A 288,358-nucleotide genomic window follows, 5' to 3' on the forward strand; every position below is an offset into this window, starting at 1 on the left:
CCATAACTTTTTTAGACTTTTGCCAGCATTTATTTTTTTTTTGCTGTCTGTGTCCGATTGGAGAGATATCCTTTCACATCCTGTCCTGAAGACACAATAGGAAAAGGAAATCCCCTTTTAGTTGCCCCCATTGCAAGATTTTACCTTTTTCCGTTGACAATTGTAAAATGTTGCATTTCCCATCGCTTTCTTTCCTCGCAACAATGGTTACCAGAACAAACAGAAAGGGTGAATTAACCAAGTGTGGGCAAGACAGCAAAAAAAAAAAAAAACCTGACAGTGTTTCAACACTTCACTTTAGCCCCAGGACACATATGTGTATTTCAAACCAGAATTTTAGTGTCTGTAATGGCTTCTAAAACAAGTAAAGACTGTGATCTTGACAGATTGACATCTTCAGTCTTCACCCTTCTAGTTGAGGTATTTAGGTGGCACATAGAATTTAAGCATACTTCAGGAAGTTGGGCATAGTTCATTCAGCTAAGAACTTACAGGTTTCAAAATGTGGTTATACTGTTTGGGCTTGTTCAACATGATATTAAAAAAAACTGAGAGAAAGAGGAAAAAAGAAAATATTTTACAAGACTGAAAATTCCACCAGTGGATAGTTCAGCTCTCTGCTTATGTTACTCTTGCAAGTGAATTAAAAGACACTTCAGCAGTGTGAGAGATTCGTTCTGGTTGCCAATTAAGGATAGATACATTGGACGGCAATGCAGGGTTTTATGAGTAATATTGCTATAATCACCTTGGGAATTCAGGGAAGACTGCAGAGTCAGTTACAGAAAAAGGCTCTGATTGGATTTAGAAGGGAAAATAAACATGCCTCTGTTTTATTTGGCAGCTGGCAAAAAATAAAGCCATTTATTTAAAAATACTTATTTAACCAGACACCATAGAGTCTTCTGAACAACAAATATAATTATACTGGATGATAAACCCTTATTAAATATAGCCAAAGTTAAATCCATAAATTCTAAATATTCCTACAAATATTTTTTAAGATCACCAAAGCCTTTTCCTTTTTTTTTTCCGGAGTCTGATGCAATAATATATTTGGTATTCCACTTATAATAAAATGAAGTTAATAAGTACAACATGCTAAAATTATGTTTTTAGTACCTATACAGTAGATATTATAGTAACATACTAAGTTGGTTCAAGAAGACCATAGCGAAAAAAATAAAGGCAAACAAAAAAAAAAAAGTTGTAACCACAGCAACCAATTATATTTATACTGAAAAAAAAAATTAAAAAGGTACATTTTAACATTAAGCATTCAAATACATACAGTGGATGCAGCACACCTGCTTGTTTTCCCATTTCCCATTGCTTCAGCACGCCACAACTTCCTGCTGAATAAAATTATCTCACTGCTGGTAACCCAATGTTCTGTGAACGCCTAACCAGTATTCTAAAATTCTGCAGATCTGGATTTCCAGCTGTACCCCCTGAATTCCCCTATTTCTGAAGCATAACACTGCATAGCAAGAGTATGACATCCCACCAGCTTGAACTGCTCTTTTTGCTTAGTTGAAGGGATATGGTAATTTCAATAAAACTAAAAATACAGGAAAGGTATAGCAAGTTTGTGTATTTTATGTTCAGGTCTAAAAATGTAAACATCTAAGTTTTAAAAATTAATGTAATCAGGTAAATATGAAATATTGCAAATACAATATTTGTATTAGTTTCACCCATTAGATAACAGTAACTGTAGGCTCATTTTCACATTTTTAAGTCTGTTCTTAGCTTCTGTATAAAAAAAAAAAATCCTGGGGCGTGGCTTCAGCATGGTGGAGTGAGGACATGTTCCTGCAGAGCTCCCAGTCAGCGGCTCTCTTGCAGCATTACCCTGTCACCTTACCTCACATTACCGGTTCCAGCTGGGTCCCCGGATGCCCAGGAAGCTGATGCAACGCTCCGCCACTCCCTTTCATGCAATGGATCGCTACCTGAAGCCACAACACCAGGCAGCCTCCACCCCAGCACCTTCCAAAATGGCGCCGGCCCACCACGCTGTTCTACACATAGAGGAGACCGTGGACACTTGCAGACTATCCCAACAGCCCTCAGATGATTACACCATGCAGCCATTCTCTCCTCTCAGTGACCTCTCTCCTTGCCTACTATGATCCCTGGCAGCCACTGAGGAGGACTCACTGGAGGCCATGGAGGTGATTTCAACAGCTCAGCTCTGGCTGTGGATACAGGGAGGATGGAACCCCTCTAGCAGGACTCAGTGAGTACCCCAGCTCCTCAATCCCCAGAGCCTTCCCTGAGGGGGGATTTGGAACACAAACTCTGGGCATTCTTACCACAGTTGCCCACAAGATCAGATTTTGATTCCCTTGCCACTAGAATGGACGCTGCCATGAGGGGTGAGATGCAGGACCTTAAATAGAAGATGGCCTCCTTGGATACTAGGGTTGTAGGGCTGGAGCAGGGACAGGGTTCCATGTCCCACACTGTACAATCCTGCAATCCTCCAACACTGAGCTCACAGATCAAGTTATACAGCTGCAGCTTTTATTAGATGACCTGGAAAACCACAGCCACAGACAGAACATTAGACCGTGGGAGATCCCTGAATTCATCCCACAGTCAGAGCTACGCACAATGGTTACTGCCATTTTCAACCATTACCTGGACCACCAGCGGACACTGACATTGTCATTGCATGAGTCCACTGCACCTTGGGCCTACAGTCTTCTTCTTATGTTGTCTCCATTCATTTACCCTTAAGGAAGATATTTTACAGCGGGCGTGGCGAGTGGGCGTTCTGCAGTTTGATTATGCAGCTATACACCTTTTGCCAAACATTTCCAGGAAAACTCTGATGATGCGCTGGACAATTAAACCACTCCTAGATGGTCATGGGGAGCATGGACTTACCTACAAATGGGGCCATCCATATATAAACACAAATATATGCAGCGCTAGAAACATCTGAGAAATGGAACCGAAATAAAATTGATGATTATATATGGTAAATAATATATAGTGAGCCAGAACACAGAGCATATAATGCCGCTAAGACCATCAGTGCCAACAGTCTCATGTATAAATACGTCCAAGGTGCATGTGATGATATTGGTGACAAAAGTCCATCTATCAAATAGCAATAAAACATGGTGAGGAAAACGGTGACTCCTGTGGCTGTGAAAAAATATGTGTTGATTACACTAACCAGAAAACGCAATCTCTTGCACATTGGAGTACATTTAGGACCTACTCCTGGTCATCTGGATCTGGAACACTGTAACATCAGGTCATCAGGCCAGCAACATCCAGGTAACACCCATCAGGAGGGGATAGCCCATCTCCGGGTATTCAGTCATCAGCCACCAGAGGGATCATGCACGTTCTCATATGCCCAATCAGCAGAAATCACCTTAGGAAAAGGGGTTCTCGCAAAACAAATCAGGCCCCAAGAGGGAAGTATCCAATAGTGTAGTATTTATTGATACTCAGTGGTATAAAGCAGATGAATAGCAGATGAAATGACTTACATCAAAAAGGATTCCAAGATGGCCGCCGGCCGTCCATACGAGCCGTGCGGAATGTGGTCACTATTAGGGGGCACCTCCCTAACGCATTTCGTGTAAATAAATACACCGGTTTGTGCCTTTCCACCTCCCACCCTAGGGTCACTCTGTCCTTTAAGGAACCTCTCACTGTAGACAGTTCTCTTTCCTTTCCTTTTTTCCTTCCTACTTCTTTTTTCTCTCTCTCTCTCTCTCTTCTCCTCCCCCCCTACACTCACCTGCCCCCACCCATTTTTTTTAATCTTCACTCCCTAAAACGGGGATCGGGCCACCCCAGCTACTCTCCCTTTGCCACAATGGCCCTTAAATTCCTTTCCTGGAATGTTAAGGGGTTAAATTCCTCTGAGAAGCATACCAGCTGTCTTACTGAACTCTGGAGACGTAGAGTGCATGTAGCCTTCTTCCAAGAGACCCACTTTTGAGTTGACAAGGTCCCAAAACTCACCAATAAACATTTCCCATCAACTTACCATTTCCTGTCCTCAACCACTAAATCTAAAGGACCGAGTATAACAAAAACCCTTTCCTGGCAGTTCCTTGATGAACAATGAGATCCAGGAGGGCAGGTTCTTGCTCCTGAAAGGAAAGATTGATTCTCAGACATTCACCCTTGCGAACATTTACATTCCTAATACGAACCAGTTGTTGGTTCTGAAATCTTTTCTACACACTTTGGAATCCTTTCTCGAGGGCACCATTGTTTAAGGGCAGATTTCAATTGCACCTTAGACCCTTACAAGGATTCCTCGGTGGGCTCATCTTCGATGCCCCGGAAAGAGCAACTTCGTCTCCGGGACCTTCTGCATGCCTACCAATTGGTCGATATTTGGAGGACTCTAAAACCTCAGGAGCGTGATTACACGTTTTATTCTTCTGTACACTGATCTTATTCCAGGATTTACTTTTTCCTGATGCAACACTGGACGATTCCTATGATCACACACCATTTTCTTTAGAATTAGCTCCGTCCACCATGGCCCCTCAGTCGCCCACATGGCGACTCAATGACCATTTTCTTAAGTACCCCAAAATTGCTAAGGAGGTCCACAGGGAACTTACCTCTTACTTTGCTTCTAACGCGAACTCGGTGGCCAACCCTCTTTCTGTATGGGCTACCCAGAGATGTTACATCAGGGGCATTTTCATAAAACTTGGCCATGCCCTCAAACAACAGCGTGCCAAGACTCCATCTGACCTCCTGGCAAAGCTTCATGCCCTGGAACAGCGGCACAAAGACAAACCAGGCCATGCCTCTGTGGTTGAATTGGTTCGGCTGAAGGAAGTGATCAAGGAACATTCTTTCCATAATGCGAAACGGGTCTTGCTCAACACCTGTCGCACATTCTACGAATACGGAAAGAAGTGTGGCCGCTTATTGGTTAATGCGTTACAGGACAAACACACTCAGTCTTATGTCCCAGCTCTGCTAGATTAAGCTGGTGCCAAACTCCACACCTCTTCAGATCTGACGACAGCTTTTCGCGACTTTTATCTCCAGCTCTACAACATAAACCTGGTCTCGCCTACTACCTCGACCTGTCCTTCCCTTGATTCCATTCGGGAATACCTATGGGATGCTAATCTCCCTGCCCTTATCCCGTAAGAACAGGAGATAATTTCTCAACCTGTTACAGCAGAAGAATTTGCAGCAGCCATTGCTTCTACCCAAACAGGGAAGGCCCCTGGGCCCGATGGATGTTCTCTGTTTTATTATAAAACATACCAGGACTACTTGGATCCTCATTTTCTGTCCCTCCTTCAATACTATAATAGAGGAACATGTCATCCCCCAGGACATGTTACGAGCTTCCATCGCAGTAATCCCAAAACCTGATAAAGACCCACTGTTATGCTCCAGTTATAGATCTATTTCCCTTTTGAACTGTGACATTAAACTCTTTACAAAAATCTTGGCTATGAGCTTGAACGCTGACTGCACCTGACCAAGTGGGTTTTATACAGACGAGAGAATCCAGAAACAACACTACCTGCACTCTGAATGTTATTGAAAAGGCTAAGAGATCCTGCATCACTATACTGCTCTTGTCAATGGACGTTGAAAAAGCATTTGACCAAGTGGACTGGATGTTTCTGCAGGAGACACTCCGTTATGTCAGGATGGCAACACCCAATCTACACTGGGTCTCAGCCTTACACACTAAATCTACAGCCACCATCCAAGTGAATGGCCTAGACTCCGATGCCTTCCCAATCTCGAATGACACCAGACAAGGTTGCCCCGTCACCCCCACTCTTTGTCCTCACTCTGGAGCCTTTTCTTCATCGCATCAACTCCAACCCAAACATTAGTGGAGTACAGGCGGGTACATTTCAAACACAAAGTGGTGGCCTATGCTGACAACCTTTTGTTCTTTATTGCTAATCCCCTGACCTCCTTGCCCTCTTTGTTACACAAGCTGAAGCAATATGGGGCTCTCTCCAAGTTTAAAGTTAATCTCCACAAATCGGAAGCCTTGAATGTCTCCATTCCGGAATCCACACTGGCGAGTCTTCGTCCATCCTTCCAATTTAAATGGGCTAGTCGTTCCTAGAGATGAGCGAATCGAACTCGGCGAAGTGGAATTCGTTTCGAATATTAGAAAAATTTCGATTCGCGCCGAATCCAAAAATTAGCAGACTTCGGATGCGCGAATCGAAATTTTTCCAAAAATGGCGGCGACATGTGCGACGACGGAGCAGGGATCTCAGGGAAGGCGCGCAGACAAGGCGCGCTGACCCATAATGCATTCATTCATGACATGTGATCGCATTAGCCAATCAGCAGCCAGCCAGCACTGTGTAATGGTGGAGCTATAAATTGCGGCCATCTTACAATTCTCCATTTGCCTCTGGTCATTCAAGAGAGATAGATCTCTCTGTATTAGGGACACAGAATCGTTACTTAGGGACACAGAACCGTTACTTAGGGACACAGAACCGTTACTTAGGGACACAGAACCGTTACTTAGGGACACAGAATTGTTACTCAGGGACAGACACAGAATTGATACTCAGGGACAGACACAGAATTGTTACTCAGGGACAGACACAGAATTGTTACTCAGGGACAGACACAGAATTGATACTCAGGGACAGACACAGAATTGTTACTCAGGGACAGACACAGAATTGTTAGTAAGGGACACAGAATTGTTACTGAGGGACACAGAATTGTTACTGAGGGACACAGAATAGTTACTGAGGGACACAGAATTGTTACTCAGGGACAGACACAGAATTGTTACTCAGGGACAGACACAGAATTGTTACTGAGGGACACAGAATTGTTACTGAGGGACACAGAATTGTTACTCAGGGACAGACACAGAATTGTTACTCAGGGACAGACACAGAATTGTTACTCAGGGACAGACACAGAATTGTTACTGAGGGACAGACACAGAATTGTTACTCAGGGACAGACACAGAATTGTTACTCAGGGACAGACACAGAATTGTTACTCAGGGACAGACACAGAATTGTTACTCAGGGACAGACACAGAATTGTTACTCAGGGACAGACACAGAATTGTTACTCAGGGACACAGAATTGTTACTGAGGGACACAGAATTGTTACTGAGGGACACAGAATTGTTACTCAGGGACACAGAATTGTTACTCAGGGACAGACACAGAATTGTTACTGAGGGACACAGAATTGTTACTGAGGGACACAGAATTGTTACTCAGGGACACAGAATTGTTACTCAGGGACACAGAATTGTTACTCAGGGACAGACACAGAATTGTTACTGAGGGACACAGAATTGTTACTCAGGGACAGACACAGAATTGTTACTGAGGGACACAGAATTGTTACTGAGGGACACACAATTGTTACTCAGGGACACAGAATTGTTACTGAGGGACACAGAATTGTTACTGAGGGACACAGAATTGTTACTCAGGGACAGACACAGAATTGTTACTGCGGGAAACAGAATTGTTACTCAGGGACACAGAATTGTTACTCAAGGACAGACACAGAATTGTTACTGAGGGACACAGAATTGTTACTCAGGGACACAGAATCGTTGAATTAAAGAGTATGTCAGACAACATGCAGAGGAGTGGCAGAGGAGGCAATGTTTTAGGAGCGAGCAGACGTGGCAGCAGAGGAAGGGGTCGAGGCAGCACTAGTCGCAGCCAGAGGCCAGTGCTCCCGGTGTCATCCAGCGGTCGTGTCTCCACTGACAACCCTGCCGTCATCGATTGGTTGGCTCGGTCGTCTTCCTCTTCCCAGGTCACCTCTGACACCTACAGCCAACGGTCGGTGGGTACGTCAGACACAACCGTTAGTTGGCATGGCCCGGGAGCAAGCCCACTGAAATCACGTGTCCTCTACCTGCCCCTGTCCTTTGGTGTTCCCTCACCAAGCGAAGTATCGCATGCTGTGGGCTCAGCCCCACTGTACAGTGAGGAAGAGCTAACAGAGGGCGGTCAGGAACGGGGGGAGACATCCGCCTCTTCAGCAGCCAGGCGAAGAAGTACTGGCGAGGAGAGTGGCTCGGTAGCCGGTCTAGAGACAGGTCTGTCTCCTGACCCACACGCAGCCGAGGGGGCTAGTAGTGAGGCGGAGACCCTAATTGATGATGATGAGGCTGATCGCACTTGGCAGCCTCGTCGTCATCAGGCTATTGCTTCCGCATCATCAGGAGAAGAGGGTGCCAGCTTGGCAGCGAGCAAAACAGTCGGTGGGTTGCCCAGGAGGCAACAGGGTCGCAGCAGTGTCAGTGGAGGCAAACGGCCACGGAGTAGAGCACCAGCTCCACTGCAGCCTACCACCACGGCCAGTAGTGGTGCCGGTGTGCACGGAGGAAGTAGCAGTCAGCCAGTGAGGAGTAGCGGGGGCAAAGTTTCCTACTCGGCGGTGTGGCAATTTTTTGTCAAGCCGCCCGAGGAAGTAAACGTAGCCGTATGTCGACTATGTGGCCAGAAAGTCAAGCGTGGCCAGGGGGCCCATGTTGGGACTACAGCGTTGCGTCAGCATATGCAGCGTCGCCATTTGGTGGCCTGGGAAAACCGTGATAAAGATACGGCGGTTCTGCCTGCCTCCTCATGCTGCTGCCAGGTCCAGAGTGTCTCATGGGTCCCTGTACTGCCTCCCATTGCTGCTGTCTCCATCGCCACACTCTGCCATGTGCCACTTTCAGGTCTCCTCACACTGCTGGTGTGTTCCATTTTGTCATAGGGTGCTGGCAGATTACGGGCCTCCCATTGCTGCTGCCAGGCCTGTAATCTGCCATGGGCCACTGTACCGCCTCCTCATGCTGCTGCCAGGTCCAGAGTCTCTCATGGGTCCCTGTACGGCCTCCCATTGCTGCTGTCTCCATCGCCACACTCTGCCATGTGCCACTTTCAGGTCTCCTCACACTGTTGGTGTGTTCCATTTTGTCATAGGGTGCTGGCAGATTACGGGCCTCCCATTGCTGCTGCCAGGCCTGTAATCTGCCATGGGCCCCTGTACCGCCTCCTCATGCTGCTGCCAGGTCCAGAGTGTCTAATGGGTCCCTGTACGGCCTCCCATTGCTGCTGTCTCCATCGCCACACTCTGCTATGTGCCACTTTCAGTTCTCCTCACACTGCTGGTGTGTTCCATTTTGTCATAGGGTGCTGGCAGATTACGGGCCTCCCATTGCTGCTGCCAGGCCTGTAATCTGCCATGGGCCCCTGTACCGCCTCCTCATGCTGCTGCCAGGTACAGAGTGTCTAATGGGTCCCTGTACGGCCTCCCATTGCTGCTGTCTCCATCGCCACACTCTGCCATGTGCCACTTTCAGGTCTCCTCACACTGCTGGTGTGTTCCATTTTGTCATAGGGTGCTGGCAGATTACGGGCCTCCCATTGCTGCTGCCAGGCCCGTAATCTGCCATGGGTCCCCGTACCGCCTCCTCATGCTGCTGCCAGGTCCAGAGTCTCTCATGGGTCCCTGTACGGCCTCCCATTGCTGCTGTCTCCATCGCCACACTCTGCCATGTGCCACTTTCAGGTCTCCTCACACTGCTGGTGTGTTCCATTTTGTCATAGGGTGCTGGCAGATTACGGGCCTCCCATTGCTGCTGCCAGGCCCGTAATCTGCCATGGGCCCCCGTACCGCCTCCTCATGCTGCTGCCAGGTCCAGAGTCTCTCATGGGTCCCTGTACGGCCTCCCATTGCTGCTGTCTCCATCGCCACACTCTGCCATGTGCCACTTTCAGGTCTCCTCACACTGCTGGTGGGTTCCATTTTGTCATAGGGTGCTGGCAGATTACGGGCCTCCCATTGCTGCTGCCAGGCCCGTAATCTGCCATGGGCCCCCGTACCGCCTCCTCATGCTGCTGCCAGGTCCAGAGTCTCTCATGGGTCCCTGTACGGCCTCCCATTGCTGCTGTCTCCATCGCCACACTCTGCCATGTGCCACTTTCAGTTCTCCTCACACTGCTGGTGTGTTCCATTTTGTCATAGGGTGCTGGCAGATTACGGGCCTCCCATTGCTGCTGCCAGGCCTGTAATCTGCCATGGGCCCCTGTACCGCCTCCTCATGCTGCTGCCAGGTACAGAGTGTCTAATGGGTCCCTGTACGGCCTCCCATTGCTGCTGTCTCCATCGCCACACTCTGCCATGTGCCACTTTCAGGTCTCCTCACACTGCTGGTGGGTTCCATTTTGTCATAGGGTGCTGGCAGATTACGGGCCTCCCATTGCTGCTGCCAGGCCCGTAATCTGCCATGGGTCCTCGTACCGCCTCCTCATGCTGCTGCCAGGTCCAGAGTCTCTCATGGGTCCCTGTACGGCCTCCCATTGCTGCTGTCTCCATCGCCACACTCTGCCATGTGCCACTTTCAGGTCTCCTCACACTGCTGGTGGGTTCCATTTTGTCATAGGGTGCTGGCAGATTACGGGCCTCCCATTGCTGCTGCCAGGCCCGTAATCTGCCATGGGCCCCTATATACTGCCTCCTCATGCTGCTGCCAGGTCCAGAGTGTGTCATGGGTCCCTGTACGGCCTCCCATTGCTGCTGTCTCCATCGCCACACTCTGCCATGTGCCACTTTCAGGTCTCCTCACACTGCTGGTGTGTTCCATTTTGTCATAGGGTGCTGGCAGATTACGGGCCTCCCATTGCTGCTGCCAGGCCTGTAATCTGCCATGAGCCCCGTACCGCCTCCTCATGCTGCTGCCAGGTCCAGAGTCTCTCATGGGTCCCTGTACGGCCTCCCATTGCTGCTGTCTCCATCGCCACACTCTGCCATGTGCCACTTTCAGGTCTCCTCACACTGCTGGTGTGTTCCATTTTGTCATAGGGTGCTGGCAGATTACGGGCCTCCCATTGCTGCTGCCAGGCCTGTAATCTGCCATGGGCCCCCGTACCGCCTCCTCATGCTGCTGCCAGGTCCAGAGTCTCTCATGGGTCCCTGTACGGCCTCCCATTGCTGCTGTCTCCATCGCCACACTCTGCCATGTGCCACTTTCAGGTCTCCTCACACTGCTGGTGGGTTCCATTTTGTCATAGGGTGCTGGCAGATTACGGGCCTCCCATTGCTGCTGCCAGGCCCGTAATCTGCCATGGGCCCCCGTACCGCCTCCTCATGCTGCTGCCAGGTCCAGAGTGTGTCATGGGTCCCTGTACGGCCTCCCATTGCTGCTGTCTCCATCGCCACACTCTGCCATGTGCCACTTTCAGGTCTCCTCACACTGCTGGTGTGTTCCATTTTGTCATAGGGTGCTGGCAGATTACGGGCCTCCCATTGCTGCTGCCAGGCCCGTAATCTGCCATGGGCCCCCGTACCGACTCCTCATGCTGTGACGTTGCAACAAGGTGGAATTCAACCCTACATATGTTAACCGCCTTTACAAACAGCGAAAGGCCATCACCGATTTCCTGATGTTACAAGCGGATAAAGGTACTCCCCTGTGTAACTTAGATGTCAGCCATTGGCAGCTCATGCGTGACACCTGCCGCTTGCTCAGGCCCTTTGAGGAGGCCACGCTATTCGTGAGTCGGCAGGACTATGGGATGAACGACGTCATTCCTCTGTTGCACGTCCTGGAACAAATGCTGTTAACAATGGCTGGTCAGGGTGCGGTAGACGTGGCGCACAGATCTCAACGCCACATGACCCCAGTGGGGGCAGGACAGGAAGAAGAGGAGGAGGTAGAGGAGGACATTGGTGCTCAGGAATTATTGAGTGAAATGGGTGGTTTTTCCACTCAGCGGACAGGAGTGGAGGAGCAGGAGCATCTGGTAGAGGAGGAGGAGGAGACAGAGGACCCAGACGCACCGTGGCAGTATGCTGTGGAGATGGAGGCAGGGAGTCCCTCGCATTCCTTGGCACAAATGGCCCATAGCATGCTCGGTTGCTTGCGTAGCGACAGCCGAATAATAACCATCAGACAGAGGGATGACTTTTGGCTGTCCACCTTGTTGGACCCTCGCTACCGTTCAAAAATGGTGGCCTTTTTCACACCTGCTGAGAGGGAGGCCAAAATAACGTACTATAAAAACCACCTATGTAGTCAGTTGGTCTCTGCCTTTCTGCGCCAACGTCCATCCTCAGACACTGTGGGCCCTGTGCACTCGCGTTCCGCTGCCATGGCAGCAGGGGAGGGGTGGGGTGGTAGGAGCAGTGGCAGCTCCACCAGCAGCAGCTGCCTCAGTCTGCAGTCGATGATGAGTAGCTTTCTTCACCAGCGCAGTGAGGAAACTACTAACCAGCCGCAGCAGCAGCAGCATCAGGTGGACCTGGAGCAGGACCTCAAACAACAGGCTCGGGTCTACTTGGACAGCACCCTGCCAACCGAGGTAGACAATCCCCTTGACTACTGGGCAACGAAACTTGACCTTTGGCCCCAACTAGCTGAATTTGCCCTTGAAAGGCTGTCATGCCCGGCCAGTAGCGTGGCATCAGAGCGCGTGTTTAGTGCGGAAGGAGGTATTGTAACTCCGCGGAGGACACGACTGTCCACCCAAAGTGTGAAGAGACTCACGTTTGTGAAAATGAATCAGGCGTGGATTAGTCTGGATTTCAAACCACCAGTTCCTGACACAACTGACTAAATCCGCCATGAATCATGCCCCAAACATGTTATTATTTTTAACATAGGCCTCTGTATGGCCTTCAATTTAAGCTGCTTACGCTTCGCCACTCTGCCATGGGCCCCTGTACCGCCTCCTCTTGCTGCTGCCAGGTCCAGAGTGTGTCATGGGTCCCTGTACGGCCTCCCATTGCTGCTGACTTCATCGCCAGACTCTGCCATGTGCCACTTTCAGGTCTCCTTACACTGTTGGTGGGTTCCATTTTGTCATAGGGTGCTGGCAGATTACGGGCCTCCCATTGCTGCTGCCAGGCCCGTAATCTGCCATGTGCCCCCGTACCGCCTCCTCATGCTGCTGCCAGGTCCAGAGTGTGTCATGGGTCCCTGTACGGCCTCCCATTGCTGCTGTCTCCATTGCCACACTCTGCCATGTGCCACTTTCAGGTCTCCTCACACTGCTGGTGGGTTCCATTTTGTCATAGGGTGCTGGCAGATTACGGGCCTCCCATTGCTGCTGCCAGGCCCGTAATCTGCCATGGGCCCCCGTACCGCCTCCTCATGCTGCTGCCAGGTCAAGAGTGTCTCATGGGTCCCTGTACGGCCTCCCATTGCTGCTGTCTCCATCGCCACACTCTGCCATGTGCCACTTTCAGGTCTCCTCACACTGCTGGTGGGTTCCATTTTTGTCATAGGGTGCTGCATGGCCTCCCATTGCTGCTGCCTCCACCGCCACACTGTGGCTCCACACTCTGGTTTTGGCCCCGTGACTGCCCAAATGAGTGAAGTGTGCGGTGATTCTAAGATCGACGGCACTCATCTGCATGTCATACTGACTGACAGTATTATTTCTCTTCCCCAGCAGACTCCAAGGGCATTTAAATTAAAGTTACAGTGTTCTGCACTAATATAAAGGCTCTCTGAAGCCTAGAAACCCTTTTTATAAGTTAAATTCGCAGCGAATATATTCGCATCGAATCGAATTTATTCCTCGAATTCGCCGAATCAGCCGAATCGAATTTTTGAATACTTCGCTCATCTCTAGTCGTTCCCTTCAATATCTCAGGACAAAAATTCCCTCCAATCTAAATGATGTTTTCCTCCTGAATTTTCAACCTTTCTTGAATACGTTGGCGGCAGACCTCCAGAAATGGGACAGCCTTGCTGTTTCCTGGTTTGGCCGTTGTAATATACTTAAAATGAACGCCATGATTCCTATACTTGTTACAGACTTTACCGATTAAGATACCCCAGAGCTTCTTTCGCGCTGTGCATTCTGCGTTCATACGGTACATATGGAAAGGGAAACATCCACGTATAGGTCAGTCTATACCAGCAATGGGCAAACTACGGCCCGGCGGACCTTTTAATCCGGCCCGCGGAGCTAGGCTCCTCTCACAGTCCGCCCTGAAGACCGGTGTAGCATGAAAATCTGTCTCCTATGAGGATCTGTCCCCCTCGACGTATCTGCGCATGTGCCGGAGATCGCCGATCGGCTGCTAATGCCTGAAACTGGCACATGCGCAGATACGTCGAGGGGGACAGATCCTCATAGGAGACAGATTTTCATGCTACACCGGAACGGCGCGGGACACGGCAATAGGAACGCGCGGAGCAAAGGTAAGTGAATTGACACAGGGGGGACTTGGGGACTTAATATGGGGAATGAATTACTATGGGGGATGAATTACTATATGGGGGATGAATTACTATGGGGGATGAATTACTATAGGGGGGATGAATTACTATAGGGGGGATGAATTACTATGGGGGATGAATTACTATATGGGGGATGAATTACTATGGGGGATGAATTACTATAGGGGGGATGAATTACTATATGGGGGATGAATTACTATGGGGGATGAATTACTATATGGGGGATGAATTACTATGGGGGATGAATTACTATATGGGGGATGAATTACTATGGGGGATGAATTACTATGGGGGGTGAATTACTATGGGGGGATGAATTACTATATGGGGGATGAATTACTATGGGGGATGAATTACTATATGGGGGATTAATTACTATGCTTACTATGGGGGAATATTACTATACTTACTATGGATGACACATACACATCATTCATCTACTCTTGGTCCGGCCCCCGGGTCCAATATATGAACCCATTGCGGCCCTCAAGTCAAAAAGTTTGCCCACCCCTGGTCTATACTGTTGAGACCAAAGCTCAGAGGTGGCATTGGCTTCCCGGACCCTGCCCTGTATTGCACAGCTGTACATATGACATGAGTGGTAGATTGGTGCAGACACGGTGAGCTGAAACCCTGGGTTGGACTTTACCGGGAGATGGCTCAGGCCCCACAAGCGGGATTGCCTTGGGGCGGGCAAGATGTACACTGCTTAATATAAAGAAAAAAATGCCACTGAAGTTAGGTGTAATCACCATATCATAAATAATCACAGACTCACCCAATGTATAAGGTGTGGATTCTTAAACCAAATAGCATATAAATAGAAATTACCAGCTGACAAGAGCAGATCTGCTATAAAGTGGTATATTACAAATCCTACGCGGAGTAATGATCACCAAATTAGAGAATGCAAATTGTATTTATTATAATCACATGGATCATTAAAAGGTAGACATTGTAACATGGTGAACATGGTGAAAAAAGTAAACTGCGCCTACTTGGCCTCGCACCCGGTCATTGGCCCTACATTGGCAGAGATGGACATTATTTTGTTTATCTTCCATATCTGGCTTTCCTTCGCCGATGATGCCAGTTATTGGACACCCAGGCTTTTCCCCGGGACTTACGGACCCAAAGTTTGTAATGCAGTCCTCGACAAGGCTACTCCGTGCCTCTCATTTTCTTTGACCTCCTAACTGGATCCCTACTCAGACACTCTTAGACAGACAAATGCCTATAGCTCTGGACCATTAGAGAGCCCTTCAGCTCTCACACTTTTTAGGCTCCATGCCTAGGCCGGCACTCTTCTTTCAGCATGACTTATGACTCAGGCTTCAGTATAAAAATGTTAACATCAATCTGAGCTAAACTATTATAGTTTTTTTTTAATTCTACCAACTTGCAAATGTATAATAAATAATAAATGTCATTGTACAACAAAGTGTTATCAATCAAGCAAAAAGCAAGCCAACACACTGTGAACCACACACATACATATTACATTAAATAAATATAATAAACAATACTAATAAAATAAAAATAAATACTACTGATATAAATAATAGAAATATATAATGTGTATTAACATGTGCGTACACACACCTACAAATAGTGTGCCTTATAACCAAAACATTAAAATCCAAGTTTCTCCAAAAAATGTGCAATACACCGTGTTCCAAATTATTATGCAAATTATATTTTTCTCATTTACCTAAATAATTGATGTAAATAACAGTCAGCATAATTTTCCTGTTATCAACTATTAAGAGTCCATTTTAAATTTTATTGAACAAACCTCCTAATGATAACAGGATTTTTTTAAACATAAAAAACTTACAATGCACTGTTCCAAATTATTTTGCACAGTAAGTTTCAAAACACTTTATAGGTTGTAAAAAACTGAAAATTGGCATTTGTTGTGTTTGCAGCATATTTACTGAAATCAAAAGCTATTTCAATCAAACTTTTAAAAACATTTTAACTTTTTAAACATTTTACCAGGTCACGTTACATTTTAACATAGGACCCCTTATTTGATAGCAGCTTCACAAGTCTTGTATCCATTGAACTTGTGAGTTTTTGGACAGTTTCTGCTTGAATTTGTTTGCAAGATGTCAGAATAGCCTCCCAGAGCTGCTGTTTGGATGTAAACTTCCTCCCACCTTCAAAGATCTTTTGCTTGAGGATGCTCCAAAGGTTCTCAATAGGATTGAGGTCAGGAGAGGATGGAGGCCACACCATGACTTTCTCTCCTTTTATCCCCATAACAGCCATTGATGCAGAGGTATTCTTTGCAGCATGAGATGGTGCATTGTCATGCATGAAGATGAATTTATTGCGGAAAGCATAGTTCTTCCTTCTGCACCAGGGAAGAAAGTGGTCAGCCATAAACTCCACATACTTTGCAGAGGTCATCTTTACACCTTCAGGGGCTCTAAAGGGGCCGACCAGCTCTGTTCCCATGATTCCGGCCCAAAACATGACTCCACCACCGCCTTACTGACGTCGCAGCCTTGTTGCAACAGGGTGGCCGTTCCACCAACCATCCACTACTCTATCCATCTGGACCATCCAGGGTTGCACAGCACTCATCAGTGAACAGGACTGTTTGAAAATTAGTCTTCATGTATTTTTCTGCCCAATGCAGCCGTTTCTGCTTGTGAGCATTGGTTATTGGTGGCCAAATAGAAGGTTTATGCACAGTTGCAAGACTCTGGTGGACTCTACACCTTGATGTCCGTGGGACTCCAGAGGCACCAGCAGCTTCAAATATCTGTTTGCTGCTATGTAATGGTATTTTAGCAGCTGCTCTCTTGATCCGATGCATGGATCTGGCAGAAATCTTCCTCAATGTGCCTTTATCTGCATGAACCCGTCTGTGCTCTTAATCAGCCACAAATCTCTTAATAGTGCGATGATCACGCTTAAGTTTTCGGGAAATATTTAATGTTTTCATACCTCGTCCAAGGCATTGAACTATTTCACTCTTTTCGGCAGCAGAGAGATCCTTTTTCTTCCCCATATTGCTTGAAAATGGTGCTCTGCTTAATATTGTGGAACACCCCCCTTTAGTAGTTTTTTCTTAAATTGGGCTCACCGGCCAATCTAATTATCACAGGTGTCCGAGATTGTTTTCAGTGATCAAAAGAGCCCTGACGCACAATGCCATCCATGAGTTAAACTGAAAAACAAAATATTTCATCTTTGTGACACTTAAATAGAATTTGCAGAATAAGTTGGAACGCGGTGTAAATGTGGAAATAAAAAAAAATTCTGTGATCCTCCATAATCGTGTGCACTCTATGTACCGCAATCTTCCTTTAGTGAACAAGTGAGCACCTCCTGCCATTACACCATCTCAAATGTGCGTATTTGGGAATCTGCTCACCTTGGAACCAACCTCCAGAGCATAAGAGGTCAAGACAGGTAAATTGTAAATGTATTAAGGTGATGATCTGTATATCCAATCCTCAGAGTTACCAGCGCACAATCAACTACCATCCAAGAGGCTTGCTCCAATGTACGCCATATGTCCCCTCTGGGAGGCTAGTAACACCTATAACCCTTTTGCTGCTATGGTCTGACCCCCATTGTGAAGCTCAGATGGCAAAACCATTTTTCTATTTCTTTTTTTTATATGCGCACAAGTTTGAAAGTTTGCAATATGAAAAAACTCCCAAACCATACAGTGTATTATCTATGAGACCATCTGCAAAGAGCCCGCTATGTGTAGTTATTCAGGAAACTTACAGCTTCCCTGTCTGTTTCTCTGCTTTCTCACACAGACTTTTGAATATCAACCAAATTGGTGATATCCACATGCTATCAATTATATTTGTTTTATGCATAAATATAATTTATGGAGATGTTCACTTGTTCACCAGAGGAAGACTGTGATACATAAAGAGTGCACATGATTTTGGAGGATCACAGAACTTTTTTTTTCACAATTATTCCACATTTTCTGGAGAACCAGAGATTTTAATGTTTTGGTTATAACTAGAGATGAGCGAATCGAACTTGGCGAAGTGGAATTCGTTTCGAATATTAGGAAAAATTCGATTCGCACCGAATCCGAATTTTAGCAAACTTCGGGTGCACGAATCGAATTTTCCCCGATCAGCCGGCAAAAAGTGTCACTGCAGAGAGCTCCGCTATTTCTGACAGTTCTCTGACAGTTCTGACAGTTCATTTACAGCGGTTGAAACATTGTATCTATTTGTTTCCATTTAGGATACAGATGTTTTTATTCGGAAATAAATAGATACAATGTTTCAACCGCTGTAAATGTGAAGGAACTGTCAGAGAACTGTCAGAAATAGCGGAGCTCTCTGCAGATACACTTTTTGCTGTACTGGAATTCTTCTTCTTTTCATTCTTCTTCTTCTTTTCATTCTTCTTCTTCTTCTTCTTTTCATTCTTCTTCTTCTTCTTCTTCTCATTCTTCTTTTCATTCTTCTTTTCATTCTTCTTCTCACTCTTTTCATTCTTCTTCTCACTCTTTTCATTCTTCTTTTCATTCTTCTTATTCTTCTTTTCATTCTTCTTTTCATTCTTCTTTTCATTCTTCTTCTCATTCTTCTTCTTTTCATTCTTCTTTTCATTCTTCTTCTTTTCATTCTTCTTCTTCTTCTTTTCATTCTTCTTCTTCTTCTTTTCATTCTTCTTCTTTTCATTCTTCTTCTTCTTCTCATTCTTCTTCTTTTCATTCTTCTTCTTTTCATTCTTCTTCTTCTTCTTTTCATTCTTCTTCTTTTCATTCTTCTTCTTTTCATTCTTCTTCTTCTTCTCATTCTTCTTCTTCTTCTCATTCTTCTTCTTCTTTTCATTCTTCTTCTTCTTTTCATTCTTCTTCTTCTTCTTTTCATTCTTCTTCTTCTTCTCATTCTTCTTCTTCTTCTTTTCATTCTTCTTCTTCTTCTCATTCTTCTTCTTCTTCTTTTCATTCTTCTTCTTTTCATTCTTCTTCTTCTTTTCATTCTTCTTTTCATTCTTCTTCTTCTTTTCATTCTTCTTCTTTTCATTCTTCTTCTTCTTCTTTTCATTCTTCTTCTTTTCATTCTTCTTCTTCTTTTCATTCTTCTTTTCATTCTTCTTCTTCTTCTTTTCATTCTTCTTCTTTTCATTCTTCTTCTTCTTTTCATTCTTCCTCTTTTCATTCTTCCTCTTTTCATTCTTCTTTTCATTCTTCTTCTTCTTCTTTTCATTCTTCTTCTTCTTCTTCTTCTTCTTTTCATTCTTCTTTTCATTCTTCTTCTTCTTTTCATTCTTCTTCTTCTCATTCTTCTTCTTCTTTTCATTCTTCTTCTTCTTCTCATTCTTCTTCTTCTTTTCATTCTTCTTCTTTTCATTCTTCTTCTTCTTCTTTTCATTCTTCTTCTTTTCATTCTTCTTCTTCTTCTTTTCATTCTTCTTCTTCTTCTTCTTTTCATTCTTCCTCTTTTCATTCTTCTTCTTTTCATTCTTCTTCTTCTTCTTTTCATTCTTCTTCTTCTTTTCATTCTTATTTTCATTCTTCTTCTTTTCATTCTTCTTCTTCTTCTTTTCATTCTTCTTCTTTTCATTCTTCTTCTTTTTATTCTTCTTCTTTTCATTCTTCTTCTTCTTTTCATTCTTCTTTTCGTTCTTCTTCTTCTTCGTCGTGCCCCGTGACTGCCCAAATGAGTGAAGTGTGCGGTGATTCTAAGATCGACGGCACTCATCTGCATGTCATACTGACTGACAGTATTATTTCTCTTCCCCAGCAGACTCCAAGGGCATTTAAATTAAAGGTACAGTGTTCTGCACTAATATAAAGGCTCTCTGAAGCCTAGAAACCCTTTTAATAAGTTAAATTTGCAGCGAATAAATTCGCATCGAATCGAATTTCTCCCGCAAATTCGGCGAATCAGCCGAATCGAATTTTTGAATAATTCGCTCATCTCTCATTATAACACACAGTATTTATAGGTGTGTGTGTGCACATTAATACGCTTGGTATATTTATATTGTTTATATTAGTGGTATTTAGCGCTGCACAATTGTTTTTTTTTTAATTGCTTTGCAAATGCATTTTGTTTACCAGGCCAGTTTTGCCATGTATAGATATTAAATGTTTTCACATGAATTATTTGCACCGTAAAATTGAGAAAGTACATTTTTAACATATAATACTCGTCCATTTCTGGAGCCATCATACTAAGGATACACATTCTCTGACTTGCACCATGTGAAGCGACTGTTTGAACCTGGCACTCTGCATCTGTTGAAGATAATGGAACGCTGTAACATTTTCTACAGAAAGTGAGATAACACATCTAAGGACTTGGTTCAACAAGCCAGCAAGGGCAAAAGCAAGCAATGCCATAAAGCAAAAAATTGCATGGAGTCTTTGACTGTCTTGAGTCTCATTAGGTTTGCCAAATTAGCTACATTTAAATATCTACTGTGGTTGGAAGGCTGATTAATCCATTTCCCGTCATTTCCTGGAACTTTGTCTGGAATTCTGGGTCTGACTTCTGGAACATGTGACGGGAACTTGCAAAAATGCATCTGTGATTACATCACCAGTGCTTCACTCAATCAGGAACTGGAAAAACAGTATTTGAGTGCTTTTATGTTTGCTTTTGCATGAGTTTTAACTGCTGGACATCAAGTGTGCTGCTTGGGAAATCTTGACTGAAGATAATCCTATCATGTGTGTAAAGAAAAGCCATTGAGGTCAGAAGTATGCAGCTGATGCCTTATTTGACTGCTCTGAATAAGGGGGTCAATGCAATTTGGTAAGCCAACATCCTATCACTATCCTCGGTATTGATGGACACAGTAGGCACTTTCTGAAGAATATATTTACACATTAAAGGGGATTGTTTTTTTTGGCTTTTGGAGTTTATGGAATGTATATTAATAATGAAGTATATGCACTCGATGGACACTTTTTAATTAGCACACATTGATTATGCACGTGGAAGTTTATTTTCATGTTTCAAAACTCATGAAAGTTTCTATTATTTGTATGTAATTCTGTGCTATAATTTGGTATTTGGATGGATATCACCTTTTTGTGTATGCAGCTTAGTTTAATTTCTACATAGTAAATGTATATATATATATATATATATATACACATACATACACACACACACACAGTTGTGTTCAAAATAATAGCAGTGTGTTGAAAAAAGTGAATAAAGTCCAAAATCCTTCTAATAGCTTTTATTTCCATACACACAAATGAATTGGGAACACTACACATTCTATTCCAAATCAAAACATGAAGAAAAATATATCAAATTTGTGTTGTTCCTCTAAAAATTTAAAGAAAAGTGAATATTAGACTGTTCAAAAAAATAGCAGTGTTTGTATTCTTCTTTACAAACTCAAACATTCACTATATAAACTGAAAAATGTTTGAAGATTTTGCTTTCCTTTGAATCACTTAATGAATATTTAGTTGTATAACCACTGTTTCTGAGAACTGCTGTACATCTGTGTTGCATGGAGTCAACCAACTTCTGGCACCTGTGAACAGGTATTCCAGCCCAGGATGATTGGACTACATTCCACAGTTCTTCTCTATTTCTTGGTTTTGCCTCAGAAACTGCATTTTTGATGTCACCCCACAAGTTTTCTGTTGGATTAAGATCCGGGGATTGGGCTGGCCACTCCATAACGTCAATCTTGTTGGTCTGGAACGAAGATGTTGCACGTTTACTGGTGTGTTTGGGGTCATTGCCTTGTTGGAACACCCATTTCAAGGGCATTTCCTCTTCAGCATAAGGCAGCATGACCTCTTCAAGTATTCTGATGTATTCAAACTGATCCATGATCCCTGGTATGCGATAAATAGGCCAACACCGCAGTATGAGAAACATCCACATATCATGATTCTTGCACAACCATGCTTCACTGTCTTTACAGTGTAGTGTGGCTTGAATTCAGTGTTTGGGGGTCGTCTGACAAACTGTCTCCGGCCACTAGACCCAAAAAGAACAATCTTACTTTCATCAGTCCACAAAATGTTGCGCCATTTCTCTTTAGGCCAGTCAATGTGCTCTTTGGCAAATTGTAACCTCTTCAACACATCTTTTTTTCAACAGTGGGACGTTGCGGGGCTTCTTGCAGATAGCTTGGCTTCACATAGGCGTCTTCTAATTGTAACAGTACTCACAGGTAACTTTACACCTTCTTTCATCTTCCTGAAGCTGATTGTTGGCTGAGTCCTTGCCAATTTGGCTATTCTATGCATTCGAATGGTAGTTTTTTGCTTTCTTCCATGTCTTTCAGGTTTTTTTGCTATTTTAAAGCATTTGCGATCATTTTAGCTGAGCAGCCTATCATTTTCTGCACTTCTTTATGTGTTACCCTCTCCAAACAACTTTTTAATCAAGGTACGCTGTTCTTCTGAACAATGTCTGGAACGATCCATTTTCCACAGAATTTCAGAGAGAAATGCACTGTAACCAGCATGTACAACATTTGCTGCCTTCCTTCCTTAAATAAGGGCAATAATTGCCACCTGTTTTTCAAAGAATGAATGACCTCACTAATAGAACTCCACACTGCTATTATTTTGAACATGCCCATTTCAATTAGTCATTCAATTACACAGAATCAGCAGCATGCATGTCATGACTGTTGGGTCTGTTGGATTTCTCTTACTCTACACCCGCTAGTAAATTATTTGCCATGTAGAAATATCATTTCTACCAAAAACAGTCATTAATCAGGTTAGTGATGTATGACTGCTATTATTTTGAACACAACTGTATATATTTACTAAGTATGCCTGATATTGTACCATTACCTTAACCAGCATCTGCAGCTGATTACCCCTCATGCTTCCTCCTATTTTATCAGTCCAGTACACACTTTTTCAACAGTATTTAGCCCTGATGAAAGAGAACCCTCTGAAAGACTACACTATATTGCCAAAAGTATTGGGCTGCCTGCCTTTACATGCACATGATCTTTAATGGCATCCCAGTCTTAGTCCGTAGGGTTCTATATTAAGTTGGCCCACCCTTTGCAGCTATAACAGCTTCAACTCCTCTTGGAAGGCTACCCACAAGGTTTAGGAGCGTGTCTATGGGAATGTTTGACCATTCTTCCAGAAGCACATTTGTCAGGTCAGGCACTGATGTCATACGAGAAGACCTGGCTTACAGTCTCTGCTCTAATTCATCCCAAAGGTATTCTATTGGGCTGAGGTCAGGACTCTGTGCAGGCCAGTCAAGTTCCTCCACCCCAAACTCGGTCATCCATGTCTTTATGGACCTTGCTCTGTGCCCTGGTGCACAGTCATGTTGGAACAGGAAGGGGCCACCCACAGCTTGTTCCCACAAAGTTGGGAGCATGAAATTGTTTAAAATGTCTTGTAATGCTGACGCCTTAAGAGTTCCCTTCACGGGAACTAAGGAGACAAGCCCAACCCCTGAAAAACAACCCCACATCATAATCCCCCCTCCAACAAACTTTACATTTGGCACAATACAGTCAGGCAAGTACCTTTCTCCTGGCAACAGCCAAACCCAGACAAATCCATCAGATTTCCAGACAAAGAAGAGAGATTCACCACTCCAGAGAACACGTCTCCACTGCTCTAGAATCCAGTGGCAGCGTACTTTACGCCACTGCATTTGATGCTTTGCATTGCACTTAGGGATGTAAGGCTTGGATGAAGCGGCTCGGCCATGGAAAACCATTCCATGAAGCTCTCTACGTACTACTATTGTCACGATATAGGGTCAGGTTCAGAGACCAGTTGCTACAGCAGTTGTAAGGCTTACCTGAAACCAGCAGGATTGGTACACCAGCGGCCCACCCTGGGAATGACGCAGGCTCACCTGAGGTGCGGGGTCTAAGCATCCACCGGTCTTCCCCAGAGCTCCTAATGGTGGAGATGGATTTGGCTGCGTGTGAATTCCAGGTCGCAGATCTCAGGATCACCCCACCAGGGAATGAGTAGGCTGGAAACCAAAAGCGGATCAAACAGTTCAGGGATCAAACAGAAGCGGAGTCAGTCACAAGCCAAGGGTCGGTCACCATTGGTAGTAGATAGGATGAGGCAGAATCATAGTCAGTAGCAAGCAAAAGGTTGGTAACGTAGATGAAGACAGCAGCAGGAACAGTAAGCGGGATATTGGCTGATAAGGCACAATAATCTGGCAACCAGGAAGTGCAGAGACATGGCTTTTATAGGAAGTTCATGGGAGGAGCAAGGAGTTCAAGGTTCAAGACAAAACAGGGTAAAGGCAGGATCATCTAAAGAATTGTCAAGGGAGCTGTCCAGCATTCCAGGTGGCTCAGTGAGAAGAAACACTGTCTCTCACTGCAGAAGGCCCAGGTTCGATTCCAGGCTCTGACAGTACTCCCCTCCTCACAGGATGTCCCCTGGATGTCTTAGGACCAGGCTTGTGGGGAAACCTCTGGTGGAATTCTCTTGTTAGTCTAGGACAGGGGTCTGCAACCTTTAAGACATAAAGAGCCACTTGGACCCATTTCCGAGAGCGAAAAAAAGACTGGGAGCCGCAAAACCATTGCAACATTTAAAACAAATCCGACACTGCATATATTGCAAAAAACGCTCTGGTCATGAAGGGGGTTTAAGGGCCCAGTAAGCAAAGGGTTGATCAGGGCCACAGTGTATCGTCATAATCACAATCATAGCCTTAGGTCAGTGGTGGGCAACCTTTTTTTTCGACTGAGCCAAATCTCGCCAAAACCACGATTGAAATTTATTTTGAGAGAAACATTTTTAAAACTGAAAATACATCCCCCATATAGTAATTCATCCCCCATAGTAATTCATCCCCCATAGTAATTCATCCCCCATATAGTAATTCATCCCTCATATAGTAATTCATCCCCCATAGTAATTCATCCCCCCTATAGTAATTCATCCCCCATAGTAATTCATCCCCCCTATAGTAATTCATCCCCGTAGTAATTCATCCCCGTAGTAATTCATCCCCCATATAGTAATTCATCCCCCCTATAGTAATTCACCCCCCCATATAGTAATTCATCCCCCATATAGTAATTCATCCCCCATATAGTAATTCATCCCCCATAGTAATTCATCCCCCATATAGTAATTCATCCCCCATATAGTAATTCATCCCCCATATAGTAATTCATCCCTCATATAGTAATTCATCCCTCATATAGTAATTCATCCCCCCTATAGTAATTCATCCCCCCTATAGTAATTCATCCCCCCTATAGTAATTCATCCCCCGTAGTAATTCATCCCCCCTATAGTAATTCATCCCCCCTATAGTAATTCATTCCCCATAGTAATTCATTCCCCATATTGTGTGAATTCACTTACCTTTGCTCCACGCGTTCCTCTTGCTGGGTTCCCGCGCCGTTCTGGTCTTCAGGGCGGACTGTGAGAGGAGAGGAGTTCGTCACGCTGCCCCGCCTACATCCGGGCTGCCCCGCCTACATCCTGACAGCCAATGTTTGCCAGCGGGCGCCCGGCACACAGAAGATCTACATTAAAAGAGCCGCGGCTTGCCGACCCTATTGCCTGTCACCTGGTGGGCAGTGTGCTCCGGAGCCGCAGGAAAGGTGAAAAAGAGCCGCATGCGGCTCCGGAGCCGCGGGTTGCCGACACCCGGTCTAGGAGCATGAACATTTTCCTCAGGCTCCCAAGAATTTTCCTCTAGCCCATATCCTTCCTATTGGACCAGATATTGCAACTTTCCTCTAAACATCCTAGAATCAAGAATCTTCTCCACCACATATTCTTCTTCGCCCTGTACCTCAACAGGTGGAGGAGGTGGAAGAATTCTTCCAGAGAAAGGATTTTCATGAAATGATTTGAAAAGCGATACATGAAAAACCGGGTGAATCTTCATACTGTCAGGAAGTTTTAAGCGAAAGGTAACTGGGTTGATCTGAGCAGAAATCTGAAAAGGACCAACAAACTTTTGACCCAACTTAGCAGATGGCACATGCACCTTCAGATTCTTCGTTGATAACCAAACTTTGTCACCCACATGAAACGTAGGAAGTGCTCTCCGGTGTCTGTCAGCAGCCTTTTTGTAATATTCCTGAGCTTCCCTCAAAGTCTCAATCAATTTCTCCTGAATTTCCTGCAATGTAGTTAGTCTGTTGTTAACAGCAGGAATTGGAGTTGTGATAGGGAGATCAGGAATAAAAACTGGATGATAACCGTTGTTTAAGTAAAAGGTACTTTGAGAGGTGGAACTATGTTTAGAATTGTTGTATGCAAACTCTGCAGTGGGAAGACAGTCCACCCAGTCATCCTGAAGATAAGTGACAAAGCATCGAAGATACTGCTCCATTGTTTGATTAGTTCTCTCAGTCTGACCATTAGACTGGGGATGAAAAGCAGAGGACAAATTGAATGTAACACCCAAGGCTGAGCAAAAGCTTTTCCAAAATTTCGAAGTAAACTGCACACCTCTGTCAGACACCACATCATCAGGGATTCCATGCAGTTTAAATACTTCTTGAACCATTAGTTCTGCAGTCTGTTCAGCAGTGGGCACCCCCTTCACTGGAACAAAATGGGCCATCTTTGTGAGACGGTCAACCACCACCAAAATGGTGGTCATTCCTTTTGAGGGAGGTAAATCTACCACAAAATCCATAGAAATAGACCCCCATGGTCTCGATGGAACAGGGAGTGGCTGAAGAAACCCCAAAGGAGAGGCTCGGGGAGTTTTATTGCGTGCACAGGTCAAGCATGAGGCCACATAGCGTTTGACATCCTTCTTGTACTCCGGCCACCAAAAGGAACGTGACAACAGTTCTTCGGTCTTAGTAACTCCAAAATGTCCAGCAAGTTTGGAATCATGAACCAACTTGAGAGCTTCCACCCGAACAGATTCAGGTACATAAAGATGATGTCCTTGAACCCAAAAGCCATTTTTGTACACCAGGTTCATGTCCCTAGGAGGATCATTGAGAAGGGGGTCATTCTCATACCCCTCTTTGAGAAGACTCAAGAATGTCTTTGCACTTGTGGCCCCTAGGAAGTTCTTTTGTGTTAGGATGGAATATTCGGAGCTGCCCTCCAGGAGAGGCTCGGACAGCATCCTTGATAAGGCATCGGCCTTACCATTCCTCCATCCCGGTCGATATGATATAACAAAATTAAATCTGGAAAAGAATAGAGACCAGCGAGCTTGTCTAGAAGACAATCTCTTGGCCGAACGAATAAATTCCAGATTTTTATGGTCTGTGAGAACAGTTACAGGATGATTAGCTCCTTCTAGCAGATGCCTCCATTCAGAAAAGGCTTCCTTAATTGCCAGTAGCTCTTTATTCCCAATGTCGTAATTTCTTTCGGCTGAGGACATCAAACGGGAGAAGAAGGCACAAGGATGAAGCTGCATCTTTTCACCACTTCGCTGAGACAGGATCGCTCCCACGGCAGAATTGGAGGCATCCACTTCCACTGTAAAGGGTAGTTCAGGATCCGGATGTACCAAAATTGGTGCAGAAGTGAAAAGAGTTTTCAGTTTTTCAAACGCAGCTTGTGCCTCAGAGGTCCACACAAAGGGTACCCCTTTCTTTGTAAGCTGTGTGATTGGAGCTATCACTTTAGAAAAGTTTCTTATAAATTTTCTGTAAAAGTTGGCAAACCCAACGAAACGTTGAATTTCCTTAACATTTCCAGGTGCTGACCAATCTACCACTGCTTTGATTTTCTCAGGATCCATGCTCACGCCCTCTGGAGAAATGATATAGCCTAAAAACTGGATCTGGGTTTGTTCAAACTCACATTTTTCCAATTTAATGTAGAGTCTATTCTTCCTTAATCTTTCAAAGACTGTGCAAACATGTTGGCGGTGCTCCTCCCAATTATTGGAAAAGATAAGGATATCATCTAGATAGGCAATCACAAATTGGTCCAGCAGATCACGAAAAACATCGTTGACAAAATGTTGAAATGTTGCAGGGGCATTGCAAAGTCCAAACGGCATCACAAAGGACTCGAAATGCCCATACCTAGTTCTGAAGGCAGTCTTCCATTCGTCTCCTTGACGAATGCGGACAAGGTTATATGCCCCTCGTAGATCAAGCTTAGCAAAGATCTTGGCGGAGCGAAGTCTTTCCAACATTTCAGAGATCAAAGGTAATGGATAGCGGTTTTTAATAGTAATTTTATTCATGTCTCTGTAGTCAATGCATGGACGCAAGGTGGAGTCTTTCTTTTCAACGAAGAACAGGGCTGCCCCCGCTGGAGAAGTTGAGTGTCTAATAAAGCCCTTCTCCAAATTCTCATCGATCCACACCCTGAGTACTTTTAATTCAGGTTCCGACAGATTGAAGAGGCGGCCAAAAGGTATTTCTGCCCCTGGGAGCAGCTCAATGGGGCAATCATATGGGCGATGAGGGGGTAATAGATCTGCATTCTTCTTGTCACAGACAAGCTTCTCCTTTCTCCTTTCTGTAAGTCTTTGATCGATTCGGATACACAATTGGATGAATTCCTCAAGATCATTAGGAGTATCACCTCTGGCAAGCTCATCCTTTACCTGTTCAGAAAGCCCTTGGCGGAACTGGCTCTTTTGTGCTGCAGGGTTCCAAGTGGTATCTGCAACCCAACTTCTGAACTCGGCTGTGTATTCAGCGACCGAGCGTCTACCCTGCCTTAGACTATGTAATTTTGCTTCGGCAGAAGCACAACGGTTGGGATCATCAAAAACCTGATTCATCGCGGTCAAAAAGGTATCAAAATTATTTAGAATGCCATGGTTTTGCTCTATATAAGGGGAGGCCCAAGCTAAAGCTTCCCCAGTAAGAAGCCCAATAATAAACATTACCTTCTTTTTCTCTGAAGGAAACGCAGCAGGGTACATTTGAAAATATATGCGACATTGATTAAGGAAACCCTTGTATTGGCGGCGGTCTCCATTAAACTTAGATGGTTTGGGCTGGGGCATATGTGAGCTAGGATCATCACGGTTCAGCAGTTGCCTCTGCAGAGCCTAAATCTCTCCCTGTTGCCTATCCACAATGCTTTCCAGTTTGGCAACTTTTTCCTGATGGGTAACCCCAAATTCCTGCAGCTCAGCAATTTGCTGCCTAAGAGGATTCACAACACTTGCTATAGCGGCCTCCATGTTTGGGCCAGATTATTCTGTCACGATATAGGGTCAGGTTCAGAGACCAGTTGCTACAGCAGTTGTAAGGCTTACCTGAAACCAGCAGGATTGGTACACCAGCGGCCCACCCTGGGAATGATGCAGGCTCACCTGAGGTGCGGGGTCTAAGCATCCACCGGTCTTCCCCAGAGCTCCTAATGGTGGAGATGGATTTGGCTGCGTGTGAATGCCAGGTCGCAGATCTCAGGATCATCCCACCAGGGAATGAGTAGGCTGGAAACCAAAAGTGGATCAAACAGTTCAGGGATCAAACAGAAGCGGAGTCAGTCACAAGCCAAGGGTCGGTCACCAATGGTAGAAGATAGGATGAGGCAGAATCGTAGTCAGTAGCAAGCCAAAGGTCGGTAACGTAGATGAAGACAGCAGCAGGAACAGTAAGCGGGATATTGGCTAATAAGGCACAATAATCTGGCAACCAGGAAGTGCAGAGACATGGCTTTTATAGGAAGTTCATGGGAGGAGCAAGGAGTTCAAGGTTCAAGACAAAACAGGGCAAAGGCAGGATCATCCAAAGAATTGTCAAGGGAGCTGTCCAGCATTCCAGGTGGCTCAGTGAGAAGAAACACTGTCTCTCACCGCAGAAGGCCCAGGTTCGATTCCAGGCTCTGACAACTATTGTGCTAATCTGAAGGTCATACAAAGTTTGGAGGTCTTTAGCTATGGACTCTGGTGACTTCTGTGCGCTTCAGCATGTGCTGACCCCACTCTGTCATTATACGTGGCCTACCACTTCATGGCTGAGTTGCTATTGGTTCCCGGTTGCTTCCACTTTGTTATAATCCCACTAACATTTGACACTGGAATATTCAGTAGGCAGGGAATTTCATGGATGGACTTACTGCACAGGTGGCAATCTATCACGGTACCACGCTTGAAATCACTGAGCTCCTGAGAGCGACCCAATCTTTCAAAAATGTTTGTAGAAGCAGTCTGCATGCCTAGGTGCTTTATTTTATACACATGTGGCCCTGGAGGTGACTGGAACACCTGAATCCAATGATTTGAATTAAAAACACCTACTTTTTTTTATAAAAAAAGGGCCTTACACCTTATTTCTACTTCCTGTTGTTGTACCATAAATGTCCATGAACAGCTCACCTTCTTGTAGACAAAACAGCCATAGAATTTGAGATGCCAAATAATTTTCGGCATTAGCACTGTACATTGTATGATACTTTACAATACATTTATTACCCAAACACTAATTTTCCACATCTAAAAAAGTAATAGTTAGTTACTAACCACCAGCATAGCCTTTAATGTATATCTCAACCCAGGACCTAGCCTCAACTTAAACCCTAGTTTAGACCCCTAACTATAATCCAATCCCTAAATCTTAAAAATATTTTTTTTAAATTTGCTTCCACTGCTGCTATCTAGGGGTATCTATAGAGATATGACATGAGAAAGGTAGCAATGAAGAGCATAAAACAGCATTAACTAACAGGTATTGCTAGTTGGGATAGTAATCGCAACAACATGGGTCAGGTTAAGGCTCACGCCTTCTTTAATAATTCTCAATACAGCTTGATCCCTCCATATGTAAGAGTAGGTAGGCACTAATTTGTGAAAATTGAGAGGAACCACCACACAGATTTATCTGAACAGTTAGTATGTTGTAGAAAATGAATAGGCACAAACAAGGCAGTTGTAGAAATGGTACTACACATGCTGTAGGATATACAGATCTTCAGGTAAATAAAGGAATGTTTACAAGAAAGACAGTTTTCCAGCAGTGTTATGATATACACTTAAGGATTACAGGATGCCAGAGAAGCACTTTCTATCAAAAGGTGGGGGCATCACTCATGTAGCACTACCCCCTTAGGGGTTGCTGTTGAATTGGGTCCCCCTATAGTCCTGCACAGCCAGTCATTTAGCATTTTTCCCTACATGCTCTCATCCGTAGATAGAAAACAGTCCTTGAGTGTTTGTTTTATTTTATTGAGGGGATTAGAACTTGGATAGGGTAAGGGGAGTATAGATTACCCATGGGAACTGAAATCTGAGGACAACTTCCTGAACTATTCACAGCTTCTTTTCTCTGACACAGTTTCTGGTGGAGTGCTAGCCAGCAGCTCCTAGTTGTACCACCCTAGACACTAGATCAGGGGTGTCCAAACTTTTTTCAAAGAGGGCCAGATTGGATGAAGTGAACATGGTGGAGGGCCGAACATTTTTCCGAACATTCTTTGAACCATTACAATTAAATGCAAATAAATTATTTTAGGCCAAGTTAATTGCAAACGACATACTTTTCATTTCATAACATTAAGATCAACTGACAGCTGAGTTTTCACAATGTATTGAAAATAAATTTTAAAAAAACTTACCTGCACTAATGTGAAGGGTGAAAAAGGTAGCTGGAGCTGAAGTTTCTGCTCGGCAGCCGGGAGGGGAAGAGAAACACACTTCACGCTGGAAGCCCGGCCCTGACGTCACCGCCCTCTGTCGCTCCCAGCGCGACGCAGTCACGCATGCGCACTGCTCTCAAGCAGAAGACTGTCTGCCACAGAAGGGAGGGCTGTGCGACAGCCGCATTTACACAGACCAGGGAGAATGCGCCGCAGTCAGGCATGCGCACTGCCCTCTGCTCTCAAGCAGAAGACTGTCTGCCATAGAAGGGAGGGCCACATTACACAGAGCAGGGAGGGCTGTTGGAGGGCCGTATTAAACCGACCCCGGGCCATAAATGGCCCGCGGGCCGGACTTTGGACATGCCTGCACTAGATGAACTCCTGTTCACTCGGCAATCTGGAGACTTTCTTCTTGAACAGGGTATCTGGCTTCTATTCCTTTAAATAAGGTGCACAGTCACTAGCAAAGGGCTAATCTGGTTTCCCACCCTATTCGCCCAGGGGGTGCAGGTGTATTCACTCAGATCCTCTCCTGTACCGCTTGTGGGATGGCTGCTGCTATCAGGCCTATCAGCTGGGCTGCTCCTTCCCTGCCATACAGGTGGTCCTCGCTCAGGGAGACAGTGAGTCCCGAGTTTTTCTCCTTTCAAGCTCCAGGCTCACAGGTAGGGCCCATCCCACTAAGCCTCCTGACAGCCTTCCTCCTCCAGTCTCACATCTTCCTGCTCCACACTGCTCTCCCCCTATCACACTGCTGCTACTGAGCAGGCTCTTCCACTTTTAGGGGAGTCCCTTGCCAAGCCTCCTGTTGGGGATTGACTGAGGTCCTTCAAGAGTGTAGCCAGCCACTCCTCAGATCCACCCACTGCCTCCAAGGCCCTCCTACGAAAGCCTCTGAGCAGGGGGAAATTCCAGAGGGGCTGGCATGCAGAGTCTATCTCAGTCCTGACCAGAATTTGACCCCCTTTGGCTATCTCACCTGAGCTGCTAATCAGTTCCTAACTAACCATTGGGGTCTAGCTACCCCTAGCTAAAATAGGAGGGTGCTACACTGAGTAACACTGTGACCTTCAGAAGCCTCTACAGATATCTGAGTGCCAGTGGGAGACTGTACCAAGAAGATGGCAGAAAAGAAAACCTGTAGGGAAAATCTAATCTATCCCTCCTCATCAGGTACCTCTCCCTAATGCCAATACTATTTTGTCCCTACCAAGCAGGGGGCTCTGACCCTACCTTATTACCACATTGAGAGCACATTGAATGAGCAGAATTCCACTAATTTATGGAATGGCTGTCCAAATCTCAGTTACCGATAGGATTGCTGTCCTCCATAGATGGAGGCCTTGGAGCCTGTAGCAGGAGACAATCGTTCCTCAATGAGTCCTTGCCAGACTGAAGAAATGGCACAGTGCCACTTTCAGGTTGGAAAAAATACTGCAGCCTACCCTGCTTATGCAAGTCTCTTTTTTTTTTACTCTTTTAAAATTTGCAATTGTGCTTTTACTTTCTAGTCCAATCTTTTTTTCAGTAGTGTTGTCCTGTTCCTACTCTGTCTCAGACTCTCAGTGTTGTCTTACTTCACTTTCTATAGCTCTGAACTTCTCAGTGAAGTACTCTTTTTATTTGGTGTATGTTTTGACTCTTTTTACGCCTATACCACAATGATCCCACTAACACCACCACACACTTGACACACATAATCAAAAGAAAAGCTCTCCAGTGTGTCTAGCCTAACATGTCCATCATCTATTTTTCCATTTTCACAGAAGAAAGTCCTTCACCCTTTTGAACATTTTCCGTTGCAGTGACTTAAATACATTAGAACACATAAAACATCCACTAAAACTAAAACTTGCTCTGCTGGTTATTATGTGAAAATACAAACACAAGCACTGATAGAAAAACATGACCTATGCATAAATGTGTCAAGAAAAAGACTTCCTAGATTTTAAACATTTCAGGTGAATTTGTTGCCTGTGAAAACTATGAACTTAAAATCTACAAGAAGGACAGCATACAATAATTCATAAGCCATAATAAAATACAAGGCTAAATAAAAAATAATGAGAAAACAGCATTTTAGAGAACATCTTCAGAAAAAAATATAGCGTCATTATAATATATTTTATGTTTTAAAATAATTTTAATCTGAAGAAACTTTCTTTCAATGATTGCATTGTTATAAAGGTAAAAAAGTGTTCATTAAAATTACTATGGAGCCATCCTAAAACTGAAGATATTTTCAGGTCACTTTTCCATCACAATTTTGAGAAATAATGGGGTTTATACCTCATTTTAGAATACTGAGTGGAACCATGCAAATCATTCTTATATGTAGATCAACAGCACATCCAGAATCGCTGGTTTATAATAGATATTGAGCCTAACATTATGGAACCAAAGGTGAAAGGACTTGTTGGGGAAGGGGGGGCTTTTTATTTATTTTCTAACCCACCTTACCATTGTTCTGTTAAATCTACTGACCTCCAGCATAAGGCAATCATATTTGACCTGACTTATTAGTCAAATGCTATGGACACCATGGGGTTTATTTACTAAAGCTGGAGAGTCCAAAATCAGACTCCCTTCTGCATAGAAACCAATCAGCTTCTAACCTCAGCTTGTTCAATGAAGCTTTGGCAATGAAACCTGGAAGCTGATTGGTTTCTATGCAGAAGGCAGTCTGATTTTGGACTCTCCAGCTTAAGTAAATAAACCCCCATGAGTTTATTTACTAAAGCTGGTTCACTCAGAATCTGGTGCAGCTGTGCATGGTAGCCAATCAGCTTGTAACTTCAGCTTTTTCAATTAGGCTTTAGCAATAAAACATGGAAGCTGATTGGGTTATGTGCAGAAGTGCACAAGATTCTGTGAACCAGCTTTAGTAAATAATCCCCTTGTGGAGCTGTGCTTTTCAAATGTAGGCAAAAATGCACGTCCCTCATGGTTTAGCATAACTGAGTATGTTCTGCATTCAAAAATGTATTAAACATGCCAGCGATCTACAATGCCAACTTCCAATCAGGACATTGTAGTCTCTGCTATGTTCTCTTTGCCATATGATGAAGTAGACACTTCTTTTTGCTGATGACACAGATGACAACGATGTGCAACAGAGTTGATATTCTTGGGGTCTGTAATACCAAACATGACTTGGAATGGCTGAAACTGCAGTTCACCATTTCTAAATGCAAAATAAACCATTTAGGGGAAACATTTTCCTTTGATAGAGTACAATGTTAGGGTTACAGTGGCAGTACTACAAAGAAAAAAGATTTGAGGTGCTCATTTCAGGGAAAGAAAACAGTGTGACCAGGCAGTACAGAAAGCAAATAGAATTCTAGCGTGTATAAATGTGCAGCACTGCAAAGTATATCAAAATGTATATATGTACATACAGGCCTACCTCGGTTTACGAATTTAATTTGTTCTGCGGGACTTTTCGTATTGTGAAAAATCCATAAACTGAAACACGATTTCCCATAGGGATGCATTGAAAACCAATCAATCTGTTCCAGAGGTCAGAAAAAAGTAAAAAAAAAATCTGTTCAAAACTCTTTATAAAGTGCACTTTAAAGGCACAAAATACTGTACAGGGACATGATTAAAAATTAATTTGTAAATACATTGACAATACAAACCAATTAATCCTTTCTGAAGGTCAGAAAAAAGTTTTATCTGTTCAAAACTCTTTATAAAGTGCACTTTAAAAGCATAGTACTGCACAGGGACATGATTAAAAAAATTTGTAAATGCATTGAAAACCAATTAATTCATTCGTCTTGCAAAAACAAATTGGTAAACCGAGCCATTATTTTCAATGGATTTTTATTTGTAAACCAAAAATTACGTTAAGCGAGGTATGCCTGTATATTTTATTTCAGTGCAGCACATTTATACATATTCCTACACCTTTAGGTGATTCAGGGTGCACGCAGCTATTGTTAGGAATGCATAGGGGCTGTTGCATATTTGTTTTCTTTATCACAAAACAACAACAGTCTAGATTGAACCACCAGAGAGACCACCAGAAAGAGGTAGGAGGATCAGAATAGCAAAAATAATGCTTTTAAAGCGATCACATGAAATCTGATCGTTAGTACACAGCAATCGTCCGAAAAAAATAGAAGGGACGAGCACAAAATTTTTTATTATACGATACTGGATCGTACAATTTCATTTAACCAGTATAGTAGTCATCCGGAAATACAATACAAATACATTACATTCTTCAGAACTTTTAATCCGTCATTAAAGAATTTTGCTAACTTTAATAACCTCTTCACTTTTGATATAAGACTAGAATGTAGAGAAAAAAACAATTCCGTCCGTCCAATACTCTAAATGTGTATACTAAATCTTTAGTTAGACCTCATTTAAAATACTGAGTCCTGTCCTTGAAACCCCCAATATAAAAAGATTTTGATAAGGTAGAATGGGTCCAGGGATGGTAAAAGGAAAATAGGCCGTTCACTTTGCAAGAGGATTTCCCACAGATTAGTAAATGCGGGGAAAATTCACTTCGCCTAATCTTGTGCAAGGAACATTGAAAAAAAAAAAAACAGTATTTTTGCTTGCACGATTGAATCATGGAAGTGAGCAGAGCTTCACCACATTCACTGAGGGGAAAATTTCCTATACGCCTTTAGTAAATCAACCCCTTTATGTACAATTTTGAGAAGAGGAGGAAATGGGGGACACTATTAAACCTTTAAAGCGGTAGTAAACTTGTTCATTGAAAAAAAAAAAATTTCCCCTGCAAGGCAACGTCATAATGTGCTAGTATGCATTAAATACTAGCACATTATGTGAAAGTTACCTTACAATGAAGCCCTCCAGTGGCGCGATGTCACCGCTGACAGGGCTTCCATCTTCACCCAGTCCTTCTTCCGGGTTCAGGGGCTTCGGCGGCTTGAATGGCTGAGCCACGATGACGTCTCTCCCGCACATGCACGTGGGAGTTATTGTTTGCGGCACACAAATCTGAAGGAATGGCACGGGTATGTTGTTCCTGCTACTACACAAGTAAATATCTCCTAAGCATGAGATATTTACAGTACCTACAGGTAAGCTTTATTATAGGCTTACCTGTAGCTACAAGTACACAAACAGGCTTTACTACCAATTTAAATACAGTAAGGATTTAAATAAGTTTCAGGAGGGAAGAATTTTCTATGTGAAGCTAAGAATATGGGGCCATGACCTGAAACTAGCAGGAGGAAGGTTCAAAACTAGCCTTAGAAAGTATTGTTTTACAGAAACAGTAATTCATGCTTGAAACAGACTTTCAGCAGAAGTCAGTCAACAGTGAGTGAATTTTACCATGTTTGGGACAAACAATTTTATTCCCAGGCAAAGAAGTTTAAAGAAAAACAACCCCGCTTACCCCAAAGAAGAAAAAACGTGGAAAACACAACTTTCTCTGCCATCAATATATTTCTTTGCTGCTTTAGTAAGTAGTCGTATATAAATATTGTTGGTTTCAAGATTAATGTAAATCTAAAGCCTAACATTTTTTTCAGAAGGCAATGGTTAAAAAAAGAGGGGGATTGAGGGGCTAGCAGTTTTTGTGGCCCCCTAGAACTGCATGTGTACTAGGAGCAGGTGCAGCATTTGAAAAAGAAAGAGCACTATTATGTTCTATTCAGTATGTATGGAATTGCAAAGGGGGCTTTGAAAAATGTTGCTGAAGATAAACTTGCACTTTAAATTTACTAAATTCCTATTTACAGATGAAATCTTACAGAACTGCAGGACAAAACAAAGATATTTTGCAATGAAACTGGTGCAGAGTATTATTTGCATTAACAAGCTGATAAGAAACAATTAAAAATGAGGAAATAAAGTCCACATCACTGCAATGTTTTATTAAGATTTAAAGGGAGCCTATCCAATATATAGTCTGGCACTAAAGTATCCCAACATCTTAGGTTTCCCCAGGTTTTACTGGAGAGCTTATTTCCTTGTCTAAACAGAGTAAAAGAAAACATCTGTCAGGAGAGGCATGGAAGGAATAGCTACTGTCAGCTGACCAGTACGGGTTGACATTGATGGAATGGTTCACAGGCCTGTACTTAGATTGTCAAAGGAAGTGCAACCAGCTAAAAACAAATAAGCATCATAGCAACAGAAGTAGAGAACAAAAATCGCAAGCATGTCCTCTCATACTACACAATGGACCACATGCCTCATTTATACAGAATACCAATACCCGAAACACTGACTGCTCTCTGAAACTAATGCATGTTTAAGCCCAAATTGTTTTATTTTTCTTTGTATGTTTAATGCTTAACTATAGTCTTGCTCAGTTGTACAGGCTCCACTCCTGTACTTAAATTGCTTACTCTGATTTTCCTGAACACAGAGTTTCTTACAATGTGCATTAGAAGCACAGTGGCTAAACAGTTAGCACTTCTGCCTGGCAGTACTTGGGTCATTGGTTTGAATCCCAGCTATGGCACCTCCTGCCTAGAGTTTGCATGTTCTCCCTGTGCCTGTGTGGGCTTCCTCTGGGTACTCTGCATTCCTCCCACACTCCAAAAACATGCTGGTAGGTTAATTGGATCCTGTCTAAATTGGCCCTAGTATATGAATGTAAGTTAGGGACCTTAGATTGTACACCCCTTGAGGGTTAGGGACTGATGTAAATGTACAATATATATGTAAAGCACTGCATAAATTGACAGTGCTATACAAGTACCTGAAATAAATAAGCTGTGAACATTTTGAGATAGAGCCTACTCCATGTCCTGTCTGAAGCATGTCTACCATCTAGCCAAGGGAGCTGAATTAAAATTCATGGAGGTTTGATCTGTATTATGTTCTTTTAGCAGAGGTCCATATCATCGGTTTGTGTGATGGCTCAAGTCCTTCACATCACAGCCCCCCTCCTTTATTTCACAATCCCGTTCTTACATCAGTGTTCTCAGTCCCCTTGCATATCACAATCCCCCTTGCACATCAGTTTCCTCTTCACAGAACCCACCTTCACAGCACCTCCGTCCACAATGGTGTCCTCTGCCCCAATGACACGATCATGCTAATGGTTGCTCGGTGAACTGTGCAACTGGTGCCATCCATTTGGTTCACATATACTGGACTGGTTTAAAATGTGCTTTTACTACTCTGCTTGTGAGTGTTTTTTATACTTATTATTGCTGAATAAAGCATTCAGGGAGCACTAGGAGTTGTTTTTCTTTTATATAGATGTGTAAGTGGTGATGAGTATTATGCAGTGGAATTTTTGTTCTGGAAGATCTAAAAATGGAAGACTGAAAAGGTATTTCATCCCTGTGGGGATACAAGCATGATAACCTCATTTCCTTGTAGAGATCATATTATGAAGACGAGCTGGCTGGAGTGACACTGGTGATCGGTCTGCATTTGATGGTAATTATTTAAAGGAGTACACACACCTTGTGAACACACCTGGATTAGGACTTTATTATTTTGTTGTGCGATTGTGATATTTGTGCAGATTGACAATTGTTACTTCATATCTTAGATTCAAACCTCCAGGGCCTAACTACATGACTGCAATTGTGGGTTGCAGAGCAGAACCTGCCAGAAAAAAAATAGCCATTTGGAACAGGTTTCCAGTCTTTTATTAACTGGGTCTTTAAATGCCAGGTTATGCTCAACAGGAATGTTTTTTGACCAGGCCCACAACAGGGATGGCCCACTTCCTAACAAACACCTCCTCAACTGGGTATTGCTCAGCAAAATGCTTGGGAGGGTAAAGGAGGCCCAGTCACCATGCAAAACCGGTTATGGCAGTAAATATACTGCAAATGTTTTGCAGGACTGGGGATTTTTAAGGTGTGCAGAAACAGCTGCAGGCATATCAGAGACAGACTGGAGGAAAAAGTGTACACACTTGTGACTCCTGGTGTTCTGAGTTATAAAATCTGATATGGTCACAGACTTACCAGGGGGCCTCCGTTGTCAGCCATCACTCCTCTACACTGAAACCAGCACTGGGAGCAGATCACGTGGCTGGACTGGAATGCCCTTTAGAATAGACAAGTATACAAAGTTTTCCTTTACAGGCAGGTTAGTATAGGGCTTAGAATGGGGATGGGAGCGGGTTTCAGTATAATTAGTATTTGGACTTCCACTTTAGGTCTCTGTGTTGCCAAGTAGTATCATTCATTACCTGAAACAGTTGCGTCTAGGAAAAGTTGCTTCCCGTTTGCATAGAGTATGAACTACAGTTTGTAAAACTAGGAAAACCCATTACAGTAATGAAGTCTATAAAACACTGTAAACATCTCTTATTGAACACGATTTATAGTGGTAATGATACATTAACTCATATTTATTTTAGCCTTTTTATAAAGGAATTCTTCTGAAATTCCCATTTATGTGTTAAGCTTTTCTTGCCTTTTCTTGGAATGTTTTGTCAAGAAGGATACAGTTCTCCACTCCATCCAGGGCAAAGAAAAAGAAAAACGCCCGCCAAAATTTGTGCAATAGGCTGGACCAGCTCCAGATATCTCACTTCATATTTTCCTAGTCAGTCATCAAAATATTTTTTCCACATGCCAACATGATGAAGCAGCTTTTGTTTATCTTTTATGTCGGCACTAAGATTTGGAAACATAAACAAAAGATGGATGTGTTCTCTATCTGATCTATGGCCATCCCGTCCTACAGATCTCCTCCGTCAAAAGCTCTATATTTTTTTTAATGACATCCTTGTAATTGTGTGGCTGGCAAATAGTGGTCTCTCCTGAAAGGGTTTCCACCCTTATTCTGATCAAAAGACTTTTTTTTTTTTTATAAAGCACTGCTTAGTCTCACTGCCGTGTTCTTTTTATTACAGTGGTTGAAGTTAGTACCCTTAGTTTCCTTGAAAGAAAAATGCACAATAGACTTCTAACCATCCAGCATGAGATCACCAAGAATTTCTGTTATTGATTATCTGATTTTCTAGTATAACCTAGAAAATAATGTGTAGCCAACAACAGGCAAAGAATGAAAGTGAAAGTACATGTGGAATTTGATAGAGGAAACAGAGAGAGATGAGTTTAAGTAGATGCAAACCCTACTTGGATTGCATTACATTTTATATATTATCTTGTGCCACGTTGTCATGTTTCATTTTTTCATAAAGTAATTTTCTCACATTTTTTATGTTGCAGTGCTGCTGGTAACCTCCGGCCACATCCTTTCTACAAGTACATACACAGACTGGTGCAACGGCTGTGTCATTGCTGTGGACTGGCTTCTCAATAGGGACAACAGTTTACAGTGCCTGTGCTATGGGTGTCAGCCCAGCTGCTCATAGTCTTCAGCAAGAGTGCATGTGACAAGGTGACAACACAAATGCACAATCATGTAAAAACAGGACGTGTGTTAACAAGGACATTAATCAATAATGGCAGGATTACTAATATTTTGAAGAAAGCAGCTTTTGAAATGACATTAAAGTGGTTCTTAAGCAGAAGGTTTTTTTACCTTAATGCATTCTATGTATTAGGGTAAAAAAAACGTTCTGTGTGCAGCTACCCCCGCAGCCCCCCTTTATACTTACATGAAACTCATCTTGATCCAGCACTTTGCCAGAGATTAGCAGCTTTCTCCACTCTCTCACCTCACTGGACATGGAGGCTGCAGTGGGGGCCATTGGCTCCTGCAGCTGTCAATCACAGCCTGTGAGGAGGCAGCAGGGACAGGGCTAAACAGCGATCTGTATGTCAATGTACACATAGTGCGCATCTAGGGATTGAGCCCGTACAAGTGCCCAAATAGCTTACTACATGCTATGGAGGCACTCCAAAGGGAGGAGGCTACAGGAGCACCAGCAAGGGCCCCCAGCTGAGGATCGGGGCTGCTCTGTGCAAAACCACTGGACAGAACTGGCAAGTATGAAAAAGATTTTCTTTACAATTACTTTAAAGTGGTTCTAAAGCCTTAAGGTTTTTTACCTTAATGCATAATCTGCATTAAGGTAAAAACATTCAGTGTGCTGCTCCCCCCTATATATATACCTAAGTTTGATCTCGATCCAGCAATGTGCACAAGAGCAGCATCTCTCTTGGCTCTTTCTCTCCTCACTGGACAGAGAGGCAGCAGCAGGAGCCATTGGCTCCCACTGCTGCCAATCATAGCCAGTGAGTAGGGTGCAGGGCTGAGCCATGCTGTGTGTTTATGCACACACAAAGCCTGCTTGGGAGCAAGTGCGCATGAGTGCCAACATAGCAAGCAGCTTGGGTGGGGGGGGGGGGAGGAGACAGGAGCACTCATGGGGGACCTGAGAAGAGGAAGATTTAGGCTGCTCTGTGCAAAAACATGTTTGTTATTTTAATAAAATAAAATGTGAAGCTTTAAGATCACTTTAACTACTGAGCTTGATCCTATTTCTGGCAGCGGCCAGAAATAAGATTGGATAGTATTCTGCAAAAGAATATCTGCAGACCAGGAGCATAGGAGTGTTACCAGTAACACTGCAATCTATCCAAATATAAAGGATCTACAGAACTCTTCCTTAAAATGAATCTACTGTATATCCTCACCTTAACTCTGGGTTCCTGCTCACTGGGCCTAAATTGTCTTCAGAGTGCCTGGGGATTTTGAAATCCTGGTGCTCCATCATATCATTATCAACCACATGGTTTCTTCTTCAATAACTAGCCAGCTTCCTCCTGCCCTTGCACTTTCATTATAGTCAGTAAGGTCATCAATCAATTTTGGCAGCCAATAGAAAGGTACAGGGGTTGTTGAAGGTGGGTCAATTATCAACCAAGAAGTTGTGTGGTGGATAGTGCCATCAAAACATGTGACTGCTTTGGAGATAACCGAGTTTCTGATGATAAACTAAGCTGTCAAGTAAACTTCACAAAAAGGTTCCACCTTACACGAAACAACCCTTTGATAATCAAGATGTTTTCTACCTGGTGTAGGGTCGGCTTCTCAGTTATGCATCAATGTCATTAATTGCTATTTTACACAACTGGTATTGTACTTTCTGATTAATAGATCTGTAAAACTGGAGAAGTACACAGATTGTCAGTCATAGGTAACCATTTTCTTTATTACTTCTGTACACTATATATTTAATTAAGAATAAAAATAATAGTTCTTTTTAATCTAAGGTGTAGACAGTTCTGAAGCTTTACTTACCCAAACGTGTTTCTTCAGCAGGATACGAACATATAAATTTAAAAAATCCAGGCTGGAAATTTTTTTCGGACAACACAAATATAATACTGCTAAATAAATATGACTCACTACATCACCATCAATAGAATATAAATCTTACGTTTTAAGTCAAAAAGTTTCAGGCATCTATTTTGGCATTTATTTCAAGTATGCATTTTAACTTTCTGATGTGTAAACTACTAGGTTTGATTTAGGCTTGCAGCAGCCCGAAGTAAGCTTGGGTAGCATTTTGCAAAAGAATATTTGCAGACCAGGAGCATAGAGGTGTTAACACTGCAATCTTCCAAGGATTAAGGAAAGGATCTGCAGAACTCTCAAAGTGTTACTAAGCCCAGGACTCTGCATTTACTATATCTGGTCTCCCACAGTACACATAACATGGAAATGCAATTATTTTAATAAATATAAACTGCTAAATACCTTTTCTCATTAACAGTATATAGCAGTCTTGTGACGTCTATCAGTGTCTAGCCGAGCACTGGTTAAAGCTTGTAGGAGTTATCATTCTCCTCTGACTGTCCTATGAGGCTGCATGACCTCTGACCCTCTGTCTGGAGAATGCTGATTGGCCCTGTGCCAATCACATACATCCTCCCAAAAAAAAAACCCTCTAGCAATACACACAAAACTGAGTATGTGCAGAGTGCCTCCTAGGGCTCTGTACTTTCAGCAGATGAATTGGGGACCGTGGAAGAAGGGGAGTAAGACAGGATCAAACAGCCTTTTTACACAATGTGAGGATTAGCCCCTTCGGTTTCACAGTGAGTATAACAAGCATGCTTTACTGCATATACTGTACAGACTAATTTTACTGTTGTGGGTTTAGTAACACTTTAAAATGAACCTACTGTATATACTCACCTAAACTCTGGGATCATGCTTACTGGCTTAGTTTGTCTTCACCATGCCTGGGGATTTCTGAAAGTATGGTGTTTCCATCATGCAAATATATATATATATATATATATATATATATATATATAAATAAATAAATCTCCTAGATTGCAAGCTCGAAAGAGCAGGGCCCTCAAAAACCCCTCGTGTATTGTTTCGTTACTGTACTGTCTCATGTTCTTTCCCCCACTATAATGTACAGCACTGAGCAAACCTTCTGGCGCTATATAAATACTGTATAATAATAATAATAATCTAGGCTGGAAAAATTTTTCAGAAGATGAAGACACATGTAATACAGGAAAATAAAAATGCGCCTCACTACATCATCATCAATGGAGTATAAATCTTCAAATTTAAGTCAAAAGGTTTTAGGCATCTATTTTGGTGTTTATTTCAAGTATGTATTTTAACTTTCTGATATGTGTAGTGTAAATTATACATTCTGCATTGCACATCTTAGAGACACAATGAAATAAAAAAATGATGAGGTCTAACAAAGTGTTCTATAAAACACATACAACCACATTTATTATACATTTGTAGCAATTGTTTTAAAAAATGCTCTTAAATTTCAGTGTGTAAACTATTTTCCTTAGCAGGATGATAATTTTTGCTGGAAATGCAAATATGAATAATAAGACATCTACATCATGAAAATGAACAAGCAAAACGTTAGAGTAGCTACAAAGTTTTAAAAAATTAACTATGTCATTTAATGGTAAAAGAAGAGTTCATGTTATGGAGTTATGGAGAGATGGCAGAGGGTTGACTTATTAACAGGTTTTTTTTTTATCCCTTCAAGTTCAAAGTTGACATCTTTACACCAGAGTTCATAGCTTCACCCATCTGCCATAGTCATTACAAGGAAGCCTCAATTCCCTATGTGATTTCCTATTTATTTCATTTTATGTGGAATGTAGTAGAAGGAATGGTGTGCACAGATCTGGGAAATCCAGTAATTTGCAAGAGATTCAGGAAGCCAATTACTGATTTAATCACAAGTATCCATGCAGAACACAAGCACCAGCCCTGGCTGGACTTAAAGGTACTGGATGAAGGTCCTGCACTAGGCTTTCACTGAAACGTCTCTCATATAGCATTTACCTGACGACTGAAGAGGTGAAGCCTTGATACCATAGATCCTTAAAATGAATTCATAGACTGTAGCGATCTTGGCAAGTGGAAACTGCAACCTGATCTCAACACCTAAACCTCAGAGAAAGGGTGACATTTGCAGACTTGCACTGCATTTTCCCAACATTAAGACTCTAGTTATGAATGGAAGCGGCATTAAAACAATAAGTAACAAAAAGAAGCTTAAAATTTTAAAAATGCTTTAAGAATTGTAGTGTATTTCTATGCAACCCTCAGGGGCTTATTGGGCCAACAATAGTCAGCTGACAAAACAAACAAACAATCTAACTGACAGACTTCATAATCATTACCTGGCACAGCTGAAACTGGTAGGATGGGGTGATAATCATCTAATGTCTATGGGTAAAATTACTATATTACCACACACCTTCTGCATTTTTTATGTTTACAAAATGTTTCTCTTCATAGATCTTTTAAATAGGCTATGGTACCTTGTATTTACAAAGGTCCTTAAAACTACTTTTTAAGATATTATTGGAGAAATGAAAAAAGGACCAGCATAACATTCCATTATTGTGAATGCATAAAACTAAATATTGTACATTCAGGACAGCACATATTTTGCCAGAAGTAAAGAAAGAAAAAAAATCCAGATTTTTATTTTTTAATTCCCATTTGCCCAACACTTAAAAGTAAAGAAGAAAAAAAACAAGTATGCCTTCCTATGGTCTGTCTACATTCAGTTTGAGGTTCTTAAAATGCTACATGATGAATGCCAGCATTGCTGAACCAAATACATCCTTTCGTTTCACCAAGTCACCTCAGTCATACGTATATTTCGTAAAAAAATACAGAAAACCTTGGATACCAGTATCAATGTAACACATTTAAAAAACGTAATTCTCTGCATCTATTGCTCTAAGATACAGCAGTCGTGTACAGGGATGGGTATGCTGCAGAGGCTTCTGAACACTCTTTTTTTAATTTAGATTTTCTAGTGTGTGGTCTGAGCCTTGGCCTCATGCCAACCTGGCTGTCTGCTGCTTCATAAAACAAAATATTGTATGACATTTTTGAAACATCAAAATGTGCTATCAAGATTGTCACTGTTAGAATGAAGGACATGGTGAACTGCTGGTCTGTGCAATCGTAGAAATCACTTGTACGCTCCATGATTCAGACCAACTGCACTTTCACTGGATATCACACATGGAACTCCGAGGAGGGTTGACCATTCTGGTGACTGGCTCTTGACTGTAGTTTACAATGTCGGCCTTCACAACTCTCTGCAATCACAGACAAGAAGGACATTAGGGTGTTTTTAAGTCAAAATGTGATTAAGACTAACATGATAATGTAGCATAAAGGTTTAAAAACAGCCAACACATTTTTTTTTTACTCTCCTGAGAGCTCCACACCTGGGCATACTCACTATGCAAATAAACCACAGCTCTATCTTTTGTGTAGGGAGACTAAACCTTATTTTTTGAATAATATCCAGTGTAGTGTGAGGTACTGAGAAAAGCTGTCTCCTCTAAGAATGCCTGTGAACTCAGCAGCAGTAATTCACCACTGCCTAATAAACAGGCACCTCTGTGTTTCACTGATTTACTGTTACATAGATAGTCTGGCTGAAAAAAGACCATCCAGTTCAACCATAAAATAAAAAAAAATATATAAAAAGTTATAATCCTACATCCACAGTTGATCCAAAGGAAGCAGCAAAGCATGATCCAATTTGCTCCTGCAGGGGAAAAAATTCCTTCTGGATTCTCCGAGAGGCAATTGGATATTCCCTGGATCAACTTTACCTATAAATGTTAGTATCCAGTTATATTCTGTGTATCTAAGAAAGAATCCAGGCCTTTTTTAAAGCGATCCACTGAGCTGGCCAGAACCAACTCTTGAGGGAGTCTATTCCACATTTTCACAGTTCTTACTGTGAAGAAACCTTTCTTTGGAGATTAAATTTCTTTTCCTCCAGATGTAAAGAGTGCCCCCTTGTCCTCCAGATGAGGTCTTACCAATGATTTGTACAGGGGTAAAATGAGATCTCTCTCTCTTTGGAGTCTATACCTCTTTTAATACAACAGAGGATTTTGTTTGCTTTAGAAACCGCAGCTTGGCATTGCATGCCATCATTAAGCTTGTGATCTACTTGAACTCCCAGATTCCCCCAGTTGTACCCCCCCCCCAATATGTATGATGCATGCATATTCTTAGACCCCAAGTGCATAACCTTACATTTATCAAGATTAAACCTCATTTGAACCATAGTTGCCCAATTAAACAGTGCATTGAGGTTAGCTTATCAGTTGGAGACATCCTGTAAGGACGTTATTCCACTGCACAGCTTGGTGTCATCTGCAAAGACTGAAATGGTATTTATAATCCCAGACCCTATATCATTTATAAATACATTAAAAAGTAAGGGTCCCAACACTGAACCTTGGGGTACACCACTGACAACCCTAGACCATTCAGAGTATGAATCATTAACCACTACTCTCTGAATACGATCTTTTATCCAGTTTTCATACCATTTACATGCGGGTATTTACAAGCCTGTAGACTGTGCCTTACACATTAGTCGTGTGTGGGGAACTGTGTCAAACACTTTTGCAAAATTTAATGAATCCATGCTGTCTGTTGCTTCAAATATTTTTTTCCAGCCAGAACTCATCTATGTGGTCTTTTATTAAACCCTCCAGTATCCTCCCAACTATAGAAGTTAAACTAACAGGTCTATAATTACTTGGTAAAGATTTTGACCCTTTTTTAAATATTGGCACCACATTGGCCTTACTCCAATCCAGTGGTACTATGCCAGTCATTAAAGAGTCCCTAAAAATTAGAAACAATGGTTGAAATGACAGAGCTCAATTCTATAAGGACCCATCTGGTCCAGATGCTTTATTCATCTTTATTCTGTCTAAATATTTTTGGATCATATCAAATTGTGAGCCAATGTGAATAATGTGGAGCTATGTCAATACCATGCCCATTATGGACAAGAGCTCCCCCATGCTCCTTTGTATACACAGAGCTGAAGAAGGTATTTAATAAATTTGCCTTCTCTTTGTCCCCAGTCACCCATTCTGGATTATTTTTTAAAGGGCCTACATGCTCGGACCTGGCCTTTTTACTATTAATATATTTGAAGAATTTCTTTGGGGTTGGTCCTGCTATCTTTTGCAATCTGTTGTTTGTTTTCAAATTTTTGTGGCCGTTATTTCCTTTTCACATATTCTGTTATATTCTTTGTAATGTTTAAACGATGAGAACGTTCCTTCATTTTTATAATTAATAAAAGCTCTTTTCTTATTATCTATAGCTTTTTTAACTTTGGCCGTAAGCCACATAGGTTTGATTTTTAGCCTTTTAAACGTGTTGCCCATGGGAATATATTTTGCAGTGTGTTCACATACAGTCTTTTTGAAGAACTCCCATGTCTGTGTTGCGTTTATTGATGCTATTATTCCCTCCCAGTCTAAGTCTTGGAGAGCAGCTCTCAGCCTTGGAAAATTAGCTCTCTTAAAATTAAGCATTATTATTTTTCCCGTATGTGCTCGCTGTTTACAGCTAACAATAAATGAAATCATGTACTGTTACGGTAATTTCGCCATGTCACAGTATTAGGACACCTTCTCTACAGTTTCAAGAGTCTGTGGATGGCTTCACTCCTCAAAAGGAGAAGTGACCTACACCACTTCATAAACAGGCACTCAGAGGAGAGTAATCTCCTCTGAGAATGCCTAAGAACTCAGCAGCAATTTACCACTGCTTCATAAACGGACACCTTACTGTCTGGTGAGACTGTTCTCACTATGACAGTGATAGCAAATCTCTGCAAAGGAGCCCTTGATATCAATGAAAACCCAACAAGGGTTCCAACCCTTCCCAAATTTTCCAAAGCTAAAAAGAGAGATTTAATTGGATATATGCTTTGATATGCTAGTGGAGAAATTATAAGGAAAATAAAGTATTTTAACCATGGGACATGTCTAAAGGGTCAGTTTAAAGACTTACAAAGAAAAGGGATAGTAAATGGGGTAAAGTTAAAGTGTATGTCAAGGCAAAATAAAATAAAATCATCTGCAGTACATTTCAGCAACACATGCATGTTCCCCCCTGTTAAATCCCTTTAAAGACCCTACAAATACAGAACACACCTGTTGATCTATTCTTCAATCCATACAACATAAAGGCTAATCGTTCTGTTGACCCAAGATAAGAACCAGGTGGGCTAATGCCTCTCCTTGAGCTAATAGTGGCCACAGGGCAGCTCTGAATTTCTGATATAATTAACAGGTATTATTTTTCACTTATTGAACAGTTATAAGAAATGCTTTCAATAGTATCTTTAGCAGACCAAAAGGGAATAAATAAGAGAAGTTCATTGTTAGGGTTTACATAAATGTTAAAGCCCAACTCTGGAAAAATGTAATATCCCTTGCAGTTGGCCTGCACCGACACTGCAAGGGTTAATTGTTCATTTTGTCTAGGAGAGCACTGTTACTTTCCTGAATCTCTGCTCCCACGGCAGATGGCGGTCCAGCAGTGGACTGTTCCCTGCCATCATCACATCCAATGCAGGGCTAAGGACCCTGCTTTGGTCTTGATTAAGTCATAATCCTTGAAAGAGCATGGGGGAAAAGACACTGCAGGGATCAGTCTAACAGCAGGTAGGAATGGAGGATGGAGTAAGTAATTCTTCTTCTTTTGTTCCCCTAGACCTAAAGGAGAAATTAACCCTGGCAGTGAGGGATATTTGTTAGTTGTCTACAGTTGAGCTTTAAGAATATCGAAGATGTTAGTAAGTCTAAGACAAAGAACAGGGAACCTATAGGAAAATTTGAGGATCAGTCCAGCCTGATCACAAAACCTGCTGTAATGAGGCCCACAGCAGAATTGCTCTATATGAAAGGTGCTAGATTACTTTTAGATCAAGTGCCCAGAATTTCTAGAAAAAAAAACGTGTTTTAGCTTCTATCTCTAATGTTAGCAGGGAAGCACTAGGTGTATCTACCATATTTAATACCTCCATTTACTGCAATGAGCAGATTTTACTCTGAGAGTTTGCAGAGTTCAATAGTGCATTGTCTTCTGGATAGTTCACTATTTCTGCCTTTACAATACGCTGCCAAGTCGATGTCAGCATTACAATCGAAAGTGAAAGGAATGATCATGCAGAGGAAGGAATGAAAAAAGAAAGATGAAAACAAAAGTCAGTAGAAAAAACAGATGGGTAAGAAATATATGACAAGAGAATATGAAAGATGGATGAGACAATAACAGAACATGAAAAACATGCAATAAAAAAACATGCAGAAATATAAGCACTTATCACGGCCAATTTTCTATGTAGTTAGTCCTTACTTATATTATATTGCCCTATGCTATGCCATAAAGGATGTTCCCTTTTCTAAGGCTACAGTTATTACTCTAGGTTAGGCCCCTTTCTTATTAAGGGTCCAATTAGGTCCACCTGTCAGTTTTTCAGGCAGATTCGATCGGATAGTCCAGTTCACCCTTATGGACTGGCAGATATAAACAGACTTGTGTCCGTTTACACCCGCCTACCTCCAATTCGATCCGTTAAAAAAAGGTAAAAAGATGAAAGGGATCTGTTCTGCTCTGTCTAGGCGGATAGAAGGGAAGTCGGGTGTAAATGGACAGTGGAGTCTGTTTATATCCAGTCGCCCACTGAGCAGATCGATCGCTGTATGTTTCCACTCTGCATAAACGAGCCTATCATCCACCCGGGTCTACACTGATCAGCACGGGATCAGGGGATCAGTGGACTGATCAAAACAAAGCCTGCCCCATGTGAAGAGGACCTTACTAGATAAACTGTTCTGTTTTTAAGCAGAAAGGAAACATGGACTTGTCAATGGCAGAATAAAACTGGGTGCCAGCTGCGCTTTTATTTGTAACTTCTAGGACCGGTCAAGCCCTGCTCTATAAAGTTTCTACTCTGATGCTACTTGCACACTCAGTCCTTCCACAAAGGCAAATATGTTATTGAATAATCAGCCCTGTCTAATATCTGCAGCCATGACTGTGACTCCTACTGTGAGTTTGATTTGAAATTGTGTGGGCTATTATGGGAAATTAAAGAGTCTCTTCAGCCAAAACTGATATTTTACTTTAGATCGTAAGCTCCTTAAGGGCAGGTACTAATATGAATGTACAGTATGTAAATGTGTATTAAAATACTTGTGATTCTCTGTTCACAATGAATAAGACTCTTGTCTATAATAGCTATTTTGGATATATTTCTCAGTCACGCAACCGGTCCAGGCTCAGGAAAGATCCCAACTTTAAAGTTAGGATCCACCCAGATGCCTGGACTGGCAGCTGACTCAGCCTCTTACTGAACTGCTGAAAGCCTGAGCCAGCCACTCCCTCCACAGCCTGGCGCTCCAGTGTGCACTGGAAGGTCACAGCAGAGAGCTGGCGACTAACAGTCACAGGCTCACTGAAGACTAAGACCTGAGCGATCAGTGGTCTTTGATCACTCAGTTCTCTATCTTAGATCCAGCGCTGGACAGATGTTGCATGGATTGATGCTGCATCCATCACTAGGTGAATATGAATTTTTTTTTTTTTTTTTAATCCTGAACTTCTCTTTTAATAGAAAGAGGTAAAAGTATTAAACATAGCACAGTAAAAAATAACCTGATCAACTGTTCAGTAAACAGACACTATACATATGGACTAAAGAGAACATTTGTCTGGAATGACTAAATCTTTCATACAAACAAGGGAATGATGTAGAGAGGTTTAGGTTATCTACAAACAATTGCAGTTCATTTGTAGAGGGCCAGGGTGAAGTACTGTTATCTATCATGACAAGATATCAAGTCTTCAGCTAGTTTAAGAAAATCATCAAGTAATTAACTGCACTCAACATGTTCACTTAAACACTACAACATATAAACATTTCAGATGTCAATTAACTTTTTAGGATTTAAATGTATGCTTGAAAAACACAAGCTGTAATTACTTGCATAATGTATGAAATCAAATTAAGTCAGTTAACAGTTTATAAGATACGTAACTGTTTTCAAACATTTCTGCAACTAACTGAGAATAACGTCAGACTGCAGAAAACATGTTGTCATTTAAATGAAAAAAGTCATTTTATGTGCATTTAAATATTGAAATCATGAAGTTTACTGATAAGACGTATTCTTTATTCAAATTTCCCTCTGAGTGATCTGTGCACATTGCAAGGATTTTACTAAACATGGTTTCAGATTCCCACCTTTTGTTATTCTGAAAAAATAGCTGTTTGTTTGTCTGTGTCCATGTGCAAAACATGGGAGTGATTTTATAATTATCAATCAGCTGTTGCACCTCCAGGGTTCTAATGAGGAAAGTGGCAGGGTCTGCATCCCTTTAGACGTGATTTCCCTTTGGAAGTAAGTATCTCACCAGAAATGAGAAGATGCCCAAAATCTGACTTACATCTTACTTCAGACTTCTGGGAAAATCAGTTAGCCAATCACATAAGCAGGAAATAATATTGTTGGGGGCATTCCGTACACCATCTGTGTACAGAATGCCTATATGTTGCCATATTGTATTGCATTTTACAGAATAAAACAGTGCTGCAGATTGAAAAAGGAAAGGTAAACATTAATGACATTCAATTACATATGACTTGTGCAGTAATTTTATATGCTCTTTTTTTTTGCTATTTTTTCCCACAAAAGTGGAGTTATCCTTTAAAGTAGAACTAGCAAGATAAAAATAAAAAGTGAAAGTATAAATAACAAAACCAGCTTTTGCTAAAATATGAATCTTCTATCCAGAAATTTCCCTAAAATTCCTTTTTGTGCCACTAAGTGTCCTCATTCTGATGACCAGCATCAATCAACCCATTTCCTCTGAACCCAGGTCATTTTGGACCTGCCCCAGCCTTTGACTAAACAGTGAAAGGAGAAAAAGCACAATGATGAGCTCATCTCTAAATCACTCTGCGTTCTATTCCAATCAGCATTCTTCTTGACAGCACATAATTGGCTTCTTGCACTGCTTCTTCCTATCACACTGCAGTTCTGTAGCAAAATAAATTTAATTAACTAATAACAATCACAGAGCTACATTTTGTGTTACATCTGCCCAGAGTTCAGCATTAATGAACTATATTTTAGTATATTCTGTAAATGTGTTCTATATAATTTGTATACTACCCATAGTGGATAGACTGCATGGATGTGTACAAAGTAAACTGATTGAACTGAGAAGGTGAGTGGTTGGAGTGTGTAACATAAAGCTAACCTAATTACCTACTTTTGTAGTAACTAGGTAAGTGACTACCAGTGGTATTTTTCTAAATGCTTGTTTAAACACTAAAAATGTTTTTCCTAATGTATCCTTACCTGGGATTGTTCAATCTCTGCCTTGTTTAATTTGATTCCAAGGATCTCTGCAGCGACTCTCTGAAAACACAGGAAAACCTACAAAGGAAAAAAATGAGAGTTTAAATGATTAAAAGCAGACATCCTCCAGTTACTTTCAAATAAATCAAGTCTTTCCTGAATTGTAAACACTGACGATATGTAAACGTAGAATTTATACTCAACAGTCCTTAAAATAACTTTAGCTTTGAAATTGGTGTCTTTTTAATACAGAAAAGTGTTGTGTTTAGCCATTGAATTCCAATACATATACCAGATTTGTTTCATGGAACGTACATTTGTCTTTTTGTTTTACAGTGAATATGGCAAACCTCACTAGCTTAAAACATTAGGAATTAAACAATGGAGAGTAATGAAAGGATCTGCATCCATGCACTAAGTACTACTAGAGACCTGGAAAAGCCTCATTTAAATACCGCAGACTAACCTGTCATGCTGACCATTTCACCTGCAGCACTCTCACACACAATGAAGGCAAAGAAATGGCCTCTTGACTTTTTACTATGCATAACTGCAAGTAAGCAAGCTGGGCAGGACTTCTGGGTCTCCAGGTAGCCCCCCTGTATACTATGTATAGGACTAAACATAAGAGTTCAACTATACCCTCCCCCACTAAACAATCCAATGCAACTCAGTAGAAAGATTCCCATGGATTGGATAGTCAGAGGCCTCTGTATTGCATTTTAGTTATCTGGTGGTCATCGTGGTCCTCTGGCTTCAATATTTTCTTAGTCACTGACCTGAGATAGCAATCAGTTTCCCCAAATACACTTATTAGCCACTTCATATCCATGAACTTAGATCTTTGGCATTGCATTTCAGTTGAAAATGGTGGACTGCCTGGAGGTGGTGGTCTGGTCAGGACTCATTACCGAGGTAAGTGATAACAGAGTTGCAACAGGTAATCGCTGCCAAGATTTCAACCAGGGTGGGTTCAGGATCAGCATTGCCTGATTGTTCATAAGGTGCCATATCAGAGGAATTGACACAAGTACTCACGGTACGCCATTCTGCTGAACCACTTGCCTCATCCTCCAGGAAGGCACTGTCTGCTCCCTCTGTGTCACACACCCACAGTTCATCTGTGCCTACGAGTAGGCTTGGAAGGAGTCTTGGAGAAGAATTTCTGGGCCGCCTCCTTGTACTTCTCCTTTGCTGGCCAGTTGTGGAATCCGCTATCTTGGGTCCCCATGTCAGCACCGCTTAGAAATAGCCAGGAACGAGAAGTAGGATTGGGTGATTGCCACTAGTGTTAGTGACTTGATGGGGTGTAGATTACCCAAAGAGAAGGCTGACTGCAAATCTGACTACATGTATTGCTTGGCCACACCCCCACTTTTTAGCCAAAACTGCCATTTTCTCATCATGTTAGCTGGGCAAACAGTGTCCTGGTAAGAGGAGAGATGATCTCTAGCTTCAGCTGCCACTATCTACACAAGAATGGTATGAAGGTCCTGCCATTGTAATGCATAATTATGCAGACATTTGCGCTCCAAAACGTCAATCACAGACCTGACCAAAACCAACTTTCCAACTTCCAGTTGGACATTCGAGTATGTTCTAAATAGCATTATTTTATAATACTTTGCTGTAAGAAGAAACCAAATGGTGGTAAGTTCTCATCAGCCAGAGATCTTATCTATTCACTAAAGAGAAGAGTGAAAATTTTGATTTTTCTTCTAGGCAACTGAAAAGGGAGATTTGCAAGCTCCCGTCAAAATTGACAGCTATTCTGACCCTTCAAACAGCTGTTTCATTCCACGGGGACTTCAGGTAAGGTATTTAATCTATCGCCATGTGTAAGTGAAAACCTGTCAGCATCTCAACCATTGAGATACAATCATGTTGTATGAGCTTTGATACATAGATGGCCATAGATGGATTAAAATTTCTGAATTTCAATCCATTTATGGCTGTTCTAATGATCGACATCTCCTACACTGGCTTGTTGGAAAATGTTCCTTGTATCAGCCTGCAACATTGATCAGGGTATTCTGACAGTGGAGGAGTCCCTGCTGTCAGAATACAATTGCACAGTGGGGAGGATTACTCTACCAACCTCCCTTGAGTGGATGAGGGACCCTATTCAGTTTTTGTCGATGAGCCCTTCGGCTGATCAAGAAAAAACGGATTCCTCTATTGCCAGCCTTACTTACTAGGGTGGGGGTTGCATACCATTATGTGATTAAGGAGTTCTAAAAATTAAGTTCACTAATTAGGCAGATTAGGAAGCCATTAAGTAAATAGAGTAGTGCTAGTAAAATATGGTCAGCTCCAAAAGATGGATCCTGCCCAATTCCAGTTATGTGACCTTCAGATGTAGCATCAATGCACTGCAGTGCTGACATCAGCACTGAAAATAAAGATTCCAAAGACATCAGCACCCACAATGGAGAGATGTTCTCTCATCTAACAAACCTACTTCCTATGAATCAGAAAGACATCAGACCTGCTTTATAGCTTGTATAGCCAAGTTTCTCCTGACTATCATTTACTCTACATCCATAATGCCTTTTTTATTAAAGTACACCTCATTCTAGAGTGTCGGCCTGCCTTCATTTTCACCAGGTTTGATAACTTCTACATTCCAGCCCAAACCTTAGCAGAACACTCCAGCCCTCCTTCAGTTGCAAACAAGACTTAACTCTAGGATGCACCAGCAGTCAGTTGGACTGCTCAGCTGAACTACCTCCCAAGTCAGGTTCCACTTCCAGTCTCAGAATGGCAAAGCCATAGAGGAGATATAATATGCTCTAGTAGAGCTGGCAAGCGGCACAAATGTGAAAATACACCATGTTCTTTTAAGCAAAAATTCACTCTTAACACAAAAAAGCAAAGCAAACATACAACATTGTTTTACGACTTACAGAATCTCCAGTCTTTGCCGAGACAAAAAAGCTTCCGAGACCATTTTCTTGGCAAAACCTCTGGTGTTTATCCGCTTTCACCGTTCGCATGTGTTCCAAGTCAACTACAAAATAAATACTCAGAATAAACACAAGAAGGTTTACACACACATAGTCTACATATATACATATATAATGGGAGATTTAAAGCAACAAATGTTGTCAATCCATAATGCATTATGCTACATCTCAATATTTTGATGAGTGGCCAATGCAGGAAATTAAGAAGCAGCCTGCACAGTATTTTACATTAACATTATACTTTTCCTCCCTGGCTGTCCACCCGCAGGTTTATACATCTGTAAGATACATCTGAGGCACAACTTCAGGGTCTTTGATCTCAAAATAGTTAAACATGAATGTATAGTTGGACAGAAATACATTTCTATATGAAATGTCATACACTTTTGCTTAGTTTTTTATTTTTAAATCACAATACTTAAAGTAATTTATTAATACATTATGCTAGTTACGAGTGCAACAGCGGGTTATCAGAGTAGCGCTGATACATTAAGAATGGGGCCCCATTTGTCTGTGCAGCTTTTTAAAAATTTTTTGTAAAAGGCTTAGTGGCCGGACGTCTTCCAGCCCACTTACATATGATCAGTTGCTAAGCCCAACTTAACAATGTGTATGTACTGCCAGATCATTACAGTACTAAGGGCTAAGTGCCAAATATGTAAAGGCTTAAAGTAAACCTGTCACAAACCCAGGGAATTCAAAAAGAGCATATAAAATGCTTAAGCAGAGGTCACCTTCAGTGAAAATGGCAGATAAAATCACTCAATAGAACCAGAGACAGGCAGTAGAATGTATATTGAAATCTCAGCTTTTACTGTAAAGGCTATTCTTGTTCCTATCCCCTCCCACATTCAAAATCTACGGCTTCATTAGCTCTTCCAAATTATTAAATACCAATCAGTATGCTTGGTATGTCAGCAGGGGGGAAGTGGGGAGGGCTAAGCACAATGTTTTCTGCAAAAGTTAAAAGTTGCATATAAAACTGTTGTTGTCTGCATCTTTGATAGTTTAGAAACATGCTCTTTTTTAATTGAAGGAAACCCCTGCTTATGCAGTAATTCCATCTTTTGCGCAGTTTGAGCTACCTACGTTTAAGACAGGTTCAATGTAAACTCAACTCCAGGCAGGTTAAAAAATACAACTTAATCTAATAATGTGTAGAAGAAAAATCAGCAGTCTAGGTGCAGGTCAATGTTATCTAAAGTGCTTCTACCTTCCTGCATAAGCCCTGGTTCGCACCAGTTCTCTTTTGAAGTCGCACTACTTCAGCGTGATTTCAAAGTCCACAATCAGTGTGATTTTAATGTGCAATTTCATTGCAGCTTGTGACTTCATTAAACAGATGTCAATACAAAATCACAATGAAATCGAACAAAAATAGTGCAGGACTCAAGTCACAGCAATTTGAACAGTTCCATTGCCTCAAATTGGATGTGACTTTGAACTGTCATGTCACATGACACATTGCACTGGTGTGAACCAGGGCTTAATGTAAAAAACATTTACTAGCTGTTCACCCCTTTCCCCACCTCCTCTTCCTAAATACTTACTTGAGTCCTGTATTGATCTAGTGCTGTGCCCCTCTGCAGCAGTGATGCTCTCTTTCTGCTCTCACAGGCACAAAGGCAGTAGCGGGAGCCATTGGCTCCTACTGCTGTCAAACAATTCCTGTGAGCAGAGAGTGGGGGCGGAGCTGAGGTGCACTGTGTGTGTCTATAGAAGCATACAGCCCATCTTGGAAGTTGGCTCTAAATTCTAAATGCTTGTTGTGCCGTATTTCTTTTGCTATATTAAAAATACACAGCTGTAGATTTCTCTCTAGTGATTGTCTGTATATCACATACAGAAAATGATCACCTTTGCTGAAAGACTGCTATGATAACATTATAGTCACCCTAAGGGACATTTTAATTACTCAGAAATGAATGGCAGACTCACGATGAAAGAAACTGCAAAACAGAACTGTTATTACAATAGCGACATTCACATTCATCCTGTGGCCCGCTTGATTATTTAAAATTTCAACAACCATCCATTATTGACATTTCGCTATGGAGACCTAGGACATACAACGTATCAAAAATAAATACATGATTAAAAAAAAATATATATATATATATAATTTTTTTTTTCTTCTCAGCAGTGTTCCAGGTTTCAAAAACTACAGTGTGAAGGCCTACTTAACCAAACATACAGTCTATAGATTAGTTAGGTAGGTCCCCACAATACACAATTGTTTTACAATCTTTATGCAATTGCTTTTTAGATTTACCATCACATTATAAAATGTTGCCAGCTTAAGACACATAGAAGATTCAACTATCCGGAACGTACAACAAAAAATAAAATATGTGTTTTAGCTGAATTGGCTCTTTATTAAAGGTATAGCATAATGTCTTTGAAAACATTTCTATATCATGTTTAGGACTAAAAACAGTTTTTAATTAAAATTTTAAAAAAGTCATAAAAAGTAAAAAATAAATATTGCATATAAAAACTTTATATTATTAAATTGCAGTCACAAGATGACATACTAAAGGCCATCATACAACTCTTTGCCAATATGACTTGGAAGGGAATGATGTTATTATCCTATTTTGTGAATATACCTAAAAGCAGGAAATCAAATTATCAACACACTGCTAAACAAATTCAAGAAGAAGCATATACCATTCCCCCTCTCCTATCAGCTACAGATGCATACAGGTTTTGAGATAGACAGAAGAATATGACAACCAAGCAGGCTGTGCCAGGCTATCTATCAGAAAGCCCTCCATTCTCCACAATTGAAGTGTCAAGAAAGCATCCTGTATGAAACCTAGCATCAGATATATATTTTCATGTTAAGTGCATGCATGCTAAGTATTGTGAAAATTTAACACTTGCAAATATACATTACCTCTCACAGCATTAGTATAGCAGGACTCTTCATGACAATGGACTAAGCTTTGTTTAGGCATCAACCAGGGTTAGCATCTACTTCCTTAATGGAGAAACCGTTTCAGAGGTGATACAACCGCATAAATCCTCTTGGCTGTGTTCACAAATGGCTGACACAAATTAGCCCCTGCTGCAGCCTCTCACCTTGTGACTTGCTACAATGTTACTATCGTGCAGTCTAATCACTGGGGGAATGGAGACTGTGGAAATACTTCTACCTGTCTGCAGTAGACTGGTTAACTGACACTGCATGGGAACTGACTGACATCAGTGTTAGAACTATACACGGTCACTGTACTAATGACACTGGCTGGAAAGGGGTCAACAAATAGGGATAAAGACACTATAACCCTTGTGAGCTGTTATGTGTCACTAATATATTACTGGCAAAAAGTGTATGTGTGTGTATATATATATATATATATATATATATATATATATATACACACACACACACATACATATATACACACATACATATATACACACATATATATACATACATATATATACATATACATACATATACATACATATACATACAAGTGAAACTCGAAAAATTAGAATATCGTGCAAAAGTTCATTTTTTTCAGTAATGCAACGTAAAAGTTGAAACTAATATATGAGACAGACTCATTACATGCAAAGCAAGGTAGTTCAAGCCGTGATTTGTCATAATTGTGATGCACCCTAAGTAACCCTCACACCAATCACATACCAAGATTGAAAACAAACAATAGTGCTGCGCTGGTTAAAACAACTACCATATCTCTAATCTCCCATATGCAAAAATATCTAACTAGTGAATATATCGAAAATAAGGTAAATAAAAACAAAAAAACATATGTAAACGAGGGTGAAATTTGATGCCTTATATAACTGTATAGTTAGAAAAATAGATTACTTACCTGCAACTCTATATCATCTTATGGACATTCCTTCATGCAGTTTATCTTTGTATATAATATTGTTTATAATATATGTTTTTTTGTTTTGATTTATCTTATTTTGGATAAATTCACTAAATTAGATATTTTTGCAAATGGGAGATTAGAGATATGAGTTTTTTTAACCAGCACAGCACTATTTGTTGTCTAACACATAGGGGTAATCAAATGTGTACCTAACAAGTGTTAATGTGTGCTGCTTTTTACCAACTTTTTACTACTGCTTTGTAGGGAGAAGAAACAAGATTGTTTCCGCTGTACAGAGCCCTGTGTTTATGTCAACACAAAGCTCTGGGCTGTGATTGGACACAGCTGATCAGCAGGTCTCATCCATGAATCTCTAGGCTCCCTGAACCCAGAAACAGGTAGCGACGTACAGGTACATTGCTGTGCCTGTAGGAGTCACCTGAAAGAGCAAAAGATCTGCTCCAGGTGAGTGCCGAATCTGTATAATCCCTCCACAGTCACGCAGGTGCTGGCCCGATCTGTTATCACAGATGCAATAGAAACATTTTTCCATTGCATCTGTAGGATCCACCTGTCTGCAGTCCTAAAGAGGATAATTTTGAAAAATAAAGTAAATCTCAATGGTCTACAGGTTAAACGGGCATTGTCCAATAGATGTGCGATGTAGGCACATCTGTTCTGCCCGATATGTCTATGTGTATTCTGGGGAAGGGGGGGGGGGGGGGGATTCATTATCATTTTTTATGCTTAGCAAATCCATTACAGGCAAAATAAAAGAAGTGGCAGTATTAGTCCATAAATTAGTATTAGTCCCCCCCCCCCCGACTTCATCAACATCAACAACACTATCTTCAGTCCCACTCCTCACGCCAGGGTACTAGGTGTAACCCTAGACTCCAATCTGTCCTTTCAGCCCCAGGTCCAATCGCTGACAAACTCATGTAGACTTCACCTCTGCAACATCTCCAAGATACGATCGTTCCTAACCTCGGAAACCACTAAGCAACTCATTCACTCCCTTATTATATCACGCCTCGACTACTGTAACTCCCTCCTCACTGGCCTACCTCATCGCAGGCTATCCCCACTCCAGTCCATCATGAATGCTGCTGCCAGACTCATTCACCTTACTAACCGCTCTGTATCTGCCACCCCTCTCTGCCAATCCCTCCACTGGCTCCCAATTGCCCAACGGATAAAATTCAAAACACTAACACTGATGTATAAAGCCGTTCATAACACTGCCCCTAATTACATCACCGACCTTGTCTCTAAATACCACCCAAACCGTACTCTCCGCTCCTCGCAAGACCTCCTACTCTCTAGCTCCCTTGTCTCCTTCTCCCATGCCCGTCTCTAGGATTTCGCAAGGGCTTCACCCATCCACTGGAACTCCCTACCCCGATCTATCAGGCTATCGCCTACTCTGCTCACTTTTAGGCGATCTCTGAAAACCCATCTCTTCGGGGAAGCCTACCCCAACCCCAGCTAATACTGGAATCCTCTACTCTTCCTACCACTCCATCCCCCGCAGCTAATCACCTCTTGTACCACTATCCCCTCCCTCTTAGATTGTAAGCTCCAAGGAGCAGTGCCCTCTAATCCCTCTTGCATTGAACTGTATTGTTACTGTACGGTCTCCCTCCATAATGTAAAGCGCTGAGCAAACTGTCGGTGCTATATAAGTCCTGTATAATAATAATTGAATTATTTGAAGCATAGACTCCTCAGTATCTATGTCCAAGTCGTTTTTTCCAGTTCCTGTGTGGGTTACACACTTTCTACAAAAGCCACTCCTGCGCCTTAGCAGCAAAGAATATGTTAGTGTAGCAGATATTTTCATGTGGACTTAAGCGGGCCATGAATACATAGAAAGTAGGAAATGCTGTGTAAGCTCTTTGCAAAACACTTGTAGCAGTCAACATACTTTATTTCCAAGGGCAAATGTTAATCCCATAAGCTCACACTGCAAAAAAGAAGTTGTATTAAAACAGAAAATGCATAATTTAAGTGTGAGGTATATTATTTAGTTTTTACCATTATATACCCACTGGAAGCTGAGCCAAGCCTAACAAACAATGCCATGTTTCATAGGAAAGGGCATGGCACTCGAGCCGTGTGCAAGTTTTATTGTCCGCATTCCAATTCCACCAAATCTGATCCTGAGGTGACTGGAAGCTACACTGAACAGTTTGCCCATTTACGGCACTGCAGTCCCTATAATGGTGTTGACTCAAAGCTGTCAAATTATAGGGCAAATATATTCACAAGCATTTAAGGACAAGCAGGCTCTTTGAGTAAATACAGGGAAAAAAACTTAGACTGATTTCCTGAGGAAGGGACCCAACTGGCTTGTAAAAACCTGTAAATTTGCAAATCTAGTAAGTCTGCATAATGGTGTCATTTGATTATCAACTAAAATGTTCACTTTACTCCATAAAAAGCTTTATTTAAAAAAAAAATGATATTGGAGGTCTTTAATTTGTATACTCTGGAGATGTATGTTGTTCTAGCCAAGCATTCCAAAGCCATACTTTGCTGTGTGAATGAGCTAATAGGGCTTTACTGCAACATGCTGGGAAGCCATAAAGTGCTGCTGCATTAGGCTGCTTACAGCTGCACCGCAGAACTGCTGCAAATTAGCATCTTAAATAGATCGTTGTGAACGAGAGGTTTGTCTGGCTGTAATAGTCTGTGATAAGATGCCTACTTGTGCTCACATTCCATGTAAAATGTCAGGAGGTCTACATAATATATGAGGAGTATTCAAGTCAAACCAGGACTTTTGAGTTTATATAATAAAAGAACAAAATTTCAAGTAGTGGAAACTGCATTTATTTTTATACATACTCCCCTGCTACATTTATGCACTTATCCCAGTGTTTAACGAATGCCTGGAAAGTTTCAGCATAAAAAGATTTGTCAGTACGCCTGAACCATCCTAGAACAGCCTGCGTCATCACAATTGAGTTCACCATTCCCACAGAACGTTTCGTCTCTTGTGCTATTTCACGACAGGTTATGCATCGACCATCCATGATCAGGTGTTCCACGTGCTGAATGTTCACAGGGATGACTGGTGTGGGCTGGGAACCACCACGGCCGGAATTGTCATTGACGGGCGTAAAGCAATCTTTGAAATGTTTACACCATTCAAATGTCTTACTGCGGTGAGCTTCTCATCATCGTACTGTGCTTGAAGTCTTCTGTCATTCACAAGAAACTTCTTCACCACACACTGTTCCATGCACGCACTTACACTGTTGTCTGCCATCTTGATTGACCTGTCTCTGGACTGGTTCATGACATATGCGCTGCCTATCAGTAATAGGACACGCCAAATTACTACTGCGGGTAGTACTGCCACACTAGCATCTCTTTTTATACCTGTAAAATTAAAAGTCCTGGTATGACTTGAATGCCCCTTGTACTTATGTTTCTGAAGGCCAAACTTCTTTAGAATGTAAGCTCTCATAAGCAGGGACCTCCTAATCCTCTTGAATTGAATTGTTCTGTGCACACTGTTTGCACTTAGCCCTGGTTCACACCAGTATGACTTTGAAACAGACTATTCAGTGCAACTTCACTGTGGCTTGCTGACACTCTGTGCGACTTTTTACCTTAATGCATTTTCTGCATTAAGGTAAAAAAGCCTTTCAAATTCCTCCCTCCAAATACTTACCTAAGCCTGATTTTGATTCAGAGCTGTGCCCAAGAGCAACTCCGCTTTGTGCTCTCTACTCATCGCATATGGAGGCAGGAGCATGAGCCATTGACTCCTGCTACCGTCAATCAAATCCAGTGAGGAGGTAAGGGGGGGGTCAGAGCTAGGCTATATGTGGTTATATGTCTGTTTCAAAGACACACACACTCTGGATCGGGAATGAGCCCACAGGATTGGTCTTCTTGCTATGGGAGCAGACAGCGCAGGCAGGGGATCCCTGAAGAATAGGTCTGGGGCTGCTCTGTGCAATACTATTGCACAGGGCAGACAAGCATAACATGTTTGTTATTTTCATTTTAAAAAATAGCTTTAGTAACACTTTAAAACACAGGTTATACATTCTGTAATAGATCCGAATAAATAAACAAATGTATACATACAGTATATACACATACATTCATTCATCTATATATAATACTCTGCCTTTCAGACTAACAATTTTCCCAAACATCTCCTTCCCTTAATAAGTACACCAATGCAATGTTTTAAAAGACAAATTATAGTACAAAAATAAAGTTAGATATACAAAAAAAGAGAAAATGTGACCCCATATGGCTAGCTTTAGTTAATCGATTTCCACTAACTATCTATGCTATTATTTCCACCTCTGCTTGTGTTTATGCAGTCATAGAATTCTGACTAGTGCAAAACAAGGGGTGAAGGGATAGAAATGGAACACATTATCTGTACACTGCAAGGGGAGCAATAGGCAACAGTTTTAGATAAGATAAAGCAAATGCAATAAATCACCATGTGCAATGGTAAATGCTTACATTAGGCCAAAACAACTGGCATTCCTATTCGACAGATGTAAATTATTACATTATATGCTTCTTTTTTCAACATTGAAAACAAACTGGTTTAATTTGTGACATATATGAAAAATGTACACATCTAATAACACACATAGTTCTTTAGATCTCTCCAAAAAGGCTTTAAGGTTTTACATGCAACATATTTATTAGCAATGGTTCCATTAAAGGCAGAAATGATTATATACACTATTACTTTTGTATACTTCTTAAGAGATGCAGAGCTTAGAACTTAAGAGGTCTTAAGCAGTTTATGGGGATAGCTTTCCAGTAACATATACATTTTTTACCTGTTTGGTTCATTTATACTGTATTAACTGAATTAAAAAAAAAACAAATATAGTATCTCACAGAAGTGAGTACACCCCTCACATTTTTGTAAATATTTCATTATATCTTTTCATGTGACAACACTGAAGAAATGACACTTTGCTACAATGTAATGTAGTGAGTGTACATCTTGTATAACAGTGTAAATTTGCTGTCCCCTCAAAATAACTCAACACACAGCCATTAATGTCTAAACCACTGGCAACAAAAGTATATACAATCTGAAGAATACTTAAATGTACATCAAATCATGTCTTCTTTAGAGTACACTGAGCTACACATGTGCAGCCCAGTGTACATACTTGGCACACCTTGGTGCCAAAATAAATGAACTCCCATGCACATGCATGGGAGCTACGTCATTTCTCATCAGCGAATCAGGACTGCCAAAGACCCAGCACCCGGAAAAACTTGGGGAGATGTTGGCACTGGGAAGGAATCTTCTGGACAGCGCATCACTGGAGCAGAGGTAATTTATCTCCCCTCCAGTGAAAAAAAGGGTTCTTGCTCTTCCTTGTGGCCTGATCTTCCACATTTGCCAGGTTTTTCTTTTTTTCAAGTTTGGCATCTTGATTGGATGGCCCAAGATGGCGTAACTTTCATTCATGCATGTGCACAGGAGTTAATTCTGGCACCAAGGAAAGCCAAAGTGGAACAATAAACCATGCATGTATGGCTCAGTGTACAATCTTTTGAAACTTGCTAGCAAGCAGACAAAACAGATCTATTGCAGAAGAGACAAATAGTCTCCTCGGCAATAAAAGCCTTCCTTCTACTAAATTATTTAAAAACATCCACTTTAGTTAATTTGTGATTGGCTGCTACAGGTTAATGTACTTTGCATGTTAGGCTTTACTCACTTCTGTTCCACTTCTGAAGTGAATCTCCAGGCAAACAGCTAAATACACAATTAAAATGCATACATGTTTACGGTTTTACATGTTATAATATTTGTAATTATTTTTCAATGATTCATCTACCTCTGTGATGCCAGAGTGATCACCAACACTCCCTGGCTTAGCGGTCTTGCTTCCTTGATCACTTTCTGCCTATTGGAGTAGATAAGGCTTCAATGTCCAATGCATATGCTGGATTTGAAGCGATGACAGTGGAAGTTGCTTTTCTGAACCATTAAATAAGTGTGTCACTTGCCAAGTGTGCAGATGTAGTGTGTAAATCTTGAGACTGGCTGAACAGGACTACAAATGCAAGTGCTTTGGTATTTACAAAATTAAAAATGAATATGTATTTATTGGGTGTGTGCCACTTTAGGCAGAAAAAGGTGAGCAAGCAACGTCACAGAAAAAACACTCTAAGGCTCAGGAGCATTTTTAACACTCATCAAACACTTATGAGAATGATACATATGGCAGCACACAGTGCTGTTCCCACTGAAGCGTTAGTATTGCGTCAAAATTGATGTCTTATGTCAAGCCAGGAGGAGTTGAAGCCTTTCAACGCCTCCCATTCAAGTCTATGGTTAAGCTCCTCAAACCCCTGGCAGGCATTTGCAGGGCGTTAATACCATTAAGTTCAGTATAGGCGTTTGTGGTGCGGTTTTAACGCTTGTAAAACGCCTCAAAACCACATCTAGAGTGTTTGGGGAGCATTTTAAACACTTGTAAAAGGCCTGTTTAACGCTATAGGGGCATTTGGGAAGAAGTCTAGTGTGAACAAGCCCTTAGGCAGGGTGCCTAATGGCCTTTTTGTGCCATGCAAATTATTTCTTCAGTTTAGATATACTTGAACATTTAAAGGCTGTGTACCTTTGCAGGATCCTTCAACTTTCCCAAACAAAGCAAAAAGCAACAAAATCATAATGGTTCTTAAAAAATGGAATTACAGCCACTGGTAAATTAAAAATTATGAATGTATTGCATTCTTACGTAGAACACACAAAAGTAAGAATAAATAGTAAGTAAAAGCACAATACTGTGTGCAATCTTATCAACATGAAATGTTTCATATAAAGTGAGTGTGTTTAGGCATATCCTTAAAGTGATACTTTACCCATAAAAGTTTGATAACAATTAATGATCTTTAACAAAAGAACATACATTCCACATAAATAACTATGCTTAGTGTGTGCTGTAAATTGCCTCCAGCACTTCCAGTCTTGACTGTATGTCTTGGCTCAGATAAAGAGTAAGGCTGACAGAATCTTTACAGTGCTGAAGTTCACAGCCTGTCAATGAGGGAGAAAGGAGAGAATATCAGGGAGATAAAATAAGACACTATATTTGAAAATGTAATTCTTTTGTGTCTACCTGTCAGCAGAGTTTGTCCTGTCACCTCTCCTGTTTTTTTTTTCTCCCTCCTAATCTGAGTTCCAGCAGGACAGTTTGTGTCATTCCTGTTGCTTTCATCCCCCTCAGCAACAGTAAATCCTAAAAGATAAGTTCACCCTTCATAAAATATTTATTGTGTAACATATAATGAAAGGACTTGCCCCCGCTGATCCCCCGCTTTGACAGCTAGCGGGGGATCTTCTCTCCCCCCCCCCATTCCTTAAAAGTGGACAAATTAAAAAAAGATGTAGCCGTGCAGGGCTCTGCCCAGCCATGTCACTTCTCTGTGAATGAGAAACTACAAGTCACAACAGCCTTAGCAGCTGTCAGCTTGTAGATCTCAATGAACTGCCACAACGCTGGGAAGCACTGTGGTAGTTCACTAAATCTTCCTATCAGTGTATCTGCTAGCCTGAACATCCCGTACGGGCAAGCAGATATACGGACAGGTCTGAAAGAGACCTGCATGGCCACAGCGATTTGCTGATCACTGGTGTAATGCTTTACAGGCTCCTGCAATGAAAATTAACAAATGCACATCTTTTAACCTGCAAAAAAATGTGCATTTATTATTTTTTATCAAAAGGGGAACTTATCCTTTAAAGCGGTCAGCTGAACAGCTTCTAGTGGCTCTCATTTTAGACACAGTGCTGAGACTAGAGAGCAACTAAGCAAGTGAACAGTAAGGTGAGACAGCGAATTACTGGTTTTTCAACCATAAAAAACTTGTTTTTAATGTTTTACATAGCTATACCTGCAAAAGGAACCAGCATTAAGTGATCTATTAGGACTTAATTTTCTAAATAAAGTGCCACTTTAACCACTTCCCAACCGCGCTATAGACAAAAGACAGCTACAGCGCGGCCAGCTAGTTCTGGGAGGGCATCCATGGACGTCTCCCAGATTCACACCCCCCGTGCGCGACCTGTGATCGCTGTTTCCTTTGGACACAGCTGACAATGTGTCCAAGTAATGAGCCAATCAGAGCCGCATTTTACCATGTGACCAGCTGCGTCCAACCACAGCTGATCACAGTGTAAATAAGAAATGCTGGTTATCGGCAGTCCTCTTCCTCCTGCGGACAGTGCGAGGAGAGGAGAGCTGGTATGCATTTCTCAGGGGAACATCTACACTGATCATTAGTGTAGCCCTATCAGTGCAGTTAATAGTGCCCATCAGTGCTGGTTTTCAGTGCCCATACGTGCTGGCTATTAGTGCCTCCTCAGTATTGCCTGTCAGTGCTCATCAGTGGTGATGCTTATCCGTGCCCATCAGTGCCGCCTGTCAGTGCCCATCAGTGTAGCCTGTCAGTGCCCATCAGTGATAGAGAAAAATCACTTACAAAACAGAAACTAAGAAAAAAATTTTGGTAACCAAATACTGCCAAAGGAAAGCTCTATTTGTCTAAAAAAAAAAACAAAACAAAAAAAAACATAAAATGTAGTTTGGGTATAGTGTTGCATGACCATACATTTGTCATTCTAAGTGTGACAATGCTGAAAGCTGAAAATTGGCTTGGGCAGGGAGGGGGTAAAATTGCCCGGTAGGCAAGTGGTTAAAATATCTATAAGTGATTTACTGCCTATAAATTTCATATTAGAAAACTGCTAACTGTAAGTAGGCATGAAAGTTTTTGTTTTTGGTCAAACAGATTGATTTGGTTTTACAGACGTGTAAATGAAACAGAGAATATAGATTACATGTACAACCAAAAATACAATGTCGCTAGATAAAACCGAGCAGGTCTATACTTAATCTTTCATGTATTCAAGTTGAACAACATAAGTGCAAACCCTGGGTAAAAACATGAAAAAGGGAGAAGGAGAGGAAGGGAAGGGAAAGAAGGGAAAGTTGTGACAGAGGGATCTGAACTACCAAGCAAATCCAAGAAGGGGGTATAAAAACTGTTGGGTTATTTAAATGCAGTGTGATAGAGGATGATAACCAAACTAACACTCCAAGAATCACAGAAAACATGATCAGAGCAGGTGTTGACCAACCAGGTTTTAAGGAGAACATTGAATAAAGAGATATCGAGGAACAGAACAGATTTTATCCTGTCCATACTGTCTGAAAAGAATCCCTATGATCACGGTCTTCTACCAGCTGGTTCTCCATATTCATAATGTCTTTATAAATAGGAGCCCACGTGGCCAGTGAGTTTCTATGGTTTTCCACATTCCAGAAATAGGTGTTCAGGCTGTGACAAGGCAAATTCTAAGAATTTCAGCTTTACTGCTCTTTATTTGTTTTTAAGTTAAAACATTTCTTGACTCTTCTACATTTTTTTTCTCTTCCCCTCTGTTTCACTCACTATATAAAAAATATTATAGTTGTACACAACCATTTTTGAAACAAACATTTTATACATAACAAAGGATTCCCAAAGAGCTATCGGTAACCCAAAAAAAAAAGAAAAAAAAGAAAAAAAAAAACCTGCCTTTAGACATAACTTGTCTTTTAAAAATTTTGGATTGCACAGGTATGTTCTTTGTGTCAACATTTTAACTTTAGGTTTTGAGCTCTGTAAATAACAGTAATTTTTACAACAGGTCTTAAGGGAAAATAAAAAGGAAAATGTGCAAAGCAGTTCTACATTGGCTCGCTTAAAAAAAAAAAAAAAAAAATTAAAATGTAAAAAGTACACACTTAATTCTGACCATAATAAAAAAAAATATGTAAAAAATAGAACACAACACAATGTAGAAGTCAACTAGCAAAACTAAATCAAATAAAAAGCACATTACAAAAACACAAAGGCAAACTTTAAAATGGGTAACTTATCCTAAATGCTTTTCTTTTTAGAAATCCCCCTACAAAGTAGCTGCATAATTAAATGCGCCATTTGCCTTTTGATGCAGCAATCACAAGCAATTTACAGAGCTATTGTGATTGACGTGTAATTACGGCTGCACCAACTTTACTTAATTCATTTTAACTCCTTAACCTTTGCATAGCAAAACATAAGCAAGATTTTTTTTTCCAAGTTAGTTTGAATGACTGGCAGCTAAATGTATCCAAATTATCTCAATACTGCCACTGCTCATTAGGATACCACTGTTTGATTAATTACACATCTTAGTGGGAAGAAAAATGTTTCAACACTGGACACTGAAATTGAAATACTGCTGTTTCTATTTTACAGACTGCAATAGAACTGGTAGGTTTATAGGCCGGTAAACACACACACACACACACACATATATATATATACACACACACACACACACACACACAGTTGTGTTCAAAATAATAGCAGTGTGTTGAAAAAAGTGAATAAAGCTGAAAATCCTTCTAATAGCTTTTATTTCCATACACACAAATGCATTGGGAACACTACACATTCTATTCCAAATCAAAACATGAAGAAAATATACCAAATTTGTGTTGTTCCTCTAAAAAAACTGAAGAAAAGTGAATATTAGACTGTTCAAAAAAATAGCAGTGTTTGTATTCTTCTTTACAAACATTCACTATATAAACTGAAAAATGTTTGAAGATTTTGCTTTCCTTTGAATCACTTAATGAATATTTAGTTGTATAAGCACTGTTTCTGAGAACTGCTGTACATCTGTGTTGCATGGGGTCAACCAACTTCTGGCACCTGTGAACAGGTATTCCAGCCCAGGATGATTGGACTACATTCCACAGTTCTCTATTTCTTGGTTTTGCCTCAGAAACTGCATTTTTGATGTCACCCCACAAGTTTTCTATTGAATTAAGATCCGGGGATTGGGCTGGCCACTCCATAACGTCAATCTTGTTGGTCTGGAACCAAGATGTTGCACGTTTACTGGTGTGTTTGGGGTCGTTGTCTTGTTGGAACACCCATTTCAAGATAATTTCCTCTTCAGCATAAGGCAGCATGGCCTCTTCAAGTATTCTGATGTATTCAAACTGATCCATGATCCCTGGTATGCGATAAATAGGCCCAACACCGTAGTATGAGAAACATCCCCATATCATGATGCTTGCACAACCATGCTTCACTGTCTTCACAGTGTACTGTGGCTTGAATTCAGTGTTTGGGGGTCGTCTGACAAACTGTCTCCGGCCACTAGACCCAAAAAGAACAATCTTACTTTCATCAGTCCACAAAATGTTGCGCCATTTCTCTTTAGGCCAGTCAATGTGCTCTTTGGCAAATTGTAACCTCTTCAGCGTGTCTTTTTTTCAACAGTGGGACTTTGCGGGGGCTTCTTGCAGATAGCTTGGCTTCACATAGGTGTCTTCTAATTGTAACAGTACTCACAGGTAACTTTAGACCTTCTTTCATCTTCCTGGAGCTGATTGTTGGCTGAGTCCTTGCCATTTTGGCTATTCTTCTATCCATTCGAACGGTAGTTTTTCGCTTTCTTCCATGTCTTTCAGGGTTTTTTTTGCCATTTTAAAGCATTTGCGATCATTTTATCTGAGCAGCCTATCATTTTCTGCACTTCCTTATATATTTTCCCCTCTCCAATCAACTTTTTAATCAAGATATGCTTTTCTTCTGAACAATGTCTGGAACGACCCATTTTCCTCAGAATTTCAGAGAGAAATGCACTGTAACCAGCATGTACATCATTTGCTGCCTTCCTTCCTCAAATAAGGGCAATAATTGCCACCTGTTTTTCAAAGAATGAATGACCTCACTAATAGAACTCCACACTGCTATTATTTTGAACATGTCCCTTTCAATTAGTGATTCAATTACACAGAATCAGCAGCATGCATGTCATGACTGTTGGGTCTGTTGGATTTCTATTACTCCACTACACCTGCTAGTAAATTATTTGCCATGTAGAAATATCATTTCTACCAAAAACAGTGATTGATCAGGTTAGTGATGTCTGACTGCTATTATTTTGAACACAACTGTGTGTGTGTGTGTGTGTGTGTATATATATATATATATATATATATATATACACATACATACACACACACACACACACACACACACACACACACACACTCCTGTGCAAAACCTTTAGGTAGATGTGAAAAATGCTGTAAATTAAGAATGCTTTTAGAAATACAAGTGTTAACAGTTTATTTTTATTAACAAAATAGAAAGTAAATGAACAGAAGATAAATCCAAAACAAATCAATATTTGCTGTGACAGCCTCAAACAGCATCAATTCTTCACTTCATGTACAGTTGAGTCACTTAGCCTTGTTTCCATATTGAATGTCTGAAATCAAAAGGAACTGGGGTGCAGAAAAATGGCAGCAGGTGCTCTGGACTGAGTCAAAATTTGAAATATTTGGCTGTAGCAAGAGGCAGTTTTATTTGCCGAAAGGCTGGAGAGAAGCACAAGAATGAGCATCTGCAGGCAACAGTAAAGCATGGTGGAGGTTCCTTGCAAGTTTGTGGCTAGAGTTGGTCAGGATCACCACTGATCCTGACCAAAGGATCCACACCATTGTCCTCAATGCTGAGAAATACAGGCAGATACTTATACAGTCAGGTCCATAAATATTGGGACATCGACACAATTCTAACATTTTTGGCTCTATACACCACCACAATGGATTTGAAATGAAACAAACAAGATGTGCTTTACCTGCAGACTGTCAGCTTTAATTTGAGGGTATTTACATCCAAATCAGGTGAACGGTGTAGGAATTACAACAGTTTGCATATGTGCCTCCCACTTGTTAAGGGACCAAAAGTAATGGGACAGAATAATAATCATAAATCAAACTTTCATTTTTTAATACTTGTTTGCAAATCTTTTGCAGTCAATTACAGCCTGAAGTCTGGAACGCATAGACATCACCAAGCGCTGGGTTTCATCCCTGGTGATGCTCTGCCAGGCCTCTACTGCAACTGTCTTCAGTTCCTGCTTGTTCTTAGGGCATTTTCCCTTCAGTTTTGTCTTCAGCAAGTGAAATGCATGCTCAATCGGATTCAGGTCAGGTGATTGACTTGGCCATTGCATAACATTCCACTTCTTTCCCTTAAAAAACTCTTTGATTGCTTTTGCAGTATGCTTTGGGTCATTGTCCATCTGCACTGTGAAGCGGCGTCCAATGAGTTGTGAAGCATTTGGCTGAATATGAGCAGATAATATTGCCCGAAACACTTCAGAATTCATCCTGCTGCTTTTGTCAGCAATCACATCATCAATAAATACAAGTGAACCAGTTCCATTGGCAGCCATACATGCCCACGCCATGACACTACCACCACCATGCTTCACTGATGAGGTGGTATGCTTAGGATCATGAGCAGTTCCTTTCCTTCTCCATACTCTTCTCTTCCCATCACTCTGGTACAAGTTGATCTTGGTCTCATCTGTCCATAGGATGTTGTTCCAGAACTGTGAAGGCTTTTTTAGATGTTGTTTGGCAAACTCTAATCTGGCCTTCCTGTTTTTGAGGCTCAACAATGGTTTACATCTTGTGGTGAACCCTCTGTATTCACTCTGGTGAAGTCTTCTCTTGATTGTTGACTTTGACACACATACACCTACCTCCTGGAGAGTGTTCTTGATCTGGCCAACTGTTGTGAAGGGTGTTTTCTTCACCAGGGAAAGAATTCTTTGGTCATCCACCACAGTTGTTTTCCGTGGTCTTCCAGGTCTTTTGGTGTTGCTGAGCTCACTGGTGCGTTCCTTCTTTTTAAGAATGTTCCAAACAGTTGTTTTGGCCACGCCTAATGTTTTTGCTATCTCTCTGATGGGTTTGTTTTGTTTTTTCAGCCTAATGATGGCTTCACTGATAGTGACAGCTCTTTGGATCTCATCTTGAGAGTTGACAGCAACAGATTCCAAATGCAAATAGCACACTTGAAATGAACTCTGGACCTTTTATCTGCTCATTGTAATTGGGATAATGAGGGAATAACACACACCTGGCCATGGAACAGCTGAGAAGCCAATTGTCCCATTACGTTTGGTCCCTTAACAAGTGGGAGGCACATATGCAAACTGTTGTAATTCCTACACCATTCACCTGATTTGGATTTGTAAATACCCTCAAATTAAAGCTGACAGTCTGCAGTTAAAGCACATCTTGTTCGTTTCATTTCAAATCCATTGTGGTGGTGTATAAGCCAAAAATGTTAGAATTGTGTCGATGTCCCAATATTTATGGACCTTACTGTACATCATGCCATATCATCAAGGAGGCGTGTGATTGGCCACAAATTTATTCTGCAGCAGCACCACGACCTTAAACATGCAGTCAATGTCATTAAGAACTATTTTCAGTGTAAAGAACAACAAGGAGTTCTGGAAGTGATGCTTTGGCCTCCACAGAGCTCTGATGTCATCATCATCAAGTCTGTCTGGGACTACATGAAGAACAGAAGGATATGGGGCAGCCTACATCCACAGAAGATCTGTGGTTACTTCTCCAAAATGTTTGGAACAATCTACCTGACAAGTTCCTTAAAAAACACATGTGCAAGTGTACCTAGCAGGGCTGAACAATTGATTCCGTTTTGAAGTCAAAGGGTGGTCACAACAAATATACATTTAATTTGGATTTTCTTCTGTTTATTTTTATTAATTAACAACATGGAAAATTAGGTACACCTGATCAATTGCTTGGTAACACAAATTCCTAATCGGCCAATAACATGGCAGCAACTCAATGCATTTAGGCATCTAGACACGGTGAAGATGACTTGCTGAAGTTCACACCGAGCATCAGAATGCGGAAGAAACGGGATTTAAGTGACTTTGCATGTGGCACGGTTGTTGGTGCCAGACGGGTGGTCTGAGTATTTCAAAAACTGCAGATCTATTGCGATTTTCACACACAACCATCTCTAGGGTTTCCAGAGAATGGTCCAAAAAAGAGAAAATATCCAGTGAGTGGCAGTTGTGTGGACAAAAATGCCTTGTTGATGTCAGAGGTCAGAGGAAAATAGGCCAAAGTATGAAGAATACCATCTCTGAACGCACATGTGCAACCTTAAAGCAGATGGGCTACAGCAGCAGAAGACCACACCGGGTGCCACTCCTGTCAACTAAGAACAGGAAACTGAGGCTACAATTCGCACAGGCTCACCAAAGTTGGGCAATAAAAGATTGGAAAAACGTTTTCTAGTCTGATGAGTCTCGATTTCAGCTGTGACATTCAGATGGTAGGGACAGGATTTGGCATAAACAACATGAAAGAATGGATCCATCCTGCCTTGTATTAATGGTTCAGGCTGATGGTGTAATGGTGTGGGGGATATTTTCTGGACACACTTCGGGCCCCTTAGTACCAGTTGAGTATTGTTTAAACAACACAGCCTACCTGAGTATTGTTGCTGACCAAGCCCATCCCTTTATGACTACAGTGTACCCATCTTCTGATGGCTACTTCCAGCAAGATAATGCACCATGTCACAAAGCTCAAATCATCTTAAACTGGTTTCTTGAACATCACAATGAGTTCACTGTACTCCAATGGCTTTGACAGTCACCAGATCTCAATCCAGTAGAGACCCTTTGGGATGTGGGATGCGGGAGATTCGCATCATGGATGTGCAGCCGACAAATCTGCAGAAACTGCATGATGCTATCATGTCAATATGGACCAAAATCTCTGAGTAATGTTTCCAACACCTTGTTGAATCTATGCCACGAAGAATTAAGGCAGTTCTGAAGGCAAAAGGGGGTCAAAACCGGTGCTAGCAAGGTGTACGTAATAAAGTGGCTGCTGAGTATATACACACACGCAGACACACACACTATATTGCAAAAAGTATTGGGGCACCCCTCCAAATCATTGGATTCAGGTATTCCAATCACCTCCATGGCCACAGGTGTATAAAATCAAGCACCTAGGCATGCAGACTGCTTCTACAAACATTTGTGAAAGAATGAGTCGCTCTTAGAAACTCAGTGAATTCAAGAGTGGTACCATGATAGGTTGCCACCTGTGCATCCGTGAAATGTCCTTGCTACTAAATATTCCACGCTCAGCTGCTAGTGGTATTATAACAAAATGGAAGCAACTGGGAACAACAGCAACTCGGGCACTAACTGGTAGGCTACGTAAAATGACAAAGTCATTTGACTTGTCAGAGCATGCTGAATCGCACAGTGCGCAGAAGTCACCAACTGTCTGTGCAGTCAATAGCTAAAGACCAAGCTCCAAACTTTGTGTGGCCTTCAGATTAGCACAACAACAATATGCAGAGAGCTTCACGGAATGGGTTTCCATGGCCGAGCAGCTGCATCCAAGCCTTACATCACCAAGTACAATGCAAAGTGTCAGATGCAGTGGTGTAAAACACACCGCCACTGGACACTAGAGCAGTAGAGATGTGCTCCCTGGAGTGATGAATCACACTTCTCTGTCTGGCAATCTGATGGACATGTCTGGGTTTGGCGGTTGCCAGAAGAATGGTACTTGTCTGACTGCAGTGTGCTAAGAGTAAAGTCTGGTGGAGGGGGAATTATGGTGTGTGGCTGTTTTTGAAGGGTTGGGCTTTTATTTTATTGAGATTTTATGTGATAGACCAACAGAAAGTGGCACATAATTGTGAAGTGGAAGGAAAATGATAAATGGTTTTCAACATTTCAATATAAAATGTTAGAACATTAACTGAGGTGAACTTTCAAAATTACATTTGGTAATACTTTTCTAAAGGAGAGCTTTTACCCTTTACCCTCTAACAGTCAAAACATTGACAGAGGATCCTGACTCTATCATGAAAATAGGGGTTGCTTGCCTCACTACCTATTCTCTTGGTATGGTCCAACTTCTATGTAAATGATGGAGCAGCAAATGTATGCAATAAAAGATGAAAGAAGTGAAAATGAAGCGCACACACACCCCTTTCGACTGTCTAATATCAGGTCATGCACTATATCATTTGGACCTTTTAGTAAGTGTTACAACAAAGTAATAACTTTCTTTAAGGTAGAGTGAGTGTCTTTGTTCTTTAAAGCACATCTCCAGTCAGAAGCTAAAGTAAATGGCACACCTCCCTTTCCTCCTGCTTAGCACCCCCCTTTGGTTATTTTTTTTACTTACCTTGCCCCAGTTGAGTTGTTGTCTGCTTAGCCCTGTGACATCATCATATCATCACAGGGGAACATTGATTCACAAAATGGAGCCTGGATGAGGGGTCCACAGAGATGTGGTCAAGCAGCTATTAAGTGAATAAGAGGCAGAGTTATGCAGAGTATGGTTCTGGGTAGAGAGAGTCTATGAACAATGCCCAAGCTCTGTCTTAGTGTCAGACAGGTATGCTGTATTCTATTCTAAAAGTTAATTTTATTGTGCCTGAAGTTCAGTTTGAGGAGCTTGAGATCACGAAAACTCTCTCCCCAAAAAAGCTCTTCAATTTTTATATATTGACCTCGACAAGCTTCTAAAACATTTACATAATTATGCATAAAATGCCTTTACATAAATAAATTAGTAACTGATGGATCAGCTGCCCTTTACAGATGTTTGTAACTAATCAATAACACAAAGCCATTATATGATGGCACAAAAGTTTGAGACCAAAATTAAAATTATACACCCAATACAACACTACGACGCCACCGTGCTGAAGCACTGGCTAACAAAAACAACTAGGTGGATGTTATGTGAGTAAGTTATATAGCTTGGGTGCTCAACACATGTGTGTGTGTTTAAAGCCTATGTGTATACTAAACTAAAATTATATATATTTTATACTTGCAATAAAATAATGTTGTAAAAACACTGCTGTGGAATAGAGTGTGTTCTACTATGATTTGTAGGAACAAATCTCTCGCCACAAAGTACTTGCAGCTGTTCATACAAGTTGTGAAATTACATAATGCTTAAATAATGACCTATCATGATTAGCCCACACAGAAATGACAAGCAAAATGCACTAATAATTTATTAATTTGATTTACATGTGCTTAAAATTATGTACATATTTTCTCTTCTAAAAATACATCGGGGTCAGAGTTTGAAGGACCAAGGATATAGCAATTGCTTTAGCGCAATCTTTGTTTAGCATTTTCCATGGGGTCTTAATCATTAGCTATACCTGTGGATTAAGACACATTAGTGGGCAAAAGGAGTTTCAGCTTTATTTTTTTATTTCTTTTTTAATTCTTTGAAGAGAAGACTGAGAAGATGCAAAGGATTAAATCTGGTCACATTATCATTTTTTTTAATTCTTTGAAGAGAAGACTGAAATGATGCAGTGGATTAAACCAGATTACATTCAAACCATATCTTTTTAAAATTATGTTTAGCAGAGTTCTATGTTGTTTAAGCAGCTGATTTTCTGGAAAGAAGATAGATCTAAATTCAACCACCAAAACAGTATTTAAGCTTCAAAGCCCGATTGAAAATTCAGGTTTTATACTTGTTTTGCAGCAAGGCTGTATATTATTTTTTGTAGTTAAAAAAATCTTTTTCTGAAGTCCATTGGGGGACACAAAAAAGGAGGTAGAAACTGCATGCCAGAATTACCTGATTGTCCAGCACCTGAGTCCGAACCAGATGAGGTGCAAGACAAGAAATACTGCCAATGACCAAGGGTGGCTCACACAGGATCAACCTGATGTGCAAGACCAGAACAATGAGATCACTACTAGAGAAGGACTCCACCTGAAGGAACATTCAGCCTGTGGCAGCATGAGATGGAGAACCAACAACCTCTCCAAAATGGGTGTAACAACATAACTACCGGATTATTCGAAAACAGACATTACATCTGGCGTTTACCCCTGCAGGCAGACAGAGTAGGAGTCCAAGGGTACCTACAGTTGATGTAGAAGTAGGAGAGGGTTGGACTTCCTTTGACCCCTTTGTGGACCTCCTGCATTAAGGCAGAAGCACACTCTGGCCACCCATGGCACTGTTAATCACAGGGTCAAAGTCAAGACTGAATAGACAATGTGCATCAAAAGAGAGTCAGAAACTTCTTGGATGTCATGCCAGTGTCCCATCTATGCAGTCAGAGTGCTCTGTGCATCTGTACAAACATAAGTCCTATGCAAAACACAAGTTTAGTTTAAATGCTTGTAATAAGCCATCACAACTGAACAACAATGCTCCAGACATTTGTTCCATGTGCTCTATGAAATGGGGACGTACTGTAGTGTGGAAGGAGTCTTTTTTTGAAGGAATCCACCTATTCAGACACTTACTAACATTTTAACGTCACCTACTAATACAGAGTGGAGGGTAAGACCAGTCATTTCAAACTGGGATTTAAGGAGGGATTCTAGCTGCCCGTCTCTCAAATGGGTAAAGCCTAGTTACCCTCTCAGATGGGGCCCAGAGACCAGCAGGGTGTTTAATTTCATACAGAGGAAGGAATCAAAGAGGAGGTGTAAGGTCTTTGTAGCAGCAGGAGCCCTAAAAGACTCAAGGCGTGGAACAACAGACTGATTCTCCATGAGCAGGGTAGAACACACTGCCTCTTTAAGGTCTTACACAATCCCCTATAACCTGAGGCAATGGCATGAGACTTCAGTGCCTCAAAAACAGTCTTCAGATATAGACTATTTAGGGATGAACTGGGGCTACAGGCTCAGCCTGTTCTAAGGTCTTTGGAGGGTCAGAGACTGATTCTGCAGGGGAAGGTGCAGGAGCTAACTTAGAGCCTTTGAGAATGGTGTGGCAAAATATTTAAATTCATGCAAGCAAAAAGCCCCAAGAAACTGAGAGACTTTAAACCACTTAAAACCTCCGGAAGGTTTTACCCCCTTCGTGACCAGGCCATTTATTGCTACTATGCATTGTGATACTTTAACTGGTAATTGTGCGGTCATGCAACACTGCACTCAAATGAAATGTATCATGTTTTTCACACTAATAGTGCTTTCTTTTTGTGGTATTTTATTTTTTACTATATAAATGAAAAAAGACTGAAATTTTGAAAAAATAAAATATGTCATACTTTCTGTTAAAAACATATCCAATTAAAAACATTTAAAAATCAAATTTCGTCATAAATGTATATAATTTTACAAAATGTATTCTGCTTCATGTCTTTGAAGCAAATAACCAAGGCAGTCTCCAGCAGTCCTACACAGTACTCCATTCAACAACACTTATGTTCTGTGAGCAGTGAAGAGGCTTAAATTGGGTTTTACAAAAAAAGAGCCGTGAAAAGATTCACAAAAAAGTGGTTACATTATGGACAGAATGCGATACTCAAAGTAGTTCCAAAAATTATGCTTTATTACACAATATAAATGTGGACAATTAAGGTAAATACCCTGATGCACCATCACCTCAGTATGAGATAATACAAGGACAGACCTAAAATCACATAAAAGCAACATCAAGACCGGTCTTAATAGTAATGTGCTGCATATATAGTGACAAATACCTGTCTAATACATTTGCAGCACCAACACATTGGTTACACCACCAGGTAGGGGGTGTATCAAAAAATTGTACCATACAGGTATAACATACTTGGCAATTATGGCTGATAACAAGCACCAAATTGCAATAACATTACCCATAACCTTGCAGGCAATGTGGGTGAAAAATTGTAAACACATATTGGGATGCGGATGCCTCTATAATAACCAGATAAGGTATTGCAAATATGATTGTTTAAGGCAGGAGTAGGTGGTGAAAAAATGTAGAATCACAGTGGACATATCCATATTGTATGGATACAAAGTCAGTAATGGAAGAATCACTGTTGATTTCCTTAATGTAATTGAGATGGCAGGGCCCTGCTCCAAGGGGTTTCTTCACCGCGACATACGGGCTATTAACGACCTTAATTTTGATGAAATAATAAAAACTGCAGGGTCCTCCGTGTCTTGTTATATATGTAGGGTGCCTTGCACCTAAATAGAGAAACATACTGTCCAAATCCTGTAACAAATAGGTGACAAATGGACAGTCAATCAATATGTATTCCTGGTGGTAAATATATGCAATGGCGGACAAGCGCCTTATTCCATTTTGCTGTGTAACGGTTCACTCACCACCCAAGTCATTAGTGATACTCTTTCAGAGTTTCCTTCGTCTGGATTACCAGGCGTAGTCCCGGAGGCAGCCGCCATCATTGGGACTATTATCCGGCGGGCTCTGCTCCCCCCTTGGTGCCTGTGCAGCCTTGCACCACTCGTGGCCAGCATGTATGGCCACTTCCCTGCTGGTCAGCATGTATAGCGCCAATGAGTACGACCGGAAGTGACGTGTCTGACGTATGTCAACGCGTTTCGCCGATGGGCGTATCTCACTCGGCTTCGTCAGGACCCTACTAAGACCGGCCTTGATGTTGCTTTTATGTGATTTTTAGGTCTGTTCTTGTATTATCTCATACCGAGGTGATGGTGAATCAGGGTATTTACCTTAATTGCCCACATTTATATTGTGTAATAAAGCATAATTTTTGGAACTACTTTGAGTATCGCATTCTGTCCATAATGTAACCACTTTTTTGTGAATCTCTTTTCACGGTTCTTTTTTTGTATGCATGTTTTTTGGTTACTGGGCAGAAATTATACGTTTGGCGATATAGTATATTTATGAGCCCCTACCCTTTTCTAATTTATCAAGGTTAAATTGGGTTTTAATCTGTTAATGCCTTTTAAGATTTGTTTCACTATTTAAATCTACAGCATTTTTTGCAATAATACCTGATGATCTGGTCATGAACTTTTTTGTTCAGACTCCTCCTCTTATTTATTTATTTTTAATTCTTTTTATTAGGTTTAACAGGTACACGAGGGTAATTAAGTTACATGTAAATACAGTAAGTACAAACAGCTGGCCAATCTCCTCCTTTTATGAGTAACAGGTCTCTTTGAAATATGCTCCTGCACTGTCACTCTGTCACCTGCATCACTAGTGAAGACTTAATGTCATCCAATAGTGTTTAGATCTACTTTAATGAAAATGCCTGGTTTCAACGAAAAGTAGGATATAGTTTTAAAATAAGATACTGCTCAAATCACCCAATGTAACATACAACATTTTCTCTTACAATGGAAGATCATTTAAAGTGACACTAAATTATACACTTATTCTTCAAAAGTAGTCCATACACTCCCCTACTTATTGGCCCTGTAATCTAATTTCATTAAATAATTTCTTCCTTTTTTTTTATGTCTCCTTGTAACGACCTCTGATCTCCTGAACATCTTTTTTCCCCCATCACTTTGGTTTGTTTGTAAAACGTAGTGCACAGTTGTGGTGTTGTCATGTGCCCTGCTCTATACACACTACAAATTTAACAGTCCATAGTCCCTAGTCCATCTCAAGAGCGAGCAAGTAGGGGTGCCTACATGTTAACAGAGTATGTAGCGACCAGGTGCATCAGTCGGATGCTACCCTAATTGGTGCAGGTAAAAACAGGCCGCTAGTTAGAAGGTAACAGAGGGTGAGGGCATGGACCTCCAATAGAAGCAGCCCATCCACGCATGTGCTCTTTGCCTGCCTGAAGTCACAACCCATTAGTCAGATCAGGCAGGCTGCCGATCACTACACAAACAGTTAACAGATTTATTTTAACAGTTAGTGGCTCTTAACATTCAGGCAGTAGGATTTCTGAAAAACTAGATATTACTATATTACTGTTATATGAATCATATTATATGTACAGTATATTACCAAAAGTATTGGGACACCACTCCAAGTCATTGGATTCAGGTATTCCAATCACCTCCATGGCCAAAGGTGTATAAAATCAAGCACGTAGGCATGCAGACTGCTTCTACAAACATTTGTGAAAGAATGGGTCGCTCTCAGGAGCTCAGTGAACTCAAGCGTGGTCCCGTGATAGGTTGCCACCTGTGCAATAAGTCCATTCATGAAATTTCCTTGCTACTAAATATTCCACAGTCAACTGTTAGTGGAAATATAACAAAGTGGAAGCAACTGGGAACAATAGCAACTCAGCCACGAAGTGGTAGGCCACGTGAAATGACAGAGCGGGGTCAGTGCATGCTGAAGCACACAGTGCACAGAAATCGACAACTGTCTGCAGAGTCAATAGCTAAAGACCTCCAAACTTATGGCCTTCAGATTAGCACAACTACAGTGAGTAGAGAGCTTCATGGAATGGGTTTCCATGGCAAGCAGCTGCATCCAAGCCTTACATCACCAAGTGCAATGCAAAGCGTTGGATGCAGCGGTGTAAAGCATGCCAACACTGGACTCTACAGCAGCGGAGACATGTTCTCCACAGTGACCAATCAGGCTTCTCTGTCTGGCAATCCGAAGGATGTGTCTGGGTTTGGTGGTTACCAGGAGAACGGTACTTGCCTGACTGCACTGTAAAGTTTGGTGGAGGTGGGATTATGGTGTGGGGTTGTTTTTCAGGGGTTGGGCTTGGCCCCTTAGTTCCAATGAAGGGAACTCTTAAGATGTCAGCATACCAAGACATACCAAGATATTTTGGCCAATTTCATGCTCCCAACTTTGTGGGAACAGTTTGGGTATGGCCCCTTCCTGTTCAAACATGACTGCGCACCAGTGCACAAAGCAAGGTCCAAAAAGACATGGATAAGTGAGTTTGGGGTGGAAGAACTTGACTGGCCTGCACAGAGTCCTGACCTCGACTCGAAAGAACACCTTTGGGATGAATTAGAGTGGAGAGACTGAAAGCCAGGCCTTCTCGTCCAACATCAGTGCCTGACCTCACAAATGCGCTTCTGGAAGAATGGTCAAACATTCCTAACGATTCACTCCTAAACCTTGTGGACAGCCTTTCCACAAGAACTGAAGCTGTTATAGCTGCAAGGGGTGGGCCAACTCAATATTGAACCCTACAGACTGACTGGGATACCATTAAAGTTCATGTGCGTGTAAAGGCAGGTGTCCCAATACTTTTGGCAATATAGTGTAGCTGTGCTAGGTAAAAACATATATATTATAATATAGCTGCAGCTTGGAACAACTACTTTATTTTAATTTAATTTATTTAACTTAGGCTAAATATAATTTCTTTTGAGTGGTACAGGTTATTTTAGATTCAAAATATATGTTACCCTAAATAATATTTTTGTTGTTTATGTGTGTGTTCACATGTGTATTTTTTAAAAGAATAGTCTCTATCATTTTCGTGTACTTCTATCTGAAGTGACTAGTCGATCCTTCCAGTTCTTCCCTGTTCTAAACTGACCACACAAAGCAAAGAAACTGATCTGATTAAGCTTGGCCAGTTTTCATCCTCTGATTGGCCACTCAGAGGTACAGGATACTGTGCAGACACACAGCATGCCTGTACTGGGTAGTTTGTTCAGCCACCAGGGCCCCCCCATCTGACCAATCACAGCCTGCCTCTGACTCAGACACCCCTGCACAGTGTCCTGTAACCCCACCCCACACTATCAAAAAGAAGAGAGGCATGGTTCACACGACAGAACTTTTAAACCTGTGGAAAAAGGTAAAACAAAAGACCAAAGGTAAAAGCAAAAGCAGTTATGGTTCCTACATAGTTATATCTGAATTAGAAAGTGTCTATAAAATTGTATGGTTACAACTTCTTTAAGGTTTCTTTTGGTACAATTGTAAAATTGATCAAATGTTTGTCATTTTATGTAGGCATATGATGTCATTATGACATCAGGGGATAGGAAGTAGTCAATTCTTGTGATTGGTGGATGGCTCTTTAAATATCAATCTTTTTTGGTACTGCACTTGTCACCTGATGAAGAAGTCCCGTATGGCCCCAAAACATTGTTTTGGGTTTTTTTGGCTGTGGTGTGGTCGTCAACACATTGAAAGCTTCTTTGAGCTCCCTGGTGTCCTGGTGACATATACTTTGAGTGTTTCCGATTTCCGAACACCCACTTACAGCCTTTTCCAGGAATGTGTGCTTTGGGAATATCTTCCTGGATACCCTTAATAGAGTCAGAGGCAGCAATAAAAAAACAACATTGTACCTCTCCAGAACCATATCTAAAACTAAAATACCGTAACAGTTTTTGCTATGCTTTAACACTCATTGATAAAAACAGTTCAGCAGATTAAAAAAAAAAAAAAGTGCTATAAAATGAACTTTAGTTACTCTTCAAGTATCCACACAACTTAAAGTATTCTGATTGGTTTGTTACTACTAGGTTCAGTCTAAAGCTACCTATAGTCATATACAATTGTCTACTAAGTAATCGTATAAAACACAACAATTGCTAACAAATATACTTCAAAAGCCTGTACAACCAAAAACAAAAAAATATATTCAATGTTTAATATATAGTATCTTGATTTTTTTTATTGTTGCCCTCCTCATTATACTATCACATTTGCTGAAAGGTGGAGTTATACTTTAAATATCTATTTTATTCTTGGACAAGCTGGAAATAATCTAAAATCGGTCATTTAGTACAGATTGTAGACACAATTTTTTTTAGTTATCAGGAAAACATCTTGAGCGTTGATCTGGTTTTACTCATTTTAGACAAACTGCGTGTCACATTAACTACCTCCAGGAAGTTAGTCCAAACACAAAATAAACTGTTTATGCCCCTGCTCAGATAGATAGCATGACAGATTGTTATTAGCTGTAGACAGATGAAATGCATTAATTTGATCATGAGCGTGTGTTTAGATTTGAGCTGCCATGTACGCTCGAATCTGACGCCTCATTGCGATTACATAGTTAACACCAAGTTACAACCCAATGTAGCCAGTTCTACAAATGAATTCACCGAAATGCTGACAAAGCCAAAAGTTGGAGATAATAGAATGTCAACGTACTAGAAAGATAAACAAGAGGTCTTCACCATGTATAAAATGTATTTTAATATAACAAAATGATATATCCGAAACTGAACTCCTGTGTTTATCTCTCTAGTTAACATTACTGTATAATATATAACTGTATAATATCTCCACTTATGTGACCTCGGCACGATAAAACAGTTCTTCTATAGCAAATGATTAGCAATGGTTTAAGAGTTTTAGTGGACTCTACTAGCTGGAGACTTTGTAAAACTGAGCAATAATAGCAGGTCAACCTTCATGCTCAGCACAGCTGTGATTTTGTCCTCATCTTTCTGCTCAGTTATGGTATCTCTACGCTGCTGCTGGATTCTTAATTATTTTGTATGGGAAATTTGAGCATTTAGAGTGTGATACTGTTGCTTAGTCTACAAGGACACTGTCGTGGGGGATTAAAGGAGAAGTAGGGCCAAAGCTCTTTTGGCCGTGCTTCCACTTTGGATCACAAGAGTGCACTTCATTTTGCACTCCTGTGACCCGTTTGAAGACAACTGACGTTAGTGAGCTGGTCAAGCCATCCATCCAAATGCCTGACCAGCAGCTGGCTCAGCCTCTCGGCGAGCCACTGAAAGCCTGAGCCAGCTGCTCCCACCCTCTGCACAGTCCAGCGCTCCAGTGAGTGCTGGAGGAGCAGAGCAGAGAGCCGGTGACCGACAGTCACTGGACAGTCACCGACAGTGACCGACAGTCACTGGATCTCTGCTCACTGAAGACCGAAAATGGATCGTTCAGTTCTCGTCTTAGAGGCAGTGAGGGACCAATGCTACATCCACCTAGGTTAGTATGACTGTTTGTTTGTTTTTTTAAATTCCCATGCTTCTCTTTTAATGTGGTGTTGGTACTACTAAACCGTGATTTGAGAATGTTAGTCCCCTGGCTATCATTCTGAGTATTTGATTTCAATGCAAAGTTGATAATTCAGAGAGAGTTTAGAGGTTAGTAGTTTTGACTCTTTATAGATACCCAATTACAGCATGCTTGTTTTGAGAAGGTGACAGAAACATTCCGAATCAGACACAGTTAGACATCAAGCATGTTAAGAAAACCGCTTTGTTACTTCTCTCATGACAGAGTCACTTAAATGTACAATGTAGTGTAAAATAAGTTACGGAAAACAGTAATGGTATGACAAAGTGTTCCCTGTGACCAAAATGTTTCAATGCAGTTAGTGAAATCACTAAAACAGATTACTAGTGGTATGCTGACTTTGCATTGATTACCTGATTGCTTTGGATTTAATGAGCATCTTGAATGCTCACTCCCCACCCATGAATACTAACCTTGGCCGTGCTCCAGCATGCCTCTGTTTATCCATCAGAGCCCAAAAATGCCCTTCTTACAGGTATGTGGAGCAAATAACCCCCTCCCCTTCTGCTCAGGATCCCCTTATTCTCAAAAATGCAGTGCTCAGTCCTGAATGGCCATTGTCTATTTTTCAGCACTGACAAAGTGTTATAGCATTGATAAAACATACAGTATACCAGTTTATTTAAGTCAGCATAATAATATGAGGAAATAACAGCATCCTGTTCTAACATGTTCTCAATACATTAAAAAAATACAACATCATATATGCGTATCACTTTCAGCTAACCAGGTCATGGAGAAGTGGTTTGTCACTGTGAAGCGTGTTGACCCGCAAGAGAGTACTAAGGATCTATCATACGCATAAATGATGTAATGTAATTTATTGGGAAACTGGTAGTGCAGGATGCTCTCCATCTGCTCATTTTATAATGCTGATTGAAAGGATAAGTTTAACTGTGGGAACATGTATTTATGGTGGAACATGTAACATGTTCCCAATGCTGCAGGCCCCCCCCCCCTTCCCCTCTGACAGAAGTACTGGGAGAAGTTCCCTGTACAATTTGAAAACAGCGCAGCCATGCGGGGCTCCGCCCACAGGGCCACGTCATTCATTCACAGACTTTCATGAATGAATGAACTGCAAGTCCCAATAGCCTTAGCTTGGCTTGTAATTCTCAACAAACTATCATGGCACTGTGGAGAGCCATGGTAGTTCATTTATTCTACCTGTCAGCACATCTTCTTGCCCGTACATTATGACAGGTCTGCAGGAGACCTGCATTGCATCAGTGAACTGCTGATCGCTGGTGCAATGCTTTACAGGCTCCTGCAGACAAAAATAATAAATGCACATTTTTTTACCTGCAAAAAAAAATGTGCATTTATTATTTCTGTGCAAAAGCTGAACTTATCCTCTTGATCGATACTAAATGTACTATATACTATATGCTTGTAAACATTTCTGTTATGCTGGAAGTAAAGTCCTGCTGTGATGTGCTACATGTGATTACTTTTTGTGATGCCACCATTTCGGTACAAATGTAGAGTGAGGGGTAGGGCCTTTTCTGTATTTTTGTTATTTAAGTCATGGAATGTAAACAGGGCACATAGAGAACAATTGTTTTTTTTGTACCCTTGCAGAATGCGTGCAGAAAAACTGAAGTTTTTGCACCATGAAAAGATTCACCAGAGATGAACAGGAGGGATGACACCTATGTACAGTTGCCATAAGCTGTGTGATACTGTATCTACATAGTAGACAGTAAATGAAAAAGAATATTTAAAGAGGTAATGCATAGTGGTTAATGCAAAAGAATTCATACAGAGTTCATGCTAGCAGCGGACTAACTGAAAATCTGCCATAAATTCCACATTATGCCACAGGATTTGGATCATTTGCCACAAAATTATGTTTAACATTTAAACACACCTAATGTTGACCCAGTAAACAATAATAAAATAAATTTTAGTAAAAGAAATTACAACACAAGTCCACCAACCCAGCATGAATATAACTTGCCTAAACCACAACAGCTTCCATCATAAACTGTTATATATAAAATCCAAACCAATTGCTGTAGGTCTGCATGCTTGAATATTTGTGGACACATAAACTGGAGTTCTCTAAATCCGACAATGTTGTTATAAATAGTGATGTATATTTTATACTTTAAATATAGCGTGCAGTGCACTGTAGCATCTTTTCATTGATTTTCAGTACATACAGAGCTATACATAATAATGCTAAACAATGAATAAATATAGATCTTAAAGTTAAAGGATTTTTCTGTTTATTGAAAAATTGGAACTCCTCTTGAGAATATTTCTTCAGTCTTTAGCACCATATTTTTAAATGTAAAGATAAACTACATTTGTTTTGTTTTTTTTAACATATGTTTAGAAGTTATAAACTGCATTTGATTTTTTAAATATATGTTTGTTTAGAAGTTTTAAATTGATGTTTTATATTTTTCTGTTATGTATATTTTGTTTTACCAATAACCATTTCATACAAATAGAGAAAGTGCAGCAGAAGCTGTCTGCCTTTAACATTTCTCTCTCTGATGTAGACTACCTCAGAACGGAACAAGCACAAAGGGACAGAGTCATGTACTCATTTACTTGGTGTATTAACCACTTGCCCTCCAGAGGATTTACCCCCCTTAATGACCAGGCCTTTTTTTGCTACTTGGCGCTGCACTAATTCAACTGATAATTGCGCAGTCATGCAATGCTGTACCCAAATGAAATGTATGTCCTTTTTTTCACACAAATACAGCTTTCTTTTGGTGGTAATTGATCACCTGTGCGCTTTTTATTTTTCGCGCTATAAACAAAAAAAAAAAGACCAAATATTTTGAAGAAAAACAATATTTTTAACTTTCGGCTATAAAAAAATATATAGTAAACTCAAAGTTAGTTATAAATTTAGGCCAAAATGTATTCTGCTACATGTGTTTGGTAAAAAAAATCCCAATAAGTGTATATTGATTGCTTTGTGTGAACTTTATATCGTCTACAAACTATGGTACTGCAATTTACTCCATTTTTTTGCTATACAGCACTGCACTAGTTTAACTGACAATTGCGCAGTCATGCAATACGGTACATAAATGAAATATATGTCCTTTTTTTTTACACAAATAGAGCTTTCTTTTGGTGGTATTTGATCACTTGTGCGCTTTTTATTTTTGGCGCTATAAACAAAAACATTTTTGAGAAAAAAAAATGTTTTTTGAAAAAACGATATTTTCTCATTTCTGTCATAAAAAATATCCAAAAAAACAAGTTTGTCATAAATTTAGGGCAAAATGTATTCTGCTACATGTTTTTGGTTAAAAAAAATCCCAATAAGTGTATATTTATTGCTTTGTGTGAAGTTTATAGCATCTACAAACTATGGTATAGATAATGAAATTTACACAGCTTTTACTTTCTGACTGCCCATCACATTTTTTGAGGTGCTAAAATACCAGGATAGTACAAAAACCCTAAAATGACCCCTTTTCAGAAAGTAGACACCCTAAGCTATCTGCTGAGAGGCATAATGAGTCCATGGAAGATTTCTTTTTTTTCCACAAATTTCTGGAATATGACAAAAATTTTTTTTTTTTTTACACAAAGTTGTCATTTAAATGATATATTTCTCACACAAGCCATTGGTATATGTGGAATTACACCCCAAAATACATTCTGCTACTTTTACCAATTATGGGGGTACCACATGTGTGAGAATTTTTGGGAGCCTAGCCACATACAGGAGCCTGAAATCCAATGGCCACTTTGAAAGCCTGAAGGTGCGTAACTTCCTCATTTCACTTCCTCACTACCTATCACAGTTTCGAAGGCCCTGAAATGCCGGGATAGCACCAACCCTCCCCCCCCCCCAAATTACCCCGTTTTGGAAAGTAGACACCCCAAGAAATTTAAAAAGAGGAATGGTGAGTATTTTGCAGATCTTATTTTTTCTCACAAGGTTTTGAAATATAAAAAAAAGAAAAGAAAAAATATGTTTTTGTTCTTTATCTTCAATTTTCAAAAACTTGTGGCAACAAGCAATATCTGCAAAATACTCACCATGCTTCTGATCAAATTCCTTGGGGTGTCTACTTTACAAAAAGTGGTCATTTGGGGGGGTTTGGTGGTATCCTGGCATTTCAGGGCCTCCGAAACTGTGATAGGTAGTCAGGAAGTGTAATGAGGAAATAAAGCGCTTTAAAAGCCTGATGATGCTTATTGGATTTTGGGGTCCTGTACTTGGCTAGACTGCCAAAACTTCTCTCACATGTGGTACCCCCATACTTGAGAGAAGTAGCAGAATGTATTTTGGGGAGTAATTCCACATATAACCATGGCATGTGTGAGCAATACATAATTTAAGTGACAATTTTGTGTAAAAAAAAAAAAAAATTTTTCTTTGTCATTTTCCAAAAACTTGTGGTAAAAAAAATAAATTCTTCTTTTGATTCAGCATGCCTCTCAGCAAATAGTTTGGGGTGTCTACTTTCCAAAAATGGGTCATTTTGGGGGGTGGGGGCATTTTATGCCCAACATTAGACGTTTATGCCACACATCACTCACTCTTCTAACCACCTAAAGAACAAGCCTTTTCGGACACTTTTTGTTCACATGAAAACAATCAGTATTTTTTGCAAGGAAATTAATTTAAACCCAAAACATTATATATTTTTAAAGCAGACACCCTAGTGAATAAAATGGTGGGTGCTGCAATTTTTATGTCACATAGTACTCGCTCAGCGATTTTTCAAACACAATTTTTTAAAACAAAATACACTTCTTTTACTTTTAATGCACAGAAACACAAAACATTGGCCAATTATTTGGTAAAATATAAAAGATGATGGTATGCCGAGTAAACAGATACCAAACATGACATGCTTTAAAACTGCACATGCCCCGTGCAATGGCGACAAACTGCATACGTTTTTAATATCCATAGGCAACATTTTAAAAGCCTTTACAGCCTTTTATTTGTGTCGATACCTCACATGCATGGTGCAATCGCTGTTTCCATACTGGCAAAGGGTCAACTCTCACAAATGCAGATGCGCGCATGCGCGGGTGGCGAGGGTACTTTTTTTTTTTTTCTTAAGTTATTTAGATTTTTTTTTATTATTTTTACACTGTCCCCTTCATTTTTTTTTATCACTTTTAATGCTATCACAGGGAATGCAAATATCCCCTATAACTTCAATGTTATATATTCATTGTCATATATTCTTTTTTGAGAAATCTGGGTTCTATCAGACTCTAGATATCTCCTCTGCCCTTACATTATCTAATCAAACCAAGATCGGTGTGATCAGATGCTTTTCCAATTTACAAATGGCACTGTTTATATCCTGTGAAACGGAAGCGATGAAATGCTCGTAGCTTCCGATTTCTATAGAGATGATTGGCACCACTCTGGTCTCCAATCAGCTCTATGGTCAGCTGGCAGAAACACCGGCTGCATTCTCAGGTTGCCCCAATGGCACGGGACTGCCTGAGAAGGCCGTGGAAGGCATTGGGGGAGGGGGAAATGTAAAAGCAATCCTGCAGCTAATTACCTGCTATGATTGCTTTTACATAAAAGCCGATCGCCAGCTGAAAAAAACTATACCAGGATGATGCCTGCAGCTGTAGGTATCATCCTAGTATAACCATTCAAAGTCCACTGATGTACCAGTACCTCGGTTTAAGAATATAAATTTGTTCTGCAGGACATTTTGTATAGCGAAAAATTTGTAAACCGAAACACTGTTTCCCATAGGAATGCATTGAAAACCAATGAATCCATTCCGAAGGTCAGAAAAACAGCAAACTAATGTGGTATTTTAGTAGTGACAACCATGTAGTAATGTTTCAGCTGTCAGTGGGGTTTCCCACTGACAGATGAATGTAAAAGAATTGCTGGCAATTAAAAAAAAAATTTTAATTGCAGGCAATTTACTCAGCTGTCAGGTGCCAGTTTTTAAATATAATTACTTACTGAAACTTATAAGTATAGCCTGTTGTCCGCTCATAGGTCTTCTACATCTTGACCCCATATCTGGCACGCTTGCTGGGGAGAAATTGGTTGAATGCAAGGCGGCCAGAAAAATTAATGAGGGACTCATCAACGCAGATTTTTTTGCTGGGGAGTATAGACATCTGCAAATTTTTGGTTAAGGTGATTTGTGAGGGGCAGAATTTTGTGGAGCCGGTCAAATTCAGGGTCACCCCGAGGATGACCGAGTGTATTGTCGTTGAAATGCATAAAACACATTATACTCTCATATCTATGACTGGCCATGGCAGCAGAGAACACGGGCATACGATGAATCGGGTCTGTGGACCAATACAACCGCAATTCATTTTTTTTTAGTAATGCCCATGTTGAGGGTTAGGCCCAAAAAAAATTTTTTAATTGGAAACCGTAATGGCTTTCCATGAAATGGTTTGGCAAGGTTTGAATTTGGGTTGGCGACAATAAATTGTTGCGCATATAAATTGCTTTGATTCACAATCAATGCATACAGTTATTCCGTGAAAAACAGATCCAAAAAAATCAAGGGGAGTAGTTAAATTTGCTGTTTCCAACTGAATTCCAGGTTGTGCAGTGAATGGGGGAAGTATGGGTGCTGCAGAATTTCTGGGCTGTAAGCACATCCGGAAAGATACTAGGGGCTCTACGGGCCTGTGTGCGAATTCTTTGTGGCTGCGGGACAATACTTGTGCTCGCCGCCGCACCAGCTTGTACTACACCTATGGGACTCGACACGTCACCAAGTCATACTGCAGTGCTGGTATTATTATTATTATTATTATACAGGATTTATATAGCGGTAAGACAGTTTGCCCAGCGCTTTACCATATAACGGGAGACAATACAGCAACAATACAGTTCAATTCAAGAAGGTTAGGAGGGCCTGATCCTGGGAGCTTAAAATCTAAGAGGTATGTAAAAGACCAGGATGTACTAGACCGCTAGTGCTTGCCAGTTCACCAAAAGGTGGCGCGGCACTAGTACTGGCACTCTGTTGCATATGAGAGTCATCAAAATTTACTGGCAAGTGCTAACAGAGATCAGGCCTGATTCTGCGGTTTTGTGTGCAATGCATCAAGTGACAGTGACCTACTGACACTGCACTTGCTGGGGGAGAAGGGGGGGGGTAAGCATAGGGGCTAAACGTAGGTGCTGGCAGGTGCCAGGGCTGATCCCGCTAATGCTGCGTTTTTGGGGACACTATACGAATGTGAACGCTGATATAGTGCTGATCTGATCAAAGATATTGATCCATTCCAACACTATACTAGCAATGGAGGTTTATTGTGTATGAGCGTCTTCCTGGCAATCAAGGGGTTAAATGTGATGACTGGTGTACTGATGGGCAATCTGGCGCTATCTGGGAGGGGCATGAAATCCACGGGAGCATAAATCACGTTCTTATATGTGATTTTGCACACCCGTGCTGCCCTGTAGCAGTATTTCTGCTATAGGGCGGTCAGGAAGCGGTTACAAGCGGTTTGTGTTATGGCGCTGAGTTACTTTAACTGACAATTGTGCGGTCATGCAATGCTGCACCAAAATGAAATTTACATCTTTTTTTCCCCACAAATTGAGCTTTCTTTTGGTGGCATTTGATCACCTGTGCGCTTTTTATTTTTTGCGCTATAAAAGAAAATGCCAATTTTGAGAAAAAAGTATTTTGGACTTTTTGCTATAAAACATGTCCAGTAAAAAAATTTAAAAATTAAAATTGGTCATTAATTTCAGCCAAAATGTATTCTGCGACATGTCTTTGCTAAAAAAAAAATCCCAATACTTGTAAATTAATTGGTTTACGTGAAAGTTATAGGGTTTACAAATGGCGGTATATATACTGGATTTAAAAAAATTTTTTATACTAATAATGGCGACGATCAGCGACTTATGGTGGCGATCAGCGACTTATGGTGGGACTGCGGCGGACATTCTGACACTGGGGGGGAACTGACTTGGGGTCACTGACATCCCCAATGACACCAATACAGTGATCAGTGCACAAAAACTCCACTGACACTGTACTAATGGCACTGCGTAGCATGGGGTTAACATTTTAGGCAAAGAGTTAACTGTGTGAGGGGAATATTTCAATAGTGGTCGGGGGGTGTGTTCTTTACTGTTGCAGGCTGTCCCGGAAAGCTGAAAGCTCTGCTCTCCGGAACAGTGTGCTGGAAACTGACAGGGAGCAGAGCTGCACTGTAAACAATGCAGCTGTGCTCTGTGCCAGTGTTTGCCGGCAATCGCCGGGATCCGGTGGGTAATCACCGGCCTGAACCCGGTAATTGACACCCGAGGCCGCAATCGGCTGCGTGGGTGGGGCGGTCGCGCGCCTCCCGTGCGCCCCCTCTCCACGTGATTTTGCACAACGGTGCCGCCCTGCCACAGTATATGTACTGTGGCTGGTCGGCAACCGCTTAAATTCAACCTGAGTTACTGACATCCATACATAACAAGCAGCTTGTTTGATACAAAAATACTATGAAAAAAATGTACTGACCATAAGGCTACGTTCACACTAGCTTTGTCAGCAGGCATCAGACAGGCGTTTGGGAAGCATTTTAAATGCTTCTCAAATGCCTATGAAAATTCTGCACATGGCAGCACACAGTGCTGTTCACACTGAAGTGTTAGCGTTGTGTTGCGGCAAAACTGGTGCCCCATGTCCAGTCAGGAGGAGTTGAAGCCTCCCAAGTCTATGGTGCCACTCCACAAATGCCTGGCAGGCATTTGCGGAGCATAATACCATTTAACTTCATTATAGGCGTTTGTGGTGCGGTTTTAACGCTTGGCAAACGCCTGTCAAACACCTCAAAACTGCGCATAGGGCGTTTGAGGAGCGTTAAAAATGCTTCCCAAACGCCTGTCAAACGCTATAGGGGCGTTTAGCAAGAGTTAGAAATAAAGTGAAGTGTGAACGAGCCCTAACACAGAAAGAAATGGTATACACAATCACCAAACTTGAAAGAAATAAAAATTAGCTAACCAAAGGGTACCCAGTGGCGTACCTCGGTTTACGAATTTATGCGTTCTGCGGGACTTTTCGTATTGCGAAACATTCATAAACCAAAACAGTTTACCATAGGAATGCATTGAAAAGCAATTAATCCTTTCCGGAGGTCAGAAAAAAAGTTTAAAAAAAAGTCATTTATCTGTTCAAAACTCAAAAATAAAAGTGCACTTTAAAGGCATAAATACTGTACAGCGATATAATTAAAAATTAATTCGTACATGCATTGAAAACCAATTAATCCATTCCAGAAGTCAGAAAAAAGTAAAAAAAAGTCTTCTGTTCAAAACTCATGATACAATGCACGTTAAAAGCATAGTACTATACAGGGACATGATTAAAAAAAATTTGTAAATGCAATGATAACCAATTAATCCGTTCGTATTGCAAAAAAAATTTGTAGACCAAGGCATTATTTTCAATGGATATTCATTTGTAAACAGAAAATTAAGTTAACCGAGGTACACCTGTATCTTCCTGAGTGCCATGAAAGTCACCAAATCCAAGAAGCTCAACATGGTCATCTTCACTCTGATCTATGAAGCTAGTGCTGCCACATCCCTATATAATGTGAGCCTATTGGTAGGAAAGGCTTAGAACACTGCAATAAAGAACATTATGGGGGGGGGGTAACTTCTTAGGTGCTCAACAAGACTAAAGATGAACCTCAGCCAAACAACTAAACACATAGATGAATGGGAGATATGTGTTTTCTCTGCTGCAAATAAGTAACACTTACAAATCTCCTGCCTACTCACACCCTGTGACTGGACATTGAAAGTAGAAGCAGAAGACTAATGCCGGCCATACATGGGTCGAAATTCGACCAATTTGTTGTCTGAAAAACAGACCTAAGAATAATTGGCCGATTTTCGCTCTGTTAGTGGATCAATGGCACCGGATGTTTTTCATGGTTCCTCCCCTTTTCGGTGATCAGGTATGTTGGGAAATTCGTGAACAAACGAACAAATTTTGTAATATCTTTATTGTTACACAAATATGATTAGCATCATATCTGATACTAAGCACATATTTATTTTGATGTGTGCAGGGCTTGTGTGCAGGGATTTTTTGTCAGCGGGAACACGGGGGGAACACAGTTCTGGCACCTCCAGCATTGAAAGTATGTAATGGCAAGGGGTGCTGGGATGTGCTGGAAGGTCTATTGATTCTGGCTGCTGGGGGAATCTATTGTCATTGGAAGGGATCTGTTTATGTATGGAGGTCTATTGTTGCTGGGGAGGCCTATTGTTGCTGGTGGGGGACTGTTTGTTGCTGGACAGGATATACTGTTGAGTGAGGGGTCTATTGTTGCTGGGGTGATATTTTGTTGCTTGGGGGGATCTATTGCTGCTGGCTGCATGGGATCTATATTACTGCTTTTCTTGTCATAATTAACAAATTTCATATAAATGACATAGCACCACAAAATGATACTTGGCTGTGTATTCACTATAAGGTGAGTAGGGGGTGAAACCAAGGGACTGTGCTCGGAGGTGGGTAGGGAGGTGGAGACAAGAAGTGATTCAGAAGGGGGGAGTTCCTGCACCTATTCTCTGAGAAAAAATGCCCTGCTTGTGTGGCATATATTACTTTTGCTCTACACTCTGAGCGTAATGGAATCTGGAATGATTGTACATGCCTGGTATTTTGTGATCTATATTTAATATATGATCTTAAATCCATTTAAAACATGCTTGGTTAACTAATCCAAATAATATAAAATCGACTTGGCTCCTAGCAACTAACCATTTATAATGTTTTCAACTTGGTGTGTACTTTGTTAAGATTTTGTTAAGTATCACTCTCAGAAAACACCAAGCAAGTATCAAAAAGTTCCTCAACACACCATTTCTCATAAATGTGTTTCTTGTCTAGCATAAAAAAAACTAAAGGCTATTCATGAAGACCTGGCAAAATGGTGGTATTATTCTTTGTGTGATTTTAGATTAGTCATTCTGATAAGGGTTCCAATATTTGCCCAAGTATTTTCATATACTGCCAGCTGGGACCAGACTGTTACTCTCCACTTATAAAGCAATCACTTAAGCAAAACACAGTTATGGTATTAAAAGGAGCAGATCAAATTATTCTTGGCTTTAAATATACGCAATGTTATATGTACTCAACCTTTAAACTCTCAGGTTATGTACAGATTTTGTAAATGTCATTTTTATGCTATCTTATTTTGCTTGCCTCGGGATGTCTTGTGACTGCTATCTGTGTGTGGCAGAGTTTTGCAATTCAAATCCGAAAAAAAAAAAAGATGATAACCAGCAATTCAGTGAATATATTAAAAAATGCAATTAATGGAAAAGGGAAAAAAATTAAACACAGCCCCTAAAGTACAAAATAAAAATAAAAACTAAAGTGCATTTAGTACATATGACTACATTCTATGGAGAAAAACTGCATTAACAACAAAAACGAAAAAAAAATTGACCATATGTTACACGGAGTACATTGGCTAAGTATTTAGCAGTGGTATTAACTACAGTGCAGGGTTGTTCCCTATATTTACATACTGTTCACTCACAACAAATGGTAGAAAATCCACTAAAGTTTCACTGGGACAAGGGGTATGAGTAACTTTTGCTCTCTTCTGACTCCATGGAATCTGATTAATACAGTTAAAAAAAAAAAAACTTTTATTATTTTTAATTCTTGTTCACTACTTATAGTAAACTATTAGTTCAACAAGGAAAAACGTTCTATATAATTTGTTCTCCTCCATCCAACAAAATGACTGAGGTACCTTCACAAACTATTACCTTTAATTGCACAGGAGATTAGAAAAATGCACTTTTGTGTGACAAGTTCAAACAATATTTTAAAGGTGAATGTCAATCAAGACAAAAGTTGTTCTAAAAATTATATCAAGAATTGTACGTTCAGGATTGTATCCGAAAATAAGCTATCCAAGTATCACTATTAAAGGTTAAAACCCCATAGACTCAGACATAATAAATTAATGGAACCATTTTAAAAAGTATCCACTGTGGGATCGAATTTCATTGTCTAGACAATGAACAAGGGGTGGGGTACTGACCCTACATCTCACTTTATTTTATTATTATTATTATTTTTTTTTTTTACTTTTGGCAAGTTACTGCTAGCCAGAAGACCTTGGAACCTTTACAAGTTAGGAACTGATGTTGTACAGAACGTTTTCAGCCAAATGGTACACTCAAAAACAAAGTAAATTAACTGGCAGAATTCAGGGTGGGCTTTCACAACCACATTGTCTATGCATTCAGGGAGAAATATGATTTCAATTAAACATTCATAGAGAAATCAAATTCAATCTGTATTTAGAATATAAGGATTTGTTTTAAACAACTTTCCGGCAAGATCCTGGGGAATGATGAGTAGACCAAATCTTGTTAGTATGTTCTACAATCATTCCCTAGGATCTCGCCAGGAGGCTAGTGATATCAACAACTGTAGTCCAAAAGTCAGGGATAAGGTAACTACATTCACCAACATTTTTTCTCATAGGGTTACATTTTTCTTACTGCAGCATTTGGGCATGGGGGTGCTTCAGCAAATAAGCCAACCTTGCTTTGATGTCCACAGTCTGCTTTAAACACTTGCCGTCCGGCCGCTGTATATAAACGGCCAGACGGTGGCAGTCCAGGGGCGGGTTGCCTTTCATAAATGGCCAAAAATTCTTCCTGCGCCTAGTAAAACACTCTAATACAGGTTCTATCCTGCTGCTGTGCACTGTGATCAACACAAACAATGAAAAAAAGGAAAAAACAGCGCAAACATAGACCTTTACATGAAATCAATATTACAAAGTGCAAACATAAATGAAAAATTGATCAGTGGTAAAGTCCATCAAAATAAACCAAAGTTCAAAAAATATTAGTGCAAAAAAGAAAAAGAAAAAAGAAAAAAAGAAAAAAATATTTTCAAATTCTTCTTCTAATATAGAGGAACTTCCACCTTCCACCCGTGAAAACCAATATCAAATGCACTCACCAGATAAAGGTGAAAAAAACGCCTCTTAGGAATTTTATGGGATCCTACACCCTCTTTCGTATCCACTCTATAGGAATCCTCCTCTCCACCATAGGCTCCACCATCCGACCAGGGAGAAAAAAATCTCAGATAGTGTAATATTGTAAGACACCATTCATAAGTGAAATCAAGGATTAAGGTCACTCACATTCAATTCAATTTAAAAAGGCATATTTATTAGGATCAGCTTCTTCCAGATAAACAGTAGATGCAAGGCAACCTCCCACGGAATCTCACATCACAGCTCCAGGTTTCAGCAGAAGCTCTACAGAGACACCGCATATACAGATCCCAAAAGATGGCCGCTGGAACGCACCGCTCAGCGTGCGCTCCACTCACCGGAAGTGACGTCAGACGTACGGAGTACAAACCGGAAATGCGTCAACGCGTTTCGCCCCTCCCATCGGGCGTTCTCAAGACGTTCATTTCCTGTCTGAAGCTCCCTTATATACCCAGCAGAGACCCACCCCTCCGTTTCAATTGGTCAAAACTCTTCCCCGGGATGATCAAACAAACCACTCCTCCTGTAACGTGACGTGAGAGTCCCTTACAGATGAGGTAAATGCCTATACAATTAGAAATCTTTTTACATGTTATTCCTGACACTATTAAATTATCTCCCAGAAGCGACATGTATATTACCACATGTCCCCAGTGGGAAAAACACGAACAAAGTATTAAACAATGCCTCACTATTACAAACAACTTTCTTTAATATATGAGCAATGAATACTAAATAGTATAAAATGAAAATAAATATGAATGTAAAGAAAATAAAAAATATATAAGATGAAAATAAAAATAAAAATAAAAATAAAAATGAAAAATAAAAATAAAAATAAAAATAAATAAAAAATAAATAATAAATAATACATAATAAAAATAAAATAAAAACAAATATAGATAAAACTAAAAATAAAAATAAAGAATAAAAATAAAAATAAATATAAAAATAAATATAAAAATAAAAATAAATATAAAAATAAAAATAAAAATAAATAAAAATAAAAAATTAAATTAATTAAAAATAAAAAGAAAAAGAAAAAGAAAAAGAAAATAAAATAAAAATAAAAAATGAATGAAATAAAAATAAAAATAAAACTCAAAATAATATGTGAAATAAAATAAAAAAATATATATAAAAAAATAAATAAATAAAAATATAAATAAAATTAAAAATAAAAATAAAAAAAATAAAAAATAAAAATAAAAAAATAAAAATAAAAAAATAAAAATAAAAAAAAATAAAAATAAAAATAAACCAATAACAAAAATAATAAACAAATTTAAAAAATGCAATAGCATTACAATGTGTAAAAAAAACTATTAATAAGACACCTGAGGAATTTTTAATGGAAATAGTCTATGCTCTTCTTATTTTTATTTTTAATTTTATTTATATTTTTATTTATTTATTTTTTTATATATTTTTTTTTATTTTATTTCACATATTATTTTGAGTTTTATTTTTATTTTTATTTCATTCATTTTTTATTTTTATTTTATTTTCTTTTTCTTTTTCTTTTTCTTTTTATTTTTAATTAATTTAATTTTTTATTTTTATTTATTTTTATTTTTATTTTTATATTTATTTTTATATTTATTTTTATTTTTATTCTTTATTTTTATTTTTAGTTTTATCTATATTTGTTTTTATTTTATTTTTATTATGTATTATTTATTATTTATTTTTTATTTATTTTTATTTTTATTTTTATTTTTATTTTTCATTTTTATTTTTATTTTTATTTTCATCTTATATATTTTTTATTTTCTTTACATTCATATTTATTTTCATTTTATACTATTTAGTATTCATTGCTCATATATTAAAGAAAGTTGTTTGTAATAGTGAGGCATTGTTTAATACTTTGTTCGTGTTTTTCCCACTGGGGACATGTGGTAATATACATGTCGCTTCTGGGAGATAATTTAATAGTGTCAGGAATAACATGTAAAAAGATTTCTAATTGTATAGGCATTTACCTCATCTGTAAGGGACTCTCACGTCACGTTACCGGAGGAGTGGTTTGTTTGATCATCCCGGGGAAGAGTTTTGACCAATTGAAACGGAGGGGTGGGTCTCTGCTGGGTATATAAGGGAGCTTCAGACAGGAAATAAACGTCTTGAGAACGCCCGATGGGAGGGGCGAAACGCGTTGACGCATTTCCGGTTTGTACTCCGTACGTCTGACGTCACTTCCGGTGAGTGGAGCGCACGCTGAGCGGTGCGTTCCAGCGGCCATCTTTTGGGATCTGTATATGCGGTGTCTCTGTAGAGCTTCTGCTGAAACCTGGAGCTGTGATGTGAGATTCCGTGGGAGGTTGCCTTGCATCTACTGTTTATCTGGAAGAAGCTGATCCTAATAAATATGCCTTTTTAAATTGAATTGAATGTGAGTGACCTTAATCCTTGATTTCACTTATGAATGGTGTCTTACAATATTACACTATCTGAGATTTTTTTCTCCCTGGTCGGATGGTGGAGCCTATGGTGGAGAGGAGGATTCCTATAGAGTGGATACGAAAGAGGGTGTAGGATCCCATAAAATTCCTAAGAGGCGTTTTTTTCACCTTTATCTGGTGAGTGCATTTGATATTGGTTTTCACGGGTGGAAGGTGGAAGTTCCTCTATATTAGAAGAAGAATTTGAAAATATTTTTTTCTTTTTTTCTTTTTTCTTTTTCTTTTTTGCACTAATATTTTTTGAACTTTGGTTTATTTTGATGGACTTTACCACTGATCAATTTTTCATTTATGTTTGCACTTTGTAATATTGATTTCATGTAAAGGTCTATGTTTGCGCTGTTTTTTCCTTTTTTTCTTTCATAAATGGCGCCCGCATTTTCAAGCTGTGCGTGCTCGCTGGGAGCGCGCAGCACCGCGATCCGGTGCCCGCTGTGTCCTCCGGACACAGTGGAACACCGATCGTCGTACGGGACCTTTGTGCGAGGTCCCGATCATGTGATCACTGATATACTTGTATATATTGAGATAAAATTGCTTTCATGGTCTCCATCATGCTTTCAAATCTGTTTAGGGCAGCAAACCTCCACTTTCACCAATGGGTTTTTTTATTAGCTCTCAATTGATTAATTGTCCAATACTCCCCCACCCCATCTGAATATAAATTTAGTACAACTTTTGGGTTGGCAGGCAAGGGTTAGGCATGGCCATTTTTGCATCACGTGCCATAGTCTACGTTAAGCGTTTGGCATTTTTAACATCGCACTTTAAATAAAGCACATCAATAAAGGCAAGTATAAACTTTAGTGCTTCACTCCAAAGACAAGTGTACTTTCATGTGTTATTTCTTTCCCTCAGCCTGCTTTTCCCCTCTTCGCCCTCAAACATGCTCCCACTAATCTTCCTTTTTGCAATAACGCCCTCTCTCTTTAAACTCTCTTTACCCCTCCTCTCAACCCCACAGCTTATACATATCACCCTCACTTCTCAATATTACTGCACTTATCTTCTGTGACTTCTGAGCCCACATAATGTTACCACTTCCAAATCACTGGGGCATTTGCCCTTGTATGTATCCCACTCCCACCTTACCTCCCTCAACCTACCTACTGTTACTGAAACCTGGCTCCAGGAATCTGACTCTGCCTTTCCAGCTGCCCTCTCCTATGGTGGCCTCCAATGGAGCTGGACTACTTCTTTCCCCGCAAAGCACATCCCAGGTTCTTTCTACACTTCCTTCCCTGTCGCTCTGCTCTTTTGAAGCACACTGTATTCATCTTTTTTTTCCCCTGTTTGTCTGAGGACGGTAGTAATTTATCAGCATGGCTAACCTACTTTCTCTCCTTTGCAGTGCCCACCATCATCCCCACTGATTATATTATTCCAGGCAATGTTAACATGGCAGTCACCTCTCAACTACTCGACCTAACCTTTTTTTAAGCTAACGCAATGGACTCACACCAATGGCAACGCCCTCAAACTTTGTATTCTCCCACCTCTGCACTCCCTGTAAACCTCTCTAACACCTTTTTTTTCCTCTCTCTGATCACAACATTATCAGTTTCATACTCTCCCTGTCTTTAACCCCTTATGCCTCTAACCAGCAAACAGTTACAAATAGAAACCTTCGCTACCTCAAACCTTCCCTTCTTCAATCTGCTACTGACTGTCTTTATGAGAAAAGTGATCCTACTATGTCAAACTGAATTGCTGGCCTATACAGCAATATTGCCAACATGTACCTGGCCAACACTATATCCACTTTAGCAAGCACAAAAAATATGAAAATGACACTAATAACTTTAAAACTTTACCCAGAAATAATATATGATTTAAATCATTTATTTCAACTGTAAAAAATTGATGCCCTCTTGTTTAAACAAGCTCTTTACAGTAACTCGTTTTCCTTAAATACTTTAATTACATGCATCAATTACAGGGAAATAACTTGTTCTAGAAAGGGAGCAATTGGGGAATAGCAATGATTACATGATATCATTTAATATTAGCTTCCAAAAACAATATTTCATGAAATAAAATGATTTTAAACAGGCTAATTTTACTCTCTTGAGCTCCAATTGAAGACGATTTCATAAAAACACAAGAAATAGGACAAAAAATGAAAGTGAGTAAATTATGTGAATACTTATCCTTTACATACAAATTGCAAAAAAAGTAATATATTAAAATGTATTTTTATGTGAACTGAAAAGATACATACTGAAAGATTTTAACCATTTTTTTTTTAAATTATACTTAAATTCCTTGCTTTGAAGGTAAGCATGCATCCTAATGAAGCGTTATGATACAGTTGGTGACCTGCTTTGATTATCCAGGCATGACCTTACCATACAGTATTTTTTGGCATCTTGATTTTTGCCATATCTTTGGCATGTATTAATGTACCAATAAAGCAGATTTATTATATTTTAAAAATATACAGCCTTATCTCATTTTAAAAATTCAGTGAAAGTGAAACTGTTGCTTCTCTACTTTAAGTGTCTAATGACAGGTACTAGAAGGGTGTCTAATTTCTACTTTGTTATACTCTTAGCATTTTGCACCTTTTTTAATTTGTTAAAGACAAAATGTTAAATTTTGGAAGAAACATTGTTCAGTAAACTACTTAAGCAAGTCCAACATGAAATATTTGTTCTAAGTGTTAGGCTTTAGGGGTAAAAGCATTCTAATATATCCAAAACCTTATATTTTTAGAAATGTAGAATTTTTTACTTTGCTGAATGGTGAAAAAGTGGGTTGTTTCTGATCCATAAATATATTTAAGTTATAATTATACACGTATGGCTTTCTGGAATTTCACGATTGTGCTGGTTGCTTCCATGATTATGAGACTGTTGTGACTTCACTCTTTAGCTTATATTACATTTTAAACAGGATCTAGGTTTGAACAAACAGTGCCGCGCTTTCTTTGAATCCAACTCCCTAAAACCATATATGAATACAGAGAAAAGTATATATATAGATCTCCTGTGAACAATTTCTATATTACAAAGTCTCTTAATTAAATGCTTCTTCTTATTTCTGCCGCCAAACAATGCGTATTCCCAATTGCTTTGTGTCTTCTTAATATTAATCCACCACCAAAAACACCAGATGTGCCCTCACCTGGAGTTTTTGACCTCACACAAAGTTAGGTCAAAAAACAATTGTGTCTCTTGATGTGGATACATCTTGTATAAAGAGTCTTCCTTCAGTAGTGATAGGTCCAATTAATACCTCCTCCTCCACTCAGCATGTATATGTCAGAAAGAGTAAGTGAAACACAATAGTGCTTTATCCTTTTATAACACGGATTTATAAAAAAAAACATTAAAATTGGCCACTCACATTGTATAGGTGCTCCATCACATGCGAAAATCCAAAAAAGAAATCACATCGTGTATACATACAGACAGCCTCCACTTCCCTGATCTGTTATACCAGTGTATCGGCTGACTGTGAGCGTTGTGACATCACCAAACCCCTCCCCTATGCGTTACGCATAGGGAAGGCCCTTGTCCCCATCAACATGGGGACAAGGTGGTTTGGGGGGAGCCACCCTGCCCCAAAGCACCCCCGCATCTTGAGGGCATGTGGCCTGGTATGGTTCAGCAGGTGGGGGGAGCACTCACTCATCCCCCTCCCCCTTTCCTGACCTGCCGGGCTGCATGCTCGGATAAGGGCCTGGGGGGACCCCCACACCATTTTTTTTTTATTTTGGTGTAGGAGTTCCCTTCAAAATCCATACCAGACCCAAAGGGCTTGGTATGAATGGCAGGGGGGACCCCATGCCGGTTTTTAAGTTTTTTAATTGCCGACAATTCTTTTACATTCAGCTGTCAGTGGGAAACCCCGCTGATAGCTGAAACATTAGCACATGGTTGTCACTACAAAAATACCACATGACTAGACCAAATAACTCATGTGGCATTTTAGCAGAGTTTACTTTTTTCTGACCTCAGGAACGGATTAATTGGTTTTCAGTGCATTCCTATGGGAAACACAGTTTTGGTTTATGAATTAATCGCTATACGAAAAGTCCCGCAGAATGAATAAAATTCATAAACTGAGGTATGCCTGTGTATCTGGCATCTTATGTCCACGTCAAGGGACACAAGCGGTTTCTGACCTAACTTTATGTGAGGTCAAAAACTCCAGGTGAAGACACATCTGGTGTTTTTGGTGGTGGATTAATATTAAGAAGACACAAAGCAAATGGGAATACACATTGTTTGGGGGCAGAAATAAATAAGAAGCATTTAATCTAGAGACTTTGCAGATTTAGAAATTGTTCACAGGATATATATATATATATATATATATATATATATATATATAATTTTTTTTTTCTCTGTATTCATATATGGTTTTAGGGAGTTGGATTCAAAGAAAGCGCGACACTGTTTGTTTATTTTTTTTTACAGTTTTCTATATTTATGAGTATAGGTGTAGGTGTGAGCAGCTTTCTCTTTTTTAGGTATATTTCCTGTTAAGTTGATATATTGTGGTGTTGTTTATTAGCTGCTCGTGAGAATCACTTGGTATCATTTGAGGATCTGATTTTTTTGCTAAAAGACCATGGGACTGATTTACTAAAGGCAAATAGGCTTTTCACTTTGCAAAGGACATGGCATTTGCAAGGAAAGTTGCACGTTGCATGGGAATTTTTCCCAGAGCTTAGTGAACGTGGTGAAATTTCACTTTGCAAATACCTAATCAGATACAAGAAAAACCTGCATTTTGACTAGGACATGATTGGGAAGCTCTGGAGAAATTTCCTATGAAAAGTGCAACTTCCCTTGTAAAGTAAACAGCCATGTATCTGAAGCTAGTCACTGAAAATCTATATAGAGTCAAGAAAGTAAAGGCTGTATGTGCAGTTTGAGCTTCAACTAAATAATTCTGTAAGAGTAGGCTTTTGAGGTTAGCCTGGTAAATGTATCAAAATGAGTACATAGTTCCAACTGCAGGCTGAACATTTTTATATTTTCTATGTATCAGTGTTTGCAAAGTAACCCTGGTTTGGGTTACCCAATTTACAATATTTCCTAATATTGGTACACAGTACCCCCTAATTGTACACAAATGTTTTCCAAAAAGATATACCATCTGGGTCTCCTGGTATACTACGTAGTACAGTCTGAACAATGCTCTCAACCACTGATTAGAGCTAAAAAGGTAATGTACAGCAGTTTTTATATTAGGATCAAAACAAAATTTTTGTATTTTTAATGAAGGAAACAGAGAAAGCGCCTGGTTCCTTTTCAAAGTATTTTAGTCCCTTTGATGAAAAAAAAAATTGTTTGCAGAGTTCGTTGCTTCAAACGGAAATGTACTCACAAAGTAAATTTAGTTATTCACAAAGTAAATAAGTAAATAGGTGAGCGGTGTCTCATCTACTACTGAGTGGCTAAGGTTTCAATCAGAAGTGTGCCTGAAAGAGAACTACAAGTGTTGTGCTGTTAGTTTAGCTAGTAAGCAGTGCTCTATAAATCCTATGTCAAATAGTAATTATCAATTTGTTATGTATATCAGATATAAATCACCAGGTTAAAAATATATACATTCTCAAATGAATTAAAGAAATGTTATTGAACAAAGTTAAAAGTTGATTAAATCAAATTAATGAAGAGTAAATAATAGGGATGCATCAATACATTTTTTTTTTTCTTTTTACAGAGTATGAGTACAGATACTTTTTTTTTTTTGTACTCAACGATACCAATTACCGATACCCGCAACGGTTTTGTGTACACTTTGGCTGTCAGCGGGGTAACCCTCGACAACTGAATCAGTGATCAGTTTGTAAGGACGTGGCGGCCCAAATCCTTAACCACTTTGGTTCTCACACCTGTTCATCTCTTATGGACCAGAGCAATTTTTACATTTCTGCTATGGACTTCTTTATCTGGCGATAACACTGCATAAAAGATAACAACGTAATACATATTTTGGTTTTTTTTACGGACAAACCAGGCTTTCTTTTCTTAAATATTGGCTTGCAACAATCTTAATTTTTCACAATCCTTACACTTTGGTCGCACTGGGTGTAACTTGGCATGTTATCTGCATGCCATGCGACTTCGAAAATCGTATGCCAAGTCGCACCCTATTGTCCACAATTAAAGCGGTCATATCGGTGCAGTTCTGACTTATTTGGAGCCGCACAGCTTTCTAGAGTAGAACATGCACTACTTTTGGTGCGATTTGCATAGGCATCTGTGTCAGATGTCTTGCAAATCGCACCTGAAATCAGCATGTACCCCGACTTTGAAATCGTGCAACTTCACTCCAAGTCGTACGATTTCAAAGTCAGGCTTGATGTGACCGGGATGTTAGACAATTAAATGCAACAAACCTAAAAAAAAAATTAAATTTTTTTTTTGCAGTGCTAGTTTAAAAATAAATAGTGTTACTGCATATAAAATGTGTGCATTTTTTTCAGTAATTTGTCCTGTTTAAAATGACACTAAAATACCAAATACGCATCCTATGGCTTGGAAATTCTATACCTCAACAAAGCCAACAGAAAGAGGGATATCCTTTTTCTACAATATCTTACAGAACATGTCCATTTAAAAAAACAAAACAAAAACAAAACAATGCTAAAATGAGAGGATAACCTCAATAACATCTGTACTCCCAGTCAGTGGACACTAGCCTTTACAGAAATACACAAAGCAACACACTGCGTCAATCACTGGAGAGGACTCTGAAGATCATAGATAGATGGTATTATACACTCTACAGAATAGCAGAATAGCCCCGGCCATTTGCCCTTTGTGCTGGTGCAACTGTGGACATGTAGGACACTTACTACATACCCTGTGAGAAAGCCCCTGCCTACCTAACCAGCTTTTGGATCTTCCACCTATTATCCTCAATCACAGAGATTTTGTTCCCCCAACCCAGGCTTAGCAATACTCCACACTGGGATAGGAATCTACCCACACCCCTTTCGACCGGTAGTCACTCATATGCTCTTAGCAGCCCACTGCACCGTGCTCAGTAACTAGAAAACAGTTAAATCCCCTAATATATCAGATGTAACAAAAAAAAAAAAAAAAAGTCCAGCAAAACCACACCTATGAGCCTCTTTTGCCAATTAATTTTCTTACATACTCAAACTTTGATAAAAAGTTTTAAACTGGACTGAGAGAGGCAACAGATCTTAACATATTTATAACTGAACGGGAATAACGGGAGCTTTTTTAAATGTGAAATATGTATTATAATATTAACGAACAAAACAAACAAAAAAAAGTTTTCATTACTAATAGTTTAGTAAAATAGAAATGTATACTAGTGTCTAGCTGTGAATGGTCACAGCGATCACATGCACATGTCATGTGATTAGCTGTGGCCAAATCACAGCTAAGCACAAAAAAAAAAAACCCCTGAATGAATCGATGTCATTCAGGTAAATGCTTGCTTAAAGAAAAGTAATTCTTTGCCAGAAGCAAATTGTGTAAAAAAAAAATACTGATCACTTCCCCAAAGTAGTACAATGTTACTATGGTAACATTGTACTACTTTGGTCATAGTGACATATGAAAAAAAAATCTTACAAAAAAAATGTAATAAAAAAAAAAAAAAAAAATATATATATATATATATATATATATATATATATATATATATTTTTTTTTTTTTTTCATACTGTTACCAGTCAGTGTCCCTGATCACCGCCATGCCAGTTATATGATGACACTGTACTGCACTGGTGACAGTATGTAAAAAAAAAATAGTGAAAATTATTTTTTTAATTTTTTCATTTTCTGAAAAATTATGACAAAAAAATACAACTTTAAAAACTCGCCATTCCTCTTATGAAGTACGTCGGACTGTCTACTTTACAAAAAGGGGTCATTTGGGGGATATCTGTACTGTTCTGACATTCTTGGACCTCAAGAAATTAGATTGGCCGTCAGTACTTCAGGATTGATCAATATTCAGATCTATACCATAGTTTGTGAACTCTATAACTTTCCTACAAACTAAATAATACATCCTAATTTGGGTTATTTTCACCAAAGACATGTAGCAGAATACATCTTGGCCTAAATTTATGAAGAACAATTATTTATTTGCAAACTTTTATAACAGAAACAAAGAAAAACATGTTTTTTTTTCAAAATTTTCGGTCTTTTTTTGTTAATTTAGCAAAAAATAAAAACCCCGGCGGTGATTAAATACCACCAAAAGAAAGCTCTAGTTGTGTGAAGAAAATGATAAAATTTTAGTTTGGGTACAACGTTGTATGACCGCGCAATTGTCATTCAAAGTGTGCCCAGTATGGAAGTGGTTAATGCACGCTTCAATAAGTTTTATACATGTTGCAGATTCCGGCACAGAAAAAAATCTGCATGTGATACTAGTGTTGTGGTGTGAACAGGGCACATAGAGAACAATTGATTTTGTTGTATCCATGCAGAACACATGCAGAAAAACGGCCGTCTCTGCACCATGGTGTGAACGAGCCCTAAAAGTGTCTCTAAACCCAAGAACAAAAATGGATATTCCTTCCTTTCCATTTGTCCTTCACTTTACCTAGTGAGTTTAGCAGTAACACAATTCCTGTCCTAGGGTTACATAGCTTATGCACAGTACTGTATTTATTTCGGAGCAGCATTGCCATCCTAGGACCAGAAATGAACACCCTACTCATCTTATCTCCAAAATATAAGGAAAGTGTTCTGTGGTCCACAGATAAAACTGGGAACAATCCTAACGAATAACACTGCAGCACAGTCACAAAGCAGAATTATTGAAAACAGATATCACAAAACACTTTCAAAATGGTATAGTTAAAAGAACAAAAGCAAATAATATGTTTATTGTTCTCCTAGATTGTAAGCTCCAAAGAGCAGGGTCCTCGATCCCCTCATGTTTTGCATTGTATTGTTATTGTTCTGTCACATGTTCTGTCCCCCTTTGTAATGTACAGCGCTGAGCGAACTATTGGCGCTTTATAAATACTGTATAATAATAATAATTGTTCGGGTTTACATACCCTTAAACATGCATATAGATATAAGAATATAAATGTCATTTAAATATGCACCCCTCAACTTTGCCTGGCATCTTTTGCCTAAGCTACTTGGAAAAGATTTAAAAAGCTGGATAAAACTAAACTAATCTGGCCGACTGACTCTCCTGCTGAGAAATATCTAATAGGACAAAATGATTGCCTGGGTTGGATTATCACTATTGTTTTCCCCTGAGAATGGTCAGTGGAAGGGAGGATTGTGAAGTGTTCCCCCAATTTTCTTTATAGTCAAACCAGGATAAAGAAATCTGTGCCCATCCTCCTGCGTATCCCAGCCCAACATAATATGGCATGGCATATCCATGCTATAACATCTGACATATTCCTTCAAAAAAATTATACTGTCCTGATCGAACAGATTAAATAACTATAATGCCAAGAAAAAAAAAATGACACCAATACAGTCTTAGCCCTGGTTCACACAAATTCATTTTTTAAAGCGTTTTCAACAGTAGTGATTGGCATGACATGGAAAATAAAATGAGTTCCAATGGAGAGCATTCCCGTCTATGCTGTCCAGATGCAGTGCATGTTCAAAAAGGGTCTTAAGCGTCTTTGTAGTGGTGCGATGCGATTTTGAGCTCCATAGAGTTGAACAGAAATTGCAAGGAAAATGCTTATCTGTCCAGATGTAATGTGATCCCAATGAATTTTCAGCAGTGCTCCCTGAGTTACTGAACAGCTTTCAAGAAACAGAGAGAAAGAGATCTAAGCTGTATCAAAACCGCATTGGCATCCCAGGTGAATCGCACCGCAGATTCTTACTGAATCGCACTTGAAAACTGATGTAACTCGTACAGCTTCAGTCTGAACCTAGCCTTAAAATGCTGCCTGAATTCAATATTTTTGCTCACGGTAAACCAAAGAAAGGCTGATTCAGGCCTCTAAAACAAAATTGCAAAAAAAAACAAAAGAGAGATTGAAACATATTTATAATTTGTGTTTTAATGATCAGTAAAAACATCACAGAAAGTGTTTAAAAACCACGGCAAAGCCTTAAGATGCAGACTGGAACATTACCGGTAAGTAAAAGCCTTAATTGACTAAGCGAACTTTCTTTTGTTAAACATTATTTACTGGAATTCTGTGTAATTCAAAGTATTCGGTGAATTACTGCGTAACTTATTGCAATCATGGATTACATCGATTTCACACCCTTAAATTCTCATGTGCTGATATAATACACATTTCTAAAACACAGCTCTGACAGCGAGTCACCAACAGCATCTAAAACTCAGCCTGTATTATACACACAGGGAACAGCAGGGGGAAACTGAAAAGTACACATACTTCTACAAGCTTGGCCAAAACAAGTACTCCAATTCTGTTTAAGATCCAATTAATGATATTACTAGTTATGACCAGAAACTTTACTAGCTTCCTCTGAAAGGATTTGAAATTCCAAAAGGCAAGCCTGCTTCAGTCCTTTTTGGTGGATAGATAGATAGATAGATAGATAGATAGATAGATAGATAGATCGATCTAAAAATACATATAAACTTTTACATAATTAACTCGGTAGAGTCAATAAAAGATTAAGAGTTATTATTGTAATATAGAATGTTTAGTACTATATTTTTATATGTTGGATAATGAATACAGATATTTGATTTACAGATGCTTAGGAGGTATGTTGTACTTTTTGCACAAAAAAAAAAAAAAAGATAGAAAGATTAAAAAAAATAATAATTTTAGAACATATATCTATATCTATCTATCTACACACACACACACAGTTAGGTCCATATATATTTGGACACAGGCACAACTTTAGTTTTATTCAGGTATTTTCCAAAACATATTCAAGCTATAGTTATATAATGGATATGGGCTGAAAGCGCACACGTTTAATTTGAGGGTACATCCAAATTGGAGGAAGGGTTTAGGAATTACAGCTCTCTATGCAAGTGAAACAGGCCATTGTAAGGCTTCAAAAACAAATCCATCAGAGAGATAGCAGCAACATTAGGAGTGGCCAAATTAACAGTTTGGTACATTCTGAGGAAAGATGAACGCACTGGTGAGCTCAGCAACAGAAAAAGGCATGGACGTCCACATAAGACAACAGTGGTGGATGATCGCAAGATCCTCTCTATGGTACAGAAAAACCCATTCACAACATCCAGACAAGTGAAGGACATTCTCCAGGAGGTGGGTGTATCCTTGTCAAAGTCTACAATCAAGAGAAGACTTCATGAGAGCAATACAGAGGGTTCACCACAAGGTGTAAACCATTCATAAGCCTGAAGAATAGAAAAGCCAGATTAGACTTTGCCAAAAATCTAAATCTAAAAAAGCCAAACCAATTCTTTAAAAGCATTGTTTGGTCAGATGAAACGAAGATGAATCTGTGCCAGAATGACGGGAAGAAGAAATTTGTGGAGAAGGCTTGGAACAGCTCATGATCCAAAGCACACAACATCATCTGTAAAACATGGTGGAGGCAGCGCGATGGCATGGGTATGCATGGCTTCCAGTGGCACTGGGTCATTGGTGTTCATTGATGATGTGACAGAAGACAGAAGCAGCCGGATAATTTCTGCAATGTTTAGAGATATACTGTCAGCCCAGATTCAGCCAAATGCAGCAAAGTTGATTGGACGGCGCTTCACAGTACAGATGGACAATGATCCAAAACACACTGCAAAAGCAACCCAGGAGCTTTTGAAGGAAAAGAAGTGGAATATTCTGCAATGGCCCAGTCAATCACCTGATCTCAACCCAATTGAGCATGCATTTCACTTGCTAAAGGCAAAACTAAAGGCAGAAAGACCCACAAAGAACTGATGTCAGCTGCAGTTACAGCCTGGCGAAGCATCAGAAAGGAGGAAACCCGGTCTTTGGTAATGTCCATGGGTTCCAGACTTCAGGCAGTCATTGCCAGAAAAGGATTCTCAACAAAATATTAAAAATGAACATTTGATTTATGATTATATTCATTTGTCCAGTTACATTGGAGCCTGAAAATGGAGGGACTGTGTATTTAAATGGCTGCAGTTCCTAAAATTTGTACTTGATATTTATGTTCAACCCCTTGAATTAAAGCTGAATTTCTGCACTTCAAATTAATTTGGATTGTTTCGTTTTTATTTATTCAGGTGGCATACAGAGCCAAAAGTATGAAATTTGTGACTGTGTCCAAATATATATGGACCTAAAATGTAGAATGACAAAACATGTAATATTCATCAGATATTTGGCCGCATTGTTTTGCAGACAGGCAACTGAATTTCACTGTCTGTTTCTAGGTTCAGGGTGTGTGCCCCTCTCCCCCACCTCCCCTTCCCCCGGGTTTTGTCAGCAGATTCCAGTCAATAAATCATGTCCAGGACCTGCTGATCAGGAGAAAAAACAAACAAATTTTTTGTAAAAACCAGCACACATTACACATAGTTAGCCATACAGTTAACACTTTGATCGCCCCTAGATGTTAACCTGGCTTTCCAGTCAGTGTCATTAGTACAGTGACAGTGTATAGTATTATCACTGATCACTGTATTAGTGTCACTGGTGATCTCAGTTATGCAGTTAGCATACCTGCCAGCCAGCGTCAGTTAGCATCACATTGGCCTGCCACACTATCACAGTCCCAATATAAGTCGCCAAAAATAAATAAAAATCCCAGTATATAAATCATAATTTGTAGATGCTATAACTTTAACACAAACCAATCAATATACACTTATTGGGATTTTTTTTTTTTTTTTTTTAACAAAGACTTGTAGCAGAATACATTTTAGCCTAAATTTATGAAGAAATTGGATTTTATAATTATTTAATGGATATGATTTATACTAGAAAGTAAAAAAGATTTTTTTTCGTCCGGTGTTTTATCATTTATATAGTAAACATTTTTTTAAAAGCCCAGTAGTGATCAAATACCACCAAAAAATAGATCTATGTGTGAACAAAATTAAATATTAATAATTGCTGCATGACAGCACAATTATTATTATTATTATAGAGGATTTATATAGCGCCAACAGTTTGCTCAGCGCTTTAAAATATAAAGGGAGACAATACAGCAATGATACAGTTCAATACAAGAGGGATAGGAGGGCCCTGCTCCTCGGAGCTTACAATTATCAGTTAAAGTGCAAAATAGCAAAAAAATGGACTGGTCATGAAGGAGGTAAAACCCTTCGGAGCTCAAGTGGATATACTAGTCAACTTAATGAGCATACAACTTGGGCAGAAATTGGTATTGATTTACTAAATGCAAACAGGCTGTTCACTTTGCAAGGAAAGTTGCATTTTTGCAAAGAATACCCAAACACATGCAAAGAAAATGTAAAAAATGTTTTTACTTGCGCATGAATGGATGATGGAAGTAGCAGTGCTTCCCTTGCAAAAATACAACTTCTCTCTTGTAAAGTGAACTGCCTTTTCGCCTTTGGTAAATTAACCTACTTATATTGGATTTATTATTTTGTATTTATTTTCATTTAACAGTATTTAGATATTTTCCTGTATCATTTGCAAATGTAATTAACAATATAACCAATGTTTGCTTTACCTTTTTGTACCTATATGCTTTATGTACAATAAAGTTACCTTAAAGAAAAACAACAAACAAAAACAATATAGCCAATAAGAATGCAGGCACATTTTGAAATAAGTATGTCACCTAAAATGTGTAACATTATTTAGATCCTATTTACTGAGAAAAACATTTGCATGTGAATGTTAAGTCTCTTTCAAAGCTTTGATCTATTAGCTATAGAAGATGTACATAAACAGTCAGATAATGTGCATACACAAATATTTACTAGTTAGAAAAAGAAAAACCACTAGCTATGCTAGTTCCCAATTTATATTCTCAACCCTCATCAGGTGCTTTGTGAAATGATACAAAGTGTTTGGCATTCCCTGTATCCATTCTCTCTAATCAATGTGTTGCAGTGATAGGCAAATAAAAGCCTATTTCACTGTAATGATGTGTCCAGACTTCCCTCAAGTCAGGTGGTTACTCGCAGTTAATGATCTGTGACATGCCACACAAGTAGCCCTAAAAAGACGTATTATCCGCTGCATGTGCAACAATATTTGCTTTATGGATGGCTAAATGAATGAAGACATTCAATGTGACTGTAAAAAAAACGGTCAAAAAAAATCAAAAGAAAACTTACAAGTAACATGTTTCTCTGAGTGAACATTTTCCATTAATACTTAACCTTTTGCTGGAGTAGTGCAACCACATGTAATGGCTATATCCAGGAAGCCGGAAAGTTACCCATAGTTAATTTTTTATTCGCTGCTATAAACAGAATGTTTCATACTCTTAAATGTAAAAGATTGCCAGCCTCTCAAGGATTAGCCATCAAACTCTGATGTCACGCTAGGGAGAGCCGAAATCTCAGCCTGCGTTTACTAAATTATGCTGATCGTTATGACTACTGCATGAAGAACTACACACCAACAGGAAACAGATACTGATCACTTTAATTAAATGTACGTTGAACTTAAATCCCGAACGTGTTAAGACACGGACGTGGCCAATAAAAACTGGATTGTCAATCGAGCCACAAGAGAGTTAAATGTACGGGGGCTTGATATCTCCCATCACCTTCAGACGCTCCAGACGTTCACACATTTTGTGTTTATAATTTTATTTCATTTACTAGACTCAACTTTTGTCCACCATATGTCCACTGTAGATTAACCATTCTCTGGGGTACAATTAGGGTTCTCCATTTGTTGCAAGAAGACCTGAATATGAAGGACAGGGCCAGAAACAACATTTCTAGCTAAACCAAAAACAGAAGTACAGTCAGACGAAAAAATCTAAAGTTTATGTAGCATTTTTTTCTTTATGTCAACGTATGTTGACATTTAGGTGCAAACCAAGAATGGAATTTATGAAATTAAGCCATACTACTGCAAAAGTGAAGATGATGCAAGCAGTAGGGATGAGTGAATGATTCTGAGGCTAAATTACAGATTACACATTAGTAATTTCACAATGAAAAATCTCGGTTTCACTTCTTGTTCTGCTAAAGTGACATTTTTATTGAGAAAAAAAGTTCTGCTTTTCCCTTTAGTTATAGGGTGTATTTCATTTATTTATTTATTTATTTTGTGGAGATGTATTTTGCATGATTAGTGTGGTTTTCGCTGAAAGAAGATTTTTGCTGAAATATCAGGAAATTGGAAACTCCCAATTTCATTCATTCCATACCAGGAACATTATCTTTTTGTTAGTTTGGTGAGTAACAGACATTACATTTTAGAATATCTGTAATATTAAATTTGTTGAATTATTTTTAATTGTTGTTTCTGTGCTCTGCAGTGATGTAGCAGCTGGGAGGAGGAACCAGAATGATCAGAGGGAGGACACCGGGCAGTGTTCGATAGAAGTAACGCCTGTAGCTCATCACGAGAGAGAAGATTTTGGACACCACTTACCATAAAGGTAAGTATTAACCACTTCACATCTGGTCACTTTCACCCCCTTACAGTCCCAGGCTATTTTTCACACTTTGAATGAGTTACTCAGTTATGCAACACTGCACCCATATGAATTTTTTATCATTTTGTGAGACAGCTAGAGCTTTCTGTTGGTGGTATTTAATCAACTTTTTTTTTTTTTTTAATCTTTTTGTTATATAAACAAAAAAAATAAAAAATAAACAAACACCCACCTTTCTTGGGTAAAAATGACCCAAATCAGTGTATAATATTTAATCTGTGTAAAAGTTAGAGTCTACAATTTATGGTATATATCTATGGTATATATTTGAAATTTGATCAGTCCTGATTGTACTGACGGCCCTTCTCATTTCTTGAAAATGCCAGAACAGTACACGTACCCCGCTAATGACCCCTTTTTGGAAAGTAGACAGACTAAGGTTATTAGTAAGAGACACGGCGAGATGTTTGAAGCTGTAATGTTTTGCCAAAATTCTTTGCAAAATTACGAAAGTAAATAAAAAGTGTTTTTTCCCCTCAAAAAGTTGTCACTTTAACAAGTTAAAGAGGCAATAAACCCAAAACCAAAAATGTGACACATTACAAGTTATAAATCATTAGATGTGGTGGCTGCATGAGTTTATTTTCTCAGGCTTTTTCCCTGGTGATCTGGCCAATAACACACCTCCTTTATTACAGTACCCCCACTATGGATGAATGAGCACAGGGGGCACCTTTGGACAGTAGGGGGGAAAGGAAGTTTTGGATATACTAGCAGTTTAACAAACTAAAGCCATACTCCAGATACAACTTTAAAAGCAGTTACAACAAACAGGTTTTTTCCTTTTGGGATTAAGGTTTCAAATATATAGATAAAAGTTAAACACTGTAAGCACCCCTACTAGTGTTAAATGGTCTGCCTCATCTTTGTAACTGATACACTTTGCTAGATCACCAGATGGAAGCAGAAGAAAGTCTAAAAAAAGAACATGAATGCAGCCATCACATCTAAGAAATGGTACTCTGCAATATAATAAATATTTGCTTTCATGTTTAATACCACTTTAAATCTCACGCACGGTATAAGCATACTTATAATTGCATCCAAATACACATTTTGCTAGTCCTCTACACATCTAATTTACTGACTACCTATCATATTTTTGGAGACCCTAGAGCACCAGAATAGGGGAAACAGACAAAAAATAACCACATTTAGGAAAGAAAACACCCCAAGGCATTTTCCAAGAAGCATATTGTGTCTTATGGAAATGTCTTATTCTTTTTCGCCACAGGTGTTTGGAAAATGTGGAAAGAAATTGAAAATGTATTTTTTGACACAAAGTTGTCAATTAATAAGATATTTCTAACACACAATATGGACATACTTAGAATTACAGCTCAAAACACATTCAATTACTTCTCCTGAGCATGGCAATACGACATGCATAATACCTTTTCAATGCTTTGACTATGTACCTGACGTTGCAACTTCTGTATCACAAAAAGCAACCAACACTATAGAGAAAACAATGTACTGTAATGGTCGCCATGTATGAGTGGGCAGTGATTAAAGCATAGTGTAGCTTCACCTACAGCAGTTCCTGTTATTAAAAACAAAGCAGGCCCAACCTACTGTTACTTGGCTGTTCCCATGGCACAATGCTATGTTCATTACCCAAAATGTACAAGAGGCTATAAACAAAATGAATACCTATGGTTTCAGTTGGGCAGCTGTCCACAGAGGATGGGTAGCACTGGTGTCTCACAGGAACATAGCCAGTGGGACTTGCAGATGGATCAGTACTGGTGCCAGGCAGAAACATTGTCAGCAAACAAAGCAGTGGTCCAGGCAGAAGGCAGGAATGTGGTCTATAAATAGGTCAGAGTCAGTACAGGCAGCAGGCAGAGACATGGTCAGCAAATAGCCAAACAACTGGTCCAGGCAGCAGCATGTTCTATAAACAGACCAAGGTCAGGACAGGCAGCAGACAGAGACGTGGTCGGCAAATAGGCAAAGGTTTGGTCCAGGCAGAAACATCAGGCTTAGGGTCAGGTAAGACTGGACACAGGGTAGAGATATCTTCCCACCCAAAGCTCTTTGAAGCCTCCGGACTCCAGACCCTGATCTTGGAATTACAAAACCTGGAGGAAACTAAAAGCTTCCTTTTCTCCACTCAGAAAACACTATTCTGGATCGCTGCACTCTGTGAGACCTCTGTGTTGTCTTCAATCTCATTACTACAGTGGCAAGGCAAATCATCAGTCTAGGGTAGGCAACCTTAAAGAGGTGGAGATCTACTTGAACAACATGGGAGAAGTCAAAGATCACCAGGCACAGTGTCTCCTCACACCTGATTTCAACCTCTAATCACCGTACTACCATGTCACAATCACGTGCATTGCATGGAAATCATGGTTTTAAATCAGGTGGTGAGGAGGCAACATATCCCCTCCTCATCATCTGTCAAACACAGTCGGATCGCTTTTCAGAGGAGCAGCAGTGCCTGCTGCACTTGTGAATGGCTCTGAGGAAGAGGTTGTGTCCTCGAAAAACGCGTTAGCCAGTTGGTCATCCAGGGTTCCATTGTATGGACTCAGATGTTGTTTGGATCATACACCTTGTTCAGTTTGACATGCCTGTGTTATTATGGCCATTGTGAGTATGATACCTATTTTTGTTTCTTTAATAAATTATTTTAAACGATAATGCACTAGGTCGGTGCGCCCTTTTTCTGTTTCTACATTTGTATCCAGTGTATTCGGACCACCCCGGTCTGTTGAGGGCAGCAAGCAGTGCATATTCCAGAAAATTCCAGAACATTCCTATTGGGTCTACTGAGTCCTTTCCTAGCGCAGGAGTAAAGTGTTTGTTGTGTTGGATTTGCACTTGTGAATGATACCTTAGTTGCATTTGGTAGCTTCACCCTTAGGGCTCTTTCACACGTAAAGTTGGGAGGTTTTTTTTTTTAATTATTATTGCCTACACAGCCATGATCACAATAATTTCTAACTGTGTTTGTCATGAATGATAGCCATTTGTTTACTACGTCTGACTGTGATCACTATGATTGGTCACAGTGTTTACATTGTACAGGGCCAATCATAGCAGCGCTGTACCCTGATCTGTGATCCACTGTGCCGATGCCAAACTGGGAGGACGTTTGGGTATTCAGGATTCAGAGACCATGGGACAGGCCCAATCAGTAAACTGAGGGATAGGTAACAACATTGCCAACAGGTCCAGAAGAAAAACAAAGGATAAAGAACCTGAACAAAACACTCAGCGCTTGAAGCACTTTGCAGTTAAAGCTGGTATCAGCCGAGGCCTGAACATCCACCTAGTATAACCTGGAGAATGTGTTAACAGAGGGCCAAGTGGAGGCCTTGCAAATCAAAGAAGCAGATGCTTGATTCTGAAAAGTCCAACAGACACCAACTGTCTGAGTGGAACAGGCTCTGATAGGGAAAGGAGGAACTCTGGAGGAAATTACAAGGGCAGAACAAAGACTCAATCTTGCAAACAGAACCTGTGACTGCCAGGTAGACCCTGAAAGCCCTGACTACATCCAGGCAATGTAGGGAAATTCACTGGTCATGTTTTGAGGCAGGTCAATGAGTGCAATGAGAATCAATGGACCTGCAAGGGCTGATGCTACATACAATTTATACACTACTGACAGAGGCTTCATGTATAAGTACAGGAAATAGTTTGTCTGGACCAGCAGCGAGACCCCCAGCAAAGCTGAAATTAGGCTAGGCTTCGTTCACACAATACATGCAGAAAAACTGAGTTTACATCAGTTTTCATGTGAGCTTCAATGAGTTTTATACGCATTGCAGATTCCTGTGCAGAAAAAAATTTGCATGTGATACTAGTGTTGTGGTGTGAATACGGCATGTAGAGAACACCTGATTTTGTTGTGCCCTTGCAAAACGTGTGTACAAAAACTGACATCTCTGCACCATGGTGTGAACACAGCTTTAAAGGCTGGTAGGAGCACCGATAGGGTCTCTTCTGTCACAGAAAACCTACCCATCATCGTCTAGTGTTACTAAACCCAGGATCCTGCATTCATTTTATCTGGTCTCCCACAGTACACAGAACATGGAAACAGAAAATGCAATATTTTTTAGTAAATATAAATTGCTAAATACCTTTTCTCATACGCAGTATATAGCAGTCTTATGACTTCTATTAGCGTGCATTAGTTAAAGCTTGTAGGAGGAGTTTTCATTCTCCTCTGACTGTCCTATGAGACCCTCTATCTGGACAGTGCTGATTGGTCCTGTTGCGATCACATGCACCCTCCCCCCCCCCCAAAAACAACAACTTTATAGCAACATACACCAAACTGAGCATGTGCAGAGTGCCTCCTAGGTTTCTGTACTATCAGACGATGGATTGGGGGATGTGGAAGAAGGGGAGGATCACAGAAGACAGGATCAAAACAGCCTTTTTTACACAATGTGGACGATTAACCCCTTAGATTCCACAGTGAGCATAACAAACATGCTTTACTGTATATACAGACTGATTTTACTTAGTTTAGAAGTCAAGCGAATGTAATGCATAGAGTTCAGGGGTCAGGATTAAGTAACGCATAGAGTTCAGGGGTCAGATCTTTAGGTGTTATAGAACTGCAATGTAAGAATTGAAACAAGGCTGGATGGACATAAATTCTTTGGCAGGTGATTATAACTACCATAAAGATGAACATAAAATAAAGAAGCTAGTAGCTGAAGCCTGATTTTTACAATCCACTCAGATAGAAATATAGTGTGAACTACCATAGCCAATAGGCCACATTCTATGGCAGCTACAGCAGGGTTGGCTACCCACCATGGCTTACATACAGTACCATCATGCAAGGGGACAGAAAAAGTCACAAAGTTGAACTCTAAACCCTATTAAATGATGTATTATATCCTATGTATTACTGATTGTTCTTTCCCATAGTTTTACCAGAAATACATGCAGAGTGGCTGTAATTTCTATTCACTATAAATACAGGCTGAAGTATACTCCAAGTATTGAGATTTTTTTTTCCTCTTGAGCTGGACTGACCTTGATTTATGAAATGGTGGGAAACCCGCTGAAGGATTTGCTTAGTGAAGTGGCAGATGAGGTGTGGGGAGTCTGATACAGGAGCCTGGCAGCAGAAATTTCTATGGATTTCAATTTGACGTCAGAGGTAACCAGATGTGGCTAGAAACAAGACTACTGCTTTGAAGTGGTATGAACGGGGCGATGCATTCTGGTATGGATTGTTACGTTGTTTTGGAAAATTCCTCGAGTTCAATTTTCACATTCATAAATTATCAACTTCTGTCAGAAACTTAAAATTGGAAAAGAACACACTAAAACATTTATACTACTAAATAAGAAGAAAATCAACAGCCCGGAATATTTCTCACAAAATGGGCACCGACAATACTCAATATGCATTTCTTCTGCCACAGACAAAAGTGAAAGAGAAGCCCACGGCAACTTTCAGACACTAGTTCCAGACACTTTAGCATGAGGACATACTGTTATAAACTGGACCAGTGCTTTGCCAATGCAACATCAATCTCCTTATATTTTGCCTTCCTTTGTTCCACCTTTTCTCCTTCAACAAAGATACATAGTAACGTTGAAAAAAAGACACTAGTCCATCTAGCTCATCAATTAAAAAAAAAACATACACAAATAGAAATCTCCATATACACAATCCTATACCCACAACTGATCCACAAGAAGGCAAAAAATGATCCAATTTGCTCCAGTAGGAGAAACAAAATATCCCTCCTGATCCCCCATAAGGCAATCAGATATTCCCTGGATCAACTATCCCTGTTATTACTTATAAATATTAGTGTCCAGTTATATGTTGTGCATTTAGGAATGCATCCAGCCCTTTTTAAAATGATCTATCAAGCTGGCCAGAACCAGATCCTGAAGGAGTCCATTTCACGATTTCACTGCTATTACTGTAAAGAAACCTTTTAGTATGTGAATGTTAAAACTTTTTTCCTCCAGACATAAAAAGTGCCACCTTGTCCTCTGTAATGACCTGAAAGTCAATAGCTCTTCACCAAGTTCACTATATGAACCACTGATGTATTTATACATGTTGATCATATCCCCCCTTAATCTCCTCTTCTCAAGAGAGAATACATTCCAGTTCCTCTAATCTTTCCTCATAGCTGAGCTCCTCCATGCCTCAGTTTGGTTGACCTTCTTTGCATCTTCTCCAGTTTGCTGATACCGGTGCCCAAAATTGCACTGCATATTCCAGATGAGGTATTACTAATTACTTGTAATTACATTTTTAAATGATATATTTCCTCTTTTGTTACACTAACTCTATGTAATGCAAACAGATCATGGATGGTGGGAGGGGCAGCCAGGGTGAAATACACAACTTCCTAAAAACATCACAGTCCTGATGTAAGCTGTGGGCTGGCTATTGGGTGGGGGACGGGTTTTTTTTCAGCGGGAACGCAGGGAAACGCAGTTCCGGCACCTCTAGTAGTGAATGTATGTAATGACAAGGGGTGTGCTGAAGGGTCTATTGATGCTAGCTGCTTAGGGGAGCTATTGTTGCTGGACAGGATCTATTTTTGCATGGCAGTCTATTTTTGCTGGTGGGGAAGTGGCTTATGTTGCTGGGGTCAATTGTTGCTGGAAGGGATCTACTGTTGAGAGAGTGGCTGCTGGAGAGTCTATTAATGCTGGCTGCTGGGAGATCTATTGATGCTGGGTAGCTATTTTGTTGCTGGGTCCACTGATGCTGGGGGGGGGGTCTATTGCTGCTGGTTGTGGGGGATCTATTTTACTGCTTTTCTTGTTATTAACAAATTCCATACACATTACTTAGCACCACAAAATGATACTTGGCTCCATATTCTCTAAAAGGCGCAGTACTGGGAGGTGGGTAGGGGGTGGAACCAAGGGACAGTGCTCGGAGGTGGGTAGGGAGCAGAGACAAGAAGTGACTTAAAAGGGAGTTCCTGAACCTATTCTCTGAGAAAAAATGCTGTGGTGGGGGGTATGCAAATGACAAAATACCTTTCTGGGAAGATGCAAGTCTAAGAATGGGCATTCCTAGGCAGGCTGCATTTGTGTGCAAACTGCCCTAGGCAAGGCCCACATGTGATACTGAGCCTTTGTGACTGAAAAAAAGCAAAACCTAAAAAATGGAAAAAGCAGGCCAGACAGTAAAGCTGGGGAGGAAAAGTCTAGACGATGTTGGATATTCTCCACCTAAGAAATGAGGGGGGCTCTATTTGACTTGCTGCAGCTTCTAATGCGTACTGTGAGAAGTTCAGTGTGCAATTAAATGAGAGTAAGCAATTTCAGTACAGGACAGGTGACTGTACAACTGTGCAAGACTGAAGGTAAGGCTGTTCAGCTTTAATGCAGTCTCACTCAGATGCACATATTTGCTTTCTTTATCATATGTTACGGAACACAGAGCAGACTATTCATGACTATGTGGGTTATATACCACCTACAGATGGACACTGGCTGACTAATCAAAGAGGAAGTCCGCCCGTATATAATCCCTCCTACACAGGAAGTACTTGTTTTTTCACAAGTGTCTGTAAGGTAGATGTTCACTGAAGTGTTGCATGTGCTCTAGGAGCTTACCTGAAGGTCCAGATTAGTTCCATTAGAGAATCAGGGACTTTATTCAGGTCCATGCAGAAAGCTGTTAGCCAAAATGGATGGTAACCAAGCCTTGTTGGATAAGGAGAAGAATCCTTGGGGTTTTGCCTACAATGCCACCTTATGGCGCTGGACCCTGCATAACGGAACCCTGTGCAGTGTACTACTGACCAAGGTGCTTTCTGGCAGGGTGCTATATAGGTCTGAGGCAGAAGCCCCACATTATGGGGACCGAGTCCTTGAAAGTCTGCATGACAAAGCTGGCCGTGATGGGTTAAGGTTAGACTGCTGTTATGATTCAGGCTCCTGTGGCAGAAAAGGTTAGTTTATATTTGTAGTATTTCTTTGAAAATCTGACTGGTCATTCTCCCGGTGGCCTCTGGGGGCAGTGTGCTGTTGGTCTGGCCATGCTGTATGTGTCTTTAAAGGAGTACTGGGCTGCAGTTTTCTCCTCCAGCCATTAGAGGTCATGGGGCTGCTCTCTACAGCCTACACTCTACAGCAGTGAGGACAGGAAGTAGATAGGTGGTCATTTTAGCTTGTTTTTGTAGCCCCATCTGGTTGGCGGTTTGTGAGGCTCCTGAGAGGTAGCAGAGACACAGAGCAGTCTATGGCTGGATGATGGTGCGTGAGTATTTCCATTGGGGGAGTTGAATGACCAGACAAGACATTATTATACACTGCATTAGCCTGCATAATCCCAGGGGACTTGAACAACTGTTTTTTTGATACACCCCTGCAGGGGTATTGTAAGGAAATTCCTGTGAGATGGTTGGCGAATAGACGTGCGCATGCGCACAGAAATGCACGATCACGCACGGCGAAGATTGGCGCCAGACGGACTATTTAAAAGGTGCCTCTGCCTGTGCTGAGTGCTGACTGGTCTTCAGCTATTCCCGTTTCCTGCTCGTTCCTGTGTGATTTCCTTGTTGCTGACCTGGCTTGTTCCTGACCTGACTCTGATTACTCTCCTGCTTGATACTTGTTCCTGACTTTGGCTTGCTTATGATTTGGTACCTCGCTATCGGCCCGTTGATGACCGACTATTCCTATGACATTGCTCCTGTCTCCCATCCCTGCTTCCTGCCTTGCTCTGGTGCACACCTGGCAACCTACCATACCAGGTCTGCATATCACTACTGTTCCTGAATCGGAGGTTCATCAGTCTTCCAAAGTTTCCAACTGCAAGAGCTGCAAACAACATCTGCTGGCGCTCTTGTCCCCCTGGTCCCTAGACACCCTCTGTTCCACTTCCAGTGGGGTCAGGGCTAGTGACACAAGTGAGGCCGACCTCGTCATTTCAGTCTCCAATCAGGTACGTGACAGGTATCAGTGCACTTAAAGGAGTTGAGTCTCCAGGGTAGCTTGCATTTGATCTGCAGGAGCTTAAATTTTAGGTGCACTGAAGCAGCATTTAGGCTGTGTTTGATACATACAGTATGTGTTTGCCTAGCATGGAAACAAGTGCATTTAATTTTGACGCATTTCTTTGACACAATACACTTCTAGAAAACGGGCAGCACTGTATGACATTATTGCATGCATACCTGCGCAGTTTTTTTTAACTGTATATTGAATAAACTGCATTTGTACAAGCATTCGTACGTGCATAGACTGCATTCGTATACTTGATGCTTGGGCCGCATCCATGCATATGTGCCTGATGCATGGGCCGCATCCATGCATGCGTACCTGATGCCAGGGCCGCATCCGTACCTGATGCCTGGGCCGCATCCGTGCCTGATGCTTGGCCCGCATCCGTGCCTGATGCTTGGCCCGCATCCGTGCCTGATGCTTGGCCCGCATCCGTGCCTGATGCTTGGCCCGCATCCGTGCCTGATGCTTGGCCCGCATCCGTGCATGTGTGCCTAACGCATGGGCTGCATCCATGCCTGATGCTTTGGCCACATCCGTGTATGCGTGATTGATGCTTGGGCCGCATCCGTGCATGCGTGCATGATGCTTAGGCCCCATCCGTGCATGATGCTTAGACTGCATCTGTGCATGCGTGCATGATCCTTAGGCTGCATCCATACATGATGCTTAGGCTGCATCAGTGCATTCATGCTTGATGCTTAGGCTGCATCCGTACATGCGTACCTGATGCTTAGGCTGCATCTGTACATGCATACTTAAGTGCAAACTAGCAGACTGCCTACCTACACTTGCATTAGCTGCATAATTTGCATACTTCTATGCATACTTGTGTGAACTGGGTACTGGTATAATTTGCATACTTCCATGCCTATGTGTCTGCATAGTTGCATGCTTGCTTGCCTGTGTGATCACATAACTGTAGATCAAGATGGCTATGGACATATATCCCTGCGGGACTGCATAGTTAAGTGACAATACAGTTGCAGACTTTTTTTTTACTTAAAGGGTCCCAAAAGAGGTAGCTAAGCAGAGAGGCAGGTACAAGTATATAGAAAGTATGTAGAAAAAAATCTATTTTTTTCATTTGCTCCCCCAACCTCCATACAGCAACATATTAACACATGATGGGGAGTGATGCTCCTCCATACCTGGAAGTAATGAAATGGAAATGAAGGAACGGCAAGTCTTTGCTACATGAAGCATTATGGTGAATCTGTTGCTTTTCCCTGTATGGTCAGCCATAATTCTTTCTTTGATTAAATAAAAAAATGACAATTATAATATAGAAAAAAGAAAAATAGCATGATAATGAAACTGTCATGGCTATATATACAGAAAATTAAGACTATATTAGCTCCAGAATATGTTTCAGATTACTAGAAAACAGTAGTGGGTGGATCACAAATGTTTGTTGTTATAGCGGAACTACACTGTATCTGAGTACCACAAACCAAAAACACTATTTAATTCATTTTTTATAGTCAAAGCAAACTCACCCATTAATCCACGTCTCCATGCTTTATTTTGTTGAGAAATCACTTTGAAAAAACACCCCGCCCCCTAACATTTTTGGCCATGGACATCCTGAGTAAGTGCAAATGATTCAAGAAGCATTTACTTCCTTGAATCCACCTGTCCTTAGTTCAGGCATGCAAGCAGAAGAGGGTGTGCTTAGCTAAGAAAGCCCGTCCTCCCTTCCTGAAGGCTACTGGCATGTATTGTATGACATTATTTGCCTAGACCTGGAAACCAGGCAGTAAAGAAATGTAAAAAAGTTCAAAACAAGCAAATATAACACACTTTCCTATCTATTTATTAATGCTAGCAGCATAAGGATTAAAAATTAGCGGTGAACCGAAATGAAAATTCTGGTGCCGAAAACTAAAATTCAAAATGCACTTGGCCGAAAACTGAAACCAAAATGCGCAGTTTTTAAAAATGAATATGTATTTTTTGGAAAAAAAATACACCGATTAAAAAAACAAACAAATAAAACATTATATACCCCAATTTTCTTGTAAAATATGAAAGAGGATCTTACGGCGAGTAAATAGATACCCAACATGTCACGTTTTAAAATTGCGCACGCTCGTGAAATGGCATGAAACTGCGGTACTTAAAAATCTCCATGGGCGATGCTTTAAAAATTTCTACAGGTTAAAAGTGTAAAGTTACAGAGGAGGTCTAGTGTGGGAATTATTGCTCTTGCTCTGAGGTTCATGGCGATACCTCACGTCTGTGGTTTGAACACAGTTTACATATGCGTTCACCACTACGTGAGAGCACGGGGGGACGGGGGCACTTTAAACTTTTTTTTATTATTATTTATTTAATTTTTTTTTTTTGAACAGTCCCTTTGAAAAAAATTTTAATCACTTTTATTCTTATCGAAAGGAATGCATGCATCCCCTGTGATAGAAAAAAATTGTGACAGGTCCTCAATAAGACCCCACATCTCTCCTCTGCAATGTAAAACATTAGATCAAAAAAAGCATTGATCTAGTGCTTTAAAAAAAGAAAAAAAAAATGTCCGGAACGGGAAGTGACAGTGCTCCAGTTCTCCAAAGTCATAGAGATGAGTGGTGGCCATCTTTCTCTTTCATCTTTTAGGTAAGGCTGAGAACTACCAAGCGGTGACGGCAGGCAGGCTGCGGTGAGGTTTTTTCAGCACCTGTATCGGTGCTTTTTTTTTCATTTCGGCCAAAGGCTGAAAGGGGTGTTTTCGTCCGAAACGTTTTGGCCACCGAAATTTCAGTGCATCCCTATTAACAATAGTCAATATTGATTGAGTGAGTGAAATTCTGCATGAATATACAAATCTTTGGAAACACAACACAGTTCTAATATAGTTGTTTCCTGCGTGTATATAACTGTTCGCCTAGATCCACCCTTTAAAAATGGCAACTTTCTACCTTTCCATGTTACATGACGGAGCTCAATTCATTCGTTTCTTTCAGTTTAAGTCTATGAATGAAAGCGCCAAAGTTTCTTTAGCGGTTTATGGAAATGAATGTTTATGTTGTGTTTAAAATGGAATACATAATGCAGTGTGTTGTTATGTTCCTAAATTCAGCGTGATGCCAGCGATCAAATTAACACTCTGCTGCCACCTTTTACAGGAAGGAGATATTTTCCGAACATCCTGTATTAAAATATAAAAATCATTCTGTCCACTTCATGCTATAAAGCTCTAACTTCTTTTTCTAGCTGAAGAGACTAGCTTCTAGCTTCATGATTTGGGACAAGAACATTCACGTTTCAACAGCAATTATATTTTACATAGTATGTAGCATTTTTATTACAGCAATATTTGAGGAAATTAGGTCACCATGTACCAACTCAAAAAAAAAAAAAGGGAACCTGTGAAGACGGGCATATGGAGGCAGACAAGGGCCTGACCTCCAGCAGGATTATCACAGGTCTTTGTCATATGAAGCTCAAGCTGAGAGCTCATAGGGCCGGAACATTTAAGAAGAAGTCTGCAAAAGCAATTCTTTTATTTTCACTTTAACTATTCAATTTTACAATATGAGACACCCACCTACGCTTTATTATTTTGTATCCAAAGGCCATTAAAGCCAATGCAACCAGGTGCCGGCTATATCAATATGGCATTCGGGGAAATTTACAGATGTGACTATAGTTAATCCTTTTCCCCAAGTGCCCAGTACTGGGACTGCTACATCACTTCCTGATAGCAGAGTGGATTCAGTTTTTTCTGACAGCAGGATCTTGGGACTTGTAGTCCTATAACCAATACATGCTGTATTCCTGATTGCTGACTGAACTACAACTACCAGAGAGCTAGAGAATGAGAAGGATGCTGGGAAAGTTGATATATTCTACAGCAACGGTCTGTCTCTCTCTCGGTGTGGAATTTAGAGCTGAATACAGGCAGACTGACGTTTTCCTCCAGAGACAGACTGCTGGTCCACTGCTGTGGGACTCTGCACATCAGTTCAGCAGAGCGGTGATGCCACAATGGGATCGCATCAGCTTCTCTGCATTGGGACGGTCACTGTCCAGTCTTCACACAGACATTTCTGCTTGCCACACTGACAGGCTGTCAGGTGGTAAACCTGCACATCCCTGCAAACAGTCAAGAGCCTGAGCAAGAACCTAGGAGACCGTGCTATCCATAGGAATGGTGAGTGGGCGGATGTCCAACCTCTGTCATCACTTTAGAGAAGCTATTTTCAACCAGGGTGCCCAGGCACCTTGGGGTGCTTTCAGGCTTTTTCAGGGGTACCTTGGCAAAATCCCTAAAACGTGCCCTAAAATTGTAAACAAGCCAGCAGGTGGATCAATCCTGCCTTTTAGCACACAAAGCCACAGGTTTTCATTGTGCATATTTATGACTTTCTAGCTGCCAACGTCCTAACAACCAATGACATCACCTTTACATCTCAGTTACCAGGAGACCTTTGCTACAAATTATCTGTTTAAATTCATTGTATTACTAGTATTCACTAATGCTTATGGGCCCCACCATAGCTAGCAGAAGACAACAGATACCACCATATCAGGAACGTTAAACATCGCAGGACTTAAAGTTGCAGTCTCTAGTTAAAGGGACCCTTTCTCTTCTAAGGCCACGGTTTTTCAATTTAGGGTATTTATATCTATTTTTGCCAGAGTATACATTTACATAATTCTCTGCATGCCTTCTTGCAGCACCAGTGGCATGGAGGGGGCTGATAAGTCAACAAGCCTGTTCTTCCCCCTCTTGCTGCTGGCGTTACAATTAAATAGCTGAAGCTTACTACTCATGACTATATAACCTGTTTAATATTGTTAATGGATTATTCCTATTTTACCAGTGTTCTGCTTTTATGTGTTAACTGGGTTTGTATATCCAAAACCCATTAGCCTACTCTTTTGAACATGACTAATATAGAGGTGTTACTAAAGAATTATGTCTCTTGCATTATTATTCTACACTGTTGAAATATGTCTGACATCAGAGTGTCAGAGGTGTCGGGAGGCTTGCAAGGTCAGGGTAAGCACTGGGGACAAGCATTATCAAGTGGCCCCTGTGGCGGTAGCGCTACACCTATATACCCAGGACAAATTTAGTAGCATTAGTATTCACCAGTTATCTTGACTATAACTACACCCTGTTCCAAATTATTATGCAAATTATATTTTTCTCATTTACCTAAATAATTGATGTAAATAACAGTCAGCATAATTCTCCTGTTATCAACTATTAAGAGTACAATTCACATTTTATTAAACAAACCTCCTAATGATAACAGGATTTTTTTTAAACATAAAAAACGTACAATGCACTGTTCCAAATTAATACGCACAGTAAGTTTCAAAACACTTTATAGGTTGTAAAAAACTGAAAATTGTCATTTGTTGTGTTTGCAGCATATTTACTGAAATCAAAATCTATTTCAATCAAACTTTTAACAACATTTTAACTTTTTAAACATTTTAACAGGTCATGTTACATTGTAACATAGGACCCCTTTTTTGATAGCAGCTTCACAAGTCTTGCATCCATTGAACTTGTGAGTTTTTGGACAGTTTCTGCTTGAATTTGTTTGTCAGAATAGCCTCCCAAAGCTGCTGTTTGGATGTAAACTGCCTCCCACCCTCTTTTGCTTGAGGATGCTCCAAAGGTTCTCAATAGTATTGAGGTCAGGGGAGGATGGAGGCCACACCATGACTTTCTCTCCTTTTATCCCCATAGCAGCCATTGATGCAGAGGTATTCTTTGCAGCATGAGGTGGTGCATTGTCATGCATGAAGATGATTTTATTACGGAAAGCATAGTTCTTCCTTCTGTACCAGGGAAGAAAGTAGTCAGTCATAAACTCCACATACTTTGCAGAGGTCATCTTTACACCTTCGGGGACCCTAAAGGGGCCGACCAGCTCTGTTCCCATGATTCCGGCCCAAAACATGACTCCACCACCGCTTTGCTGACGTCGCAGCCTTGTTGGAACAGAGTGGCCATCCACCAACCATCCACTACTCCATCCATCTGGACCATCCAGGGTTGCACGGCACTCATCAGTGAACAGGACTGTTTGAAAATTAGTCTTCGTGTATTTTTCTGCCCAATGCAGCTGTTTCTGCTTGTGAGCATTGGTTAGTGGTGGCCGAATAAAAGGTTTATGCACAGTTGCAAGACTCTGGAGGACTCTACACCTTGATGTCCGTGGGACTCCAGAGGCACCAGCAGCTTCAAATATCTGTTTGCTGCTATGTAATGGTATTTTAGCAGCTGCTCTCTTGATCCGATGCATGGATCTGGCAGAAATCTTCCTCAATGTGCCGTTATCTGCACGAACCCGTCTGTGCTCTGAATCAGCCACAAATCTCTTAATAGTGCGATGATCACGCTTACGATTTCGTGAAATATCTAATGTTTTCATACCTCGTCCAAGGCATTGAACTATTTCACTCTTTTCGGCAGCAGAGAGATCCTTTTTCTTCCCCATATTGCTTGAAAATGGTGCTCTGCTTAATAATGTGGAACACCCTCCTTTAGTAGTTTTTCCTTAAATTGGGCTCACCTGCCAATCTAATCACAGGTGTCCGAGATTGGTTTCAGTGATCAAAAGAGCCCTGAGACACAATGCCATCCATGAGTTAAACTGAAAAACAAAATATTTCATCTTTGTGACACTTAAATAGAATTTGCAGAATAATTTGGAACAGGGTGTAATGTGCCCACCTATAAAATGTTTGCAGTTTTTTTCTGTAACCGCTCTATAGCAGATATACTGCTACAGGGCGGCAGGGGTGCGCAAAATCACATATATATATATATATATATATATATATACACGTGAATTTGCATTTCCGGGTAGGGGGTGCGCATGAGCCGCACGTGTGCCCTACCCGGGCCACTATTCGCGACCTCGACTGTCAGTCAATGGGTCCCGTTTGATGATTACACGCCAGCACCGGGTGATCGCAGAGCATTACCAACGGAGGGAGAGAACTTGTAAACAATACAGTTCTCTTCCCTGTCAGCTCCTGCACACTGCTTTACATGGTTCTGCATAGCACAGTCCTACAAAGCAGTGTGTTTACAGTTGAAAGCACTAACACAGTCCACAGTATAACAGCACATAGTTAATCCTTTGATCGCCCCACATGTTAACCCCTTCTTGACCAGTGCCATTAGTACAGTTTTTTTATTAGCACTGATCACTCTATTGGTATCACTGGGGATGTCAGTGACACCAATTCAGTTCCCCCCAGTGTCAGAATGCCCGCCGCAGTCCCGCTATAAGTTGCTGATTGCCACCATTGCTAGTAAAAAATAATAATTTAAAAATTCCAGTATCTATACCACCATAAACGCTATAACGTTCACATATTGGGATTTTTCTTTTTTCACAGAGACATGTAGCAGAATACATTTTGGCCAAAATGTATGACGCAATTGTGTTTTTTACATTTTTTTTACTGGACATGTTTAATAGCAAAAAGTCTAAAATATTTTTTTTTTCTCAAAATTGGCTTTTTTTTTTCATAGCACAAAAAATAAAAATGCACAGGCAATCAAATACCACTGGAAGAAAGCTCTATTTGTGCGGAAAAAAAGGGCATTCATTTCATTTGGGTGCAGCGCTGCATGACCACACAATTGTTACTTAAAGTAACGCAGCGAAAAAATGTCCTGGTCAGGAAGGGGGGTAAATCCTCTGGAGGGCAAGTGGTTAAAGCACAATGTAAGGATTGTATTTGGTACACTGTTTTAATAAATACCCTTCACTGTTTTTAAAATTGTCTGGCAGACAATTACAGTATTAAACAGAGGTACAATGCCACCCCACATGCTGCCGTGGCCTCTGCAAGCAGAAACCATTATTGTTGCATAAAGCTTTAAAGTGATATTTGTTTTTTAAATAACAAACATGTTATACTGACATGCTTTGTGTAGTGGTTTTTGCTTAGAGCAGCCCTGATCCTCCTCTTCTGGGGTGTCCAGCCGATGCTCCTGGCTCCTCTTCCCTGCCGAGTGCCCCTAGAGCAAGCCACTTGCTAGGGGGGCACTGGTGCATACTCGCTCCCGAGCCCCAATCTATGCAACCATAAGACACATAGGGGGTTGTTTACTAAAACTGGAGAGTGTAAAATCTGGTGCAACTCTGCAGAGAAACCAATCAGCTTCCAGGTTTTATTGACAAAGGTTAGTTGAACAAGCTGAAGTTAGAAGCTGATTGGCTACCATGCACAGCTGCACCAAATTTTCAGTGCAACAGTTTTAGTAAATCTCCCCCATACAGCCACGTCTCAGCCCCACCCCCCGCTCTTTTCTCACTGGCTGTGATTGACAGCCAATGGCTTCTGCTGCTGTTCTTAGCCAATGAAGAGAGAAAGAGAGACCCAGGGCAGCCAAGGCTCCCATGCACAACACTGGATCGGGAGGGGCTCAGGTGAGTATTAGGGGGCTGTTTGGGTGATCAGCACACAGAAGGTGTACATGAAGGTAAAAAATCTTTAGCCTTTACAACCACTTTAAGCTTTAACATGATCACTGTTATAACTGACATCGTGATCAAAAGTCCCTGATCCTTGGTGTGGACCAGGGCCGAGCTGACAATTTGGAAACTCGGGTACTGCCCGAGGGCCTGGAGTCAGTAGGGGGCCCCATGAGATGCCCCTGGTACCTTTTTCATAGGCTTTGAGTTTGGGCAAGGACACGGGCCCCATGATCCCCTATTGCCCGGGGGCCCCACAAGTTGTCAGTCCGCCCCTGGTGTGGACTGAAGCCGGCAGTGACAGGCAGGCTTGACAGTTAGCAGCCACATAGTGGTGGGGGGGGGGGAGATTTACTTAAACTGGTGCATACAGAATCTGGTACAGCTGTGCATGGTAACTAATCAGCTTCTAACTTCAGCTTGTACTATTAAGCTTTGACAATAAAACCGGGAAGTCGATTGGTTACTATGCATGTCTGCGCCAGTGGCTTCATCATGCTGCTACAGTCTTCTGGAGCCTGAGAGAACCTGCTGCTGGACAGCCAATGGTAAACGTCCACTTCCTCCAGGCAGCAACACACACACTGGAAGAAAGACCCTACCACTCTTCAGTCCAGAACACAGGAGACTCAAGACCCAGCGTATTACATGACAACAGATTTAGATGTATGTATCTGGGGCTTCTGAATTTGTTTTTTGCTTTTGGCACCTTAGAGGATGGTGGGGGGTATTGGAAGGGTAGTGTTACTTTAATTCACCTAACTTTGCATATCTTCAACTATAAATCTTTAATCAATCAGTCATTTATAAAATAAATATTACCACCAAGATAATATATATGAAAAGAGAAGTATTGAAGGGAATCAGAAGAAATAAAAAGTGGGCTGGTATTTATTTAAAAAAAAGTATAACAAAGAATCTATTCCAGTGATAAAAAAATGGCTTTCTGAGAGGAGTGTTATAACACTCGTAGATCATGGCTGAAAGCTAGGAAGACCAGTTAAAAAGTACATTAACATGTAACCTTTAAACTTCACGCTGTAACAGCCCATCACTTTTCTCAGAGAGATAGCCATACTAGGACAATTAATCACAGCTACAGCATACATAGAGTCAACATTCTTAATTAGGGTCGACACACACTCCTCCTGCCCATATCTGTCAGGAAGGCTGTTTAAAAAGCTGACTTATTAGTCCGTATTAGGGAGCTGTGGAAGGGTTCTGGTTAATATCTCTAGGTTGAAATAATTCATCCATCCGGGGTACACTGGTGCCTGATAATTCCTACCCTCACTAGAGGCTGAAGATAACCGCTGGCCCTTGGACTATCAAAGGCGCTATAAATCAACAAGAGTGCAGCTCCCATACATCCTGGGTTAATATCTGTTTATAATATCTCCGCTGAGAATGTGGGTTTGACACTTTAGGAATCATTGTAGAGAGTGAACAGGCAAAGCAGACAGTGTTACTTAAGAACACAAAAAGAAGATTAAGCGGTGGATATTTTTCAAACATATGATGTTCTAAAAGCTATCCTTGCACACCGACTATTCAGGGTCCACCCATATTATGCGTAAAACTGAAATCCAGCAAAAAAATGTTTATTTTTATTTCCTTTTTCAAAAAAAATTTTCAGATTTTTATTGTGGTCTGTTTTCCTTACTTTTTATCCCTGTGACACCAATACAAAAAGGGGATAGGGATAGGAAAGCAAAGACAGAGACAGCAATAAAAACCTCACTGACGTTCTAATGCTTCCCTGCTCTGCTAACCATCTCTTTTGTGGGGCATATTCCTGGTCAGCACATATGGGCAAGTAAAACATCCAAATGACATCAACTGCTACCTCTCCCTCTTCCAGTCTGAGTGCTGCTGTATAGTGGATAACAAGGGAATGGAATTCAGGTATTTACACAAGCTACATTAAAAAAAAAAAATATATAAAAACAAAATTCTGTGATAAATGTATACAGGAAATGACAGCTACAAACAATATCTGGATACAAAATATACGTGACTGACATGGACTTTCACTGTATTGTTCATGTAATCACAAGAGACTCCATCTTGCTTGCATTGTTGAATTGTCTCTCTTAGATTGTAAGCTCCAAGGAGCAGGGCCCTCCTAGCCCTCTTGTATTGAACTGTATTGTTGCTGTATTGTCTCCCATTATATTGTAAAGCACTGAGCAAACTGTTGGCGCTATATAAATCCTGTATAATAATAATTGTGCTCTGTGCCCTTCACGTAAGACACAGACACAACAGAACTAGATGCTCTCTCTCTCCCTCCTTTAAGGTTTTAAGCTGGCCATACACTATACAATTTTCTGCCCTATTTCCTTTAGATTTACCTTCAACCATGTAGTGCAAGGTCCTGCCTAATTGGATACAATTGAAAGCGTTGTTTAGGTTGGACCTCATATTATATGTTTTTTGGTAAATCTAAAGCAAATTTCTCCATAAAATTGTATAATGTATGACAAGCCTTAGTTTCACAACTGTTAGGCATAGTCTATGACATATGAAATGTGGCATTATTCTATTTGCTAATTTTTAATAACATCTCACACTACCCCCTTTGTATCTTCTGCATAGAATAGAATGTAATAATAAATTTTGTCAGAACGGATACTTTAAAGCACAGTGATTGTGTCCTGCAATTGCAGTGTTAAACCTTTATTTTCAGTTTGTCAGCCAGAAATCGTCCATAAACGTGACAATACTCAAAGAAAGGTGAGCTACCTCTTTAAATATAATATTCAAACCATCAACAAATATATAGATGTGGAAAATATCCAATAATGTCCACCAAAGTGAAATAAAGTCTCTAAAAATGATGTTCAAATCAATTGTAAATAAAATGTTCTCCCTGCACCTGTGTGGGTTTCCTTCGGTACTCAGGTTTCCTCCCACACTCTAAAGGTAGGTTCATTTGATTCTGTCTAAATTGGCCCTAATATGTGTACTGGTATGTATGAATGTGAGTTGGGGACCTTAGAATGTGAGCTCCTTGAGGGCAGGGACTGATGTGAATGTACAATAAACTGTATATTATAAAGCACTGTATAAATTGACGGTGCTATAGAAGTACCTGTAATAAATAATCAGAATCTCATGCAAATGCAGAAAGAAGCCACTGTTATGAAAAAATTCACACCACCAGGATACACGCACGTCTTACCAGAAAGATTGGATCGAAGGCAAATGATATCAAATGAGCTTAGCTGACACACAGCCACACACCATGAGATATCATGGTTCCTTTCTGCTCCACATCAGCATCACAAATGGCAAGTATTTATATAAAAGAGGAAGAACAGAACCTCATAGATCTTCTTTTCCTTATGTCGATGGTTATGTGTAAACGCGTTGGGTGGAGCCTGTGGCCAGTGATGTTATAGTGCACGCCAGTGAATGTTCCGTCAACACCTTCTTTGTTTCTGTCAATGCGAGTTATCGCATAAATGTTATCTTGCTTTTTATTGGTTGCACTATGAGGTTCTGTTCTTCATCTTTTATATATAAATACTTACCATGTGTGATGCTGATGTGGAGCGGAAAAGGAAACAATTTGGCGGAGCCATAGGACAAATGTGATGACAGCATAGGAGCCTCAAAGATTTAAGGGATATCTCCAGGTGTACGGCTGTGTGTCAGCGGAGCTCATTTGATCTCATTTGCCTGCGATCTTTCTGCTAAGAAGTGTGTGGACTTCGTGGCATGGATTTTTTCACAACGATGGCTTCTTTTAGGATTTGCATGGGATTATGATTATTTACAATTGATTTGAACGTCACTTTTAGAGACTTTATTTCACTTTGGTGGACTTTATTGTATTTTTTCCACAGGTGCCATTGATACAGATAATGAGTGCAGGACAGAGGAGCCTCTTAAAGAAGAAGGTACAGGTCTGTGAGAGCCAGAAATCTTGCTTGTTTGTAGGTGACCAAATACTTCTTTTCCACCATAATTTGCAAATAAATTCTTTCCAAATCAGCCAATGTGATTGTCTGGATTTTTTTTCTCATTTTGTCTCTCATAGTTGAGGTCTACCTATGATGCCAATTACAGGCCTCTCTCATCTTTTTAAGTGGGAGAACTTGCACAATTGGTGGCTGACTAAATACTTTTTGCCCCACTGTATGTCTTCTGTAAGCAGTTCCATACTAACAGGGAGATGTATAATCCAGCCCATACAATATAAAAATGCTTGCTCGTGCAATAAACATATGTGATAATTTACACAGCATAGTTATACAAATACAAAAATGATATCAGGACCAGTGACAGTAGATTTACATGTGCCAAGGTGCTTCAAATTCATGAAAAAAATCATATAATTGTACCACAAGTAAGACAAATTGGGGTTGATTTACAAAAGTCAAATAGGCTGTGCACTTGCGAGTGCAGTTGTATCATTTTCCTTAGTGAATTGTGGTGAAGCTCTGCTGATTTCCACCATCTAATCATGTGCAAGCAAAAATACAGGTTTTTTTTTTTCTTATACCGGATTAGTGAATGTGCTTAAGTTTCATTTTGTAAAGATTACCCAAACTATGGGTAAAATGAGTACAAAGAGTACATCTCACAGTTTGCACAGTTAATTGAATTGCTGGTTAGTTATGCAGGGCGATGCTGTGGTCTTTTTTCTACATATGCAGCACTTTGTGAATAAATCTCCACCATCTTCATAAGCACCTCCCATCATAAATAACCAGGCTTGACCCAAGTGGACATTTATTACTAAGAATATCTGTTAAAGAAATTTAAGACTCACTTTTGTTGCCTACTAGGGCTACAAACGTCTGTGTTTCGGACTCTTCGTTCACCTTCTTTACCATGGAAAACCAATCTTCTAAGTTCTCAAAACTTTGGTAGTTGGTGATATCGTATACCAATAAAACTCCCTGAGAGAAGGAGACATTACAATGTTATTTATTCTACAATACAAAATTCCCAGGATATGCAACTCATCTAACAATTAGCACATGTAAAACATGAACAGCTGTCAGCGCAATGTTTACCTGTAAGACAAAAACTAATGACAGGCATGTTTAGATCTTATGACAAATATTAATATTGAGCTACACTATGGGGATTAGCTGAGGTTATCTGTAGGTGGCACTGGGAAAAAAATGCATGCTTAGAGCAAGATAATTATTTCAACAAAGATAACAGCATGACTGCTCAATAACATGATCATTCTGCAGAACAGATATTGAAGTGGAACTGTAGCTTTTGCCTCTCAAACAGAGTTGCTTCAAAGGGAGACAGGTTTGCTGCTACTCTTAGCGATCTCCATAAATTGTATTTATATATATATATATATATATATATATATATATATATATATATACACATACAGTCATGGCCGAAATTGTTGGCACCCTTGATATTTTTCCTGAAAATCAAGTATTTCACACAAAAAAGGTATTGCATTAACACATGTTTTGCTATACACATGTTTATTCCCTTTGTATGTATTGGAACAAATATAAAACAGAGGCAGAAAAGCAAATATGACATAATGTCACACAAAACCCCAAAAATGGGCTGGACAAAAGTATTGGCACCCTTAACTTAATATTTGGTTGCACACCCTTTGGAAAACATAACTGAAATCAGTCGCTTCCTATAACCATCAATAAGCTTCTGACACCTCTCACCCGGAATTTTGGACCACTCTTCCTTTGCAAACAGCTCCAGGTCTCTCTTATTGGAAGGACACCTTTTCCCAACAGCAATTTTAAGATCTCTCCACAGGTGTTCAATGGGATTTAGATCTGGGCTCATTGCTGGCCACTTCAGAACTCTCCAGCGCTTCTTTGCCATCCATTTCTGAGTGCTTTTTGACGTATGTTTGGGGTCATTGTCCTGCTGGAAGACCCAGGATCTTGGACGCAAACCCAGCTTTCTGACACTGGGCCCTACAGTGCGACCCAAAATCCTTTGGTAATCCTCAGATTTCATGATGCCTTGCACACAGTCAAGGCACCCAGTGCCAGAGGCAGCAAAACAACCCCAAAACATCATTGAACCTCCACCATATTTTACCGTAGGTACTGTGTTTTGTTCTTTGTAGGCCTCATTCCGTTTTCGGTAAACAGTAGAATGATGTGCTTTACCGAAAAGCTCTATCTTGGTCTCATCTGTCCACAAGACGTTTTCCCAGAAGGCTTTTGGCTTACTCAAGTACATTTTGGCAAACTGTAGTCTTGCTTTTTTATGTCTCTGTGTCAGCAGTGGGGTCCTCCTGGGTCTCCTGCCATAGCGTTTCATTTCATTTAAATGTCGACGGATAGTTCGCGCTGACACTGATGCTCCCTGAGCCTGCAGGACAGCTTGAATGTCTTTGGAACATGTTTGGGGCTGCTTATCCACCATCCGGACTATTCTGCGTTGCAATCTTTCATCAATTTTCCTCATCCGTCCACGACCAGGGAGATTAGCTACAGTGCCATGGGTTGCAAACTTCTTGATAATGTTGCGCACTGTGGACAAAGGCAAATCTAGTTCTCTGGAGATGGACTTGTAACCTTGAGATTGTTGATATTTTGCCACAATTTTGGTTCTCAGGTCCTCAGACAGTTCTCGTCTCCTCTTTCTGTTGTCCATGCTTAGTGTGGCACAGACAGACACACAATGCAAAGGTTAAGTGAACGTCTCTCCTTTTTATCTGCTTTCAGGTGTGATTTCTATATTGCCCACACCTGTTACTTGCCCCAGGTGAGTTTACAGGAGCATCACATGCTTGTAACATTCTTATTTATCCGCAGTTGTGAAAGGGTGCCAATACTTTTGTCCAGCCCATTTTTGGAGGTTTGTGTGACATTATGTCGAATTTGCTTTCTTTCCTCCCTTTTTTTGTTTTGTCCCAATACACACAAAGGGAATAAACATGTGTATAGCAAAACATGTGTTAATGCAATACGTTTCGTGAGAAATACATGATTTCCTGGAGAAATATCAAGGGTGCCAACAATTTCGGCCATGACTGTACATATATACATACACACACACACACACACACACACATATACATACATACATACACACACACACACACACATACATACATACACACACACACACACATACATACACACACACACACAGGCGTACCTCGGTTTAGGAACGCCTCGGTTAACTTAATTTTTGGTATACGAATGAAAATCCATTGAAAATAATGCCTCAGTTTACAAATCTTTTTTGCAATGCATTCATGAATTTTTTTCGCAATACGAAGAAAGTTTCCCCACGATGAATTGCGCCTGAGATATTTATAGCGCCAGCCCCGTGCATGCTGGAGTCTGTGGGTAGCACGTGGCATCGAGTGTGTAGGTGTTGGAGCAGTTTTTGCATCGAGTTTTGGAGTCATTCTGGAAATTTTTAATCATGTCCCTGTACAGTATTTTTGCCTTTAAAATGCATCTAAAGATGCATCTTTAAAAACTCTAAAGAGTTTTGAACAGATAAAAGACTCTTTTTTTTTTACTTTTTTCTGACCTCTGGAACGGATTAATTGGTTTTCAATGCATTCCTATGGGAAACCGCGTTTCGGTTTAAGGAGAACGCATTAAACCAAGGTACGTCTGTGTATGTGTGTACATATACACACACACATATATATATATATATACACACACACACACATATTTTAGCCTCATGCACACAGGAGGTTTTAAAAATTGGTCCTTCTCTTGGCTCCAGCGCTTTGGCAGAAAAATAATGCCTGGCATTAATTCAATTGACCATAATAATAATTTTTTTTCTGGCCATTGAAATGAATTAAAGCACAACCACTAAACACACCTAGCGTTGCCACACGTTTATCCGCATTTACGCACGTCAAGCATTTTATTCTGCCAAAACACTGCTGCTACTGGACGCATTGGCGCTGAGTTTTTTTTTCCTGCTAGTAAACGCTACTGCTACTAAAAGTCTATGTGTTCATGGACACATAGGATATCATGGAAGGCTTTGTATAGCAGAGTTTAATGTTTGGTTAAAGGATTGATGCAAAGCTGAAGGTTTTGGTTATGTTAGTTATGATGCTATCATGTGGGCTGACATTAAGTTGTACAGAAGAGATGTGGTTCAAGGATTCAAATGACTGGGAAATAACTATACCAGAGTATACACTATACAGGAAAAAGAGTAGGGAAGAGAAGAGGTGGAGTTGCCATATATGTCAAAAATAGCATAAGGCTAACATTTATTCAAAAAACACTTAATTCTGGGTCTCCCATTCAACCAGAGAAGGATCTTCCCTTAGAATTGGTGTAATATACAGACCCACAGGACAGATTGAAGATTATGATAACTTATTGATAGACGAGACAACTCAAATGGCAATGAAGGGGGAGGTCTTGAGTATGGGTGACTTCATGCCTGATATTAACTGGAATTCTCAAACTGCTATTATAAGCAGGAGCAGGGATGTAATGGAATCACTGAATGGGCTCTCTCTAAACCGGTTAGTAAAAAGTCCAACCCAAGGCAATCATATTCTAGACCTTGTATTGACAAGTGGGGATCGACTGTCTAATTATGAAGTGGGAGAAAATTTGGGTTCTAGTAATCACCAATGTCTTTAGTTTGATATTAAAATAAGAATAACATAAAAATAAGAACTGAAAAATCATATACAAAAACAAAAGTTTTAGATTTAAAAAGACGAATTTTGCTGAAATGGGTGAATTTTTAAAAAATTAGTTGAAAGGTTGGAGCAAAATGACAGGAGTAAGTAATCAATGTGCACTTAAAGTCTACCATCCTGGAGGCAACTAGATTATATACCAGGCAAGTTAGTAAAAATAAAATGGAAGAAAAAAACAATATGGTTCACTAAAAAGATATAGGGGGTGTAGCTGACAGAGAAGAGTAGAAGAATAGACAAAAGGAGGCCAAACACATTATCAGTGCTGCCACATCACAGAAAGAGGAGGAAATTGCTAAATCTATTAAGAAAAGAGATAAAACCTTTTTTTAGGTACATTAGTGATAGAAAAAATACAATGAGATCACTAAAATGAAAACTGGGCACAACACTTAACAGAGTTCTAAGAGAATTTCGAGGTATAGTTGTTGGACCATTAACTGATCTTTTTGATCAATCTCTTCGAACAGGAGAAGTTCCTCACGACTGGCAACTAATATTGTGCCTATTAACAAGAATGGCAGCCAGGTAGAAGCTGGCAATCACAGGCCAGTGAATTTAACATCGGTTGTAGTAAAGTTAGTGGAATCTCTTCTGAAAAGAAGGATCATTGATCACTTAACACACAACTTGATGGATCCAAAGCAGCATGGCTTTACCGAGGGCAGATCATGTCAGACTATTCTGATTGGATTTTTTTTACTAGATTACCAATGTTTTGAACCAGGGTGGTGCTGAGGACATAGCACATCTTGATTTCAGCAAGGCATTTGATACAGTTCCACATAATGATCTAATAAAAAAGTTGTACAAGCTAGGACTTAGCCCTTGGGTGGTTCAGTGGATATGTAGATGGCTAAAGGATAGATACCAGAGTGTGGTTGTAAATGGAATTCACTCAGAACAGAGATCAGTCACTAGTGGTGTACCACAAAAGGCTCTGTACTAGGTCTTGTTCTATTTAATCTATATGTAAGTGATATAACTAAAGGTTTGTTGGATAAGGTATGTCTCTTTGCTGATGACATAAAGTATGCAATAGGATTGATATCCAAGGTGTCTGGAACATGATTCTGCATTGCTGGAAGATTGGTCAAAAAGGTGGAAATTTGAGTTCAGTGTTTCTAAATGTAAAATAATGCACCTAGGGAAATAATCCCTTGAGAGAGTACAACATTGGGGGTACAGTGTTGGCCAGCACTACAGAGGAAAAGGACTCGGGGGTACTGAGCAAACAGAGTGGCCAAGCAGTGGGGAAAGCAAATAGAATTCTAGGATGCATCACTAGAGGGATCACCAGCTGGGGGAAGGAGGTCCTAATCACTTACAAAAAGATATTGATAAGATAGGAGTCCAGAGACGGGTAACAAAAATGGTGAAAGGTCTGGGGGATAAAACATATCAAGAGCGACTTCAGGAACTTAACGTGTACAGTCATGTCTGTAGGAAAGAAGGGGAGACATGATTGAAACCTTTAAATACATCAAGGGGGTGAATAAGGTTCAGGAGGGCAGTATTTTCAACACGAAACCGAAACCAAAAACACGGGAACGTGACCTTAAACTAACTGGAGGAAAGTTCAAAACAAATCTCAGAAAGTACTATTTTACTGAAAGAGTAGTTGATGCTTGGAATAAACGTCCAGCAGAGGTAGTGAGCCAGTCAAAAGCTTCAAACATGCTTGGGACAAGCATAGATCTATACTCAGACAAAAAAGTTAACAAAAACAAAACAAACCCCCCCCCCCCAAAAAAAAAACACACACACACAAAAACGGGCAGAATTGATGGACCACTCTGTCTTTTTCTGCCGTCACTTTTCTATGTTTCTATGTAAGGGCAAATTAGAAGCAGTAAAAAAAAAGAAAAAAAAAAAAGGAAAAAAGGAAAAAAAGAAAAAAACACCTGATGCCCCTAAGCGTAGTTGCAAAAACACCCTGCGTGAATGAGGCCTAATATTCACAGAATCTGAGACCTCTCAGCCAACACCTCATATTGCCATGACTAAGGACTAGGTCAGTGCTTGCTTAGCAAACATCAAGAGGGCCAATGTGTGTTTCTGTTTACACACAGTATTGAGCCAAATGTTTTTCTTGGTTTTTTTTTTTTCAGTCTAGATAATTTTTTTTAGTGGTGCACTGAAATTAAAATTCTGGTGCCAAAACCGAAAACGAAAATTTAAAATGCATTGGCCGAAAACCGAAACGTGCAGTTTTTAAAAATCAATATTTTTTAAAAAAAAAATACACTTTGATAAAAAAAACAATATATAACCCAAGTTCTTTGTAAAATATGAAAGAATATGTTATGGCCAGTAAATAGATACCCAACATGTCACGCTTTAAAATTGCGCACGCTCGTGGATCGGCATCAAACTGCGGTACTTAAAAATCTCCATGGGTGATGCTTTATAAAGGTCTACAGTTTAGCAGTGTAATATTAGAGAGGAGGTCTAGTGCGAGAATTATTGCTCTTGCTCCGACATTCGTGGCGATACCTCACCTGTGTGGTTTGAACACAGTTTACATATGTGGACATGGCCTATGTATGCATTCACCACTACGTGCCAGCATGGGGGCACGTTAAACTTTTTTTTTTTTTGCACTGTCCCTTTAAAAAAAAATTTTATCACTTTTATTCTTATCACAAGGAATGCATGCATCCCCTGTGATAGAAATAATTAGTGACAGGTCCTCTCTATGGAGAGCTATGGGGTCAATAAGACCCCACATCTCTCCTCTGCAATGTAAAGCATTAGATCAAAAAAAGCATTGATCTAGTGCTTTAAAAAAAAAAAAAAAAAATGGCCGGAACCGAAAGTGACATGGCCAGGGTTTTTTCAGCACCTGTATCGGAGCTTTTTTCATATCATATGTTTATTTTTCCTCTTCCACAAACTGGATAATGTTTATAGGTTTTAAATAAAAATATGTATAAAAAAAAAAAATAGGACCATCACAGTCTATAAATGTTTTTTCATACTTTCACTCAAGATTCAGAAACAATTGAGCACTGTCCGTGATACCTTTTTTATTTTCACCAACATACATATAACTATACTAACAAATATATAAAAAAAGTATCACGGACAGTACTCAATTGTTTCTGTCGCAAATGCACTAATACGGCTACAATCACCTCACTTCACTCAAGATTCACACATTTTTGTAACTGAATCCAACACGTTCACATTTTACTCTATTTTGCATATATTAAAAAAAATAAAGACTTTGTATTCCCTTGAAACTGAAAAGAAAGTTTATTCAAATTAAAAGTGCAAATGTAGTTTCCACTGGCAGCAGTTTTCACAGTGTACTATTACAATTTACTATGTTACACTTAGGGTAGGTTCACGCTACCCGCCGAGAAAAACATTGAGTGATCGCGGGTGCTGGGAGGGGCACCACAGCAAGGTACCATTTCCCTTTTTTTTCCTAAACTTTAATAGAAAGTGACAAAAATGAAGTGTCACACAGAGACCTGCAGAGCAGTGTGAAAATCTACAGCAGTGTTGCAGATTGACATATGTAAAATGTATTGTGCCCCATTTACACATTCATGTTTTAATGCAGGCATCGAAATGGGATAAATCGCATGTGTCAACAAAGGTCTATATACATCCGTGCACTGCGCTGTGGCTCATTTTTGCAAGTAGCTTAGGTCCATTTAGGTACGCTGTTTGAGGCCTATAGAAGTAAATGGCAATGCATGTGATGCATTTTACGTGCTTTTTATCTCCCGATAACAGATAAGTCATTCCCTTAATAACCACCATGTGTTCACACACAACGTCTGACAAGCTGCAAGAGAGGGCGTTACTGCTGCTCAAATGCTCATTAGGGAGGTTCACAGCGATTAGTGATCACTGAGTGGATCTAACATCCTCACTTCACCTTCTCCATCTCCTCTTCTTCAAGCAAAGCTACTGTAGTTGCTGTCGCTGATGAACAAATTGCAATAAAAGCAGATATCACTTCCATTGCTCCTGTGCGCACCAATACATACCACAAGGAATCCAGGAAGCAGCTATCAAAGAGTGGACAACTAATGATGTCACAGCGCAAATATCTTTCTTGTTGGCTAACATGAAAAACACTTTCAAATTGCGTGTCAATAGGTGTGCATCAACACTTATTTAAAACATGTTAAAAAAAAAAACACATGAAAGCAGAAATGCAATGGTATGATCCTAGTCTAACCAAATGCTAAGGTGTAAATGGTGCCGAAGCAGCAGCCTCTCTTCAGAAGTACCAGATGGAGGCCCTACCTATAGACACCCTGGAGGCTTCCGTGAGCTTCTCCAGGAAGTTTGTATATCACAGCAGGACTGAAGAGACTTAACAAGTACAGGTTTAGGTTTGTCTTAAAAAAGAACTGCAGGAATGCAAGATCCCTTCCCACCAATCAGCTCTCAGAGCTCTCCACTGCTCCGCAGTGTAGTTTCTGCTCTCTGCCCCTGTTTTCTGAAAGCTCAGACAAGCTGTATAATTCTGCACTTTAAATCAGTTCTACTCCCTAAAGCCCACTTTTTTTCTAGCATTCTTTGGTCCAGTCCAATGACATCATAGGTTCTATTTCATCTTCTTCAGAAGCTGCTGTTTCTCATGCAATTTATATGAGCACTGCTTCATCCAGGAATACTATAGGTACATGCAGTGTGATGATGTACCCCCCAGTGCCCTCAAAAAGTGAGTTTGATGACACTGTCCATTATTCAACTGAAAGACTAGTGACAGCAAGACAGAAAGGATATTCTGCAGGGGAAAAGCACTGGAATGAAGATGGGTATTGCAGCAAACGTTTGAGGGATTTTTTTTAGTTTGGTTTCTTTGTTTGTTTTAAGGTGAACAGAGCAATTTTTTTTCCATACATAAAGAATTGCAAAGGGAAAATAAGTGATAAAATTATAAAATTATTTTTAAATATGCTATAAGCCAGAAAGGACATATACTATTTTATTATTATTTTTAGTATTAGTATTATTTTCTAGGGTAAAAGGTGTAAATTAATATTAAAAGCTCTTGTGACAAAATGAAAGTTTGTGAAAGCAGACAACCTTCTTCATACAAAAAGGGAGGAAATCAGTCTCAACCAGTCTCTTAGGACTCGCCTAACTGTATGTCAGATTGTAGGAAAATATATTCCAAAAAATATGGTAATCACTGCCTACTACCTTAATTAATTAAACCTGAAAAATCATCACTGCTGTGTTAAAGTAAACAAAATAAAATAAAAGCTGGATATAATACATCTTTTCTTGAGTAGCTTAAACATTAATGCATTTATTCCATCTTGTCCAAATTAAACCCTCCACATGTGAATCACATTATGTTTCCATTCCATATCTTGGCATATATAGAATATGCATATTAATAAAAAAAAAAAAAACTCAACTTCATTTGAAAAGTAATTAATTCCTTAAACAGGTCCTTTGAATAGTCCTATTCACACTGCAAACATGGGCAGGAAGTCTGTTAAGTAATTATGTTTCTTTAACTGCTTGACCAATAGGCTGGCAATGCAGTGTTCTAATTTTATTCAAAAAGTGTAAGACAGAAATAATTTACATAATACAGTATATTGCAGATGTATGAATTTTACAATCAGGGCTGATCAATGGTTAGGAAACGAGAAAATAATTAAATAATTTATTGTACACAAATATGGCGCTCACTACCCTGTAAACATCAATAATCATTGCAAAATAAAAAATGTTAATCTGACTGAATAATACATGGAAAAAAAAACTGTGTGTTGCTCTGATCTATTTTTACTATTTTAGTGAATCAAGAGATTTTTTTTGTTACATTTAGAGAGAATCAGTCAGCCTGAAATCAGTTATGTTTCATATATAATGTATATTAGCGTAGTCTATAAAACATGGTCAATCTGCACTATATTCATATTTTAGAGGGAAGGTACAGTGTATTTTAAGTGTACACAATTCGATTATCACAGGGGTTTTTTTTTATGCAACTACATGCTTCCACATATGTTTTTGTGTGAAATACAAGAAATTTGTGGTTTAGCTGCTACAAACATTTTCCTTCTCACTAAACAACTGTTAAAGGATAAGTTCATCTTCGGAATTTGATACATGTTCCGACTGCTGCCTCTACCCCACCCCGATCCCCCCCGTCCTGTGACAGAGGGCTGGGGATCTTCTTACCATGCCTGCTGTCAGAGATTGAAAATATCGTGAACGCACAGCCATGTCATTCATGGCTCCAAGTACCATAAGCCAACACAGCTGACAGCTTGCAGTTCCCAATGAACTGCGAGGTCACTGGTAAGCGCTCTCGCAGACCTTTGAGCTTCCTGCTCTCAGGTATATGCTTGCCCATACGAGGTACGGGCAGACAGCTATGGTGAGAGTCTACAGGAGCCTGAGAATACTGATCGCGAACGCAATGCTCTGCAGGTTCCTTAGAAAAAATTAATAAATGCACATTTTTTTACTTGCAAAAAAAAATGTGCATTTATTATTTTTTTCAAAAGGTACATTTATCCTTTTAGACAATGTAATAGCTACACAGAGAGCACATTGTTTTCAATGCTTCAGGAGACTTACTCTAGGTTCACATCAGTGCGGGTGGTGCCACTGTGGATCCGCACAAAAATCCGTGCAGCCTCACTACCCACACAGAGAAATGCGGACCTGCAGGCGAGTGACATTAGTTCTAATGGCATGCCGTCCATACTGGAAAACGCAACCGTACTGGGAACCGAGATTCCCGTGCGGGCTGCATTTTCAAAAGAAGTGCAGGGACTTCTTCACTGCATGTCACGGGCACGGGAGTCCATTCAAATGAATGGGCTCCCATGTTCATGCAAAACGCGTCCCGCACAGCCGCATATATGGGTTAGACTTGCATTGTGAGAAGCAGCAGCACAGCACAACCATTGTGTAGCACTGCAAAGCAGGAACAGCTGCTTAGATGTACTTGAAGTTATACTGAAGGTTGTAAAGTTTTTTTTTTTTTTTTTAATTAAAATTAAAAAAAAAATGTTATACTTACCTGCTCTGTGCAATGATATTGCATAGAGTGGTCCCTTATCTCTTCTTTAGTAGTCCCAAACCAGAACTGTCTGCTCCTCCTTCCTCCAGGTGCCTCCTTAGCAAGCTGGGTGCTGCTATAGGGACCCACTTGCAGGCGCATTGCCGAGCTGTGTGCATCCATAGACACACATAGCACTGGTAAATCATGCCCCGATCCAGTCTCACAGGAGTGTGACTGACAGAAGCAGGCGCTAATGGCTCACGATACCCTATACCACTTATAGCGCTGCTCAAGGTGCTCTGGTAGATCCGGTTTCTCACAGCAATAGAAGAGTGCAGGCTGCTCTATGCTTAATCCAGAAAGCAGGGAAATATGAGGGGATAAGAAACGCCACACAACACTAACTCAACAGGTGAAAAGAGATGTGAAAAGAGATGTGAACGACCTGGGCCTTGAGCTCCTCCTGAGCCCTGTCTCTAATGCATTTCACCCCATCCATCGGTTCTTGTGCATTAGCTCCTTCGAGCCCCATCTCTAATGACTGTTTACTTATCTATATTCCATACTATCTATCATAGGTATATTTTCTAGATTGTGCCATTATACATAATCCAATGCCTTTTCTCTTAGATCACTAATTCAATGAAAAACTGTGTAAATCAGCCACACAAGACAAACATCCAGTTTACAGCTCCCAATTTAAAATGATCACCTCTGCAAATAAATCGTATCTGCAGAGCATTTTTACTGCTTTTATTCCACTACAGCATCCTAGTGGTTTATTATTACATCGGAGGGTGTAGGATCACTGTTAATTTCCTCTTTTACTTATTTCAGTTACGTTTCTCCCACTTTCCCTCTCCAGGGGACGTGTGCTCTGAAAATTGTACCTGTGGTGTTGATTTCCCCAAAAATCCTCCACTAATTACTGCGATTTGCACATCTGACCCAAGCCACAATGCCTGGAAATGAGAAGCCGTCTCTCAGTAACAGCTGGGGATCTACAAACCTGGCCGTTCGCAGTGCTGAACTGGAAAGCCGGGTCAAGACAGCTTTACTGCATCTCTACATAAATCCAAATTATATTAATATTAAATCTTATTGGTCCTTAAATCCCCACGCCTCAACTAACAAGATTGGCTTTGCAATAAAAGAAGAAGCGCTCAAATATGCAACATCTTGAGTACTTGTGTGTCTTTTCACCTTGGAAGCATTCAATATGCTGGCTTGTTACACTAATTGCACTACAAAAAGACTAATGTGTAATTAAAGAGGAACTCCAGTCTACACAACAGCCTTGGTACAGTATTCACAGGTGGAGCCATTTAGGCAAAAGCACAGATTGCGTTAAGGTAAACCTAACCCCTAACCTGAGGACATTTATATAGCTAAAGAACCAAGTAATATAAATTACGCACATAAAATCATTATTTTTAGATTTTTTTTTGCCATCTCAGTAATGATGATCTCCTCCAGCCTCTTTCAGTCACTCAGTCCAGCATCAGTTACACAAAATTTTGCTTTGGACACGCTCACTGATAATGACCTCAATGGACCATGCCTGAAAAATGTGTGCAGGCAGAGTTGCTTTAACCCCTTTCCACATAAGGGAAGGAAATCTTTTTTTAAATAATAATTATTATTATAAAAAAAATAATAATTTTTTAAAATTTAGCTGTATATTTCTTGCTACTACCATAACCTACCACCAAAGAACAACCCAACTAAATTTTCCTGCTTCCAACGATCGCAGTGATACAACATATGTGTATATTGTTTGCACCTGTAGAACAGCCCAGAAATAATAGTGAACACTTTGCTTTTTCTTTTTTTTTTTTTTTCTATCCTACCTAAAACACACTGACACTAATACTAAATTAAAATATACCGGTATATATTTTTTAAAAAATCCTGTCAAAATATACTGACCCTGACTTTTAACCTTTACTTGACCCGAATACTAAGCCCTGGTTCACACCAGTGAAACTTGTCATACGAATTAACAGTTCCAAATAGCATAACAGTTCACACACTATTTGTGCCTATGGAACAATACAAATCTGTGTGACTCCGACTTTGCGGTACGGCACTGTTTTTGAAAAAAAAGGCTCCTGCACTATTTTTGCTGATTTCATGAGCGACCTGGGTAGACATCTGTGCATGAAGTCGCACAGATGTCAGGCAAGCCACACATGAAATCGCACTGACCAGCGGCTTTAAAATCGATTTCAAAGCCGTGTTTAGTATAAACCAGAGTTAACCCTGGCACTAATCTAGATCAAACCTTATATTTTTTTTTTTTTTTTTTACACACAGTTATGTTTATTTTACTCTCTGCAAAGAGAGAAAGATAGAATGCATCTCTCTACTCCATTCACAGGAAGAGAAAACACAGGGGCGAGCTTCACAGTGACTAATCACTGTGATAGCCAGTCAGAGGGGATCAAAGCAGTCAGGTGACCCATGATCAGGAGTACCGATACGCATATATGTGGCCCCGTGGAAAAAAGCCCAATCTAGTGCGGCTGCATATATGAGTACTGTAGGTGAGAAGGGGTTAAATATATATTTAACTCTTTCCATGCAACTGTCATAAGTCTTCTAGACCCTAAGGGGTTTATTTACTAAACCTGGTTGACTCAGAATCTTGGGCACCTGTGCATGGTAGCCAATCAGCTTCTAACCTTAGCATGTTCAGTTAAGCTTCAGCAATAAAACCTGGAAGCTGATTGGTTTTTATGCAGAAGTGAACAAGAGTCTGAGTCAACCAGGTTTAGTAAATAAACCCCTAAATGTCTCCATAAAGAGTACTTATTACCAAGAAAATTACTATGACATAGGGGGCTTGCCAGCCCTCTTGTGAAACTGAAAAGGATAAGCTCACCTTTTTACCAAAAATAATAAATGTACTTTTTTGCAGGTAAAAAAAAAAAATGTGCATTTATTTTTGGTTGCAGGAGCCAGGAAACCAGTGCACCAGCGATCAGCAGATCGCTGGTGGCATGAAGCTCTCCTACAGATCTGTCAGTATATCTGCTTGCTTGTACATCCCGTACATATACTGGCAGAAAGAATGAACTGACTGTGGAGCGCCGTGGTAGTTCATAGAGAACTACAAGCGACAGCTGCTAAGGCTGTCGGGACTTGTAGTTCCTCATTCACAGAGGACTGTGAATGAGTGACGCAGCTGGGTGGGCGGAGCCCCTCACAGCTATGTTTTTGTTTTTTTAATTTACCAGCTAGTGGGGGAAGGGAAGATCCACCACTAGCTGTCAAAGTGGGAGAACGGGGACCGGTGCATTCATAACATGTTACACCCTGAATAGGGTGTAACATGTTATGAAAAGTGAACCTATCCTTTAAGTGAAGAAAAACTAAAAAATTGCAAAATAAATAAAACGTAATATATCAAATAAGAAAAAAAAGCTTAAACACCTCCCCTCTGTGCACACGCACATATGAAAATGGTTAAAAATTACATATCAGGTTTTGCCAAGCATAGTGAAGTGAGAGGAAAAATTTGGAGACCACCATTTACAGTTAACTGTAAACTTATGAGCTTTGGTTTTTAAAGCGTCACCTATATGAAATTCTGTGTGTGGAATTACAATTTTATTTAAAGTTTCCACATTTTGATCATGTGATGCAAAATACTGTGTATGACTATTTCATATTTACCTTTCTAATGGTTTGTAAGCACTACAGAAAGGGTACATTTGCTGCTAAATGAATCAGGCTTACTACTCAGATACACTGTCATCTAGTATATGCAGGACAAAGTGACAGTGTCTTTATAAGGGCACCCCCAACCCAATCCTGGTTACACTCATATTACCAGTGCTGGATGCAATGCTAGAGATGCTCTGGACCAGAGCACTGTAACATGAAAGGGGGGTTACATGTTCCCCCATATCCAGAAAGTAGTGTTGCCAATGAGGGAGCATTGGTTATATAAATATAACTGGTATTTGGGGTCAAAAATAATTTGTCACTTTGCTCTGAATGGCCTTTTTACCAAATGTGCCTGCGTTGGTTTCCTCCAGGTACTCTGGTTTCTTCTTACACTCTGAAGACATGCTGGTAGGTTAATTGGCTCCCATCTAATTTGGCTCTAGTACGTGTATGTATGAATGTGCATTAGGGACCTTAGATTGTAACCACCTTAAGGGCAGGGACTGATGTACAATATATATGTAAAGCACTGCATGAATTGATGGAGCTATGTAAGATCTGTAATAAATAAAATAAGCTGTTCATAGAAGGTACAGTGTATATAAAAAGTCTACACACCCCTGTTAAAATGTTAGGTTTCTGTGATGTAAAAAAATGAGACAAAGATAAATCATTTCAGAACTTTTTCCACCTTTAATGTGACCTATAAACTGTGCAACTCAGTTGAACAACAAACTGAAATCTTTTAGGTGGAGGGAAGTAAAAATAAAAAATACGGTGGCATAAGTGTGCACACCCTTAAACTAATACTTTGTTGAAGCACTTTTTGATTTTATTGCAGCACTCAGTCTTTTTGAGTATGAGTCTATCAGCATGGCACATCTTGACCTGGCAATATTTGCCCACTCTTCCTTGCAAAAATACTCAAAATCTGTCAGAATTCGAGGGCATCTCCTGTGCACAGCCCTCTTCAGATCACCCCACAGATTTTCGATCAGATTCAGGTCTGGGCTCTGGCTGGGCCATTCCAAAACTTTAATCTTCTTCCAGTGAAGCCATTCCTTTGTTGATTTGGATGTATGCTTTGGGTCATTGTCATGCTGAAAGATGTTCAGCTTTCTAGCAGAAGCCTGAAGGATTTGTGCCAATATTGACTGGAATTTGGAACTGTTCATAATTCCCTCTACCTTAACTAAGGCCCCAGTTCCAGCTGAAGAAAAACAGCCCCAAAGCATGATGCTGCCACCACCATGCTTCACTGTGGGTATGGTGTTCTTTTGGTGATGTGCAGTGTTGTTTTTGAGCCAAACATATCTTTTGGAATTATGGCCAAAAAGTTCAACCTTGGTTTCATCAGACCATAAATACATTTCCCACATGCTTTTGGGAGACTTCAGATGTGTTTTTACAAAATTTAGCCAGGCTTGGATGTTTTTCTTTGTAATAAAAGGCTCCCATCTTGCCACTCTACCCCATAGCCCAGATATATGAAGAATACGAGAGATTGTTGTCACATGTAACACACAGCCAGTACTTGCCAGATATTCCTGCAGCTCCTTTAATGTTGCTGTAGGCCTCTTGGCAGCCTCCCAGACCAGTTTTCTTCTCATCTTTTCATCAATTTTGGAAGGACATCCAGTTCTTGGTAATGTCACTGTTGCGCTATATTTTCTCCACTTGATGATGACTGTTTTCACTGTGTTCCATGGTATATCTAATGCCTTGGAAATTCTTTTATATCCTTCTCCTGACTGATACCTTTTAAGAATGAGATCCCTCTGATGCTTTGGAAGCTCTCTGCGGATGAAGACTTTTGCTGCAGGATGTGACTAAGAAAATGTCAGGAAAAACCTACTAGAACTGCTGAATTTTATTTGGGGTTAATCAGAGGCACTTTAAATGATGGCAGGTGTGTACTGACTCCTATTTAACATGATTTTGAATGTGATTGCTTGATTCTGAACACAGCTACATCCCCAGTTATAAGAGGGTGTTCACACTTATGCAACCACATTATTTTAGTTTTTTAGGTTTATTCCCCCCCTTCCCCCCCCCCCTCATTTTTTACATCACAGAAACCTGACATTTTAACAGGGGTGTATAGACTTATTATATCCACTGTATGAGGCACACATATATCACTTTCTTTTCACCGAGTTGGCAGACTCATAGACTTGCACTGGGAGAATGAGCGGTAAAGAACCATTGTGTGCCACTGCAAAGCTGAATATGTACATTCAGAAAATATGGCTGCCACCATATACATACACAATAACAAGCTGAACAGAAATTAAATTCTAGAAACACTAGCCCACGCAGATACCAATCTCATTGATATTGTAATGACATTTAATGTTTACAATGAATTTAGTGCAGTAGTGTGCATATATATTTTTATCATGAACACACTGACTTATTTCTGTTTGACATACCTGTGTTCCATAAATATATTTATCCAGCATTTTGCCACCTATTGTTTGTCCTCCAATGTCCCAGACTTGAAGAGTAACATTTAAATTTCCTGTGAGGGGAAAAAAGCAAAATACATTAATATAACTCTTACCATCACAATAAATATTTCCTTTTCTACAGAAAAAGGCACAGAAAAATAGGTAATGTTCAGAGAGTTAAAAAAAATCTTAAAGAACATTAAATTTACTTTTATGTAATGATGGTTTCCTGTCTGTCTAAATTTTGAGCAACTGTTGCAATTATTCAATTCCGCCTCTTCTTTAAAGCATGTTACCAGTAGAGAGACTCCCAATTTGGAGACCTTAATTAGATCAGAAATTACGCACAAGTATCATTGCCAGTACAAGGGGAGTATTGCAGCAGGTCTTTGTGCCTCCTCAGACAGATATCTGCTCGTCCTTGGCCAACTGAACATGTAGACCATATTCATATCTTACCTGCCAGCCAAATATAGAAAAAAATAATAAATCTACAAGTCTCTAACCTCTGATTTTTAATTAGCCACTTTCATTAAAACCTTGAAATGAATGTAAAATACAGAACCTCCCAAAGAGTAGGACCTGTCTTACTGCTGGTATTTATTCTCACTTTAGATGGTACATGGCAAAGCTCAGCAATTTTCACAGGATAGCATTATGAAAAAAAATATGCTCAAATATATATTTTGATTAGGAGGGGCACTGCAGGCCAATTTGAGAATCATGCTGTAAAATGCTTACATTTAATACAGCTTACTTTTTAACCCAGAGAACAGCAGTGGTGCACTGGGCCACCCTATCAGTAGAAAATGCTTCTTTGCTGGTATGCTATGTAAAACTGATCATGGCTTCTGGCCACCAACCTCCTGCATTCCCCCCACAAATAGTTCTTGAGCTTCTCTTGTGCTGCTCTTTCCTTCAAACTTTTAATCAGCCCCCTAGCAACTTACACCGCTAAAACACCCTTTAGCAGCCACTAACATCCTACCCAGAAAATGCATGCAGCATCAGGAATGGGGAATGGCTAAGGGAGTTTTCTGTGGACATGTATTTTTAAGGATTTCAGCAAACTGGCACCATTAATAGCCAAGACAAGTAGCAACCATCCAGTTGTGAGGGTGGGGCTTCATACAATTGTTTTTTTTGTGAAATGCTTGGTCAGAAAAGCAAAGATGCCATGTTAAATATAGAAAGCATTTACAGCAGTGGTCTCCAAACTACATCCCTTTGTTTGCTTTTATCTGGCCCTTGGGGCACCATTTAATCCACTGATACCAACAATAGAGGTATAATTCCCCCCACTGACACAAATAATTAGGCACAATTTTTCATAGTGTCACCAACAATGGGGTCCAATAACACCATTGATGGGCCACAATTCCAACTAATGACACCAACAATAGGTCACAATTCCTCCCACAGACACCAACGATTGGGCACAATTCCTCCCACTGACACCAAAGATGGGTCATTATTTTCTCCCCCACTGACATCGGAACCTTTTCTACTACCAATGGCCACAGTCCAGCCCCCTGAAGTCTGAAGTAAACAGGCCCTTTGTTTAGAAAGTTTGGAGACCCCTGATTTACAGTGTAATAAGAACACACAGCGTGGTAGTCAGGGGTTTGTAAATGTTTTTTGGTTTCAGTTGGCATAAAAATAAACCATAGCTGAATTGTTAATGTGAAAGAAAATTTGGGAAAATGCACCTAGATCTTCTGTGTGGTCTTTAAGGAAAATACATACAAGATCATGATGTTGTGGTACAAAACGCCTGAAGTTCTCCACGCTTACAACCCAAATGCTTCCCCTGCCTGCTGGCACTGTGGTACAGACCTTGGTTCTCTCTACCGTATTTCTTGGGCATGCAGTTCCATTACTCCCTTTTGGGAAGCGGTTTTTTCCTTGTTACAATCGCTATTGCATACCTCTCTCCCATTTGAACCCTTATATTTTTTACTAAGACTACCATTCCCGGCCCTATCTAAAACGTCCAGGACACTTCCGTGCATGTTATAACCGTGGCTAGGAGAAGCATACCTACGTGTTGGCTATCCTCTACTCCCTCTTCAATGCCGATCTTGTACAAAATTATTGCTGATGTAAGACAGATAGAGTATTTGACCACCCTACATACTTGTTTTATTGCTGTGTTTGAGGCAGTATGGAACCCATGGGATACCTTCATTTCTTCTTTACCAGCCCAAAATGTACGGTCCTAATAACCTCTACACTGTTATTTTATGACATTATTTGTCCTGTACCTATGCAGTTCTTTAACATTGATGTACCTTCTTGTTATGTTTTTTTTTTTCAAACATGCTGTTTGTATACTTGCATGAAATCCAATGCAAATTGTTAATATTAAAAAAAATAAATAAACCATAGCTACCACCATTTAAAAGAGTTAGCAGTGACACCTTGAAGGGATAAAGAAGACAAAATGGTGTTATGTGGGCTGCCTGCCACCCACCAAGAATAAATTGAAAAGAAAACTGCAGCAAGCCACAAGTACACTTGTGAAAGTGCCCCACAGTGGGTGTGGCCAATAAAATGGGTGTTGCTTCATGATGTTAATAACACAGGGCTGTGATTCATAGTGCTAATTGCACAGCTGTTTTTTGGTATAACATACTGAGTGGTCACATACAGAAGTTAAGATTCTCTGCACATCTGGAGGAAAGCGGGGGCATTTTTAGGGGCAGAACATTTTTTTTTATCCAGGTCATCTATTTGTTCTACTGAAGTTGTTACATGTCCACAGTACATTTGTCATACAGACACAAAGATCTGTGGCATTCAGAAGTAGCTGCAGTGGCATTCTGGTGCCACTAATACAAAAACAATCATTGGGGTCATTTTGGGCTGGGGTAGTAAAGGGTACTGTATTGTTGAACTAACCGGCCTCAGCAGCTTGCAGAGAAGGCCAGAGACAAAAAAAAAATGTATACATGCAGACGGCAGACCAGGTTAGCAGTCAGGACTCAGGAGGCATTCTCTGACCAACACCGTTTCCTTTTCATGCCAAATTAAAGAAGCATATGCACTTGAGAGGCAGAGGGCCAATCACTCTGTTGGGGATTGACAGCCAGAACTATAGACTGAGTGTTGAAAGCTGCGACCGCTGCATTACTCCAGGGACCAACCATGCTGTTAAGTCCAAGACTCCCCTCTGCCAATGCTGCTTTAATGTAGACAGACTAGGTTGGCTGCTGATTGGTGGTGCTATGGGGATGCCAAGATCATTTTTGGCAGTGTTTAGCATACCCAAGCAGCCCCTGCCATCACCACTGTCTATAGGATATGCATCAGATGGATAAATTAACCAGATAATAAGCTGGTAATAGTTGAGGGGTGTATTGGAGATGACGGGAAAATATAGGTTTCCTTTGGGCACAGAAAATGTACACCAAATATCTGGTTTTAGGATTGGGCACCTAAAATAACATAGTGAACTTGACCTCAGCACAACTGCAATTCCTGTATAGCAACAGCTACAATTTAACTGGTTTCCTGGAGTTGCTCTTTAATCGGTCGACCAGAAAAGTCTGCTTCGGGAGGTATGAGTGTCTGTTTTGGACATTCTTATGGATGCTGTTAACTTATCCCTCATCATCATCATCAGTATTACATGCTTATGATTTGTAAAACAAAGATCATGTACATGAATTAAAAACAGATATAAAACACTAGTTTAAAAAACTGACCTAAACCAATATAGGATTCCTTTCAATAAAGCAATAAATCCAAGCCACATTAAAAAAAAAAAAAAGCACAAGAGCGGTTTTGCTTCTTTTTTTATATTAAAAAAAACAAAAAAAGATTTTTTAGTAGAATTAAGCGCAAGACGGGGCAGAAAACAAAACAAACATAAACAGCAACAAAAACATGGCCAACCATTTGCATTCATTCAATATACTGTATATGTATACAAGATTCTATAACACATATATGTTAAACCCGTGAGTAGAAATCTATATCTTGCATAGCTATTTATGCTAGCACAGAACAGAATGTTTCTTCATAAACAAGAATAGTTGAATCTAGAGTGCTATTTTCCAAAAACAGTTGTTAAGCGTTAAAAGTCAGATATAGGTTTCCTGCTCCAGCAACTATTCTTTACTTTATTAATAAAAAATATATATATTAGAAAGCAAATTAGGCCAATCTACCCAATACCTTCCAACCATTCTACAAGCATATACCCCAATGCCTAGAGATGGATCCACGTAACACCTAAATGGACTAGCTCTCATTTAGCTCACTCCAGAGTGCTCGAACACAGCTGCACCCCCTAAAAACATTATAGTATGTCATCGACCTTTAAGAGTTTTTAGACAATCTTTTTCTCTGTTTGTTATTTGGTGAGAAGTTTTCATGCAGAAAATCTTATATCAGGGAACAAACGTGTCTTTTTATTACAGTGTAGGTTCACCTTAAACTTATAGCTCCGATGTGGATAGACTCCAGAGGATAAAATCATTCCACAACTTGTTCAATGTTGGCAAGTATATATCCGGATTGCCAAGATTTCATCTCCACAGTAAAAACATTTCTCGCTTGGATTTTATGGCAATGTTCTTTCCCTCTTCTAATGAATTCCCCATAGCAAAATAAAAAAAGGTATCGAGAAATTCAGAAATCTCAGAAAAATCAAAGTGATATAAAAAAAATGTTTTAAGGGTAACCACAAAGGTAACTGATTTTAATTCAGCATTAGCGCAGCAGTATGATTTCCTTGTAAGCCACTGAACATAATAGAATATTTACTAATCAGCAAAAACTTTATGACCACTGACAGGTAAAGTGAATAACATTGATTATCTTTTTACAATGGCATCTGAAAGTTGGTGGGATATATTAGGAGCAAGCAAACATGTTTTCCATTAACCTGGTGTATTGAAAGCAGAAAAATTGGGCATTGCAGTTTTTTGTGCATGGGGCAGCATAGCCACAGACTGATAAGGATGCCCATGCAAACCCGTGTCAACAGCCAAAAGCACCTACAATGAGAACATGAGCATCAGAATTCTACCATGAAGCAATAGAAGAAGGTGGTCTGGTCTGATGAATCACATTTTCTTTTACATCATGTAGATGGCTGAGTGTGTGCGCCTCTTACCTGGGGAAGAAATGGCAGCAGGATGCAGTATGGGAAGATGACAAGCCAGTGGAGGCAATTAAATGCTTTGGCCAACATTCTGCTGGGAAACCTTGGGTCCTGCCATTCATGTAGATGATACTTTGAGATGTACAACCTACCTAAACATTGTTGCTGACCAAGTACACACCTTCATGGAAACAGTATTTCCCAATAGCAGTGGCTATAATGAGCCCTGCCACACGGCAAAAATGGTTCACGAATGGTTTGAGGAACATAATGGTTTCTAGGTGTTGATTTGGTCTCCAGATTCTCCAGATCTCAATCCAATTGAGCATCTGTGGGATGTGCTGAAAATACAAGTTCAATCCACTGAGGCTCCACCTCACCAACATACAGGATTCAAAAGGATCTGCTACGGACGGCTTGGTTCTAGATACCACAGCATATCTCTAGAGATCTAGTGGCATTCAAGCTTTAACAGGTAAGGGCTGTTTTGGCAGCAAAATGAGGGACCTACTCACTTTCTAGGTGGGTGGTTATGGCTGATTGCTCTATAGTAATAGTAAACATTAAGGAATGTGAGGTTTTTACTGCATCTAAATCCACAAACAAAAATGTAGAAAATACTTTCTTTCTTTTTTTTTTTAAACTTAAAAAGACCCTGCCACCACATCCGTAGATGTCAACTGTCCCTGATGTACCAGGACAGTTCCATATCTAGGTGCTCTGTGTCCTGGTGATGCTGTGTTCTGAGAACACAGCGTCACCCATATTTGAGTTGCTCAGCCTGCACAGCAACTCAAAAAATGGTTTTAACTGAAGGGATTGTGACCGTAAATAGGTGGCTCCTGCACAATTAGAATCTCTTAGAAGACGGGTGTGTCAAGAGTAGACAGTAGGAACAGTGGGGGTTAGGATGAATATGTTGGCAAGTATGCCTATCCTACCCTCACACGTAAAGACAGGATGGCAATCAGTATTGGGTGTACTTACAGAAGAACACTGTGCTGCAACAATTTAAAGGTCTAAGCAGATAAATCTTCCTGGAATGTCAGAATGTAAGATTTTCATGCTGCTCCCAAAAAGCCCCCACCCCCTCTCAGCCTCTAGGTCAATACTGTGTTTTTGCTGGAAGTGCACAAATCTCATACAACCAGTACTGAAAGTTGCTGCCAGTAGATAAAGACAGCGGGCTTAACACGCAACAGCTTTCGATCCCGATACGGACACATTTATTTTTTGAACTTCCAGCAGAAACAAACTTATGACATAGCATTCTGGGCAAAAGAGTGACGTGAGCGGGCCAAAAGTCTCATGATCCGACACTCCAGGAAGTGTAAATTGTTTAGCTGAAATCTTTGCTAAAAGGTTTACAGTAGGCATTCTACACCCAATAAAGATTTCCATTCTGTATTTATTTGTGAGAGCAGGATGACAAGACCTCTTTAAAATGGCAAGTAATAAGCTCAGCCTGTGACTTCTGATTTAAAAAGCACGTAAAATGTCATCAGGAATTATTAGAAAATGAGTATAAATATTTCAAATACTGTATTAATAGTTCCTAAAAGACAGCAGCAGAAAACTGAAGCTGGGATTGAGCATGGGGATCATTTGAGTACTGGGATAATGCCACCCTGAAATTCAGTTTGTAAACTCATAAAATTATGCTAGGGTCTTTGGTTAACCTAAAATTTAAGTGTTGCACGGCCAATATGTAAGTGAAAACACGCGCCTGCCCACTTCTAGCACGAAGGGCTTAAAATATCTGCTGCACAGTGGAGACCTTTCTGCTGGCTGGTGCCCACAAACTTCCTGGAGGTATTTTGTCTATGAACCTAGCAGATCTCTTTCTGCTATTCCCAATTCAGTGGTCCACCGTACTAAGCTATAAAATGTGCACAGTGACTGCATCTAGACTACACAGAGAGCGGGGTTACAAGCATTCCAGAATGGACCGGTATTTGCCATGTAATGGTCTCCGAAAATATTTATGTGATTTGGGTTAAACACCGCTGTACAATTAACGCCTTCACTGTCACAGGGTCTCTGGTATTATTCTGCAAAGCGTCACAGGACCCTCCTGTACTCATGGTATACTCGGGACAGGTAGAGAGGGAAAAGTAGGAAAAAGAGGCATCTTAATCTCAACTACCTAATTATGGGATATTACGGTTCTGAAAAGTATGTGCATGGAGACAAATATGCATAAAAACCAACATCTTGGGTGGTTTTTCCAGTGGTAAAACCCATCGCTAAAAATCACTTGAAAAACCTCAAGACACCTTTTTCTATCGTAAGTGTCATTATGAACAATAACAAGGTTAATACTTTATAAATAGCTCAATGTTGACATTTTTGGAAAGTTGCATAAATAACATTTTTAATCATCTGCAACTGTTGTTATGCAGTTACAGGGGTTGGACAAAATTATGGAAACACCAGGTAAAAGAAGAAAATCATTAACTAACATGGTGTTGGACCACCTTTGGCATACAAGACGGCCTGAATTCTCCTGGGAATTGGCAAGTATAACTCTTTGATGGTGGATAATGGAATCTGATACCACTCTTCATGCAAAAAGTGTTCCAGTTCTCGCAGAGATGCTGGAGTTGGAAAACGAGCTCAAACCTTGTTCTCCAAAACAAATCATAGCAGCTCTATAGTATTGAGGTCAGGTGACTGTGGTGCCCAGGGATGGTGCAAGACTCCATCTGCACGCTCATTAAACCACAATTTGACAACACCATCTGTGTGAATCAGAGCGATTGTCTTTGAGAAACAATGTCTGCACGATGGGGTGCACATGGTTGGTCAAAATGTATACAGAGTAGCTGGGAGTGACTCTACCTTTCAAGGTGATGATAGGGCCTGCAGAATACAAGATCTGGCTGTCCAAACCGTGATTGCGCCACCACCATGCTATACCATTGGCACAAAACGTCCCTGGTCATAAGCTTGTGACGGTGTTGGCAACGAGTTGGAAATAGCGTGAAGCTCGATTCATCGGACCATATTACAGTCTTCCATTGATCAACAATCCATGATTTATGGGTGTTGCACCACTTTTTCCTCTTCTGAGCAATAAAACTGGTCACTAGTGGTTTGGCTACTGCAGCTCACCGGGAATGTTTTGCTTATGGAGTCCCCTCCCCCACACAGTTTTTGTGGACACGGGCTTTGGAAGACTGAGATTGAGATCTGCAGTCACTTTTTCAGAAGTTGTTTTCTTATTCTGGGTCACAATCCTGCACAATATCCTTTTGGCTATTTTGGCCAGTAGTTGACCATGTCGCCAAACTTATGCTATGTATCAGATGATGTGTTCCCGGAAACTGTACATACCGTCATAACCTCTGATATTGTACCTCGCAACACAGCAAATAAGTTGGCAACTCCAGTCCGGTTTCCTCTCCCCACCCCTCTGCTCAGCTGAGAGCAAGAGGGAGGAGGAAGGCTGTTAACCCAGCGTTTGCCAGGATTAACAGCAAGGCATATAGGCAGAGAAAGGAGATTTCACTGCATGGACAGAGAGAGACATGTGAGCTGTCTGCCAGCTTACTAGCAGGCAGTTCACATTCCATATGCCAGGCCCAATCACTTTGTTAATGAGGCACAGAACTACAGCTGTGCAATCAGCAAAGGTCATGCTTTCTGCTAACTGTACAGCTCCAACTTACCATGGAGAAACCTCTGCATCCCTACAGAGGGCAAGGGTCAATCGCCTGCCATATGCTGGCAGGTGTCACAGGGACTGTTGAAGCTAGGAGGGCTGTAAATATGCAGATTAACTGATCTATAAAAAAAAATAATAATAATAATTGTCTTCGACCACATGCTTTTAGATCACTGGAACACGGTGAAGGCCTTGATGTTTATGTTGGGCCCTATTTCTCCATCAGTATAGAAAGAGATCTCATGCTGGTTAATGGAAGCAGAACACTCAGCCATATCTAGGGGGTGGAATTGCCCCAAACACATTACGAACGGGAAAATTCTGTAAATTTACAGTAAATGCATAACAGGGCTTTGAGTGAGTACGGGAGGCATGAATCCAGCCAGTTTGTTTGAAAGGTATAAAAACATGACGCAAAAGATCAAGGTTGTGTACTTTAAAGATAACTGCACTTATAAATAAAAGCCCCGATTCCACTTCCCTGGACTTCTACAATTTGAACACTGATCAGTTGCTCTCCTCATGGCTTAGGCTCTTCATTTAGTGAACATTTGCTGGACCAAGCCATAAGAAGGAATGCACTTCCTGTGCACATCCATTGAGCTAGGTAGAGACCAGCCATACATGGATTGAAATTTAACTGGTTCAGCAGGGACCGGCAAAATTTTGATCCATGTATGGGAACCTAGTTGTACACAAGCCAATGATCTAATCGATCAACTTACAACAAGCCTGTTGGGTTTTCCCCGAACGATTAGGGCCGCCATCTATAGCTGGCAACACTAATCATTGTGTTCTGCTAGCAGGGAAGGCTCCCCGCTGGCAGAACACATTAGCGTTGTGGGAGGGATTCCCCCAACAACATTGACTGTGCTGATGGAGTAATCGAGCAATTTTCTTTCCTTACACCTGTGCTGAAGGATAGAAATTGCACAGTCTATGGCCTGCTTTATTCTATAACATACAGCTGGCACATGCACAGAGAGCAGAATACTGACTCAAAGAAGAACAAAACACTGCAAATTGGATAAGCTGCCCAGCCATATGTTAGCCAGGAAGTGAGTATACAGTTTTGTCTGGATAGAAGTTCTATAATATGATTTAAAAATGAAATCAGAAGATAAACGGGAGTGGGTTTGGGGCTTTTATCTGAAAGTGCCTTTAACTCTAAGATGACATTGTCATCACCTAAAAACCTGGCAAAAGAAGACATGTTATACTTGCCTCTCCAGTGGCCCCGTCTCTTATCTTCACTCAATTCAAATGCTGCAGCCTCCATCAGACTCTTCAGCATTTGATAATTCCCAAAGTATTAGTTGCCTGTGAAATGTCATGCATTGTGGCGCCATGTTTGGGCCAAAACATCACTACTGTGCCCTGTACTGAAGTAGCGGTTGCAAGATGAAAGCACAGCATGCACTGGAAATTACAGGCATCCAACTCCCAGAAATATTGAGTTCTGAAAAGTTTAGAACACTTGACTGGAGCAAAGATGGGAGGCATGGGCCACCAAAGAGGTGAATATAACAGCTCTTCTTTTACAAAGACTTGTTAGTAAGATGTTTTAGGGTGACAACAGTATAGCTATAACCTACCTAAATCTAAAATACAATATAAATAATACAGTTTGGTACTTAAAGTGCTATTTTACAAGGCTATTTTAGACAAAATGTGTCTTTTAATGTCATTACAAAAAAAAGGACTGTGACCAGAAATACATCTACCTAAAAATTGATAACATATATCTTCATATCTAAGGAACAAGAGAAAATCTATTTATTTCGCCATCAATACAGGATGGAGAAATCTGCCCTGCCAGTTATTGTGCTCTGACAGACACAGTACCCATGGCTGTCTGAATAACCAAACAGTTACTGTACCTGATAGATTTCAGTCCATGTTTGCCCAAAAATATTCCACCTGGCTCAGTCACTTTTTAAAATGACTTTTGTTGAGCCAAGTGGTGCCAACTGGGCCATCAATGGCTTTAATTTCTGGCGATTCATAAGAATGGGTCATAATTTGATCAGGGTATAACCAGCTTTGAATGGACATAGTAGATGCAGTTTAAGTAAGAGCCAAAACAATTAAAGGCTGCTGTGGGAAGCACAGCGGCTAAGTGGGTAGAACTTCCACTTAGCAGCACTAGGGTCATCAGTTCAAATCCCAACCATTGACACTAACTGCTCGGAGTTTGCATCTCCTTGTGCTGCGTAGGTTTCCTCCAGGTATTCCAGTTTCCTCCTACACTCCAAAGACATGCTGGTAAGTTAATTGTATACGGTCTAAATTGGTCCTAGTATGTATGAATGTGAGTTAGGGACCTTAAATTATAAGCTCCTTGAGGGACTGATGTGAATGTACAATATATATGTAGAGCCCTTCATAAAATTGATGATGCTACACAAGTACTTGTAATAATAGTAATAACTCCACCTAACACTTTGTAAGGAGTTATAGCAACAGGTTTTTTTTTCCTTTGGAAAAGGGTTTTAAACCATAAAAGGTAGCCTATGCAAGCACTCTATCAGTGTTTTGTGATTTTTCCCAATTACAGTAACTGCCACTTTTGCGGGACAGCCTTATCTGAATGTGTATGTCCATAGAAATATTAATAAAGACACAAAAATCCATATACTAAATACAAGTATTAACCCCATACATTTATAATACAACATTTTTCCTTACAGTAGTGTTATAGACAGGAGTCTCTCTTGGCATTATCAGACCTTTTCTTTTATCTCAGTCATCTTCTGCTCTAAAAAAAAAGCTCTTGACACTTTTACACCAAACACAAATACTACATAAGTGTATACGTGTGCAGTTGTTACTAACTGGCCCTTTAAATAAGCCAAGATGTAATGTAAGTATACTGGCACCTAAATCTGCACTTATAGCACACTATGGCCTCTTAAATCCCACCCACTTTGCTTTACACACACAGCTTTGCTATTGGCATGTGCGGTCCGAAATATATTGTGCCTTCTGGCCATAAATGGTTAACTAGCATCAGCAGTCCTCTTTTTCCATGCAATGTGCTGCAACTCGCATCTAAATGGTTCCTTTGCACTATGAACTGAAACATCTTGAATGCTCAAACTGTATTTTTATGGCTGTCTAGGGACACTAAATTTTAGTGGTCTATTTAATGCCAGCAATTTCATGCTGCCTTGCATAAGACAGCATTCACATATTAGAACTCAGTGGTTACATAGCTATATTATACCTTTTTAACACGTATGAGATTAGTTATTTCCATTAAGAACATTATGCTTTGTTTCTTATAAATAACCTTTTTTTTTGCATGGGAAATGATGTAGGTATTATTTTAAAAGAGAATGATTGTGCAGAGTGCTGAATGAGTTTTTGTATGGAATGTTATTAATTTAGTGCAATATTCCATAGCCACAGCACTACATTAACAGTAAAATACTACAACTTTATGCTGAAAGGACTTTAAGCTGAATACACAGCCAAAGCAAGAAACCTTTGAAAGGTAATATGTAGTATTTTGAAAAATGTTTTCGATATATCTGCAAACATATGCTATTCTAAGCTACGTGTTTCACATTTGTTTCATTAACATGCTCTGCTTCCTTCCCACTCTACTGTGATGCGCTTTTGATGTGATTTTCAGTTGGTGCGATTATGTAGTGCGGCTTTGGATGTGGTTTGCATATTTTGTGGAGCCAAATCGCAAAAAAGCTGCATAGGAACCTTTTCTGTCGCAATGATGGGAACGGCACCAGTGAAAATAATGTGATTTCCCTTGTCATGCAAATCGGTGCAACTCAAGTTGCATCTGAAATCGCACTAGTGTGAACCAGCAGCACTAAGACTTGGTTCAAATCTGGGCAGCACAGTGGCTAAATGGTTAGCACTTCCGCCTGGCAGTAGTAGAGTCGTTGGTTCGAATCCCAGCCACGGCACCACCTGCCTGGAGTTTGCATGTTCTCCCTGTGCCTGCGTGGGATTCCTCCACGTACTCCGGTTTCCTCCCACACTCCAAAAGACATGCTGGTAGGTTAATTGGATCCTGTCTAAGTTGGCCCTAATATGTGTATGTATGAATGTAAGTTGGGGACCTTAGATTGTACGCCCCTTGAGGGTTAGGGACTGATGTGAATGTACAATATATATGTGTAAAGCGCTGCATAAATTGACGGCGCTATAGAAGTAAAGCAAATAAATAAACAAAATATGCCATTTCCCCGCAGCTGGGTTTCCTCCGACACAGCAGCCCATTCATTTGAATGGGCTGCTGTACCTCCTGAAAATGCACAGAAAAGTCCCTGCGCCTTTTTAGAAAATACGGCCGCAGGGAAACCACATAATACAGTTAGGTTACATTCACACTAGCTTTGTCAGCAGGCGTCAAGGAAGCGTTTTCAACACTTCTCAAACGCCTATGAAAATTCTGCACATGGCAGCACACAATGCAGTTCACACTGAAGCGTTAGCGGTGCGTCACAGCAAAACTGACGCCTCATGTCAAGTCAGGAGGAGTTGAAGCCTCCCATTCAAGTTTATGGTGCTGCTCCTCAAATGCCTGGCAGGAGTCTGCGATGCGGTTGGGAGGCGTTTGAGGAACGTTAATACTATTTAACTTCATTATAGGTATTTGTGGTGCGGTTTTAACGCTTGGCAAACACCTATCAAAACTGCGCATAGGACGTTTGGGGAGCATTAAAAACGCTTCCCAAAAGCCTAACGCCTTTCAAATGCTATAGGGGCGTTTGGCTAGAGTTAGGAATAGAGTCAAGTGTGAACGAGCCCTTAGGCTCCCAGTGCAGGAAACCATGCTGCGATTTCTAGTGTATGGGGGTGCCATTAGGATTCAGTGATCAGTATCCTTTCCAAACACAACCCATTCAAGTTATTAGGGCTGCACCACAACCATGTGTAATGCATGTGGGTTGCAGAGCAGTGGTGCAACATTTACAGGGTAAAGCTGCCAGTGAGGAGGGGACATATCGTCTCCTCACCACCTGTCAAACATCTCCTAAAATGGTCAGTAAACGTAAAACAGGTTTTTTGGAGGGCAGACACAAAAATGTTTTTATTCAACAGACAATTCATCTCTTAACTATGACGTTTAAATCTGCTACACATTTTACAATCTGATTGTTGCTAGAGTTAAAGGAGACAACTATATTGTGTATATATTTTACAAAATATATGGCCAGTTTTAAGAGGAAATTTGAGAAATCTGAGTATAACAGGGTTCCTTTACTTTGGTGCACAATTTATGGGAAAAGAAGGAGCACAGTTTTCATGAGCCACTAAGGAGTCCCCAAACTTTTCAAGCAAAAGGGCCAGTTTACTGTCCTTCAGAATTCTGTATTTGTGCAATACTTTATGTTTTTGGTATAAAATATTGCAAAATAGTGATTTGCACAAAAATTTTATTTTTTTATTAACAGTAACTAAACTGACGTGTACAAATAAAACTTCAGCACAACACATAACTCCTCAAATTCCAGTGTATACCAGTGCTGCTGACACTTACATGCGTTTCCACATACAAAAGATATGTCAAAAAATAGTGCTGCACATAGATCTCTATAACCTCATATATGAATTAAAGCATCCAAACCATGTGACTATGCAACAAAGGTGAATACAACTTAAAAGTCCATAATCTGTGCTTTTCCACCTTTCCCTTTTAAGTATACCTACCTGGGTTAAAAGGGAAAGGTGGTATTTGACCTATGCAATTTGGGTCATAAAAGGAGGTGGGAGTATATATGTATGTCTCTGGTGGAGGAATATATGCGGATATAAACAATAAAGAGAACCCTGTTTCGTGAATAAATTATAAAGCCATGGATCAAGCACACATTATGGACTTTTAAGCTGTATTCAATGTATTCACCTTTGTTGCATAATCACATGGTTTGGATGCTTTGATTCATATATGAGGTTATAGAGATATAAGCGCTGTTCTATTTTATGACAAGTAACTAAACTGACACTTGTCAAAAGCATAAAAAAAAAAAAATTTCTTTAATGTTTTTGAAAAATAGTTTTGCTTATAGATTTCATAGAAAAATAAAATCATTTTCACAAAACACTACCAATAGAGAACCTAGTTTTTCCCAGTTTTTTTTCCCAAAACACAGGCCCTACAGTGAAAATGTAAATATTTCATTAGTTCATAAAGGGTGAACAAGTATGACAGCTGAAAGTAGTTAACCACTTACGCTCTGGAAGGGCATCTTTTGCTATTTGACAATTGCGCAGTCAGACAACACTGTACCCAAATTAAATTTATACCATATTTTTCACACAAATAGAGCTTTAGTGGTATTTGATCCCCACTGTGTTTTTTTGTGCTATATAAACAAACGCTGACTGAAAATTTGGAAAAATATATATATTTATTTTACTTTATGCCATAAAACATATCCAATAAAAAAATAAATCTAATTTTTTTCATAAATATAGACCAAAACGTATACTGCTACAGGTCTTTGGTAAAAAAAAAAAAAAAAAAAAATCCCAATAAGTGTATATTGATTGGTTTGCGTGAAAGTTATAACGTCTACAAACTATGGTATATATACACTTTTATTTGCAAGGAGAAAAAAACAGCCACATCACTGCTCTGTGTACAGAGCCCTGTACTGTTAGTAAACACAGTGCTCTGTGCTGTGATTTGCTAAGCCAAATCAGGTTATATCAAGAGCTACATATAGGGGTTAGATTTAGAAGACGAAAGCCTTGCAGAGTAAGAGCGGTCACACCGGCTACACTTTCCAAGTTCCCTTCATTGCCCAACTGCTTCATAACATACACAAAGCTATGGACTCCCCGTCTCCATATGACATGTCTGGGTACCTAAACAGCCAACTGACAAGCTTCTGCACTGGAAGTGACACGAATCACATATGCTCCAGAAGTACAGGATACTAGCTTTAGCTACTGACAAACAAAAAAAGGGGTTGGGGGACAAAGAGAAAGTATATGCTTGTTGGTGGAGTTGCCACTGAAGGTAATCTCCTGCTTTGTTCTGCACTGGCAAAGCTCAAGTTGGCTTTAAAGCGGAGCTCCACCGAAAAGGGGAAGTTTAAGACATCCTCCCCTCTCCTCTCCCTAACTTAGCATGTCATTTAAGAGAGGGGGGGTGGCAAGTGCCCAGTTTTGACAACAGAGGTTCAGTCTGTAAAGTAAAATTAAAATCAGCAGCTACAAACCCTTTAGCTGCTGACTTTCAATAAGCCTAGGCGATCCGAGCGGAAGTTCTCCTTTCGTTCTCACTGCCAGCAGTCTTCTGGGATACATGACAGGCCCCAGAAGACAGCGGAGACCATCCACAAAACGCAGCGTGACTTGCGCAGTGGGAACCCAGCACAGCCGGCTGCCCACGGTTAGGATGCTGGTGCCAGGAACCCAGAGGTTAGTGAAGAACTAACCTGGGTGAGGACGGCGCTGGATCCAAATGCCTCGTACACACTATAAGAAAATCGTATGAAAATCTTCGTATGAGGACCGATCGTCCGTTAATTCGATCGTCAGTACACAGCTTTTGAGAGCCGATCACGACAATTCGTATGACAATATTCAAAGGGGCAAGAACAAAAATTTTTCTCGTTTAATCAGTACAGAAGTCATCCGAAAATACAATGCAAATACAACGCAATACATGACATTACTTTCGAAATTCTTTTGTTTCATAGGGGAATTTTCGTATCTTTAACCTCTTCACTTTCGATGTGAGACCAGCAAGCAAAAAAAACAAAAAAAACGGCCGATCATTCTTCCGATATTCTCATCGTGTGTACGGGGCATTAGACAAGAACATGTCCATTTATTAAAAGTCAGCATCTAAACGGTTTCTAGCTGCTGACTTTTTAATTTTTTTTTTTCTTCTTCTTTACACAGACTGAAAGTCCACTTTAAGGAAAGGATAAGTGGTTAGGCAGAGGTTGAGGGTCATTAAGCAACTATTACTTTTCTGGGTGTAATCCAGTGTTACAAATCAGATATTTTGGTGTAAAGAGCATATGCAATGCACATGTAATGAAAGTAATTTATGCTAACCATGTGCAGGATGAAATTTCCACCTCCGAATCTGCCAACTAAAAACAATCAAGACAATTTTTAGAATCTTATATGAAACAATTTGAAAAACCAGCTAAATTAATAATTGGTGTTAATAATAAAATTTGTAAATTCTGTTTACCTTCCCTTTAAGTATTTTGGAAGCACACAAGTCAGTCAAAATATAATGTCAGCTATTTGTTTTTGTAAAGTCAAGTTTCACCATTAATCCTGGGCATAAGATGGTCCTGAGCCCACAAACCAAAAAGAGAGAAAAAAAACCTCACCTGGCAATGTCATCCTCTTCAGAAAGAAGTCCAGTCCTACTGTTTGTTTGTACTGTTTTCCAAACGATTCCTGAGCAAACCGCATGGCCAGCGACGTCTGAAAGAAAATGTGTGAAATGTTTGCATTGAAATAGTTTGGTCTGGCAGCACACAAAAATTGGTACTTGCGCTTTTAAAACAGCTTTTAACTAAGCCTAATAACTCATGAGGAAGAAGCACTAGTCGTGTTACAATTAGGATCTGTGTCCGTCATCTCAGCCCTAAGCTGGGCCAGCCAAGCGAGTCTCCGAGCTTGTTCTAGAATGAGAAGATTTTGTACTGGCAGCAATTAAAGAGCATACAGTTGTGAGTGAATCATCGTCATTGTCGGGGAATAGAATAGCCATCATGAGAAATAACCAGCATTGAAATAAATGCGCACACAAAAATTAAACTTTAATGTACAGTCAATATGTTACATTGGTCTTTTCATTTCTCTCCAATTATTTATTTTATTTAAAGCATTTGGGTTCTGACATTTAGTGCAGGATTTTCAGTGCAGACAATGCTAGTAGTATATAGGCTCCAAAGCGGTCATTACACTTTTGTTGATACATAACATTCTCACGGAGTATTATTATTACTACTACTGCTGTTGTGATAGCAGAATGCTCTAGCATTTATTGCTGTGATAATATATATTTCACCTGTGCCTTTAAGGGTTAAATTCATTTTAAAGGTTTAAGATTACGTGTTGGGTCCAGATTAACGTGAACCTGCGCTATGCTTGAGGAGGATAAAGCGACAGGTTTACTTTAAGTGCTTGCAAAGGCTCAAGGTTTTTTACCATCAAGCATTCTATGCATAAAGGTAATAAAAAAAACCTTCTGTGTGCAGCAACCCCCCTGATACTTATGCCGGCCATACACGGGTCGAAATTCAACTGATTTTTCATCCAAAAATCAGACCAAAGAATAATCGGCTGATTTTCACTCTGTTAGTGGGCAATGGCACCGGACGATTTTCGTGGTTCCATCCATTTTCAGTGATCGGCATGTTAGAAATTTGAGAAAAACTACCGATTTTCAGCTCAATGATGGTCAAATCGGACGATCGTTGTTCCAAAAAGAATATACGCATGAGCCGTGACTTGGAAGAAACAGACATTTTGCCTGTTATATGGGGTGAACTCTATGACTTGGTCTGCTGATTTTCAAAATCATTGATGGCACCATCGGATTACCAAGCGAACAACGTTTTCGATTTTCGGACGAAAATGCGCTCGGAATGCGACCCATTTATGGCCTGCATTACCTGAGCCCCTTTGTGACCCAGCGATGTGCACAAGAGCCTTGGCTCTCCAGGGAATCTCCCTTCTCATTGGCTGAGACAGCAATCAGTGAGCCAATGAGGAGAGAGAGGGGGTAGGACCAAGTCACGATCCTACGTGTGAATGGACACGCAAGGCAGCAGCTCTGGAGCTAACCTGCCTGGGTGCTCCCATAGCAAGCTGCTTGCTCTGGGGGAACTCAGGAAGAGGCCAGGAAAGCCAGTGGGGGATCCGAGAAGAGGAGGATCATGACTGCTCTGTACAAAAACACTGCACAAAGCAGGTAAGTCTGACATGTTTGTAATTTATTTTTTTAATTGCCTGTAATAGAACTTTAAAGAGGAACTTCACTCCCCCCATTAAGTCCCTCTTCCTTACCTTTGCTGTTTGTCCTGAAAAAACACTTGCATTCCCCTCAAATCCAGAGCGGTCTGGTGTAGCCTGTTTCTCTACTGCTACAAACTGGGTTCCACACTGCCACTTTCTATACAAACATCATCAGGGAGCTGGGTGTCCTTTCCAAGTTCTTGCACCTGACCCCCCCCCCCATGATGCACCTATGCACAGTGTTCCTTAGATTGCCCTAGAATGTGTGACATGTGTACCCCAGGTGGTGTCAGGAAAGGGGAACCCCATTTCACAGAACAGGGGGAAAAAAATGATATCAGATTGTTTTATGGGGGGAAATGAGGAAAAATATTTGTTCCCGATCACTCTCCTAACTACCAGGAGAGAAAGTCCTGCATAAACTCTAAGCCATTAGCCTGAATTTTAGGCAGGGCTCCAGACTCTCACCCCACAATATATAACCACCTCCTTATGGCACATGCTCCCCATACCCTTAAAGAGGATCTTCAGTGGCCCCCCAAAAAATACTGTAGCTGCTGACTTTTAATATAAGAACACTTTATCTGTCCGGAGATCTAGAGCCGTCCTCATCCGGGCTGGTTCTTCACCAGCCTTCAGGTCCCTGGCGCTGCCATGTTTTCTAAGGGAAGTCAGCTGTGAGCCCTAGCAGCTTCACAGCCGGCTTTCTACTGCACATGCATGAGCTGCGCTGCGATCTGTGAATGGGCCTGCAGCTTACTGGTATCTGTTACAGATATGTTCCAGAAAGCTGTGGGAAAAGGGGGGGCCCAACTTTCTAGGGGAGTCCAAAGGGAAATGGGAGCAGGTACTTTTTAAAACTAGGTACCCGCCCCCCCCCCCAAAAAAAAAAATGTGTCCAAAGGTCTAGGGTTGGGGAAGGGGGGTGGGGGAGAACTGGTGGAAGAGCAGAACTTCCCCTTTTTGTGTGAAGTTTTGCTTTAAAGTTGAACTTCACTGTCTCAGTCACCACTATTTTTAATCCTTGTGCTGCCAGCATTAGTAAATAGATAGAAAAAATATATCAGATTTACTTGTTTTAAAAAAATGTTTTACATGTATTCAGTTACTTCCTAGTTTCCATACCTAGGCAAATGATGTCATACATCCCAGGAGTGTTCAGGAGGGGAGGAGGGGCTTTCTAAGCTAAACACATCCTCCTGCATGTATGCCTGAGCTAAGGGCAGATGGATGCTACATGAATCATCTGCCCTTACTCAAGATGGCCACAGCCGGAAAGGAGTTTTTTTCCAAAGTGATTTCTCAAAACATAAAACATGGAGATATGGATGAATAAGGGAGTCTTCTTTGAATATTAAAAATGAATTAAATAGCAGAGTTGATTTGTAGAGCTCAGATGCAGGGTAGTTCCATTTAAAGTACCAGATCTTTCTCTTCACTATCTGCCACCGCTCAGTTGAACAGCGTAATGGAGGGGCAAAGTCAAGATGAATATGTGCTGCTGCGGAGGGGCAAAGTTACATAAACTTGCTGCTTTACACAAGTGCTATATTATAAGCAGTGCTGCGCTAAGAGTGAACAAATGTAAACAAAAAATGTTAATAAATACACAATAAAGTGCTCTAAACCAGTGTTTTTCAACCTTTTTTGTGCAAAGGCACACTTTTTTCATGAAAAAAATCACGAGGCACACCACCATTAGAAAATGTTAAAAAAATGTATTGAAAAACTTTTTGACTTGAGGGCCGCAATGGGTTCATATATTGGACCCGGGGGCCAGACCAAGAGTAGATGAATGATGTATATGTGTCATCCATAGTAAGTATAGTAATATTCCCCCATAGTAAGCATAGTAATTAATCCCCCATATAGTAATTCATCCCCCATAGTAATTCATCCCCCATATAGTAATTCATCCCCCATAGTGATTCATCCCCCATAGTGATTCATCCCCCATAGTAATTCATCCCCCATATTAAGTCCCCAAGCCCCCCTGTGTCAATTCACTTACCTTTGCTCCGCGCGTTCCTCTCGCCGTTCCGGTGTAGCATGAAAATCTGTCTCCTATGAGGATCTGTCCCCCTCGACGTATCTGCGCATGTGCCAGTTTCAGGCATTAGCAGCCGATCGGCGATCTCCGGCACATGCGCAGATACGTCGAGTGGGACAGATCATCCTGACAGTATCACGCTCCGCGGGCCGGATTAAAAGGTCCGCCGGGCCGTATACGGCCCGCGGGCCGTAGTTTGCCCATTGCTGTTCTAATGATTGGTCTATTTGTGAGCCGAGGCCACATGTTACGGATGAAATTGCAATTTTTCCCACGGCACACCAGACAATATCTCACGGCACACTAGTGTGCCGCGGCACAGTGGTTGAAAAACGCTGCTCTAAACACACAAGTGATAACAGTCCTTGAGGGACCCTATAGTGCTCAAAGTCCACATATGTGAAGAACAATCAAAAAGCAATCCTTGTGAGTGCAAGACAGCCCCAGAAGACGTCTGTTTATGACAAAACGCGTTGGGTGGAGCCTCCCTTCTGACGTCATCGTGTTGTCCACTATCTTGGAACACCCTTATGTAAAGATGGATGCCTGTATCTTCAGCGCTGTTGTAAGTGCAATCTTGTTCGTTTCAATAAAGTAAATGATTTTACTGCACTATGAGAGGCACCTCTGTATTGTTTTTTATGGGCCAACCCTGATCCTTATTATGGGAACAGCTTTACTGTATCGGAGCAGAGCACTGGGTTCCATTACAGTCTGTCCGGACGGATTCATATTCCCACTGAGCCCAGTTCGACCTCCTATAATTAACGGGTCTGAGACTCTGGTAAGCCTTTGTCTTGTTAACATGGTGGTGGCCAGTCACACTGGTGATTTTGGATGGAATGAAGAATATTCACCATTGCTTGTTAATTCAAGAAATTGTCTTCCACTCACAAGGATTGTTTTTGATTGTTCTTTGCATATGTGGACTTTGAGCACTATAGGGTCCCTCAAGGACTGTTATCACTTGTGTGTTTAGAGCACTTTATTGTGTATTTATTAACATCTTTTGTTTACATTTGTTCACTCTTAGCACAACACTGATTTGTATACGTTGAGTGAGAGAGGGATATCCTTTGGGTGTGATTGCAGCTTTGTATTTACGTGGACATGTGACATTTGTGCAGTTTTTTATTTATTATTTTTACACAAGTACTGTATGCATAGCCAAAACTTTTTTTTAGCTTTCAATGGCGATGGTAAGGGTTAAAACCCCTATTGAGTTCTTTGTGCTGCTATGTCCTGTTGGGGATTTGCATTCACTTCTTATGCAGGCCATAGACGGGTCGAACATTGGCCGATTTTTCGAACGATAAACGAAAAATCGGTCATTCGTTCGGCCGTTACCACCGAGTAAAAAAATCGGCCAACTAAATCATAAAGTTCACCCCATAACTTCTGTCCTTTGCAGGTCACAGCTCATGCGCAGACTTTTTATCGTTAAAACGATCGGCCGATTTTCCCATCATTCCCAGGAAAATCAGCCGATCGTCCAAATCGGCCGCAAATTTTCCAACATGACCGATAATCTCAAAGTGCAAAAAACCCCAAAAATGGCCGACCAATTAACCCACTAACAGTGCGAAACTCGGCCGATTTTTTTTTCAGTCGATAAATCGGCTCATTTTCGAACCGTCTATGGCCAGCATTAGCCTTCAAGATGCAAAAGGAAAGAATTTAAAAAAATCTCTCCAATGTGAATGAAATTGTATTGTCAGACAGCTGTCACAAAAACAGTTCTGCCTATTAAAGGATTTGCTCTGAACACCTGCCCAGGGGGCAACTCAGAAGATTTTGGTGCTCCTCCTTTTTGACAGAAAATATAAAATGTGAATCACCTCAGTGGGGGCACAGACAGCAATAAAATTTTGACAAAGGGCCTAAACCCTCCCTAATCTATCCAAAACAAAAAATAAAATTCGGCATTACCTATTTTTTAACCACTTAACACCAGCACCTTCTGGCCCTTAAAGGGGTTTCTGATGCCAAGAAGCAGGGCAAGGTTTATGAACATGTGACCTCCGTGATTGTCTGTCACATCGGTCACATGACCCGAAAGCTCCTGATCGCAAGAAGTGACACGGAGCTGTTAGGTGCCAGTAACTGTGGCGGGAGCATGCTCTCGGCACAGCTCTGTTTATATTTTGGTATATATGCGGCTTCTCTGCGCCAAGGAGTAAAGGGTTCGTTTTGGAGCTTGCTTGTGTTTAAAGGCATTAACATCGAATTGTTTGGGTGTAAAAAAATTTTGTTACTATGTTTTAATGGGGCATGACAAGTGTGTGCAAGAACAGCGCGCTAATAGTTACAGGTGATAAAAAGCTGTACACCAACATTTCTGGTGCTAAAACCCCCACACCTACATATATCACAACAATTTTCAGAAGCCAAAAAGTGTTTCGTCTAAAGGTGGCAGCAGACACACTGGCATTGAAAGCAGGCATTTGAGGGGCATTTTTAACTTTCCTCAAACGCCTATGCAAATTATACAATGGGCAGCACACAGTCATGTTCACATTACGACAACATGAAGCATTAGCGTTGCTTCAAAATTGAAATCTCATGTCGAATCAGAAGGAGTTTGAAGCCTTTCAACGCCTCCCATTCAAGTCTATGGTGATGCTCTACAAATGCGTTGGCAGGCATAAAACAGAGTTCAGCGAGCGCTTACAGAAAAAAAGAGCAGCTAGTACACTAAAAAGGGAACCATATAACCTTCTAAGATCATAAAATATGTAGTGCAGTGCTATAAAAATCATAAAATGAAATTCAAAACCGTAAATACGGTCAGGATAACAAGGTATCAATGTAAAGTGCATATATAAGTAGTGTCCTTATCAGGATGTGAAATACTGATAAACAGCCAAAATCCACTACGAACTATAATAGGCAGTAATACTCCCATAGGTGGTGGAGATGGTGGAAACACGAAACGACTGAAAGAAGGGGACTCGATTAATCCCAGTAACACATGTGATCTGGTGTCGGAATAACTGGTAAATTGCACACTCACCAGAGGCGCAATATACATGCGCATTTACATCAAATGTATTAGAGGTCCCCTCAATCCTGGGTAGGATGTAGCCTGGAATGGATGCCTCTTCGGTGGATAATGATGATGGTACTTCTAGAGGTCCCCTTAAAGGCTTGGCTACAAACAGGGTCTGCTGGGTACAGCTCGCCTCTGGGCCCTGGGCTGGTCACCTGGGTGTCCTAGGGGGTTAAGTACTCGATGTGGAACAAAAAATAGTGCCCATAGTGTAGTATTTTTATCATAAAATGAATAGTTTATTGAAAATTATAAAAAATTATAAACACACTTTGGGTACTGAAAAGCGATCAATCCCCATATATAAAGAATGTAATGAATGGTAAATGCAGCATCAAAGCTGTAGTGTACACTAACCAGTTGGTAGTAATGGGTGGCCGCCAGACCCCCGTGATCCGGCGGCGTGACGTCTCGGCGTGCTGGGGCTCCTCCTTGACGTGCATTTCGTATCATACGTACATTTTCAAAAGTGGTGTGCGCCATTAGGCGTTTGTGGGCATTAGTGGTCCGGTTGAACCATGTTAATTACATTACAGTTTACTATAGGCGTTTGTGGTGTGGTTTTAAGGCTTTTTAAATGCTACAAAAATTGCACATAGGACATTTGAGGAGCGTTTTCAACGCTTGTAAAAAAAAGCCAGTCGAAAGCCCATACTAAAGCTCATTAACACCTGTCCAGCGCCTATACTAGAGCTCATTAACACCTGTCCAGCGCCTATACTAAAGTTCATTAACACCTGTCCAGGGCCTATACTAAAGCTCATTAACACCTGTCCAGCGCCTATACTAAAGCTCATTAACACCTGTCCAGCGCCTATACTAGAGCTCATTAACACCTGTCCAGCGCCTATACTAGAGCTCATTAACACCTGTCCAGCGCCTATACTAAAGCTCATTAACACCTGTCCAGGGCCTATACTAGAGCTCATTAACACCTGTCCAGCGCCTATACTAGAGCTCATTAACACCTGTCCAGGGCCTATACTAGAGCTCATTAACACCTGTCCAGGGCCTATACTAGAGCTCATTAACACCTGTCCAGCGCCTATACTAGAGCTCATTAACACCTGTCCAGCGCCTATACTAAAGCTCATTAACACCTGTCCAGGGCCTATACTAGAGCTCATTAACACCTGTCCAGCGCCTATACTAGAGCTCATTAACACCTGTCCAGCGCCTATACTAAAGCTCATTAACACCTGTCCAGGGCCTATACTAGAGCTCATTAACACCTGTCCAGCGCCTATACTAGAGCTCATTAACACCTGTCCAGTGCCTATACTAGAGCTCATTAACACCTGTCCAGCGCCTATACTAGAGCTCATTAACACCTGTCCAGCGCCTATACTAGAGCTCATTAACACCTGTCCAGTGCCTATACTAAAGCATATAGGAGCATTAGGTAAGAGTTAGAAATTTTGTCAAGTGTGCACAGGCCCTTAGTGCTCTGTATAGAGACAAGTACACGCTATAGAGGGATATGCTTTTTCATATATTTCATGTCTGAGGTCTATAACCAGTTTTAGGGATAAGTTCACCTTTGAAACATGTTCCACCTGTTTTTAGGGTGGGAAATGTAAGGCCCCTTTCACACGGACGCTCACGGAGCTTTACAAGAAAAAACGGATCATTTCACATCAGTTTTTCATCTGTTTTTTTAAGAAAAATAGGGTTTTCACAGTTTCCTGTAAATGAATGCTTACAAGTACCCAAATAAATAAATAACAAGCCGTATAGTGAGCGCTCAGAATATGTAGCAGCTATTGCACTAAAGGTGACCATAATACTTCCATAGTAACATCGAAATTCAAAGAAGTGCAGCGCTTAAGATAAGTTCCAACAATAAATATATAAAAGTTCAACGAATAGCAATATATCCTTATAAAGGCAGATATATCAGTACTTCAAATGCTGGTATAAACAGCCGACCAAAATAGCAGAAATGCGCACTCACCGGCAGCGCATATTATCAGCGCATGTAGTAATAAATGATAGGTGGGCTGCCTCTCTGATCATCAAGCCTTGGAGAGTAGTGAGAATCTGCCTGGTCCAGAGGTCCCCCTTAGGATGGACAGGTATTCTGCTTTGGAAAGAGCTCCCCTCTCTGGATGGACAGGTATTCTGCTTTGGAAAGGGCATTTATTACTACATGCGCTGTTAATATGCGCTTCCGGTGAGTGCGCATTTCTGCTATTTTGGTGGGCTGTTTATACCAGCATTTGAAGTACTGAGATACCTGCCTTATAAGGATCTATTGCTATTCGTTGAACTTATATATATTTATTGTTGGAACTTATCTTAAGCGCTGCACTTCTTTGAATTTCGAGCCTACAAGTACCGTTAGCCAGTGCAACTGACAGCTTGTAGTTCTCAAACTATGAGGTGCTGGTGAGCATTCTCGTAGTCCATTGATCTTCCTGTTCTCAGGTAACTGCCTGCCCATAAGAGGTACAGGAAAACAACTATCCTGAGAGCCTACAGGAGCCTGAGACTGCACCCGTGATCTGCTGATCACAGGGGCAATGCTTTACAGGCTCCTTAAAAAAATATTAAATGCACATGTTTTTACATGCAAAAAAAGTGCATTTATTATTTCTCGTTTTCAAAAGGTGAACTTATCCTTTAACCTCCCTGGCAGTATGATTATTTCAGATTTTTCGTGCTGAAAGCAGTACCATTATTTTACATGGAAATTTGGCGTTTTATATTGTAGGCCTGTAATTCTTAGGAATAACTCACTGAAATCTGTCCGAACAAGAGTCTAGTAAACATCCCGGGTAGGATAAAACTTGAAACACAAAATCATAAATGATAATTTAATAAATAATCATAAAAAATAATAATATAATAATAATAAATTTAATTCAATAATATAATCAAACCAAAAACACTGAAATTTGAAATGTAGCACCAAGTTTGCACATCACTGAGCAAAGTCGCAAAATCGTTTTCAGTGTCTGATGACGAATTTCCCCACAAATCATTATTACTCAATTCTGAGAGTGGTTCTAATTTACTATCGCTGTTCTCTAGCTGGTCTAAAACCACTTTTGACCTAAAGGGACGCTTTTTGGACGCCATGGACGCTTCTCAGTTTCCAGGCATAAAGACCATAAAGGCATAAACAGTAAAAATGCAGGCAGGGCACAGGACAAAGCACTCGGAACAAAATGTATGTGAAATGGTTTGATACAGTAATGTTTTACTATGTTATTTTAGTGAATGTCACTTTTTGTCATTTTCAAATTTCCCTCCGTTCCGTCCCGTACTTCCCGACGTCGCAGGGGATGGAACCCAGATGACAGATGCCGGATCCACCGGATTACATTGCCAGGGACACTGCAGGAGGGACATTGCGGGAGCCAAGGACAAGGTAAGTGATCAAGGGATCGCAGAGCAGCGCCGCATGGTATTCCCGAGTGTAGCTTGGGGTTACCGCTTGTGGTACTGAAACTTTACCCCAAGCTACACTCGGGAATACCTCCAGGGAGTGTTACTAAACCCAGGACCTTTCATTCACTATATCTGGTCTTCCACAGCACACACAACATGGAAATCCAATTATTTTAGTAAATATAAACTGCCAAATACCTTTTCTCATCAGCAGTTAGAGCACTTCTTTGACTTCTATCAGTGTCCAACAAAGCACTGGTTACAGTTTGAAGAAGTTTTCTTTTTCCTCTTGGAGGATGCAGGACCCCTGACTTCTGTCTGGAGAGTGCCGATTGGCCCTGTGCTGATCACTTGCACTCTCCCAACATAAACAAAAAAAAAAAAAACCCTCTCTAGCAATACACACCAAACTGAGCATGTGCAGCTTGCCCCAGAGCCTCTGTTCTATCAGGAGATATTTAGGAGACACTAGAAGGGGAGGATCAGAGTAGACAAGATCAAACATCCTTTTTAAACAATGTGGAAGTTTAACCCCTTAGGTTCCACAGTGAGTATAACAAGCATGCTTTACTGCATATACAGACTGATATTACTGTTGTGGGTTTAGTAACACTTAAGTAAAGATGGAAGATTTTTGTTTTAAAATATTTATTTATTTAGTACACATAATTAAAACAAACAGTACAACGGTGTACAGCTAATCAAGTGTCTATTTCAAAGACTGTAATAACTGGCTAAAGATCTGCTAGGTAAGTAATAAGGTTGAAACTAATCTCATGCTTCATCTGATTAACCAAAGATTAAGGACAGACCTTGATACCGATGCTTTCTATCTGGAATGTGCTACTGTAATATCCCACTGAAAAGTTTTGTTAAGACTTCAGAGTTAACATAAAAAAGAGGAGTTGTGATGTTCTGCACACTTATTGCCTGTCCAACGGTTTAGGAATGTAAAATCAGGAGCCCGTTGTTTGCCATGCTCATCACCAACAATTCCTTAAACTTTTGCTGAGAAACCCCCCCCCCCCCCCGGGTGATCTACAGTATATACATTGCAGGGATGTTAAACTTTGCTGCAGATTCTTACCCGTTTCTGCTCTGAACAAAAAGCCATTTCTTCTTTCTGTCTTTTGTATACTGATTCTAAATGGGAGTGACTTTTTCATTAATGTTCAGGAATGCACCTGCAGTATTCTAATGAGGAAAGGGGCAAGGTCTGCATCCCTTTAGAAATGGTTAAAGTGGTAGTAACATATCTATATAATCCTCCCGCGCTCAGAATGTCAATCTCTAAGTACAGCCGCTAACACCCTACGACATACGGCCGTTCCTAACCTTGGAAACCACTAAGCAACTTATTCACTCCCTTGTTATATCACGCCTTGACTATTGTAACTCCCTCCTCATTGGTCTACCTCATCGCAGGCTATCCCCTCTTCAGTCTATCATGAATGCTGCTGCCAGACTCATCCACCTTACTAACCGTTCTGTATCAGCCACCCCTCTCTGCCAATCCCTCCACTGGCTTCCATTGCCCAACAGATAAAATTCAAAACATTAACAATAACATATAAAGCCATTTATAACTTTGCCTCAAATAACATCACCGATCTTGTCTTCAAATATCACCCAAACCGTACTCTCCGCTCCTCGCAACACCTCCTACTCTCTAGCTCCCTTGTCTCCTCCTGCCATGCTTGTCTCCAGGACTTCTCCCATCCTTTGGAACTCTCTACCCCAATTTATCAGACTATCACCTACTCTGCTCACTTTTAGGCGATCTCTGAAAACCTATCTCTTCAGGGAAGCCTATCCTGCCCTCAGCTAATACTGGAATCTTCTACTCTTCCTACCAGTCCATCCCCCACAGTTACTACCTTTTGTACAACTAGCCCCTCCCTCCTAGATTGTAAGCTCCCAGGATCAGGACCCTCCTATTCCTCTTGTATTGAACTGTATTGTCGCTGTATTGTCTCCCGTTATATTGTAAAGCGCTGAGCAAACTGTTGGAGCTATATAAATCCTGTATAATAATAATACCACAATGGACAATATTGAAATATAAAAATTGCAGCGCTAGAATAGCACTGCAATTTTTATATGGTATTTTTAAGGATTTAGAGGTTTTTTCCTTTTGCTAGCTGCTCTATTATATTATTTGTATATTCAAATAGCGCTCGCTTGATCTTTATCATTAATATTGAAATATAGTAATTTGGTGCTGCGCTAATAATTAATTCAAAATTATTGAATTTTGAATTAATTAATTGAATCAAAATTGAATTAATTGAATTAATTGAATCAAAATAAACAAAAAATTTCACAGAAAGAGCATATAAATCTCAAAATAAATATAGAAAAAAAAGTGCACATAAAAATCATATATAACCGTGGAACCCCCAAAGCACTAAATCTAGGGTTTAACCTAAATGCACCATAAATAGGTGACTACTGAATATCAAGATATATAGAATAGAATGCACATGAAAACACAAAATCATATATGACAGTGAAACCCCCAAAATATATTTAAGGTGTAACCTAAGTACACCATAAATTGGTGATTTATAAGTGACAATCCTGAACTAGTGCAAAAATAGTGATAAAATAGAATCCCACCACTACTGTGTTAAATTGCACAAAATAACTGGTGATGTGAAAATATACCTACAGGTATATTACATGCCAAACTGGTATTGCCAAAAAGATCTACCAGAAAAAAACACTTATAGTGCCCATAGGTTGAAAAAAAAAGGAAATTATTTGAAAAAGTGGTTATTCGTGAAAAAACACAAAGCTAGTTTGTCACAACATAATTGTAAATAAAACATCCAAATTCAACAAATAAATGACTGATAGAAAAAAGAAAGTGGACCATATACAGTGGCCCCTAATTGGGGATAAAGTGAAAATTAGTGGTTAAGTGGCACTAACAGAATCCTGTATATGGTGAAGCGTTTATAAGCCACACAGTCTATTATTATTATTATTCAGTATTTATAAAGCACCAACAGTTCGCTCAGCGCTGTACATTACAATGGGAGACAGAACATGTGACAGTATGAAAACAATACAATGTGATACACGAGGGGTTCGAGGGCCCTGCTCCTTCGAGCTTACAATCTAGGAGCCTATAAAGAAAAAAGAATAGATTGTTTACCAAGACTTCAAAATGCAGGGATAAATATTGAGATGTGACATACACGTGAAACCGTGACACATTAAATAAAAAGTCAAAATTCCAGAATCATATATAAAAAAAATATATCCAACTTGTAAAGTGAATCTTATCCAAAAATAAACTAAAAGTCCAAAACCACCTATATGGTGGAGGTGTTTTGTAGTCCTTAATGGATATATGTATATGAACGGTTTAGTACTTTGGTTATATATGATTTTTATGTGCATTCTATTCTATATTTATTTTGAGATTTATATTCTCTTTCTGTGAAATTGTTTGTTTATTTTGATTCAAAGGATTAATTATTAGTGCAGCACCAAATTACTATATTTAAAGTGGTAGTAAACTCGGATTTTTAACTTATAATAAAGCTTACCTGTAGGTAAAATGAATATCTCAAATGTGCACCATTTAGGAAATATTCTCTCTTCTTTACAGCCGACGCATGCACTCTGAAGGAACGGCATACCCGTGCAGTTCCTTCAGAGTACTGCGTCATGGCCCGGGACTCCCGCGCGCATGTGCAGGAGTGACATCATTGCGGTCCAGCCTGTCAGACGGCCAGAGCTTGCAAACACGGAAGGAAGCCTCTGCAGTGGTGACAGTGAGCCACTGGAGAGCTTTGTTTTAACCCCTTTACGCCGGCCACACACAAATGTGCGGCCTCCTGGCATCTGGGCCCAGACGCCGAGCGGCCGCACATTTGCGGTCAGTTAAGAAACAACATATGTGCTGAGAGCGCGTGCCCTGCGCGCTCCCAGCACACGTGTCCAGTACTCACGGAAAGGTCCCGATCTGCTCTTTCGATCGGGACCTTTCCCGATCATGTGACTGCCATGATGACGAGTCATGGTGGTCACATGATCCCTAAACCATGCCCACCCGCCCCACCTCCCGGCTTCTGAAACTCTTAAAGGGCCGGGAGGCACCGGCGGGAAGGGGTTAAGGAAAGTCCTACATAATGTGATAGTATGCAATGCATACTAGCACATTATGACATTACTTTGCAGGGGACTTTTTTTTTTTTTTTTCTCTGAGGTTTACTACCGCTTTAACCCCTATAGTAGCATCTCACGAAAAATTAAACTTTTGTTGCAGAGGATGCTTAAAATCTTATTTGTATCTTAGTGTAGACATCTGGAAAAATCAGGGAGCCAATCATACAAGCAGGAAATGACATTTCTGGAGACGTTCTGTACACCAATTGTGTACAGACACCTCCAGGCTGCCAAATGGTTTTTCATTTTTGCAGAAAATTACAGTGGATGCAGATTGAAAACAAAAGGTAATATTTAAAACATTAAATTAAATTATGGCATGTCTGCAGTTATATATGTTTTTTTTTTAATTTGCTATATTTTTTCCATGGAAGTGGAGTTACCATCTAAGGGTAATGTTACGTTACCACCATGGTTGATACACATCTGATTCAAACACTGCTCATAATACCTGGATGGTGCAAGGATTAGCAGGCAAGCAATAACAAGCAAAAAAAAAAAAAAACAGCATGGGGTCTCAGCCAATCCATACCAGGTCCTTCAGATCTAGTATGGATTTGTAAGTGAGCCCCCTTCCTTCTGAACCGTTCCAGGCCACATGCCCTCTACATGGGGTGGTGCTTTTGGGGTAACGTTTACTTGGGCCCCCCCTAGATAAAGAGGGCTTCCAGAATCCATAAGTCACCCCTGCACCCCCACAACCACTGCCCAGAGTTGTGGGGAAGAGGCCCTTGTCCCCATCAACATGCAGACAAGGTGCTTTGAGGGCATATGGTTCAGGAGGGGGGAGCTCATTTGTTCCCCCTATTCCTGGCCTGCTGGGCTGCTTGCTCAGATAAGGGTCTGTTGTGGATTTTGGGGGGGGGGGGGAACCCCATACCATTTTAAAAACAAATTTTGCCATGGGGTTCCCCTTAAATCCATACCAGATATAAGGGTATGGTATGGACTCAAGGGGGTACCCCACGCCATTTTTTTTTATATTTTGGTGTGGGTTTCCCCTCAACATCCATACCAGACCCAAAGGGCCTGGTATGGATTGAGAGGGGACCACCACGCTGTTTTTTTTTTTTTTTCTTTTAATGCTGGCATTTATTTGTTTACATTCTGATGTCAGCGGGAAATCCCGCTGACAGCAGATGAGTCATGATTGTTAAGGACGCGAACAATCAGCTACTATTCACAATGAACTTGGATTGGATTCAAAAATATCCAATCCTTCCAGTACAAATATATGAAATAAATTCTGAAGATATGAAACTAATTCCAAAAACTAATCTGTTCAACATAAAAAATATGACGAAACAAAATTCTTCAATTACCAAATGTATCTGAAACTATACGAAAATGTCCACCGTGCACATTTATAACCTACAAACTAACATTTAAAAATGTATATAAACCCAAACATCGAACTGCTCATTTTGTCTGTTAAATATACCATTGGAATGGTTTTGCTATATCTGTTTGCTATAGCTTAGGTGTGCAATCACATGGTGGCAAAGAGATCATTCCTATGTAAGCTCGGAGTCACACCTTACACAAGGTATCATCTTCTCGCTCATGATGGTGAACAGAGTGTCAGGGAAGGGAAGGTGTCATCCTAGACTCCAATCTGTCCTTTCAGCCCCAGGTCCATTCGCTGACTAACTCATATAGACTTCACCTCCGCAACATCTCCAAAATACGTCCGTTCCTAACCCTGGAAACCACTAAGCAACTCATTCACTACCTCATTATATCTCCCCTCGACTACTGTAACTCCCTCCTCATCGGCTTACCTCACCACAGGCTATCCCCGCTTCAGTCTATCTTGAATGCTGCAGCCAGACTCACCCACCTTACTAATCGCTCCGTATCCACCACCCCTCTCTGCCAATCCCTCCACTGACTTCCGATTGCCCAACGGATAGAATTCAAAATGCTAACATTGACGTATAAAGCTGTTCATAATACTGCCCCAAACTACATCACCGATCTGGTATCCAAATACGACCCAAAACGTACTCTCCGCTCCTCACATGACCTCCTACTCTCTAGTTCCCTGATCTCCTCCTCCCATGCCCATCTCCAGGACTTCTCCAGGGCTTCCCCCATCCTCTGGAACACCCTACCCCAATCCATCAGACTATCACCTACTCTCCTCACCTTTAGGTTTTCCACGCCTATCTCTTCAGGAAAGCCTACCCCGCCCTCAGCTAATTACTGAACTCCTCCACTCTTCCTACCACTCCATCCCCCACAGCTATTTCCTCCTGTACCACTATCCCCTCCCTCCTAGATTGTAAGCTCCAAGGAGCAGGGCCCTCGAACCCCTCGTGTATTGAATTGTATTGTTTCTGTACTGTCTTGTGTACTGTCTCCCATTATAATGTACAGCGCTGAGCAAACTGTTGGCGCTATATAAATCCTGTATAATAATAATAATAATAATAATAATAAAAAGGGAAGGAAAGTACAAGCAGTTGTGAGTCCTGCCTATGCAGGGCAAAGCAACAGGTTAATTTTAAAGTCAACGCCATACCCCAGACTGTAAGCCTAGCTGTAAACAAACTTGGCACCAGGTAAGGCCATCTTAACCCCCAAAAACGATAAATCCCTTGAATCCCTATTGTCTTTATTTGAGCAAAAATATCAGAACCCACATATAACGGTCCCAAATCAAGAAGAACCTGTGCCCAAACAGGAGATTCCTGCTGCTAGTGATGTCTGTTATCTGATGGTTAAATCAGAGCGCCACCCAAAATGGGAAGTACCACTTTTAAGTCCTCATCCCCATTAAGGATGGGCACCTTTGGGAGCAGGTAGTCAATTTTGACAGCTACTCGCTCCCATTTCCGCTGAGATCACCTAGGCAATCAGAAGTGGAAGTTGTCCTCCCTCCCCGTTGTCTTCTGGGACATGTGACAGGTCCAAGAAGACTATGGGACCATTCACAAGGCGCAGCACTGCTCACGTATGTTCAGTGGGCACCCAGCTGTGAAGCCGCAAGCTTTCAAAGCCGGATGCCCACATATAAGATGCTAGCGCTGGGGAGACAGGACCTCCCAGGGAAGCAGCTGTAGTGAGAACACCGCTGGATCAAGGTGTAGGTGAGTATCTGTTTTTTAACAGTAAGCAGCTACAGTTTTTGACTTATCTTTTTACATTTTGACTGGAGCTCCACTTTAAGCACAGATAAGCCAGTGCTCTAAGAAAGCTAAGCACCAGCACTATACTTGCTGACTGTATACACAGAAAATCCATAATGACAACATGTGGTTGGTTTACTAAAGACAAATAGGTCATTCACTTTGCAAGGGAATTTGAATGTGGTGAAAATTTACAAATGATACCCAATCAAATGCATGGAAAATATGAATACAATATTTGGGCTTGCACATGACTGATTGATGAAAGTCAGCAGCTAAGTGAAAATTCCCTTGCAAAGTGAACAGCCTATTTGCTTTTATTAAATCAACCCTGATATATTTTAAAAGAGAGAGTGGAGCATATCTCTCCATCTCATTCATGTGTGTGTAACCCAATATCCTGCTATTTAGGACACAACACAGGCTATTCACAACATAGTTGTAAAAAGAGCTTGTAACTTAGTTGACTTTGTTGCCTCCCACTTGCCACCTGCTGGCTGCAAAACATGATGAAATATTAATTTGCAATATTTTACATTTATCTGAATAAAAGGACATAAAAATGTTATTCATTAGTCCTGAACATACGACATTTACAAAATATGTAATGTACTATACATTCCTTTTAAAGCTGAATTTTTAGAGGTATAATTGCAAATCTGTACATTTTGTTGCTTAGGCAGGACTACCGAAAGGGCTTTTTATTTTTTCTTCAATAATATTTGTCTTTTTAAAAAACGATATGTATTCCCACAGCATCGGATTAGGAGTGCAGAGTTATGAGTCTCTAAGCTTAAATCTGCCTTGTCCGCGGTTTTAATTAAACCACAAATCAGATCACAAATGGTTACATTTGCTCATATAATATCAAATTTGCAGGATTAAAATTGCTGGAAACTATAGTTATCATCCATTAGAGGATCGTAAAACTACCAGAGTCTTTGACTATGATTAACAGCGGGTAAAAGGGCATAACTTCCACTTCTCCATCAATGACAAACAGAGCATGACTAAGTTGTAATTTTATGGTTTTTACAACGGTATATTTAGTCCCAAGCTATACATACTGGCATATTTATCAACGCTTGAAATGGACATTGATGGCTTTTTCACGGGATACATTTATTCTGACAATTCTGACTACTTACAAAATTGTTTAAGGTAAATTTTCACATTTCTGCAAAAAGTGGAAATAATCTAAAAGTATGTATTTGTACAACATCTCTACAAAATTATAAAAGGCTTTCCACCTGTTTTTTTCCAGAAATTTCTCCATCATGTCTGACAATTTCCATTATTATAGTAGAAACAGGTTTTGCGTACTTTCGATTGTCACTGGGTCACAAAAACGCAAGTGTACATTTTTAACCCAATACAGTTCTAAGATTCATCTTTAGGCTGCATTCACATCTGTGCGTTTCTTAAACACATTAAAATTGCGCCTTTTGCCATGTATTTCGCAAACGCACTGCAATCGCAGGTCACGTTTGCGGTGCCAATAATTGCTAATGGCACCCCGAGCTCGGGTAGCAGATGTGTGTTCTGCCATGCATTTGTCAAGCTACAAACATGCCAAAACGCACACTGAAAAACGCCCGACACTCCACAACTGAAAAAGATTCTGGAGCTACTTTGGGGCATTTGTTGCGTGTAGGGCAATCCATTCAAGTGAACAGGCTGCCCTAGGCATGATGCATGATAAAAAAAGTGAGTGGGGATGTGTGTTCCTGCTACGCTCAGATGTGAATGGGGCCTTAGTGAGAGTTACGAAGAGTACTTTGTGTTTGTGGGCACCAACAATTATTTTAGTGTATTTTTACTATAACTGGAAAAGAAATGTGCAAGGTTATCCCCGCCTTGACACATGACCACCTGACACCACAGCTAGCAAGGAGACAGCAGCTTTGCTAGTGAGCACCTTTCTCCAGCTCCCAGCACCTGTTTGAGGCAAGCACAGGTAAAAGGAAAAACAGAGGGAGGCGAGTCGTGTCAGTCTGTGTAGTGTGTGGCTCCTATCGGTATTTTCACTAAAAGAAAAACTGTAGTGAATATCCTTGTTTCCTGGAAGTTATACCAGGAAATATCCTTATTTCCTGGTAGTTATAACTTCAGTACTTCCAGACCTAGAACAAGCATGCATGAAGTGAAATCACAGCAAAATCAAAACTTCCAATCTACATATACACAGATCAGCTCTGACAACCCACCTAATATTCAGTAGGTCCCCTTTGTGTTGCCAAAACAGACCCTTTTGCCACCAATAGCCCTGACCCATCGAGGCATGGATACCACTAGACCTCTGAAGGTATGTGTAGCAATTGTGCATACAGAGATGGACGCGGTCATCCATCTTGTTAAGAATCTTCCATTTTGTATAATTTTCTCTCCCAAATTAGATTCCTCCGACATCCCCCCTCCCTCTCTGTAGAATGACATGTGGTCTGTTTGTTGCAGAGATCACAGGCAGCAAACTCATTGGGAGGGTGTCATGGCTATAAAACCCCCAACCGAGCTGGGGCCTAGATGTCTGTTAACTTCTCAATCTGGGATATCGTAAAGCCATAAACCAAGTCCTTCACTGAGCTCAAAGGCATTCCAGGTAGTCGTAAAAACAGACTTGCATTTAAAAACTCACTTTTCCATATAATTTTATATCTTTAAATAGGACATAATTACATAAACAGGGAGCACATATTCGGACGGCTCACTTTAAGACAAGTCGCCTGGTATATTACACCCCCTATCTGGTATATACAGGAAAGCAGAAAATTATCTCTTTACCATCCAAGCAGGTATCTCATATTTCATATGTAGACGTTCCGCAGAAGATTCTGCATATTATTCTACCCGTGGATAGAATGTTATATGTACCTAGGAAAAGTTATTGGCCAAAGTATAATTTGTGAAGGCTTTGGTCATAGCCTGAGCTCCCCGCCTACACAACCCTCTCCCCAAATGAGGCGATTGGTTCTCTGCTTCAGGGAGACACCCTATGGAGTTCCTAGAAAAAGCTAAGCTGAGCTGAGTTGAAAAAAGTTGTCGATTTTCCCTTTTTAACATCGGAACGAAGTTTGGGAGATAAGGCATCCTTTTGGCTCATGAAACCTGATCTGCTTAAACCAGGACGTTTGGCAAGTACTTTACCTCCCTAAATTCCTTTCTGTTATCTCTTTGCTGTGGTATTGTTTTCTGTATATGTATATATATATATATATATATATATATATATATATATATATACACAGTTGCAAGAAAAAGTATGTGAACCCCTTGGAATTTCGTGGAGTTTTGCATGAATTGGGCATAAAATGTGCTCTGAACGTCATCTAAGTCACAACAATAGAAGAACACAGTCTGCTAAACATAATACTACACAAACATTAGATGTTGCCATGTTTTAATTGCACATAACATGTAAACATTCACAGTGCAGGGAGGAAAAAGTATGTGAGGCCCTAGCTTAATGACTTCTCCCAGAGCTAATTGGAGCCAGGAGTGAGCCAACCTTGACTCCAATCAGTGTGATGATATTGGATGTGTTGCTGGCAGCTGTCCTGCCCTTAAAAAACACACACCTGTTTTGGGTTTACTGGTTTCAAGAAGCACTGTCTGATGTGAACCATGCCTCGCAGAAAAGAGCTCTCAGAAGACCTACGATCAAGAATTGTTGACTTGCATGAAGCTGGAAAGGGTTACAAAAGTATCTCCAAAAGCCTTGATGTTCATGTGTCCACGGTAAGACAAACTGTCTACAAATGGAGAAAGTTTAGCACTGTTGCTACTCTCCCTAGGCGCGGTCGTCCTGTAAAAATGACTGCAAGAGCACAGCGCAGAATGCTGCATGAGGTAAAGATGAATCCCAGAGTGTCAGCTAAAGACCTACAGAAATCTCTGGCACATGCTAACATTTTTGTTGACACATCTACAATAAGGAAAACATTAAACAAGAATGGAGTACATGGGAGGACACCACGGAGGAAGCCATTGCTGTCTAAAAAGAATATTGCAGCACGTTTGTAGTTTGCAAAAGAGCACCTGGATGTTCCACAGCACTACTGGCAAAATATACTGTGGACAGATGAAACCGAGATTGAGTTGTTTGGGAAGAACACACAACACTATGTGTGGAGAAAAAGCACACCAACATCAAAACCTCATCCCCACTGTAAAACATGACGGAGGGAGCATCATGGTTTGGGGCTGCTTTGCCGCCTCAGGGCCTGGACGGATTGTTGTCATTGATGGGAAAATGAATTCCAGAGTTTATCAAGACATTTTGCAGGAAAACGTACGACCATCTGTCCGCCAACTGAAGATCCGCAGAGGATGGGTGATGCAACAGGACAATGACCCAAAGTATACAAGTAATTCAACAAAACAATGGCTGCAACAGCACAGAATACGCCTTCTGGAGTGGCCCAGTCAGAGTCCTGACCTCAACCCGATTGAAATGCTGTGGCATGACCTTAAGAGAGCGATTCACACCAGACATCCCAAGAATATTGCTACACTGAAACAGTTTTGTGAAGAGGAGTGGTCCAAAATTACTCCAGATCGTTGTGCAGGTCTGATCTGCAACTACAGGAAACGTTTGGTTGAGGTTATTGCTGCAAAGGAGGGTCAACCAGTTATTAAGTCCAAAGGTTCACATACTTTTTCCTCCCTGCACTGTGAATGTTTACATGTTATGTGCAATTAAACCATTGCAACATCTAATGTTTGTGTAGTATTATGTTCAGCAGACTGTGTTCTTCTATTGCTGTGACTTAGATGACATTCAGAGCACATTTTATGCCCAATTCATGCAAAACTCCATGAAATCCCAAGGGGTTCACATACTTTTTCTTGCAACTGTATATATATATATATATATATATATATATATAGGCTACATCTTTTTCTGTGAATATTTTTATTGCACCCTTTTGACCTTTTAGTAATAAATCTTACTTTCTGAAGGTGTTGAACTGTTTCTAAAGCTCTTTAATACAAACTAAGAATCCCTGCCTCTGAAAAGCGCTACTGTGTGTGTTTTAAACTTCGGTATATCTCTGCCTGCGGTGACAGTGGTATACCGACGATTATTCAAACATCATAGTGTTATTGCTGATATTGCCGAGTTTCCTCTTTCTTTGTACAAAAAGGGAGGTGGTGGCAGTGTGAAGGGTTAATTGCGTAATTAACATAACCCAGTAACAATCGCTCCCAGGCTGTCGGCACACAGGTTGTGGTCCATTAGCTGGAAAATCTTTGTGCAGGGTGCAACTGGGTGTGGCATTGTTACGCACGTGACAGCGCGGTTTTAGATTGGCTAGTCCTTCGGTCACGAGTTTGGTGAGAAGGACTGGGGTCTGACGCCGCGATCGTCACAGTATGTAGTGGTATCTGGCACCAAGCTGTCAGTAGCAGATCCTTTTGAGTCTATGTTGCAAGGTGGGTCCTCCATGGATTGGAATTCCAGCACATCTCACAGATGCTCAATTGGTTTGAGATCTGAAGAATTTGGACTCCACATCAACACCTCAAACTAATTTTTTTGTTTCTCAAACCAAACAATTCTTGAACTATTTTTGCAGTGTGGCATGGCATGCTATTCGGCTGTAAGAGGCCACTGCCACTTTACACAATATGGTTTCCATAAAGAGCAGTACTCGGTCAGCAACAATGTTTAGGTAGATGGTATGGCATCCACACAAATGGCAGAACCCCAAATTTCCCCACAGAACATTCCCCAAAGCATCACACTGCCTCCGCCGACTTGCCTTTTTCTGTACTGCTTCCAAGTGCCATCTCTTCCCCAGGTAATTTATGCATATGCACCCTGTTATACACATGGTGTAAAAGAAAACATTCATCAGACCAGGCCATTTCTTCCATTGCTCTGTGGTCCAGTTCTGATGCTCGTGTACCCATTGTAGGTGCTTTTGGCTGTGACATGAGTCAGCATAGGGACCCAGACTGGTCTTTAGCTATGCAGCACCATAAACAACAAACTACGATTCCCATTTTTTCTGCTTTCAACACATCAAGTTCAGGGACAACATATTTGCTTGCTACCTAATATATCCCACAGACTTTCAGATGCCATTGTAATGAGATAATGTTATTCGCCTAACCCGGCAGTGGTCCTAACGATGTGGCCTATCGATGCAGGTCCCAGGTCATTAACTCAAAAATGATTGAAGTCAGAGGATCAGCATGACAAACAGGCTACTAGGTTTAAAAAGGAGAGATCAGAAATTGCAGCTTACATAGTTTGTTCAGTACAAGATTTTCTTTAAGTGAATCAATGGTAAGGCTACCAGTTATTGATCGTCAGTAGTTTACTGTGAACAGTCGGTGACAGTTCGGTCACAGTTCTTGGGAAGCATCTGATTGAGCGCACCTCCAGAACAACACAGCGACACATTTGTAGCACATGAGCGTTAAGGTACACCTGCAGCACTACCTTAGGCTGTCATAAAGAGAAGTAAACAAACCCTTGTTGCATTCTGTAGCTGCAGGAACTGTGCAGCAATTCATCCTCAAAAATCCCAGCAGGAATACTGAAGTCTTTCAAGCCATTCTCCTAGCAGCTCAGATCCCTTTACACAAAACAATGATCATAATCAGCTGTTAGACAGTTGTGCCCAGAAGAGGGATTCTCTTATCTCTAGTTCTGAGCACAACTCTAAAATGTTGGACTTCCACTAAAAGTCTGACTTGGCGACAATGGTCCCCTGTAAAAATAGGGGTGAATCTCCTCAGCAGTAACTCAGACAGCAATTCATCTTCACAAAAGGTTTTGTATAGAGCAGTGGTCTCCAAACTGCAGCCCAGGAGCTGGATGCAGCCCTTTGCTTGCCTTTGGGGCATTATTCCTCCTACTATAAAATATACAGATAAGCGAGCGCCTTCCAAAATAACAGCAGCTGTACACCAAAGGCACCATATAAGACCTCCCAACAGATAGTATATAACAGGTGCAGCGCTAATATACAGATAAATGAAGATCCATATATCACATGTGGACTCGTATAAAAGTTCAAAGTGACATAGTGCATACAGGTATAAAACACTACTGATGTGTCTGGTAGAACGTGAGGAAAGGATTATATCCAAACAAAAGTTCAAAGTGAGGATGTGAATAAATTCTCAAATACTCTGATGCTTTCCAGGCAACACCGACTGTGTCTACGGTGAAGAATGGGGGTACAAATTGCGCACTCACCAAATGCGCAACCTTTATGCGCTTTTCTCTAACAAATAAGATCTCCAATCCCTCATCCAGGGTCTGGTCAGATCTGGTCAGGTCCCCTTCTTAGTCCAAACACCTTGCAGTTAGCCTTCTCCTTTGATGGTAACCACTCTCCAAGACACATGGCTCCCACAGGAGCTCAGAAGAAAGCAAAGGAGGCCAATAGTGCAGTATGTCTTAAGGGTACATTTATTCCCACGCACAAACAGCAGATACAAGGTATGGAAGAAGCAAAATAAATACTGACCCTATATGGAGTAACCGCCGGGCCCCTCGTGGTGCCGGCGGTGCATGCGTCAATCAGCTGAAGCCTGACCCAGACGCGTTTCGAGCGATAGCTCTTTGTCAACGGGTATTCGGCTATCAGCTGTTGACGCCACTCTGTCGTTTAAATAAGGGGAACAATGCACGCATAGTTAACATGCGCCATTATTCCTCCTACTGCCACAAACAATGTGGGCATAATTCTTGCCACTGACACCAACGATGGAGCACTATACCTCCCTCTGATACTAATAATTAGGCACTATTCCTTTTATTGACACCAGTGCTGGGGCACTACTCAGCCCATTGACATCAATGACAGGGCGCTATTCCTCCCACTGACACCAATGATGGGGCACAATCCCTCCCACTGACACCAATGATGGGGCACAATCCCTCCCACTGACACCAATGATGGGGCACAATCCCTCCCACTGACACCAATGATGGGGCACTATTCCTCCCACTGACACCAATGATGGGGCACTATTCCTCCCACTGACACCAATGATGGGGCACTATTCCTCCCACTGACACCAATGATGGGGCACTATTCCTCCCACTGACACCAATGATGGGGCACAATCCCTCCCACTGATACCAATGATGGGGCACTATTCCTCCCACTAATGCCAATGATGGGGCACTATTCCTCCCACTAATGCCAATGATGGGGCACTATTCCTCCTACTGATACCAATGATGGGGCACTATTCCTCCCACTGATACCAATGATGGGGCACAATCCCTCCCACTGACACCAATGATGGGGCACTATTCCTCCCACTGACACCAATGATGGGGCACTATTCCTCCCACTGACACCAATGATGGGGCACTATTCCTCCCACTGACACCAATAATGGGGCACTATTCCTCCCACTGACACCAATGATTGGGCACTATTCCTCCCACTGACACCAATGATAGGGCACTATTCCTCCCACTGACAGCAATGATAGGGCACTATTCCTCCCACTGACACCAATGATGGGGCACTATTCCTCCCAATGATGGGGCACTATTTCTCCCACTGACACCAATAATGGGGAACTATTTCTTGCCACTGACACCCCCAACAGGGGGCACAATTTCTGCCACGGTCACCAATAATGGGGCACTATATCTCCCACTGACACCAATGATGGGGCATCATTCCTCCCACTGGCCACAGTGTGGCCCCCTAAAGGCTGAAGGACAGTAAAACGGCCCTTGGTTTAGAGTCCCCTGGTCTAGAGATACACTTTAAACTTGCATTCAGATGACAGAGCTCAGCACATGCAATATTTATGAAACTCCAAAACATAAAAATATGCACTTTGCTGAATCTGATGGACTAAACTGGTACATATCATCAGCATGTTGCCATTACCATTCATGAAATATTTTATCAAAGCAATCATTTAGTGAGAAATAACCTCTTGACACTTTCTAAGGGTTGTTTTTTTTATTATTAGATTTAACTCCCTTATGGTGAAGTCGGCCAAATTCTTAAAAGAGATCATCATGGAAAAAGGCTTAATTGCCATCAGCTCTTATGAAATCACCAAATCTGAGAATGAGCTGCCATGTTGTCGATGGAAAATGGACATTCTGCTGGGTGTGAAATCAAACACTCACAGCCAAATGATTACACTTGATTTTCCATGGCCAGAAATTTTGCTGTGTTTATGTAGATTATTTTACAAAGTTCACGGTGATTTCTCCATCCTGACTGACTATTGGTTGTCAGGATGAGTACGAAATATGTTACAAGAACACAGCTAAGAACATCAGATCTTCCATCCAAGCAACCCCCAGACTTCTGAATGACCCATTAATGATCTAAATGTGCATACAGAAGTTTTAAACACAGTCCTTAACACAAGTGTCAAAAACATGGAAAGCTAAATTATTTAAGCCAAATTTGAAAGAGAACTCGGCACTCCAAAGTGGAAGATGCTACTTTTATTTTTTTTTTTTTAAAGCTTAGAAAGGGGAGAGGACGGAACCTCTGCAGGTTTTTTATAACAGCGTGTCTCCAGTGCAGCAATTACTCCTCACTTCCCGTCTCAGCTGCCACGGGGACAAGAACTAAGGAGAAATTTCCCCATTTGGGGCACAATTGGAAATAAAAAGTGAAGGATCTTTCCCACTATAAAAGTGCTTTATTGGCTTTTGTGCCCCAATTGGAAAGATTTAGGGATGAGCTTTGGGTCAAACATAAATAAAAGTTCACTTGCCGGAACCCCCGCAAGTTGAAAGGCCTTGCACCTCCTCTTCTTGGGTCCCCTGCCAATGCTCCTGGCTCCTTCTCTTCTCAGTGTGCCAACATAGGAAGCCACTTCCTATAGGGACACACCTGCGGGCTCAATCCCAAGATGGGCTGTGCACATCTATTGACACGCAGCGCAGCTCAGCCCCCCCCCCCCCCCACTCTTTGCTCACGGGATTTGATAGACAGCAGCAGGAGCCAATGGTTCCCATTGCTGCCTCTGTGAGCCATGAAGTTTGGGAGGTAATGAAGGCAGTCACGTGGCTATAAATGCTGGGGTATGTTTCTGACACTCACTGAACATCTTCAATATTATAGAACAAGTCTACTTCAATGTGATCAACTACTAATAGCTATACAATGTCCCAGATACATTGAAACCTTTATGGGCATAATAAGTTGGTGTATTAAAGTGGTTCTAATGGCTCAAGGTTTTGTACTTTTATGTATTTTATGCATGAAGGTAAAAAACATTCTGTGTGCAGCGGCCCCCCCAATCCTTACCTGAGCCCCCTTTGATCCAGCAACATTCTGACAGCCTCTGCTGTCTGAGCCAATGAGGAGAGAGCTGGGGGGGGGCGAATGTCTAGAGCAGTGGCTTGGGAATGAGCACGCAATGGTGCCCCCAGGGCAAACAGTGTTCTCTGAGGGCACTGCTCGAGGGGGAGGAGCGCTGACGGGGACCCGAAAAGAAGAGAATCGGGGCTGCTCTGTGAAAAACGACTGCACAGAGCAGGCAAGTATAGACATGGTTGTTATTTTTTTTTTTTTTAAATGAAGCTTTAGTGTCACTTTAAAGGCAAGCAAGCTGTTCATTTTGCTGGAGAATTTTCCCTTAGTTTAAAGAACGAGGTGAAGCCTTGCTGACTTCTATCATCTAATCATGTGCAAGCAAAAATATGGTTTTTTTCCTTGCATGTAATTGGATATTCTTTGCAAAGTAAAGCTTTTAACCATCTTGATTAAATTAAAGAAAAAATTCCCTTAGAGAGTTTTAGGAGATCTCCCTATTTGCTATTCTATTGCTTGGTGACACAAGTTGCTAACCAGCCAATCACATGGCAGTAACTCAATGCATTTAGGCATCTAGACTTGGTGAAGACGACTTGCTGAAGTTCAAACCGAATATCAGAATAGGGAAGAAAGGGGATTTACGTGACTTTGAACGTGGCATGGTTGTTGGTGCCAGACGAGCCGGTCTGAGTATTTCAAAATCTGCTGATCTACTGAGATTTTCACGCACAGCCATCACTAGGGTTTACAGAGAATAAAGAAAAAATATCCAGTGAGCAGCAGTTGTGTGGATGAAAATGCCTTGTTGATGTCAGAGGAGAATGGGCAGACTGGTTGCTGCGACATTCAGATGGTAGGGTCAGAATTTGGCGTAAACAACATGAAAGCATGGATCCATCCTGCCTTGTATCAACGGTTCAGGCTGATGGTGGTGTAATGGTGTGGGGGAGATTTTCTTGGCACCAGCAAGGTGACTGTATATGCACTGCGTAGGAGCAACAGAAGGCATCCAAGCTAAACCATCTCTATCAATCACCCTTTCACCATATCTGTTGGATGACACTGTCCCTTCAATCCCCACAAATTTTCTTGCCAGACAAATGCTATTCTGTATTATATTCCACATGTGCAGTGAAGTATTCCGTATACTGGAGGTTTGCCTGGTAACATGCTACACTGAACTGCAGTCTGTCATCAGACACTACTTGCTGTGTAATCTTACTTTCCAGATTAAATGACTCTTCCAGTGTAGGGAAAGTGCGATGAAATATTAATCAGGATTTCTTCAAAATACAATGAAACATATCCAAAGGTCAACACAACAAAAATAAAATTCTGTATACTGTGTTTAACACACAGGCTTCATGCACACTGGAGTTCAAAAACACCTGCCTGAAGGCGTCTGATGGGTTTTTATTTTCTGCCTTTAAACTCCCATCCATGTTAAATATGTCCATGCACACATAGGGGTTTTCAGAAGTTCAGAGGCAGGGGTGTTTGTAGGCAGAAAAAAAAAACCATCTCCCATCACCATGCATTCAGGAGAGGAGTGTTTGGGATGAAAAAATGTTGAACCCTTTCACTGCCAGATCCGTTTTTGCATTTTTTGCATACGTTTAAAAAATCATTTTAGGCCTGAAGATTACACAAAACCCTGAAACATTATATATTTTCTGAAAGCAGAGACCCTAGAGCAGCGGTTCTCAACCTGGGGGTCGCGACCCCTTTGGGGGTCGAACGACCATTTCACAGGGGTCGCCTAAAACCATCGGAAAACACATATTTCCGATGGTCTTAGGAACCGAGACACCGCTCCTGTCTCCGGCGATGTGTGGTGCGGGATGATATGCTGCCCCTGTCACCGCCTCCTCGCCACTGATTGGCCACCGGAACTGTAGCTCAGGAGAGGCACGCAGGCGGCCAATCACCAGCGAGGAGGTGGAGCTTGGAGAGGAGGAACCGAGCGGCAGCGCGCGTAGATCAAAGAAGATCGAGGGAGCTGCAGGAGCGAGTGAAGAGAGAGGCCAGAGAAGGAAGACAGCTGACAGGTAAGTGCAAATTTTGCTGCTGCAGCCAGGTATGCAGGCTGTAGATGGGAGAGGGAGAGAGCAAGCCCAGGCTGGAGCAGGAGTCAGCAAGGTAAGTATCATTGGTGTCAGTGGGAGGGATAGTGCCCCATCATTTGTGTCACTAATACCAACGATGGGGCACTATTCCTCCCCCCACTGACACCAACTATGGGGCACTATTCCTCCCACTGATACCAATGATGGGGCACTATTCCTCCCACTGACACCAATGATGGGGCACTATTCCTCCCACTGATACCAATGATGGGGCACTATTCCTCCCACTGATACCAATGATGGGGCACTATTCCTCCCACTGATACCAATGATGGGGCACTATTCCCCCCACTGATACCAATGATGGGGCACTATTCCTCCCACTGACACCAATGATGGGGCACTATTCCTCCCACTGACACCAATGATGGGGCACTATTCCTCCCACTGATACCAATGATGGGGCACTATTCCTCCCACTGATACCAATGATGGGGCACTATTCCCCCCACTGATACCAATGATGGGGCACTATTCCTCCCACTGATACCAATGATGGGACACTATTCCTCCCACTGACACCAATGATGGGGCACTATTCCTCCCACTGATACCAACGATGGGACACTATTCATCCCACTGACATCAGTGATGGGGCGCTAGTCCTCCCACTGCAAAATTACTGTTATGAAGTAGCAACGAAAATAATTTTATGGTTGGGGGTCACCACAACATGAGGAACTGTATTAAGGGGTCGCGGCATTAGAAAGGTTGAGAACCACTGCCCTAGAGAATAAAATAGTGGCAGTTCCAATTTTTTATGTTACACAATATTATTGCAAAGGTCTATGAAACCCAAAATTTCAGTAAAATCACACTAAAGTGAATTTTAGGACAAACAAACGCAGTAAGTTAACCAATTTTTTTTTACAATATAAAAGATGAGGTTGTGATACCCAACATACCAAACCTTAAATTTGTGTGTGCCAATGACATTGCGTCATACTTCAGTACCCTTTATTTCCTATAGATGATGCTTCAAAAGCCCCTTCTAGGTCATCAGTTTAGTGTTACGGAGGAGGTCTAGTGCTAGAATTATTGCTCTCACTCCGGCGTGTGTGCCGAAATGCAACGTGTATAGCAATCGATGGTTTCAGATGTAAGTGCCAGGATGTGTGCATTTGCGTTCGTGCATACATGTGGGGGTGGGGTCAACATTTTTTTTTGAACGGGGAGGTATGTGCTTGTGTGTAACTATTTTATCTACAAAAAAAAAAATGTTTTTACTTAACTTTTATTTCCATAAATAACACACAAAGTCCCCCATGTCATGATTTCTTGGTGACAGGTTCTCTTTATTGAAACATGCAGGGTCTGAAAGACCCTGCATGTCACCTCTGTGATCCATTAGATGTATTGCAATGGAAAACCGCATTGCAATACATCTTTCCCCAGCTATACTAGCTGGGAAAGTGACAGCGGTAACCCGAAGTGACATCGTGGATGTCGGCCTCCAGGTCACACAAAGAAGGGGAGGGGAACGGATGCTCGTCCGCTCTCCTCTTCATCCACCGCACGCGCCATTGCTCTCTCTGGGCCCACAAATGGGCAAGCAGAGTCGGGATATGTGGCGGGAGCATGCCCACAGAGAGGGGCATCGTCGCTGGAGGCTGTAGAAGCTATTGGCAGCAGCGGAGCCACCTGACTGTGTCTGCCTGTCAGTTTTAAACACAATCCCAGTAGCTGCAGCCACCAGATTGTGTATAAAACCGCCATGGCAGCAAAAGGGTTATATACGCCCAATCGGTAGGCACGTTTAGCACTTGAATGTTTTTTCTTTTCAACTTCAATGGCCAAAATAAACTAACATTCTGGTCCATTAAATAAATAAACGCCCACGCACTTGACACACCGTACCGAGTAAATAGATATCCAACATGTCAAACCTTACATTTGCGTGCACTCATGAAATGTCAACAAACTTCAGTACCCTACATTTTCTATAGGCAACCCTTTTAAAGCCCTTATAGGTTATTAGTATAGTGTTACAGAGGAGGTCTTGTGCTAGAATTATTGCTTTCATTCTGGCGTGTGCGGCGATATGTAACATGTGTATCACAATCAACGTTTTCATGCATAGGCACCTCAGCGCGTGCTTTTATATTTGTACATGCGTATATGTGGGGGTGGGCCTCAAATTTTATTTGCTTGAGGGGATGTTATGTGCTTGGGTGTAACATTAATTATTTACTATAAAAAAAATTTTTTACTTAACTTTTTTTCCATCACATAGGAGACAAAAAGTCCCCTATGTGATGATTTTTGGTGACATTTTCTCTTTATTGAGACATCCAGGGTTTTTAAAGACTCTGCATGTTTTTAAAGTTTTTAAAGACTCTGCATGTCTCCCCTCAATGTAATGCAGTGTACATCACACTGCATTACATTCTTTCCCGGCCTCAATGGACAGGAAATCTGTGAACGGGGACCCTGAAGTGACGTCATAATGCCACTTCTGGGTAAGAACAAGAAGGGAAGGGGAGCAGATGTGTCTGCTCTCCTCCCTCCCGTATAGCCGCCGATGCACGCTGAACCAATCCTGGGCCCGCAGATGGGCAAGCGGAGCCCTAGAGACATAGCGGGTGGGGGAAGGTTCGCACAGGAGGGGGCAGAGGCTGGCACCGTAGTGGTTTGTGTGATAGAAATTGGGCAGCAGTGCAGCTGCCCGAATGCCTTCACCTGACAAATGAGCTGTGCTGCTTACCGCAGCAGGGCTAAAGGTTGAAAAAAACAACCTACCTGGTTCCCGAAACTACATGTCCCGGGTGATACAAATTCAACATCCCTGTTGTTGCCTTTGACACAGCGGACCACTCCCACCTCCTCAACTAACTCCACTCCATTGGTCTCCAGGAATGTACTCTTCACTGGTTCTCTTCCTACCTATTTCACCGCACCTTAGTGTCAATTACAATCTCACTTCCTCCTCTCCTCTTTCTTTCTCTGTCAGGGTCTCCCAAAGTTCTGTTCTTGGACCTCTCCTATTCTCCATCTACACCTCCTCCCTGGGTCAGCTGATGGTTTCCATACCATTTATACGCTGATGACTCCCAAATCTATTGCTCTACCCCTCCCTGCCAATCCCTCAACTGGCTTCCACTCTTCCAAAAAATTAAATTTAAAATACTAACAACAACTTACAAAGCCACCCAAAACTCGGCCCCCAGCTACATCACTACCCTAGCCTCAAAATACCAACCAAATCGTACTCTTCGTTCCTCCCAAAACCTCCAGCTCTCTAGCTCCATTGTCACTCCTCCCCAGCTACAGGACTTTTCCCACATCTCTCCCATCCTACAGAACTCCCTACCCAAATCTGTCCGACTGTCTCCTACTCTGTCTAAATTTAGACAATCCCTGAAAACCCATCTCTTCAGAGAAGCCTTTCCTTCCCCCTACCCAATATCGGCAATGTATTTTCTCCATCAGCTCACCCCCCCCAGTTATAACCTTTTGTATCAATTATTATTATTATTATTATAATAATACAGGATTTATATAGGACCAACAGTTTGCTCAGCACTTTACAATATAACGGGAGACAATACAGCAACGATACGGTTCAATACAAGAGGGAAAGGAGGGCCTGATCCTTGGAGCTTACAATCTAGGAGCATTGACCTTTGCCCTTTAGATTGTAAGCCCTCCGATTCCTCTTGTGTTAAACTATATTGTAATTGTACTGTCTGCCCTTACATTGTACATCTGAGGTGTTATTAGGAATGTCTGGGGCTTGTAAAAACAAAAGGGGCTTTATGGCGACTTAAACATTTTATATTTTTAACACTGTGCTGTTTATCGCCTCCTCCCTTCCCTGCCTGTCTGCAGCACCGCACCCGGGGACTAGCAGGGAGGAGAGAGACCTTGAAGTGTAATGAGCACTGATTGGGTGCTCCTCAGGAAAGGGGAGTGTCAGGCTTATCCTTTATACCCTTCCCTGCTAGAGCTGTTTTTGCACAAGTTTAAAAAATAATTTTAGGCCTGAAGATTACACAAAACCCCCCCAAATATTATATATTTTCTGAACGCAGACACCATAGAAAATAAAATAGTGGTAGCTCCAATTTTTTATGTCACACAATATTACCGCAAAATTTTCTTCATCACATAGGGGACAAAAAGTCCCCTATGTAATGATTTTTGGTGACAGGTTCTTTTTATTGAGACATCCTTGGCCTAAAAGACCCTGGATGTCTCCCCTTGTACTCCACTGAATGTAATGCAGTGCACACTGCACTGCATCATTACATTATTTCCCAGCCTCGATGGCAGGGAAACCTTTTAATGGGGACCCGGAAGTGACATCATAACATCACTTCCGGGTCAGGACAAGAAGGGGAGTGGATGTGTTCGCTCTCCTCCCTCCCCTCTAGCTGACAGCGGTGAACCGGTCCCCGGCCCACAAATGGGCAAGCGGAGCCTGGGAAACATAGTGGGTGGGGAGAGGTTCATGCGGGGGGGGGCAGAGGCTGGAACTCTAGGCTATGTGAAAGCGATAGGGGGACAGCGTGGCCACCTGAACGCTTTCACCTGTCCGGTGAGCCCTGCTGCTTGCCTGCCTGTCCGGCTCCTGGAACTACATCTCCCGGGTCTCGGGCGATATAAATTCCACATCCCTGTGTAGTAATCATCAGTCAAACTATCACAGTGAATGGAAACTGAAAAATAATGAAGGGGTGTTAAAGGCTGGTATACAAGTGGTTCAAACTACATGTCTAGCTAAGACTGCCCTGTCCACTGGCTGACAACACGGCCGTGCGATTTCACTGCAAAACAAACAGAGTTGTCACTTTGTTAAAGAAATTCAAAATTTACTGGCAGGATCAACAAGTAAAAAAAAAAGACACACATAAAAAAATGCTGTGTTGATCCTAGAGACAGACTGTATCATATATGTAATTTTTCATTTTGGCAATGGGTCCCCTCTACTTACTACACTGCATTCTATACTGATGGCTGATCCACAGGGCACATGCTGAATTAAAGGACCACTATCATGGAAAATAACATTCTGAGAACTGTCTGGCACTATATTACACATATGATACATCCACACATACAGAGTTATTCATGTAAAACAAGACTATCTATTGTGATATTGTACAGGAAAACACGGAATGAATGCTATTGGTGGAGGATAATAATAGGAATTATATCAAAGCATAGAGAATATGGAATTATGACTGCTGTGTATTACGTGTGGGTGATAATGGAGGATTATATTGTCAATCAGCGATTATATCGGGTATACTGCTTATTGTGAAAGATAAATGGTATTGCCAAAATAGGGAATGCCAGACACCCCAATTAATTAATATGTATAAATTGGGGTTTTTTGCACAGGATATACTGTATTTAATACAATAAATGCACATAATTCTTAATACAGTACTGTTATACACCAGCCAGCAATAACATTATGACCACTGACCTGTAACGTGAACAACATTGAATATCTTGTTACAATAGCAGTAAATGCAATAAGCAGCTTTTCTCCTGCCAGGAGTTCCGGCATTTAGAGGAGCAAAGCAGGCAACCCTGTGTACATGAGGCCTAAATGGCAGTGCAGAGTACAGGGAGTCAGAGGACGGATTTCTATGGTACACTTGTAGCAGCAGAAGATATTGGAATCATTTATCCACACATTCTTGCTTGGGTGCAGGTATGGCTTTCAATCAGGCACCATAGACTTGTACCTATAGACCTCATTCCAGAGGGACGCCTACAATTGCCGGGACTAGCTGTCATTGTGATGCTTGGGTTCCAGTCTGTGTAGCAGGAGAGCTGGGATCACCTCTGTACAAACATGCCTGCTCATTTCTTCAAGACGCCTACAATTCAGGGTTAGTTTATACAGCAGCTGCTATATGTAAGTGCTCCTGCAGAAGGCCTCTTGCACATGGTACTGATGTTTGAGCAGCAGCATTTTTGGACGTAATTTCAGGCATTTGTGCACGTATTGTTGCGTATATGCGCACATTTTCACGCTCAATATATTCCTAGGCAAAATTCATTAATATTAATGCTCATGTGCGCGTATGTGTGTGCATATTTGTGTGGATATGCGCAAATACTGACCAGAAATGCATATGTTTTTACTTAACCACTTCCTGTCCGGACACTTTTACCCCCTTCCTGTCCAGGGCAATTTTCAGCGCTATCACAATTTGAATGACAATTGCGCGGTCATGCAATACTGTACCCATATGAATTTTTTACCATTTTTTTGAGACAGATAAAGCTTTATTTTGGTGGTATTTATTCACCGCTGGGATTTTTATTTTTTTTACTATGTAAATAAAAAAGTCCAAACATTTTGAAAAAAAATGTTTTTTTTTTATAAAATTTTGCAAATAAATAATATTTCATCATAAATCTTGGCCAAAATTTATTCCGTTATTTTTTTAGTAAAAAAAAAAAAAATCCAAATTAGTTTATAACCAAAAATTATAATTTTTAAACATTTTTTTTTACATTTTTATTTTATTTTTTTTATATTATTATTTTTTATATTTTTTTTACATACTGTCACCCTAGCAGTACAGTGTCACCATGGTGACACTGTACTACTTGTGGGGGGTGATTAAGATTTTTTTTTTTTTTTTTTTACACTGATTGCTTTTACACCCATATAGGATGTAAAAGCAATCATTTCTCTTTCTCTCTGTCTGCATTCTTGCAGTCATTGAGAAGTATTGAGTGAGCTGTGATTGGTCACAGCTTGTCACATGGTACAAGGCTGTTGTGAATAGCCTTGTACCATGTGACCTCTGTGATAATTCACAGATTTCACACGTAGTAAGCAATGATGTCACAAGTGACATCTTGCTTACTACTTTGCATGTGATCACTGATTCGCCAATCAGTGATCACATGATCGGGACCTCGTACAGAGGTCCCGTCTGACGATCGGTGTTTCACTGTGTCCAGAGGACACAGCGGGCACCGGATTGCGGTGGTGCGCTCCCAGGGAGCACGCACAGCTAGAAAAGGCGGGTGCCGTTTAGGAACGGCAACCCGCCCCTGGACTGCCACCGCCCTGCCGTTTATAAACAGCAGGCGGACGGCAAGAGGTTAAGAATGCGCAGCACATGTTTACGCACCTGTGTGTACAAGCACATTGTAAACAATGGGCTGCATTTTAGATTAGAAATAAAACGCTTTACTGAGCTTTTTCAAGCTGCTGTGTGCAAGAGGCCTTAAGCTGGTTGCCCACCATTCTTAGATGTGAAAAATCAAAGGAGATGGGCAGAAAACTGTCGGCAGAACAGTGATTGCATCCAATCAGCTGTACCACTTATCTGGTATTCCGACACCAGGGAGTACTGATAGTAACAGATTTGTCCATCCACACCCTTTCGATGAGGCATTGAGGAATTGATAGATTTCTCTCCTTTAGGCCCCACAGGCTAAGGGCTCTTTCACAAGGGCAGTGGTAAAAACTGGCAGATGAGCCGTGATTTTACCACTCCCTGGCTGCCCACACAAATGTTAACATTATAGCTTGACAGGGATGTACACATGCTGTGGTATTTTTAATTTAGGCTGCAAAGCTGGGCAGGTGGCATCGCCTGTCAAACTCGCCCTTGAGGTCAGTGGGACAGCACTGCCATGCACTACCACAACCAAAACCAAAGGCTTAGCTTGTGTTGCAATTACAGTGCGGTCCCGCAATGTAAAATTGCCACTCACCAAAAAAAAGGTGCCAGGAGGCAGCAGTAATGCCTCCTCAATGTCTATCAGCAACTGCTCTACAGCCTTCTGAAAAGGGATCCAATGCACATCACATTTCAGAGGGCAGTAGGTATTGCCTGCTTTCTGAAAGAGACCTAATAAGAGAAGTTGATCAGTAGTATTTGCAGGATTGAACACACTGACAATTTAAGGGATTGTTCACACTTGACTAAATTTCTAACTCCTAACAAACGCTCCTATAGCGTTAGTATGGGCATTATACTAGCGTTTTACATGCCCTATGCTCGGTTTTAGCGTGTTTTACAAGTGTTAAAACCACACCACAAATGCCTATAATAAACTGCAATGTTATTAACCTCACCATCATGGGCAAAGAGCTGTCAAAGGATGCCAAGGACAAGATTCAAGACCTGCACAGACCATCAGCAAGAAGCTTGGTGAGAAGGCGACAACCGTTGGAGCAATTATTCACAAATGGAAGAAATACAAAATAACCATCAATTGCCTCGATCTGGAACTCCATGTAAGATTTCACCTCATGAGGGAAGGATGATCATGAGAAAAGTGAGGGATCACCCCAGAACTACATGGGAGGAGCTTGTGAATAATCTCAAAGTAGTTGGGACCACAGTCACCAAACAAACCATTGGTAACACACTACACCGCCATGGATTAAAATCCTGCAGTGCCCACAAGGTCCCCTTCCTTAAGAAGGCACATGTACAGGCCTGTCTGAAGTTTGCCAATGAACATCTAAACAATTCAGAGAAGGATTGGGAGAAAGTGCTGTGGTCAGATGAGACCAAAATTCAGCTCTTTGGCATTAACTCGACTCCCCGTGTTTGGAGAAAGAAAAATGCTGACTATGACCATAAAACACCATCCCTACAGTCAAGCACAGAGGTGGAAACATTAGGTTTTTGGGCTGTTTTTCTGTTAAAGGAAAAGCCCCACTTTGCCGCATTGAGGGGCCAATGGACAGGGCCATGTATTGTAACATCTTAGATGAGAACCTTCTTCCTTCAGCCAAAACACTGAAACGGGTCATGGAGGGGTCTTCCAGCATGAAAATGAACCAAAACAAACCGCCAAGGCAACAAAAAAGTGGCTCAAGAAGAAGCACATTAAGGTCATGGAGAGACCTAGCCAGTCTCCAGACCTTAATCCTACAAAAAATTTATAGGAGGGAGCTGAAATTTCGAGTTGCCAAGAAAGCCAAAAAACCTTAAGGATTTAGAGAGGATCTGTAAAGAAGAGTGGACCAAAATCTCTCCTGAGATGTGTGCAAACCTGGTAACCAACTACAAGAAACGTCTTATATCTGTGCTTGCCAACAAGGGTTTCTCCACCAAACACTAAGTCATGTTCTGCTTGGAGATCCAATACTTATTTTATTCACTGAACTGCAACTCAATTTATAACATTTGTATCCTGTGTGTTTTTCTGGATTTTTAAGTTGATATTCTGTCTCCATCATTTAAAATACACCTATGAAAAAAATTATAGATCCTTCATTTTTTTGTAAGTGGGCAAACTTACAAAATCTGCAGGTGATCAAATAATTATTTTCCCCACTGTACGCTGTAGCTCTGGAAGTCTGGGAAGATGATGGGGTATATATCTATGGAAGTAGATAGAGTGGTAAGATGATGGGGTATATGTCCCTGGAAGTAGGTGGAGTGGGAAGATGATGGGGTATATGTCCCTGGAAGTAGGTGGAGTGGGAAGATGATGGGGTATATATTTCTAGAAGTAGGTAGAGCGGGAAGATGATGGGGTACATATCTATGGAAGTAGGTATAGTGAGAAGATGATGGGGTACATATCTATGGAAGTAGGTAAAGCGGGAAGATGATGGGGTATATAGCTATGGAAGTAAGTAGAGAGGAAAGTGGATGGGGTATATGTCCCTGGAAGTAGGTGGAGTGGGAAGATGATGGGGTATATTTTTCTGGAAGTAGGTAGAGTTGCAAGATGATGGAGTATATACTGTATCTCTGGAAGTAGGTAGAGCGGGAAGATGATACGGTCCATATATATGGAAGTAGGTAGAGCAGGAAGATGATACGGTCCATATATATGGAAGTAGGTAGAGTGGGAAGATGATACGGTCCATATATATGGAAGTAGGTAGAGCAGGAAGATGATACGGTCCATATATATGGAAGTAGGTAGAGCAGGAAGATGATACGGTCCATATATATGGAAGTAGGTAGAGCGGGAAGATGATACGGTCCATATATATGGAAGTAGGTAGAGCGGGAAGATGATACGGTCCATATATATGGAAGTAGGTAGAGCAGGAAGATGATACGGTCCATATATATGGAAGTAGGTAGAGCGGGAAGATGATACGGTCCATATATATGGAAGTAGGTAGAGCGGGAAGGTGATGGGGTACATATCTATGGAAGTAGCTAGAGCAGGAAGATGATGGGCTACATATCTATGGAAGTAGCTAGAGCGGGAAGATGATGGGGTACATATCTATGGAAGTAGCTAGAGCGGGAAGATGATGGGGTATATATCTATGGAAGTAGCTAGAGCGGGAAGATGATGGGGTATATATCTATGGAAGTAGCTAGATCGGGAAGATGATGGGGTATATAGCTATGGAAGTAAGTAGTCATGAGTTACCGGGCACAGTGAGTAGTAATGGGGTTTCTGTCAGTGGACACAATGAGGAGATTGATGGTGATGGAGTCCCTGGTGCAAACTCAATAATGGGGTCCTTGGCAACAGGTAGGAATGAGGTCCATTGCAATGGGTAGTGTATACAGTGGTGGGGTCCCTGGCAGTGTGTATAATGTGTACAGTATATATACAGTGGTGGGGCCCTTGGCAGTGTGTACAGCGCAGTCAGTGGTGGGGCCCCTAGTAGTATGGAAGTGTATACAGAGAAGGCAGTGGTGGGGCCCCTGGCAGTGTGTACAGTGTATACAGAGAAGGCAGTGTTGGGGCCCCTGGCTGTGTGTACAGTGTATACAGTGTTGGGGCCCCTGACAATGCACACAGTGTGGTGTGGACCGACCTTTCCGCAGGCTCCATCCCCCAGGATGACAATCTTCAGCTGGCGGTCCTGGCTCTCCTCCTCCGAGTCAGACATGTCGGCCGGGCTCCGCTCTGGGGATTACGATGACACCACTACACCGGATTTACAGCAGCACTGCTAAGCAACCAGACGCCATCTTCCTCCCCGCCTGTCAGTGGCCGGAGGCCGGAGCATACCACCAACACGGAGAGGAGGAGGGAAGGGGACTGCTCTATCCAGGGGCAGGGAGATGTACGGGCCGGGGGTCCGGAGTGATCGGCCGGCTCTCAGTACACCGCACACACTCCTACCACCTCCTATTAGGAGATATCACGAGTTTTTCCTTGTCACCTCCCCCTATACTCAGTGAAATGTGGAACGTTCCGCTGTAATATAAACCATTAAAGGTTCCCCGGCATCCCTGTGGATGGGCTGAGGGGTCTGTGCTGGGAGAAGTGAGGTGGTGGGAGCTGTGGTGTGAGGAGAGCTCTCTGTGTACTGGTTTTCACTGCCCACAACCTTCCTCCACACTCACTTCTGCCCATTACAGGATAACCCTTGGATCAGTATTTATTATTGTCCTGTTGGAGAGATTTTCCTTCACATCCTCTCTGGTTATAAACCGGAAGTGAGAAAATCTCTCCAATGCTAGGCCTTGTGCACCTTAAAGGGAAAATAATGGATGAACATATTTTTGCAGAAAAAGAAGTGCATTGATAATTTTTCCTCACAGGAGCCTGCACAGCATTGCAGAGGTGGGATGGTGGGTACACTGTCAGGGCCCTGCAGACACTCCTCCAGCTTTCTTGCCTGTACCTCTGTATAGACTTTCTGTTGGAAAGCTGGAGGATGTGTGACTGAACCATGACTGTGCTCACCAGCGCCCTCCAAGTCCATGGAGGACTACAAGGCCGTCTGCTGTGGTGGCAGTCATTGGGACTTGTAGTGTCTTCATTCACGGATGGCTGTGAATAAATAACATGGCTGTGTGGGTATAGTGGCTGTGGGGGGGGGGGGGGGGACACCTCAGGGTGTAACATGCTCCACAGGTGTACTTGGCCTTTAACCTGCATAGGCAGTGGATGGGAATGTGCACATGCTGCGGCTATACTGCTTTGCGTCATGGCGCGGCACAAATGCTCCCCTCTGTTTTGAGGGCAATGCCACCCGCCAAATGGGACACATTGAACTGAATGGGACAAGCCACAACCGTGTGCAATGCAACATAATGCCTCATCTCTGCCTCTCAAACACCCTCTGAAGAGTGGTCCACTGTGGTCTTCAGAGGGCTAACAAATGTTACAAGCGCCTAGAGAAATCCTGATATACTACCACCACATTGCTATGCTTCCTACTTTTATGTTTTCCTCATGGGTGGTATGGTTTGTTTTGTAGCAATAAAAACCTGACAGAGGTTCTGACCTTTCCCTACATAGTGACTGACAACTTATGAGGTATTGAGGTCCTCGGCTGTGGCCCCTGACATCAGGGCCTCACCTAATGTTTATTACATGAGGTGCCACGAGACGTTCTGAGGACATACTACATGAGACGGGCAGAGAGTGCGGGGATGTTGCTGGTGTGGAGACATGGAGCAGAACACAGAGATTGGGGACCTCTAGAAATCATTGCCATTGGAGTCCCTTTATAAATCAGTCCAGATGACCATCCAACAAGGGTCATCTATGGCCCTCAGACTGCAGGATGGGCACCAGGGCCCTACACTATTTAAAACAGGGCTCAGCAAATCCTGGGTGACAGGTCATCATGGCGATTAGAAATTGTGTCTTGGGGCCTGGGTTCACACTCTGCCTCCCATTGACTGCAATGAAAAATCATGTCTCATTGACTTCAATGCAACATCGCATCACATTGTCTTAATTGCAAAATCGCCTCCGAATAACTTCAATGCAAAAACACCAACCATTGACTTCCATGCAAAAATGCCTCCCACTGACCAATGCAAAAACGCCTCCCTTTGACTTCAGTGCAAAAACACCTATTGACTTCAATGCAAAATCGCTTCTCATTGTTTGCGATGCAAAACGCTTCCCATTGACTTCAATGCAAAAACGCCTCCCATTGACTTCAATGCAAAAACGCCTCCCATTGACTTCAATGCAAAAACGCCTCCCATTGACTTCAATGCAAAAATGCCTCCTGTTGACTTCAATGCAAAATCACGTCTCATTGTTTTCAATGTAAAAGCGCCTCCCATTAACTTCAATGCAAAAACGCCTCCCATTGACTTCAATGCAAAAACGCCTCCCATTGACTTCAATGCAAAACCACCTCTCAATAGCAATCCTATGTGAACACTTATCTACATATGCCACTCTACTCTATCACTTGCGGGTCTGGAACGCACCGCTACAAACTCACACAGGACCCTTTCCGTAATGGCACCCAAAATACAATGCATGTGGAACTCATCTGTGTGAACCACCTCAATAAGAACACATAATATCTAGTTTGCCATGCTAATCTGTAAGTTTGAAAACGCATCCAGAATGGCATAGGTGTGAACCAGGGCGGCTCCATACCTGGGCATATTGGGATCGCAGCAGAATTGTGATCGCAAAACGCAGGTTCTGGTGCCATTATTTTCAATGGCACCTAAAACGTGGTGCGGTTTTACCGTGATTGTCATGCAGAAAATCGCATTGCATGAAGCTTTTTGCCCGAAAGTTGCCTTGCCCAGGGTTGCTGACAACCCACGCTACGCTAAAAAAACACTCCTAATTTTTATAGCTGACTCCTAGATCCAAAGCACATTTGCCAAGCTCTGATTTATAAAAATGTCCTCAGATACCTTTAACAGTAGTCTGTGTGGTCTGTCACCACCGCTTGATAAAAACAATATGAATTATTTTAGAATTGAAAGAATTTGTAAACCCAGCATGTCATATTCCTGATATGTGCCTTCTGTACCATGAACTTGTATGAAAAACTATGCAGTTCTCTTTGTATTGCTTCCTTTGTGTGAAATTCTTGGTGTTTCTGCCATTCCCTTTGCTTTCCTGTTAAAAACTGACCACATTAAGCAGGAGAGCACAGCATGGTCAGTTCTCTAGCTATGCTGGAACTCAGCCTGCTCTCCTCCAATGACCAGACTTATCCTGACCCCCCCCCCCCCCCCCCGCACAGCCAATCACTGAAAAGATTAGTGTTCTGCTGTTTCTCCTCCCCCAGCTCTTATGCAGCTGAGAAGAGAGGGAATGTGATCACTTCTAAATAGGGGGAAAAGGCATTTATAATGTTTAGATCTATAAACAAATGTTTTACTTTTCATCTCTATATTAAACTAAATAAGTTGTTTTACAAGGTGAGGGTTTACATATACTGTACTTTGAGACAACATTGGGATAATGGTCAGAAATATAATTTCACATCGAAGACAATGGTGGATACAGATCTGGGGATATCAGTGGTGGAGACGGATCTGGGGGAATCAATGGTGGAGAAGGATCTGGGGGAATCAATGGTGGAGACGGATCTGGGGGAATCAATGGTGGAGAAGGATCTGGGGGTTCTGGTAGACCACAAGCTTAACCACCTCCCGCCCGCCATATAGTCCAATGACGGGCGCAAGGTGGTTCTCTCGTTCTGAGAGGATGTCATATGACGTCCTCCCATTCTCACCGCGCATGCGCGGCTCAGGGAGCGTGCAGCGCGGTGATCGGCGGTGTGCTGTGTCCCTCGGACACATCGGATCACCGATCACGGAAAGAGCCGAAGATGTCGGCTCGGTTATGTGACATGTACACTTATCATCAGGGCACTGATGATCAGTGTGCCCTGATGATCAGTGTAGCCCCAGCAGTGCCAGCTGTCAGTGCCTATCAGTGCCACATCAATGCCACATATCAGTGCACATCAGTGCCCATCTGAGCTGCATGTCAGTGCCACCTATCAATGCCAGTCAGTGCCGCCTATCAGTGCCAGTCAGTGCCGCCTATCAGTTTGCATCAGTGCCAGTCAGTGCCGCCTAACAGTGCCAGTCAGTGCCGCCTAACAGTGCCATATATCAGTGCCATGTATCAGTGCTGCCTTTCAGTGCCTATCAGTGATGCCTGTCAATGCCCATCAGTGCCACCTACCAGTGCCTCCTCATCAGTGCCACCTATCAGTGTCCATCAGTGCAGCCTATCAGTGCCCATCACTGCAGCCTCATTAGCGCACATCAGTGAAGGAGAAAAATCACTTATTTACAAAATTTTATAACAAAAACTAAGAAAAAACATTTTTTTCAAAATTTTCAGTGGTTTTTAGTTATCAGCAAAAGAAAGCTCTATCTGTCACAAAAAAATGATAAAAATTTCATATGGGTACAGTGTTGCATGACCGCGCAATTGTCATTCAAAGTGCGACAGTGCTGAGAGCTGGAAATTGGCCTGGGCAGGAAGGGGGTATAAGTGCCCTGTAGGCTAGTGGTTAATAACACCATGCAATGCCAAGCTGCAGTTTCTAAAGCGAGCAAAATCCTCTTGTATTAATAGAGGTATAGACTCCAGAGAGAGAGATATCATATTTAGAGATGAGCGAATCGAACTTGGCGAAGTGGAATTCGTTTCGAATATTAGGAAAAATTCGATTCGCGCCGAATCCGAAAATTAGCAAACTTCGGATGCACGAATCGAATTTTCCACGATCGGCCGATTTTCATCCCTTCTACAGCCGGCAAAAAGTGTCCCTGCAGAGAGCTCCGCTATTTCTGACAGTTCTCTGACAGTTCCTTCACATTTACAGCGGTTGAAACATTGTATCTATTTGTTTCCATTTAGGATACAGATGTTTTTATTCGGAAACAAATAGATACAATGTTTCAACCGCTGTAAATGTGAAGGAACTGTCAGAGAACTGTCAGAAATAGCGGAGCTCTCTGCAGATACACTTTTTGCTGTACTGGAATTCTTCTTATTTTCATCCTACTTCTTCTTCTTCTTCTTCTTCTTCTTCTTCATCCTCATCCTCTTCTTCTTCTTCTTCTTCATCCTCATCTTCTTCTTCTTCTTCATCCTCATCCTCTTCCTCTTCTTCTTCTTCTTCTTCATCCTCATCCTCTTCTTCATCCTCATTCTCTTCTTCTTCATCCTCATCCTCTTCTTCTTCATCATCATCCTCATCCTCTTCTTCTTCTTCTTCTTCTTCATCCTCATCCTTTTCTTCTTCTTCTTCTTCATCATCATCCTCATCCTCTTCTTCTTCTTCTTCTTCTTTTTCCTCACCATCATCCTCTTCTTCTTCTTCTTCTTCTTCATCCTCATCCTCTTCTTCATCCTCATCCTCTTCTTCTTCTTCTTCTTCATTATCATCCTCTTCTTCTTCTTCTTCCTCATCCTCTTCTTCTTCTTCTTCTTCTTCTTCATCCTCATCCTCTTCTTCTTCTTCTTCTTCTTCCTCATCCTCATCCTCTTCTTCTTCTTCTTCTTCTTCATCCTCATCCTCTTCTTCTTCATCATCCTCATCTTCTTCTTCTTCATCATCCTCATCTTCTTCATCCTCATCCTCTTCTTCTTCTTCTTCTTCATCCTCATCCTCTTCTTCTTCCTCATCCTCTTCTTCTTCTTCATCATCATCATCCTCATCCTCTTCTTCTTCTTCCTCATCCTCATCCTCTTCTTCTTCTTCTTCTTCTTCTTCTTCATCCTCATCATCTTCTTCTTCTTCTTCTTCATCCTCATCCTCTTCTTCTTCTTCTTCTTCATCCTCATCCTCTTCTTCTTCTTCTTCTTTTTCATCCTCATCCTCTTCTTCTCCTGCTTCTTCATCCTCATCTTCTTCTTCTTCATCCTCATCCTCTTCTTCTTCTTCATCCTCATCCTCTTCTTCTTCTTCTTCTTCTTCTTCTTCCTCACCTCATCCTCTTCTTCATCCTCATCCTCTTCTTCTTCTTCATCCTCATCTTCTTCTTCATCCTCATCCTCTTCTTCTTCTTCTTCTTCTTCTTCTTCATCCTCATCCTCTTCTTCTTCTTCTTCTTCATCCTCTTCTTCTTCTTCTTCCTCATCCTCTTCTTCTTCTTCTTCTTCTTCATCCTCATCCTCCTCTTCTTCCTCATCCTCATCCTCTTCTTCTTCTTCTTCATCCTCATCCTCTTCTTCTTCTTCTTCTTCTTCTTCCTCATCCTCTTCTTCTTCTTCTTCTTCTTCATCCTCATCCTCTTCTTCTTCTTCTTCTTCTTCTTCTTCCTCACCTTCATCCTCTTCTTCTTCTTCTTCTTCTTCTTCTTCATCCTCATCCTCTTCTTCTTCTTCTTCTTCTTCTTCATCCTCATCTTCTTCTTCTTCATCCTCATCCTCTTCTTCTTCTTCTTCTTCTTATTCTTCTTCTTCATCCTCATCCTCTTCTTCTTCAATTGAAGCTGCTTCTGCTCCGCCACTCTGCCATTGGACTCTTGATAGTCGTCTCCCCACACTGCTGCTGGGGGGACTTTTTAACATAGGCCTCTGTATGGCCTTCAATTTAAGCTGCTTACGCTTCGCCACTCTGCCATGGGCCCCTGTACCGCCTCCTCATGCTGCTGCCAGGCCCGTAATCTGTCATGGGCCCCTGTACCGCCTCCTCATGCTGCTGCCAGGTCCAGAGTGTGTCATGGGTCCCTGTACGGCCTCCCATTGCTGCTGTCTCCATCGCCACACTCTGCCATGTGCCACTTTCAGGTCTCCTCACACTGCTGGTGGGTTCCATTTTGTCATAGGGTGCTGTATGGCCTCCCATTGCTGCTGCCTCCACCGCCACACTGTGGCTCCACACTCTGGTTTTGGCCCCGTGACTGCCCAAATGAGTGAAGTGTGCGGTGATTCTAAGATCGACGGCACTCATCTGCATGTCATACTGACTGACAGTATTATTTCTCTTCCCCAGCAGACTCCAAGGGCATTTAAATTAAAGGTACAGTGTTCTGCACTAATATAAAGGCTCTCTGAAGCCTAGAAACCCTTTTAATAAGTTAAATTCGCAGCGAATAAATTCGCATCGAATCAAATTTATTCCGCAAATTCGGCGAATCAGCCGAATCGAATTTTTGAATAATTCGCTCATCTCTAATCATATTACTCGGTACAAATCATTAGTAAGATCTCATCTGGAATATGCAGTTCAGTTTTGGGCACCAATTCACAATAAGAACATTGGGGAACTGGAGAAAGTACAGAGAAGGGCAACCAAACTGATAAGAGGCATGGAGGAGCTCAGCTATGAGGAAAGATTAGAGGAACTGAATTTATTCTCTCTTGAGAAGAGGAGATTAAGGGGGATATGATCAACATGTATAAATACATCAGTGGTTCATATAGTGAACTCGGTGTAGAGTTATTCACCCTGAGGTCATCACAGAGGACAAGGGGGCACTCTTTACGTCTGGAGGAAAAGAAATGTAATCTCCAAACACGGAAAGGTTTCTTCACAGTGAGAGCTGTGAAAATGTGGAATAGACTCCCTCAAGAGTTGGTTCTGGCCAGCTCAGTGAATTGCTTTAAAAAAGTCCTGGAGAAGGGGCGCATGCGCGGCCGGCTCTGATGGACGCTCTGATCTGAGAGCTCCGTCCTCCCGCCAGCACTAACCCGGCACACACCAGCCCAGGGAGATAATAACCTCACGGTGTCATACCTGAGGAGTTCCCGCACCTCTCCAAGCATGCCCCGCCGACGGAAAACCCCCGAACAGCCGGGGAAACTCACTAAATTCTTCCCGGCCGTCACGCCGGGAACCCAAGATGGCGCCAGCAGCAGCGTCCAGGGAGATAGCAGGAGGCCTGAGGGGGACTACAATGCCCAGCAAACAGATGCCAGGCTGCGGCATTCGCTTTATCCAGGGGACCCCGGTGAGTTGTCACCCCCACTGTCCCCCACAACTAGTAGCCCAGCCAAGTCTCGGCCACGACTAGACCATGACTTTGAACCCTCACTCCAGGCCCTAAACCTTCCGCCTATGCCACCCCACGCAGTATTGCCCGACATAGATTCGTTCCCAGCGTCGGATCAGCCGCTGACGGAAATCTCTATGAAAAGTATGCTGACATCACTGCGACAAACATTATATAATGATATCTCCACATCGCTGAGTCAAATCACTGCTGCGGTACAGCGACAGGAAAGTAGAATTCGCCATATTGAAATTAACATGAGTGATGTAATAACAGCACACAATACTCTGATCGATGCTCACGCTGACCACACATCAGACATCGAACAAATTAACCTAAAATTGGCTGACTTGGAAGATCGATCAAGACGCAACAACATTAAATTTAGAGGGATCCCCGAATCAGTCACTAATGAGACACTATTGCCCTATTTACAGCAATATATCAAATTCCTTATCCCATCAATTCCTGACCTGGAGCTAGCGATCGATCGTGCTCACCGATTGCCAAAACCGCCATTTTTGTCAGCATCTATTCCAAGAGATGTATTAGCCCGTATACATTTCTACCATGTTAAAGAAAGAATCATGATGGCTGCCAGGAGTCCACCCCCGGTTCCGCCATCACATGCAAATCTCCGACTATACGCGGATTTATCTAAAGCCACACTCCTCAATAGGAAAAAAATGATATCAATAACCAAAGCTCTGAGGAATCACGGTATACCATACCAATGGGGTTTCCCCACAAAGCTAACAATACGGCACCAAGGCAGAATATTCACGATAAAAACCCTGGAAGCAGGCCTGGACCTACTTAAAGCCTGGAACATCCTTCCCGTGGACGCACATGGAACTGCATCTGCCTCCATTCAGCATATGGAGGCATCATAACCAGCAAGCGGCACACTTTCTCCTCAAACATACGTACTCCTCTCCCTAGAGGCTTTTTTTTTTTTCCAACATACCATCTTTTGGCGATCGGCCAAAACCCGATGTTACCTGTTCAACATTTTTCTAATTGGCATGACCCCTTCGGTGGTCAAAGCCTGCTCTCATCCCCCAGTTCTCAAGTAGCAATGGATACTACTTGGTCTACTTGCATTTCCTGCAAGTGTTTTTTTACTGTTTTCTGTATCCTTACCTTCCCCCAGTTGAGGCACCATCAGACACGCACCTACAACCCCAGCTTTGTATACCCCGCACATATCTGGAACGCTCACCCTAATTCTCCAATCGAGCCTAACTCAAAGTATAACAGTTTCACTGCCTTCTCTCTCATAGAAGCACCCACTAAACTACGATCCCTTCAAATAACATTCCAACTAATTGTGAACACAGAGAAAATACGCACCAATGATTAATATCACGTCTCTCAACGTACGAGGCCTAAACTCTCCGTTCAAGAGATCGATGCTTGCCAAGGAAGCCCGGAAATCCCAAGCCGACATACTCTTCATACAAGAATCCCACTTCGCTACGGGAAAAATTCCCAAATTATTTCTCCACCGCTTCACCCAAATATTTTTGGCTACCAACCTCCAAAAGAAGAATGGAGTTATTACTGCCATCAATGACTCCGTTTCATGCCGCATCATCTCGCAGCCGATCCACAAGGGCGCTACCACATCCTTGTATGCAAGCTTAACGACATAACCTACACCTTAGTGAACGTCTACGGCCCGAACTGCAAACAGATGCGCTTCTACCATAAGCTCCACAAAATCGTTGCCCGCCATAAACAAGGCAGACTTATTATTGGTGGCGACTTTAACATCATAAACAACCCACATCTTGACTCTTCCTCTAGCCAAAGACCCACCAAACTCAACTTCAATCAATTCCTGCATAACCATGACCTGTATGACATCTGGAGATGTCACCACAGTACTGAAAGAGACTACACATACTATTCCCCGCCTCATCTTTCATACTCTAGAATCGACTTTTTCGTGACTGACAAATGGACCCTACAACACGTAACGTCATCCAAAATCGGCACTATAACTTGGTCTGACCATGCTCCAATAAACATATCCTTAGACAGCAATCAACGCTCGGCAATCCCGCCCATATGGAGACTAAATTCCGCAATTCTGAAAAACCCAGAGAACCAGAAACACCTACTAGAAGCCCATAATCTCTTTTTTGACATAAACTCCACCCCTGATATCTCTATTACTACACTTTGGTCAACTTACAAAGCGTACATGAGAGGTATCCTTATACAGCTGAATTCCCGTATTAACAGACAAAGATCCCAACAAATTGACCAACTATTAAACTCCATTCAATTGAACGAAGAGATCAACAAAAAGAACCCAACTCCCTCCATTGCCACGGCCCTAAACCGGGACAAAAACAAATTACGCACCATCTTACTCCATTACTACGATATTAACCTCCATAAACGAAATCCAAATTTTATGCTCTTGGTAACAAGGCAAACTCTCTTTTAAATAAAACCATCAAGCAAAAACGCCTTAAGAACAAAATCTCCACAGTCCAACACCCCACCACACACCCCATTAACAAACCCACAGGATATAGCCAACGCTTTTGCCTCCTACTACCAAACACTATATAACATAAAAGACGACCCAATTACAACCCAACCGACAAAATTGTCCATTGAACATTTTTTATCTAACGTCGACCTACCCCAAATTACTCAGTCCCAACTTGAATCTATTTCTGAGCCGATTTCTCCCACAGAAATTGAAAAAATCATAAAAACCCTCCCCTTAAACAAATCACCTGGCAATGACGGATTCACAAATGAATTTTACAAAACTTTCACACTCAACCTCACGCCACATCTATCTGCCTTATATAATCAGGTTGCCTCTAAAGGGGAATTTCCCCCCGACATGCTCCAGTCAATAATCACCACTATCCCGAAGCCGGGCAAAGATCCCCAATTAGTCCTAAATTATAGACCGATTTCACTTCTCAACACGGACATAAAAATATATGCCAAAATAATCGCTCAACGATTGCTTCCTCTTTTACCTAAACTGATCCATCCAGATCAGGTGGGGTTTATACCGGGTTGACAGGCACCAGACGCTACCAGGCGAATTATATCCCTTCTACACCACCTCGAATCTAATAAACAGCCTTCCCTCCTCCTATCACTAGATGCGGAAAAAGCATTTGACAGAATCCATTGGCAATTTATGACACTTACACTCCAAAAATTTGGAATAACTGATTGGATGCTATCGGCAATTCTATCCCTCTATTCAAATCCTTCTGCCAGAGTTCTAACCAACGGCACACTCTCACAACCCTTTTCTATATCTAACGGAACCAGACAGGGTTGTCCACTTTCCCCCATAATTTTTGCCCTACTTATTGAACCGTTAGCATCTAACCTTAGAAATGACCCAAATTTTACAGGTTTCACCTATCTACATAAGGAACACAAAATTAGTCTGTTTGCGGATGATATTATCCTAATGGTCACAAATCCCTATAAGTCGCTTCAATCAATACGTACCCATATCCATAACTATACAGCAGTCTCATATTACAAACTCAATGAACCCAAATCATCTATACTGAACCTTTATACACCTACTGCAACCCAAAACTTTCTCTCTAAACATTTCCCGTTCACCTGGGAAACGAACAGCATCCCTTATCTGGGGATCAAACTTACCGTTTCTACCAATCAGCTTTATACCAATAACTTCAAACCACTGCTTGACACTATCCCACAGGAGCTCAAAAACCTTCTGTCAGGGCTCCCAGGTATGACCAGAGATGTGTGACTGACGCAGGGAAACGCAGACTTCAGATATGGGATAAACAATATAATTTATTAACACTAACAATACAAACATAAACGCAGTGCAATACTAAACATAATACAGCGCAAACAAACCAAACCAACCACCCACAGATAACAGTACATACAAGCAAGCGTCGTCAGGCAGGCCAGGTCAATATCAATTGGGCAGGTAGGTACAGGGGGAGCAAGCAGAGAATGGTCGGGGTCACAGGCCAGGTTCAGCAGGTAGCAAGCAGCGTAGTACAGAGGGTCAAGCAGAGGGATGGTCAGGGTCACAAGCCAGGGATCAGAACAGGTAGCAAGCAGCGTAGTACAGAGGGTCAGGCAGAGGAACAGAAACAGGATGCAGGACAGATACAGGGCCCAGGACAAACACACACCAAGGCAGAGTCTGTGGGTCTGGCCATCCCTTAAATACCCCAGCATAATCAGTTCCAGGTGTTAGCTGGCTGCAAAGTTGAGTCTCTGATTGCTGGGAGCACCCGCTGGCCAGCCCTGGTACTGCAGATCAAAAGGCAGGTGAGTCCCACCATTGCTGGCCAGTCCATTCCTGACACCTTCGCACATCCACGTTATCGACACTAGGCAGAATAGCTACCTTGAAAATGTGCATACTGCCCAAAATTCTCTATATATTCCGTACACTCCCTATCCCGGTTCCCAGCACTTTCTTTTCTAAAATACAAGTAATACTAAACAAATTCCTATGGAACTCAACTAGACCCAGGTATTCCACGAATCTCCTCATACGTCCACCCTCCAGGGGAGGAGCTGGACTCCCGCATTTGAAATCGTATTATCAAGCTGCCCTACTAGACCAACTTTTTTTCTGGTGGCACCCTACCTCTGAAAAGACCTCTGAAACCTCCCTGACCTTACCACACAAACTAACTGACAGTCTACTCATACCCCAAATAGTCCAACCTAAACCTCTACTAAAACACCCCTGCATACAATCCTCTCTGACTGCTTGGATTGACTTTTTAAAGTATAACCAGCTAAACAAAACCATACTGCGAATCCCTACCCCTTTATCTTCCCTACATTCCCTCATCCCTCATCTAAACCTGACAAGATGGAAAACTGCTGGCTTACAACATATTCAGGACATCTACACTAAAAATTCACTAGACTCATTCTCTAATATCCAAAAGAAGTTTCAACTCCCTGATAAAGAACAATTTACACACATACAAATAGCCCACGCACTGCACGGAACGAACTTTCCACTGACAGTGAACATCCCCGTAATTGCTCACCATTTTTTTCTGAGAACATCCCACCCGAAGAAAGGAATCTCAACTTTCTACACAATGATAATTGAATCACTATTCACCACATATACCACTTCAATAACCAATTGGGAAAAAAATCTTCTCCAATCAATATCTCCACATATGTGGGAAAAAATGTTCGCCATCACTTTTAAAGCTTCAAAATGTAGCACCCATTGGGAGGCATATCTGAAAACCCTCCACCAATGGTACCTTACCCCTACCAAACTATCTTTATACTACCCCCAACATTCTCAAACCTGTTGGAGACATTGCGGAGAAATGGGCTCACTCCTTCACCTACTCTGGGCATGTAAATCCCTCAAATCCTATTGGAACAAGGTTTTTCAGATAATCTCCTCCATCACAGGAACTCAGGTAATCCCTAATCCGGCACTAGCTCTTCTCCACATCGGAATTGATAAATTCCCCATAAATTCACGTACCATTATCATCCATACTCTAGCAGCCGCAAAAATTAACATCACCAAACTATGGCGATCCACCACCACTCCCCTCCTGTCTCGCCTCATATCAGATTTAAATCACCAATGTGAGATGGAAAAAAGATTATCCCTCCACAACTCTTCCTACCACAAGTTCACCAACCAGTTTTCTCGATGGTTAAAAAATCCCAACTGCTCATTACACTGATAGCCAACAAATACTGACCTATCATATCCTATACTAACTGTTTCGGTGCCTCCTTCTTCTTCTCCCCCCCCCACCCCCAGTTTATTCAATATTCTTTTTTTTTTTTTTTTTTTTTTTATTCCTTTCTCCTAACTACACTCTACTACTGCACCAACTTGGTTCACATCTCATCGAGCATACCTCTCATGTATAAAAGATAAGAACCTCTAGGTCCCCAGCCAAGTGGCGAGGACCATTATGTTTTTCTTCCCCTTATGCTGTGTTTCTACCAATGTGAACCTTTCATGTTTATGTTTCTATATCCTCACTTATATGTTAAAATCTTTCAATAAAGAATATTTGAATATAAAAAAGTCCTGGATTGTTTCTTGGATACACAGAATATAACTGGATACTAACATTTATGGGTAAAGTTGATCCAGGGAATAGGGATCAGGAAGGAATTTTTTCCCTACAGGAGCAAATTGGATCATGCTTTGTTGGGTTTTTTTGCCTTCCTCTGGATCAACTGTGGGTATAGGATTATAACTTTTTTTTTCTCAATGGTTGAACTGGATGGACTTTTGTCTCTTTTCAGCCAGACTAACTATGTAACAACCATCTTCAAAAGATACACACTTTTCTCCTTTTCCAATAAATGCCTAAGGTCCTATTAACACTTGTGAATGGGACTGTTAGGATTTATATGTGGGAGACCCAGAGGGGTTCCTAGCGGTTAGCTGTGGGGTGAAGCCCCATTGAAAGTAATAGGAGTCTGACAGTTTCCAAAGCTAATTGTGGCAGCCTGCATGTGATCGCTCACACAGCCCTTACCTGCAAATGATCGGCCATGGATGCAAACAGTCTGCGTTCAGGGTCGAGCGGCTGCTATTATCTGTGTTAGCTGTCAGACTCCCATTGCTGGGTTTACCAAATATAATCATTTACATTACATTCTCATTTGTGAAGGTCTCGCTCACACTGGTGCTATGGCACATACACCAAAAATCAGCCATTTGTTCATGAGACTGGAGCTGCCAGGTGCTGCGTGCAGGCAGCCCATTCAAGGCTATGGGGACACAGCTGCTTATCTTAGGCTGGCCATACATTATAACATTTTCTGTTCAATTTCTGTCCAATTTCCTTTAGATTTACCTTCAACTATGTAGTGCAAGGGGCTGCTTAATTGGATACAATTGAAAGTGTTGTTTAGGTTTGACCTAATATTATATGGTTTTTGGTAAATCTAAAGCAATTTTCAAAAGAAAATTGTATAATGTATGGCCAGCCTAAATGTGCATTCAGGGCAACTCACCTGCATGCCTGTCAAACTGGGATGAGTGGCTGTGTCTGTACAGTCCCTGCATCCCCATAGACCTACATGGACTGCCTATACACAGCAACATGCTGCACCACCAAGCTGCAACTGAATGCATAGCACATGGCTGCAAGGCAGCTGTAGAGCAGCTCCATTCAGGGGCAGACTGACCATTTGGAAACTCGGGCACTGCCCGAGGGCCCGGGGTCAGTAGGGGGCCCCATGAGATGCCCCTGGTACCTTTTTCATAGGCTTTGTTTGGGCAAGGACACAGGGGCCCCATGATCCCCTATTGCCCGGGGGCCCCATGAGTTGTCAGTCCGCCCCTGGCTCCATCCACTTGAATAAATTGTGTTCAATGGGTGGTATTGCCTGCCGCATGTTTCAGGGGTTATCATTTCTGCCATGGACATAAAGCAAAACATCATGGTTGCGTCATGTGTACACCCCCCACCTGCTGCCTTTGTAGCTGAAGGGGGAGTGGCTCAGGTGAGGTAAAAACACAGTTCAGCCACCTCTCAACCACAAGTGTAAATGAGTTCTAAAAGGGTTCTAACCCTCCCTCCTCCCATCATTCTATCCAAAATGAACAAACAATTCCTTTAGATAAAGCGTACCGGTATACATTGTTCCAGTTATCTTTTACAAGGTAAAATCTGGGTTTGCAAAGACTCCTGGTGCAATCAAAATGGATTTACATCTGTTGTGGTGTTTGAGGAATATGTTTAGTTGAAAGGTTTTGTGCCTAGAATTTAGCTTGGCCGCCATGCATGTTAATGTGTGACATAATCCATGCTAAATCTTGTGTATCATCACACTGATCAAATGTAATGGGCTCTTTATATAGGCAGACACTGCAGGGGGTGCATTGTGGGATGACTGGGAAGGTTCTGCAGTGAAGAAGGGAAACAGAAGTGTGCAGCAGAGAAGAGCCAGGAGAATGCACATCTAAAGGGATGCCAGTGATGCGTTCGGCCAGATCAGATCCCAGTCCTCCCATACTACAGACAATGGTTTTGTCCAGACTGTGACCTGCTGGTAACTAAGCAGAAGGAGAGAGGTCAGGAGGAAGCTCCAGACACATATACCCCAGACACAGGGAGGATGGAGGGGAAGGTGAGCTAGTCTCCAACCAGACTGGCCTGATCTGAAAACCTGTTATCCGTTTATTTTATTAAAGCGTATGTTAGGGGGAAATGAAAATATAGAACACGTGTAGTACATGCACATCTCCCGTGTTGTATCCCTTGAAAAGACTCTGCAACTACAGAAAAAAAATCTCCTGATTTACCAGAAATGTTCTGTGGATTTTTGTGGACTGACTGGTGTCAGCTCTGCCCTGTGTCTTTTACTAAACTGTGCAGCCACTCCCATTTTCAGATCTCTAAAACATAATCATTCTGCAGTCCATGATGAGAAATAGGAGAGCTAAATAGATTCCACAGTGTGCAGAGGACACGGGACAGCTCAGTTCAACAGGGGTTTTTGCTTATTATCCTTGTAATCACTGTGACCAATCAGAGCTAGCAACACAATTGTGCACAATGAATGACATGAAAGGAAACTATTCATTGCTTACAATTGTCATGTGACCTGCTGTAATTGGTAACAGTGATTACATGGTAGCAGGCCGGTACAGTGATCTGTCATCGACTCCGGTGGACACAGGGTGACAGACTGTGCTGGCAGTGCAGCCACCACATATCGTCCACCCGGAATGACAAAAGTCCCGCCTGGCCTATTGTCCACCAGACACAGCCAATGACAGATCACTGTACCGACCTGTTGCCGGTATCATGTGATCACTGTGACCAATCACAGCAGATCATATGACAATTGTAAACAATGAATGGCTTCTTTTCATGCCATTCATTGTGTACAATGGTGTTTCTAGCTGTGATTGGTCACAGTGATCACAAGGTACAGACAGGGTCAATCACAGCCCATCTGAACCATGTGATTAGCTGTAGCCAATCATAACAATACTTACTGAATGAATCTCCTAGATTGTAAGCTCCAAGGAGCAGGGCCCTCAAATCCATCTTGTATTAAACTGTATTGTCTCCCATTATATTGTAAAGCACTGAGCAAACTGTTGGCGCTATATAAATCCTGTATAATAATAATAATTTAATTCAGTAAAATGCTTGCTTATAGCAATTAAATTCACTGCTATGAGCAATCATAATGTATGCAAAAATCCTGATTACTTCCCCAGAGTACTAAGAGTGCTCTGGTCACAGTATGTAAAAAAAATGTAATAAAAATTAAAAAAAAAAATTAAAAAAAAAGTTTTTTGTTTTTTTTCATACTGTCCCCAGTCAGTATACCTGATCACCGCCACACCAGTTATATGATGAATAGACTTCAGAATACACTTTGGTTTAAATCTATGAAGAAAGATGATTTATTTTCAAAATTTTATTACAGAAACTAAGATAATTTTTTTCAACATTTTGGGATTTTTTTTGTTAGCAAAAAAAAAAAATCCCAATGATGGTTAAATACCACCAAAAGAAAGCTCTATTTATGTGAAAAAAAATGCTACAAATGTCATTTGGTTACAGTGTTGCATGACTGCGCAATTGGTTTTAAAAGTGTGATGGCACTGAAAGCTGAAAATTGGCCTGGGCATGAAGGGGGTGAAAATGCCCGGTATTGAAGTGGTTAAGGTGAACCTTCACCCTAAGCCCTGGTTCACATCTGTGCGGTTGTGTGGGCCGCGATTTGCGCGGGCACGAGAGCCCATTTATTTGAATGGACTCCCGTGCCCCGGGACATGCAGGGAAAAAGTCCCTGCACTACTTGGAAATCGCAGCCCACAGGGGACCTGAGGTTCCTAGTATGGTTTTCTAGTGTGGGTGGCGTGCCATTAGAATTAATGGCACCCTCCTGCGGGTCCCGCATTCCTCTGTGTGGGTGGTGCGGCTGCAGGTATTTGTGCAGTTCCCGCAGTGGCACCACCCACACAGATGTGAACCAAGGGCAAAGTGCATGTTCTGCTGCCTACCTCCTCCCCCTTCCTCTCTCAGACAGGGAATTTTGTAAAAGTGATTTACTTGTGCTGCAAAGCAGTAATTCTGCAATTTCTCCCCGCCCTCTGCATATGTAGAGATGTGCCACGGGGCTCAGGTTCTGAGAGAGCCCTGCAGCACATCTGTGCATGCGTTGGTTTCCCCAGCCATCTGCGCACGGTCACATTTTCATATGCACAAGCAAAGACTTCTACCAGTGAAGTCTTACCTACAAATAAAACAAAATATTGCCTTTGCTTTAAAATATGTCTTGATAAAAAGGAAGAAAAATCACATATCACACCTCCCCACCAAATTAATAAAATGAACAATTGTTTAAATAACTAGAACCGCATAAAAGGATCGTATGATGCGTCATACACTTAATAATCATATCGATCTCTCTACTTTCCTACGATCAGATTTTTGGTGCTCAGACCGATCAGAATAATTTCAATGAAATTATTACTCAGTATTGACAATGTTTCAGTATGTGTCTTGTCTAAAATTCCTAAATTGGTTAATATTTTCTGATTGTCAGATTAGGACATCTTCTTACTTAAGAAACCAACAGATCGTTTCAGTGCAGATCAGCTACCATTCGACCGTTGGTGTCAGGTACACATTTACATTTTTTATGGAATAGTCATCCCTTCTAGAAGCATTCATACACAACTGAACTTTCTTTACAATGTCTCTTCACATTACATACAAAAAAAAGAATTGGTTTGTGGAATTCATTGTAATGTTGAGAAAAGAAGAGTCAGGCTTGTGCAGACAGGAATTAGTACAACGGCCCTATTTTCACAGCTTTACAGTCCAATAAGTTTTGAATGATGTTGTACAACAGGAGGGTATTTTTGGGAAAAGAATTTTCATTTTACTTTACTTGTCTATTTATTTTTCTTTATGGTAGAGATGTGCTGGACCAGCAGAGAGGCAGAAAAGGCAGAAAAAGGTGCCTGCTTCAGGTGTTGCAATGGGGGTCAGCTGTGGCCGTGGCCGCTCTAAGGCTGGCCATACATTATACAATTATCTTCCAATTTTCTGCCCAATTTCCTTTAGATTTACCTTCAACTGTGTAGTGCAAGGGCCTGCCTAATTGGATACAACTGAAAGTGTTGTTTAGGTTTGTCCTCCTATTATATGGTTTTTGGTAAATCTAAACCAAAAATCTCCAGATAATTGTATAATGTATGGCCAGCCTTAGTATAGTCTGTAGAGCACAGCTGTCAGCTTGATAGCCACTGACAACGGCTTCTGCATGAATAAACCTGCAATTAATAAATTAAAAAATACTGAACATCATAACAATATTGTGCCATTGTATTTAGTTGCATTCTTTACAAATGAAGTGTATGAATGATGCTTGCAAGCGTCATTCATAAATACATTTTAACAATATTATTAAGATTTATTTTGGTAATGCATATCCGCAAATTGAAAAAAAACATGTCCTTTGGTCTTCATACAATGCTCATTTCAGGAAACCTGAAATTGTAAAGAAAAAAAAAAAGGCTCATGGTAACCTTACTTACCTTTCTTACTTAGTTTTAACTCTAACCCCATTTTTTCTTTTTTTTTGCCTTTTTCTTAGTTTTTATCATTTTGCATTACTTGGTCGTGCCATATCCAAAAATGTTTTAAAATTAATAAAGCCCTTTTTTCATCTGTAAACTTCAACATATGCTTTGTGCCAGAAACAAAACATCGGTGTAGTTCTGAAAGAATAAAACGTGTATGTGTATATATATATATATATATATATATATATATAATCTATCTTTGAAAAAGAGGCATAATCTGCCAAATTGTCAAGACCCTCAAAAAAGGGCTATTTTTTCTCCTTAGAAATATAGGAGAGTGACAGAAGAAAAAAGGCAAGGTGGTCCATTGAGTCTGCCCCAATTTCTTTAAAATTACTTCTTAGGTCTTTCTAAGTCTAGGTTCACACCTATGTGTTTTCCGTTGCATTTTGCAGAAATGCACAGCAGTCCATTTAATATGATTTCCTAGGGGACAGGTTCACATCTCCGTGTTTTCACCCGATGCCTTTTTTGGAAAGGGTCAGGGATTTTTTAAACGCAAAATGTTGCATTTTTGGTTCTACAGACTTCAATAGAGACGCTGCAGAAAAGCATGTAGTGCATTGTTTATGTGTTTTTGAGGTGTTTTTGATTCATTTTGCATTTTATTCTGCCCAGCAAGATGTTGAAAAAAACAGCAAAACGTGGCAAAAACACATGTAAAAAAACGCAAAATGTACCGCAAAAAACACTGCAGAAACAGATCAAACAAAACCTGCATAGGTGTGAACCTAGCCTAAGAGTAAATAGTGTGCGTGGGGTTTTTTTTTGGGGGGGGGTATATCTCAAATCTGATGACCCACAACACACACTAAAAACACTGATTCTGATTTACTGAGATGTTCTGCATGGATAGTATTTTCCCCTAGTGACATATGCACTCTTATCAGTTTATATTCATAATAATGTATCATATTATCATATCCACAATTCATTAATTTTATTTATTTTAATTTCATTTTATGTATGTATTTTTTTTTATTTTACTTTCATTTATTTTTTTTACAGAAATAGAGCAGAATTTGTCAGTTACTACATATTTATATTCTTTTCTTAATTCATTATTTCAATACACTAACACATGAATACTTTATTTTTAAGACCCATGCACTTTTTTTTTTTTTTCATACACACATTTTTTCCTTTCGATGTTTCTGCCGTTCAATGAACGGGCACACTTTTGCTAGTAATTTTATATGCCTGCTGGTTATCGAGGCTGCACTTCTCACTTCCAACTTATGTAGTGCTTTGGGCAGACCTTTTCAGCATGTACATGAGGCCCCAGGGTGTAGTCTGCTCAGCCTCTTTTCCCACTTCATAAAACAAAATTGAAAGAAGAATTAGCTACACAGGACCATCGCCACTAGGAATATATTTTGTGCAAAATTGGGAGTTCACATGAAACAAGCCTCACAGTAAGAGCTCCGAATTGCATTCCAGGTAATATTGCTGTGTTAACATTATACATGCAGCCGAATGAAATTCTAGTAATTTGGTTCTCATAAAACCAGCAGTACATATTAATAATTTCAAGCATTTTCCTGCTCTGTTTTGGTTCCAGGTACTTAGGGGAGGGGGGTGGACTGTAGAGCTGACACTTCTGAATACTTCTACCAAATTCTACCCTTTTCATGGTTTGCTGTCACCAGCCAAAATATTAAATATAAACTCTCTTTTTTAATTCACAAAAAAGAAAAAAATCATGACATAGTAGATAAATGCTGCTTAGGCTTTACTAACATTTGAGTGAAATATGACTATTTTTTGGCCAAATTTAATCTATTAGTGAATTCTACTGGAGACAATAGGAAAGGTGGTTTAAGGTGGTTTTATGTGTGTTTTAAAAAGCTCGTATGGGCTTTTAAAAGCTTTTGATTGTTTTTTGTTTTGTTGTTGTTTAGACAAAAGTGAAAAAAATTAAGAGAGTGCACTTTTTAGGGAGGGTTTGTAAAATATAACATTAAAATATAACTAAAAACAAAGACTAAACCAAACTGTACTATGTCTTTACGTTTTTAAAGCTGATATTCAGAATAGTATTTTTCACCCATTGTGTACAAAAAATGTGTAAAAAATAACAGAATACCCAAAACAGGGGAATAAGCATAGAAAATTTCCCAAAGACATTTTAAGTGCATATTTTACTTTTTTTCATCACTGCATGCTTGACCAGTATCAGTAATTATGATAATACATGATATGATTAAAAATAAAATAATATAAAAAATATAACCCAAAAAGTAGATAATTTTTTTTCTTTTTCTGCTTTTTCTTTTCATGTTTTGATGTATTTTGATGCTTTTTGAGGGACAACTTCACCTTTGTGAAGCCCTACCAAAGGCAGTCTCCAACTGTCTCTCAGAGTACAGCTTATCCGTAGGAGAGAATGAAAAGTATGAAGGGGAGCTGGCCAGGACATGGTCAGAGATAAGAATACTGGATTGAGGAGTAAAGTGAGTATTATTCCACCTGGGATTTACTCATGAGGATGAGGGGTTTTATTGAGGGCCAGTTTCACTGAAAGGGAAGTTATCCAATAAAGTTCTGTATACAATAGAAAAAAAAGAAGTAAAAATAGCAATGTCTGCATTTTTAACAATAAACTTGAGGACCTATTTACATCTGTGCACTGTTTTTAATGCACGTGTGTTATGTTACTTTTTATTGTGCTTAGGATTAAGGCAGCCCAATAATTTGAATAGGCTGCCTAATGACGCAAAATACATCAGAAAAGGTGTATGCAACAGATCTAAACACAATGCAGTGTGTTACCATGCACTGCGGTGCGTGGTATGCAAGCCTTGATGGTATTAGAACCAGCTGCTCAAAATAGTGACAGTTAAGGTGAGTGGTGTAGGAGGGGTACAGGGGATGGAGAGGTGATCAGTGATGAAGAAGAAGTGCAGAGCTGAACATAGGTGGAGGAGGATTGCAGAGGTGAGCAGTGGGGTCCCAGACTATTTTTTTAAACACTTCCTTAAGGTACGCTCAGACAAAGCTATCGCTTTCTGTCTATATTTTGTATGCAGCAAAGCATATGCAATGGATGAGTTTGTGTTTGTGAAAATGGTTGTTCTGAGGTTTAGACGTGTCTGTTTTTAAATGTGTCCATGAGAATTTAATCATGGCACAGTAATTAAAAACATATTATGTGGGTACAAGAACTGTGGCATGTGTGCTATATAATCTTAGGTTCCAGTTAAATATTCCCTTTAAACCTCTTCTACTTTCAGAACAGTGTTCATCTTGGAGTGCCCAGGGGTCCCATTTAAGGTGAGCATCTACATTGCAGTAATTCTCAGGAATAAATGATCTGGTTTTATTGACAATATGGTAGCTTTTCACTATATTACTACACAAGGTTGAAAAAATAAGAACTATACTTAAAGCAGAACTATACCTACTTGTTCTCCAGTGATCCCCCAGAACTCCGCACCAGCTGCTGACCTCTTCAGCCCAGCAGCTTCCGGGTATCAATCCCCTTTCCATTTGCCAGGCCGAGGTGACATCACTTACTGTTTGTGTTTTTTCGTATTCGGCCATTGTTATTTGCCTTTGTAAAACTTTGCAATAATTGTCTTCTTGGGTTCCTGCATGGTAACAATTTTCTTAATTGGGTCCTATTAAAAAACTTAGGAACCCCTGATTTACCTGTAACTGGATTGTCAAGCTTTGTTGTTCATTAACAAGCCTACTAATTGTAGCATCTCCACATTTTATCATCTCAGCAAGTAATCCATGGGTTGTGTTAACATTTCATGGCATTGGTAAAGAAGTTCTATTGATTAAAAATCATTGTTTGAATGGGTTTCTTTATCAATGGCCAAATGTGCACACAAGCCATTGACAGCCATTGAGTAGGTAAGACAAGACATGGTGATTCATCATTTTACACTACAGTAAAGTACAATGAATGGGTTTACTGATATACAACAGAACCCACTATTTGCAGCAAAGCTAGTGAGGAGTGAAAAGACTTTGTTAGCTTGACAAAGGCTTTTCAAAGAGAGATGGTGGGGCAGTGCTAGTATGAGCAAAGTGAACATTCACTTTGCTAAAGCCAGCCATAGATGGATAGAATCTCGGCTGGTTCAGCAGGGATCGGACAAGATTCGAACCATCCATGGGCAGGCTCATTGTACCCAAGTTGATTGTTGCATGACTTGGGTACAACCAGCATGTCGGTTTTTTAATGTAATTATTGCTAGAGGATATTATAGCCACTAGCAGTAATCCTGTGTTCTCAGGAGGGGACAGCACCCCATGCTGGGAGAACACAATAGCTGCACAGACGGGATTCCCCCATCAACACTGACTGTGTTGATGGGGGAATTGAGTGATTTTCTTTCCTGAAACCTGTGTTTTCAGGAAAGAAAATTGCATCATGTATGGCTTACCTAAGGGAGCAATCTCTACTCAACTCATATATGTGGCAACAGAAATGACAAATGGGAGATGTCATCATCAAAGCTCTTGAAAGCTAAAAGAAAACAGAATGCAATCCAATCTGACCACCCTAACGAAAAATGTAACTATTCTTTTTAGGTATTGACTACAGTAGAATTGAAGCATGCTGTTCTGCTCTTCCAACTATAATAACCAGGAATAGCCTCACAGCAGAAGGGCACAGCTGACGTGGAGGTCAGCTGAAAGAACCCCTGACCGCAACAGGAGACACAGCAGATTGACACTTCTCTAATTGTCCATAAGAGAAGTGATCCTGATGTATATCTAATAGATGCCATCATCTCTAAAATACAAAATTGTGTAGGAGAAACAACCCCCCTAGATGGGACTTTAAAGGCATCACCAAAATGAGTAAAAATTACATCAATCTTTATTGAACATAGATGAATATTAGCCAGAAAACATTGAATAGGCGGTGATTTACAAATAAGTACAATAGTACCATACAGAATTGTGTCGACATAACAGAGTCCCTAAATAGCATCCAACGCGTTTCAGAGTAAGTCTACTCCTTCTTCAGGGTCGAGACTCTGTGCATGAAACATATGGACTCTAAAGACTAAAACATATATATTACAGTCATACAGTAATTCTCTTGGCAATTGTAGACAATGTTGTTGTATAAGTATCAGAAATACAATACTCACAGCATATTATCTTGGAGACCAAACAGAGAATATCAATAATCACGTGTGATTAAAACCATTTGGTGTTTAGCCAAGTTTGTATATCCTCCACAGACCGCATCCAGACAAGCACCAATTGGGCCAGGGCCCCCCAAGAGAGCACTGAGGCCGCACCGATAGCAACAGAGGTGAGCTATATGCAAAGAATAACAATAGTAACTGTCAAGTAGCCAAAAATAAAAAAGTATCAACATCTTTATCATATGTAAAAAGGGTATAATGATTTTTGGATCTAGTAAAACACCCATCACTGCTAAGGCAGATGCAGATTCTATTATAGCCACTATTCTCAAAAGGTTATTGAAAAAATATAAAGCTCCATACACAGTGAGATCCTCCAATATTGTAAGCCACAGCTCATCCAGAAAACCCTGAAAAGAATATCAAAACAAAGGCAAAAAAACCCATATTAAGATCACAAAGAGGTATATAGCCATATAATCACATATTGAGCCCCATATGGAGCCATGTAACAAAGCAAACAAGAAAAACAACATCAATTTACCTGACTGAAGAACCAACAGCAAGAACGCAATGAGTTATGTCAGGCTCGTCACCTGAATATAGGGAAGAGAGAGTGAGGTCAGGGAGAGAAAACTATTTATATCTCCAACACTGTGCATCTCAATTAAGTCACCACCAGCGGCGGACTGACAACTCATGGGGCCCCTGGGCAATAGGGGATCATGGGGCCCCTGTGTCCTTGCCCAAACTAAAAAAAAGCCTATGAAAAAGGTACCAGGGGCATCTCATGGGGCCCCCTACTGACCCCGGGGCCCTCGGGCAGTGCCTGAGTTTCCAATTGGTCAGTCCATCCCTGGTCACCACCAATCATTCAAAGATAGCACCAAATGCCAGAGCGCTTCCGCTCCGTCACCTCCGGGAATTGGACTCCCCCCCTGATACGCTGGTGCACGGCACTACCCCGCTGGACATGCAGGATGACCTCATGCATAGACTAGCCACCGACAGGCACAGAGATGACCAAAGGGTGGGGAAAGATGGAATGCAGTTCCACAAAGGGGAAAAGACATCCCCGAACACCAAAGGCTGCAACATAGGGCCATGCCCACCACCATAGGTGGTGGAGGCGTGGCTTGCACGTGGCGGGCGCCATCCCAGGAGCCCACACTGAACCCAGCCGCCTGCCCGCCAAGGAGCGAGCCAGGACAGCAGAAAAAACAAGGCTACACACCAATGCACAATGCAATATACAAAAGAATATATGTGAAAATACATTGATAGCTGTACATAAAGAGATTCACTTATAGAAAGGAGCACCCAAAAGGGAAGATACATAAAATATCTATATAATGGACAAAAATGATGACATCACCACAGCACAAATATAGAACCCAAATATCACTATTATACTTCCAAAAGACAACCAAAAAAGTTCCACCTATCATGATGTATGGAGGAACATTCGTAGGATTATGTAGTTACATTCTGTCCTATCCATAAATAGAGGGTACTTATGTTCTCATAGTAAATTTGTGTAATATAATACACAAACAGGGCATCACTGTATGCTAATAAACATAATAGCGTAAAAAACACACATAGAGAGAGAATACATCAGCAACAAAATAACTATTTTTCCATGCCACCTGATACAAAGCCCTGTAAAAAGGGCTTGTAGCTGATGGATTCATTCAATCTCGGGGGGGATGTAGCACGTAATTGGAAAATCCATTGTAACTCTAATTTTAATAATACCTTATTCCAATCTCCTCTTCTGGGGCTTGGATGAATCAGATCAAGAACAAGAAATCGAATTCTTGGAAATCTACCAATATGCACAAGAATCGTGTGTCACCCCTGGGGCAGATCAGGATCACATAAAAACATTCACATTTACACATCAGAAGGTAAACAACCTCAAAAGTTCTGCAATTGGCAAAATGTTTGGGTTTGAAATAGTCCCCATTTGGCAGTTTCGGTGTCACCTCAGTGTGCATATATTTACAGTAGCTACAAGAACCACAAATAAAAGTACCCTTTAATTTACATGGATCTCAGGAAGCATCACCCCTGTATTCACTCCATGTTAATCGATCTTTTATAGATGTAGCCCTCCTAAAAGTAATTTGGGGGGCTGAAGATACACACTTTCCTATTATAGGATCTCTAGTGAGCAAATACCAATATATCTGGATGATATTTCTAATTTGACCTTGTTGACCAGAGTATTTCATAATGATTCTTGTATACTGATCTGATTTTCTCTCTTTTGCGTTCACATATAGCAAATCATTCCTCATGTTTGAAATTGTCCGTTTATAAGCCTTTTTTAGGCAAGACTTGGTGTACCCTCTTTCCAGTAGTCTAGCTCGTAGGGCATCTGCTTCTACCTTGAAACCTTATTCATCTGAGCAATTCCTTCTGGTTCCTAAATATTGGCTGTAGGGTATAGATGACACTAATGGTTTAGGATGAAAACTAGAGACGTGCAGAATTGTGTTGCCCACAGTGGGTTTGCAAAAACGTTTGCTGGTCAAGCTACCATCATTCTGCACTTGAATAGTGACATCAAGGAAAGTGACATCAGAGATCATAGTAAATGTAAGATTGAAGTTCATCCTATCCAAACATTTTAATAATAAATCCTCAGATCCATCCCATATCAACAGGATATCATCAATGTATCGGCTCCACATACATATTGGAAGAAAATGAGCCTACTGACTTAATTGACTACATTGATATTGGTCATCTCCTCCATAACATTGAGTCAAGTGGTATTAAGTCTCCTTCATACTTGTCTGTACTTAAAAAAAAAGTCTGATCTCTTCCTGTCTCCCAGTTCCAATCATAATGTAGCAGCATTTTTTTAATTGCTATGTGGGGATATTGCAAAATTAAAAATTAAGTCTAATATTGTTGATAATTTAAGTCAAAAAGAAAAGAAGGCCCTAAACCGATTAGCTAAAAATACATCTATATTGATTAAACCATCGCATAAATGAGGTAATATCGTTATAATGAACAATGATCAGTATATTAATATGTGCAATAGGATCCTCCAAAATACAAATTGGTATTGCTCCATCTCTTCGGAAATGATAAACAAATTCAATAAGCAGTATTATGAATTAGTTGATGCAGCATTCCTTAATGGCATTATTACCAAAGCTACATGGGAATTTATTAGAACTAACTTCACAAAAATCCACACTTTTTATTCTCTTCCAAAAATTCATAAAAGAACCGATAATCCACCAGGAAGGCCCATCATTTCAGGTAATGGGGCTCTGACTGAAAATTTGAGTCAGTTTGTTGATTAACATCTAAGACCGCATGTATTGAGCCTTCCCTCATATGTAAAGGATACTATTCATCTACTAAAAATTATTGATAATATACATCTACCCGAGGGGGCGCGGCTTGTAACAATAGACGTAGAGGCCTTATATAGTTCCATCCCGCATAATAGAGGAATAGCAGCAATTCAGCATGTACTAGCTCAGAGGAAACTACAAGAATGTGCATATAATGAATTTATTTTGGCATCTCTGGAATTTGTCCCTAATCATAATGTATTTGCCTTCAACGGTTCCTACTACCTCCAGGTACAGGGTGTTGTTATGGGGACATGCTGTGCCCCTTCTTATGCTAACTTGTACCTGGGGGAGTGGGAACATATGTTTTTGGCCGATAAGGGACTCTCAGTGTATACAGACCACATTTGTATGTGGAGCCGATACATTGATGATATCCTGTTGATATGGGATGGATCTGAGGATTTATTATTGAAATGTTTGGATAGGATGAACAAGAATGACTTCTTCAATCTTACATGTACTATGATCTCTGATATAAAGGAAGTTACTTTCCTTGATGTTACTATTCAAGTGCAGAATGATGGTAGCTTGACCAGCAAACTTTTTTGCAAACCCACTGTGAGCAACACTATTCTGCACGCCTCTAGTTTTCATCCCAAACAATTAGGGGTTTATTTACTAAAGCTGGAGAGTCCAAAATCAGACTCCCTTCTGCATAGAAACCAATCAGCTTCTAACCTCAGCTTGTTCAATGAAGCTTTGGCAATGAAACCTGGAAGCTGATTGGTTTCTATGCAGAAGGGAGTCTGATTTTGGACTCTCCAGCTTTAGTAAATAAACCCCTTAGTGTCATCTATACCCTACAGCCAATTTTTAAGAACTAGAAGGAATTGCTCAGACGAACAAGGTTTCAAGGTAGAAGCAGATGCCCTACGAACTAGACTACTGGAAAGAGGATACACCAAGTCTTGCCTAAAAAACGCTTTGTATCTTGTGGCATGAAAATATAGTTATCTTGTTGCTGATGCATTCTTTCTCTATGTGTGTTTTTTTATGCTATTACGTTTATTAGCATACAGTGATGCCCTGTTTGTGTATTATATTACACAAATGTACTATGAGAACATAAGTACCCTCTATTTATGGATAGGATAGAATGTAACTACATATATATATATCTAAGCAGAGACCCTAGAGAATAAAATGGTGGGTGTTGCATTTTTTATGTCACATGGTATTTACGCAGAGTTTTTTCAAAAACATTTTTGGAAAAAATTCACTTTAATGAATTTTGATGCAAAAAAATATATATAACCCAATTTTTTGGTAAAATATAAATAATCATGTTATGCCAAGTAAATAGAAATCTAACATGTGCCAACACCTTTAACAAATACAGGAGTGAACTACGTATGCACATGCACAAGCACAGGGATACAGGGGTGCTTTAACTTTTTTTCTTAATTGTATTTTTTTATTTTTACACTGTCCTTTTTAATTTTTTGTTATCACTTTTATTCCTATCACGAGAAATGTAAACATACCTTGTGATAGAAATAAGGCATGAAAGGTCCTCTTTATGGAGATATCTGAGTTCAATAAGACCCTGGAAAGCATGAGATAAAAAAAAAATTTGATCTTTGCTTTCCAGGGAAAATAAATGACAGTGTTTTCATCTGCTGGAACCGGAAAAGATGTCACTTCTGGCCTCCCAGGACCATAGAGATGGACGGGGACCATCCAGTCCATGGCCAGCTCTATGATGACCTGGCAGCACAGCCAAATCAGATACCAGGCTCCCCGATTGCATGGGAGAGCCTGGAGAGGAGCAAGTGAGTGGTGGGGGGGACATCCCCTCCTACTTTCTGTAAAAGCAATCCAGTGGCTAATCAGCTGCTAGGATGGCTTTAACATTTGATGGAATTGCTGGCTGAAAAAAAAACAGGATGATGCCTGTAGCTGCAGGCATCATCCTGATATCTCCAGCTCAAGTCCAGGGCATCATATGACGTCCTACGGGTGGGAAATGGTTCAGAAAAGCTACATTTTTTGTAAAAAAAAAAAAAAAGTATCCCAAAAATGTACAAATTGTACAACAAACTGTTAAATATACAAGTGTACTTTCTTCAGAATGCACACCTATGCCTATATGTGTGCAAAGTGTTGATAAATAGGCTGCAATCAACTAACTTAAAGCAGAACTAAACTGTATCTGAGCATCACAAACTGAAAACCTATTTAATTTATTTTTAATATTCGGTGCAAACTCACCCATCCATACATATCTCCGTACTTTATTTTGTTGAGAAATCACTTTGATAGACACCCCCCTAACATTTCTAGTCACAGCCATCTTGTGTAAGGGCAGATGATCCATGTAGCATTTACTTCCAGATATGCATTTGCCCTTGTCTCAGGCATGCAGGCAGAAGGCTGTGCTTAGCTAAGAAGCCTCTCCTCCCCTCCTCCAGATGAAAGAAAACAAAAAGCACCCAAGAAGACTTCTGGGATGTATGACATCACTTTGGCCTAGGCCAGAAACCAGGAAGCAATTGAAGAAAAATGTAAATAAAGATTTAAAACAAGCAAATATAATATACCTTCCTTTCTATTTACTAAGCCTAGCAACATAAGGATTACGAATAGTTCATGTTGATTGGGAAAGTTTTGTTCCTCTGTAAGTCAACCGTTTTCTGGTATTGTGCATGATGGGGGACATCTTGGTAGTAGTTTTAGATTATAGAAGCTTGGTTTGGCTGTTGGTAAATATGGAACAATCATATAATATTTTACAAGTGTAAAAAAAAATATTTTGTGATATAACAAATACGAAAAAAAATCTATTTTTCTCAATTAATGTACTTTTATACTGAAAAGGAGAGGTTTTTACCTTCGTCTAGAGTTGTTTCTTAACCTATAGAATATGAGTTATTGCCATCAATGACAGAACGCAGCCATGACTTTTACCTAATTGCTCCATAACTACTGGCTTCCAGCGGGCCTTGTTTAACAAGTAAGCTTTTAAAAGTATCTTACAACCTCCTAAGTGACTCAAGTACACAAATGTTTATCATAGTAATGTCTACAATCCTGGAATGTAACAACAGACAGGCCCAGCTGCCGAACGTGACATACAGAAAAAAAATAAAGGCTGAACAGAGAGGGCCTTGTGAATTGCTGAGATTTATATGTATTTATGTTTTCAGAAGTGGTATCTAATCAGTTATGTTTTTAGAGCTGTGAGTGTTAAAGTAATGTCTATTATGTACACATTTTAAACCATGTTTAAATAAAATTGCCACCTCGAAGACAATCACAGTGAGATTTCCTGAGAATCATTCACTACCACCGAAAGACTGGATTTTAAACTGACGCCACCAAAAAAACAATAGAGGGAAGAAAGACCAAAAACAAGAGCACTGTCTTCCATACTGCTGTAAAGCATACAATTTTAAAGATTTATCAAAGTGATATTAAAGGCATTTTTTTAAAATACCGTATTTGCCGGCGTATTAGACGACTGGGCGTATAAGACGACCCCCTACTTTTCCTGTTAAAATATAGGGTTTGAGCTATACTCGCCGTATAAGACTACCCCTCTTCCAACGCGCCCCATCATTGGTGTCAGTGGGGAGGAGGAATAGTGCCCCATCATTGGTGTCAGTGGGGAGGAGGAATAGTGCCCCATCGTTGGTGTCAGTGGGGGAGGAATAGTGCCCCATCATTGGTGTCAGTGGGGGAGGAATAGTGCCCCATCGTTGGTGTCAGTGGGGGAGGAATAGTGCCCCATCATTGGTATCAGTGGGGAGAAAAGTGCCCCATCATTGGTGTCAGTGGGGGAGGAATAGTGCCCCATTGTTGGTGTCAGTGGGGAGGAGGAATAGTGCCCCATCATTGGTGTCAGTGGGGGAGGAACAGTACCTCATCGTTGGTGTCAGTGTGGAGGAGGAATAGTGCCCCATCGTTAGTGTCAGTGGGGGAGAGGAGCGGCTGCTCCTTCTTTCAGTTCGGCCGCTTGATTTTCGCGGGGCCGTTCGGCTCCGCCTCCTCGTCGGTGATTGGTCGCCTGTGTGCCTTTCCAGTGCTGGTGCCCAATCACCGGTGAGGAGGCGGAGCCGAGCGGGCGGCGGGACCATCGAGCGGCCGAACTGAAAGAAGGAGCAGCCGCGCTTCCTGGACCGGATCATCGTGGGACCGGGACCGGAGCCAGGTAAGGTACAGCAGCCCCTCTGCCCACCCCTGTACTTGGTGTCCGTTGGAGGAGGAGGGGGGGCGGCGCCGCCCCTCGAAAAAGTGCCGCCCTGACACCGGCTCGCCGTATACCGGCGTATAAGACGACCCCCGACTTTTCAAAAGATTTTCACGTGTTGAAAAGTCGTCTTATACGCCGGCAAATACGGTAACAAACATGTCATACTTACCTGGTTTTGTACAGAGCAGCTCCTATCCTCCTCTTCTCGGGTCCACCATCGGCACTCCTGTTCCCTCCCTCCTGCCGAGTGCTCCCAGAGCAAGAAGCTTGCTATGGGGGCACCCAAGTTGGCTTTCTCCCGAGCTGCTGCTCTGCGTGTCCATTCACACACAGATCTGCCCTCTCTCTCCTCATTGGCTAACTGGCTGTGATTGACAGGAGCAGGAGCCAATGGTTCCGACTGCTGTCTCAGCCAGTGAAAAAGGAGACTCCCCAGAGAGCTGAGCCTCTCGTGCACATCGCTGGATTGTGATGGGGCTCAAGTAAAGTATTAGGGGGTATAGAATGCATGAAGGTAAAAAACCTTGGGCCTTTACAACCACAGAAAGCAGAGAGTGAGGGGAGCGGTCCTGGAGCTGGAGATGATGCTGGATTGGTGACATAGAGCCAGGTAGGTGTTTAGGGACAGAGAGAGGTAGGGCAGGTACTGGGACAATTTGTCCCTTAATGCAGAGAATATATTGAGGTAAAAATGCATTTAGAACCTCTTTAAAGTTGAAGTTTAGTTTAAAAAAATATTTCTTTACAGTTTTAGTTACATTAATTACCTGTAAGGAAGTATGTCCATGATTTTCAGGCTGCTAGAATCTTCTCTTCACTGCATAGCTGTCTTGTCCTCTTCCTGCTGCGGAAATTCTCCATAGAGAAAAGTTCTTTAAATTGATCACACTGCCTGTTAAGCAGCCCATAGATGTGTCTTCTTTTTTTTTTTTGCTCAACCAGTGGGTTGGACAAAAAAAAGACTCAATTATCCCATCTACACACTTGATGTGGATGGGGGAATCCTTCCTGCTGAGCTATTGTATTGTGACAGCAGGGAGACTTCCATGCCATCAGAATACACTGATCAACCATTGCCCTTCCATGTGCACCTTGCTGCAAAGGCCAGTTATAGGTTTGGGGTGCTTGCCACCTTTTTGTACAGTTGGACGAATTGGGTGCAGGGATGCACATGATCCCTTCACTGCCATTGTACTCATGCTGGGTGTCACAGGCATCCCAGTGCCTTTAACCACTTCCCATCCGGCCCATGTACATAAACAGCTGGACGGGACTGCTGCCGGAGCTGGTGGACGTTTCTAAACGTCCCACCGCATCCATTGCCTGAGCGCGCTCCCTGGGAGCGCACAGCACCGCAATCGGTACCCTGGACACAGCGGAACACCGATCACCGTACTGGACCTCTGTGTGAGGTCCTGATTCATGTGATCATGAGTAGTAAACAAGATGTCACTTTGATGATGACATCATTGCTTACTATTTGTGAAATTTGTGCATGATCACAGAGGTCACATGGTACAAGGCTATTCACAAGAGCCTTGTACCATGTGGCAAGCTGTGACCAATCACAGCTCACACAGTATTTCTCAATGGCTGCAAGAATGCAGCCAGAGAGAAGGAGAAATTATTGCTTTTACACTTTTTTTCAAAACTTTTTCATTTATTTAGTAAAAAAATAAAAATCCCAGTAGTGAATAAATACCACCAAAATAAAGTTTTATCTGTCTCAAAATAAATGCTAAAAAATTAATATGGGTACAGTGTTGCATGACCGCGCAATTGTCATTCAAAGTGTGATAGCACTAAAAGCATAAAATTGACCTGGACTGGAAGGGGGTGAAGTCCGGACTTGAAGTGGTTAAGGAGGGGTGAGCTCCTTCCAGGCATGCCTTCCCTTAATCTCTCAATTATTATATGTGCTCCTGCTATGTAGGCACTGGAAATTTAGAGTTAGGACTGCAGTATATACAGAGGTCCCTTGGCATGGGTACTGCGGCTTACATATATATTTGCAAACAAACCATCTGTTTTTAATGAAAATGGTAAGACAGAGCTAATTTGGTTGGTTTGCAGGCTGGCTGTTAAGTGTGCTGGGAAATCCTTTGCTTGTGATGTGCATTGCCCTTCCATGTGCGCCTTACTGGTTAATGGGTGGGGGGGGGGGGTGCCACCTTTTTGTTCAGTTTATTACTAGGAAAAGGGGAACTGGCAGGATCAACCTGTAAGTGAGAATTGAGAAGCACTGCAAGCAGAAACACAACAGCAGTATGAAAAAGCACAAAGAAATATCTTAAAGAGACAGAAATCTGCTTTTTTATTTTAAAGGTTACAAACACTTTAACCCCCCATAGTGCTGCTAACACTTTAAGCAGTCACATCACCAGTTTTTTCCTGTTGGGATAAAGGTTTTATATACTAGTATATGAAAAAAAGCTGATTATTGTAAGCACCACTGTCAGTGATAAATGGTTTGTCTCAACTCTCTGACTACCACTTTTGCTGGATGGTTTGGTCTGTTATAGGAAGTTAAAAAAATAACAGACTTTCTGGCAGGATCACCCGGTGAAAATAAAGGAAAGTTAGGCAAGCCATAAATGATACTGTTTTCTTTTCTGCAACCACAGGTTGCAGGAAATATAATCGCTCCATTACCCCATCATCACAGGCAGTGTTGATGAGAGATGAGAGAATCCCTCAGGCAGAGCTTTTGTGTTCTGCCAGTGGGGAGCCTTCCCTGCCGGCAAAACACAAATGGGGTTGATTTACTAAAGGTAAATATACTGTGCACTGCAAATGCAGTTGCTTTAGATTCGAGGGGAAGATGTGAAATGAGGCAAAGCTCTCCTGATTTCCTTCATCCAATCGTGTGCAGGGGCGGACTGACCATTTGGAAACTCGGGCACTGCCTGAGGGCCAGTAGGGGGCCCCATAAGATGCCCCTGGTACCTATTTCATAGGCTTTTTTGAGTTTGGGCAAGGACACAGGGGCCCCATGATCCCCTATTACCTGGGGGCCCTATGAGTTGTTAGTCCGCCCCTGATCATGTGCAAGTAAAAATGCTGTTTTATTATTTTCCTTGCATGCTCCCCTCAAATCTAGAGCAACTGCAGTTTTCAGTGCACTTGCAGTGTACTTCAAAGAACACTCGGAGTGCATTTGCAGTGCACAGCCTATTTGCCTTTAGTAAACCAACCCCTATGTTTACTGCTAGCAGCTATAGCATTAATCGTATGTTAAAAATCTGACAGGTTAGTTGTATTGGAGTTGATCGATTGATCAGCTTTAGTACAACCAGCCTGCCTGTAGATGGATCGAATCTCAGGCAGCCCCTGCTGAACTGGCCGGGATTCGTTCCATCTATGGCTGACTTTAAGCTTTAACCTCTCATTTACCCAGGAACAGGTTAAATCATTCAGCCGCACAAGATCAAAATCACCTTTATAGTTTAGCTCTGTCTGAGAAATTTACAGATCATTAAGGGCTCTTTCACACATGTGTAGTGCAGACCTCTGATGGGCCCTGCTGATTTGTCCCAGGTTCTCTTTCCAATTGGGTGTACACGCAGCCAGGCACGTAATTAACTTGGTTTGGGGTGCAGGGTGGGCTTTGGGATATTCCAAATTTAGAAAACAAAAAAAAAAAAAACAGAGAACTCTCTCTCTCTTTGCCTTGTCTACACTTTCCAGGGTAACTCCCCTCTTGGCAGACAATAGGAGAACAAACAGCCCTGGGATTTAAGGTACAGGAAAGGTCCCAATTTAGCAGCACTGGAGCAGATGCTCAAAGGATCAGAGAAGTGAACAGTCGCTAGGATTCTACAATGAGTAGTTATGAGTAAGCACATGTGAGTTGAGTGAAACACATTAACTTTCCTTGTCCTACGTGGGAGTTGTGATTTTTACATGAAGATTCAAAAATAGAAGTTTTATCTGTTACACCCATGGAGTGCGGTCATCTCTTTTTGTTTTCACACACTAGGATCCTACACTCAGGCCTATACTCACAATCTCCCCGTATACTTGGATGCCTCCGTCAGACACTTCTCCTGTGAATCTCTAGGCCAGATCCTCAGTGAATCCCCTTGATTTGGCTCCAGTTATTTCCAGCAAATAGTCCCCCAGCTCTCACAGAGCTAGAACTTTGGTGAACTCCTGCAGACTTCATCTACAGTGCCCAAAAGGGCAACAGCCCTTCAGGCTGGGGTCTTCTCCTGGACAAGAACCATGCTGCTCCAGGCCCCAAACTATGTATGCACACCTCAGCCACCTACTGGGCATTCTCCCCCAGGGATTGACTGAGACCACATAAATATTCAGGCCCCAGGTCTGGTAGAGGAGAAGGGTTTTCCTTCCTCATGTCAGAGGTGCCTGCCTGATGGCTGGTGATCTGGTACCTGCTTGGAGTAATAATCAAGAATCAGCAGGAGAGGTGAAGAAAGAACAGATACACAGATTGGATGAAGCAAAAAGAAGTAGATCCTCTCCCTGCAGGTCCCTACGTACAGCTTTTCTCCAGCAGAGAGAACAGTGAGCAGCACAATATCATTTCAAGTTTCATTAGACTTGTTCACACTCGACCAGTGTGTTGGGTTTCATTAACCACGTGTGTTAAGGCGTCTTTTTTTTTAACATTAATCTGCCTAGTGTTAAGGCAGTCTATCCAAATCAATTGACTGTCAATGCACAAATATATCCAAAAAACAGATATATGCTAAAGGCACTGGAAGTGCACTGCTGTTTTAACCATTTCAATACAGGGCAATCTTACACCTTCCTACCCAGGCCGTTTTTCACGTTTCAATTGCGCGGTCAAACAACATTGTACCCAAACTAAAATTTTGTCATTTTCTTCACACAACTAGAGCTTTCTTTTGGTGGTATTTAATCACCGCTGGGGTTTTTATTTTTTGCTAAATTAGCAAAAAAAAAAAAACTTTTGAAAAAAAAACACGTTTTTCTTTGTTTCTGTTATAAAAGTTTACAAATAAATAATTGTTCTTCATAAATTTAGGCCAAGATGTATTCTGCTACATGTCTTTGGTGAAAATAACCCAAATTAGGATGTATTATTTAGTTTGTAGGAAAGTTATAGAGTTCACAAACTATGGCATAGATCTGAAAATTGATCAATCCTGAAGTACTTACAGCCAATCTAATTTCTTGAGGTCCAAGAATGTCAGAACAGTACAGATATCCCCCAAATGACCCCTTTTTGCAGAGTAGACAGTCCGACGTACTTCATAAGAGGAATGGCGAGTTTTTTGAAGTTGTATTTTTTTTTGTCATAATTTTTCGGAAAATGAAAAAATTAAAAAAATTATTTTCACTTTTTTTTTTTTTACATACTGTCACCAGTGCAGTACAGCGTCATCATATAACTGGCATGGTGGTGAACAGGGACACTGACTGATGACAGTATGAAAATATATATATATATATTTTTTTTTTTTTTTATTATTATTTTACATTTTTTATTACATTTTGTTTTATTTTTTTTAAGATTTTTTTTTCATATTTTACTATGACCAAAGTAGTACAATGTTACCATAGTAACATTGTACTACTTTGGGGAAGTGATCAGTATTTTTTTTTTACACAATTTGCTTATAGCAAAGAATTACTTTGCTATAAGCAAGCATTTACCTAAATGAAATCGATTCATTCAGGGTTTTTTTTTTTTTTTTGTGCTTCGCTGTGATTTGGCCACAGCTAATCACATGACATGTGCATGTTATCTGCTGTGACCATTCACAGCTAGGCACTAGTATACAATGGATGGCATCATGAATGAAGCCATCCATTGTATACAACTGTCATGTGACCTGCTGTGATTGGTCACAGCAGGTCACATGGTACCGGCAACGGGGGCCGGTACTCAGATCTGTCATGGGCCGCGTCCAAGGTACACAGCCGGTGACAGATCGCTCCGCTGCGCGGCTCTGCAACCGCGCGGACTGCGCATGTGCGGGAGGACGCCAAATGGCGTGCACCCGGAAAACTGGAGCATTTTTGCGGCCGCCAAACGGCTATAGGTCGGGCAGCTAATGGTTAAGGAGGAATTCAAGACAAAAATTAGATTTTTCAGGGTGTGGCATAGGCAGAATTAACTTTCTAGATGTTCCCTAGATGACTGCAAATTTCCACTTTTTTGATCAGGTTCATTACAAGGTGTCAAAGCAGGCCATTGGTTAAAAATTGACTGGCAATTTACATTAACATATGAAAAAAACAAATCTTCCTATTTTTAGCAATGCAGTATACCAACAATGCACCCTTTTCTCTTTAGAGCCAATGTACATTGTATATATTGGAGAAATTTAACAAACTTCACACCTATTTACTATGGCATGAACAAACTGACACCTGTATTTTAATTATATCATATTTACTATTTAATTTAAAATTAAAATGCAAATAGCTTAGAAAACAATTATATCTCATATATCAGTTTCTGAAAAGTGTAGTTTCCTGCACCTGAAATTCAAATTTCATGAAGGTTATTTAGATGCACCTGTTAATAGTTACCCCTGGATGAGCTCTAAAAATGAACAATTTTTTTGATCAAATAAGTTTTTCTTAAAAGTTTTGTAGGTTTACAAAATACAGAAGGAAAAAGTAAATAAGATACATTAAAGAGACATCAGCTATACATTCCCGCAACAAAACTAGCCATGGGTAGTGATGTCCTAGAAGTTCAAGTCGTACATAAGTTCGACTCGAACACCAGCCAATCGTGTGTTCATCGAACACACGAATGGTAAGGGCGATCGGCAGGCTGTTCACGCCCCACAATGCAAAGCGATCTGTGCTTGTAATTTTTTTTTTACTTTAAGCAATGAAAAATGACTGCCCCTTTAAAAGTGGTACCTTTTTGACATGTTTTTTTTCACTGATTCATGTCCCTCAGGGCAGTACCCAAGTCCACCTATTCCCTTTTATGGCCAATAACTTGCATATAAGCCTTCAAAATGGGCACATATGAATTTGAATTGAAATGAAGTTCGAGTCCCATAAACTTGCATTAAGTTCGAAGTTCACGGTCAAACTTTTGTTAGGTTCAAATAATCGACTACGAACCAAACAAGGGTGTTTGGCAATGAGCAGCATTCACAAACATAACGAACAACATAGCAGTAATTACAGTCAATTTAGGAATGGGAATATACAGTCACAATAAGCTATTAATCCTACAGATATATAAAGCACTACTCACTCCCATTTCACACACGGGACAAATGAACAATTTAAAGAGTATGTAAACTGAACATTTCAATTTTCTGATATGTGCCTGCTGTACCACGTAGTTGTATGAAAAAGTACCCTGTTCTCTTTGCCATTGGAGTCCCTTTACAAATCAGCCCAGATGGCCATCCAAAAAGTATCAAAGGGTCATCTGTGGCCCTTGTGCTGCAGCATGGGCACCAGGGCCCTACACTATTAAAAAAAATGTCTTCAGATACCCTTAAAAATAGTCTGCAAGAGCTGGCACAACTGCTTAACCAAACTATATGAATTATTTTTTTTTGTTCTCTTTGTATTGCTTTCTTTGTGTGAAATCCCTGGTGTTTCTACCAGTCCCTCTGCTTTCCTATTAAACATTGACCACACTAGGCAGGAAAGCACACCGTGGTCAGTTCTCTAGCTGTGCTCCAATGATCAGACCTGTCCTGACATTACCACTCCCCCCCCCTGCCCCCATCACACAGCCTTTCACTTGGAAGATCAGTGTGCTGCTGCTTCTCCTCCCACGATTCTTAGGCCTCTTTCACACTGATGATCTAATTGGGTCCGCCTGTCAGTTTTTCAGGAGGATATGATCGGACCATCCATATCACTCTATGGAGCGGCGAGTGTCAGCGACCATGTATACGCTGACACCCGCTGGCATCTGATCCGGTTCTGTACGCTAAAAACAGATGGATAGGGATCCATTCCTCATCTGTCCAGCGGATCGGATTGGATGACAGTCAGGTGGAAATGTACAGGTGGTCCGTTTCCATCTGACTGCCACATAGAAAACAACGAACTGTGTCCGCTCTGCATAACGGAGCAGACATGGACCTGTTATCTGCTTGCTCTCCGGGGATCAGCGGAGACATCACCCGCTGAGCAGGTGGAATCCACCCCATCTGAAAGGGGCCATATGCAGCTGAGAACAGAGGTTATGTGACCTCTTATAAAAAAGGGAAAAAAGTGTTTATATATTTTTTTTAATATCTATATACAAATGTTTTACCTTTAATCTCTATTTAGATTGAATGGGATGTTTTACAAGGTGAGGGTTTACATATACTTTAAGGAAATTAACTCCTTCGAGGCTGATTCCGCTCTATACTGTCATTACCAAACATTAGAAGTGCACCCCCAGCCCTTTCACTTTGTGTCCCACAGGCAAACAGGAAGTGAGAGGAAATCCCTCCAAAGTGAAGAAAATCTCTACTGTCCGCAGGGTCACCAGAACTAGAGTACCCACTGGAAGCATTGCCCTCTATTACAACTCAAAATTTGGGATTTTTTTTTACTTTCACTCTCTGTGATAAGTCACCAAGACAAATAGAGAGGAAGAGTCTTCCTAATGTAAGAGACAGACAGCAAAAGAAACCTAAAGGGTGTTCTAATCCCTCAACACTCTATCCAAACTAAAGTTTTGCCATTAGTTATACTTCAAGGATTTTGGCTTTCCATAATTGTTTAAGGTCAATGACTCGGAAAGTATTAAAGCCAGAATGTCCACAAAACAGCCAGAAAATTAGCATTGCAGGAAATACAAATGGCAGCACCCATAGTTCTTTTTAAGAAAAAACTTACTTTAGACTGTTATACTGAACAAGTCGTTTCATTTCTTTGAATCACTGACCTGTTTGCAAATCAGAAGTTTTTAACTTTTCTTTGACTTGTCTGATACATGCTTGTTCCAGGTCAACATCTCACAAAGCACTGAAGCCAACAGCGGGTAGGCAACTAGCATATTTAACAAGAGATCAGCAATGGTAATCTCCAGGTTTTCTTTAAAGACAAGGCTGAAGATAGAACTGGCGATTCTTGCTGATATTTTAAAGTTTACATAGTGGAGAATTTAAAAGTTAGCGAATAATCAAACCGTGGAATCTTTGTACATTTGTGTTTGAGTCAGTTTGGTCTGTCTGTAATAACTAATGATTGTCAAGTCTAGAATCAGTTTTAGGAGGAATGGACTATGTTTAAGTTTTAATTGTCACTTATTTACTTAGTACTAATACCTTGAGTCCATTTAAACGCATTAAAGCGAATGCAGTTGCAAACGCTCAGCCCCATTCCCGGGCTTCTATCTGTCTTTCTGTCAATCACATAGTTTGCTGCCCACACTCGCCTTGCTAGGGTCATCTTCCTTATTTTCTTTTTTCACGTCTGCAAGTGTGAATCTTAGCAATAATTCACAGGATATTTGAGGAAGGAATGAGTCAAGTTGTGTAATTTGTTTGAAAGGTGCTTACAGCATGTAAACAGAACATGAGAAAAGTGCATTTCTAAAGATGTATATTAATATTTTTGACCACTAGCCCACCTTTGCCTTATGTGTTAGAGAATCTATATTATTCATATCAAGAGGTTATGAGAAGTCAAACACAGAAGTGTAAAAAGTGTATCTATTTTTTTTAATGGAATAGGGAAAGGTTAGAATTAGAGATGAGCGAATTACTCAAAAATTCGATTCGGCTGATTCGGGGAATTCGCGGAATAAATTCGATTCGAGTCGAATATATTCGCTGCGAATTTAACTTATAAAAAGGGTGTTTCTAGGCTTCAGAGAGCCTTTATATTAGTGCAGAACACTGTACCTTTAATTTAAATGCCCTTGGAGTCTGTTGGGGAAGAGAAATAATACTGTCAGTCAGTATGACATGCAGATGAGTGCCGTCGATCTTAGAATCACCGCACACTTCACTCATTTGGGCAGTCACGGGGCCAAAACCAGAGTGTGGAGCCACAGTGTGGCGGTGGAGGCAGCAGCAATGGGAGGCCATACAGCACCCTATGACAAAATGGAACCCACCAGCAGTGTGAGGAGACCTGAAAGTGGCACATGGCAGAGTGTGGCGATGGAGACAGCAGCAATGGGAGGCCGTACAGGGACCCATGACACACTCTGGACCTGGCAGCAGCATGAGGAGGTGGTACAGGGGCCCATGACAGATTACGGGCCTGGCAGCAGCATGAGGAGTCGGTACGGGGGCCCATGGCAGATTACGGGCCTGGCAGCAGCAATGGGAGGCCATACAGCACCCTATGACAAAATGGAACCCACCAGCAGTGTGAGGAGACCTGAAAGTGGCACATGGCAGAGTGTGGCGATGGAGACAGCAGCAATGGGAGGCCATACAGGGACCCATGACACACTCTGGACCTGGCAGCAGCATGAGGAGGCGGTACAGGGGCCCATGACAGATTACGGGCCTGGCAGCAGCATGAGGAGTCGGTACGGGGGCCCATGGCAGATTACGGGCCTGGCAGCAGCAATGGGAGGCCGTACAGGGACCCATGACACACTCTGGACCTGACAGCAGCATGAGGAGGCGGTACAGGGGCCCATGACAGATTACGGGCCTGGCAGCAGCATGAGGAGTCGGTACGGGGGCCCATGGCAGATTACGGGCCTGGCAGCAGCAATGGGAGGCCCGTAATCTGCCAGCACCCTATGACAAAATGGAACCCACCAGCAGTGTGAGGAGACCTGAAAGTGGCACATGGCAGAGTGTGGCGATGGAGACAGCAGCAATGGGAGGCCGTACAGGGACCCATGACACACTCTGGACCTGGCAGCAGCATGAGAAGGCGGTACAGGGGCCCATGACAGATTACGGGCCTGGCAGCAGCATGAGGAGTCGGTACGGGGGCCCATGGCAGATTACGGGCCTGGCAGCAGCAATGGGAGGCCGTACAGGGACCCATGACACACTCTGGACCTGGCAGCAGCATGAGGAGGCGGTACAGGGGCCCATGACAGATTACGGGCCTGGCAGCAGCATGAGGAGCCGGTACGGGGGCCCATGGCAGATTACGGGCCTGGCAGCAGCAATGGGAGGCCCGTAATCTGCCAGCACCCTATGACAAAATGGAACCCACCAGCAGTGTGAGGAGACCTGAAAGTGGCACATGGCAGAGTGTGGCGATGGAGACAGCAGCAATGGGAGGCCGTACAGGGACCCATGACACACTCTGGACCTGGCAGCAGCATGAGGAGGCGGTACAGGGGCCCATGACAGATTACGGGCCTGGCAGCAGCATGAGGAGTCGGTACGTGGGCCCATGGCAGATTACGGGCCTGGCAGATGACGACGAGGCTGCCAAGTGCGATCAGCCTCATCATCATCAATTAGGGTCTCCGCCTCACTACTAGCCCCCTCGGCTGCGTGTGGGTCAGGAGACAGACCTGTCTCTAGACCGGCTACCGAGCCACTCTCCTCGCCAGTACTTCTTCGCCTGGCTGCTGAAGAGGCGGATGTCTCCCCCCGTTCCTGACCGCCCTCTGTTAGCTCTTCCTCACTGTACAGTGGGGCTGAGCCCACAGCATGCGATACTTCGCTTGGTGAGGGAACACCAAAGGACAGGGGCAGGTAGAAGACACGTGATTTCAGTGGGCTTGCTCCCGGGCCATGCCAACTAGCGGTTGTGTCTGACGTACCCACCGACCATTGGCTGTAGGTGTCAGAGGTGACCTGGGAAGAGGAAGACGACCGAGCCAACCAATCGATGACGGCAGGGTTGTCGGTGGAGACACGACCGCTGGATGACACCGGGAGCACTGGCCTCTGGCTGCGACTAGTGCTGCCTCGACCCCTTCCTCTGCTGCCACGTCTGCTCGCTCCTGAAACATTGCCTCCTCTGCCACTCCTCTGCGTGTTGTCTGACATACTCTTTAATTCAATGATTCTGTGTCCCTGAGTAACGATTCTGTGTCCCTGAGTAACAATTCTATGTCCCTGAGTAACAATTCTGTGTCCCTGAGTAACAATTCTGTGTCCCTCAGTAACGATTCTGTGTCCCTCAGTAACAATTCTGTGTCCCTGAGTAACAATTCTGTGTCCCTGAGTAACAATTCTGTGTCCCTGAGTAACGATTCTGTGTCCCTCAGTAACGATTCTGTGTCCCTGAGTAACAATTCTGTGTCCCTGAGTAACAATTCTGTGTCTGTCCCTGAGTAACAATTCTGTGTCCCTGAGTAACAATTCTGTGTACCTGAGTAACAATTCTGTGTCCCTGAGTAACAATTCTGTGTCCCTGAGTAACGATTCTGTGTCCCTCAGTAACGATTCTGTGTCCCTCAGTAACGATTCTGTGTCCCTGAGTAACAATTCTGTGTCCCTGAGTAACGATTCTGTGTCCCTCAGTAACAATTCTGTGTCCCTGAGTAACAATTCTGTGTCCCTGAGTAACAATTCTGTGTCTGTCCCTGAGTAACAATTCTGTGTCTGTCCCTGAGTAACAATTCTGTGTCCCTGAGTAACGATTCTGTGTCCCTCAGTAACAATTCTGTGTCCCTGAGTAACAATTCTGTGTCCCTGAGTAACAATTCTGTGTCTGTCCCTGAGTAACAATTCTGTGTCTGTCCCTGAGTAACAATTCTGTGTCCCTGAGTAACAATTCTGTGTCCCTCAGTAATGATTCTGTGTCCCTCAGTAACAATTCTGTGTCCCTGAGTAACAATTCTGTGTCCCTGAGTAACAATTCTGTGTCTGTCCCTGAGTAACAATTCTGTGTCCCTGAGTAACAATTCTGTGTCCCTCAGTAACAATTCTGTGTCCCTGAGTAACAATTCTGTGTCCCTCAGTAACAATTCTGTGTCCCTGAGTAACAATTCTGTGTCCCTGAGTAACAATTCTGTGTCTGTCCCTGAGTAACAATTCTGTGTCCCTGAGTAACAATTCTGTGTCCCTGAGTAACGATTCTGTGTCCCTGAGTAACAATTCTGTGTCCCTGAGTAACGATTCTGTGTCCCTCAGTAAAAATTCTGTGTCCCTGAGTAACAATTCTGTGTCTGTCCCTGAGTAACGATTGTGTCCCTGAGTAACAACTCTGTGTCCCTGAGTAACAATTCTGTGTCCCTGAGTAACAATTCTGTGTCCCTCAGTAACGATTCTGTGTCCCTCAGTAACGATTCTGTGTCCCTGAGTAACGATTCTGTGTCCCTGAGTAACAATTCTGTGTCCCTGAGTAACAATTCTGTGTCCCTCAGTAACAATTCTGTGTCCCTGAGTAACAATTCTGTGTCCCTGAGTAACGATTCTGTGTCCCTCAGTAACGATTCTGTGTCCCTGAGAAACAATTCTGTGTCCCTGAGTAACAATTCTGTGTCCCTGAGTAACAATTCTGTGTCCCTGAGTAACGATTCTGTGTCCCTCAGTAACAATTCTGTGTCCCTGAGTAACAATTCTGTGTCTGTCCCTGAGTAACAATTCTGTGTCTGTCCCTGAGTAACAATTCTGTGTCCCTGAGTAACAATTCTGTGTCCCTCAGTAACAATTCTGTGTCCCTGAGTAACAATTCTGTGTCCCTGAGTAACGATTCTGTGTCCCTCAGTAACAATTCTGTGTCCCTGAGTAACAATTCTGTGTCTGTCCCTGAGTAACGAATGTGTCCCTGAGTAACAATTCTGTGTCCCTGAGTAACAATTCTGTGTCCCTCAGTAACGATTCTGTGTCCCTCAGTAACAATTCTGTGTCCCTGAGTAACAATTCTGTGTCCCTGAGTAACGATTCTGTGTCCCTGAGTAACAATTCTGTGTCCCTGAGTAACTATTCTGTGTCCCTCAGTAACGATTCTGTGTCCCTGAGTAACAATTCTGTGTCCCTGAGTAACAATTCTGTGTCCCTGAGTAACGATTCTGTGTCCCTGAGTAACAATTCTGTGTCCCTGAGTAACGATTCTGTGTCCCTCAGTAACAATTCTGTGTCCCTGAGTAACAATTCTGTGTCTGTCCCTGAGTAACGATTGTGTCCCTGAGTAACAATTCTGTGTCCCTGAGTAACAATTCTGTGTCCCTGAGTAACGATTCTGTGTCCCTAAGTAACGATTCTGTGTCTCTAAGTAACGATTCTGTGGCCCTAAAGTCTCTGTGGCCCGCCCTAACTCTGTCCCTAATACACAGAGGTCTGTCTCTCTTGAATGACCGGAGGCTAATGGAGAATTCTAAGATGGCCGCAATTTATAGCTCCACCATTACACAGTGCTGGCTGGCTGGCTGCTGATTGGCTAATGCGATCACATGTCATGAATGAATGCATTATGGGTCAGCGCGCCTTGTCTGCGCGCCTCCCCAGAGATCCCCGCTCCGTCGCCACACATGTCGCCACCATTTTTGGGAAAATTCGATTCGTGCATCCGAAGTTTGCTAATTTTCGGATTCGGCGCAAATCGAATTTTTCCTAATCTTCTAAACGAATTCCACTTCGCCATGTTCGATTCGCTCATCTCTAGTTAGAATCAAAGAAAAATCCATAATTTAGAGTTGTCAACAAAACAAAAAGAAAGTGGTAATCATCAAATGACGACATTTGTTTGGGTGAAAACTAGGGATGAGATTGCTTTGGTATCCAGAAGGAAGCTGCCACTCACTGCCAGCCAAGATGTTCCCCACCCCAAAGCTGCAGCCTTGTGACCATACTAGATCAATGATGTTGCGAGCATCCCCACCCCCTTGTATCTGTGCAACTGCAGACCAATGGATGCCCTGGCCACCGTTAATTGGGCCACAGTGGACAGGACTGACAATATCTAAAAAAAATTCCAGTGGCAGGTTCCTGTATTAGAAGGGGTACTGTATTTTACTTACTATTCCAATGGACTGTGTCCCTTACCTTTCCTCCATTCCAGAACTTCAGGTAGGTTACCTATGTCTCCCTGATGCGTGCTGTAGTCCTTTCCTCCAATCCCCATGTCACTACAAATCTCAGCTGTGATACAGGAAGCTGAAGAATGGAACCAAAAATTATGGCAGGAAAAATGGGCATTTGCTAGTTCAAGAAGTGCTGAATGCCTAAGAGTCTATATGGAGGCTGTAGTGCTGCAAAGGAGGAGTCATAGGCTACAGGAAAGGTGAGTATTGTAACAGGGACATAATGTACCATTGGGAAAGTTTTGCTTTAAGAGTTTTTCACTTACAAAAATATTAAAAATCTGTTTCCATGATAACCTAAACAGTATGGGCCATCATGCAAGCCCTTTTTACTTACTTGTTGCAGAATTACAATGAAACAACTTCAAATACTGTGGAAGAAAAGTCAAAGTTTAGTTACCAGTATTGGTAGTAGAATGTTCCTACTTACCATACCTTGTTTTGCTCTACCTCTTCATGTTGGGAAGCCATCTTTTCTTACTCTTGTCAAACCTGTTCTCCTGATCACTGGTGATCCAATGAACTGATTAGCAAGCAATTGTTAACTAGTGGAATGATCAACAGACAGCAGAAGAGGTGAGTAGGATCAAGGAGGCTAAAGAAAAATAAATAGTGCTGCACTGCTGATGTGCCTCTATCAATCTTAGTAACCATCACAATAATAAATGAATAAGAATTTAAATTAAAATGATAGCATACTCAACAATATTATATTATAAAAGAAGATTGTTCAAAGAATCAATAAACTGCATTTAAACATCCAACGATAGTCCAAAGTGTTTGTGTCCGAACACAAATCAATCATTCAACGATTATAAACCCCAAAAGCTTGGTGTGCTGGTATTTTTATAACCATCATAGTCATGCATGTTCTTGTCTGTGATCCACTATTAAATTTCACCTGCTCCACCACCGCATAGATTGCTTGTTCTCCTCCAATTCATACCTAAATAAGTATACAAAACTAAATGCACTTTTTCCAGTACACAATGTGTCTCTTCCACCACTCCTGAAATCCTGTGCCAAAGGTGAGGAAAAAAACTGTGGATCCCTTTAATTCCCAAACACCCAGCTACCACTGGTTGTGTGGTTCTTCAGCAATATCCTGTCCATTCTCAATGGCCACCATCCCAGTTAGGTTAGTCTGATTCTGCTTCCTAAAGCAAGGTGGGAGAATAACACTCCAGACAACGGGACTCAACACTATGAGTTCTCAAACTGGCTCCACTGCTTCTGGTACAGGTACAGCTCCTCTCTAGCAGGTCCCTAGAAGGACAATGGTCAGCACAGTAGTGACATCACCAATTATCTTTAAGTGCTTAGGAAGACATTCCAAATTGTGCAGGGATAGCAGTCAACAGAGGCAAGAGATGACCTCACACAATAGATATGTAAAGCCCAATATTACCATTAGTTTTTTTGTGTGTGTGTTTAGTTAGAGGCTTGCAAGAGGCCTGGCTGTGAGTCACCTGGGTGTGAGTCAGCAAAGTTACTTTGGGTTAGGGCTGGATGGCTCTACAGGTCAATCTTCTGGCACCTCCCCCTGCTCTAGAAACTTGGAGACGTTTCTAGAAGCTAATGGACAGCTGTGAGGAGTGGCTGATCTGCATATTTATGGAAATCTGACCAATCCCAGGCAAGAGGCCTGGCAGTGCAGGAGATCAGCCCATAAATATGAGATAGCCTGGCCAGCAGGGGAGTTGGGTGGAAATGGAATGAGGAAGTGCAGCTGGTGTGGATCCTGGGAGGGGGTCCCAGAGGAGGGGGATCTACTTACAGGAACAGTGTGAGTATCTCTACACCCCCTGGGCCTACAAGGGAGGGGTCGGTCAGGTGCCATACCCAACTAGTTTTCCTTGGGACAGCATTATTTGTATGTCTCGGAATCCCTTGCCCTGGGATACATTTCATGACAGTCAAGTGGATAAGAAGATTTTCATCTTCTTCGAGTTCCTTGTGAAACAAAATCCACTCCAAGGAGAGTAGAAAGTTCAGGATCCATTTTTGTGCTTTTTGCTGTGTTTTTTTTTTTTTTTGTACATAAGAAGTTTGTCCTCCAAAGTAGTTTCAGTTCAGCTGGGCATCCCATATACCCCTAGACTCCATCCAAGTTGTATAACCCTCAATAAAATAGCAAGAACACGCCCTTGGACTGATTACTGACTTTGGATGCAAGAGTGGATAATGCGCATTGCCTGGCTGTGCAGAGCTTAGGGGGAACCAAAACTCAGCAGCTGCTACGGTGGTAGCATTACAGATATGCAGCTATGAGGCTAAAGGAACCTAATAAACTAGGTAATATCATATGCCAGGAAACCATATTCAAGGAAAAGATTTACTATACAATGCCAGTATTTCTGCAATGCAGGAGATACTAGGGAACCTATTTTGATGGATTTAAGCTCAATACTCTAAGCTTAAAGGGTACGGGAACTCAAAATCAATTTTTCATTATGTTTGACATCAGATTTTACTATATACATGTCTATCAGTAAGGCAGCCCAATGATCATCTGAATCATTTTACAAGGCGGGTTGACAACACTGCCAGGATCTCCAGGTAAGAAACCTTGACAAAATAATCTGCTTCATACAAGGAGGCATGGTGCCAAACATATCGCAAAATATAGTCAGAATTTACATACACTTTAACACAACAATACGTCATGCTACTGGAATTTTCACATCTCATTAGACATTGGACTGGATGAAAATAACTGTCACCTAAAGTAGAAATTATTTGTGAATTGAACATAAATGTGTCCTCTCCATCCAACCTTTGAATAAATTCCAAACACTTATATTCCAAACCCTTATGGCAAACACTTATATTCCAGTTTGCACTTTGTAATCTCATTTATGCCTTGTCAGTAAAAGCACTACACTAAGCACCATGTTGACACTTTACAAATAATTTTCAAATAAATAACATCATACCTACTGCGAATGCCAGAAACAGGTATATTGTGTATATTTTTCCAAACACATTGCCAAAATCATTTCATTGGTGTTCAGAAACAGCATTTAAGTTTTTGTTTTTTGTTTAATATGAAAATGTGATGACAAGAACCAAATTATAGAAGTAAGACTTAAGGAAATACATTTTCATGGAAAGTACAAATTTTGATACTTGAAGGCCTTTAAATTCCTTGCTTTCATCTCACCAAACATACCCAGGCATACTACTCTCTCCATTCATTTCCATGTAAAATGACATGTAGCTCTTCTAGTGGGAGTGCATGTGCAGGAGGTTTAGCAGCACTGAAATGCAACAAATGATGACAAAAAGGTAAAGTATTTTATTGTAAAAAAAAAATGGCAACTGTTCGTGATACACATTGCTCCAGAAAACAAATGTAATTTAGTTAAGGTTTACATCTGCTTTAAAATGTTACTAAACCCAGGACCCTGCATTCACTATATATGGTCTCCCACAGTACACAGAACACGGAAATGCAATTATTTTAGTAAATATAAATTGCTAAACATTTTTTCTCATTAGCAGTTAGAGCAGTCTTGTGACTTCTATCAGTGTTCAGCAGAGCACCGGTTAAAGCTTGTAGGAGGAGTTTTCTTTCTGCTCTAGGAGGATTCAGAACCCCTGACCTCTGTCTGACCAGCGCTGATTGGCCTTGTGCTGATCACATGTACTCTTCCAAGAAAAATAAAAACCTCTCTAGTTTTTCAGGGTTTTACATTGTTGATGTACTACTGTGCTAGAAACATTAATCAGGATATCACAAAAAAGACAATGTTTAAAAAAAAAATAGATTCTCTGTAATCAGCTAAGTAGTTCCAACAGTTGTAACACATCAAGTTGTAAATTCATCAATTTCTTTTCTGATTGATCTTGGAGTAATCAATCTATAGTCACATACCCATTTGATTGTTATGTCACACACGGACAGTGGATTTCAATTAATAGTTAAGGTATGATTGTGAGCAGGGGCGGACTGACCATTTGGAAACTCAGGCACTGCCCGAGAGCCCGGGGTCAGTAGGGGGCCCCCTGAGATGCCCCTGGTACCTTTTTCATAGGCTTTTTTGAGTTTGCGCAAGGACACAGGGGCCCCATGATCCCCTATTGCCCGGGGGCCCCATGAGTTGTCAGTCCGCCCCTGATTGTGAGTTATCAATTGCATCTCTGTTTCTGTCATGTAATGTCATAATCTTATCAATTGAAATGCCATCGTACTCTTGAACAAAGTATCCAAGTGATGCAAAATGATCAATAGTATTCCACCTGGGTCAATCAACTCAGTTTGATCAAATGCAATTAAAATTAAGTCTATATCGATCAGAAGGGAAGTTATGGCTGTTTGATTGTTTGCAGACTTGGTTATTTTGATTTTATCAAACATCAAGTGGATAACAAAAAAATTAAAGCATGTATGGCCACCATAATATACTGTATGTGGTTATCAGACATAGTGGAGTTTATTTACTAAAGCTGGAGAGTGCAAAATCAGACTCCCTTCTGCATAGAAACCAATCAGCTTCCAGGTTTCATTGCCAAAGCTTCATTGAACAAGCTGAGGTTAGAAGCTGATTGGTTTCTATGCAGAAGGGAGTCTGATTTTGGACTCTCCAGCTTTAGTAAATAAACCCCAGTGAGTCCCTCTAGTTCTGGAATTTTTAGGCTCCTGGCAGTCAGAATGGATGAGGAAAGTCATTTTGGCAAGCCTGATTGTGTGGCAAAATTTCCCATTTCATCATCAGTGAAATTTAACCAGAAACTCTCAATTTTGTTAATTGAAATCCTTACGCAAAATTTTCTTTATTTAGAATATGTTTTTCTGGGTGTTTTATAATAGTTTAGGTTATTTCTTTTCATTTAATGTTCTTTGTATTTGTTGTGAGGGTTTTTTTTTTTTCATTTTTCTACTGTTGTTCCAAATGTTTTATTTACCATTTGGAGTGACTTTTTCATTGTTCATACAATAATGACGCTAATATGGGCCTTATTACTGTATAGATGAGGTGTGAGTTCTAAGGCATGGCTGCCCCTGACTGCTAGTTTGTTTATATTTGTAGTGAGATTTGGTAATATCACTACTGAACTGTTCACTTTTGTTTTTGCTGTAAGCTGTGCCTGAGGACCTGCACTGCAAGCATCTCCCTGCTTCTAGTTTATCCATCAGATGAAACGTTTAGGGTGGCATCATCACACACGTGGAAGTGTACCAATTAGGTCCTGAGTATTGTGGGTATATACCGCTATTATCTTTATTATACCAGTGATTGGTTTTAATCATTTTTTAATACATTTTGATATTGGATTTACACTATTGGGAGTCTGTGGCCCTTCTTTTCTCATCAGGGGCGGACTGACCATTTGAGCACTCGGGCACTGCCCGAGGGCCCAGGGTCAGTAGGGGGCCCCATGAAATGTCCCTGGTACCTTTTTATAGGCTTTTTTGGGTGTGCTTTGAGCGTGGGCAAGGACACAAGGGCCCCATGATCCCCTATTGCCCGGGGGCCCCATGAGTTGTCAGTCCCCCCCTGTTTCTTATCACATACGAGGTGTGACAATTTAATTCCTGAAGCACCCACGGCGTAGCACTATGGTGGTGAGTCACTCAGCCAATCACATTCGAGTGTGTTCTGACATGTTCTAACTTACACTCGCCTGGGGCACAGACAAACTGACTCAGTTTTTATGGAGTAGTAGAAGAAATGACACACGTGTATGTTGCTCTGTTGGCAGATTAAGATCAAATTGTGTATGAAAATTGGCAAAAGTGAGAGTGAAACTTTAGCTCTGTTACAAAGGGCTTATGGTGAACATTCCATGAAGAAATCAAATGTTTTTGAATGACACAGACAGTTTAGGAAGGAGTGGGAAGATGACTACGTTGCTGCAAGAAGTGGGCAGCCAAAAACGCAAAGAACGGATGCAAATGTGGACAGAGTGCAAAAGCTGAGATCAAATATTGACTGTGAGTATAATGACAGAAGAATTGAACATGAACAGGGAAACAGTGCTGCTGATTCTAACAAAGGATTTGATAATGAAAAAGATTTCTGCAAAGACGGTGTCTTGAATCTTGACAGAAGATCAGAAAGAACATTGTCTTCAAATTTCATCCAATCTTTTGAAGAGGTCTTTGATAGGGTTATTACTGGTGATGAAACATGGCGTTTCCAGTATGATCCAGAATGATGACACAAAATGACAGAACATGCAGTGGAAAATAAAGAAATCACCTCGCCCAAAGAAAGCATGCATGTCTCATTCTCAGTCCAAAACCATGCTGTTGCATTTTTTTGATCACAAGGGGATGGTTCTCTACAAGTTCATAGAACATGGTTCAACCAACATTGCTATTTGGAAACTCTGAAAAGGAAACTGTTCAGAGGAAATGATTGGAACTCAGGCCTGACAAGTTGATACTCCACTATGACAATGCTCCTGCACATGTTGCGTTAAAGTGTCACTAAACTCACAACAGTAAAATCAGTCTGTATATGCAGTAAAGCATGCTAGTTATACACACTGTGAAACCTAAAGTGTTAATCCTCTGCATTGTTTAAATTTTTTTTGATCCTGACTTCTCTGATCCTCCCCCTCTTCTAGTGTCTCCCTCTTATTTCCTGATAAGACATATCGTGTGGAGACACTCTGCACATGCTCAGTTTAGCGTGTATTGCTAGAGAGGTTTTTTTTTTCTTGGGAGAGTGCATGTGATCAGCACAGGGCCAATCAACACTGTCCAAACAGAGGTCAGGGTCTTTGCATCCTCCTAGAACAGAAATAAAACCCCTCCTACAAGCTTTAACCAGTGCTCTGCTGGACTCTGATAGAAGTCACAAGACTGTTCTAAGTGCTGATGAGAAAAGGTATGTAGTGGTTTATAGTTACTAAAATAATTGCACTTCTATGTTATGTGTACTGTGGGAGACCAGATATAGTGAATGCATGGTCCTGGGTTTAGTAACACTTTAAGTGTTTGCCAGTTTCTGGCCCAGAAATCCATTACGAATCTTAACCATCTACCTTATTCCCCTGACTTCGTACCCTAAATGCCTTAAAAAAACACAGATTTGATGACATTCCAGACATCCAGCGTGCCACAACAAAGATGCTAAGCAGCGTTCTGGAAAACAAATTCCAGGAATGTTTCCAGCAGTGGCACAGTCTTCTAGAAAAGTGTGTTGCTTCACAAGAGAACTACTTTGAAGATGACAACAGCCGCCAGTGTATAGGTACGTTTTTCACAATCCATTCTGGGACTCAAATAGCCACACCTCCTGTATGTGATGTTCTGAACCGATACATAGAGAGAGATGGTGGAATTTAACAACTACATTGATTTCGTGGTGGTTTTTGTAACATCTATGGACAATATGACTGTTCATTAAATTCTTTCACATGTTGCACGATGGTGGACTGGAAATTTTGCAGTTGAGCACCTTGGAAGATTGCCCTAAATTTCTCAAATCATGACACAGAAGGATTTTGTTGTGATTATTTCTCTGGCTTTTTGTGTTTTTTACATAATACTGGCACAAATATTCACTATCATTTTTACACTTGTAAATTATTTGTATATGAATGTATTTGGAATAGCACGGCACTTGTTTCTATATGTATTCTTTATATACAGTATATGACCTATCTAATATTGTGCAAGCTGCTTTTTTCTTTTTGAATTTTTTTTGTGTGTACAAGCGCTATTTAGTTGGATTTTCCATCCTGTAGATCTAGCATCACCACCAGTCAGATCACCAGTCACCATAGGCACAGCTCTAAAATGAAGAAGCAAGTTCTGCCTCTACCAAGATAGCCCTGAAGAAGTCATGTGTTAGCGTGATGTAACTAGTAGGAATAGAGCGTGGTGATGTCATTACGTTTGGACGGTAAGCGCCATCTTGGGACTCCTTGCATGTATACCTGACTGTGGGTTACACAGTACATGCCTGCTGGGTCTGTGACCCTTGTTTTTATGTGAGTAGCCATTTGGCTGTTTTTGAAGTTTTTAAATAAATATCTAACACTATGGAAGTTCTATCTTTGACTTCTTTTTGAGCCATTTGAAGACCCCTTAACCTCTTGCCGACCGCGCATAGCCGAATGACGGCTTCACCGCGGCCGGCCAGTTCTGAGTGGACGTCATATGACGTCCTCCCAGAACGCGCTCTCCTGCGCGCCCCAGGGGGCGCGCACCCGGCGATCTCCGTGATCGCTGTGTCCTACGGACACAGCTGATCACGTGATGTGGTGAAAGGCCGATCCCACCGGCCTTTTACCACGTGATCAGCGGTGTCCAATGACACGCTGATCACAGGGAAATGCAAGTGCCGGTTCTCGGCTGCACTTTCCTCACGCTGTCAGATCGTGAGGAAAGTACTGCCGAGAACCGGCAGTTGTCAGAGCGGGGATCGGCACCGATCATCAGGGCGCTGATGATCAGTGCCCTGATGATCGGTGCCCAGCAGTGACACCCGCAAGTTCCGCCCAGCAGTGCGCCCACTAGCCCCGCCCACCCGTTCCAAGCAGTGCCCCCACCTGTGCCCAGCAGTGCCCCCACCTGTGCCACTCTGCAGTGCCACCTACCTGTGCCCAGAAGTGCCACCTACATGTGCCCAGCAGTGCCACCCACCTGTGCCCACCCACCTGTGCCCACCAGTGCCACCCACCTGTGCCCACCCACCAGTGCTGCCCACCAGTGCCACCCACCAGTGCTGCCAGTCAGTGCCACCAGTCAGTGCCCAGGGGTTGTGCCAGTCAGTGCCGCCAGTCAGTGCCCAGAAGTGATGCCAGTCAGTGCCGTCTATCAGTACCCATCATCAGTGTCACCTATCAGTGCTGCCTATCAGTGCTGCATATCAGTGCCGCCTATCCGTGACCCCTAATTAGTGCTGTCTATCAGTGCCGCCTATCCGTGCCACCTCATTAGTACTGCCTATCAGTGCCCTTTAGTGCTGCCTATCAGTGCCCATCAGTGCCGCCTATCAGTGCCCATCAGTGCCGCCTCATCAACGCAAATCAGTGAAGGAGAAAAAATACCTGTTTGAAAAATTTTATAAAAGAAACAAATAAACTTTTTTTTTTTTTCAAATTTTTTGCACATTTTTTAATTTATAGCGCAAAAAGTAAAGCGCCCAGTGGCGATTAAATACCACCAAAAGAAAGCTCTATTTGTGAGAAAAAAATGATCAAAATTTCATATGGGTACAATGTTGCATGACCGTGCAATTGTCAATCAAAGTGCGGCAGCGCTGAAAGCTGAAAATTGGCCTGGTAAGGAAGGGGGTATAAGTGCCTGGTAGGCAAGTGGTTAAAGATGTGTTTGATCGTTTATATGATTTCGGTGGGAGCTGTTCATGTGTCCACTTAAAGGGAGAGATCCATCCAACCAGGGATCATCTGTGGATATTGATTGCTCTTTGACTCCTTGAGGGTCGAATTTTTGAGGTGAGCGCACACACTAGAAGGTGATGGATATAATTGACACCATAAATATGAGCACGCAACAAAAAGTGGGAATATAAAAGTTGAAGAATTGAAAAATCTGGATTTTTATATTATATATTTTTTTGTGCTTTAATAATTTTTTTTTCACTTGTTGGGACTTTATTATTATTATTATATTATTATTATTATTATACAGGATTTATATAGCGCCAACAGTTTGCTCAGCGCTTTACAATATTACGGGAGACAATGCAGCAACAATACAGTTCAATACAAGAGGGTTAGGAGGGCCCTGCTCCTTGGAGCTTACAATCTAGGAGGGAGGGGCTAGTGGTAGAAAAGGTAGTAACTGTGGGGGATGGACTGGTACGAAGAGTAGAAGATTCCATTATTAGCTGAGGGCAGGATAGGCTTCCCTGAAGAGATAGGTTTTCAGAGATCGCCTAAAAGTGAGCAGAGTAGGCAATAGTCTGATAAATTGGGGTAGAGAGTTCCATAGGATGGGGGAAGCTCTAGAGAAGTCCTGGAGATGAGCATGGGAGGAGGAGACAAGGGAGCTAGAGAGTAGGAGGTCGTGCAAGGACCGGAGAGTATGGTTTGGGTGATATTTGGAGACAAGATCGGTGATGTAATTTGAGGCAGAGTTATAAATGGCTTTATATGTTATTGTTAATGTTTTGAATTTTATCCGTTGGGCAACGGGAAGCCAGTGGAGGGATTGGCAGAGAGGGGTGGCAGATACAGAACGGTTAGTAAGGTGGATGAGTCTGGCAGCAGCAATCATGTTAGACTGAAGAGGGGATAGCCTGCGATGAGGTAGGCCAATGAGGAGGGAGTTACAATAGTCAAGGCGAGATATAACAAGGGAGTGAATAAGTTGCTTAGTGGGACTTCTTTAGACTTTTTTTATTTATTTATATCAATTGATATATGTCACGGTTTTAAAATTGGTCAATTTTATATTTGCTTTGGAATGTATTTCACCTTTAATTAAGGTACTAGAGATACACAAGGTTTATTATTATTCTTTCACTTTAATATTATTTATATTATGATTTGACAATATGGTATTTTAATATTTAAAGCGCTACACCATTTGTTCAAAATAATTTTTTCACCTCTACCAACATTGCCATCTCCATATGGGGACAAAATGCAAAAATACCAAAAAAAATCAAGATCCATCAAAAAAGAATTAGCTGCTGAGGATCTTCCAGCAAAAAAGGTGACTAGTCATTTGCCCTCTCTGTGCCTTAATTGGGAACAGTGTTCACAATTTAGGTCTTCTTTGACCTCACTTCCCTGTTGATATCAATGCTGTTTGCCAAAATGACAACATTTTGCTGAAATCTGCCAATTTTTGCAGAAATTTTGAGGAAATTAAAATGTTAAATTTGCTCATCCCTAGCAGCTAAGCCCAGAGTGCACAGACACACAATACCGGCTGTTGATGTGTGGCTGCCCCTGGGTTAGCTGCTCATTACCAGGAATGCAGGCAAGGCTGTGCTGACAGCTCGGTGAGGGATTGTACAGGCAGGTCAGGCTTTCACTAGCGTAGCCTAAGACAATAGCGTTATGTTCCCTCTCCGCTTGGCTTGTCTGTGAATTGATTCCTGAAATAACATTGCCAGTGTTGCTGAAGCTGTCATAAACACCTGGCACAGGTGGGCAGCCAGCTCTATTTGTAGAGCCCCTCTTATGGCTCAACTGGGAGCCAGTAAATAAGCCCAACATTATTTAAGCTAATGTGTTTTTAATAGGAACATACGGTTTAATGGGGTTTTAATGAAATGTAAATAATAATGGCACTACTGTTTTAGGCTAGTTAACTTTGTTTTAGGGCAGTTTGTTCTTTTCTGTTTTACGATGCTCTGCAGGCTTTTATATCTCAGCACGAAGGCTGGATGCATGTTTACATGTTGTAATGTTGTATGTTGGCACCCCTTATAACTGCATATAAACGCTTAATTACCAATGAAACGCTTGGGGGTCATGCCAGAGAGCCATCCCGGGGCGATGTGAATTGTGCTGTGTATGGGATATCACTTATCTGCTGTACCTGCTCTTCCTGCATTCAGAGAGGGCTAAAGGAGTGGCTGCAATATAGGATGAATTGTTATATACATTGTAATGATAATTTACTGTGTAAAGTTGTCAGAAACACATCAATAAATAAGAAAAAAATATATATATATATATCTATATATATATATACACACACATATATATATATATATATATATATATATATATAATTTATTTGAGGTACTTATATAGTGCCATCAATTTACATAGCACTTTACACATATAGATATATATACTGTATATGTAAAGTGCTATGTAAATTGACGGCACTATATAAGTACCTGAAATTAATTATATATATATATACTGTGTATATATATATATATATATATATATGTGTATATATATATATATATGTGTATATGTGTATATATATATATATATATATATGTATGTATATGTGTGTATATATATATATATATATATATATATATATATATATATTGTACATGCACATCAGTCCCTAACCCTCTAGGAGCATACAATCTTAGGTCCCTAACTCACATACATACACATACTAGGGCCAATTTAGACAGGAGCCAATTAACCTACCAGCATGTCTTTAGAGTGTGGGTGGGAACCGGAGTACCTGGAGGAAACCCACGCAGGCACAGGCAAACTCCAAGCAGGTGGTGCCATGGTTGGGATTCGAACTACCAACCCCAGAGAATATTTCTGGTGCATTCAATTAGAGTGATTTACCTATAATGAATGTTTGGTGAATGTCACATTCGCTGTTTTATAAATATGTGCTGATGAATAATAATAAAAATAAAAGTACCGATAAATAAATACAGTAGATAATCATAACAATAATAATATATCTATACATGGATAAAGAAGTAATAAATGAAAGTATAACTAAAGACAAAACTTTTTTTAGTTTTAGATAGAGTGGAGATGGATTAGAACATCTGTCAGTTTTTATTGCTGTCTGTGCTCCCTGTTAGGAGATTCACCCCCTTTATTTGTCCTGTTTACCATTATCATTTAAATTGAAGTAAAAAAAAAAATACCACATTTTCGGTTGTGCCCAGAAAAGTAGTAGAGGAGAAATCTTCCAATGGGGATACTAGTTCTGGTGACCTGGAGGTCCCAAGGAATTCTCTTAATTTACATGGATTTCCTCTCATTTCCTGCTTGACAGGAAGTGAAGGGAAATCTCCGCAATGGGACACAGATGGTAAAAAAAAAAATCCGACAGGGGGTGTAAGGGGCATACTGACAACTCATGGGGCCCCCGGGCAATAGGGGATCATGGGGCCCCTGTGTCCTTGCCCACACTCAAAGCACACCCATAAAAGCCTATAAAAAAGGTGCCAGGGGCATTTCATGGGGCCCCCTACTGACCCTGGGCCCTCGGGCAGTGCCGAGTGCTCAAATGGTCAGTCTGCCCCTGGGGGGTATAACCCTTCCTTGCTCTATCCATAATGGAAAGAAAAGTTTTGCCTATAGTTCTACTTAAATAATAATAAATTGATAGGTACAGGTGAATGAATAATAATAATAATTATAATATTAATAAGAATAACAAATGTATAAAACAATAACACCAAATATTCTTAACTGATGTGCTGATGAATAATAATTAAAATAAAAGTACTGATAAATAGGTATTAATACAAATAATAATAATAATATATGCTTGTACATGTAAATGTACCTGATAAATGAATAATAACAATAATAATACGAAATGTATAGGTAATGGTGAATAAATAATAATAAATGTATATATTATTAACACCAAGTGTTCTACTTCTTCTCTTCCTTCTTCTTCCCAATTTTCAAAGTTTGTATACAAATGTTTGTCATTGTTTGCCATATTGTAGTATCTCATGCACAACCAGAACTTTTACAATCTAAGTTTTATCCAGCACTAAAACAGATATACCCCCATTTTTTCTAAAAATGTATGCAACGTGGTAATTATCTAAGGTGATGTTGAAAAATGTGGCAAGACTTATAGATAGATTCAAAACTCCATGTGATAAGAGAATACATCTCAGCATCACCCAACTAGTGCTAGAATGCATGCATTCCATGCCTTAGTAGTACACACATCACCCATCCAATGCTGGGCCTACATACAGCCCACAGCAGAAGAACACATCGCCCTTCTTTCTCCACAAACCAACTGGGTGAGCTGGCTACACACATCACATTATTATTATTATACAATATTTATATAGTGCCAGAAAGGTTTTCTCAGCGCTGTATATTATAGTGGGAGACAGTACATGAGACAATACAGTAACAATACAATACACGAGGGGTTCGAGGGCCCTGCTCTTTCGAGCTTACAATCTAGGAGCTTACAATCTAGGATTGTAAACTCCTTCGAGCTTACAATCACATAGCCTGCTGTACCTTTTCTGTACCAGATTTTCCAATATCCATCCCTGCTTCTACCTTCTTAGAAATTGCGGGAACAAATCATGGGTCAATCTCCCAAATTTACTAATAATGATAATCAAACATTTTAGGAAGGATACATGTATATTTACGACGAGATGGAATTTTGTAATCAGTGATAGAATCCCAGTTTCCCAAGATGATGATTTCCCTAAAAAACGACTCTGGTCATGAATACAGGGAATCCTACTTGACATGAAGTTGCTAATCATTAATACAAATAAGACAGTGCACATCCCCATTCCTTTACTAATAAGATAAGTACAGTTATTGCATGCACCACATAGACGGCGGGAGAATGACAGGAAGGGAGACATATGTTTCTTGTGTGAATTGTCTGATGTTGGAATGAATTGGAACACACCAGCCTAAAGTCTAAGTCTGGTTTGCAATAAAATAATAAATGCAGCCACATTTGTAAAGAAAAAATGTGATTGGAAAGGCACAGTTTTAATAAAAAAAAAATAAGTGAAAGGATACATTTGTATCTATAATTTTTTTTTCTTTAGTTATACTGCATATATTTACACAGTATTTAGTATATATATATTACTGTATAAATATATGCAGTATAACTAAAGACTGAACAAATGAATGTAGTAGTAATAAAAATAAAAATACCGTAATAATATTATTATAGACAGCGACAGCAAACTGGCCTTTTCGTGTACTACGTGGCTGAAGGACCTGTGCAGCAATGCGCATTGTGTGACATCCATATCACTAATTCCTAGGTCTTGGGCTCCTGGCTGCTCCTATTATTGAGGTCAGTCTTCAGCACTTGCCTGTGCAGCAATTTGCAGGTAATGGTTTGCAGATGTTGGAACCTGGAGCCTTTGAACACTACAAATCGATTTGGTATAATCCTACATAGAAGGGAAGCATTACCCGGCTTAGAGGCCCAGCAAACACCTGTCTTATGAAAGCACACCCAAAGATGTCTCCCTTCTGCACAGGTCCAGAATGGGACAAGAATTGCTTCAACTGCTGGAATAACAAACGAATTATAACTGCAGGTATTTATGGGATCAGTCACACAAGGCATTGCTGTTTCCTTCAACCATTGTGTTTTACATACAAATGAATACCATTAAGTTCAGCTGTTATGCGTGATCCTGATGTGTTCAACACAATAACTGAAATACACTGTTTTGCTTGTCTCCTATGCAGGACTTTTCATCTTTATCTACTGTATCTAGTAATCTCTCTGTCTATTTACAGGTATCTATATATCTGTTTTGTTTAATCTATCTTCTCTGTATGGAATAATTTACCTTACGTCTAAGACTCTATCTATGAACAGAGCAACTTCCCTCTCTAGTAAAATAATATCCATTTGTTTGCGCACCTAGTTCACGCTCATGCACATTCCAGTAAGTATTTACAGCGGTACTAACTTATCAGTCTGTGGGTGTTATTATGGATGATCACCTAATAAACAAGAAAATAAAAACTTAACTCTGAATCAATCCCCCACCCCAAAATAGAAATATGTTAGAAAACACTTGAAAAATTAAAAACAAAAATTGTAAAAATATCATTTTGAAAAAGCTGAATTAAATTACTGTATTAACAATAAAATTTGTTTTAATATTTTTTAGAATCGGTCTACAGATAATAGAAATAATTTCAAGTCTATTATTTTTCCTAATTGATTTAAATTTACCACTGCATTACTTAAAGCAAGGTTTTTCAAGTTGAGTGTACACATTTTCATCATCTGTACACCATGTATGGTGACAACCAACTTTTCTAACAATTCCCCCGAACAGTGCCTGGCAGGAAGAATGAGTAAGTCTTTGGACCTTGAATGTTTTCTAGGTTGGCGGACAGCTTCTGGATTTATATTCATGCACACAGGCGCCATAAATAATAACAACTCTGATTACACTATAATAGGCAAAGAAAAAATACAGATTCTATTTTAAACTAAACGCTCACATTGGTATATTCTGTGGAATTATCAAGATGACAGTATTCAGACGCATAAGACCATAAAACATAGATTTTAAGAAGAGTACTGAAAAATTATTCTAGATTTTTATTTTTTAAGTGGAATAAGACAGAAGGAACTTCTGATCCTCTGCTGCTGGTCACATGTTCAAAATAAAAAAAGAGCCTTTGGGATACAGAGTAAACATAAATTATTCAAGATCAAATACTGGTGAAGCGCTTCCAATATGAAATAATAAATCAAATCTTCACCTGTGGCCATCACTTTGAAGCTCTTCCTTCTTGGATTCACCTTTGATGCCTTAGATGCATAACATTTTTGACAGGTTGTGAATCCTTCGATTCCGGAGAAATCGAATTTCACAGGTTTAGGAGGATCTAAGACTGATTTCACCACTTTGTTTCTTAAAGAGGGAGCTTTTTTATATATATTAATTTTGGATTTTCAAGGAGTATAGATGCTAATAAGTGATCTCTCTTCAAAATATGCCATTTTTTTTAAATATTTTTTTCTATTTTCTTATGTTGGACATTGTATTCAAGAATAATAGCTGTGGTCATATACATGTTATTTTCCCTGGATTTATTTGTATCCTTAATAAGGTCTTCTCTCTTCATATTTCTCACCTTTTCTACTTCCTTCTCAATAATGTCCTGTCATACCCTTTATCAGTAAACCTCTTTGCAATCATTTTCATTTGTTGTTCGAATACAGCATCTACATAACAATTCCTCTTTATTTGAATGAATTGCCCTCTTGTTATGTTAACTTTCTTTCTGTATATAGCCGTTTCTATCACATCTTAAAGAAAGTTTTTGTAGTAAAATGGTCATTATATTTCTCAATCAAAAGATCCAGAAACTCAATCTGTCTATTTTCTATCTTCCAATCCAGAATTATATTTTTTTTTGTTCCTATTCAAGTGGTGTATTCAGTTCGTGGGGAGCAGGGGTGTAGTTTGTAATTCCCTGGGACACTCTAAATTTGATCTCTTTGATGATTTTACAGTCAACTACTGTGGACTGATAATCTGTGTTCAGTTGGCAGACATCGATATTCCCTAAGTGAGAGATCCTTCTTATCTTTGTCTGGACTGTATGCTCATGCTCTTTTCCACTGGCCTCCTGCAAAGTCTTTGATGTCATTTTGGGTAAATGCCAATGGAACGTGTTAGATTTATTATTATGACTTCAATATGATATATATTTATTTAAAATTTTTAGTTTATTTTGTATAATTGCAGAGTTTTTATACTTTTTCTCCCTGAAGAAGTGGGCTGCGTCCCACGAAATGCGTTTGAGAACAAAAGCCAAGTATCTACTTGTAATAGTAATCTACATGTAATAACTATGCCAGGTATGGAGAACAATAGCAAAGCATTCTTTTGTACCAATTACGCTAGTTGTGCTAGTTATGATATCCAGGCTATCCGAAGCCTCATTTTGCACTAATGTATATCTATTGTGCAAAACAAGCGTTTTAAGAAGAATGCACTATGTGCTCAATTTGTTATTACCACAACAGTGGTTTGAATTTTATTAATAAAGTTTTATTTACTATATAGTTTGTAATTGTATTTTTGTGGTATGGTGCCTTTAAAACCCCATTCGTTTTTTTCAGTTTTGGATGGTATCTTCAGTGTCTTATTAAGGGGTGTGGCACCAATAGATCCCGTTAGCAAGTTGGGGGGGGTGATCGGACCTTGGATCTCCTCCTCCCACCTTCTCTTCTCTACTAATGCTTTTTGTTGTGGGGTGTATTCATTTTTGCATAAACTAATATGGGTAAAACTGAAGATTTTGTCATCTAAGTTATATTATTAACCTTACTTTCATGTAATGAGCCAAACAAATGTTCTATAAACTAATTTTTGTCAACATTTTGGAAATTGATCTTGTGTTCATTGAGATTAGAGATGAGCGAATCGAAGTATCCGAAGTGGAATTCGAGTCGAATATCGGAAAAATTTCGATTCGTGCCGAATCCGAAAAACAGCCTAATTCGGACGCGCGAATCGAAATTTTTCCGAAAATGGCGGCTGACATGTGCGGCGACGGAGCGGGGATGTCGGGGAAGGCGCGCAGACAAGGCGCGCTGCCCCATAATGCATTCCTCAACGACATGTGATCGCATCAGCCAATCAGCAGCCAGCCAGCCAGCACTGTGTAATGGTCGAGGTATATATAGCGGCCATTTTGGAAATCTTCATTTGCCTGCAGTCATTGAACAGAGGCAGACCGCTCTGTACTAGGGACAGGGACAGAGTTAGGGCCACAGAAACGAGAATTGGGGACAGAGAGAAGTTACTTAGGGACAGAGAACCATTACTCAGGGACACAGACTTGTTAATGAGGGCCACAGAATCGTTATTTAGGGACAAAGAAACGCTAGTTAGGGCCACAGAATTCATACTCAGGGACAGACAGAATTGTTACTCAGTGCCAGAGAATTGTTACTTAGGGCCACAGAAACGTTATTAGGGCCACAGAATTTTTACTCAGGGACAGACAGAATTGTTACTGAGTGCCAGAGAATTGTTACTCAGGGACAGACAGAATTGTTACTGAGTGCCAGAGAATTCTTACTCAGGGCCACAGAATTCATTCTCAGGGACAGACAGAATTGTTACTCAGGGACAGACAGAATTGTTACTGAGTGCCAGAGAATTGTTACTCAGGGACAGACAGAATTGTTACTGAGTGCCAGAGAATTGTTACTCAGGGACAGACAGAATTGTTACTGAGTGCCAGAGAATTGTTACTCAGGGACAGACAGAATTGTTACTGAGTGCCAGAGAATTGTTACTCAGGGACAGACAGAATTGTTACTGAGTGCCAGAGAATTGTTACTCGCACAGACACAAAATTGTTACTTGCACAGACACAGAATTGTTACTCGCACAGACACAGAATTGTTACTCAGGGCCACAGAATTCATACTCAGGGACAGACAGAATTGTTACTGAGTGCCAGAGAATTGTTACTCAGGGACAGACAGAATTGTTACTGAGTGCCAGAGAATTGTTACTCAGGGACAGACAGAATTGTTACTGAGTGCCAGAGAATTGTTACTCAGGGACAGACAGAATTGTTACTGAGTGCCAGAGAATTGTTACTCAGGGACAGACAGAATTGTTACTGAGTGCCAGAGAATTGTTACTCGCACAGACACAAAATTGTTACTTGCACAGACACAGAATTGTTACTCGCACAGACACAGAATTGTTACTCAGGGCCACAGAATTCATACTCAGGGATAGACAGAATTGTTACTGAGTGCCAGAGAATTGTTACTCAGGGACAGACAGAATTGTTACTGAGTGCCAGAGAATTGTTACTCAGGGACAGACAGAATTGTTACTGAGTGCCAGAGAATTGTTACTCGCACAGACACAAAATTGTTACTTGCACAGACACAGAATTGTTACTCGCACAGACACAGAATTGTTACTCAGGGCCACAGAATTCATACTCAGGGACAGACAGAATTGTTACTGAGTGCCAGAGAATTGTTACTCAGGGACAGACAGAATTGTTACTGAGTGCCAGAGAATTGTTACTCAGGGACAGACAGAATTGTTACTGAGTGCCAGAGAATTCTTACTCAGGGCCACAGAATTCATTCTCAGGGACAGACAGAATTGTTACTCAGGGACAGACAGAATTGTTACTGAGTGCCAGAGAATTGTTACTCAGGGACAGACAGAATTGTTACTGAGTGCCAGAGAATTGTTACTCAGGGACAGACAGAATTGTTACTGAGTGCCAGAGAATTGTTACTCAGGGACAGACAGAATTGTTACTGAGTGCCAGAGAATTGTTACTCAGGGACAGACAGAATTGTTACTGAGTGCCAGAGAATTGTTACTCGCACAGACACAAAATTGTTACTTGCACAGACACAGAATTGTTACTCGCACAGACACAGAATTGTTACTCAGGGCCACAGAATTCATACTCAGGGACAGACAGAATTGTTACTGAGTGCCAGAGAATTGTTACTCAGGGACAGACAGAATTGTTACTGAGTGCCAGAGAATTGTTACTCAGGGACAGACAGAATTGTTACTGAGTGCCAGAGAATTGTTACTCGCACAGACACAAAATTGTTACTTGCACAGACACAGAATTGTTACTCGCACAGACACAGAATTGTTACTCAGGGCCACAGAATTCATACTCAGGGACAGACAGAATTGTTACTGAGTGCCAGAGAATTGTTACTCAGGGACAGACAGAATTGTTACTGAGTGCCAGAGAATTGTTACTCAGGGACAGACAGAATTGTTACTGAGTGCCAGAGAATTGTTACTCAGGGACAGACAGAATTGTTACTGAGTGCCAGAGAATTGTTACTCAGGGACAGACAGAATTGTTACTGAGTGCCAGAGAATTGTTACTCGCACAGACACAAAATTGTTACTTGCACAGACACAGAATTGTTACTCGCACAGACACAGAATTGTTACTCAGGGCCACAGAATTCATACTCAGGGATAGACAGAATTGTTACTGAGTGCCAGAGAATTGTTACTCAGGGACAGACAGAATTGTTACTGAGTGCCAGAGAATTGTTACTCAGGGACAGACAGAATTGTTACTGAGTGCCAGAGAATTGTTACTCGCACAGACACAAAATTGTTACTTGCACAGACACAGAATTGTTACTCGCACAGACACAGAATTGTTACTCAGGGCCACAGAATTCATACTCAGGGACAGACAGAATTGTTACTGAGTGCCAGAGAATTGTTACTCAGGGACAGACAGAATTGTTACTGAGTGCCAGAGAATTGTTACTCAGGGACAGACAGAATTGTTACTGAGTGCCAGAGAATTGTTACTCGCACAGACACAAAATTGTTACTTGCACAGACACAGAATTGTTACTCGCACAGACACAGAATTGTTACTCAGGGCCACAGAATTCATACTCAGGGACAGACAGAATTGTTACTGAGTGCCAGAGAATTGTTACTCAGGGACAGACAGAATTGTTACTGAGTGCCAGAGAATTGTTACTCAGGGACAGACAGAATTGTTACTGAGTGCCAGAGAATTGTTACTCAGGGACAGACAGAATTGTTACTGAGTGCCAGAGAATTGTTACTCAGGGACAGACAGAATTGTTACTGAGTGCCAGAGAATTGTTACTCGCACAGACACAAAATTGTTACTTGCACAGACACAGAATTGTTACTCGCACAGACACAGAATTGTTACTCAGGGCCACAGAATTCATACTCAGGGATAGACAGAATTGTTACTGAGTGCCAGAGAATTGTTACTCAGGGACAGACAGAATTGTTACTGAGTGCCAGAGAATTGTTACTCAGGGACAGACAGAATTGTTACTGAGTGCCAGAGAATTGTTACTCGCACAGACACAAAATTGTTACTTGCACAGACACAGAATTGTTACTCGCACAGACACAGAATTGTTACTCAGGGCCACAGAATTCATACTCAGGGACAGACAGAATTGTTACTGAGTGCCAGAGAATTGTTACTCAGGGACAGACAGAATTGTTACTGAGTGCCAGAGAATTGTTACTCAGGGACAGACAGAATTGTTACTGAGTGCCAGAGAATTGTTACTCGCACAGACACAAAATTGTTACTTGCACAGACACAGAATTGTTACTCGCACAGACACAGAATTGTTACTCAGGGCCACAGAATTCATACTCAGGGATAGACAGAATTGTTACTGAGTGCCAGAGAATTGTTACTCAGGGACAGACAGAATTGTTACTGAGTGCCAGAGAATTGTTACTCAGGGACAGACAGAATTGTTACTGAGTGCCAGAGAATTGTTACTCGCACAGACACAAAATTGTTACTTGCACAGACACAGAATTGTTACTCGCACAGACACAGAATTGTTACTCAGGGCCACAGAATTCATACTCAGGGACAGACAGAATTGTTACTGAGTGCCAGAGAATTGTTACTCAGGGACAGACAGAATTGTTACTGAGTGCCAGAGAATTGTTACTCGCACAGACACAAAATTGTTACTTGCACAGACACAGAATTGTTACTCGCACAGACACAGAATTGTTACTCAGGGCCACAGAATTCATACTCAGGGACAGACAGAATTGTTACTGAGTGCCAGAGAATTGTTACTCAGGGACAGACAGAATTGTTACTGAGTGCCAGAGAATTGTTACTCGCACAGACACAAAATTGTTACTTGCACAGACACAGAATTGTTACTCGCACAGACACAGAATTGTTACTCGCACAGACACATAATTGTTACTCAGGGCCACAGAATTCATACTCAGGGACAGACAGAATTGTTACTGAGTGCCAGAGAATTGTTACTCAGGGACACCTAATCGTTGAATTAAATAGTATGTCAGACAACATGCAGAGGAGTGGCAGAGGAGGCAATGTTTTAGGAGCGAGCAGACGTGGCAGCAGAGGAAGGGGTCGAGGCAGCAGTATTCGCAGCCAGAGGCCAGTGCTCCCGGTGTCATCCAGCGGTCGTGTCTCCACCGACAACCCTGCCGTCATTGATTGGTTGGCTCGGTCGTCTTCCTCTTCCCAGGTCACCTCTGACACCTACAGCCAACGGTCGGTGGGTACGTCAGACACAACCGTTAGTTGGCATGGCCCGGGACCAAGCCCACTGAAATCACGTGTCCTCTACCTGCCCCTGTCCTTTGCTGTTCCCTCACCAAGCGAAGTATCGCATGCTGTGGGCTCAGCCCCACTGTACAGTGAGGAAGAGCTAACAGAGGGCGGTCAGGAACGGGGGGGAGACATCGGCCTTTTCAGCAGCCAAGCGAACAAGTACTGGCGAGGAGAGTGGCTCGGTAGCCGGTCTAGAGACAGGTCTGTCTCCTGACCCAGACGCAGCCGAGGGGGCTAGTAGTGAGGCGGAGACCCTACTTGATGATGAGGAGGTTGATCGCACTTGGCAGCCTCGTCGTCATCAGGCAATTTCTTCCGCATCATCAGGAGAAGAGGGTGGCAGCTTGGCAGCGAGCAAAACAGTCGGTGGGTTGCCCAGGAGACAGCAGCAGGGTCGCATCAGTGTCAGTGGAGCCAAACGTCCACGGAGTAGAGCACCAGCTCCACTGCAGCCTACCACCACGGCCAGTAGTGGTGCCGGTGCGCACGGAGGAAGTAGCAGTCAGCCAGTGAAGAGTAGCGGGGGCAAAGTTTCCTACTCGGTGGTGTGGCAATTTTTCCTCAAGCCGCCCGAGGAAGTAAACGTAGCCGTATGTCGACTATGTGGCCAGAAATGCAAGCGTGGCCAGGGGGCCCATGTTGGGACTACAGCGTTGCGTCAGCATATGCAGCGTCACCATTCGGTGGCCTGGGAAAACCGTGATAAACATACGGCGGTTCTGCCTGCCCCAGCCCCCGCTCCATCACCCGCTCCGTTACTTGCTCCGTCACCCGACGTCGTCAATCGCCCTCTATCAGCCAGTCAAGGCTCCAACACCTCTGCTGAGGGGAGTTGTCGCTCATTGGCATCTTCCGCTCGTTCAGATGCTCCTTCTCCTGCTACTCCTCTTCTCGGATTCCGTCAACAGTCTTTCTTGGAATCCGTATCCAAGAGACAACAGTTTGCGAGCACGCACCCGACGGTGCAAAAGCTGAACGTCCTCCTGTCCAAGTTGCTGGTGCTGCAGTCCCTCCCTTTCCAACTGGTGGACTCAGCACCTTTCCGAGAAATGATGGCTTGTGCCGCGCCGCGGTGGAGAGTGCCAAGCCGTCATTTCTTTGCCCAAAAGGCAGTGCCAGCCCTGCATTCACATGTAGAAGAGATGGTGGGCCAGTCTTTGAGCATGTCGGTCTCTGCCAAAGTGCACGGCAGCGCCGACGTGTGGAGCTGTAACTACGGTCAGGGACAGTACATGTCATTTACGGCCCACTGGGTGAACGTGGTGCCGGCACAGCCGCACCAGCAACTTGGACAGGTCACGACGCTTTTGCCTCCACGTTTGCACGTCCTTGGTCCAGCAAGCATGTCCGCCTCTACCACCTCTTTTTCCGCCGTGTCCTCAGCCGCCACCCCCGTGCCAAGTCCCATTACCCGACCGGCATATCACATGTGCAGGGCGCAACGGTGTCACGCTGTGCTGCACCTGGTATGCCTTGGCGAACGTAGTCACACAGGGGAGGAACTGCTGAGTGTAATGAACAGAGAAATCGACAGATGGCTGTCTCCGCGCAAACTAAAAATCGGAACCATGTTGACTGACAACGGAAAGAACATGGTGTCTGCTCTGCGTCAAGGAAGGTTGTGCCATGCGCCATGCATGGCTCACGTGTTCAATCTGGTTGTCAAGCGGTTCCTAAAATCCACCATCCTACTGCAAGACATCCTTAAAATGTCACGTAAACTGTGCATGCATTTCAGCCATTCCTACACCGCAAAGAACACCCTCATTGAGCTGCAGCGGCAGAACGGAATTCCACAGCATCGCCTGATCTGCGACGTTGCAACAAGGTGGAATTCAACCCTACACATGTTAGACCGCCTTTACGAGCAGCGAAAGGCCATCACCGATTTCCTGATGTTACAAGCGGATAAAGGTACTCCCCTGTGTAACTTAGATGTCAGCCATTGGCAGCTCATGCGTGACACCTGCCGCTTGCTCAGGCCCTTTGAGGAGGCCACGCTATTCGTGAGTCGGCAGGACTATGGGATGAACGACGTCATTCCTCTGTTGCACGTCCTGGAACAAATGCTGTTAACAATGGCTGGTCAGGGTGCGGTAGACGTGGCGCACAGATCTCAACGCCACATGACCCCTGTGGGGGCAGGACAGGAAGAAGAGGAGGAGGTAGAGGAGGACATTTGTGCTCAGGAATTATTGAGTGAAATGGGTGGTTTTTCCACTCAGCGGACAGGAGTGGAGGAGCAGGAGCATCTGGTAGAGGAGGAGGAGGAGGAGACAGAGGACCCAGACGCACCGTGGCAGTATGCTGTGGAGATGGAGGCAGGGAGTCCCTCGCATTCCTTGGCACAAATGGCCCATAGCATGCTCGGTTGCTTGCGTAGCGACAGCCGAATAATAACCATCAGACAGAGGGATGACTTTTGGCTGTCCACCTTGTTGGACCCTCGCTACCGGTCCAAAATGGTGGCCTTTTTCACACCTGCTGAGAGGGAGGCCAAAATTACGTACTATAAAAACCACCTATGTAGTCAGTTGGTCTCTGCCTTTGTGCGCCAACGTCCATCCTCAGACACTGTGGGCCCTGTGCGCTCGCGTTCCGCTGGCATGGCAGCAGGGGAGGGGTGGGGTGGTAGGAGCAGTGGCAGCTCCACCAGCAGCGGCTGCCTCAGTCTGCAGTCGATGATGAGTAGCTTTCTTCACCAGCGCAGTGAGGAAACTACTAACCAGCCGCAGCAGCAGCAGCAGCATCAGGTGGACCTGGAGCAGGAGCTCAAACAACAGGCTTGGGCCTACTTGGACAGCACCCTGCCAACCGAGGTAGACAATCCCCTTGACTACTGGGCAACGAAACTTGACCTTTGGCCCCAACTAGCTGAATTTGCCCTTGAAAGGCTGTCATGCCCGGCCAGTAGCGTGGCATCGGAGCGCGTGTTTAGTGCGGCAGGAGGTATTGTAACTCCGCGGAGGACACGACTGTCCACCCAAAGTGTGGAGAGACTCACGTTTGTGAAAATGAATCAGGCGTGGATTAGTCTGGATTTCAAACCACCAGTTCCTGACACAACTGACTAAATCCGCCATGAATCATGCCTCAAACATGTGCCACTTTCAGGTCTCCTCACACTGCTGGTGTGTTTAATTTTTTGACATAGGGTGCTGGCAGATTACGGGCCTCCTATAGCTGCTGCCAGGCCCCTAATCTGCCATGGGCCCCTATATACCGCCTCCTCATGCTGCTGCCAAGTCCAGAGTCTGTCATGGGTCCCTGTATGGCCTCCCATTGCTGCTGTCTCCATCGCCACACTCTGCTGCCATGTGCCACTTTCAGGTCTCTTCACACTGCTGGTGTGTTTAATTTTTTGACATAGGGTGCAGGCAGATTACGGGCCTCACATAGCTGCTGCCAGGCCCCTAATCTGCCATGGGCCCCTATATACCGCCTCCTCATGCTGCTGCCAAGTCCAGAGTCTGTCATGGGTCCCTGTAAGGCCTCCCATTGCTGCTGTCTCCATCGCCACACTCTGCTGCCATGTGCCACTTTCAGGTCTCTTCACACTGCTGGTGTGTTTAATTTTTTGACATAGGGTGCAGGCAGATTACGGGCCTCACATAGCTGCTGCCAGGCCCCTAATCTGCCATGGGCCCCTATATACCGCCTCCTCATGCTGCTGCCAAGTCCAGAGTCTGTCATGGGTCCCTGTACGGCCTCCCATTGCTGCTGTCTCCATCGCCACACTCTGCTGCCATGTGCCACTTTCAGGTCTCTTCACACTGCTGGTGTGTTAAATTTTTTGACATAGGGTGCAGGCAGATTACGGGCCTCACATAGCTGCTGCCAGGCCCCTAATCTGCCATGGGCCCCTATATACCGCCTCCTCATGCTGCTGCCAAGTCTAGAGTCTGTCATGGGTCCCTGTACGGCCTCCCATTGCTGCTGTCTCCATCGCCACACTCTGCTGCCATGTGCCACTTTCAGGTCTCTTCACACTGCTGGTGTGTTAAATTTTTTGACATAGGGTGCAGGCAGATTACGGGCCTCACATAGCTGCTGCCAGGCCCCTAATCTGCCATGGGCCCCTATATACCGCCTCCTCATGCTGCTGCCAAGTCCAGAGTCTGTCATGGGTCCCTGTAAGGCCTCCCATTGCTGCTGTCTCCATCGCCACACTCTGCTGCCATGTGCCACTTTCAGGTCTCTTCACACTGCTGGTGTGTTTAATTTTTTGACAT

The 288,358-nt window shown here is 41.2% G+C and overlaps 1 protein-coding gene across 2 annotated transcripts; it reads right to left on the reverse strand.

Annotated features, from left to right (window-relative positions):
* Window positions 1-44,263: 44,263 nt before the first annotated feature.
* On the reverse strand, window positions 44,264-214,888 carry RAB28 (RAB28, member RAS oncogene family). 2 transcript variants are annotated; one of them, XM_089677416.1, is made up of 8 exons: window positions 214,564-214,888; window positions 174,006-174,102; window positions 156,881-156,969; window positions 139,895-140,024; window positions 56,154-56,257; window positions 53,248-53,325; window positions 49,899-49,997; window positions 44,264-46,143 (listed from the first exon to the last, which is right to left on the reverse strand). In XM_089677416.1, exons 1-7 carry the CDS (start codon window positions 214,636-214,638, stop codon window positions 49,905-49,907), a joined length of 666 nt encoding a protein of 221 aa, XP_089533542.1. In that variant the 5' UTR covers window positions 214,639-214,888; the 3' UTR covers window positions 44,264-46,143; window positions 49,899-49,904. The 2 variants fall into 2 exon arrangements, with proteins under 2 accessions (XP_089533542.1, XP_089533541.1); XM_089677415.1 differs by lacking the exon at window positions 49,899-49,997 and having other exon boundaries at window positions 214,564-214,878.
* Between the last annotated feature and the right edge of the window lie 73,470 nt (window positions 214,889-288,358).

Source organism: Staurois parvus, unplaced genomic scaffold, assembly GCF_062004578.1.
Source record: "Staurois parvus isolate SC_StPar_1 unplaced genomic scaffold, SC_StPar_1.0 ptg000186l, whole genome shotgun sequence".
Taxonomy (NCBI): domain Eukaryota; kingdom Metazoa; phylum Chordata; class Amphibia; order Anura; family Ranidae; genus Staurois; species Staurois parvus.

Bases quoted from the DNA above. Each gene is read 5' to 3' on its own strand.
- RAB28 (XM_089677416.1), bottom strand. From the start codon at position 214,638: ATGTCTGACTCGGAGGAGGAGAGCCAGGACCGCCAGCTGAAGATTGTC. The intron at 140,025-156,880 runs GTATGTCAAACA...TCCTTCTCTCAG, and splicing joins AATATATTTATGGAACACAG to GGAGTTTTATTGGTATACGA. The intron at 56,258-139,894 runs GTGAGTCTTAAA...TTTATTTTGTAG, and splicing joins AGCCCTAGTAGGCAACAAAA to TTGACTTGGAACACATGCGA.